The sequence below is a fragment of the Pelophylax lessonae genome (genome assembly GCF_965119305.1).
Source record: "Pelophylax lessonae genome assembly, chromosome: 8".
Lineage (NCBI taxonomy): Eukaryota > Metazoa > Chordata > Amphibia > Anura > Ranidae > Pelophylax > Pelophylax lessonae.
This window is the reverse complement of record NC_138775.1, coordinates 182687790-182960665: the sequence shown is the minus strand read 5'-3', so window position 1 is coordinate 182960665 and position 272876 is coordinate 182687790. Positions and strand designations below refer to the sequence as shown.

General features: G+C 43.3%; 2 protein-coding genes across 3 annotated transcripts; one reads left to right on the top strand and one right to left on the bottom strand.

Moving 5' to 3' along the window:
* Positions 1–41719: 41719 nt before the first annotated feature.
* TLCD4 (TLC domain containing 4) lies at positions 41720–177649 on the bottom strand. Of its 2 annotated transcripts, none has more exons than XM_082265864.1 (7): positions 177448–177649; positions 99825–99985; positions 85795–85884; positions 78507–78565; positions 75281–75375; positions 51324–51397; positions 41720–42263 (listed from the first exon to the last, which is right to left on the bottom strand). In XM_082265864.1, the coding sequence occupies exons 2-7, from the start codon at positions 99977–99979 to the stop codon at positions 41948–41950; spliced, it is 789 nt and encodes a 262-aa protein (XP_082121990.1). In that variant the 5' UTR covers positions 99980–99985; positions 177448–177649; the 3' UTR covers positions 41720–41947. The 2 variants fall into 2 exon arrangements, with proteins under 2 accessions (XP_082121990.1, XP_082121991.1); XM_082265865.1 differs by lacking the exon at positions 177448–177649 and adding an exon at positions 150829–150957.
* Positions 177650–193073: 15424 nt separating this feature from the next.
* ALG14 (ALG14 UDP-N-acetylglucosaminyltransferase subunit) lies at positions 193074–271983 on the top strand. The gene is made up of 4 exons (XM_082266399.1): positions 193074–193285; positions 205891–206042; positions 209319–209441; positions 271662–271983. Exons 1-4 carry the CDS (start codon positions 193141–193143, stop codon positions 271890–271892), a joined length of 651 nt encoding a protein of 216 aa, XP_082122525.1. The 5' UTR covers positions 193074–193140; the 3' UTR covers positions 271893–271983.
* The last annotated feature ends 893 nt before the right edge of the window (positions 271984–272876 follow it).

Sequence of the window (272876 nt, the reverse complement as noted above, 5' to 3'; positions counted from 1 at the left end):
ACTCCATCTTAGTACTTAAACCCTAGACTCAGCTTAATTAAAAAGCCTATCTAAGTAAATGTCCTTGAAAGTTTCCAGGACGTTACGCTTTGTGGTCAAACTGACCCTTAAAGCAAGTCTGTTTGAAGTAACTAATTATACCTTATCTTAACCCTTAGAACAAGTCTGATGTAATGCCAATTATAACTATGCCTTATTTTAATTATCTCATATGTAAGTGACTTGAAGCACATAATGGTAAACTGCTATTCTTGTATCAATTCTATTTATAATCTCCTGGAAAGGGACTTCCCCTTTTACTTTCTCAATAAAATGTTTTTTACTGTCTGAATAAAGCAGGCATTCTGTGACATCGTAACTGCCGTCTCTGTGTGTCATTGAGTGCTCCCAGATATCTGAAGGAACTTTGATGCCTAGGGCCATGCGAGTCTGAATTATTGAAAACAACATGTTTTAAGACATTAACCTCCCTGGCTGTATGATTCTTTTGGATTTTAGGTGCTGAAAGCGGTACCATTATTTTGCATGTAATTCTTGTGAATGAGCAGCCCAAACCAACTGTATACATTTATTATATATATTATATATATATATATATATATATATATGTATGTATACATCCCCAGGAAGACGTGAGGTGTCACGAAACGCGTAGGGAAGGCGTGCTGACGTCACCACGACGCAACCCGGAAGCCGGGCGGCAGCGAGAGATATACAAGCGCTTGTTACTACTACCCATGTAAGTGTTTTTAACCGTTGTAGAAATAAACTGTGTGTACGTACTACACTATTGCTCCCTTCTCTTTATTGGGACGTGGAACGCTGAGGGGCTCTTACATCTGCTCGGGGTCATCTGTTCAGCGATACAGTGGTGGCAGTGCGGTGCAACACCTTGGATATTGGTTGGCCTATAGTGGATAAATGTGTACTATGCTCATTTCCCAGTGAGCTCTGGTAAGCCTAACTTGAGCTCTATGCATGCGGCACCGTATGTGGAATAGGCACGTAGAATTGGTGTGTGATTTCCTCTTTACACTGGACACCCCCTCATTTTCTTTATGGACTTTATTTGATGGACTTTATTTTATGCCTGCAAGAGATACAATCATATGATCACTGCTGGTTTTGATTATTTATGCCTGCAAGATATACAACCATATGTTTATTGCTGGTGTACTATATATATGCTAGTTTGTACTGGTATACTGTTCATTTTGTATGAATGCTGGTTGATCCTAGCTTATTATCAGTTTAGCGCAGCTCTTTTTACATATAACTTATTTAGTGACTCCCACTACAGCTGCTGCTTACATTTTCTTTTGGCTTAGCGCGGTTATTTATTCTTATATATATATAATGTATACAGTTAGTTTGGGCTGCTCATTCACAAGAATTACGTATATATATATATATATATATATATATATACATACACGTGTGTGTGTGTGTGTATATATATATACATATATATATATATATATATATATATATACACGTATATATATGTATATATATACTGTATATATATATGTATATATATATATATATATATATATATACATATATTTACATAAAAAGTACAGTAAAACTGCAGGAAAGGGCACTGGGGGGCAATGTAATGTGATTTTATTCTATTTTGAATGGTATCAGCGTGTTTGGTGTGTTTTACATTTGAATTTGCTGCCGGTTCCACCCCCCGGCAGACGTCACGTCCCCGGAGACGGAAGCCGGGGCTCGCAGACGATCGGGAGAGAGCTCCGCCGCCGCATACCGCCCGCTTTCATCGCTGGATCCTGGAGAAAAGGTAAGTAAAACCTCTTCCAGCATCCAGCGATCTTCCTATCGCTACCCCGAGTGTGGCTCGGGGTTACCGCTTTTGGCTCTAAAATCTAACCCCAAGTCACGCTCGGGAATACCGCTAGGAAGGTTAAATAGAAATATAATTCATCCTACTCTCTCCTCCCATTGAAGATTGTTTCAAATTATCTTCACCTATCAGAGTTTTCATTCTTTTCTAAAGTATCACCTTACAAACATCTTTAGATGGATTGACGGATCTAACCAAGATTCACCACTTGGGAAACAACAAAGAAGGGCTCCAACTAAGCTAGCAAAAAAAACAAACAAAAAGATTATAAAGATTATATTTTGGGGACAATCTCTTCTTATCTTATATATTAGCACTTGTTTCACTATTTATGTTATAAAAGTGAAAGTTCACCCCAACACTAAAATCCCTGCATCTACAGACATCTACGATCTAACACTAACCTATCTAGCCCTGTAAGGAGGAAATCGGTATACATACCTTTTTTGAACCCAATCCGACCCACTGCTGAGCTGTCATCTGTTGCTTCGCTGTGTAAGCGAGTGCAGAGGACACAACCCACAACAGAAGCCCCATAGTAAGTGTATGGGTGACGTCACTTCCCATTCATTTCACAGCCATTATCAGCCGTGTCCTCTGAAGAGCTTCCACCGCTGGAGATCAGATGGGCTTCAAAAAAGGTATGTATACTGATTTCTTCTTTATAGGGCTAGATAGGTTAGTGTTTGATTGTGGATGTCTATAGATGCAGGGATTTTAGTGTTAGGGTGGGCTTACACTTTAAAGATCATTTCAATATTAATATGTCAAAGCCCTGTAGGCAACTTGGATTTAGCAGGTCCATCCCTGAGCCCCCAAGGTAGCTTATGTAACATTGGGCACTGTTACTGAATTGCAGAACTGTATTTGCCCACAGAATGGTACTGACAATTGATCTTGCCTAACTGTGACTGGATTGCAGTTGCCAGGAGCAGTCTAAAGCCTCGTACACACGCAACGATTATCGGCCAACCGATCGTCCGTCTTTTGTCCAGAGTGGTGTTTTGTTGGTTGGAATGTGCCTAAACTGCACACGAATTTTCTCGCCAGACAAAATTCTACTTCAGAAGTGATGTCATGTGTTGGTTTGCTTTCTTTGTGTTCTTTCTTCTCTGAGCATGCCCAGACTTGCTCATTAGATTTTTCCCTGTCGAAATCTGTACTGACTGCATGAAAATCGGCCGTGTTTTGATGGCGGACAAAAATTTTATAGCCTGCAAACCAGATTTTTTTCGGCTGAAAAGTCGGAGTCGGTTGTCAGAAGCATCATACTAACAAGCCGAAAATCGGCAGATTGGTCCTTGGACGAAAATTCCCTGCCGATTTTCGAAACGTGTGTATGAGGCTTAAGAGATGTAGTCTTGAAGAAGAATCCTAACTACTGGTATCCATGGGCAATCGCCGCCTCTCCTCCTCTGACCCGGAGCGGGAGCCGCTGTGCCGCAGTAGCAGCACAGTGAGCGGTCCTAAAGTGGTTAAAAAAAAAAGATTAGTTGAGCCCACAAGTGCCTTTTTTTTACCACTACTGTACCTTTATATTGGCTTTTAAAAGTCACAAATGCTGCAATTTAGAAACTGAATGAAAGGTTTAGCACTGGGAAAGCACTTTCTGAAAGATCAATAGTGCATTTTATATACAACTATACAGATCAGACCAAAATGAGGGACAAATGAGGAGGAAAGAGGGACAGAGGGACTTTGCTCCAATTCAGGGACAGTCCCTTGAAATCAGGGACAGTTGGGAGCAATGAATGCTGCCGTTCAAAGCTGTCTCTGTTGCTCTTTCATCCAGAGTGTAGGCACTCTAATCAGCAGCGTCACGAGCGGGGTGCGGGGGGGGGCGGGCCGCACCAGGGTGTCCGCCGGGTGGAGGGTGACACCGTGACCGCTCTGCCTCTCTTGTCTCTTACTTCCTCATCTAACTGTGCGGGTCGCCGGGCCGGGCTTTGCATCGCCGCTTCGCCGCCGCCACATACTAGTAGACGTACTGTGTCAGACAGTGAGTGAGTGTGTCACTCAGTCTGCTGCCAGCCAGTGCCTAGGCTGGACTTCTTTGCTCCGCCTCTCTCTGGGCCGAGCCGCGCCGCGCGCCCTGAGCCTCCCCTCCCTCACTCCCTGCCCTCACGTTCAGGCAGAGCAGGCGGGGGCGGAGCCAGTCACGGTGACGTCAACGCTAGGGAGAGGAGGTGAGTAGTCATGTGCGGGCGGCCAGGCCGGGTCATGTTGAAAGCCAAGCCAGCACATTCCCCCCTCCACACTCGTTTCTGCAGAGACACGACAGAAGAGGAGAGAGATATTGATTTTCTCCTCCTCCTCGCACCCCTCTTCTCTGTGTCTTCCCCACCCACACTCCAATCTCCGGATAGTGCTGTGCCTGAGAAAGGGGTGTGGGTGGGAAATTTGAAGTACTGCAGGCGGCAGATCCATCTAGCTTTATGATTGCCACTATCTGAGCTTGCAGAGACCAGCCTGGGGTGAGTGAGCTCTGCACTACCATGGACTCTCCCCCATTTCCCTTCTCTCCCCCATCTAGCACATAAGGCAACTGAACTCTGATGTAAGGAGGCACTCCACCGGGCTATGATTTAAGAGCAACATCCACCAGGCTATAATATAAGAGGGCACTCTGCCACGCTCTGATGTAAGGGGGCACTCTGCCAAGTTCTGATGTAAGGGGGCACTCTGCCAGGCTCTGATGTAAGGGACCACTCTCCAGGCTCTGATTTAAGGGCGCACTCCACAATGTTCTGATGTAAGACGGCACTCCACCAAGCTCTGATGTAGGGGGCAACTCTGCCAAGCTCTGATGTAAGGGGGCACGCCAGCCGGATTCTAATGTAGGAGCAACATCCACCAGGCTCTGATATAAGAGGGCATTTTGCCAGGCTCTGATGTAAGGGGGCACTCTGCCAAGCTCTGATGTAAGGGGCATTCTGCCAGGCTCTGATGTAAGGGGGCAGACAACCAGATTCTGTTGTAGGGGTGAACTCTGCCAAGGTCTGATGTAAGGGAGCACTCTGCCAAGTTCTGATGTAAGGGCACACTCACCATGTTCTGATGTAAGAGGGCACTCCACCAAGCTCTGATGTAGGGGGGCAACTCACCCAGGCTCTGATGTAAGGGGGCACACCAGCCGGATTCTGATGTAGGAGCAACATCCACCAGGCTCTGATATAAGAGGGCACTCTGCCAGGCTCTGATGTAAGGGGGCACTCTGCCAAGCTCTGATGTAAGGGTTATTCTGCCAGGCTCTGATGTAAGGGGGCAGGCAACCAGATTCTGATGTAAGGGAGCACTCTGCCAAGTTCTGATGTAAGGGGACACTCACCATGTTCTGATGTAAGAGGGCACTCCACCAAGCTCTGATGTAGGGGGGCAACTCTGTCAGGCTCTGATGTGAGGGGGCACGCCAGCCAGATTCTGATGTAGGAGCAACATCCACCAGGCTTTTATATAAGAGGGCACTTTGCCAGGCTCTGATGTAAGGGGGCACTCTGCCAAGCTCTGATGTAAGAGGCACTCTGCCAGGCTCTGATGTAAGGGGGCAGGCGACCAGATTCTGATGTAGGGGTGTACTCTGCCAGGTTCTGATGTAAGGGGGCACTCGGCTGGGCTCTGAAGTAAGTGGACACTCTGCCAGGCTCTGATGTAAGGGTACACTCCACCAGGTTCTGATGTAAGGGGGGAACTGCCAGGCTCTGATGTAAGGGGACACACCATCCGGATTATGATGTAAAGGGGCACTCTGCTGGATTCTGACATAAGGGGGCACTCTGCTGGATTCTGACATAAGGGGGCACTCTGCTGGATTCTGATATAAGGGGGAACTCTGCCGGATTCTGATATAAGGGGGAACTCTGCCAGGCTCTGATGTAAAGGGACATGCTGCTGTAAGGGGGAACTCAAAGTAAGGAGGGATTGTCCGATCTCTGATGTAAGGGGGGACTCTGCAGACTCTGATGTAAGGTGGTGGCACTCTGGGGACACTGATGTAAGGGGAAACTCTTATGTATGCTGAGGACTTTGGTGTAAGGGAGGACTCTGATGTGAATGTGGCACCCATCCTTACTGCTGCACTGTATATATTGTTTTGTTTGTTACTTGCTGCTGACCCCTGTAATTTATACATTATGTTGCAATGAATAATTGGTAAATATTGGGGGTGACACCATGTTTTACCGCACCAGGTGACACTAACCTTAGTGACGCCACTGACTCTAATACAGGAGGTATGTTACTGGCTGAATCACCAAGTGCAAACAGGGGGGGGAGAAACCCTAAACAAAAAAAACGAATACAGCCACCACATCTAAAGTTTGTAAGCTGCAATATATCACATTTTTATGTAATAAAAAGCAGCAGCTGCAATTTTTTTTAATCACACAATAATTCCACTTCTGTTTATCAAATCTATATTTTTACTTTAAAAAAATGCCATTTTAAAGTAAATTCTAGTGCACACAAACATTTTTTATTTTTTTTTTTTTGCAAAATAAATGAGGTTGTTTCGAGTTGAATAGATACTAAATATGTCAAACCTCAAAAGTGTGCATCCATGTGAAACAGTGTCAAACTGTTTCCCAAAACTGTCCATAGGTGACTCTTTAAAAAAAAAAAAAAATGTTTACACTTTATTAAACTTACATTTTTTAAACATTATTTACTTTATTTCTTTTACAAAGGATCTGATGAGCCCCCTATGTGATAGAGTAGGGCAGATGGCAGGTTCTCTTAACAGCAGTGTTAAAGCAATAATAAACCCAAAGATACACTATATTGCAGCTTATTAATCCTCAGATGTAGTGGCTGCATTTGTTTGCTTTGTTAGGCTTTATTTCCTCTGCCATCTGGCCACACCTCCTGTAGTGCCCACTCTGAATGTACTAGCAGACTTAGATACACTAACAAATTGAAGCAAAACCCCAGCTCACATTTTAAAAGCAGTTACAGCAAACAGGTTTTTTTTCCTTTTTGGATAAAGGTTTTACATAAATTAAAGCTGGCCATTGTAAGCACCCCTGTCAGTGTTAAATGGTTTGTCTCAACACTCTAACTGCTATATTTGCAAGAGAGCTTGTTCTGTTGAAAAACAACAGACTTAGTGGCCAGATCACCAGGTGAAAATAAAGAAAAGAAAGCCTAAAAAAGAAACCCAATGCAGTCATCACATCTAAAGCTGGATACACACTATACAACTTTTGTTGGTAGATTTCCTTTAGATTTACCTTCAACTATGTAGTGCAAGGGTCTGCCTGATTGCATACAAATTGAAAGTGTTTAGGTCTGACCTCATATTATATGGTTTTGGTAAATCTAAAGGAAAAAATCTTAAGAAAATTGTATAGTGTGTATTCAGCTTAAGAATTGGTTACAACCTGTGTTAAAAAAAAGAATTGGTAAGCTGCAATATAATACCACTTTAAACCCAAAAACAAAATGTAATATATTGCACATTACCAATCTTTAAATGTGTTGGCTTCATTAGTTTAGGGTTTTATTCCTTGATTTTCACCTGGTAAAGTAAAGAAAAATTAAAATATTTAGAATGCACTGAAACAGAACATTGCACCACCCCTCAAGGTCTAGCAAAATGGACTCCAGCCCACATGTGACCCACCGGAGAAGTACAGCTAGAAAAGCTTTGGACATACTTCATCTTTAACACACTTGAGGCTGGGTTCACACTGGTGTGAAAACAGACATCGCATGTGATTGGCACCGCATTGCTGTACAGATCACATGCGATGTCTGTGCGATGCGAATTCAGTCATACAGTTTGTTTGGCTGAATTTGCATCACATTCGGACCAAAATGGTACAAGACCCTTTTCTTGGTCCGCACTGGCATCAGATCGCATAGGGGTTTACACCCATGCCATCCAATTCCTTTACCATGTCACAGTTCGCACTGCAATCTGCTAACCGATTTGGGGGTGTTATTAACTTTCTATTGACACCCGCAGTGGTTTGCAGAGTGCAGTGTGAACTGCCTGTGAGTTAGATGTGATGCACAGTAATCGCGTTGGTTCCCGCATCGCATATATGTGAACCCAGCCTAAGTTGCCTTTTTTTTTACATGCATTGAAACTCATTGCACTGTGTTTAAAAGCAACATGTTCCATTTTTGACTGGCACACACAATGCAATAGGTTGTAGGAAAGTTGGAATAAAGGCATTTTATCATGTCCTTCTGTTGGGGCTTTTTTGAGCAATGCAGCCCAATACAAGTATTTCAAGGAGAGGTGAGTATTGGAATGTTTATTTTCCCCTTACTCAGGGGCATAACTACAGGGGTTGCAATTGCAACCAGGCCCCATGCTCCAGGGTGCTTGTGCGGCTCCCCTGTTTACCTGGATAGGATAAGCTGTCACAATAGAGAGCCATGAAGGGGTCGGTAAATATGTAATTTACCAGCTCCTTCCTTTTCTGAATGTACAGAGTCATAGTCAGTGACATTGTCATAATAGAATTAAAATATCAAAAAATAAAAACTACTGACACCAGTGGATGAACTAATAGGATAGCAAAGGTCACACTTGCTACTGGGCCCTGGCATACCACTACCATGGGGAGGCCCCAAGATGGCAGGAAGGGGGCTTACTGCAGAACTTGTGAAAGGGTCCCGCAATGAGAGTAAAGGGCCACGGAATCAGTGGGAAGAGCCCCAAACTTGAAGGGAAGGGCCCGGCCAGGGGTCTGGAGGGCCCTTCATGTATTTTTGCACCGGGGCCCTGAAGGTTCTAGTTACGCCTCTGGCCTTACTAGAAGAACTTTATTAAAATAATTATGTACAACATAACAATCAGTAACTGTTGAGCTAATCTATATTTTGCCCAGAAGTTTTAAAATAGTGTGCAGGAGTTGGGGCTATGTAATATACAGCACAGTGTATAGAGTGCAGGAACCAAATCACATGTATTATATAAAGTACAGGAGTAAGGGCTATAAATCATACAGCGCAATATATAGAGTGCAGGAACCAGATCAGTATACTGAACCAGTATGTAATGTATACAGCACAGGAGCCATGACTATGTAATATACAATAGAACATACAGAGTTTAGGAATCAGGTGTAAGTGATATAATGCCCCTTAACATTGCTGGGAAATAGGCAGGAGAACAATATTCACTGTTAGTGCTGGTTTGAGTATCACTTCCAACGTTGATGTCAGTGGGAATACAATAAACCCCATTGTTGGTCTAAAGGCTAGTACACACATCGGGCGAACATTTTCGTCCAAAGAATTTTCGTACGATTTTCATATAGTGTGCACAACTTTCGACAGCTGTCAGGATTATTGGGGAGATTAAATAAAAGAAAAATGGAATTTTAAAGACCATGTGTATTCAGTCTTATACATAGAAATTTTGAACAGTATGGCATCCATCTTGTATGGGGTCATCAAAAGTTTGTTCTTTTACAAGATGCCTTTACAGAGTCTTAAGTTCTACAGAAAATCTTTGTAAGTCTTTGGTCATATATAATGAGGCCTTTTTACATCTCATCAGATAAGACATAATGGTAGTGCCAGTCTGTCTGTATTTTACAATGAACAATAGTTCAGTATATTCATCAGACTAATTTAAAATATATTTTTAAAGATACATTATAATCATGTGTGAGAAAATATTAGCAATAATTATGTCATTATATTATGTAAAATATAAACATATTTAGAAATGCTCTGTATACCATATTTTGGGTTTATATTCTTGCTAAATAATAATCATACTTAAGTTGAACTAATTACTTCATTTTAAGGTATATAAAGGAGTGTTTATGTAAGGTTGTGTTTAAGTTTTTATGACCGTCATAAATACTATATCCTAGACACAATGTCTGACGTGTTTGACAGAATTCAAATGATTTAATGATTTTCACTAGCCAAAGGAGGTCATAGGTTATCAGTTAATAGTAATGTTATTATTCTATATACTGAATTTAAAGAATAATACAATACTGCCCCCTTTTGGAGATTACTACTAAATGCAGTCTCGGGGTACATCAGTTATTTACAATAAATATATATATTGTATTAAAAATATATTCTTAATAAATGGCTTTACCAGATCCAATCCCTGCCAAGATACATGATGGAGATATTAGATGGACATGTATATTTTATGAGAGTATGGACAGGTTTTTATGTTGTTTTTATGATTATTCTTAAATATAAAGAACTTATTATCATTTAATTCTAATATCCAAAATACTGGGTATGATTAAAGAGGTGTTGCTAATGACATCACCAGTTAATGGATAAATATCCCAACCAATGGGGATAAAGTTTCTCCTACTGGGTTTGGCTTATGGTAATTTTACTAGTCTTTTGTTCAATACAATATAAAAAGGAGAACCCAGATGTGAGAGACACACACATTACTGACAACATTCATTAAACCTACAACACACACGCTACTCACATCCAACTATATACTCATCTATACATACTCCATCTTGCTCCATCATTTATCTGAAACTTTGAAGGAAGCCAAACGAAACTCCTTCCTAATTGGCCACCATTTTGGGAAGGCAGCCATCTGAAGGACTCTGGTAACGACCATTTTAACCACTTTACTACCGCTTACGGGAATACTACTGCGGCAGAGTGGCTCGTTCCCGTCCAGTCACGTAGTATTAACGTGACTGGACTCCTCCCCTTCTGGGCGGCGCTTGCGCGCCGCCGGAGGCTCGCTCCCGCTGTTTTCATTCACAGCGGGAGTCGGGCCAGGGGAGGAGCAGCGGCGATCGCCGCTGCTCTTACCCGATCGTCGGGGATCGAGTCTGGAGATCCGCCCGCTGTGTGTAAACACAGCGGGCGGATCTCCATAGTGACAGGGAGTGACAGATCGGACTGTTCAGCATAGCTGGACATCCGATCTGTCCATGAATCACACAGTCACCTCCCCCCCTACACGTCAGTAAGCACCAGGCATACATTAACCCCTCCCTCTCCAATAAAATTAACCCCTTCCCTGCCAGTGTCATTTTTACAGTAACAGTGCATATATATAGCACTGATTACTGCAGTAATGTCACTGGTACCCCCAAAAGTGTCAAAAATGTCAGTCAGGGGTCCGGTCTGTCCGCCGCAATGTCGCAGTCCCGCAAAAAAAATCGCAGATCGCCGCCATTACGCGTTAAAAAAAAAACACCAAAAATGACAGAAATCTTTCCCTTTGTTAGTAAACGCAATAACTTTTGCGCAAACCAATCAAAATACGCTTATTGCGATTTTTTTTACCAAACATATGTAGCATAAAACAAATTGGCAAAAAACTTTTAAAAAAATTGGTTTTTACATCTTTTTTGGGGGGAATTTCATATAAAAAAATGTGAAAAATATTGTTATTTTTTCAAAATAAACGCTCTTTTTTTGTTTATAGCGCAAAAAGTAAAAATCGCACAGGTGATCAAATACCACCAAAAGAAAGCTCTGTTTGTGGGAGAAAAAGGACGTAAATTTCGTTTGGGTACGGCGTCGCACGACCGCGCAATTGTCAGTTGAAGTCGCACAGCGCCGAATCGCAAAAAGTGGCCTGGACGGAAGACAGCAAAATCCTCCGGTTGTAAAGTGGTTAAGCTAGCAGCCATCTTAAGTGTGGTAAATATACCTTGCTGTTTATTTGATTATTATTTACTATTGTTTATTTCCTTCCTTATATATTTTATATTACATATTTAAGGGTAATGAGATTACAATCCCAGCCATATGACCCATAGTAGATTTTTCTCTAAAAAGCTGATTTTTGTTTTTATACATTTTTATTAATATCAGGTTTAGCGCATTATTGGCGATTAGTCTCCCGTTTTGCATAGCCTGTTCTCACTTCATCTGCAGCGAAGTGACTGTCGGCTGCGCAATTCGCATACAATTGTGGTCTGTTTATATAGAACACTTACCTATGGTTTATGCTATACCTGGGGAAAAGGTAATCTTGCTTTATTTTTACTTTTATTATTGAGCTACATATCATATTGCATTTATTGTTTTAAGTTTGTATTTTATGTAGAGTTATCTTTTTGTGTCACTTCAAGTCTAATCATTTATTGTGAATACATGTCTTGTGAATAAATATTCTTATACATTCCCTACTGTAGACTGTACTCACTGAGATTGGTATATGCTGTTTAAAAGAAATGAATCGATTAAAACAAACTTGTTACATATTGATTTGTGGAAATAAGTTGAGATTCTCCTACCTTACAGATCTTTGCTTATTGACATAAATAGACACTGTTATATTCAGAGCAGTATAAATATTCTGACAGAGCCGATTCTGAATTTTCTTACGAAAATTCAGAAGGGACAAACTACAAAATCTTTCTCGTACATAAAAAAAAGAACGGTTTCCGTTTAATGTGTACCATTTTCATATGATTTTTATACAAGAAAAATCAGAAAAGAAAGACTGCGCATGATCAGAAACAATAAACAACAACAAAATTTTTGTACAAATTTTCGTTCATCGTGTTCCGATTTGCTGTGAAACAACGAGGAAAATCGGACGATTGTTCACCCGATTTTCTTATATTGTGTACCCCACTTAAGTGGAAATACTATAAGCCCCCATGGTTGGAGTCAATATGAGCAAAAATAAGTCTTATTGTTGGTGTCAGTGAGAATAAATTAAGTCCCATCATTATTGTCATTAAAGTTAAAATGAGCCCCTATAATATTCCCACAATTGAATCTGTTTTTTGGATTCCTACGTTGGCCTTTGCAGTTGATCTATATAGTGGAGCACAAAAAGTAGCTTGTTATGGATTTCTGTCATACCGGTGTTTTCAATTTTGTACCTTTCGTACCTTAGAAGCAAAAGTAAAAAAAATATAGAAAAAAAGGTCCCTTATATTTGTGTCAGTAAGCCCCATTGCTTTGCATTGCTGGTGTAACTTGGAGCAAAAAAAATAAAAAATGCACCCCATCGTTGGTGTTAGTGTAAGCAATTATAAGCTTTTCATTATTGTTCCAAAGTCTCATATCCCAGCACATACTCCTATGCTGCAGCTCTGCCTTTCTGGAACCAGATCACTATGTCCAACAATGCTGGCATAATTACAGTGCTGAGTGCTGGAACCCAGAATATTCCAGCACTTGGCACACTCTGCCACTATGCACAATGCCCTGGATGACACTGACACTGCAAGATAGTGTCCAAAATCCCAGGTCTTTCTGTAGGATCCAGCACACTTGGCAACTACGCCCTTAAGAATATCTAATACCTCTGTTGTTCCTTCTGCCAGCCCCTATGTCCCTGCAGGGCACTGTAGTGATATGGGGGCCAGTGGAGTGAAGGAGAGTTCGTAGGTGTTTGATGCAAAAACTTTTTAGGCACCATAGCTCTTGAAGTAAGAGGTAAGTAGTTTTGCAGGAAACAAAAAAAAATGTTTATAGCCTTTGTTATCATAGCAACCTAATTCAACACAATTTACAGTAAAGGAAAAAAGTATTTGATCCCCTGCTGATTTTGTACATTTGCCCACTGACAAAGAAATAATCAGTCTATATTTTTAATGGTAGGTTTATTTTGACAGTGAGAGACAGAATAACAACAAAAATTTCCAGAAAAACGCATTTCAAAAAAGTTATTAATTGATTTGCATTTTAATGAGTGAAATAAGTATTTGATCCCCTATCATTCAGCAAGATTTCTGTCTCCCAGGCGTTTTCTATGCAGGTAACGAGCTGAGATTAGGAGCACTCTCTCAAAGGGAATGCTCTAAGGGCTCTTTCACACACTGTGTCCGTCAAACGGGCTCCGCTTTTCTCAGCGGGCGATCGATCCCCCGATCCCCCGCTGAGCAGAAGGATGACAGCTGTGTCTCCGCGCTGTGTGCTGAGACACAGCTGTCAGTTCCCCACGCATCTCTATGGGGGAAATCGAATGGGAACGGACCGTCGGTAATGACTATGACTAGGACGTCCATAGTCATTATACAAATAAGTGAAATAATCAGTGGCAGCAAAAAAAGTCCAAATATCTTATAAGATAGGAGTAATCTTACTAACCCAGTGACATATTGCAATAGCACATATGAGGTAAGCAGGTCGAAAATATTATTGCCATCATATACAATTAAATGTCTTAATTGTATATGATGCAATTCAATATGCTTACTCAAGGACAAGGATGTTTAAAGAAATAGAAAATATATTATTGACATGATGCCCGCCATACCTGGGGCAGAGGAGGGTAGGGGGAGCATTAGGCTGCAGTGCCACGCTTATTAGCATTGGGGCCGTCGGACCAGTTGTATTAAGTTTGGTTGGCGGCCTGCAGTCTGTCCAAATGTCCTCACCCGCCTGTAATATCATACCGGCAGGTAGCAGTGTGACCGCTTTATGTGGGTGCCAGACTGATTTGCCTCCTGGACCCTGCCCTCTGGCCCAATTCGCCCCATGAGATTGGCACTATACTAAAAGTGTAGCGAAAGCCGAAGGGACCCATTTAGTGCGGGAGCCATGAGGAGACTGTTTTTGTTTCGTGCAGGGCGCAGCTTTTTTGCAGCCCCCCTGCAAGGCCTGGGCCTTGTCGGCCTAGGCCAAGATACAGCACTGCCTAAATCCAATAGAAACTATGTGGAGGGAGCTGAAGGTTCAAGTTATCAAACGTCAGCCTTGAAACCTTAATGACTTGGAGGGGATCTGCAAAGAGGAGTGGGACAAAATACCTTCTGGGATGTGTGCAAACCTGGTGGCCAACTACAAGAAAAGCCAGCCCTCTGTGATTGCCAACAAGGGTTTTGCCACCAAGTACTAAGTCATGTTTTGCGAAGGGGTCAAATACTTATTTCACTCATTAAAATGCAAATCAATTTATAACTTTTTTTGAAATGCGTTTTTATGGATTTTTTTGTTGTTATTCTGTCTCTCAATGTTAAAATAAACCTACCATTACAATTATAGACTGATTTATTTTTTTGTCAGTGGGCAAACGTACAAAATCAGCAGGTTATCAAATACTTTTTTCCCTCACTGTAATAGATTCAGTATTATATGGTCTGCAACATACTAAAATGTCATCAACAATCCTCTCTAATATAATAATCTTATAAACATAATTCCTTAATTTGATAGATTCATTTGATTCCTCGACTATTGCAACTCTCTCGTTGTTGGCCTACACAGACTATCCCCCATCCTTCCATATCCATCATGAATGTTCTGCCAGACTCATCCACTTTACTAAACATTCAGTGTCCACCACCAAACTCTGCCAATCCCCCCATTGGGTTCTGCTCACCCAACCCCAAAAATAAAATTAAAAATACAGAGATTGCAGCATATATTGGGGAAACCCCCTTACTGGCCTTGGACAATGAAACTTGGACTGTGACAGAAGCACCTTTTACAGAGGAAGAGCTTCTTATTTCTATAGGTAGCACCCCACCTAGGAAAATCCCTGGCCCAGATTGCTTTACACCAAAATTTTATAAACAATTTTGCATTGTTCTTGCTTCTTTCCTGCTTAAAGTGTTCAACGTAGTTTCACGAGGGGAGTCGTTTCCCCCGCAGGCTCTTGAAGCCCACAATTCTTTGATAACAAAACCGGACAAGGACCATACTTTCTGTTCAAATTATAAGCCTATCTCTGTATTTGGGACTGATTTGAAAATCTTTCCCGAAATGATTGCCAATAGACTCCAACCTCTGCTTTTGGGCCTTATCAATCTTGACCAGGTGGGTTTTGTCACTGGGTGGGAAGCACAGGAAAATACGATTAAAATGCTTTTTCTAATGCAACATGCTCAGCTATTGTCCGTCCCCGTGTGCCTCCTGTCAGTTGACATGGAGAAGTCCTTTGATAGAGTAATTCGGTTGTTCTTGCTACACACCCTAGCCCAAATAGGATTGGGACCCAGGATGATCTCTAGCATCTTGGCCTTTTTCTCCTGCCCCTCCGCGAGGGTGAGGGTTAAGGGATCCCTTTCTCCACTGTTCCCTATTAACTTATTAATTATGGCACACCCGAGGCCTGTCCCCTATCCCCATGCTCTAGATATTCATGATGGATGGAACATCTGGCGTTTTCCCTCAAGCATAATCCTAACATCCCTCGGCTTTCAGTAGGAGCATCACAGGTCATACTGTCCCTATTCGCAGATGACCTTCTCCTGTACTTGACTCAACCCCATACTGCAATGCCATCTATATTACAGGAATTTAAAAAATTTGGATCTGCGAGCAACTATAGAGTCAACCTGTCAAAATTCCAAAATCCTTAATGTCTCTCACCTTCAGCGACTGCAGTGCAGGCACTGGAGGCAAATTTCCCCTTTAAGGTCTGCTTCACCTCCTTAAAATACTTAGGGATATATATTCCACAAGACCTGTCTAAGCTTTGTTTTCTCAACTATGAACCCCTACTGCCTAAAACCATCTCCGATCTACAAAAAAAAGGCACTTTCATGGTTTGGAAGAATGAATGCGTTGAAAATGGATGTAGTCCCAAGATTTTTATATCCCTTCTAAACTGTCCCAGTGTATGTCCCTGCTTCCTTTTTTCGTAAACTGCAGAGGTCCTTTACGGCCTTCATACAGGAGGTTGAAACACCCTCAGTTGAACTACAGAGTACTCTCCCTGCCCAAGAAAAGAGGGGGCATGAACGCTTCAGATGTGGCTTTGTATTCTCACTAAGGTGTTGGATTGGTTTCACCATCTCAGGGGAAACTATGGGTTCAACTTCTGGGGGACAATCCCTGTCCCTATTAGACTTGCAGGCCCTTCCATAGACTGTACCCCCCAAGAGGAAGGACATCGGAACTCTCCCCGGCTTACCAAACAGACATTATGATTATGAGATACTTTGATTGAGCATTTTCATATTTCTGAGTACATTGGCCCTATGATGCATCTATTCGAGAATCCATCCCTCCCTATAGGGGTTCATTAGCACAAGCTAACTCATCGCTGCCTAGCTTTGATTCTCCCAGCTGGTGATTTCCTTTCCAACTTTACTGCTTCCTTTTCCAATATATATGAAGAGGACTATTGGCTCTTGCAGCAACAATTTAATATTTTCTTTGTTCAGTCACTGACAATCAAAAACTCACATCTTGCCCTACCTCATTCGTAGACCTATTACTCAGTGATTTACCCCCAAGGCATGTGGTCTCTATTCTATTTTATCTTGTCTTCCCTTTCTAATCCAAACACTTCGGTCTAAACTGTTTCACGGGAAAAGGAATTAAAGACTCTAATTGACAAGGAAGACTGGGAAAAAGAATTTATCCTGTCACATAAGCTTGCTGTAGCCAGCACTACACAAGAGAAACGTTACAAATTGAACACGGTGGTACAGGTGCCTAGATACTTTGTATCAACATTATCCTTCTATCCCCATCTATGTTGACGGTGTGGGAGTTAGGAGGGCACCATACTTCATATTCGGGCTGATTTCCTCTGATCAAGAGGTTCTGGGCTTCTGTTCTGCAACTCTATTGTAAAGTCATAGGGACCTTTTTTCCCAATACCCCTCAAATCACTTTATTGTCTGATTCGTTTTAAAGCCGCAAATCGTGGCATTCTTCGCCATTTTCTAACAGCTGCCAAAGCCTCCATTCTTAGATACTGGAGATACCTGAATGTGCCCAGTCCGGCCAAATGGGTACTGGAAATGGATTCTATCATGAATATGGAACATTTACAAGTGGTGGAGCACTATAGCTTGGATAAATCTACCATGATCTGGGCTGCCTGGACTATGTTCCGTAATGCGCAAGAGTTTCAAGCATTTATGTCCTCTTGAAGTGGGCATTCCAGATTTGGTATCTTTGGGGTTGGGTGGAGAGCACCTACCCATATCTATTTTTCCTCATTTTTCCCCCACCCCATTTCCCTATTCCCCATACCCTGCCCTCCCATCCCCTTGCTGCCTTTTTTTCCCTTCCTTTATCATATGATATATGAGACCTTGGGATGGCCCCCCTGCCAGAACATACCAGTCAGCGAGTGCCGATCGGCAGACCTTTTTCCATCATGCCCCTCGGAACAGCTTCTGTACATACGGGCCAAATGACGACCAGTTTCTATTGAACCGGCTGATGTCATCCGATATTCAGCCCTTAAAGTGGCATTCCTTGCATTAAGGTAAAAAACGTTTAGGTGTCAGCATCCCCCCTAACCTCGCCCCCTTTTACTTACCTGAGACCTCATTCGATCCAGTGCCGTGCACATCTGCAGCTTTTTCTCCTCTCCCTTCCGGGTCTTGCTGACTTTTCTAGGGAATCCGGAGCCATTGGCTCCTAGTGCTGTCAATCAAAGCCAGTGATGAGGGAGCGGGGGGGGGGGGGGGGGCAGGGCCGAGTCTCGCTGTCTGTGTCAATGGACGAGTGCCCCATGGGAAGTGGCTTCCTATGGGGGCACTGAACAGAGGGGACCGGCCAGGAGCGCCGGCGGGGGCCCCGAAAAGGGGAGGAATTGCACAGAGCAGGTAAGTATAGACATGCTTGTTGTTTTTTTTGTTTTTTTTTATTTACCTTTTCAATCACTTTAAGTCCTTGATATGTAGTGGTTTTATTTTTCCCACACTGTGATGTTTCTCTTTTGTGTTTTCTGAACTTTATAAAATACCAATAAAATAAGATTGAACTAAAATTCAAAATACTAACAACCTACAAAGCCATCCACAACTCTGCCCCGTGCTACATTACCAGCTCTATCTGAAAATACCAATTTGTTCTCTTCTTTCCTCCTAAAATCTCCTGCTCCCCTGTCACTTCTTCCCATCCTCGCCACAAGGACTTCTCCAGAGCCTCTCCCGTACTCTGGAATTTCGTACCCCAATCCGCCTGAGTTGTACATTCTCCATCAGCACTTCCCTAACAGTTATTACCTTTTGTATGTATCACTTGACCCTCCCTGTTAGAATGTAAACTCTCACAAGAAGGGCCTTATAATCCCTCCTGTACTAAATTGTACTGCAACTGTCTCCCTCCATTATGTTTCTCTGTATAAATACTAACCATGTATATTGAAGTATTGGCAAACTATGTAATTAGGGCTTCAATTGTTTGCCATCAGCTTCATCATAAATGTGGTTATATTATTTTTGGTCTGTATTGGGACTATTTTTGTAATGCGATTAGGACAGTGTTTTTTATACCCGCTGTGCTCACCGATATGGAAAATTGTAGAAATAAAAGACACATATGCTATCAGTTACACTGAGGTTCTATTTGAGGTCCAGATTAATTATTATCTCTTTTTCTTTAGTTGTAGTAATTACTGGAAAGTGAGATTAGACACAGATCAGTTCTCTGCTTTTTAAAGATTTAGGTCAATGAAAGATTCCTTTCAAGGGGGCTGAGTCCTCATTAAATCAACTTTCCCAGACAACTACATTTACTCAACATAAAGCAGACCTTTCAGTAACTTTCCAAGCCCATATTAATACATTCCTGACACATCATAATACACAACAATATATTAATCAACCCTCCCTGACCCCACCCAGCATATATAAAATATAAAAATAAAAGTATATATATATATATATATATATATATATATATACATACAGTATATATATATATATATATATATATATATATATATATAAAAATAGGATACACACATTTGTTTTCAAGTCTTCTAACTTATTATTTGGCATCACAAGCCTTTTCTACATTGAATATTGCTCATGTACTCTATTAATTGCAGTGGCACTGTGATCCTAGGCCAGAATGATGACACATTCCAAGAGATCTGACAGCCTGGAATCACAGAAAGTGGGTTAAATGACACAGGCCGCCATTCAGCCAAGACTGGATTGTAAGTATTAAAGCAAAAGCTGGACCTTTTTTTTTAACTGAAAGTCAGCTTAAAAAATATATTTTTAGACTATGTCTTTTGTGTGCTACAGGCAGGAGGCCTGTTCTCAGTTTTCCTTCCCCAGGGATTACTCATATTAAATTACCATGGGGCTAAATTTTTGGAGACTGTGATGGATCTTCACACTGACAATGTGAGATGCTGGATGAGGTCAGAGTAATGCAAGTGTGATGGATTTTTACATTGGCTGGTCACAGAATGTGTAGCAAGAGGCTAATTTTGTGAGACTGATTGGATTTTACACTGGCAGATCACAGGAGACTGCACTGTAAGAATAATAGATTTTTACACTAGCTGGTTGCAGAGGCACAGGAGCAGAGAGTGCTGAGCTGTGTGCACAGCCAAGAACATACATAATACTGAACAGACATCAGGACTTTCATCATTGTTATCTCCGGCATCTGGAGCCCAAGAAATAGATACTGATTCTAGATAATGACTGAAAAAATACATCACCAGCCTTGTGGGGAAAAAGAAAAATGAAAGCATAGTTAGGGAGAGATGTATGATCTCCCTGAGGAATAATAAATACCCAAAAGTGTTTAAGTATGCAATAAGTATACATAAAAACGTAAAGATTTTATCCCAATGAATTCCACTGTTAAAAATGTTTGTATCTTAAATACGGAATACAAAATGTAATGTTCAGTATACAAAAAGGTTGTCTATCTTTTTAGTTAAAGGTAAGCATATTAACAGAAAATAAGCATACTAACATTTTAACTGTAATAAACTCTATTCTCTTTTTCTTCCACCAGATGGCAGCACGTTTCCAGTTTTGAAGAAATAGATTATGAATAGGAAAATAGAACTACTATATTTTGGTAATTACAGTTTAAAGACAAAGAATATGTATTCTGCCATTGCTAATGTGTTATTCTGAAAATGTTAGTTGCCCAGCTGTCATACTTTAAAGCCCATCTCCAGACAAGTCTTTTTTTTTTTTTATTTGAACTCCCATATTCCTCTTGAGAACTCGTTTTTGTGGTTATTTTTCTTCACTGGCAGTTAGCACTTGGTTTTCAGATCTTCAGTTTCCAGCATCTCAGGGAACAGGAGAGAAGAACTCTTTTAGTAAATCTGGAAATAAAATGTTCCCTACAGCATGCAAAGTTATTTGTTTATCTTTTTGAAGTAGTGTGTAGCTTAATTCTTTTTTCCACTTTCTAATTTTTTTTTTTACATTTAAAAAAATATTTTTTATAATGTATTTTTTACATTTTTTTAATTATTTTTTAAAGTTGCTTCATGTGTCCAATTCAGGAAAGGAAGGGGCCAGTAAATTACATATTCACCGGACCCTTATCCCACTCTCCATCCACCTGTGTACCCGCAGCAGCTGGGTGTGAGAGGGAAGTCCGCAGAGCTGCAGAGGGGCGAGGAGGGGCCCGGGCACACAGGGGGAATTAGATGTGGGCAGCAATAGAGAGAGGATCAGTGTGGCGGGACAGGAGGACAATTACAGAACGATGCACTGTGTCTGTGTGTCTCCCTCCAGCAGCTGAGGGAGAGTGGGAGAAACCGTCTTTCAGCAGCTTGAGGGAGAGACATAGACACAGTTCTACATTCTGTAATTGTCCACCTGTCCTGCCACACCGATCCCCCTGTGAGCCAGGGTCCCCCATAGGAGGCCGGTGGTACCTCCCTATCCATAGCTCCCAACTGTCCTTGATTTAGAGGGACTGTCCCTGATTTGGAACAAAGTCCCTCTGTCCCTCTTTCCTCCTTATTTGTCCCTCATTTTGGTCTGATCTGTATAGTTGTATATAAAATGCACTTTTTATCTTTCAAAAAGTGTTTCCCAGTGCTAAACCATTCTTCCTATTTCGAAATTGCTGCATTTGTAAACTTCAAAAGCCAGTATAAAGGATCAGTAGTGGTAAAATAAAAGAGCTTTGGGTTTAACCTGTGTGTTTTTGGTATAATTCCTCTTTTAACCGCTTGCCGACCGCCGCAAGTAGATCTACTGTGGCGGTCAGCCCCTCACAGGCAAAGTGACGTATATATACTCTGGGGAGCGAGCACGCGCCGGCGGTGGCGCGCTCCCGCGCGGTCACGGACCCCCCCGCGCGTGTGACCGGCGGACCCGATGTCCGCCGCTCACTCTGCGATCGTCGGGGGAGAGGGAGAAAGGCAGGCAGCTTGTGAGTTGCAACCCGAGTTGTTAATGACTGGGTTGTCTGTTTGTATATATTTAAAAAATATGGTGATGTAATTTAATTGTTACCAGTTAATAAAACAAGCCGCGGCCTAATTTTATCCACAAAGTGAGTCAGAGTGCCTTTTATTTCATTTAACTATTTATTGACCTATCTAGTCAAAATTATTGTTTATTATCTATGCTAAGTGATGGGTATTATTTATTTAAGGTATTAATTTTACAAGGTTCACTCCTTCCTACCATCCCATACGGGTTTTGGCATTTTTTCAGCCGCCTAGTGTGCATAGACTCCTATATTTTCAATGCCCACCTACACCTAAATAAAACAGGAGTAAGTAATTTTTCTCTGCTTAGCCCAGTATCAGTGAGGGACAGAAGCAAGGGTCAAGTCCTGGGAAATAAAGATTACCACACCCAACCTCAAAAATAAAAAAACTGTGTGTTTGTGTATACCGTATATACTTCTCTGTCTCTCTCTCTCCTCTCATGTCTCTCCCCTCTCATGTGTCTCTCTCATGTCTCTCTCTCTCATGTCTCTCTCTCTCTCATGTCTCTGTCCTCTCATGTCTCTGTCCTCATGTCTCTCTCTTTCTCATGTCTCTCTCTTTCTTATGTCTCTCTCTCTCTCCTTTCATGTCTCTCTCTCTCATGTCTCTCTCTCTCTCTCTCTCTCGCATGTCTCTGCCTCTCTCATGTCTGTCTCCTCTCATGTCTCTCTCCTCTCATGTCTCTCTCCTTTCATGTCTCTCTCCTCTCATGTCTCTCTCTTTCTCATGTCTCTCTCTCTCCTTTCATGTCTCTCTCTCTCTCATGTCTCTCTCTCTCGCATGTCTCTGCCTCTCTCATGTCTCTCTCCTTTCATGTCTCTCTCTTTCATGTCTCTCTCCTCTCATGTCTCTCCTCTCATGTCTCTCTCCTCTCATGTCTCTCTCTCTCTCATGTCTCTCTCCTCTCATGTCTCTCTCTTTCTCATGTCTCTCTCTCTCCTTTCATGTCTCTCTCTCTCTCATGTCTCTCTCTTTCGCATGTCTCTGCCTCTCTCATGTCTCTCTCTTTCATGTCTCTCTCCTCTCATGTCTCTCTCTCTCATGTCTCTCCTCTCATGTCTCTCTCCTCTCATGTCTCTCTCCTCTCATGTCTCTCTCTCTCTCATGTCTCTCTCCTCTCATGTCTCTCTCCTCTCATGTCTCTCTCTCTCTCATGTCTCTGTCCTCTCATGTCTCTCCTTACCTCCCTCCCATCTGCAGAGTCGATGTTTCCTCTATGGCTCCTATGCCCTGTCACAGGTGGAGGCGAAGTACATTTGATATCACTCCGCCTGCGACAGAAGCAGGCGCTATACAGGAAGCATCGGCTCTGCTTCCTGTAGTGCCTCCAGCTATGTTTACAATGATGCTCGGGGATGGCGGGTCGGGGACCCGCTATCTGGGCTTACCGACCCGCCATCCCAGAGCAGGAGGTGGCGCTGTGATCGTGTCGGGTCTTGGGGGGAACGGCGTTCCTGTTGTAGAATAAGTACAGGAACGCCGTTCCCATGCGTTCCCGCAGGACTCGAGCCCTGGCACAGAAGATATATCATTGCGTTAGAACAATTGTCCTTCATTTTGTCATGCTATAAGGCAGTGATGGCGAACCTTGGCACCCCAGATGTTTTGGAACTATATTACCCATGATGCTCAAGCACTCTGTAGTGTAGTTGAGCCTCATGGGAAACGTAGTTCCAAAACATCTGGAGTGCCAAGGTTCACCATTGCTGCTATAAGGCATAGCCATGTCCTCTTTCTAACTTTTTTTTTTTTGCTGAAGACATAATTGAAGATAGAAGTCTAAATAGTCACTCATGCCAAATCTCTAAGCCAGCATTAGCTCACTGATTAGCTTTTTGAGCACAAACCCTCCATTGAATACAAATTTCATACATTGTTACAATATTAGAACAGCAGTTCTACTAAACTTTCTAAATATGTCATAATCAAAGTATATTTATATTGGAACTCCACATAAAGCAATGAATAAAAGATGAATGCACCTTCGTGACATAAGTAAAAATGAAGTGTTGTTCACATTACCTGGATAATTTTAAATTTAAAGCCGATCTTCACTGCATCTGAGCACCAAAAACCAAAACTATTAAATTAATTTTAATATTCAATGTAACTCCCCCATCCATCCATGTATCCATCACCTCCCCATAGAACCTGTAGCTGGGGCATCTTCTGGAACCTCTGCCAGCCAATTGTGTGCACATTTTTAGAAGTATGCATATCTAAAGGATCCTTATAGGCCTTCTTGATGCACATTCTAGCAAAAAGAAGGTGCCCTGGTTTTGTGCAAAAAAAAAACTTTATTAAAAAAGACATATTCCCAAAAAGGTGCTTAAAAAGAGCATTTTAAACATGGCACCCAACCAAATGAAGGTACTGATATTACACTGCACACAGATAACCAACAGTGGGACCCATTCTGCAACCATGTGTTGCCACCTCAATAGTGCATGATGTTGACATTTTTCTATGGTGAGACCCTCCTACACAAAGATCTGAGGGAGAGCCTCCACTTGGATGGATGCCATTTTTTTAAGCACCTCTACGAGTACAAGTATTAAATACATTTTAAATTGTTTTTTTTTAGTGTTTGAAGATCTCCCAGTCTGGAGAGAGCTACAAGGCTGAAGACCTTACCAGCAAAAAGCTCACTTTAATGTCGGTCCAACAGCTGAATATTTTTATCTTTGCCCACCTCTCTGTTTGGCCATGGGAGCAAGAGGAAAGCCCTTTGAAAGCTTCAAGACACAACTTGGAGCTTACGCTGGTCTGAGGACTCTCTCCTCACCCCATGTGAAGCAGTGTTGATGTCGATGTCAAATTTTGATTTCGCTTTAGTTTTAGCCTTTTGACTAAAATGCCATTTTAGTTTTAGTCGTATTTTAGTCATCTGAATTATTTTAGATTTAGTCGTATTTTAGTCAACGGAAAACTCCAGTACATTTTAGTTGACTAAAATCGAATGGGTTTTCGGTAAATTGTAATGCAATATGTAAGCATTTCTCCAGAATTTCCAAACTCATTATATACTCCTGGAGTAAAAATCTAACATGTTATTATTTATAGTAATAGTGCCGATTCACAGTAGCGCGATGCCAGACATATGATTCACACCGCACTGCTGTGCAGATCACATGCGTTGTCTGTGCGATGCAAATTCAGCCGTACAGATTGGCTAAATTCTCGTCGCATTCGGACCAAAATGGTACAGGACCCTTTTTTGGTCCTCACTGGAATCGGATCACATGGGTGTTTATACCCATGCAATCTGATTCCTGCGCCGTTTGACAGTTCGCACTGCGATAGGCGGACCGATCTGAGGGTGTCATTTTCTTTCTACTGACATCCGCAGCGGTTCGCATAGGGCTGTGTGAACTGCCTGTGAGTCCTATGCGATGCAGGAACCGGCACTGGAATCACGCTGGTTCCCGCATCACGCTAATGTGAACCAGCACTTAAAGCGGAGTTTCCGGCCTCAAATACCTTTTTTAACGGAATATACCCCTATAATACCAATCCATCGCCCTTTACAGAACCGCTATTCTCATACTTACAAGGTGTACAGTATTGAATTTTAGACAAAATCTTACTTTTAAAAAATGCGGCCATCTTGAATGTGGGCATCTGAAGCCGCATTGTATTCTGCTGTGTCCTTCTTCCTGATTCCAGGGAGTGTTCTGGGAGTTCTTCCAGATTCCAGCCTCCTGGGAGTGATGACAAACAGCTCCCAGGATGCAATGCAAAGGCGGAGTGATGTCGGTGGCTGTGGCCACAGGGGGGGGGGGGGGGGGAGGAGGAAGTACAATCAAAAATGCCCTGAAAATAAGGTAAGGGACCCCCGAAAAAAATTGAAAATGCCCAATTGTTATTGTTGATCAGCATAGCGAGCACTCCAGGAATCACTAAAGTTGCAAAATAGGCCGGAAATCCGTTTTAGGGTTTGAACATGCACTACAGACACAGATTTAGCCATTGTGATATACTGTATAACGTCTTTATAAATAAAACCAATTTTCATAAACAAACAAATATTGCTTTTTGACAAACAGAAGTGCAACTTTAAAAATATATTAAAAAAAACAAACAAAAAAAAACCCTGTAATGCCATTGCACATATTACCTGACTATATTACCAACATTAAATATTAATAAAAAGAAATTAAGAAAAACCTTTTTGTTACGTTTCTTTTTCCTTCAGTAGCTTAGTAGACGCCCCCTACTTGTTCTTATGTGGTAGTGCAGTGTTCATTTTGACGTCAAATTTCGAATATTGATTTTACTGTGTGAGGAGCAACAGAATGCTTTACATATTCTTTCATTGCAGATGTTTTGTTTCATTGTTCTGTAAAAACAATGACATTTTTACGTCAATGGTGTGTCTTCGATCTCAAGGCTAATAGCCTCTTGGCAGCCTGTGAACTGCTGATAACAAAAACCACCTTCACCACCACTTACAGTGGAAGAAAAGTCTAACTATATCTATTCTTAAACATGTTCCCCTCACCGTACCTATCCTGTATAAAAACGATCTGCATACTTACCGATTTCGAATAAACTCTAGTCCAGTCACATAATCCCGCAGCTCCTTCTCCCCTGTGTCAGTGAGCGGCTGCTGCAGGGGAGACAACGCTGGGCTATGGGAACTTAAGGGTGATGTCACGACTCCAGGAATTCAGAGCTGCTGTCAAGTGCTCCTTTACACAGAGCTACAGGGTCACATGACTGGACTGGAGCAGATTAAAAATAGGAAAGTATACAGATGTTTTTTTATAAAGGTTAAGTAATAAAGTTATAAAGTGAATTTATATAATTTTGGGGGCTACTGAAAAATATATGTAGCACCCTCCTAGACAGGTGCTAGGTAAAAGCATCTATTTTGCTCCTGCTGCTTATCAGGGGAGCTGATCTGTTACTTTTGCCTGTCACATGTTTCCAGGTGTGATTCACTGGGTCTGAGGGAGTGTCCCCACTGTATCCAATGAGGGAGCTTGTTGGACAGTGGAGGAAACCCAGCCAGTGGCACATCCTGTTTCATGGCAGTCCCATTGGGAGGGCATGTGGCAATGCATCCTGGGATTGGACATAAATAAGGCGGGAGCATGTGACAGGGCGTCTTTTGGCAGGAGCAAAGTCCCAGGAGGAGGTGGACGGCTGTCTCTCCTCCTGCAGAGTGAGGAAGGTGGTCCAGGCGGTCGGCCTAGGGACCAGGAGTGGAGCCGGGCTGCATAGAATCCAGTGTGCTGAATAGTGGAGCTGCTGGGCAGAGGACTTTGGGAAAAACAGTATCGTGAGTACCAAGGGATCTTCCTAGGGGTCTGCCTAAGAGAGGGGACCACTCCAGAGGAGTCAGGGGATCAAGGAGCCAGCTCACTCAGAGTGTTACAATAAAGGGGGTGCCATGTAGTGAACCTTGAAAATTAGAAACAAAGGGGGTGCCAGGAAGGGCCCTGAAGTTGTTCAGCAGTACAGTTCAGTTGCTTCAGAGTGCAGATGACTTCAGAGAATTACTTTAGTTCTGCGTCACAGCTAGTGACAGACTGAAACCAGCTGCCTAGCCATGACTAGCTCAATTTCAGTGTTACCCACCGTTACTCAGCGTTAACCAGCATTTACTCAAGTCGTCCCTGCCTATGGTGCATAGTTTTGTTCAGTTGGAGGATCCCACTCATCCCTTCTCCTATCCAAGTTCCTAATAAAACATAAAAACCAAAGAAACTCGACTGATTCTTGTCTGAAGTAAAACACTTGGAAAATGCCAGATTGTTCTACTGTTGCTAGTGGTAACCCAGGGGGGCCCATAACCAGCAGCTCCCTTGGGAGTAGTGCTACATAAATTTCAATTGTTTTCTGCTTATCAGTTTGGCATTTAGTTGTGCCTATCCCATTAAAATACAAAGACTACCAAAGTAGACCTCCTTCTGAAAATGCTGATTGACTAGCTGTCACACTAGCCTACTGTCTTCAGTACTGTCTGTGTGTCACTGATCTGCAATCAGTCTGTGTGTCACTGATCTGCAATCAGTATGTAACTCTGGAAGGTCAAAAACCCCTCTGGCTATTTGTTTTGAGTCTCAGGGTCAAAGTATGGCATTTACAGAAAAATATGTCAGCAATGACTCCATGTTTGTTCCATGGCAGCTGTGACACAAGCTTTGCGTCAGGCTTAATGAGCAGCCCTTCTCGCAACAGCACCCACTAGTGGTGGGAACAACCACTGTGCATCCAAAACTGCAGGGCACACAGTGCTGAAACACAAATGGACTTACATAAAGATACTTCATACTATTTACTTTTCGTTAGCTGAGGGGACAAGAGCAAACAGAGGACCTGCAATGAAAGAACATTACTTCTTTGAATGGGAGTTTCAGAAATGCCTGCGCTGAAGTTTAACATTAAGTACAAAGGCCCAATTTGTCTTGCTGTTTTTACAATTGGATGTATCCATATCCGTAACAGATAATACAAACTAAAACATATGTTTACAGAAACCACTTCAGGTTATAGCAGAATGAAATTGAGCGATAATTAGCTTTTCTGCCAAACAGCGCATAACAAAACAAAATGTAGACACAGGTAATTAGTCTTCAATACACATGTTTGCCTGTAGCTCTCCTTTAAGTGTCTTTACAAAAGACAATTCTCCCCATAGCAACCAGATTCCAGCTGTCATTTGACCTGTTCAGGATAAAATCTATCCAATGCCATGGGCTCACAGACATTTGTGATAGGTAACCCCACTGCCAGGCAAAAGAAGAACTAAATAGATGATTTTACCTTATGTGAACAGAATAGCTTTAATTGGTAGTAAAAAAAGGGCACCTACCAAGTGTAGTAAACAGCACTGATAGGGCTCTGTTGTTCAATTTGTTACAATTTTTTGGGATTTATGCTTATTACTGTACTTAACATTTGCGGTACTGGATACCTACAAATATAGGCCATAGCCTAGAGCAGGTGTAGGCAAACTTTGAGATGTGGAGATCTACTGTGGTGATCGAAAGTTTGGGCACCCCAGGTAAAAATTTGTATTAATGTGCATAAAGAAGCCAAGGAAAGATGGAAAAACCTCCAAAAGGCATCACATTACAGATTAGACATTCTTATAATATGTCAACAAATGTTAGATTTTATTTCCATCATTTACACTTTCAAAATTACAGAAAACAAAAAAAATGGCATCTGCAAAAGTTTGGGCACCCTGCAGAGTTAATATCTTGTACTGCCCCCTTTGGCAAGTATCACAGCTTTTTGTAGCCAACCAAGAGTCTTTCAATTCTTTTTTGAGGTATCTTTGCCCATTCTTCCTTACAAAAGACTTCCAGTTCTTTGAGATTTCTGGGCTGTCTGTCACGCACTGCTCTTTTAAGGCCTATCCATAGATTTTCAATTATGTTGAGGTCAGGAGATTGTGAAGGCCATGGCAAATCCTTCAGTTTACGCCTCTTGATGTAATCCCCTGTGGATTTCGAGGTGTGTTTAGGATCATTATCCATTTGTAGAAGCCATCCTCTCTTTAACTTCAGCTTTTTCACAGATAGCATCAAGTTACCATCCAAAATTTGCTGAAATTTTATTGAATCCATTTTTCCTTCTACACGTGAGATGTTCCCTGTGCCACTGGCTGCAATACAACCCCAAAGCATGATTGATCCACCCCCATGCTTAACAGTTGGACAGAGGTTCTTTTCATTAAATTCTGTGCCCCTTCTTCTCCAAACGTACCTTTGCTCATTCCGGCCAAAAAGTTCAATTTTAACCTCATCGGTCCACAGAATTTGTTTCCAAAATGCATCAGGCTTGTCTATATGTTCATTTGCAAAGTTCAAACGCTGATTTTTGTGGTGAGGATGTAGAAGAGGTTTTCTTCTGATGACTCTTCCATGAAGACCATATTTGTACAAGTATCTCTTTATAGTGGAATAGTGTACCATAACTCCAGTGTCTGCCAGATCTTTCTGGAGGGATCGTGCAGTCAAACGTGGGTTTTGAATTGTTTTTCTCACAATCCTGCAAGCTGTACTGTCTGATAATTTTCTTGGTCTTCCAGATCTTGCTTTAACTTCCACTGTTCCTGATGACTGCCATTTCTTAATTACATTCTGAACAGAGGATATTGACATCTGAAAACGCTTTGCTATCTTCTTATAGCCTTCTCCAGCTTTGTGAGCGTCAACTATTTTCAGTTTCAGTTTTCTAGACAACTGCTTAGAAGATCCCATGATGCTGATTGTTGGGGCAAGGTCAGGTGAGTCTGGGAATTTAAAACCTTTGAGATTGACATCACCTGGTCTTCCCAGACAATGACTGAGAACAATCCATGACACTGGCAGGTCTCAGCCTTGCAAAGGGGGCAGTGCATGCTATAAATTCTGCAGGGTGCCCAAACTTTTGCAGACGCCATTTTTTTGTTTTCTGTAATTTTGAAAGTGTCAATGATGGAAATAAAATCTAACTTTTGTTGACAGATTATAAGAATGTCTAATCTGTAATTTGATGCCTTTTGGAGATTTTTTCCATCTTTCCTTGGCTTCTTTATGCACAAATTTTTACCTGGGGTGCCCAAACTTTCGATCACCACTGTATATATACCCTGCCTTTCTAGCAGTTTATAGGTGTGCTGACATAGAGTGTGCAGAGTTTCCCTTTCACCTTCTCTGCCCCCAGATTTGAATTGCCGTGTCCTATGATGTATGATACGAAGGTCCTGTGTCAACAAGATTTTGTTTGAATCATATGGGTTTTGACATTCCTATACAAGTCTACATGAATGCAAAACCCGATGAAAACAAGTGAAATGCAGGTCAGAAGGACATAAAATGCACTTGTCAATGAATTCTGAAAGATCTCAAAAGCATCTTGCTGATGTTATCAACACAAACCAAAGTCCATTGGCTCAGGGAAAGGGGTATGCAAAACACATGGTCTAGGGGGGCAAAAAGTATAGATCTGACTCTGCTTAATTGAAATGAATGCACTGCAAGTCAAATAGTCAACAAGTACTGGATTTGCTTGTTAACATGTCTGTAAACCCTTACATATACCTAGTGAAGTGACTGGCCTCAGCTGATAAATAAGGATGAAACTGCTTTAACTGACAAATGTGCGGTCATGTGATGCTGTACCCAAATAAAATTTATTTTCCCCACAAATAGAGCTTTCTTTTGATGGTATTTGATCACCTCTGCGGTTTTTATTTTTTGCGCTATAAACAAAAAAACTTTGAAAAAAAAAAACAATATTTGTCACTTTCTGCTATAATACATACCCAATAAAAAAATCTAATTTCTTTATCAGTTTAGGCCAATTTGTATTCTGCTACATATTTTTGGTAAAAAAAAAATCCCAAAAAGCGTTTGCGCAAACGTTTTCCCGTTTACAATCTATGGGATGGATTTATGGACTTTTAATTTTTTTATTAGGAATGGCAGTGATCAGCGATTTTTATCGGGACATTGCGGCAGACAAATCTGACACTAAGTGACACTTTTTGGGGACCAGTGACACCAATACAGTGATCAGTGCTAAATAATATGCACTGTTACTGTATAAATGACACTGGCAGGGAAGGGGTTAACACTAGGGGTGATCAAGGGGTCAAGTATGTTCCTAAGGAATGCTTTCTAACTGTGTGGGGGATGGATGTGCTCGAGGAAAAGAAAGGTCTGTTTCAGCTTAGCTGAAACACAAGAGCTCTCTCTGACTCTTTGAAAGAACAGCTGCCTGCCTTGTTTACAAAGGCAGACGGCCATTCTGTCAATCTCCAGGACAATTGCGGGAGGCCGGCGGCGATCGCGGCTGCCGGTCCTGCGGACTGGCTCCTGCTGTGTCTAATCACAGCAGGAGCGCAGCTCTCTGGTGCCCCCTGGAGCCTTAAAGCAGAATCACATATATGTACGTGATTTTGCGCTTAAGGGCCGCCGTGCCGCAGTATATGTACGGTGGGCGGTCCTTAAGTGGTTAAAGCAACGCAGTGACGTATATCAAAAAATGGCCTAGTCATTAACGGGGTAAAACCTTCCAGAGCTGAAGTGTTTAAGCTTTGGCAATAAAATCTGGATAGCTAATTCTATGCAGAAGTATGCCTGATTTTGCACTCTCCAGCTATACTAAATAAACCTCTTGGTGCTCTAAATTGAGACAAGTACACACTACAGAGGGATATGCTTTGTTCATATTTTATGTCTGAGTTTTACAACCACTTTAACAAGCAATTAAAATTCCCCATTACAGTCCTAGGTTTATTTACTATGCCAAAAAAAACAAAGCGGTTATCTATAAGACTTCATTTTTCAATAAACTGACTTTAGTAATTTAAAATGGAGTTGTCAACTCAGACTCATTACTTTTTTTTTGCAAACGTTACTGAATAAGCCTCACTAGTTTTCCTACAGCAGAGTTGTCCACATTATTTTGAGTGACGATTGACTTCTGTGGGACAAAAAATAAACCCTATGCATAAATGACAGCATAAAAAAAAAAAAAAACATTACATTCAATCAGGCCATTCTAGTTTAGGAGAAAATTTTATTGCATTCGTTATTCAAAATAGCATCATAAATCTGAGCAGGGCCTACGTGTTTATACAGAAACGCCCTGATGTGGTGCAACCTACCTAGACAAAAATAACATTTAACCTTTCAAAAAATGACAGGATTCATTGCATTCAAGCAACTGTGTTATTGGACGTTAAGAGATTAAGAAAATAAAATCTCTGTTTATTTATTGCCCTCCTAGAATTAGGAAAAATAAATCAGAATTATCATTTTGTGTGCAGACACAAAAAGTATCAAGTCTTCTATTCACGGGCGCAGCGTTTCACTGCCGCGGTAGCACTGTGGAACAAAAACATATCAAATCGTCAGCAAAGGTAAAATCTATTTACAAGTTTCATGAAAACCTCTTATCTAATAAGGCATTGCAAAGAGTAGAAGGCAGTCCATAGCAACTGCAAGTCACCTTTGAGTAGTGAAAAGTGATTTCTAATTGGTTGCTATGGGTTGCAGCACTCTACACAATGGTACTTTGCCTTACTAAATAAATATTTGTAATAATAAAAAAATAAATTAAAAAGAACCAGACATGATTGGGCTTATGCAGGATTCTGAATATTCAATCTTAAATTCCTAGAAACGGAAACGTACAGACTTTAATAAAATATTTTCTTTGTCCCTTTACTTCACTTTATTCATAGGCTAAGTGGGTCCTTGAGGTCTGGTCATTGCTGTCTGACCACACATGCTCATACTGATAACACAGCATGTCTCCCCAAACCAAAACATACAAAACAGTATCACATAGCAGAGCCCCATTTTATAAGATTTCTCTTAAAGTAGAGTTATACATGTGTGTTGCAAAACTTGACTGTAAGTGCATTTGAACTTACAGTTTTCTCCTAGCTCCCTTATGGCACTTTTCCACTGCAAGTACCGGCTCGGCTCTACTCGGCCCGGTTTGGTTTTCCACTGCATGGTACCGCATGGTACGGTGTTTGAACGGTTTGGTATGGTTTGCTTTTCCATTAAAGTAGTACTAAAGTAAATGGGTGGGATAACAACGATTCTCTGACCAATCAGTGGCTAGTAGTGACTGCATGCAAAGGATTGTGGGATATGGTACTGGTATGGTACCTCTTGGAACCACAATCGAGGTGGTACTGTTTTAGAGAGCCGTACCGTTCGGTCCCATGTAGTGGAAAAGCGCTGCCGTACCGTACCGAACCGTTCCAACACCATACCATGCGGTACCAGCAGTGGAAAAGCACAAAAGCGAGCCGAACCGTTCGGTTACATGCAGTGGAAAAGCCCCATAAGTGCTCTTAGCTCCCCTGCGAAGCCAAGTACCTGTTGATCCTTCCAGTGAAATCCACAAAATACAGCTTTCTGTGATGGGGTGACAATGATACTGCACTGCCCCTGAATTCAAAGCAGAGTTGCCACTTCCAGGTAGGCTGTGCCCCATGCACTACTGTGGGATAATATGATGTTGCAGGGGACGTGGTTATTAGTTAGCGCCTGAGCACACCTAATCTTGCCCACTGTATCTAGATTGGCCTTGGTTGTTGAAATTCCCCCACTGTGAGCTGCAGCATCTAGAAGAGGCTCATGTAAGACACAAATGAGTTTGGCTCACCCAGAACAGGTAAAAGAAATATATATATAGTATATATACACAGATCAGCCATAATGTTATGACTATCCACTGAAACCTGTCGCGGCATGGGCACCACTAGACCTCTGAAGGTATGCTGTGGTATCTGGCACCAAGCCATCAGCAGCAGATCCTTTAAGTCCTGTAAGTTGCAAGGTGAGGCCTCCATGGATCGAACTTGTTTTTCCAGCACATCCAACAGATGCTCAATTGAATTAAGATCTGGAGAATTTAGTCAACACATCAAACTTGTTGTTGTGTTCCTCAAATCATTCTTGAATTCATCAGACCAGGCCACCTTCTTCCATTGCTCTGTGGTCTAGTTCTGATGCTCACATGCCCATTGTAGGCGCTTTTGGCTGTGAACATGGGTCAGCAAGGGCACCCTGACCAGTCCCCTACACAACAAACTGCAATGCACTGTGTGTTCTGACACCTTTCTATTGAAACCAGCACTCATTTTTTCAGCAATTTGAGCTACAGTAGCTCTTCTATTGGATAGGACTACACAGGCCAGGCTTTGTTGCATCAATTAGAATTGCCCGCCGATGACCGTGTTGCCGTTTTTTCTTCTTTAGATCACTTTTAGTAGGTCCTGACCACTGCAGACCGAGGACATCCAACAAGAGCTGCAGTTTTGGAGTTGCTTTGACCCAGTTGTCTAGCCATTACAATTTGGCCCTTGTCAAAGTCCCTCAAATCCTTACACCTGCCACTGTTTTTCTGCTTTCAACACATCAACTGCAGGGATAACATGTTCACTTGCTGCCTAATATATCCCACCCACTTTACCTCCTGTCAGTGGTCATAATGTTATAGCTGTTGGTGTATATACAGTATACACACACAGTATATACATACAATATATGATATATATACTGTATATATGCACACACATACTGTATATGCACAGACTATTTACTGTATATATACATACACAATAAATATATATATATATATATATAGATAGGTATTTATATCTCTCTCATATATATTATATATATATATATATATATATCTTAATACACGTAAACACACACACACTATCAGGGCTGCTGTTATGCTGTTAGAAATCATGGGGCCCTGTACAGCCTTCCTGACAAGGCCCCCAAAACTCACCTCCACCCCCCCCCCCCAGGTGCAATAGAACAGCAGCACTGACATCTGCCTATTTCCCAAAACGACAAAAATTTCTCTCCTCTGCTCCCACCCTCTGTTGACATGATGGGGCCCAGGGAAATGCTATTTAAGCCCTGGTAAGCAGGTAGGAAAGGAGGTGTGGTCTAGTAAAATCAATTTATTCATTTAGGTAGAAATGGACAATAAAGCTCCCCCGGGCCCCCCTGTTTAGCTGATGAGGCCTGTGCCCAGTACAACAGGACCAGTTATACTGCCTTATCAGCGGCCCTTCACACTATATGAAGCCTGTTCATCACAAATTTGAAACCTGTGTTGACTGCCACATAGGAGCCTTTAGAAGAATTTTAACTCTAGGGCTCTGTTATTCGCTATGGTTGTACACCTATGTAAACCTTTAATAAATAATAAGGAAGACTGTATTATTATAATTTAAGAATGAATATTGTATTTAGATCCTTGCATAAGACCATCTATGACTGTTCTCTTCAATCCCCAGTGCCCTGTTCAGTTTAGTTTCATGCATAAAGCAATAGAAAAGCTTCAGTAGGTGTGATGGAAATTTCTCTTATGACCCTCCCATGTAAACGACAGTGAAATTCATTAAATATGCAAAGCGATATTAATTATTTAGGGATCACAGGAATTCAATGGTTCTTAGCATGCCAGGATTAGATCTACACTCTACGAAAACAATTTTTATTGGTGAAGCGCATAAAAAATACCACTTTAAAAAAACCTGAGTGGTTATTCAGAATACCTGCTGGAAGTGCCAAAATAAGCAATTTGTTCCTAGGAAGTGTGTTCTGAATCAGTAGGCTCAGGGTATACCTGGGCCAAATAAATAATTCAAATGTGAGAGGTGAGTGGAATATGAGAGACACACCCGACATCTTAACACTCTTGGTGACAAAGACGGAAAGTATAGCCTTAAAGCGACACTGTAAATATATACCACAAGTAGGCATACCTGTAAAAAATGCAATGTATACTACTTACCCACTGACTGCACTGTTAGTAAGCAGCTCCACTCATAGGAAATTTTCTGGCTAGAGTTCGAAGGAAAAGAGACACTTCTGGGATTGTCGATCTCCTGGGACCCCTGCAGTGTTACAGGACTCAGTAGTGACATGGCGGTCAGAGGGAGAAACTGATGAACACTGTGAGGGACATAGAAGACTGACATTTCCCATTTCACTTTAGACTTCGACAGGGGTTTTTCCCATGAACAAAGCAGGGTTCTGGTGGCATAAGCAGCCAGATGGTAGCTACCTATACTGTATGCTTCTTTTACAGGTATGCCAATTTTGAATAATGGGAGGTAATGATAAGATCACTTGAAACCCATATCAGTTGTAGCAAAAGGCTAAACGAAACCTCTTATTTTTTTTAATCAATAATTATCAAATTTAATAAGCATTCACATGGACACTGTTTTGTCTTGCTGTTCATACTTCTTTAAAGTGGTTGTAAAACCCTTTCATATACCCAGTGAAGTGACTGGCCTCAGGTGATACACAGAGATTAAACAAATCCTCCTACATACTGTAAGTTGTGTATGTTTATCTGCCCTCTCTTCTCTACATCAGTTCAAAGTGCTGAATTTTAAAGCTTGTCTCAAAGTTCAGAAAAAAGGGGGTGGAGAGCTGAAGTTACACTCTGCAAAGCTCAGTGAGGAGAGCTCTGAGAGCTAATTGGAAGGAAAAGGGACAACCAGCCTCCACACAGCACACAGGACCAGAGCTGAGGCTGTCAATCAGCAAGAGGTCCTTCCCCTGTCACCTTTTTTTTCTTGGTGTCAGAAGTGACTCATGCTGATTGCAGAGGAACGGGGCAGCAGACAAAAGTAATGCTTAATGCTGTTAATTGAGACAAGTACACACTATAGAGGGATATGCTTTGTTCATATTTCATAAGTTTACAACCACTTTGAGGGCTCGTTCACACCAATTGTACATGAAAACTAATGGGAAAAACACGCAGATTTCACTTGCAGAGACATCAGTTTTTATCCACGTTGACATCGTTTTTCATGCACGTCAGTTATATGCCCTGTTCACACCAATGTTGATGTCATGTCAGTTTTTTCCTGTGCAGAAAACTGCATACACGTTGCAGATTCCTGAGCAGAATAAGGCTCTGTTTCCACTATTGCGACTTGTTGTGCGACTTGACACATGGCAAGTCACACAGCAAGTCAAAAGCCATTAACTTCAATTTGGCCCGTTCTAACTGCTGCGACTTGAAAAATAGTTTTTGCACTACTTTTGGGCCGACTTCAGTGCAACTTGTCCCTCATAGAAGGAAGGTCGCACTGAAGTCCCCAGAAGTAGCCGCAAACAAGTCACACTACAAAGTCGCGCTAGAAGTAGCACGACTTTGTAGCCGCAATAGTGGAAATGTAGCCTAAAGCCGCACGTAGTGGTGTGAACAGGGCACATAGAAAACAATTGCTTTTTTTGCACGCTTGCAGGCCGCATGCAGAAAAACTGAGGTCTCTGCACAATGGTGTGAAGGAGACCTTAAGGATAAGTTCACTTTTAATAAATAAATAAATAAATGCACATTTTTTTTTGGAGCCTGTAAAGCATTGCACCTGCGATCAGCAGATCACTGGTGCCATGTAGGTCTCCTGCAGATCTGTCAGTATATCTGTGTACCCGTACATCCTGTATGGGCAGGCAGATACACTGACCTGAAGAATCAATGTTCTACCAAGGCGCTCCACAGCACCGTAGTAGTTAATTGAGAACTACAAGCTAACAGCTGCAAAGGATGCCGGGGCTTGTAGTTCACTCCCACATAGAGATGTGTGAGTGAATGACGCGGTTGTGTGGGCGGAGTCCCGCACGGACATGCTGATTTAAAAACTGACAGCTAATATGGGGAACTTCTCCCCACACCGCTGTCACAGGGAGGGGGCATCGGGCAGTGGCTACAGCATTGGGAATCTGTTATATGTTCCACCCTAAAAACCGGTGGAACATGTAACTTGTTCCCAAAGGTGAACTTATCCTTTACGTAAAAAAATGAAGATCTTTTTCAATCACAGACGTTGTCTGTGTTTGTATCAATTCTTTCCTTACTGGAAACTGCTTTGTAACCTCAATCTGCATACAGCCAAAGCCTTTGCCTATACAGCAAAAAAATAAAAATCTAATATCTGGCAGTGCGACTTTTCCCAACATTTTAGTATAAAAATAAAAGATTGCCTTGTCTGCTAAGTGAATCATTTAATCAACACAAATTTATATGACAAAGTTGAGAGGCCAAGTCTGCAGCTTTCACTGCTCAAAAAATTCTCAGTAGCTGTCGTGTCACATTTAAACTTCCTTGCATCTTTGGACTTGGCAAATACTTGGACCACTGTAAAAAGGTTACCATGAGAACAAGTTCAGCTACAAGGCCTCCAACATGACGCATTTCAAAATTGAAAATATACTCCAATAAAATTTCCCTTTTGTTATTACAATCAGGCTAAGTCACCTAACCATACATTGGAAGAGAGAGATGGGGAATCTTCTCAAATAACTGACACTACCTTCATGAAGCCAGTAGTCCTAAAATGACAATAACAAAGCCTTCTCCTTAAAAAGAAAAAGAAATTCCGTACTTAAAATCTGGCGGTGCTTGTTATGCAAAAATAAATACAGACCATAAGGTCACTGCAACCGTCTGAATGTCAGATAATGTAAATTGGATGATGATGGCTGTACTTGAACAAAGTATTTATGGAATAAGACAGTTACAACTTGTCGGATTATAATCATAGCCCATAGATACATACTATATGGGCCTCCTTTACTAAAGCAGACCTATCACTTTTTTTAAAGTGGTTAAGCCATCACAGCTCTCTAGTATACCAACTATCACATGACACTGCTATATAACTTACAGTATGTCCTAAGTAAAGCAGCTCCTGCATACCCATATACAAATCCCAATTTGTAGTCCGGTCTCTAGCATACCCCCACCCTACTTCTACATACTAAAATGTAAAACATGTACCTTAGCAGCCTAAAGAGAATGCCATGCCTTGCCCTATGGGACGTGGAGGTGGGTGGACGGTGGCTTGGTCCATTAGAAGAACAAACCTAGGTCTAGGGGTTTCCAGGGAAAGCTGTCACCGCTTATCAAAAAAAAAAGGTATGTAGATCATTTTCAGTGCATTGTTTCAGAAACCGCAAGACAGTCGGGTAAATGGAGTTCCAAAGTAAAGACCGTCACTCAGAGCATAAAACAAATACTGTACAAAAGGAGTAATGCGACATACAGTGTTAAGCTTGCAGAATGGAAATGTTCGATAAATGAAACTGGAGATTTTGGAAATCACAAGGGGAGCTGCAAGATGTATCTTCACTGTTTTCCATGAGAAAGGTGCTGATGCCAACAGTAGACTGAGTTACCTATTCCGGGCATTTTGTCTGCACAGCAGACACTGATTCCCATAGGAGTAAGTGTAGAGTAAGGGTGACTGAGTTGTGCAACTTGGAGCTTACCCCATTGGGCAGATTTAAAAAAAACCTTCTCTTCCAGGTTTTATAGATCAGCCCAAATGTGTTTTACTGTTAGGATAGCTGTCATACATAGGACCAGTGCTGGAGTCAAACTGTTAAACAGTCCTAACAATTCCAACACAATCATGCAGTAATTAAAATGTGTATGTGAGAAGGCGAGCTCTATCCATTAAAACATCTTCTTAACTGGTTAGAAAATCTATGGGGGATTTATGAAGAGACTACACAATATACCCTGTTGGGTTTGCAATGACTTGTTCATGAACAATGACTTGCAGTGATGCGCTGTTACGCATTATGTTGTAAGGCAGCTCATAACCAGCAACCTGTCACCAACTCCATCCCTTTGTGTGGCCTTACCCTAGGCTCCAAACCTAACCTTAAAGTAGAACTATAGGCAAAACTTTTTTTTTTCATTTTAGATAAAGCAAGGGAGGTTTAAAACCCCTGTCCAGATTTTTTTTTTTTTTTTTCGCCATCTGCGTCCTATTTTGAAGATTATCCTTTACTTCCTGTCCCATAGCCAAACAGGAAAGGAGAGGAAATCCCTGCAAATCAAAGCAATCCCTTGGAGACCCCCAGGTCACCAGAACTAGTGTCCCCATGTGAAGATTTAACCTCATTACCGTACTTTTCTGGGGACAACCCAAAATTTGGGATTTTCTTTACTTTCAATGATAATGGTAAACAGGACAAATAGAAAGGGTAAATCTTCTTAATGGGGGCACAAACCTCAATGAAAAATGACAGGAGTTCCAATCCCTCTCCACTCTATCTTAAACTAAAAAAGTTTTGCCTTTAGTTCTACTTTAATTCTAATCCTCACAGTACCAATTACTATTCTTTAACAAATCTCTGTACTGTCAAAGGCATATCGCTGCTAAATAGGCTGAGAAACTTCCAGCAAGAGGAGTGGAGTGATAAAATTGGTCCTATCAACAGATGTAAACACTATATTGCAAAATCATCTTTACTGATGGTACAATGATAAAACCTTACATCTGGTCAGGTTTACTATAATTACATCCCTCTGTATTTTGACCAACTTATTTCAGTTAAAGGGTCAATACATGCAAAAGTGATATTTTTCGTTAGAGGTTAGATGTGGAATCAAACCCTACCTTTTTTATGGCTTAGATACACCAACAAGATTTCCCTGTCATAATTCTTGACTACCTTAATGTCCACCTGGGAGTTCTTGGAGTTCCTTTCCATATTTGTAAGTTCTAGTACCTCCTGTCGCGGTCTCCATCATATACAACTCTGCATGCTGGCCCATAGCAGGTGTGCAGAGCCAGCAACATACATGTCTGGGCAAAATTCAAAATTAAAAAAATTCAATACATCTACACAATACATGTACATTTCGCTTTAGTTCGCCTCTTTAAAAACACTACAAGTAGAGAAAAATTCTGGTGATCCCAACATCGAGAAAGCTCCCAACTTTCTTTTCTAGGCTGACATTGATGCTTTTGCTGCACTGAAATTCCAAGTAATGTTGTGAGACCTTCCTGCGTTCTCCCCTTCTAGACTACCATCCCACCCCCCATATGTAATGGAGAAGTGAGGGAGTTTTTCTGTAGTCAAGCCTAGGAGATCTCAGACAGTGATGATAACAATGCTGGGGATTTTAGTGCAGAAGAAGCAGCATTGTTAGCCCAGAACAGTTAGGTGCTCACAAGACATTTGTCAGGATTAATAACTCCTCTTCTGTGTTTGCAGTGTTCCTAAAGATACAAAATATGGGGAAATGTTCATGCACTAAAGAGATGTACTGCATATGTTTATACACTTTAGGTTTACATAGTACTAACACAGGAATTAATGTTTCCATTTTAAAAAAAAAGACTAACCAGTAGTAACTGCAAAATTAAGAGCATAACTCAAAATTGACATATTCTACCAAATAGAGCATTTTGATATTACTAGTCAGTCTCCTCTCTCTGGGATATCCTACAAAGATATATGGATGTCAGAATGTAGCGCTGCATTACAGAGTACATAAAATTTCTTGTACTAATACGGAAATCTCTATTAAAATATTGGCAGAAATATAGTCTCGCTCTTTGGATTAGTGTGTTGGTAGAACTGCAAGATGTGAACATTAGCGATTAACGTTACAAAGAGGTAATAACAGAAGTTCATTATTTATATGATGGAAAAAAAAAATCACATGCAGGTCCTGACGAGCCCCCAACTGCTGCCGGTTGGAAGACACATGAGACGCTCTTGAATCTAATCAGTCTTCCCATTTTTCTGAGTTTTGGTCAAAAAGCCATCAGTATGATAGAGGACTTTGTAGCATCCCTTAGTGATCTTCATCATCCACATGACGTTCATTATATCCAGAGATACACTGGAGATTATCCAAGCGCATTGTGCCCCCAGACCCAGTCTATGAAATGCCTCTGTGCCAAAAGTAGAAAAGACGCGCCCATAGTAGGTTGGTATGACAGCTATCCTGACAATGAAGAAGACGACTGTCATCAAAACTCCATTCACCATGTTGGGCACGGAATGTTTGTGGTATCCCAGCACTTCGAAGAACCACCTGCGTAACTCAACAAAAGTGACAAATTTAATGCCAGATGAAGCTAGACAATGAAGCAAAAATAAATACATCTAATCAAGCAGTTTTGTTAGCAGCAGAATTAGTATGATAATGTTTCTCTACCAAAATGGTCTTTAACCCTTTTGTACCCAGAAGCCACTGATACCTACATCAGGCAAAATTTGGCAGCGACAGCATGCATGTGTTAACTTTGACAATAATTCTATGAATATTTTGTATACCTTATACTTTCTATGGACATACAAGGCTCTTATTTGTTACACAGTTGCCATTAACTGCCATAACTGAAAAAAATAATACTAGTAGTGCACTGTTACACAAATATATAGGAAAGATGTCAAATGAAAATGCCTGATATATGACAATTCCCTATGATCATTATAGACCCTGGGGGTGATATCATAATGCGCAGTAGAGAGCTAAATAGAAACCAATTTTTCTGTTTAAACAGACAAGGCGAGTTTAGGGTCCGGTACACTATTTTAATAAAAAACCTGTTTTGTTTCTTTTTTAGGCTGAAAAATGCATATACAGTATATGTAAAATACTTATTAATGTTCTTTTTTAATATTGCATTTTAATTACAGTATTTATTTGCATTTGGTCAATATGTCCTAGCTGACATGATGATCACATTACCAGGGACCAAGCGGATTGGTTCCCGATCATCAATGGAAACCAGAGCTGTCAGTGACAGTCATGATTAGGAGCCACCAGCTTTTCCAATGTGTAGGTGGGAAAGTATGTATAACAAAATCATTTTTAAAAGTTATGGATGGAGTAGGGAAGGGTTAAACGCATAAGTTTGATTTTTTATTTCATTTTCCTTCACTTCCAGTCCCAGAGATGCAATAGGATATAAGAGGACGTCTTCTGTTCTGATCTTCATTCACTTCCTGTTCTAGTGACAACTATAAATTTTGGGTCTCCCATCACCTTCTGGCCCAGTGAATATGGTCCCCAAATCAAACAGAGAGTGAATCTCCCTGTTGGCAGGTGCAGTGCCCCTTTATGTTGGATTCCTCCTGTTGCTATGTCATGGAGGAGGTTATTGCCCTTATAAATGCCAGCTGTGGGTAGAATCCAGCCAGTCAGGGTATGGGAGCAAGACACCCAAGAGCTTCCAAGCTATAGACCTACACTGAGCTGATCTAAAGGGCCCTCTGCAGGGCTATATCTCCAGGTACAGATCATGTGAGAACTAGCTGGAGTCTCCCTGTCTACCTCTAACCTTCTTCTGCAGGTCCTGTAGTGACTGCGGATGACCTTGGAGGTTTGGACAGAGTTCTCTTACGAGAGTTGTAGCTAAAACCTGGGAATAGATGTCATCAGGGAGGTTGTCTGGGTGGGCAAAGTTATAGAAGGGACATTTGGAAATGATTAATATGATAATTGAAGGACCTTGTCACCCCCTAATCCTCATCTGTGGGTCCTGTAACTTGTTGATGGATAGCCTAAGGCTGAGGAATTAATATACATGAAGAAGTGGTCCTAAAATTGTGGTACTCCCTAGCAGAGAAGGGAAAGATGGCTTAAATGTGAGTTGTGCTCTGCACTGGATAGACTGCTACAGAATCTATTTATGCTAATAGGGTTCTGCGCCAAAGGTTATGGTAGCAGGTATGTCAAATGTGATGAGTTATGGAAGAATCATGAAGTTGCAGTAAAGTGCTGAAAATGCATATGAGCGTGGACTTTGTTGGAATGTGTAAGCAGGCCTCTGTCTTGAAAACAGTCTGCCCAATCAGAAGCCCTCTATATCCCCAGTGGAGGCTGTGACAGGAGTCACTTTGGGCAGGGGGCTTATAGAACCCAGATTACCTTAGAGAGGTCGGGAAACTCCTTGTCCAGCTCCCCCGACCCCTCCTATGTGTAAGTCATCCTGTGTCTATTAGGGGCATAGGGTGACCGAGAACCCCAGTCGGGTCTGCACTAATCAGACTCACTGTACAACCACACTGGACTCAGCATTTCATGTTACCCCGGTAATCCTGACTACTATATGTGTGGTTTGTGAAGAATGAAGGGGCTTTTTCACTCAGGATAGTAATATTTATGAACAATATCACTCAGGAAATATATGAAGAGAAATTAGTTTGACCTTTTCGGGCTGCTTATAGGAGTTTATCTCATAGACCATTGCTAGATAGTTTGAGGTGGGGTGGGGTTTGTTAATGTTATGTGTCGGTATCCCATTGTTCTATTGTTTCCGTCTGCCTTGGGATAAACCTATTATGGGATGTATATGTGTATGTGGATTAGCTGCTAGATGGGAGGGAGGATTTCTCCAGCAGTCCTTACTAAAGACTGTCTACTGTTGGAAAATTGAAGATACTTGTGTGCCATGTTACTGAATGTAGTTTACCCCACCCTGTGTCATTATGCAAAGAAGGGGAGATTGTCCCCTGAGTGTATATCTATTTGTGTGTGTGAATAAACAGTCTTATGCTTCTTACCACCCAACACTGATGTCTCCATAATTGATTTGGTGGGCTAAGGGATCTTGGATCGTGCTGATATCAGGCAAGGAAAGCTTCTACGGCGGACATACCCTTTTCGAGTAAGGGGGTCCGTCACAGAGGCAAAGTCAGCAATACACATTTGGAAGGGTCCTTATCCTCCTTTACTGTATGCAAAAAACCTAAAGAATATGTATAAAACTCTGCATAACCTTTAAAAGTCTGAGTTGAGAAAAAACGTAGGCTGCAATTGCATACCTCCCCATTTCTTTTATGCACATTTTTTGGCCTTAATAATTTAAGTCATTAAACATCAAAACTTGAGACAGGCTAGAAGCATTTTTATTTTGTGGTAGATTTGTCAGTTTGGAGACAGTAAATTTAAAGATCTTTATGATAAATTACAGCAGAGTGGCTGTGACCTTTGCCAATAAAATGTATTTAGGGAACACTAAAAAAAAGTTCCAAGGTCAATCAATGCCTACGAAGCATTTAATTGATACTGAACAGGCAGGAGGTCAGCATGTACAATCTAAAAATACTTGCTCCAGGCTCTTAAAAGCCACTAGAACAGGCTAGATGCATGATTTGATGTTGGGTCCGTAGACTAAATAGACTATCCACATATAAGGGGCACAGACTGCACAACGAAATAAAGTCTTTAGTAATGTCTGTGGTATTCCCAAATTAACAGCAGCAGCATAAGCAGAACACTCTGCACAGTAAACCTATACAAATTTGCTGATATTTAAAGAGACCTTGTCACCAATTTAAAAATTGCAGGTAAATGCACAGATCAGTACAGCATATAAAATCTGGGGCGTCCCGTCACCTGATGCTCAACCACCACGCCCCTTGAAGCCTGGCTTATACACTACACGTGGGACGGCCCAGATTTTATATGCTGTACTGATGCGATTCTTTTACCTACTGGATGTAAGTGCAACCTTTAATAAATTATACTGCATATCTTTACTGGTTTACACTATGGGTCTCCGTGTCTCTTTCCCCATATATGTGACTCACATGTGCTCGGATCGTGCTTAACCTGACCTGGGAGAGATTTATTGCCCCACTTAGGATCCCACTAAGAGGAGTATACAGATATATATCTCAGCGTATGTGGCCTGACCATTGATTTGGGGGCCGTTTTTTCTGGTAAGCAGCCAATAATGCAGATTTGTCACGGGTGTTTTTCCAGCTATTTTTTCCTTGGGAATTCAACGTCTTCCTCATTTATCATCCACTCTGGGACTTGCATATACACTTTGGACGTTTGGACTTTTTCTACTTTATATGCACATTGATTATTGATCATATTGGCACTTTTTGGTCACTTTATCAGTTTGGAGTTGCGCCAATTATTTTGTGATTTATATATGTGGCAACCACTTTATATCACCTCAATTATTATGTTTCACTTTTTATGTTAGCACTGCACTATTTGTTTTCCCAGAATTTTTGATTTATATAGATCAAGTCTCAGCTTCTTCACATTATCAATTTTTGTTTATATCATTTCACTTAGCGCAGGATCTTCCTGTTTTTCAAATAACCAGTGGCGGCTGGTCAATAAGGGGCGCAAGGGCGCCGCCCCCCCCCCCAAGGCTAGTCACAGTAAAATTAGCATAAAAAAAGTGTACCTTTATTATTGCAGCGGGGCGCCGAACACATTGCTGGCTATGGGAGGGGTGGGGGTTTAGGCATCATGTGCCTCTTTTCTGTTGATGTGATTGGCCGTCCGTTAGAGTGTCCTCGGGGCACAGAACGATGCGCCCCGGACACCCATTCACAATTGCCGTCCTGAGATTGGTCAAGCCTGGACCAATCAGGACGTCCGACGTCATAGGGTCGGTGCTTAGGCCAGGCGTCACAGCCTCTGATCCAGCCTCTCGATGGGTTCAGCGTGAACATGAAGGGGAGAGGAGCTAGAGGAGGCAGTTGCTGCAGACACCACAGATACCACAGATCCTGGATTAGAGAGAACCGTGAGTGTGGCCACCGCCCCCTAGTGAGCCTGGGTAGGAGGAATGACAAGGCGGCTGCATTTAGAAGAATCAAGCCCTACATTTCCTTCTGCATCCTCTGAAAGCCTGTAGGAGGGGGAGGAGGAGAAGCAGGCATTCTGAGGATGTAGAAGGAAAATATAGAGCTTGATTCGTCAAAATGCAGCCGCCTCTACTGCTCCTCTTATCCAGTGTCTTTCTACTGACCCCCCAGTGCTCTCTGACCAGCCCCAGGGCTCTTCAGCTCAACTGCTATCCAACATCCCCCAGTGCTCCCCCCCCCCCAGGGCTCTCCTACACCCCCCAGGGCTCTCCTACACCCCCAGTGCTCTCCTACACCCCCCCAGTGCTCTCCTACACCCCCAGGGCTCTCCTACACCTCCCAGTGCTCCCCTACACCCCCAATGCTCTCCTACACCCCAAGTGCTCTCCTACACCCCCAGGGCTCTGCTACACCCCCCTCAGGGCTCTCCTACATCCCCCAGTGCTCTCCAACACCCCCAGTGCTCTCCAATACCCCCCAGGGCTCTCCTACACCCCCATGGCTCTCCTACACCCACCAGGGCTCTCCTACACCCCCAGTGCTCTCCTACACCCCTCAGGGCTCTCCTACACCCCCAGTGCTCTCCTACATTCCCAGTGCTCTCCTACACCCCCAGTGCTTCCCTACACCCCCAGTGCTTCCCTACACCCCCCAGTGCTTCCCTACACCCCCCAGTGCTCTCCTACACCCCCAGGGCTCTCCTACACCCCCCAGGGCTCTTCTACACCCCTGGGCTCTCCTACACCCCCCATGGCTCTCCAACATCCCACAGGGCTCTCCTACACCCCCCAGTGCTCTCCTACACCCCCAGTGCTCTCCAACATCCCCCAGGGCTCTCCAACACCCCCCAAGTGCTCTCCAACATCCCCCAGGGCTCTCCTACACCCCCAGTGCTCTCCTACACCCCCCAGGGCTCTCCTACAACCCCCAGGGCTCTCCTACACCCCCCAGGGCTCTCCTATACCCCCAGGGCTCTCCTACACCCCCCCAGGGCTCTCCTACACCCCCCAGGGCTTTCCTACACCCTCAGGGCTCTCCTACAACCCCCAGTGCTCTCCAACACCCCCAGTGCTCTCCAATACCCCCCAGGGCTCTCCTACACCCCCATGGCTCTCCTACACCCACCAGGGCTCTCCTACACCCCCAGTGCTCTCCTACACCCCTCAGGGCTCTCCTACACCCCCAGTGCTCTCCTACACTCCCAGTGCTCTCCTACACCCCCAGTGCTTCCCCTACACCCCCAGGGCTCTCCTTCACCCCCCAGGGCTCTCCTACACCCCTGGGCTCTCCTACACCCCCCATGGCTCTCCAACATCCCACAGGGCTCTCCTACACCCCCAGTGCTCTCCAACATCCCCCAGGGCTCTCCTACACCCCAGGGCTCTCCTACACCCCCCAGTGCTCTCCTACACCCCCCCCAGGGCTCTCCTACAACCCCCAGGGCTCTCCTACACCACCCAGTGCTCTCCTATACCCCCAGGGCTCTCCTACACCCCCCAGTGCTCTCCTACACCCCCAGGGCTCTCCTACACCCCCCAGGGCTTTCCTACACCCTCAGGGCTCTCCTACAACCCCCAGTGCTCTCCAACATCCCCCGGTGCTCTTCAACATCCCCCGGTGCTCTTCAATATCCCCCCGGGCTCTCCTACACCCCCCAGGGCTCTCCTACACCCCCCAGGGCTCTCCTACACCCCCCAGTGCTCTCCAACATCCCCCAGTGCTCTCCTACACACCCAGGGCTCTCCTACACACCCAGGGCTCTCCTACACCCCCCAATGCTCTCCTACACCCCCCAATGCTCTCCTACACCCCCCAGTGCTCTCCTACACCCCGCCCAGGGCTCTCCTACAACCCCCAGGGCTCTCCTACACCCCCCAGTGCTCTCCTATACCCCCAGGGCTCTCCTACACCCCCCAGTGCTCTCCTACACCCCCAGGGCTCTCCTACACCCCCCAGGGCTTTCCTACACCCTCAGGGCTCTCCTACAACCCCCAGTGCTCTCCAACATCCCCCGGTGCTCTTCAACATCCCCCGGTGCTCTTCAATATCCCCCAGGGCTCTCCTACACCCCCCAGGGCTCTCCTACACCCCCCAGGGCTCTCCTACACCCCCCAGTGCTCTCCAACATCCCCCGGTGCTCTTCAACATCCCCCGGTGCTCTTCAATATACCCCAGGGCTCTCCTACACCCCCCAGGGCTCTCCTACACCCCCCAGGGCTCTCCTACACCCCCCAGTGCTCTCCAACATCCCCCAGTGCTCTCCTACACACCCAGGGCTCTCCTACACCCCCCATTGCTCTCCTACACCCCCCAGTGCTCTCCTACACCCACAGGGCTCTCCAACATCCCCCAGGGCTCTCCTACACCCCCCAGGGCTCTCTTACACCCCCAGGGCTCTGCTGTAGGGTCTATTGATGCTGGCTACTGGGAGATCTATTATTGTTGTTTGGGTGGTGCTATTGTTGCTGGAGGGGGAGGTATTTTGTGGCAAGTAGTCTATCTTTGCTGTGGGATCTATTGTTGCTTGGGCCTATTGTTCTGGGGGATCTATTGTTGCTTTAGGTGACCTATTGTTGCTTCAAGGCACTGTACCTTGATTACTGAAGGCCCCTTTCACACTTGCGTGACCTTAAAGTCACGCAATTTTTTGCCGTGTTTTTTGCCGCGAAGCAATGCCTATTACATTTTTCTGTTTGCGCCCCCCCCCCCCCCCAAAAAAAAATTTGGAGCACCAGCCGCCACTGTAAATAACATAAATAAAATATGTTAAATGCACATATATTCTTATGGAAAGATTTTTATTGATATGAAGAGGTTAGTGACAGGGTTTATTTTAATACTAAGTCTCTTCTTTTTGAATGTTATACCCAACTCCTTTTTTTTTGCATAAAAATGTCAATTTTTTTTAAAAGCTTAAAGTATAAGGTTATATTTTGGGCAACATTCAGCCAGTCCCCCTTTCTAGGCCTCAACACAACCGGCTGGATGTACCTTCCCCCTTGCAAGTTCATACATACCTTCTCCTGCAACTGTCTGCAACCTGATCAGTAAAAATTTAGAGCTGGGCTGCACAAGACTGCACCCTAATATCCCAGAGAAATGAATGTGATGTACCCATATAGTAGGGGAGAGTCCCATTCAAGTCTATTGGATGTTAATGTGCATGTCAGAAACATGCTGGCCATAGCGCTACTAATGCTACACCACCACGCTCTCACGGCCACTGTTACAACATCGGTGGTCCTTGAGCCAGAGTTGTAGGAGAAGCCTTCCCCCTACACGTCAGTCTCCACCGTCAGGTACGTGACAATGCAGTATTGGAAAAGGAAAGTGCTAGATTTTTAATGGCTGGGCTGCAGACAGCATGGGAGGCCATAGGTGATGGATGATGTAAGTACAGACCTGCGCAAAGGGATGACACCAGTGGATATATTGAGGGGGCAAACCCAACATTTTCCCAAAATATGATCTTGTTCTTTAAGCAATGGTTGGACAAGAAGAAGGGAGGATCTCTTTATAGCTTATTTTATAAAAATAACTTTGTACAGTGCTCAACAGTGCTGTCACATGTGCACTTATACAATCAGCTTACACATTTCTTTTTTTACCTCCTTCTGATGAAGGCCAAACAAGCTCTCTATTCCTATTGAAAAATTGGCAACTGGGGGAAGGATCAAAACAAGACCATCATATTAGACTGCATTGGGACACAAAATAGTTTGTTAGACTTTAGGGATGTTGTCAAAAGATAGCAGGGAGTCTAGGAATAAGTACAGGCCTAGTCAAAGTAAGAAAGCAACATAGATGCTACAACAAAACTGCTGATTTACAATTGAGGCTGTGATTGGCAAACCCCTAACAAATTTGTCTAGGCCAGGTCTAATGTGTATATGAAATCTTATCGAACCTGAAAGCAGTGTTAAATCCAAAACAAAAAAAAATGATTGCAGCTTAACAATAATTCGATGTGGTGACTGCACTAGTTTTCTTTTCTTTTTCCCCTCTGTTTTGGCCTGGTTATCTGGCCAGTAACATGTCTCCTGTATTAGAGTGCCCCCAGTCTGGATGAAAGAGCACAGGGGGCACAGTGGACAGCAGCATTGTCAATCCTGGGGGAAGGGATTGTAAGCTGTATTAGTAGATTTAGATTTACTAACAAATTGAAGCCAAACTCCAGCTAATATTTTACAATCAGTTACAGCAGCATTTTGTTTTCCTTTTGGGATAAAGGTTTTACATGAATAGATAAAATCTGGTCACTGTAAGCACCCCTGTCAGTGTTAAATGGTTTTTCTCAGCCATGTAAAATGCTACATCTGGAGGAGAGCTTGTTCTTTTGAAAAATAACATACTTACCGACCAGATCACCAGATGAAAATAGAAGAAAGAAAGCCTAATAAAGAAAACTAATGCAGTCATCACATCTAAGATTTAGTAAGCTGCATTATAATACATTTTTGCTCTTAGGTTTTAATACTGCTTGAAACAAGAACTATACAGATAACATTATAATTTGAAGTGTTTCACCTACCGTTGATTGACAAAAGGTGTGGAGAATTCAGCTAGGAGTCGGAAATTACCAAAATATGGCAACATTCCTTCACCCTGGAAAGTGAATTGATGGTTGTAAAAAGAATTATTACAAACAAGAAACAGGATAGCACAGAGTTGCTGGACAAATCCCTTTACCTACAAAATAAAATGATCAACATTTTTTCAAGGGGAAAACAACTCAGTAGTTCAGAGTTATCACAATATGAGTATTTCCCTTTTTATTTATTAGGAGTTTTCCACTTTCTGCCAGGAGGTGATACAACCCAGCTTTAAGTTACAGCCAGTGTACAGCACAGACTCAAAAAAGAAAACAATAAGATTGCGTCAGGGTGTATGCAGCTATCCCTTGAACTGTCCAACAAGGGCTTCCAAACAATCTGTATCCAAAACACAAAAGAAAAGGAAGCGCAACCTAGCGCAATAAAACCTTTAATTGAGTAAACATAAGCACACGCAATAGGATCGCACTTACATGGTTGAAAGGTAAAAAATACATCCTGAAAAACTGTCTTCCACAACCACTAGAGAAATGGCAGCCCATCTCTGGTATAGCTTCACCTGAATGTTTAGCAGAAAACACTGATGTGCATTGTAAAATCTTGCCGTCACTGATGGAAAACTGTTACCAATCGATGTCCACGCTTACAGATGATCTAACGAAGGATGGAAACCCAGGGAGGGAGAGACACACGGAGAACACCGGCCCCACTACTACCTGATCCGGCTGCTGTGTCAGAGATGGTGGGCCTTCAGGTTATAGGAAGTCAAAACCAGCGTTATCAGCACTCTAGAGCTCTGATTATAACCACTCCTTCCCACCTTGATCCAAACCTACTCCTCCACAGTAAACAGTGAATGCAATGTTGGACCTCTAGGTTATAAGAGGTCATTATTAGCCTCATCAGCACTCCAGGTCTCTGATTTTATTCATTCCTTTTCACTTGACTTAGGCAGGCTATACAGGGTGCAAATTTCTTTCCTGCAACCACGGGTTGCAGGAAATAAATTTTCACGATTCCTACAAACACAGACAGTGTTGACAGGGGAATCCCTACTGCTAAACCATTGTCTGCTTCTGGCGGGGGCGGGCAGCAGAAGCCGCCCCAGCCAGGAGAAGACAGTGATTATCACTAGCGGCTATAGTGGCCACCTGTGATAATCACAAGAATCTGGCAGGCAAGTTGTACCCAAGTTGATCGAACGACCAACTTGGTACATTCAGCCGGCTATTTAACGGTTTGAATTTCAACCGATTCAGCAGTTCAGCCTAAAACCCACTCCTCCACAGTAAGGGCCCCTTTACAATGGTGTGCTAACATTTTTTCCTTTTGACCATGTGAGTGCATGCCCATTGTGTGTGTTTATGTTTTCTTAATTCAAGGTTTATTGCAATTGGTTGCGCTTTCCTTTCTTTTGTGTAGAGAGATAACATAACTGCATACTTGTTCTGGACCATTATCTGAAAGTTTAGAAAAAATCAGCAATGACAACCAGGCAACTAGCATTTTTAAAAAGGAGAGATCAGAACATAACAGGTTTTATACACACAGGCCTGTACCTAGAGGGCAGCGTTATTCATGAGCAGCATATATTCAAGGGGTTTACAAATTTTGTCCCATTGTCTGGCCACTTATGTGTAAATCCAAAAAGTATGGTAGATGGAGGAGTCAGATGGCCATGTATCTCAGGCAACTTGCCGTTGTTTCTCCTATCTTTTGTTTGATAGTTTCAGCTACTTCGAGTTACTTCCAATACTGTGTTTTTGGTTTTTGGATTTTTGCAGTTACACAACAAAAGAAATGTATTCTACAAATTGGTTCCATTCCTCATACAGTATGTACTAGCATTTGTCAGCATGATGTTTATATATAGCACTGGCAAAGGTAATACCATGTGCATTCCTGTTGTTACAACTGTTTTCTATGTCTTTAGGAGCTCCCAAGTTCCTAGAGGACTAAGAACTGCTAGAAGTTTCTCTGGCACAACATAGATTTAGCTCCAGTAAAGCCAACTTTTTTTTAGCAGATTTTGCTGTAAGCCTCCAAGGTCAAGGCTTATAGAACATTTGGAGGTGCCTATTGGCATACTGCTAGTCACAATCACTCAGCCAAAGGAAGGGTTTTGCACCTCATAAAAGACAATCCCTTTAATAAGTCATTAAACACAATCAGCTTTTAGGCAATGGTAAGCATCTGAAAATATGGAAAAGAATAAGCTAGTTTCATTATTCCAATGCAATTTTTTTATTGCACAAGAAAAATGACAACATTAAAAAATACAAAAATGGTAATAATGTGAACAAAGCCTTACAGGTCCCACTTCTGACTAGATATAAATTTATATAAATAAAACAGAGTAGTGAAATAATCACCTCCATTCTTAAAAAGATATTATCAGACAGTGTAGTGAATTAAAATGACTGCAACCAATGAGTATTACGCATTCTGTTCCTATAGGCTTTTATTTTTGTGCCCAAAAGGAAATTTAATTTGTAATGGTTGCCTGTCTACAATTTCTGTCTGGCACCAAGCAAAATGTAATCATAATTTTATTAGAATTAATAATATTGGCTGACATGATCTGTAAAAATGCCTGTAGCAGTATTAGGGAAGAATTAAAAAAAGAAAATTTCGCTGTTCTGTCTCACAACATCAAATGTTCCAATTAAGTCAAATAGGTGTACATTACTTCCTATTCACTATTGGGTGACACATACTTAATGATGCTGATTAACATAAAAACAAATATTCATTTTAATCATTAAACTACTTAAGTAAATGCTTAAGTAATAATAGGTTGATCAGTGTACTTAAAATTACGTCAGTTTGTCCAGCACACTGTTTTATCCCTTTGTGTACAACAAGTTTATTATACTTCAGATAAAGTTTATTACATTTGAGAAAAAGTTTATTGTCCATTATGGAGATGTCCCATTTACATCCAAAAGTGAACTCCTGCTTTAGATCTACTTGCATAGCTATAAAACTTGGTTTCCCACTTGTTCTTCCTCCCACTTATGTGCTCAGTAAATTGGTAACAGACCAAAGCCCACCATTTGCAGGTGGAGAGTCAAACAATGTTTATTGCTACTGTAAAATAATCCTCCAATTTATGGACTGTGAGCAATAGTTCTTGCTTTAGAAGAACTTTGAAGACCATAAGAAGACCTGGAAAGACCAGCGTCACTAGAGATTTAACATGTTGGAACTGTTGTCCAATAATTTATTTAACTGTGTTATTAAGGCAATCTTAGTTAGGATTTCATAATGAAAGTGCATGCTGGGTGAACGAATGTATTATACCAGCAAGACTTACTTTTCATTGCTGCCTAAGGAAGGAGCCTTGTGCAGGAGTTCACAGGTGGATTAAAGTGAGAAATCACTTATATTATAAGCAGAGAAAAAAGAACACAGCTTGGCCAGTACTATACAAGATATATTTATATATAGGGCTAAAGCTGTACTGGCGCTATGCATGTAAAGCAGTGAACAGAATTCAGTGCAAATGCATGACATGGAAATTGCCCATGCGTATTACCTATTACGAGACTGACCAAATCAGGCCTTCAACAGCCATATACCCAAGTTAAGAATTTTGGAACAAATTTGCATAGTGATCTAAACCTTACTTTAAAAGAACCAGTCTTGAGTAAGAACTTGAATAACCAGACATATTCTAATAAAATTAGCTCCACATAATATCAATTTGATTCTTGAGGTGGGGACAGAGGTCACCTGAAGTGTGACAACTGCTGCCCTGGCAATTCACCTCAGACACCGATTACCAAATTGTGAGCATGCAATTGTCTGGGATTTAAGAGGAATGTTTTCTGATTCATTCTCAGAAGTCTGGAAATTGTACACCAGGGGTGTGCAACCTCTTGAGGAGCGAGGGACACTTAAGTTATTTGGTAACCGGTCACGGGATACAAAGATCTATGGGGTATTACTGCCCTCCAAACCGCAAATGTAAACGAGCCCTTACTGTCCTGAGCCCCCTATAGGGCTGCTTTCACACTGATGCACTGTGGTTTACCAGCACCGTGGGTGCAGGGCAGTGCACCTGAAGATATCCTGCAGGTTAGCTGCATTGAGCCATTACCTTCTATAACATCTTGTGCATTCAGGTATGCATTAAGGTAAAAAAAAGTTTAGAACCACTTTAAATCTCTTTTAATGACTAAAGCTAGACAAATATTGTATTCCATGTTCAGGAAGACATTGGTGGGTTCACATGATCTAGTGACTTTTCTATTTGGAGGACTCATATATCATATCCTTGCTTGGTCTTTTAGCCTTACCTGTGTTTGTAAAAATACAAAGTAAAGTGCCATGCTTCTCTGGAGTTATTTTACATGCTGTAAATAGACTAATAGAAGCATAATCCAGAATAAGGAGTCACAAACAAATAAGTTAGGAGGCTATCCCACTGCCCAAGTCCTCAAGGCAGATAAGAAACTAATGGGTTATTCACTAAAACCAATAGGTTATTCACTTCAGCTGCCCTAAAGGTTACCTTAATTAGATATAACTCAGTGAAAAAAACGTAACCTTTATGGTCATTGCCCTTGAGCAGCAAGTTTGGGAGCATTAGCCTGTAGACTATTACTCATCGCAGTTCCCATGTATCTATACATATCTCTGATCTGGCCAAAAGAGGGCCTATACTATACTAAGTATAACTCAGCAATGTTTTCTGTTCACTGCTGGATGATATAACAAAACAATATTAGATAGATCACACATTACTTTTACTTCTGCTGCTTAATAACCATATACTGTCACATTACTGTAGAGAGCAATATAATAACTTCATTTTTAAAATATCAAAGAAGAAAAAGTAATGATAATATATACTGTATTAAAAAAAAAAAAATTATCTAAATAAGGTTCAATATAAAACATGTTTATCCTGCAAAAGAAGAAATGATCCATTTTGTGTTTTTAATAAAAGTAAACCTTTTGTAAAATAAAAAGGCTGAACTGCACCTCCGGTCAGCTTTTCTATTCAGTGTTCTGGTGTCCTAAATTCCTGTATCTGGTCAGTGGCATGCAAATATGAACCCTGCATTCATGGTCAAGAGCCTGGCCTTACCCCAACTACTAGCCCCCACTACTATAAAACAAAGACAATCAGCGCAATATCCCTCTATATACTCTCCACTTACGAGATTTTTGCTGACACAATAAGTGCCAATTCACACTACCGCGACTTGTCAGGCGACTGGTCAGCCTGACAAGTCGCGGTCCATGCAGTGCTACGGGAACCAACTCAAGTCGCTCCGACTTAGAATATAGTTCCTGTACTACTTCGGGGCGACATCGGAGCGACTTGCATTGACATTCATTATATGAAGTCCGTGCAAGTCGCGCCGAAGTCGCGGTGCATGCGACTTCACAGGTCGCCCTTGAAGTCGTGCCACGGTAGTGTGAACCGGCAGTAAAGTGAATTCACAACACTTCCAAGTATTATATAAAGAAAACTATACAGTGTAGCGCAACCACTAATGAATCTGTGAATCAAATCTCACAGACAATTATAATATAATAAAAATGATATAATTGTGACGTGACAATGCAAATAAAATAAAATAATAATAAAAGTCAGTTTAGAAAATTAAATAATCCACCACCCAATGACAATTCTTGCAATGTTCAGCGTCTGCCATCACTCGTGCTCCACTAGCTGCTCACCTCATTTTCATGACCCCTGCATTACCAGTCAGGTCACAACAAGCAGTGGTTCCCTTCAAGAGACTCAATGCTAGGAATATGGCATTCTAAATCCTCCAAATCTCCTCTAGCTCAGTGTTAACTTCCAAGTAAGCCGATGAACATATAGAGATGGAAAAAAAATAAGCCAAACTAAGGCTCTCTGTATCAAATATTTATTGGACTAAAAATCATAGAAATCTAATCACAGTAAAAACCACTTAAAGAGGAAGTAAACTCAGCTAAAAAAAATGAGAAAAAAAAAATAAAACATGTCTTTGATAACGCTCAAGTGGGAGGGCGAAACGAATCAATGCATTTCCAGCGCGGCAGAGTTATTGACGTCACTTCCTAGTAGCCGTGGAATGCACATGCGAGCGTTCCCAGAACTAACCAGTGTGAGTCAGCGGCAGTATCTTTTCCTATACGATTTACCATCATCTACTTTTGGAAGTACGTTTTTATTTAATAAATCTCTGCATCTTACTGGCTTTACTATGTGGTCCATTCATTCCTTTTTTAGCACAACAGCAATATTGGCTTAAAGGGGCCACAATTATAGAGCTTCAGCCTGGAATTATCAGACTCCCAGCTGAGGAATTGTTGGTTCTATAGCCCAGAATATCAGTATCAAGTGGTTACAGGATCATGGAGCCAGCCTGGAGGTGATCGCTTTATATTCACAACAGTTTCAAGTCCAATTTGACCCTAATTGGAGGGTCCACCATTTCTGGTGAGTGAGGTTCTGGAGGGGGTTCCTGGACACCTTGCACTGGATATTGGAGCACCTTAGCACAGAAGTACATTTTGTTTATAAGCACCACCAGCACTTTCTCTGCACATATATGGAATTGTTTTTTGCACGTTTTATTGGACTTTTATAGTACTAACAATATTTTTGTATTATATCACCATGAGTGCACTTTATTGTTTGGACCAATTAATCATTATTTATATATTTTATTTATATATTATATTTTCTTTATTAACCTATAAGAGAGTTATCACTTCTTTGCAAGCGCTGTTTTTTGTCCACTGATTTATCCAAGGTTTGCACTTGGTGAACAGGAGCTGCAGCACTTTTTTAGGTTTTTCACTTAGCGCGGGTTTAATTATTTTTATCACCATGTATCGCATACTAGCTCATTATGAAGTACTTACCTTAAAATAAAGCCCCCGCAGTGCCGCCCGCTCAGCGACTGGACGGCCGACATGGTTTGCTTCCTGGTTCGCATCCTCCGGCCATCCGATTGGCCGGAGGCGTGATTACATCACTCCCGCACATGCGCGCGGGAACCGCCGTTCACAGCACAGGGCTCTGAAGGAACAGCACGGGTGGCAATGACGTCATCGGCTGCATGCACTGTAAATATCTCCTAAACAGTGCATGTTTCAGAGATATTTATAGCATATATTAAGGCTTACCTACAGTATAGGTAAAAGTCTTTAAAGTGGGTTTACAACTAGCTAGCTGTTTCTCGCACGTATCAAACATCAATCACAGATAGAGATGGCCACGAGATGACTCACGTCCCCTATGTAAGTCATCTTGTGACCATCTTTATCTGTGATTGATGTTTGATACATGCATCAAACAACTAGCGTGGCTTTAAGCGATTGTAAAGTCTAGAATGAAAAAAAAAAAAAACACATTAGACTTACCTGCTCTGTTGCAGTTGGTTTTGCATAGAGCAGCCCAGATTTTCCTCTTCTCAGGTCCCTCTTCTGTGCTCCTGGTCCCTCCCTCCTGTTCAGTGCCCCCATTGCAAGCAGCTTGCTATGGGGGCACACAAGCCGAGTCACAACTCCCTGTGTTTTTTCAGATAGGGAGCCCTCTCTCCCTTGATTGCACTGGTTAGCGCCGCTGCTGTGTCTCAGCCAATCAGGAGAGAGCATCTCGGATGGCTAAGACACTCGTTGATATCGATGGACAAAGAGGGACCTTAGGTAAGTGTTGGGGGGGGGCTGGTGCACACAGAAGGTTTTTAATCTTAATATATAGAATGCATTAAGATAAAAAAAAACTTTTGACTTTACAACTCCTTTAAGTGCTTTTTACTGTGAGTAGATTCCTATGATTTTTAGTCCAATAAAATATTTGATACAGAGAGCCTTAGATTGGCTTATTTTATTCCCATCCCTATATGTTTATTGGCTTACTTGGAAGTTAACACTGAGCTAGAGGGGGTTTGGAAGATTGAGAACACCATATTCCCACCATTGAGTCCCTTAAAGGGAACCACTGCTTGTTGTGACCTGACTGGTAATGCAAGGATCATGACAATGAGGTGAGCAGCTGGTGGAGCACGAGTGATGGCAGACGCTGAACATTGCAAGAATTGTCACTGGGTGGTGGATTATTTATTTTCTAAACTGACTTTTATTATTATTTAATTTCGTTTGCATTGTCACTTCACAATTATATCATCTTTATTAGATTATATTTGTTTATTATATGGAGATTGATGCAATTTTTTTTGCTTACTAGCACACTGTTTATGTTTATTATATTGTGGGATTTGATGAACAGATTCATTAGAGGTTGCGCTACACTGTAAAGTTTTCTTTATATACAGTGCCTTGCGAAAGTATTCGGCCCCCTTGCACTTTTCGACCTTTTGCCACATTTCAGGCTTCAAACATAAAGATATAAAACTGTAATTTTTTGTGAAGAATCAACAAGTGGGACACAATCATGAAGTGGAACGAAATGTATTGATATTTCAAACTTTTTTAACAAATAAAAAAACTGAAAAATTGGGCGTGCAAAATTATTCAGCCCCCTTAAGTTAATACTTTGTAGCGCCAGCTTTTGCTGCGATTACAGCTGTAAGTCGCTTGGGGTATGTCTCTATCAGTTTTGCACATCGAGAGACTGAAATTTTTGCCCATTCCTCCTTGCAAAACAGCTCGAGCTCAGTGAGGTTGGATGGAGAGCATTCTTGAACAGCAGTTTTCAGTTCTTTCCACAGATTCTCGATTGGATTCAGGTCTGGACTTTGACTTGGCCATTCTAACACCTGGATATGTTTATTTTTGAACCATTCCATTGTAGATTTTGCTTTACGTTTTGGATCATTGTCTTGTTGGAAGACAAATCTCCGTACCGGTCTCAGGTCTTTTGCAGACTCCATCAGGTTTTCTTCCAGAATGGTCCTGTATTTGGCTCCATCCATCTTCCCATCAATTTTAACCATATTCCCTGTCCCTGCTGAAGAAAAGCAGGCCCAAACCATGATGCTGCCACCACCATGTTTGACAGTGGGGATGGTGTGTTCAGGGTGATGAGCTGTGTTGCTTTTACGCCAAACATAACGTTTTGCATTGTTGCCAAAAAGTTCAATTTTGGTTTCATCTGACCAGAGCACCTTCTTCCACATATTTGGTGTGTCTCCCAGGTGGCTTGTGGCAAACTTTAAACTACACTTTTTATGGATATCTTTAAGAAATTGATTTTTCCTTGCCACTCTTCCATAAAAGGCCAGATTTGTGCAGTATACGACTGATTGTTGTCCTATGGACAGAGTCTCCCACCTCAGCTGTAGATCTCTGCAGTTCATCCAGAGTGATCATGGGCCTCTTGGCTGCATCTCTGATCAGTCTTCTCCTTGTATGAGCTGAAAGTTTAGAGGGACGGCCAGGTCTTGGTAGATTTGCAGTGGTCTGATACTCCTTCTATTTCAATATTATCGCTTGCACAGTGCTCTTTGGGATGTTTAAAGCTTGGGAAATCTTTTTGTATCCAAATCCGGCTTTAAACTTCTCCACAACAGTATCTCGGACCTGCCTGGTGTGTTCCTTGTTCTTCATGATGCTCTCTGCGCTTTACAGTTTTTTCTGATTGCTTAAGCACATTTTTTGTAACTATTGGCTATTTTTGCAAAACTCTACACACAAATAAGAAAACCTTTCACCCAATTATCAAAACATTGTAGTTCTCTTGCAAAAGCGAACACAGCTAGATTAACTCTTCACACCTTCGTAAAAATTGTGTTTTCGTATCAACTACACACTGATGGTATGAATACAAAACACATCTGGCTTTTGCTTTCTCTGTGTACAGATGTCAATTAGAGGTCATACTTTTGTCATAGTGTCATGTAAACATACAAGGATCCAAACTTCTTTCCCCTCCTCGTCCTCTTCTTGCTCCTCCTTGTCCTCTTCCTCTAACTTCCTCTAACCCTCTTGCTTCTTCAACTCCACGTCCTCTTCCTCCAACTTCTTCACCTCCACAACCTCTCCCTCGGCCTCCTCTTACTGCTCCTTCCATTGTACTCCACACAGACAGCTTACCTGTGGCTTGAAAGTGTGCCAGACAGTTGGCAAAATAGTGTTAATGATAGCCATACATGTGTATAATTTTGCTAGGAGTGTGTTGGAAATTTGGTAATTGAGTGTAAGCAGTGAGTTGTGTTTACAGTTCTGCAAAAAGAGTGTTGTGCAATGAATTGTGCCTACAGTTTTGCAAAGTGTGTGTTACAAAATTGCAAACTGAGTGCAAAGCAGTGTTTGTGCTTTTAGTTTTGCAAACTCAGTGAGTGGTTTTGCTATACGTATTAATAGTTTTAGAAATTGTGCTACAAGAATTACGATTAGCTCTTAAGCATTCAGAAAAAACTGTAAATGGACCTCTGAGACTATCACAGTGCAGGTGCATTTATACGGAGACTTGATTACACACAGGTGGATTCGATTTATCATCATTAGTCATTTAGGTTAACATTGGATCATTCAGAGATCCTCACTGAACTTCTGGAGAGAGTTTGCTGCACTGAAAGTAAAGGGGCTGAATAATTTTGCACACCCAATTTTTCAGTTTTTTATTTGTTAACAATGTTTGAAATATCCAATAAATTTCGTTCCACTTCATGATTGTGTCCCACTTGTTGTTGATTCTTCACAAAAAATTACAGTTTATATCTTTATGTTTGAAGCCTGAAATGTGGCAAAAGGTCAAAAAGTTCAAGGGGGCCGAGTACTTTCGAAAGGCACTGTACTAACCCCAACTACTGCCCAGTAAAGCTGTCCATCACACCAATGGTTTAATAGTAAATAATATTACAATCCTGCGCTACCTATATATTCCCTTCTGACTGATAAATAATATGTGAATAGTAATTATGAGTGCCCTTAGACAATTTGTGTTCCCACAATATATAAGCTCGCACCCCTAAGGAAGTCACGTGACAGTGACGACACGCGTAAGGCGGACCCAGGTGATGTATTTGCTGAAACCAGAAGTAATGTGGGAGCTGCGGCCCCACTATCTTCTGTGTTAGAAGTGCATTGCTTTTTAGTTTAAGTGCAAATTTATATTTTAACCACTTCTGGACCGGAGGGTTTTACCCCTAATGACCAGGCCATTTTTTGCGATACGGCACTGCGTTATTTTAACTGACAATTGCAAAGTCGTGCGATGCTGTACTCAAATAAAATTTGTGTCCTTTTTTCCCACACATAGATCACTTCTGCAGTTTTTATTTTTTGCGCTATAAACAAAAAAGGGCAACAATTTTTGAAAAAAAAAAAAAAAAACAATATTTTTTTCTTTCTGCTATAAAACACAGCAAATTAAAAAATGTAAAAACATCAAATTTTTTCATCAATTTAGGCCAATATGTATTCTGTCACATATTTTTGGTAAAAAAATTTCCAATAAGTGTATATTAATTAGTTTGCGAAAAAGTTACAGCGTCTACAAACAATGTGATATTTTTATGGAATTTTTATTTATTTATTTTTTTACCTGGTAATGGCGGTGATCGGCGATTTTTAGTGGGACTGTGACATTGCGGTGGACAAATCAAACATTTAACTGACACTTTTTGGAGACCAGTGTCACTAATACAGTGCTAAAAAAACTGCACTGTCACTGCACTAATGACACTGGCAGGGAAGGGGTTAACATCAGGGCTGATCAAAGGGTTAAATGTGTCCCTAGGGGGTGCTAACTGTGGGTGGTTTGCACTGATTGGAGAAGACAGAGATCCAGGTTCCTGCTTAGCAGGAATACATGATCTCCATCTTGTCCACTTGCAGAACGGCAATCTGCCTTGTTTACAAAGGCAGACCGCCATTCTGCCTCTTCTGGGGTTGATCGTGGGTGGCTGGTGGACATCGGGTCCACTGGACCCACTGATTGACATCCCCGCTAGTGAATCACCACGCGATGGTGTCATCTATTGGCTATTGAACAAAACATTGTTTCGCGCAGTAGAGCCACAGTGCCGCAGTAAGTACACGGCGGCCAGTCGGCAAGTAGTTAACAAAAAGGCGTTTAACCTCTTAAGCCCCGGAAGATTTTACCCCCTTCCTGACCAGGGGGTATTTTGCGATTCGGCACTGCGTGACTTTAACGGACAATTGCGCGGTCGTGCGACGCTGTACCTAAACGAATTTGACGTCCTTTTTTTCCCACAAACAGAGCTTTCTTTTGGTGGTATTTGATCACCTGTGCGATTTTTTGATCACGCGCTATAAACAAAAAAAGAGCGTCAATTTTGCAAAAATAACAATATTTTTCACATTTTTTTATATGAAATTCCCAAAAAAATAAAGTAAAAATCAAAATTTTTTAACATTTTCGGCCAATTTGTTTTATGCTACATATGTTTGGTAAAAAAAAAATCGCAAAAAGCGTATTTTGATTGGTTTGCGCAAAAGTTATCGCGTTTACTAACAAAGGGAAAGATTTTTGTCATTTTTGTTGTTTTTTTTTTAACGCGTAATGGCGGCGATCTGCGATTTTTTTGCGGTACTGCGACATTGCGGCGGACAGATCGGACCCTTGACTGATATTTTTGACACTTTTGGGGTTACCAGTGACATTTCTACAGTAATCAGTGCTATATATATGCACTGTTACTGTAAAAATACACTGACAGTGAAGGGGTTAACTTTATTTGAGAGGGAGGGGCTGTGTGTGTCCCTAGGGGCGTGATTCTAACTGTGATTGGCTGTGGCTTGAGGTGTAGTTACACTGATCTACGGTTCTACATAGTAGAACCGTATGATCAGTGTCTCTACACAGGGAGAACTGACAGGCAGCTTGTTTACACAAGCTGCCTGCCTTTCTCCCTCTCCCCCGACGATCGCAGAGTGACCGGCGGACATCGGGTCCGCTGGTCACACGCGCGGGGGGGTGCGTGACCATGCGGGAGCGCGCCCCCGGAGGCGCGCGCTCGCTCCCCAGACCCTCCCAGGCTAGTGACGTACCGATACGTCACTCTGCCTGTGAGGGGCTGACCGCCGCAGTATATAGTCGTGCGGCGGTCGGCAAGTGGTTAATATAGTACAATATATGGGACCCCTGTGTTGTGTGAGCTTGGTTGCAGGGGGAAACCACAATCTCTTAAAGGACCATATACCTAATAAAGTGGTAGTAGTCTACACCGTCCTAAGTGTCCATAGGAGGAAAAGTGTGGAGAGACACTTTAGTGGAGGGGAGTACAGTTCCAGAGAGGGGAATAGGTGCTTGACCTAAAATATAGTCAGGTTTAAATCTAGAGGTGAGCATATGAGTGTATTGGTGGTGGGAGTAACTGCACATTATGTCTATTAAATATTAACTGAGAGGTGGATCTATGGAGGACTGGGGGACATGTTTTAAGGGTGAACAATAATAGAGACTGGAATATTCATGTTTATTGATATTGGACATTTTCTATATTAGTCATAGCACTGTTTTGATGGTTATATTTATTTGGTTTTTATCTTTTATTGTATCTCATAACAGACTTTTTTTTATGATGTTGCACATTTATGAAAGTTGTGGGGCAGGCGCAGCAAAACTTAAAGCACTTTTAATGGTTCAAAAGTGAGACTTGGAAGGAAGGGCTGGGTCCAGACTCTGAGCTACTGATGTCGGGTCGATATTTGCATACCAGAAACCACATACTAGAATTTAACCTTCTGTGGTGCTGCCTAGGAAAGATATCTCAACATGAAAGCATGGGAAGAAACATGATGCCAGGTACTTTTTATCGCTTCAGGTTTCCTTTAATATCTGTGAAAAGAGCAATGGTGTGCAGTGACCCAGGACAACCCATCAGAAATTACCTTTCTGCAGCTGTCAGTGTGTGGACTATTGAAGAAGTATTTCTGAGAGGCTGAAAAGGAATATTGCAATCCATTGCTCCCACTGTCCTGTTTGGGAACCTCAATTTGCTCAATGTCAGAGACCACTGGCACAGCCTACCCAATGGTTTTAAAACAGTATGAAAAATGACAAACAAATCACACTCATCTAAGAAATTGTGGAAAACTAAGAAATGTGAACAATAAACACCAGGGAAAAAGGAACAAAGAATGATAAAAAATGAAGACATTGCTGAGAAACAAATGATCTGGCCCAGACAGATTATCAATGAGTTTTGAACGTGAACTATATTACCCACAACAACTAGTCAGAGTCTCCATTTCCCTTCACTATACTGTGAATAAAAGGACAAGTTTAAGTGGTTTCTGTGAGCAATAATTCTTGTTTTAAACCCTTTCATAGAGGGGGGCCTACAATGATTTGTGTGTGAAAAGTAGGGGAAAGCAAAGGTTAATGTGTTCCTACTGTGCCCATGTGCTTGCTTTTATTTTCCAACCTGTACTGTTACCATAAATGCTGATTGGTTGCTGTTGGCCACTTCTTCACTTACCTGTCCATCAGCCCTTTAACATTAACCCCAATGTATTTTAACAATGGGTAAAATGTATGTGATAAACACAAAATGGAGATGAAGATTTTGTCAGCATCCCTTGTTCTGTATGGCTAAAGAGAATGACCCCCAGCTGTATCTAAGTTGAGACCCTAACAATGCTTACCAAGGTGGTTCTGTAATGAGAATGCAGTGTGGCTGATTACCTAACAGGAATCAAGTGGCCTCTTTCTTCTAAGAGGCTACACTAGCAAGACATACTTACAGCTTTAGCAGCGCACATAAACCTACAAGGCAAGAGGTGACTTCAACGCAACATATACCAACATCTTTATACCAGTACCCTTACATACTGGAAAATCCATATTCTCAAGCACTGGGACAGCTTGGCTTATACTATTAGTAGTACACACAGACAAGTCAGTAACTGGCTTAATATATGTTTGTGGAAGCTGAGAACATGAAACAGAATTAATAATACCCATCTGTTATGTTTAGTATTGAGTACAGAGAGTGAGAACATTAGTTGGGTTAACACAATACCATGCTTTCAGATCACCATCTAATGTGATAGATTATGCCCTGGCAATACATGTGATGTGCCTTCAAAAAGCTGCCTTTCCCATATAACGATACAAAGAATATGAGATGTTTCTATGCATATTTGTTTCTTTGCTGTCTGTTCCCATTGGAGAGCTTTTCCATCATTCCCTTTCTGGGAGACACACCAGTAAGTAAGAGAATATCTCCCTTATGTAAAGGAAATCCTTTCTTGGACAGTTGTCATCAGAACAAGCCTTCTTATTGAAAGATTTCCCTTCTTAATCATAAACTGATAGTTATGTTCTAGTGACAACTCAAAGTTTTGGATTTGCCCACACTTTTAGTCCTGTTGACAACGATCATCAGGACAAGTAGAAAGGGTAAATACAGTATACCCAGCGAGGAGGACACAGACAGCAAAAAAAATAAAAAATGTGATTCTATCAAAAATAAGAATAAATTACATTCTGACTTTAGATATACATTGATTGTTATAGTTTCCTCCTACAATCTCAAGTTACTCCTACTGAAGGAAAAATATATTTTATTTTACTTTTCATAGACATCTGCACTCTGTATGTTGCTCATCATTTTATGTTATTTAAGCTCTATTGTCGTTATCTGGTCAATTAAATTTCCAAAAAGAAAATATGAAAACCTATTAGATAATACCTTCCATACCATAATAGCACTTTGGTGAATGGCAGCAGGACCCCCATGCCTTTAATACTTACATTAGTGGTTAGGTGGGACTACAACCAGTGACATCCAGAGGCTTTGCATTTTATTTTCCTCTGCAATACTAAATTTATCCAGCAAGTAAATGTCCACCTTCAGGTCCCTTTTTTTGGAAATCCCAAGAGTTACAAGTAGCCCTGTGCTAACAGGGAATTTCCTAGGCAATAGACATACCCTAAGTAAATGGTCAGATGTGCATGCACAAACCAACTGTCTCACATTGCCTTTCCAAGATCATAGGCTCTATAGAACTATATATTGTAGACTATACCTTCTGGGTATGGTGGAGCATGCCTCACCCCCCTATCTCATATTTGATAAGAATGGATAAGAATTAGGGTGATCCTGTTGCATTGCCCAGTATGGAAAAAAACACAAGTTCAATGTAAATGAGTTATGTTTACTGTAACCTATAGCAGGTATCTACTGCAAGAGATTAAATTGATCTGTTTCTCGAAAGTTTCCTAGCACAACAACAGTGTATGTCTTTACTCCCTCTGAACCCCTGGGCTCTGTGTTTATCAAGATTCCCGTTACCATGTGGGTATCACGCGGATTCTGGAAAGTTCCTCTGTAAAAATGTTGCTTCCACAATTAGCTTTCCAACAGGCTCCTTATCAAAGTTTTTTCTGAGTAACATATTAACATTCCTAGAAAACTCTGACCTACACTTATAAACAGCAATAACTATGTTTAGAAGATAACTTGGTAACTATTCATAACATTTCTGATATTGTCTGCAAGAATCCTTTAACTTAAAGCTGAACTCCAGCCAAAATGCTAAACACAGAGATAAAATATAAGAGCCCTTTTACCTATCAAAGGATTATTATTCTATTTATCCGTTCCAGAGATTTACACAGCTCTGCCAGATAGGAGAGCCAGCCTGGAGACCCACGACTTTCTGCTACTGTAGTTAAAGTGGTAGGAAAGATGAAGTACAAATATTCTTAATAAATGCTGTCTCACCTCTCCCCCATGCTTTCTGCATTGCCTGTATAAAATATCTGTGTAAATACCAGTTTTTAATCTGGTCACATGATCTAGCAGCTCCCCTGTATAAGGTAGCGCTCAAGAATGGCCGTGAATTCCTGGAGCCGTGACATCAGCAGGCGGTTCCAATTGCTCCTCCATTTTCGGTGCTCCCTCTTCCCGGGCTTCTTGATGTGACCAGATCAGACAGAAATAAAGGTATGTACACATAAACATGCTATTCAGCATAGGAGGGGAAAGACAACATTTTGATGAATAATTGTAATTAGCCATGTCTTTCACTTTAAATTGTACGTTAACCCTAACGTCTACTATTTCCTTCCCGTTGGCCTGCTGATTATATAGCTGAGAGTGTTTTGGTCTATCTGTTCAATAAATACAAAAAATACCTATTGATCCTGAGAGAAACCTTGTGAGCTGACAACTCCATGACTGTTATACATTGGCATTGTATCACTGCCACCTCAAGCAGACATTGTAAAATTGACCACCGATCTGCCCCTTTCTGCCTCCTGTGCCTCACAATTGATCTAAAGGCATAAAGGGTATAAGCCAGAGATTCATTGTTGAGATTCACAGAAATAAGCTCCATAGGAAGAAATCTATAGGCATACACAGGTTCCTTAAGCGGGGGTGGTTTCGGAATGCAGTGGGCCTGTGTGCAAGATCATAAGTTGGACCCCATTCCTTAAGAAAAGCTTCATTCATACTAGCTTTTGTGGAGCTGTGTCGAGATCTGTAAATCTCATGGAAAAGGCATAACTCTAGGCCAGTGATGGCGAACCTAGGCATCCCAGATGTTTTGGAACTACATTTCCCATGATGCTCGTGCACTCTGTAGTGTCGTTGAGCATCATGGGAAATGTAGTTCCAAAACATCTGGGATGCCAAGGTTTGCCATCACTGCTCTAGGCTATCAACATAGACAGCAACAGTCTGGAAGGGCTCTCTCCACTAAAAACAATTGGTCCTATATCCCAATAAGCATGGAATGGTACCACATCCCAGTAAACTTCAAGAAGAAAAAGGGGAGCAAAGAAAAGAGGATTTTTGGTTTTTTTCAGTACCAATATATATAGGAATAATACATATCTATATAAAAATTATAAATCATTATTCAATATTAACTATAAAAATTATTATATAATACATATAAAAAGAGTCCTATAAAAACATCTCCATATAATATGTTATGTAAGCGTATGGAAACAATCACTTTTCCTTAAGTCTGTCAGAGAAACAACCCCAATGTTTTTTAACTTGTTAGTCTTCCTCAGGACAACCTGTTTCTGAGAATATATAACCCCCCTGAGGAAGGCTAACAAGTTGAAACTCATTGGAGTGGTTTCTCTGATAGACTTAAGGAATAGTGATCGTTGCCATACACATACATAACATATTATATGGAGATGTTTTTATAGGACTCTTTATCTATGTATTCTATGATCATTTTTATGATTAATACTGAATATAGATTTATAATTTTTATATAGATATTTATTAATTTCTATATTTATTGGTACCGTAAAATCCCACTTTCTGTGCGCCCCCTTTTTCTTCTCTCTTAACTAAACTTGGTCTGTCATCAACTCCTCTCCATGTATGGCCCAGTGACAGAGCACCAGGGCATCTGTCTATCCTAGCACATTCTTTTCTGCCTAGTCATGCTCTCAGGTCGCCCTCTGAGCCACCTGCACCCACAACCCCCATACAATTCAAGCACTTCATCATTTGGCTAGTGATGCTAGCCAAGGCTTTCTTCCCATATCCTCAGATGGCTTAAGGAAATTCAACAGCCAACAGTAATAGCCACACGCAATGTCTGGAGCCAACGTCACTCTACAACAATGTCCGCAACAGAAAAAGGTGGTGTCTCATTTGAGCTTTAGCTGCAAATGACAAGCATTGACTGTGGCTTAAAGGATGGCCTTAGGGTACCTGTATTTCAATTTTATTTTATGTATTTTTTAATTTATTTTACCCTAATTGCACACTTACTTTAACCCCAGAGACATGCTGTGTGTTACATCTTCATAACAGGATGCTTCAGGCAGGGAAAAATTTAGAAAGCACATAAGCCCAGTTGAAATACATCTCTTACACATTAGATGAGGGGAGGGGGAATCATTAATGGGGAATATAAATGTATGCTCTTATTTAATAAGCACACAGCAACAGACAACATATTGAAACACACAGCAGCTAATTTTTTATTGCTCAGACTGATCAAGGTCAAATCTGATTGTTTTCTGTGGGTTACTTTACATCACTCCCACTGCTCTGCCCAAACAAAAAAGTCATCATGCTAAAATGGGTATTGATCGAAATGAATGGCATTTGTTTAATTTTAGTTTAAAATTGTGCAGTTTATTCTGTGCACTCATCTAGATTTGAGGATGCTATGATATTATATTTCATAAAAGCAATGCAAAGATACACAACTTAAAGAAATGTCATGTCAATTTGGCAGCCATTGAACATGTACAAGGGGTTATGTCTGTACATTTCATTAGTCACAAGATTGTACAACTAAAAGTTGGCTCTATGACTTCATTAAAGGTTTCTAAGACTAGGTAAGACTAATTTCTACATCTGACGGTACTTACAAAAAAAAGAAACAACGAGGGAAGTAGGGGTGATTCTCTACCTTACAGAAGGGTAATCAAAGCACTTCCGGAATGCCTACCATTGTAAGGATCCCCTAATAGTACCTGTGGTACATTATTGGTTTAGCGCTCATAAGGCACAATTTTCAACGTGAACACGTGGCAAATAAATTCTGACTGGGCTTCTAAATCTTCCTCAAAAACCTTAGGTTATGACTAAGCAAATCTTTTTGTGAAACGCGTTAACCATCTTGCTGCCTGTATGTCCATGATGTCTGCTATTTTGGATACTTTTGTTCAATAAACATCCTAATTGCCTTTTATTAGGAGGGCTGTCAATCTTCTCTTTTGCTCATGTGCTGATATGCACCAACAGGCAAGGTTGGAAGCAAGGGCATGTGGAGTTTTTTTTAATGGTTCTGAGAAGTCCCTCAACACACAACTGCAGTGAGTGTACTACAACGCATCAAAATTGTTCTTTTTTGTAAAGAAATGCTCTCAATACCAAGGACTTTTAGCTGAACTTCATATGCATTCCATCGCATCTGATGTGAACAAACTATCCAGCCACAAATGTAGCGAGCTCTATGAGAAAAGCTGGTGACATTTTAGAATACTTTGAAGGATCGTTAGCTGATGATCTAATCTTGTCAGGCAAATTAGATCCTCATATTAAATTGTCATTATATATGCTATTTTTAAACACTGTTCTTTAGTTTTTAATCTTTGATTTAAAAGCTTGATGTTATCTAACAGCTGGCCAGCATTGGGACAACCAGGACATAAAATTGCAGGGAAAATTCTATTTTAATTAGCTGGGACACTGGGGTTGATTTACTAAAATTGGAGAGTGCATAATGCAGCTCTGCAAAGAAACCAATCAGCTTCCCGTTTTTTTTTTTTTTTGTCAAGGCTTAAAGAGGTTGTAAACCCATTAACATTTTTTTTTTTCAACTTGAAAGAGAAACACATAATGAGCTAGTATGCATCGCATACTAGCTCATTATGAAGTACTTACCTTAGAACGAGCCCCCGCCGTGCCGCCCGCTTACCTGTATGACGGGCGACATGTTCAGTCGCCCGTCTTCCGGGATCGCGGCATCCGGCCATCTGATTGGCCGGAGCCGCGGTGACGTCACTCCCGCGCACGCGCGCGGGAGCTGACTGTCACGGCATGGGGCTCTGAAGGAACGGCACCAGCGGCCGTTCCTTCAGAGCACATGCGCCAGTGATGTCACTGGCTGCATGTAAGGTAAATATCTCCTAAACGGTACATGTTTAGGAGATATTTACAATACCTATAGGTAAAAGTTGCAGAGGAGGCTTTACTTCCTCTTTAATTAAACAAGCTGAAGTTAGGGTGGCTATACACGGTGCGAATTTCGCATGATTCCCCATCAACACAGACTGTGCTGACAGGGGAATCCCTTCTGCTGAGCAATTGTTTTCTCCCGGGGGGAGTACTTGCTGGGAGAAGACAGCAATTATTGCTAGCGGCTATAGCAGTCATTCGTGATAATTGCAAGAGAACCTGGCAGACCTGTTGTACCCAAGTTGATCGATCGAGCTGCTGAACCAGCCGAGATTCGAACCGTTTATGGCCAGCCTTAGAAGCTTATCGTTTTCCCATGCACAACTGCACCAGATTTTGCACTCTCCAGTTTTAGTAAATCAACCCCAAGGTGTGCTAGGAACAGAAGACGTGCACAGTGAGTATTTCAAGTGGCAGGTGTTTCAGTACTGGGACTGTCAAAGTTTTATTCACTGGAGAACAACTATATATAAAGTTTTGCATGGAGTTCTTAAGCACTCATATATGCTACATGCAGTTTCACTGACGGGACAAAAATGGACATAAAGACTATGCAAATAATTCAAATAAGCAAAACAGAGCACAAAGCATATGCTGAACCATTGCTGAATGTGACGAAGGAGCTGTTATTGCCTACATCAACCAATCCAGTTCTACCTTTTATGTTTCTAAAGCAATATGGGAGAAAGGAAGAGAACATGTCACCGGCTATTACAAGCAACAAGAACAGTATCTTCATTAGACAGTGATTTTTTTTCGCCTTGTGGGGGTTATCCCTGATGGGTAGTGGTCTACTGAAATGGGAATGACCTGGTCCACAATGGATAGTTATGTATGGATTTTGGTTGGGGTGGTGAAACAACAAACAGTATGGTTATGGCATTTTTGTAAGTGCACAGGGAGATGGCTACTGTCAGTGGTGCGTGCTTGAGAAATTCACAAAACTATATTTCTTAGGAAACATCATCATTTTTTACAATTTTTTTTTTCTTTTTACAATTTGTTTTATTTTTTAACAACATAGAACTAAAAAAAAAAAAATATTTAAAGTTTTTCTAACACACAAAATACAAAGCTATACAGTCTAAATGTCTAGGCGCATGCGGGCCCAGCATTGTTCACAACACATTCTACCGCTACTAGTTCATGCATCTATCATCTAACTATGTATATTTTTCGGGCAAATAAGGCATGCGTTTGAAATTCCTCTCTGTTCCCAATACACTATTCTCATGCAGGCAGAGAGGTATTAGTTCATGTCACATAGGACAGAAAGAAAAAAATATCAGCATTCCATGCAAACACTCACAAACGTTTTACTGCTGGAAAGGCCAGTAGGCCTTTTCCAAAGCACGACCTAGCAGTAAAAGACTCAACTCAAGCCATGTTCATTCAAGGTTGGCCATAGATGAATTTGTCAGCATCTTTTGCTTTCTTAATGGCTTGTACACATGACCATTGGCTACACAGTACACCTGACTCTTGTAGTTTCAGATAAGGCTGAATGCCTGTTGATCCCACATCCCAAAGTGCCAATGTCAGGCAGACACTGTTGACAACATTTTTTTGGCGCTCAACACACTTGGAGGGAAATGCTTCACTGCGCAAGCATGGGTTTAAGGTCATGCAGCTCAGCCCCAGTAGCCAAGAAGCATTCAGAAGCATGACGCCTGTCTGTATAGGGCCTTCGTATAATAATTCTGAGGTGTCAATATCTTAGTAAATAGGTAAAGCAGCCCATAGATGTGATACTTTGAATGAAAAACAATAACTAGATTCCCCCATCCACACTTTGGATGTGGATGGAGAAATCCTCCTTTTGAACTATTTTTTTTTTCTGCAGCACGAAAAAAGTACTTAAAACATTCCAATATTTTACATTTCACATTGTGTTTTGAAAGACCACAGTCAGTGGAGTTGAATAGAAATGTGAAAGGTAATGCCCCCCGATGCAGAAAGCAAGGTTTATTTAGGAACTGCAGCATAGTGTGCTGGTGGGAAATAGGAAGGAAGATCTCTTTTTTCTTGTGTATCCGTGCATCTCACAATGGATGTCAGCAAGTCCTTATCTATGTACAGGTGCATCTCATAAAATAAGAATATCATCAAAAAGTTCATTTATTTCAGTAATTCAATTCAAAAAGTGAAAGTCAGATATTTTATCTAGATGTGTTACACACAGAGTGATATGTTTCAAGCATTTCTTTCTTTTGATTTTTATGATTATGGCTTACAGCTAGTGAAAACCCAAAATTCAGTATCTCAGAAAATTAGAATATTACATAAAACCAATTAAAAAAGGATTTTTTATACAGAAATGTTGGCTTGCTGAAAAGTATGTCAATGTACAGTATAGTATGCACTCAGTACTTGGTCGGGGTCCATTTGCATGACTTACTGCATCAATGTGACATGGAAGCGATCAGCCTGTGGCACTGCTGAGGTGTTATGGAAGCCCAGGTTGCTTTGATAGCGGCCTTCAGCTCATCTGCATTCTTGGGTCTGGTGTCTCTCATCTTCCTCGACATTACCCCATAGATTCTCTAGGGGGTTTAGGTCAGGCAAGTTTGCTGGCCAATCAATCACAGTAATACCATGATCTCTAAACCAGGTATTGGTACTTTTGGCAGTGTGGGCAGGTGTCAAGTCCTGCTGGAAAATGTAATCAGCATCTCCATAAAGCTGGTCAGCAGAGGAAAGCATGAAGTGTTCTAGAATTTCCTGGTAGAGGGCTGCGCTGACTTTGGACTTGATAAAGCACCGTGGACCAACACCAGCAGATGACACGGCTCCCCAAATCATCACTGACTATGGAAAATTTTGCATTTCATTTGCAAGGTCCCAGAGTCTGGAGGAAGAGTGGAGAGGCACAGAATCCAAGTTGCATGAGGTCCAGTGTGAAGTTTCCACAGTCAGTGATGATCATCAAAATAATCATCCAAATTAAAAGAAAGAAATGCTTGAAATATATCAGTCTGTGTGTAATTCATCTATATAAACTATATGAGTTTCACTTTTTTATTTGAATTACTGAAATAAATTAAATTTTGATGATATCCTAATTTTTTGAGATGTACCTGTATGTGGACTTTTACGGAACTGCAGCACCAGTTATTGACTTGTCCCCATTTAAGTAACTTCCTGAACACAGGGCCTCCATATTACTGGAGTGCATGTATGAAACAACCAGTATATAAAATCTGGCTTTACTAAGTGTTTTAAGCTCCTGTTAATCTAATTAGGATTTAAGGTATTATAGGGTATTAAGACATGCTGATCTTACATCACATTAGAGCATTGTGCCTGAAAAGTTCATTTATGGCCAACCTTGCCAACTTGTCTGCTTGTGCTACTGCAGTATAAGTACATATGGCACTCACCAGTACATAGTAGTAAGCATACAGTGCTGCCACATGATGCGTCACAAAATATTTATCACCAATCGCCTTCCAGTAGTATAAAATAAGCAACAAGTCTGCAAAAGAAGAAAACACAAAAACGTATCAACAAAGTTTAAAGTGTTAGTAAATCCAGGACCCTGCATTCACTATATCTGGTCTGCACAGAACATGGAAATACAATAGTTTTAGTAAATATAAACTGCCAAATACCTTTTCTCATCAGCAGTATATAGCAGTCTTGTGACTCCTATCAGGGTCTGGGTTAGCACTGGTTAAAGCTTGTAGAAGGAGTTTTCATTCTCCTTTGACTATCCTATGAAGCTGCATGACTCCTGACCCTCTGTCTGGACAGTGCTGATTGGCCCTGTGCCGATCACATGCACCCTCCCAAAAAAAAAAACTCTCTAGCAATACACACCAAACTGAGCATGTGCAGTTTGCCCCCAAGGCTCTGTACTATAAGGAGATGGATTGGGGACAGTGGAAGAAGGGTAGGAACAGAGAAAACGGGATCAAACAGCCTTTTTACACAATGCAAGTATTAACCCCTTAGGTTCCACAGTGAGTATAACAAGCATGCTTTACTCCATATACAGACTTATTTTACTGTTGTGGGTTTAGTAACACTTTAAGGAATAAAGCAATAAGAAATAAACGTGCTGAAGAGCCATCAATTCCTTTGTCCCAGAGAGCCCTCTTGGATCCTGGGCCCAGGCTAAACATTAAAGCCAGCCTGTTGCTAAATTAGGATGTTTTTAAATAAGGCACAGACTGTAAATAAAAGAATACCTATCCGTCCTGGGTGCCTGTTAAGCTATGCAATCAAAAAATTCTTCTTCATTAAACACTTCAGAGAGTATCGGATTGGTGCCCCATGTGTTCTGTAGTTTCTTCCGCCAAATCCTATGTCACTACAGGATGGAACCATAGAGGCAGCTAGCAAACCCAGAAGTGTGTAGAACATGAAAGACATTTCAGTAGGGGTCGACCGATATTGTTTTTTCAGGGCCGATACCGTTTTTCGGCCACCTTTCAGGCTAATAGCCGATAAGAGGTGCCAATATTCTGTACATCACTGTCACCTGACACCAGATGCAGCATGTCACTTGCCACTGTCACCTGCCACCCAGATGCAGCATGTCACTTGCCATTGTCACCTGCCACCCAGATGCAGCATGTCACCTGCCACCCATATGCAGCTTGTCACTAATTACACTACTTTTGGCAGCCACTCCCCATCTGCCTCGGAGCTGGTAAACTTCCACATGCGACTGGGCGGGAGGTAAGAGATGACGTAACCATCTATCTGCTCGCCCGCGGTTGCAGCTCTGTCAAGAGCAGCCTTCGTGGACCTGCTGTAGGGGCGAAGCGGTGATGCCAGGCGGGCAGTGAAAGATTAAGTCATCTCTCTGCTGCCAGCCGCAAAGGGACAGGGGGAGGAGGTCTGACCAACATTGGTAATATCGGTAAGTTTCTGACCAATACCAACTATTTAAAAAATGTGAATATCGGCCCCTGATAATCAGCCGCTCTGAATTGGTCGATCCCTACATTTTAGCCAGCTTAGTTCTACAACAGAGTCAAGTTTGGTATTGAGGGCAGGAGGACATTAGGCATCAATTCCTTCTTAATAAGGCTGGCCTTATTTAAATAAAAATGTATTAGCAACGCAAGATAAGATGAAGCCTCACCCCTCCTTTTGTCAAATACCACACTCTACTGACCATGGTAGTTCTGGCTGATTACAGTAGAATAGCAATAGGTAGGGCAGAGGTGGAGGCGCCACATTTGAAGTTGAGTAGGTGTTAAGATGCCAGTATTAGCCTGGGATTTAAGCAGGGCTCTAAATGGGTGGATTTGAAGACCGAGGGCTTGCTTACACTAGCCTGCATAGAAATGCAAAGACAAAGAGCTCTAGGGGGATGTAAAAATGCAGACACACTATATTTTTCCACTCTGCACTGCTCTGTATCTGAGGGGTCAGTTTTAGTGTCAATAGAGCATTGTTCAAGTACAGAAAAATGCAGGTCTTTACACAAGTGTGAACAAGCCCAAGCACAGGTAGCTGCAGGCAACAAAAGGTGTCTGCACTTTAGCACTGTTGCTACCATAGAAATACTTAATGCCAAGTCAGGCTCATTTTAAACTACATTTATATTCTTGAAGTTTTAAGCATCATATTTCTATTAAGGGTTGCATACGTTACACCTATTATTCAGGCACTGTGGGGTTGATTTACTAAAACTGTAGAGTACAAAATCTGATGCAGCTCTGCATAGAAACCAATCAGCTTCCAGTTTTTTTTTGTCAAAGCCTAATTGAACAAGCTGAACTTAGAAGCTGATTGGCTACCATACAAAGCTGCACCAGATTTTGCACTCTTCAGGTTTAGTAAATCAACCTCTGTGTAACATAGCTCACAAGGGTTGTTCAGACTGAATAAAACCAAATATACAAGAGGATACAAGGGCAGAGTAGAATCCATAACACCTTGTGCGTACAGTTTACTGGATTTCTGTATGAGCTTTATATTTTAAAATATTTCATTTAATAAAGCTGGCCATAGACAGATTCCTACCTACGCACAAATGAGGTGGTTGGAGGAAACAAACATCCCCCCACCTCCCCCTGTCTGGACTTTGTCTTCTGACAATGGGTTCCACCACTGTCAGAATACACTGACTAACATAGGTTTTCCAGCATGTCAAACAAGTTGATCAAACAATCAACTTCTGTTGAGCAGGGAAAGCCACAAGCTGACTGAAATTTGGCGGCTCCCTGCTCTAAAGGCCACATTTTGAACAGCGTGTGGCCAGTTTAAGAGTACTGGGTCATAAAGGTCTTCTATTTCATTTTATTATTTATTTACTATATGTGTTATATGAACAGGGATCCCTTTTTTCTTTACTATAAATGTTGAGTAGCGCTATGGGTATTTGTCCTTTTATTTCCTTACTGTGTTCATTTCTACTCACTATTTAGATTTATACAAGCATGAGGTATTATTTTCTGAAAACTCACTCAAAAATTTACCACCATCCCCTTCCTGGGTGTTTTTCCCCTTTCCCCCTTCATGGGTGTTTTTCCCCTTTCCCACAGAGAATGATCCTTTCGCCAACTGCACAGACAGATTCAATTCACCCAGGCCAGAATGTCTGGAGCCAGCTTGGTGCAAACAAGACCCCATTCTCTAACATACAGTTACCTGAGATGAGGTAGCCTGAGGTTATTGCAACATTCAGCTTGACCAAGTATGGATCCCCCCTGAAAAATATAAAACCACACAGAAATGATTTCTACATGTTCCAAAAAGAATATCTACATGTTGTTAGATGTTTTTGACGTGAATAAAGCAGTTATTACTATATTTACCTTTCTCCTGGCTTCCGTACTGCACTGGGTGGCGTCATCCTCCTCTTAGCGATATCCAGGCAATGCTGAGTAGCCTGAACCTCGCAGGATGATGCTCAAACACAGTGCAGGCATGTGTTTTTGCGAAATTTGGGCATTCCCCAGGATCTTTGCCACAGGGAAGATGATGCCATCCTCTCCTAGGTACCATGGATGGAAGTTGGGGGAAAGGTAAGAATATTTTAAAAAACATTCCCTACAGTTTTTCTTTATAAATAGTTTTTTTTTTTTTTTGCAACATTTGGGTATGAAGGAAAAGAAGCTGTCAATAAGCGGACTTTGATCCATGTTAACAAGTTCTCCTCCTCAACTCATTTTGCCTGCACCACACTTAAATCCCAAACAACCAAGACCTGAGTATCCGCATGACCCCTTTCCCAGTTACAATACCACATATCCACAGTCACTTTCTGTAGACCACCCAACACAAACCTCTGAACTTTCTGAGAAAGAAAAACAAATCTTGCACAGAATGTTTAAAGGAGAAGTATGGCCATACTTCTCCTGTGGGTCCTAGGGGTGCACTTAGTTATGCGCTCCTGTGACCCAGATTGATCTGAGAGATGATATCTTTTGTTGAAAAAATAAGGATCAATCCTCTTTGGGTCACAAGGAAGTATCACTTCTTATCATTTCTTACTTCCTGGGAACAAGGTGGAAAGATCGGCTTGTGGAAGTCAGATGATCAGCTCCAATGTAGCATTAAGGAGAATCCTGCTTAGCCAGGCTATCCCTGGGACTAGAAATGCCAAATCTTTGATCATTTTGTACACAGGGTGCAGAATGCTGCATGGAATTCTTAATTTGGCAGTTTCAGAAAGATTAGTGGCTGCATATTAAAAGGCTTTTTTTTTTTATATTTATTTATTTATTTATTTTTAAATAAAAAGTCGAGTTTTTATTCAAGCGGAGCTCTAGCCTCTTAAAACAATTTAAAAGTCAGCAGCTACAAATAATGTAGCTGCTGACTTTTAATATAAGGGCACTTACCTGTCCAGGATGTCGCGCCCCCCCCCCCCCAGCGCGGTTCGTCCATCGGCCTCAGGTGCAGGAGCCAGCATTGCAACGAAGGGAAACCGTACTGCATGCGTGAGTTGGCTGCGCATACTGAATGGCCCCGTCGTCTTCTGGGACACACACAGGTCCAAGAAGACAGAGGGGGGAAGGAGGAGGGGCCGATGCAAATCCGGAGAGGACGTACCTTGCCGTGGCAATGTAGGATGAAAGTCCTGCCCGGGAAACAAAAAAAGTACAAAACGCCCAGAAAAAAAAGAAAGGTTGCACTCTCTGCCAGCAAATCTGCCTGCTCAGTGGGGGATCTCTTCACTGATCCCTGCTGACCAGGTGGATAACATGTCCATGTCCGCTTTGCTTATGTAGAGTGGACACAAACACAGCCCGCTATCCTGTATGGGTGCTCGGATGTAAACAGACCACCTGTTAGTTTACATCCAACTATCATCTGATCCGCCAGACGGATGAGGAAAACATCCATCTGTTTTCAGCAGGCAGGATTAAATCAGATGTTGGCGGGTATCCTTTGACACCCGCTGCTCCATAGAGGGCAATGGATGGTCCAATTGGGTCCACCTAAAAAAAACGACTTGGTCGATTCATTTGAAAGAGTCCCTAAGGTAAATAGGAACTAGTTATGCACATAAACTTCTCCTTAAGAGAGAAGAGTTCTATCACAAAAGCATAAAACTGAGGTCTCACTGAGTGGGTTAGGATTACAGGAATATACACCCAAGTGGTGCATGTCCAAAAGCCTTGCCTATGTCCAATCACCTGAAGGTAGCAGCCTCTAACCTAGGATCTATGAACATCCGGCCTGTGCCCTGTATTGTATGATTAAGATAGTGGAGTTTTCTGCATTCAGTAAACAAATAGGCTGCAAACAAGCAAACCATGCCTTGGTTAGTGATTAATCATTAGAGTTTTTCTTCACCCAGCTTGCAGTCATTCACATGCACCTTATCAATTAGTCACAGATCTTTTTTCTTTTCTTTCTAGAAGTCTTTAGAAAGTGATAATTTAATAAATATAAAATTGCGACAGTTCATTTTTCGATGGATTATAAACTACCTGCTAAAATTATTCTATGTAAGAGTATGCATATGCAAAATATCAGTCAGAACTGCAAGAAGGGTGATAAAACAAGATCATCTGTCATACAACAGCAGTCATCCAGCAGTTCCTGGAAATAAGTCCCCAAAACATACAATAACTGGTTTGTTTTTTTGGTTCCACTAAAAAATTATAATTGAAAGAAGACTCTGTATGTGGTATTTTAATGCTCAAGTCCCTCTATTATGTTAACTCCATCCAAATCCAAAAAATGATATTCGTTTATTGATGTGTTCTTTATAGAATTAAATAACTAAATAAATAAAAAAGCAATGGAGTTTCAAAAGTATTCTTCCGCCTGAATGAAAAAAATGCATTTATTCATTTATGGAAGAAATGAAGCTTGAAACATTTCTAGAAGCAGCTGTCAATGAAATCAAATGAAGTGAATTTGTTGCAGCTTCATATAACAAATTATAAGTCAGCACATCAAATTCAACATCACTAAAGCAAAAGCAGATCGATAAAAAATAAAAGGAGATAAAGAATTACATGCAAGATCCTGATATGATTATCTCAAGAAAATGACTGATTATTACTGATAATAGCATGATATTTGTTTAGTGCCATTGTTCTCAAAGCCCAACTCCAGGCAAAATAAAAAATCTACCCTTGGAGTGAGCCATGGGGAACTGCAAAGCTTAAAGTATAACTAAGGCAAAAACTTTTTTTTAGTTTTTGGATAGAGTGGAGAGGGATTAGAACCCCTGTCAAATTTTATTGCTGTTTGTGCTCCCATTAAGGAGATTCAACCTCTCTATCTGCCCTGTTTACCCTTATCTTTGAAAGTAAAAGAAAATCCCAAATTTTGGGTTGCCCCCAGAAAAGTATTAAAGGGGAAATCTTCCAATGGGGACGCTAATTCTGGGGACCTGAGGTTTCCCCTAATTTGCAGGGATTTCCTCTCATTTCCTGTTTGGCTATGGGACAGGAAGTGAAGGTAAATCTCCCCAATGAGACAAAGATAGCAACAATAAACCTAACAGGGGTTATAACCCTCCCTTACTCTATCGAAAATAGAAAAAAAAAAAGTTTTGCCAATAGTTCTACTTTAAATGCTTGATAGGTCCAGGGTTGCATGAATGAAGTGTAATATGTTGTTCCAGCAGGTTCCCTCCAGTGGTGCGACCAGTCCCACAAGCCTCTTCTCCCAAGATGCACCTGGCCATGATTGCACTCCTGCCTCCTCTATATACCAGTGTTCATAGTCCTGTATTGTGCATGATGACAAGAGACCACCCACAGACTGGAGCTTCATAAAGAAGGACAGCACTGGAGCCTGCCGTAGTGGTGGGTGGGTAATGCAGGATACACATGAGAAGTTTCTTTTCCATTCAACTCAGCGGGCTGAATGAATATAAAAAAAACTTTGATTGCCATACTAACACAAGCGAAGTTAGTGCGGTGATCTAATATCAAACCCTGGACCTAACAAGCATAACCTTTGCAGTTTCCCATGTCTCACAAAAAAGGTAGAATTTTTGTTTGGCCTGGAGTTGGACTTTGAGAACATGAATATCATGCAGACATCCCAAGTCTCCCACGATTTGCGGGAGTCTCCCGCCTTTGGCCGGCGGCTCACGGACACCTGCAAGTGCCGTGCAATCTCAGGACTGCGGCGGGAGATTTAGGATGTCTGCAGTCAGAGACAGAGCCACTGCTTCCTGTATAGTTCCGGCTCTGTCACAGGCGGAGTGATATGAAATGTACTCCGCCTGTGACAGGAGCCATACAGGAAGCAGCAGCTCTGCTCTCTACTGCAGCCGCTGCTTCCTCCAGCAGTACCTACATGGCCAGCAGTGGCAGCTGTACCCACCAGCATTACCCGCTAACAGTAACCACCAGCATTACCCACCAGCACTACCAGCCAGCAGTAACCGCCAGAAGTACCCGCCAGCAGTAACCGCCAGCATTACCCACCAACACTACCCACCAGCAGTACCCCCCAGCATTACCTGCCAGCAGTAACCACCAGCAGTAAATCGCCAGCAGTAACCGCCAGCATTACCCACCAGCACTAACCACCAGTAGTAACCGCCAGTACTACCTGCCAGCAGTAACCGCCAGCATTACCCACCAGCAGTAACCGCCAGCATTACCCACCAGCAGTAACCGCCAGCATTATCCGCCAGCACTACCCACCAGGAGTACCCACCAGCATTATCCGCCAGCATTACCCACCAGCACTAACCACCAGCAGTAACCGCCAGCACTACCTGCCAGCAGTAACCGCCAGCATTACCCACCAGCAGTAACCACCAGCCTTATATATATATACCCATATGTGTAATAATATGTCCTGATAAAAAATATATATATATTTTTTTTTTACATACTGTCAGAAGCCAGTATCCCTGATTACCGTCATACCATTTATATGATAGCGCTGTGCTGCAATGGTGACAGTATGTAAAAATAAAAGAAATTTGTGAAAAACATTGTTTTTTTCATTTCTTCATTTTCCAAAAAATTGTGAAAAAAAAATGACAACATCAAAAAAACTTGCCAAGCCTCTTACTACATACCTTGGACTGTCCACTTTCTAAAAAGTGAACTGAACTGAACTATGATGTACAGACTGATACACCAGCAGCACATGACAACATGACGTGCAGCAGGACCCGGGGGGGGGGGGGGGGTGAGGAGGATATTTGGAGTAAGTTCACCATTTTGGCAAACTTACCCTTCCAGTAAGTAACAAATGAACACCATTTGTGCAGTTAACTCAGCATAAGAGTAAAAAGTGACTGTTTTATGCACCCCAGACAGTATAATAATTTATCTCAAACCCTCTAAACTGGACAGTTTGGTGTGCATGTAAAAGTGGATACAAATTTTTAAATAAAGCCTGAACAAGAAAACACATGATTCATATGCCGAATGCTATCATAACCAGAATGCATTTTTTTTTTTTCAGCCAAGGAGGCTGCCATCTTGGCCTCTGTTTGATCTGCAATTGCCATGAGGCTGCACATGTGATCAGTTATGACACCAGCCATTTGATGGTTTGAGTTTGGTTAAAAGCACAACCAATGTGACAGCTAGCATTCCTGGCATGCAGGGAATGTAATTGGTTTTTGGAAACTGTTTAATCAATGGATTTGGTTCCACTTTAGGGCTCATTCACACCAAACATGCAAGAAAACTGATGGGAGAACCAACATCAGTTTCACATCATTTTCCATTCGCGTCAGTTATGTGCCCTATTCACACCGATGTCATATCAGCAGAAAAACCCTGCACGTGATACCAGTGTTGTGGTGTGAACAGGGCACATAGAGAACAATTGGTTTTTGTGTGCCCTTGCAGAACGTGTGTAGAAATACTGACGTCTCTGTACCATGGCATGAACGAGGCCTTAATATAAACATCTGGTCTTTGTTACTATATCATATACCGTATTTTCCGGCGTATAAGACGACCCTCCTAATTTTCAAGTTAAAACATAGGTTTTGGGCTATACTCACCGTATAAGACTACCCCTCTTCCGAAGCAAGGCAACACCATTGAAAAACATCAGATTTCTCATAGATCTCCAAGGTACCCCAAGTACTGTAATACATGTAATCTCTCATAATATCTCCAAGGTACGCTAAGTATAAGTATTACCAGTAGATGTAATCTCAAGACGCTGGCTGTGTGGGAATCCTGTACCGGCATACCGTATGTACCGTAGCTTCGGCTACATACAGTATACTGCGCTGAGCCAATCACAGTGAGGGATGTATTTTATTATTGAATGCAAAGCCTGCTCGGATTGGCAAAGTCAGAGAGGCTAGCTGATGTTACTCCGCCAATCTGAGCAGGCTTTGCATTCAATAATAGAATACATCGATTGGCTCAGCGCGGTACATGTATGTAGCCGAGGCTACGGTACATACTGTATTCCGGTACAGGATTCCCACACAGCCAGCGTCTTGAGAGATTACATCTACCAGTAATACTTATACTTAGGTTACCTTGGAGATATTATACTCGGCGTATAAGACGACTCCCCATTTTTGGGGGATTTTTTTGAGGTTCAAAAGTAGTCTTATACGCCAGAAAATACAGTACTTTTTTTTACATAAATACTCATTTCCAACTGCATAACCTTATATCTCCCATCAATACGTTACGGTGTTCAGGTTATAATTTATCACCCATCTCAGTTTGGAATATTGAGCTTTCTCCAGCATGGACTCAGGACTTTCATCAGTACGACACACTGTATTAGGAATTCATGCAACATTCTTTTTGTGTCCCCCTGTTGGGAACCCTTTCTTATACCGTGTTTGATGTACCCATCTCATTGATGAACTAATGTGTCAATTATTTTTGTTTGCAATAAAGTTTGTTTGTAAAAGAAAATGCCAGTTGCCATGTTGTCTCTGGCTTCTGCACTTTCTGATTAACTGACCTTGAATAAGTATGTAGCAAAATCTGATTTGCAGAATATCTGGCTCAGTAATTTGGAAAGTACCAATGAAAGCCAAGGCAACTAGCATTTTGAAAAGCAGAGGTCAGCTATTTCAACTATCATATAACTCTCATGGACATTTTCCATAAGGCCTTTACAGGCTTGTGATTATCCAATTTGCCCAAAGGAAAAGTTCATAGCCTGGGAATAAACAATAAAGTGTAACTCTACTGTTTTATACATATCAGAGCACCCTCGTCTTCCTTCCTCCAGTGATTATACCTGCCTAGATCACCTGGTCGCTTGTCAAAAATCTTTCAGGCTGTACCCATGGAATCCTATGAATTCTCAAGAGATTGTAGAGTGCATCATTGACCCTGGCGCAGAGTGCTGATATTTAACTGATATCTGAAATATATCTGTACCAAAGTTACATTTTGCATAAAAATAAAGAAAGGTTGATCATTTGTAATGATCAGGCTCTTGATCTACAAAACACTTCTCGGTCACCCTCATGTTTTATATATGAAAATGATTAAAAGATAGCACCTCTTACCAAACTGGGTCAGTATTGACAGCATCATCGTATAGTAAAATATACAAGCAGAAACATCCAACTACCAGTGCATGGAACGTCGATACTGTCCTGAGGAAGAAAGAACTCAATGTCAGATAAGATGATTGGAGTTGTATTAGTGCACTTGTAACAAAACAATTGAGTACTAGATGTACTGTAGACTTTTTCATTTGGACTAACAATTATTTTACGGGCAAGCTTTCTAAAACGACCACTCTCCTCTTCAGTTTAAAAGGGTACTGATACATGAACGTTAAAATGTCAGTCCTAAAATTGAACTCCAATTAGATAGAAAAGGTACAAATTTATGTAACTCATTATTCAATAATCCATCCTCAAAGCGATTTTAAAGCGTTTTTTTTTAAATAAAAAACTTGTTATACTTACCTGCTCTGTGCAGTGGTTTTGCACAGAGCAGCCCAGATCCTCTTCTCGGGTCCTATGCTGGCACTCCTAGCCCCTCCCTCCATCTGGGTGTCAAGCAGCTTGCTCTGGGGGCACCCAAACAGGAGCGATTCCAACCCGTGGCTCTGTGTGTCCATTCACACACGGTGCTGTGGCTCGGCTCACTCCTTCCATCTCCTGATTGTCTCACTGGCTTTGAATGACAGCAGCGGGAGCCAATGGCTCCCGCTGCTGCCAAAAGTCAATCAGAAATGCAAGTCCCCAAAGAGCCAAGACTCTCATGGACATCACTGAATGGAGAGGGGGCTCAGTTAAGTATTAGGGGGGCTGAAGGTAAAAAAAAACCTTGTGCTTTTACAACCATTTTTACCTCTTTAGCCCCAGAAGGTTTAACCCCCCCCCCCCCTCCTCCTTCAGGATGTTTTTTGCAAAATGGCATTGCATTATTTACCTGACAACTGCGTGGTCGTGCAACGTGTACCCAAATAAAATGGATATCCTTTTTTTTTTTTACCACATATAGAGCTTTCTTTTGGTGGTATTTGATCCCCTCTGCGGTTTTTCTTTTTTGTGATATAAACAAAAAAAGACTGAAAATTTTTAAGAAAAAAAAAAAAAAAAAATTTTTTTACTTTATGCTATAAAACATACCAATAAAAAAAATGTAAAAAAATCAAATTTCCTCATCAATTTAGGCCAATATGTATTCTGCTACATGTTTTGGTAAAAAAAAAAAAATCCCAATAAGAATATATTGATTGGTTTGCGCAAAAGTTATAGTGTCTACAAACTATGGGATATATTTATGGAACTTTTCATTTTTTAATTGTCTTTACTAGTAATGGCGGCGATCAGTGATTTTTAGTGGCATTGCGGCAGACAAATCTGACACTAAGTGTCACTTTTTGGGGACCAGTGACATCAATACAGTGATCAGTGCTATAAAAAAAATGCACTGTCACTGTACTAATGACACTGGCATGGAAGGGGTTAACATCAGGGACGATTAAAGGGTTAAATGTGCTTCTAGGGAGTGATTACTAACTGTGTGGGAGTTGTTTTCACTGGGGGAAGACAGAGATCCTGCTTGGCAGAAACACAAGATCTCCATCTTCCACCTCTCACAGACAGCTGTTCTGCCTCTCCTAAGAATGATTTTCAGGTGCCAGCGAACATCGGGTCCGCCGGACTCACTGATTGGTTCCTGCTGTATCAAATAACAGCGGGAGCGCGTCGCTGGCAGAGCACGTGCGACCCAGACCCAGGAGGGCTGCCTTGCCGCAGTATACCTGTGTGGAGCGGTCCGGAAGAGGTTAAACATACTTTGTTTTAATGTAAGCAGTGAATCCTAAATTTGACTTGGGAGAGGGAGAAGCAGCACCAGGAGCCAATCGGGTCATGTACAGACAAGGAATATGCTGATAAAGGAGAAAGCGTGTGACAGAGAGATGAGCTCATCCTTCTGCTGCTTCTCCTTTCACTGTCCAGTCACAGGCTGAGGGAGGGACAAGACCTGTAAGTTCTACTGAACTGCAGTAAAGAAAAAAGCAGGTCTACCTCTCTACCATACAAAAGTGTTTGGACAGACATACAAATCCTATAGCAGGTAAAACTGCTCCCTTATATGTATTTGCTCTGTGAATTTAGATGTTTGCCTGAAGTTTAGCTTGAAGTTATTTTAGGGCCCATTCAAACTTGTGCGACTTGTCATGTGACTTTAGACATGACAACGCACTATTCCCGTTCCGTTGGTTGTGGAAGTGACTGGGCAGCTGTGTGCATGTATAAATACCCACACTGCTGCCAACATAAGCATTACGTCAGTGGCCGCAACATGTTTATCTGCCAATGTGCAATGTAATCTTAGTTAGGTATGTACTTTTAAATTGACTTTAAATAAGAGACACACAAATCTTTGGTATAAATGTGACAAACAAAAGCTGACCAATGTAAGATCCCCTGCTAGTGTTACAGTGCCTTAAAAAAAGTATTCATACCTCTTGAAATTTCATATTGTCATGTTACAACCAAAAACGTAAATGTATTTTATTGGGATTTTATGTGATAGACCAACACAAAGTGGCACATAATTGTGAAGTGGAAGGAAAATGATAAATGGTTTTTACAATGCTTTAGAAATCAATATCTGAAAAGTATTGTATTTAGCCCCCTTTACTCTGAGACCCCTAACTAAAATCTAGTGGAACCAAGTGCCTTCAGAAGTCACCTAATTAGCAAATAGAGTCCACTTGTGTGTAATATCATCTCTATATAAATATAGCTGTTCTGTGAAGACCTTAGAGGTTTGTTAGAGAACCTTAGTGAACAAACAGCATCATGAAGGTCAAGGAACACACAAGACAGGTCAGGGATACAGTTGTGGAGAAGTTTAAAGCAGGGTTAGGTTATAAAAAAAATTCCCAAGCTTTGAACATCTCATGGAGCACTGTTCAATCTATCACCTGAAAATGGAAAGAATATGGCACAACTGCAAACCTACCAAGACATGGGTGTCCACTGAAACTGACAGGCTGGGCAAGGAGAGCATTAATCAGAGAAGCAGCTAAGAGGTCCATGGTAACTCTGGAGGAGCTGCAGAGATCCACAGCTCAGGTGGGAGAATCCTTCTGTATGGACCCTCTGCACACTGCTACACCCTTTCCAGCAAACTATGCAATGAAAAACAGGGATATTTAGTTCACATATATATTGCAATACATGTTTAAGCTGACCAACTGCGTCAAAGTAATCCCTCTTCTGGCCAGTCCTACACTGCCTTGCCACTGCAAAACTACAATGGACACCATGCCAACATGGGGCATAAAGGTGGGGGAGAGCGACTAGGTTCAGATCTGGTCACTGACCTGCGTTACAACAGAGAAAAGATATACCTGTGCTCTATCAACGCATCTGCAGTGATCTTTATGCCTCATGTTGGCATGGTGTCCTGTCCACAGTAGCATTTGCAGTGGCAAGGCAGTGTATAACTGGCCAGAAGAGGGATTACTTTGATGCAGTTGGTCAGCTTAAACATGTATTGCAATATATGTGAACTAAATATCCCTGTTTTTCATTGCATAGTTTGCTGGAAAGGGTGTATAGCAGTGTGCAGAGGGTCCATCCAGAATTTGTAGTGTTAATATGTGGTCACACCCCTTTAGCACCTGATGTACAAGCTATTGGGATTTGAGCACAGGAATATCTTTTCTCTGTCCATAGGACAACTTATTCGTGCACTCCACAAATCTGGTCTTTATGGAAGAGTGGCAAGAAGAAAGCCATCATTGAAAGAAAGCCATAAGAAGTCGCATTTGCAGTTTGCCAGAAGCCATGTGGGGGACAACATGTAAAAGAAGGTGCTCTGGTCAGATGAGACCAAAACAGAACTTTTTGGCCTAAAAGCAAAACGCTATGTGTGGCAGAAAACGAACACTGCACATCACCCTGAACACACCATCCCCACTGTGAAACACGGTGGTGGCAGCATAATGTTATGAGGATGCTTTTCTTCAGCAAGTGACAGGGAAGCTGTTAAGAGTTGATGGGAAGATGGATGGAGCCAAATACAGGGCAAATATTAGAAGAAAATCTGTTAGAGTTTGCAAAAGACTTGAGACCAGGTCAAAGTTCACCTTCCAGCAGGACAATGACCCTAAACATACAGCCAGAGCTACAATGGAATGGTTTACATCAAAGCATATTCATGTGTTCGAATGGCCCAGTCAAAGTCCAGACCTAAATCCAATTTAGAATCTGTGACTTAAAAATTGCTGTTCACAGATGCCTTCCATCCAATCTTACAAAGCTTGAGCTATTTTGCAGAGAAGAATGGGCAAAAATTTCACTCTGTAGATGTGCAAAGTTGGTTCTACAAAGTATTGACTCAAGGGGGCTGAAAACAAATGCACGCCACACTTTTTAGATATTTATTTATAAAAAAATTGAAAACCATTTATCACAATTACAGTATCTCACAAAAGTGAGTACACCCCTCACATTTTTGTAAATATTTTATTATACCTTTTCATGGGACGACACTGAAGAAATGACGCTTTGCTACAAAGTAAAGTAGTGAGTGTACAGCTTGTATAACAGTGTAAATGTGCTGTCCCCTCAAAATAACTCAACACATAGCCATTAATGTCTAAACCGCTGGCAACAAAAGTGAGTACACCCCTAAGTGAAAATGCCTAAATTGGGCCCAAAGTGTCAATGTTTTGTGTGGCCACCATTATTTTCCAGCACTGCCTTAACCCTTTTGGGCATGGAGTTCACCAGAGCTTCACAGGTTGCCACTGGAGTCCTCTTCCACTCCTCCATGATGACATCAAGGAGCTGGTGGAAGTTAATGACCTTGCGCTCCTCCGCCTTCTGTTTGAGGATGTCCCACCGATGCATAATAGGATTTAGGTCTTGAGACATTCTTTGCTAGTCCATCATCTTTACCCTCAGCTTCTTTAGCAAGGCAATGGTCATCTTGGAGGTGTGTTTGGGGTCATTATCATTTTGGAATACTGCCCTGTTTCCCAGTCTCTGAAGGGAGGGGATTATGCTCTGCATCAGTATGTCACAGTACAAGTTGGCATTCATGGTTCCCTCAATGAACTGTAGCTCCCCAGTGCCGGCAGCACCCATGCAGCCCCAGATCATGACACTCCCACCACCATGCTTGACTGTAGGCTAGACACACTTGTCTTTGTACTCCTCATCTGGTTGCCGCCACACATGCTTGACACCATCTGAACCAAATAAGTTTATCCTGGTCTCATAAGACCACAGGACATGATTCCAGTAATCCATGTCCTTATGCCCCATACACACGTGCAGATTATCTGCAGACTTTTGTCTGCAGACTTACCAAAACCATATAATATGAGGTCAAACCTAAACACTTTCAATTTGTATGCAATCCGGCAGGCCCTTGCACTACATAGAAAAGGTAAGTCTGCAGACAAAAGTCTGCAGATAATCTGCACGTGTGTATGGGGCATTAGTCTGCTTGTCTTCAGCAAACTGTTTGGGGGCTTTCTTGTGCATCATCTTTAAAGGAGGCTTCCTTCTGGGATGACAGCCATGCAGACCAATTTGATTCAGTGTGCGGCGTATGGTCTGAGCACCGACAGGCTGACCCCCCACACCTTCAACCTCTGCAGCAATGCTGGCAGCACTCATACGTCTATTTCCTAAAGACAACCTCTGGATATGACGCGGAGCACGTGCACTCAACTTCTTTGGTCGACCATGGCGAGGCCTATTCTGAGTGGAATCTGTCCTGTTAAGCGGCTGTATGGTCTTGGCCACCATGCTGCAGCTCAGTTTCAGGGTCTTAGCAATCTTCTTATAGTCTAGGCCATCTTTATGTAGAGCAACAATTCTTTTTTTCAGATCCTTTAGAGAGTTCTTTGCCATGAGGTGTCATGTTGAACTTCCAGTGACCAGTATGAGAGAGTGAGAGTGATAACACATATTTAACACCTGCTCCTCATTCACACCTGAGACCTTTTAACACTAACGAGTCACATGACACGTTAGGGAGAGAAAATGGCTAATTAAGGCAAATTTGGACATTTCCACTTAGGGGTGTGCTCACTTTTGTTGCCAGCGGTTTAGACATTAATGGTTGTGTGTTGAGTTATGTTGAGGGGACAGCAAATTTACACTGTTGCACAAGCTGTACACTCACTACTTTACATTGTAGCAAAGTGTCATTTCTTCAGTGTTGTCACATGAAAAAATGTAATAAAATATTTACAAAAATGTGAGATACTGTAATTGTGAAGTGGAAGGAAAATGATAAATGGTTTTCATTTTTTTTATAAATAAATATCTAAAAATCGAATCTATTTTTTGGATTAACATAATTTACATTTATTCACCTACCAGTCCTAGGCGCGGTCACGTGAGTAACAATAGTTACCCACACCCCCTTTTTTCAATAATAAAATATTTACAAAAATGTGAGGGGTGTACTCACTTTTGTGAGATACTGTATGTGCCACTTTGTGTTGGTCAATCCCATTAAATCCCAATAAAATAAATGTACGTTTTTGGTTGTAACATGACAATATGTGGAAAATATCAAGGGGTGTGAATACTTTTTCAAGGCACTGTATATGGTTTGTTCCAACCCATGTAACTGTCACTTTTGCAGCTCCTGCTCTTATGTCAAACCTTCAGCTGCAGAAAGGGAATAACCTTTATTTTAATAAACAGAAAAGTCATATACAAATATGGAATAACATTATTTTAAGGAAATCCCTTTAGCACTTCAATAGGAATTGTGTGATATTTAGATCCCAGAGATAATTTAAAGAGGAAGTAAACCCTCCTCTGACACTTGTACCTATAGGTAAGCCTATGATAAGGCTTACCTATAGGTACTGTAAATATCTCCTAAACGTGTACCGTTTAGGAGATATTTACCTTACATGCAGCCAGTGACGTCACTGGCGCATGCGCTCTGAAGGAACGGCCGCTAGTGCCGTTTCTTCAGAGACCTGTGCCGTGACTGTCGACTCCCGCGCGCATGTGCGGGAGTAACGTCACTGCGGCTCCGGCCAATCAGATGGCCGGATGCCGTGATCCCGGAAGACGGGCGACTGGACATGTCGCCCGTCATACCAATAAGCGGGTGGCACGGCGGGGGCTCGTTCTAAGGTAAATATTGCATAATGAGCTAGTATGCAATGCATACTAGCTCATTATGTGTTTCTCTTACAGGTTGCCAAAAAAAAAAGTTGTACGGGTTTACAACCTCTTTAAGAAGGAATTTTTACTGAATGAGACATTTCTGTTCCTTCTAGGGAGTACGGTGATAACTATATTAATCTCCTTTAGAAAATCTTGATCCATGAGCTTCTATAAATCAGCTTCTTTTCCCTTGTAACTCTTTAGCACAAAGGGCCACATTAACTGGCCCGGTTGCCAAGAAAGAGGGGAAAGCTATTTTAGATTCTCCCTGCATGCATTAGATTACATCCAGGAACACCAGTCAGTGAAATATAAAGCTGGATAGCATTTGTGCATTGCAGGGAAAGCCTGGCCAAGAAATGCCTTTTTATAAAGCTTCGGAAGTTCCCTGATAATCTGAAACCAAATTACCATCCCATATGGCACAAGAGGACAGTGTGACCAGTCAGTGATAAGAGTACAATTGTCACAAGCAAGCTAATAACACAACTGTGCGACCTTGCATCTGTTTAAAGCTGAACTCCAGAAGTTAAGCAAAATGCACCCTTGAAGTGGGGTCCCTCCGCCCCTCCTAATTAAGTCGTGGGGTGCTTATACTTACTTATACTTATACAGGACTAATACTTACCTTACTCACCGTTCTGGCAGGCCCTGAATTGCCTCATCACCAAAGCTGGGTTCACACAGGTCCGGCTGCGGTTTGCAGTCCGGTGTACTGTACGTTTGTGTTCACCGGTTCAGGTGCACACTTTTCCTTGAATTCACACCTTAACTGGACCAAAAAACGCACAGAACCCTTTTCAAATTCGCACCGCGGACCCCCCCCCCCCGGACATGTGTGAACCGGCACCATTGAAAGCCGGTCACGCTGACATGATATGCGAATTGGATGCAGTGTAAAATGCATCCAAATCGCATATAGGTCAGCCCACCCTAAGGCGTTCTGGGCCTCAGTGGCACTCTTGCTTCCTACACGTACAATACAGGGTTAAAAGCCTCACACTATCTCTGATGACACCAACAACCCAGAACAATAGGGAGGAGGGGGTAACCACTTCTGGACCGGAAGATTTTCCCCCTTAATGACCAGGCCATATTCTGCGATTCGGCACTGTGTTACTTTAACGGACAATTACGTGGTCGTGCGGCGCTGTACCCAAATAAAATGAATGTCCTTTTTTCCCCACAAATAGAGCTTTGTTTTGGTGGTATTTGATCACCTCTGCAATTTTTATTTTTTGCGCTATAAACAAAAAAAATAGAGACAATTATGGAAAAAAAAACAATATTTTTCACATTCTGCTATATAACATTCCCAAAAAGAATTTTTTTTTTTTTACATTTTAGGCCAATTTTTTTTTCTGCTACATATTTTTGGTAAGCGTATTTTTATTGGTTTGCGCAAGAGTTATCACGTCTGCTAACTACAGGAAAGATTTATGTCATTTTTATTGTTTTTTTTTTTTTTACTAGTAATGGCAGCGATCTGCGATTTTTAGCGGGACTGCGACATTGCGGCGGACAGACCGGACCCCTAACTGACATTTTTGACACTTTTGGGGGGACCAGTGACATTACTACAGTAATCAATGCTAAAAATATGCACTGTTGCTGTACTAATGACACTGGCAGGGAAGGGGTTAACACTGTGGGTGATCAAAGGGTTAAATATGAGCCTAGGGGAGTGATTCTAACTGTATGGGGGTGTGGCTTGTGAAATGATCCCAGAGACCTGTGATCCTAAATAGCAGGATCACAGGCGCTCTGTGATCATTCCAGAGAGAAGACAACGGCTGACCGTTCTTTTCTCTCAGCGGGGAGCGATGGTGGGTGTCAGGCGGCAATCGGAGCCGCCAGTGACTTATAACCCGAGAATATTATACATTCTGAAAGCATAGGCCTTGTAAAACAAAGATGGTAGTTGTAATTTATTTAGGTTTCACAAAATGTGCGCAACTACTTATGAAATCTATATTTGCAAGAAAAAAAAATACACTAAAATGAATGTTATTTCACACAAACACAAAATTTAATACCCATTTTTTGTACAAAATAAAAGAGGAGTTAGTGTACTGTATGTAGAAACCGAATGTGTCATGCCTCAAAACGGTGCATGCCCAAAAAATGCCAAAAAATGATGGCACTCAAAATTTTCAATAGGCAACACTTGAAATGTCTTTAAAGCTTGTTTGTTTAGAGAAGGGATCTCCAAACTACGGCCCTCCAGCTGTTGTGGAACTACATGTCCCATGAAGCATTGTAAAACTCTGACATTCACAGACATGACTAGGCATGATGGGAAATGTGGTTCCCAAACTGGAGGACCATAGTTTGGAGACCCCTGGTTTAGAGTAAACCATAAATGAGGGACCTAGAATTATTGCTCTCATTTTTAAAGCTTGTTACAAACTTTGTTCAAAGCGGAACTTTACCCATAAAATTTTGATAAAAAATAATGTTCTTTAGCAAAGAACATACACGTGAATAATTATGCTATCAAAATTAGTGTGTGCTGTAAATTGCCTTCAGCATTGCTCTTGTTTCTTACTGGAGGCTGCCATTTTGCTGAAGCCCACAGCGCCTGAACAGCAGAAAATCATAAAGCAGAACTAAACCCATCGATATAACAGCTTCCAGTTTAAAAAAAAGGTACATTCTTGGCATGCCGTGGATGCGAACTGTCACATTTGCTTGTTTCCTCAACTGTCTTTAAATGGTTGGTGTCATAACTGATCACATGTGCAGAACCATGGCAGTTGCAGATCAAACAGAAGCAGCTTTCATGGTTTTTAAGGATAGAAGGGTTTAATTCCACTTTAAGACTGTCATCAGATTGGCCTCTACGATCTCAGCAGTGCCTAAAAATGCCTAAAATGGGAGAGCAACTGAGCATGTGCAGAGCAGGGTGAGACAGTGGTATACTGGATTTTAAACATTATAGGTGCTTATTCTTAATGTTTTACATATCTATACCTGCAAACGGGGCCTGAAGTGATGTATAAAGAAAAAAGGAACGGCTGCACTCCAGATGAGGTCAAAATCCAGATTTATTGACTGGACATCCCAGTGTGGCAAATAGTGGTAAGGTAGACGCGTTTCACACACTACAATGTGTGCTTAATCATCACAGTAATGATTAAGCACACGTTGTAGTGTGTGAAACGCGTCTACCTTACCACTATTTGCCACACTGGGATGTCCAGTCAATAAATCTGGATTTTGACCTCATCTGGATTCTGGAGTGCAGCCGTTCCTTTTTTCTTTATTGATCATTCACGGAGGCGAGCCGGGGCGTGCACCGGTGTGTGTCATCAAGCTTTCATACCACCTTGAGCAGTGAGTTCCTCTCCTTCGACTGAAGTGATGTAGCAGGACTTAATTTTCTGACTAAAGTTCCACTTTAACTTTTTGTTTCCATTTAAAGTAGTTCTACAGGCAGCACATTTTTTCCCTAAAGTGGTTGTAAACCCATTCTTATAACTTTTACCTATAGGTAAGCCTTTAATAAGGCTCACCTATAGGCACTGTAAATATCTCCTAAACTTGCACCGTTTAGGAGATATTTACATTTCATGCAACCGATGAGGTCATCAGCGCATGCGCTCTGAAGAAACGGCCGCCCCTGCTGTTTCTTCAGAGCCCTGTTCCGTGACCGGCAGCTCCGGCGCGCATGTTCGGGAATGACGTCACGCGATTTCCCGCCAGTAGCAGCAGACCAGGAAGGAAGACAGCTAAAGATGGATGCAGCCTCCAGCGGGGACGACAAGGGCTTTGTTCAAGGTAAGTGTCACATAATGTGCTAGTATGCAATGCATACTAGCAGATAGCCATCATTAGAATCATTGGCTATGGAGCCTGCAAATCTGCCTCAATGCAAGCAGACTCAGAAGAGGAGGAGGAGCACAGAGCGCCGGTGGGGTATCCCAGAAGATGAGGTTTGCGGCCCCCCTGTGCAACACAGCAAGGCAGATGAATGCCACACCGCCAAATAAACTATTTTTGAAAAAAAATGGCATAATCTTTATCAGACTGATTATTGAATAAGGAAGGTTTTTAAAAAAGTCTTTAAAGTGATATAAACTGCTTGCCGACCACCCGCGGCAGTTGAACGGCGGCAGTCTGGCGATCCCAGGGAAAGCGTCGTACATGTACGGCGCTCGCCTGGGAGGAGCTAGGGGGCGATCGCATGCCGCTCATCAGCTGGGGAGCCAGCGCGTGTGACCGGCGGCTCCGATGGCCGTCGGCCACTCGGGATCTCCAGCAGCAGTGAGAGAAGGACAGACGGCTGATATAAACGTAAATAGTAAACGCAATAACTTTTGCGCAAACCAATCAAAATACGCTTAATGAGATTTTTTTTACCAAAAATATGTAGCAGAAAACAAATTGGCCTAAAATGTTAAAAAAATTTTACATTTTTTTTGAGAATTTCATATAAAAAAAAATGTGAAAAATATTGTTATTTTTTCAAAATTGTCGTTATTTTTTTGTTTATAGCGCAAAAAATAAAAATCTCACAGGTGATCAAATACCACCAAAAGAAAGCTCTGTTTATGGGGAAAAAAGGATGTCAATTTCCTTTGGGTACCACATTGCATGACCGCACAATTGTCCATTAAAGTCATGCAGTGCCGAATCGCAAAATAGGGCCTGGTTTTTGAGCAGCCAAATCCTCCGGGGCTAAAGTGGTTAAAGTGATTGTAAAGTCTCAAGGTTTTTTTTTAATGCATTATGTACATCAAGGTGAAAAACCTTCTTTGCTGCAGCTGCCCGTAGCTGAGCCTGATCCAATCCAGTGATGAGCATGAGCCTAGAGGCTCCAGCCGCTGTCTCTCTACTGATTGGACAGATTGATAGCAGCATGAGCCATTGGCTCCCACTGCTGTCAATCAAATCCAGTGATATGAGAGCAGTGGGTGGGGATGAGTGGAAAGCAGCTTTCTATGGGGGCACCTGATGAAGGGGAGAAGTCATGAGCACCGGCGGGGCAACCCAGAAGAGGAGGAACAGGACTGCTCTGTGCAAAACCCTTCCACAAAGCAGGTAAGTATAACATGTTTGGTTTTTTTTATTATTAGAAAAAAAATGAACCTTTACAACCTCTTTAAGGCCCCTTTGACACTTATGCGACCTAAAAGTCGTGCAATTTCACCGCGATTTTGCAGACGTATTTTTGGGCTGCGATTTTGCTGCGATTATGACTAGGCTTGAAGCAATGCCTAAGTCTATGGACCTCAAAATGCATTAAAATCGTCCCAAAGTAGTGCAGGGTCTACTTTGAAGTCGTTGCGACTTAAAGGCATATAGATATGAACGGTACTCATTGGAAATCATGGATAACAACTTGTCATGCGACTTTGCAGTTCCAAGTCGCACAAGTGTGAAAGGGGCCTAAAGGCAGATTTAAAAAAAATAAAATAATAACAACAATATCATACTTACCTGCTCTGTGCAGTGGTTTTGCACAGAGCAGCCCCAAACCTCCTCCTCTTAGGTCCCCCGCCAGCGCTTCTGGCCCCTCCCTCCTGCCGAGTTCACACAGAGCATGGCTCGCCCCTGCCCAAACTCTCTCCTCATTGGCTCACAGGTTGTGATTGACAGTAGCAGGAGCCAAAGGCTCCCTCTGCTGTCTCAGCCAATGAGGAGGAAGAGACCTGGGAGAGCTGCTGCTCTCGTGCACATTGCTGGATCAAGTATTGGGGGGGCTGCTGCACACAGAAGGTTTATTACCCTTAACCACTTGCCGACCGCCGCAAGTAGATTTACTGCGGCGGTCAGCCCCTGCCAGGCAGAGTGACGTTAATTAACGTCACTAGCCTGGGAGGGTCTGGGGAGCGAGCGCGCGCCCGCGGAGGCGCGCTCCCGCTCCCGCGCGGTCACGGACCCCCCCGCGCGTGTGACCAGCGGACCCGATGTCCGCCGGCCACTCGGCGGTCGTCGGGGGAGAGGGAGAATGTCAGGCAGCTTGTGTAAACAAGCTGCCTGTCATTCTCCTCGCTGTAAAGACACTGATCACACGGATCTAGTATGTAGATCCGTTGATCAGTGTCCTTACAGCTAGAGCCACAGCCAATCACAGTAAGAATCACGCCCCTAGGGACACACACAGCCCCTCCCTCCCAAATAAAGTTAACCCCTTCACTGCCAGTGTATTTTTACAGTAACAGTGCATATGTATAGCACTGATTACTGTAGAAATGTCACTGGTAACCCCAAAAGTGTCAAAAATGTCAGTCAAGGGTCCGATCTGTCCGCCGCAATGTCGCAGTACCGCAAAAAAAAAATCGCAGATCGCCGCCATTACGCGTTAAAAAAAAAACAACAAAAATGACAAAAATCTTTCCCTTTGTTAGTAAACGCGATAACTTTTGCGCAAACCAATCAAAATACGCTTTTTGCGATTTTTTTTTACCAAACACAGGTAGGATAAAACAAATTGGCCAAAAATGTTAAAAAATTTTGATTTTTACATTTTTTTGGGGGGGAATTTCATATAAAAAAATGTGAAAAATATTGCTATTTTTACAAAATTGTCGCTCTTTTTTTGTTTATAGCGCATGATCAAAAAATCGCACAGGTGATCAAATACCACCAAAAGAAAGCTCTGTTTGTGGGAAAAAAGGACGTCAAATTCGTTTAGGTACAGCGTCGCACGACCGCGCAATTGTCCGTTAAAGTCACGCAGTGCCGAATCGCAAAATACCCCCTGGTCTTTTAGCAGGAAAATCCTCCGGGGCTTAAGTGGTTAAGCATAGTATGCGTGAAGGTAAAAAAAAAAAACTCGAGCCTTTGCAACCACTTTAAGAATGCAGTGAAAGTAAAATAACTGGACTCAGTTAATATCTAAGCCAAGCACTGTACATTGTGTACACAGTATAGCTAATACCACAAGGACACGTGTTTTTTATTACTACCTGGAATTCCATTCAATCTTCTGCTTTGAACTGAGTTTGCTGAAGCCACAAGTCCGACGTGTTGAAAACCAAGAGCTGCCTACATGAAACAGGAGCTGGGATATGGAAAAGCTGGTTGCAGTGATGCAAAGAGTCAGCGTGCTGAAATTAGGCATGGTAATCTACATGAAGAAAAAAAAAAAAGTAAAGTATTAAAGAAAGTATTAATAAAACCAAACAATAATAAACATATTGCGCAATTTTCACTTAAGTAGTCTATAAAAACGCATTGTTTATGCTTCATGATGAATTAACTTTTTATTTCTTGAACTCCGCCAGCATATTTGAGGAAATAATTGATTGCACATTCTGGTGAATATTCTTAACTGTTATGGCTCATTCACACGGGCAGAAACAATGCTGCATTTAGATGCATATGGCGTTTCGTTTTGTGTGCATCTAAATGCAGCACTAGTAATCAATGACACCATACACACAGCTGTGTCTACATTCAAAAATGCACACTGCATTCAGCCATGTTCCGGAAAGTAGGACACAGCTGCGTCCAGGGCTGCACAGATCTGCAGATTTTACACATGTATGTGCATAAAACGCATAAGCCATTAGACGAAGTGTACACTTCTAAACACTGTACGCATCCAGAAGCGCCTAAACGCCAGTAATTTAGACACATATGTTTTGCAGGATATTCTGCTAGCTCTGTCAGCATTCCATGCAGAACATACCTATATGCCCATGTGAATGAAGCCTTAGGCTCCATTCACTCTTGTGCAACTTGTCATGCAACTCTGGACATCAAAGTTGCATGACAAGTCATTCCCCATGTTTTCCAATGATAACCATTCATATATGTGCGACTTAAAGTTGCAGTAACTTCAAAGTAGTTTAAACCGAAGTTCTGCCTCCCCCTCCACCCCCTTCAAAAATTAAAAGTCAGCAGCTACACATAATGTAGCTGCTGACTTTTAATATTAGGACACTTACCTGTCCTGGAGTCCAGCGATGTTGGCACCGCAGCCGATGTTTCCATCAGCTGACGGTTGCTGCCGCCGCCATTGCCGGTAAGAGAGCCCGGCAGCGAAGCGCGCTGCGCATTCCTACTGGCTCGGCGGCAGGGGAGGGAGGAGGGGGCCGAACTTCCGAGGGACGGCGCCGCGGCACCGTATCCCGGAAGTGGGGAAGGGTATCTGTCAAAAACAGGTACCCGTTCCCCCCTCCCCCTGAAAGGTGCCAAATGTGGCACCGGAGGGGGGGGGGGGGGGAACAAAAGAGCGGAAGTTCCACTTTTGGGTGGAACTCTGCTTTAATACACTACTTCGGTCCGACTTTCCAGCAACTTGAGGGCCATAGACTTCAATGAAGTTGCATGAAAGTTGGACCTGAATGTTATACAATGAAACTTGTGTGCAACGGTTGTCCATTATCACTGGTCAAAGCCAAAGTCGAATCCAAGTTGCACCCATCCAAAGTTGCGTCAAAGTTGTGCCAAAGCTGCACTCCAATCTCGGCACAACTTTGAATTCATACAAGTGTGAAAGGAGCCTAAAGCCTCGTACACACGCAACGAATTTCCGCCGACCGGTCGTTCGTCTTTTGTCCAGAGTGGTGTCTGTTGGTTGGAATGTGCTCTAGACTGCACAAAAATTTTCCCGTACGACAGAATTCTACTTCAGAAGTGATGTCATGTGTTGGATTGCTTTCTTTGTGTTCTTTCATCTCTGAGCATGCCTAGTCTTGCTCATAAAATTTTTCCCCATCGAAATCTGTACTAATGAGACGAAAATCGGACGTGTTTTGACGGTCGACAAAAATTATATAGCCTGCACACCAGGATTTTTTCGGCCGAAAAGTCGGAAGTCGGTTGTCGGAAGCACCATATTAACAAGCCGAAAATCAGCAGATCGGTCGTCGGACGAAATTTCCCGGCCGAATTTCTACTCGTGTGTACGGGACTTTAAAGAGTTAGTTTGCCTTTACCAAATATATTGCAGATAAGCCTCGGTTCACACTAGGGCGACCTGTGAGGCGACCTGGTCGCCTCACAGGTCGCCGCAGGTCGCCTCCCATAGGGAAGCTGCGGACCCGTTCTAATAGGAGTGACACAAGTCGCTCCGACCTAGAAAAAGGGTCCGGAGCTTCTTTGGGGCGACCAGGAGGCGACCGCCATAGACTTCAATGTTATGAAGTCCGTAGCGGCCGCTCCGAGGTCGCGGCGCGCTGCTCGCACCGCGATCTCGGAGGTCGCCCCGGGAAGTAGCGTCGCGGTAGTGTGAACCGGCGCTAAGGGGCAACTGTAGATAAAAACAAACAAAACAAACAAACAAAATGATGCAGCTTTGACCAAAGTTGAAAATGCTCTTGCTATAGGTGTAGACCAATGTTTCTCAACTAGAGTTCCTTCAGCAATGACCAATTTCTGCCTCTCAGATGTATTCCCACTGACATCTTCGATCTTTTTAGCTAGTAAGGAGGTAATGCTTCCCAATGACCACAAGTGTAGGGACCATTCTTCCCACTGACCAACACACTAATGTATTATGAGTTGTAGTTATAGTAATTATAAGAAGGGGTTCCCTAAGATGGGAAAGTTATTTCAAGGGTTCCTCTGTGTTGAAAAGATTGAGAAGGTCTGGTGTAGACCACTGAAGTACCTCCAGAAGTCTGACTGAAAACTCTCACAGATGGCATCATCCCATCCTGCCTTGTTTCTAAGATGTTGCTACAACACGTCCAGCTCTCTCCCTGGCAATAGCTCAATGATGCTGCAACGGTGGAGATAATGGATCGCACGCGTGCAGGAGCTTGATCTAGTGATGATGGGGGTAAATGGCTGGGCGTGTCTTAGCAACGTCCTAGCAACAAGGCAAGACAGGGTAATACCATCTCCGACAGTTTTATGGCCTAGCCTTGAAGGTATGTACAATATAAATGACCTACAATGATAGTAAGGGCATCATCCAAGTTTATCACAGTGGCACAATTACATTTTATCTATAGGTGCCCCTCACCTGCATAGGCTGTTTATTTTGTAAAAGTAAACTAACCCTTTAATGCAGAATGCCAGCCAAGATATATTTTCTAGTTTAGTCAGAGGGTCAGAAATTGTGTTAGACTTTTATTGCTGTCAGTGTCCTCAATCGGGATATATAGAGAGGAGATAAACGCCTATTTGTCATTGTGTCCATTGTTCTAGTAAAACAACTCCTGTGTCACTTTTCTACCCACTACAGAGTCTCACTTTCAAGCCAGAGGTATAAATCTTCCAACTGTATTTACTATAGAATACACGCAACTGGGAAACCCTGGTCCAGAGGTCTCACCGCTTCAGCTCACCATAAAGAAAAGGAATTAACGTGTAACTTAAAGTGGTTCTAAAGGCTCAAGGGTTTTTACCTTAATGCATTCTATGCATTAAGGTAAAAAAATCTTCTGGGTGCAGCTCCCCCCAGTCACCCCTTATACTTACCTGAGCCCAAACTCGATCCAGTGATGTGCATGAGAGCAGCGGCTCTCCCGAGTCTCTCTCTTATTGGCTCACACAGCAGCGGGAGCCATTGGCCAAATGTGGCATGTCAGGGGGTCAGAAGTACAGGAGTCAGGAGTGGAAGATCCAATTTTGGGTGGAACTCTGCTTTAAAATGTATGTTATGTATGTTTCCTAAAATGTACCTGCTGTACCATGTACTGTTCTCTTTGTATTTCTTCCTTCGGTCATCCTGCCAGGGGCATTTGAAGCGCCTCCCTGTTTAAATGGGTAGCGTTCGACAGGCTTGTCAGATGAACTTTGCCACGGGCGCGAAGCATCACTGCCGCGGCATATAAACATCCCTGTCTGCTGCCTATTTCAACTTAATTGGCAGAGAGCAAAAACTGCGCATTTTTGACAACCCCCCCCCCCCCCCCAACCGCAAGTCTAAACAAAGCCTACACATCAACAGCTTTGATAGGGCTAACCTTTTAAAGCAAATCTAAACCAAAATAACTAAAAAATGTAAACTATAGCATGTTATTGTAGTTTTGTAATCAATTTTCAATCTTCGAAAATCTACAACTTGCATTCCCATGCCCCTATCACCACAGGATTACTTATAAAAGAAGGTCAGTCCTGGAAAAGAAACCTATCTATATACTTACCTTTCCAGTGTCTTCAAACACTGCCGCTTTACCGCTACAGGTATTCCACTACCAGCTAGGTCAAATACCTGTTTACCCTGCCATATGCAATGGATCCTCCTGGCAGTTTGTACATCCAGTAGTAACATACGAGTCATCAGGAAGAACCACTGCATGCAGCAGGGGGACCGGGTATTCACACACCTGGAAGCAGAATAGCTGCAGTGGTGGCGTTTCATGACAGAGGTATTTGAAAGCACAGATGGGCTTCACAGAGCTGCCTTTCTTTTATAAGTGACCTTGTGATGACACTGCCATTAGGGCTCTTCCTTAGGCATTTCCTGTTATAGGGTGACAGCCCTGTGTCCCGCATCCTCAATGCACCTCTTTGTTGTCACCCTGACACACGTGTTTTCAGTGGAGACTATCAGACTAGAAGTACTAGTGCTCATTGCACAGGCATTGCTCACTGTTGACATCAGGAAACCCACACTGAACAACGACATGCTGTCACAGCTGAAGGACATTATATTGTCAAAAGTATTGGGACACCTGCCTTTACACGCACATTAAGTTTAATAGCATCCCAGTTTTAGTCCGTAGGGCTCAATATTGAGTTGGCCCACTCTTTGCAGCTTTATGGACCTTGCTTTGTGCACTGGTCCAAATCATTTGATGGAGGGGGGATTATGGTGTGGGGTTGTTTTTCAGGGGTTGGGCTTGGCCCCTTAGTTCTAGTCAAGGGAACTCTTAAGGTGTCCGCATACTAAGACATTTTGGACAATTTCATGCTCCCAACTTTGTGGAAACAGTTTGGGGATGGCCCCTTCTTGTTCCAACATGACTGCACACCAGTGTACAAACTAGGTCCATAAAGACATGGATGAGCGAGTTTGGGGTGGAGGAACTTGACTGGCCTGCACAGAGTCCTGACCCCAACCAGATAGAACACCATTGGAATGAATTAGAGCATATATTAGAGCCAGGCCTTCTCTCCAACATCAGTGCCTGACCTCACAAATGCGCTTCTAGAAGAATGGTCAAACATTCCCATAGACACACTCCTAAACCTTCTGGACAGCCTTTCCAGAAGAGTTGAAGCTGTTATAGTTATAAAGGGTGGGCCAACTCAATATTGAACCATACGGACTAAGACTGGGATTCCATTAAAGTTCATGTGCGTGTAAAGGGAGGTGTCCCAATACTTTTAACAATATAGTGTATATGTAGGCAGGAAGTGGTTGCAGGGCATCAGCAGCACTAAGATGTAAAAGAGAATGAAAAAAGAAGAAAAAACTTAATTATTAAGAGAAAAATATTAGGAACAAGAAAAGAGGCGTGTTTGGATCCTTATCTAAACCCACCTAAGCAATCCCGCTGGGAAGCGGTCACTGTACTGGGCCAATCATATGCGGCTGAGGCACTCCATCCCGCAGCCACACATGCACATGGGGAGTGTATAAGTGCAGCTGTGAGGTTGGAAATGCCTCGGCTGCTTATGATTGGCCCAGTACAGTGACAGCTTACAAATATTTATAGGTAAAAGTTGATCCGGGGCATATCAGATTGCCTCTAGGGGGATCAGGAAGGATTTTTTCCCCCTGCAGGAGCAAATTGGATCATGCTTTATTGGAGTTATTTTGCCTTCCTCTGGATCAACTGTGGGTATAGGATTGTGTGTGTGTGGGTATATTACATATATATATATATATATATATATATATATATATATATATATATATATACACACACACACACAGTATCTCACAAAAGTGAGTACACCCCTCATATTTTTGTAAATATTTTATTATATCCTTTCATGTGACAACACTCATATTTATGCAATATTTTTATTTTATTTTTGGTTAAGATATATGTAAATACAAACCAAAATTAATTTAGAAATTGAAACAACATAAAGATTTTGCTAAAAATGTTAAGCACTAATCAGCCACGCCCAGTTTACACAACCATTTAATTAATAGATTACTTTACTTAACTCAATTAAAGCCCTGCACATTGGGAAAAAATGGCAGAAGGTTTTGGTGACACATTTCAGGTCACACAAGGACATATTTATCTAAAACTTAGCCGCCTGCCAGGTACTCCATTAGGAAATGGCTGAGAGAGGCGATGGGATTCCTATACTAATGATAGCCATACATGCATAACTAAATCAGAGAATTCTAATAGATTCCTCCATCCACGCTACATAGCACAGATGTAGAAATTTCCATTGCCCATGGGTGTCAGAATCCAATTAGATGGAGTCACTGTTCAGCCAACAATTTTCCCAAAGGCCGAAAAGGGCCACCCATGGCTCGAATGTCAGTTGATTCACCAGGCAGGGCTTCTAATGTACACTGTGAGAAGTTCCCAGTGTGCAGTAAAAGCACAGTAGGTCATTTCAGTACAGAGAGCAGCCTGAATAATTGTGCAAGATGTAAAGCAAGGCTGCAAAAAAAGTTTTTGATATGGAGCTATATCAGATTTGACTTGCTTTTAAAAGCTAACCCTCATTTGTGTTTGTTATGTTGCTGTATCATACAGTACCTCAGTACAGTACTGTTGTTTGTGGTTGGATTCACATTTATGCAAATTGGATGCGGTTTTCTCCGCATCCAATTCGCATGACAGGAGAGTGTGACCGGCTTTCAATGGAGCCAGTTCATACATGCCTAGGGGCGGCCATGGAGCACACTTCAGAAAGGTCCTGTGTGTCTTTGGCTCTGTTTCAGGTCCAAATAAATTCAGGCAAAGATTCTGACCTAATTCTGACCTGAAACGCTGAGCAGGGACGCACCAGATCCCCTGATGTGAGCCGATCCGCCTTAGTGTCGGTTCACTTATATGCGATGTCAGACATTGCATGGGATTCACACCGCACTACTGTTCAAATCACATGCGATGTCTGTGCGATGCAAATTCAGCCATGCAGATTGCATCGCATTCAGACCAAAGTCGCACAGGACCCTTTTTTTTGGTCCACACCAGAATCGGATCACATGGGTGTTCACACCCATGCAATCAGATTCCTGTCCGAACTGACAGTTTGTATTGTAATATGCAAACTAATCTGGGGGGTTCGTTAACTTTGTATTGACACCTCCCGCAGCCCAGAGTCGGGTGCGATGCAGGAACCAGCAGTGGATTCACAGGGTTCCAATGTGAACCGGCACTTACTGTGTAGAGGACATCATTCTGGAATGTGTCAAAATTATAAAAAGGTTGGGCTCATTTCCTGTATAACAAGTTATTTGTTAAGACATAATTCTCGTTCTTTTTATTGTACTACACCTAATAAATATATTAGCAACTTGTAGAGAAATGCAGAACAGAAAATAAATGGCCAAGCACCATTCAACAACCTGCAAGCAAAAATATGAAAGAGCCCAAAATGACGCACAAATGTAAGCTGGAGGATGCGAAAAACACATGCAACAAATCCATTACAGCTAGGCATCCGAACAAACCCAGGCACTTCATTTCCTTTTCCTGCGAAAGGAGCGAGACTGACTACAGCATATAAACAGTTCAACAAACTGGTAATCTCCGTCTGCAACAACAAATGCTTCCAATGGCCAGAAAAAGTCAGTTACACATCACTCACTTCAGTGCTAAACCCAATCTTCAATCTCGCTTCCTTTCACAATGCCAATCTAGGGTGCAGCCCTCCACCAACCGGGAAGTTCTCTAAACTAACTGCAAAAAACACACAGGAGGGCGCAACCACCTCGTGCATTACCGTTGATAAGTTTATTAAATCCACAGAAACAAATGGATTCTCACATGCTAATGAGAAACATCAAGCATCAAGATCTGCTCCGGCTTAGATGCAATGTGACTCGTCCAAGAAACAAATGGCTGGATGGCTGACGTGTTTCGGGGGTCATGCCCCTTTACTCCAATCTCCTGAAATGCGTCAGCCATCCAGCCATTTGTTGCTAGAATGAGTCACATTGCAACGGAGCTGGAGCAGATCAGTTTTGCTTGATGTTTCCCATTAGCATGTGAGTATCCATTTGTTTCTGTGGATTTAATAAACTTATCAATGGCAATGCACAAGGTGGTTGCGCCCTCCTGTGTGTTTTTTGCTGTTTTTTTAACACATGACTTTTATCCTTCCTTATATCCCATAAAGGCATGCTGGAATTCGTTGCATAGAAAAAAAAAATCTAACAAGCTTTGCTGAAGTGTGATTCATTGTTTGTACATAGCTAAAATACTTTCGATATTGACAACAGAGATTACTACTATCCAGGAAACATTGTTTGAAAGCAGGCAATACACCTAAATAAAGTCTTCAGAACAGGTTTTGAGTCATAAAAATAAACACACATTTGGCAAGAACACACACCGCTGTTTCACAATCCTATTTCAATAAGGTACATCTGCTAGCACAGGTGAGTACGGAAGCAAAATACTGAAAAAGATGCATAGCTCGGCCTAATTTCAGTCTTCGCTTCTCGAAAATGAACCCTAGTAATGAGAATACATTTCTATATATCTGTGCACACGTAACATACACTTTTGTACAGCTATCAGTAGTTCTACCAATAAAAATGTAAATATACACCAATTAACTAATTATTATTCACTAGACATTAAGCCCGTTAAATTAACGGGCGCTAGAACATATGGCTGACTGAGCGGCTCTCGCTTATCTCTTTTTTTTTCTAACAACGCGAGAGCAGCATGACGTAGCCAGCTCTGCGCATAGCATCCCTGTTGCCCTAGCAACATCGGAGACACGCGCAGAGCTGACCGAGCATCTCTCGCGTGCGAGCGCGTACCCACCGCGTGCCCACGCACACCCGCCGCTTCAAGAGTTTTGGCCGGCCGCCCGAAGTCTCTGTGCTCCAAGTCCCAACGGCTGTCTGTGGGGCACATGCGCAGTAGCGCAATCCCACGGACACAGGGACTGGACGCAGAGACACTTGTACTTTATATAGTAAGATATATACATAATTATTATATTGGGGTGTAAAGTATAGGATGAGGTGATTATATATTATATTGGGGTGTATAGTATATGATGAGGTGATTATATTGGGGTGTATAATATATGATGAGATTATTATATTGGGGTGTATAGTATATGATAAGGTGATAATACTGGGGTGTTTATAGGATATCAGGATATCTGATGAGGTGATGATACTCGGGTGTATAGTATATGATGAGGTGATTATATTGGGGTGTATAGTATACGATGAGGTGATTATATTGGAGTGTATAGTATATGATGAGGTAATAATACTGGGGTGTATGTAGGATATCAGGATATCTGATGAGGTGATGATACTGGGGTGTACAGTATATGATGAGGTGATTATATTGGGGTGTATAGTATATGATGAGGTGATAATACTGGGGTGTATGTAGGATATCACAATATATGATGAGGTGATTTCTGTCCTCAGCCCTGTGAGGTGAATTCCCAGTGGTAATACTCACAGTTGGCCAGTAGATGGCGGTGGTTTCCTCCGGCGGAGATGATTTGTCTCCGGCCGCTCTCCGTAGTTATAGTCTTGCTGCTCTTTGCCCGGAATCGGAGCTGTCAGTGAGTTTGGTCGGTCGGTGTGCGGATTGTGTGTGTGGCCGGTCATGGCCTCTAACAGCTCTATCCAGATCCCCCGGCGCCTGCCTCTTCTCCTGACCCATGACGGGGTGCTCCTGCCCGGCTCCAGCATGCGGGTGAGTGTGGACTCTCCGGGGAATACGGATCCGGTCCGGAGCCGCCTGCTCAGAGGAACTTCCCTGAAGAGCACCATTATCGGGGTGACCCCCAACACCCGGGACCCGGGCCTCCGACACCGAGGAGCTCCCCATCCTACACAGGTCAGTGTGACTTACTTCTGGGGCCCCTGACATGGTGCCCACCCCCAGTCCCAACGGCTGTCCGTGGGGCACATGCGCAGTAGCACAATCCCACGGACACAGGGAAAGTGGATGCAGAGACACTTACATTTTATTAATATAGATTAGAGATACACCATTGCTAATGAGAGTAAAGGGTAACTCCACTATCGTAGGAAAGAAAATAGCACATATATAAAAAAATAATATAGTGTATACAATTGCGACACAAGTCATATTGTGATTGAATGTTATTAAAAATGACCTTTCCTTTTCAATCTGTAGTTCTGTAATTTTCTACTATTTATTGCAAATGCAATATGGAAACTGGGAGGTGTTCTCTACACAGATTGTGCACAGAACTCCCCCCAGAAACACCATTTCCTGCTTCTGTGATTGGCTCACTAATTTTCCCAGAAGTCTAAACTAAGATACAAGTCAGATTTCAGACATCCCCTGCAACAAAAATATCATTTTTGGTGAGATACTCCTAATAGGAAATCAATCTAAAAGGATGCAGACCCTTGTCACTTTTCTCATTAGAGCCCTGCAAGTGCAGCAGCTGACTGAGAATTATGAAACTACTCCCATTAGATTTGCTTATCACATGGACACAAACACAGGGATTTATTTCAGAATAACAAAATGTAGGAATCTGCAACAAAGTTTTTTTTTTTTTTAATCCTTGCATTGTACAAAGATCACCCAGAGGGGAATTTTTTTTTTCTCAACAAAAGTGGAGTTACTTTAAAGCTGAAATTTACGGCTTTGGTTATATTATGTTGCTCAGTGTGCAGGCTGCCGGTGTCCTGTCAGAGTACCACCACCAGTGGTGTATTTAGGTTTTGTGCTGCCCTAGGCCTGACTAAACTTGGGCACCCCCTAATTTAAATATGACCCACCCCTTCCTGTAAAGGCCACACCCCTTCCGGTTTATGACCCGCCTTGTCATCTGTTAACCACAGACCAAAACCACAGTCTATCAGTGCCCATAAGTTCAGCCTCATTAGCGTCCATCAGTGCAGCCTCATTACTGCCCATCAGTGCAGCCTCTATACTGTCCATCAGTGCAGCATATCAGTGCGGCCTCATCAGATGCCATCAGTACAGCCCCATCAGTGGCCACCAGTGCATTATATCAGTGCCCATCAGTGCTGCCTTATCAGTGCCATCTCATCTTAAGCCATCAGCGCAGCCTCATCAGTGTGCCCATCAGTGCAGCTTATTGATGCCACCTCATCAGTTGCCATCAGTGCAGCCTTATCCGTGCCAATTAGAACAGCCTCATGTCACAGGATTAGTAAGATTACTCCTTTCCTATAAGATATTTGGCCTTGTGTTTGCTGCCACTGATTGTAATCATAGGATTATTTCACATATTTGTATAATGACTAGGAAGTCCATTGTCATTATATAAATAAGTGAAATAATCAGTGGCAGCAAACACAAGTCCAAATATCTTATAAGATTGGAGTAATCTTACTAACCCAGTGACATATTGAGATAGCACATATGAGGTAAGCAGGTCCAAAATATTATTGCAATCATATACAACTAAAAGTCCTAATTGTATATGAAGCAATTCAGTATGCTCACTCAAGGACAAGGATGTTTAAACAAATGGAATTATATTATTGACACGATGCCCGCCATACCTGGGGCGGAGGAGGGTAGGCGGAGCATTAGGCTGCAGTGCCACACTTATTAGCATTGGCGGCTGTCGGGCCAGTTGTATTAAATGTGGTCGGCGGCCTGCGGTCTGTCTGAATGTCCTCACTGGCCGGTATTATCAATCTGGCAGGTAGCAGTGTGACTGGTTTATGGGGGGGGCCAAATTTGCCCCATAAAAATCGCACTATACTAAAAGTGTAGCGCAAGCCGGCGGGGACCCTTTTCATGTGGGAGCCAGAAGGAGGCTGTTTATTTTCATGGGGGTTGCAGTTTTTTTGCTGCCCCCTGCAAAGTGCCGCCCTAGGCCTGGACCTTGTTGGCCTAGGCCAAGATACCGCACTGCCATTACAAAATGTAATGGAAGCAACGTTCTGAGCAAAAAATGCATGCATTCTAACATGGCCGCTATGCGTTCCAATAGGTTTCCTAATCTGACAAAACACGAAGGCAGCAGCAGACATCTTCTTACACCCAGGCAACTTTTCAATTTCACACTTGTTTTAGCAGTGAACTCACCTTACATACTGAAATACAATATGATATTTTTATTATTAAAATATTATTAGTATTATAGTAAATACAGCGACAAGCCTGCAGGCAGAAGGTGGCGAAAGCCATCTTGGTACACCCCGCACTGCTCAGTGCCAAACTGTATATACAGTATAGTGAAATAGACTATTTCACTCGGTCGCGGTAAAATAGTAAATTTCAGTATATAAGGTGAGTTAACTGCTAAAATAGGTGTGTAATTGAAGAGTTTCCTGGGTGTAAGAAGATGTCCGCTGCTGCCTTCATGTTCTGTCAGATTAGGAAACCTATTGAAACGCATAGCATCCATGTTGGAATGCATAGCGCATGCACAATAAGCAATTTTGTTTGCAACGTCTCTTCCATTGCATTTTCTGATGGTTAGCGGTATTCTGATAGAACACGGGATTCTGTAGAAATCTTCATTGCAGGGCTGCCCTGTCCTCTTCCTGCTGCTGAACTTCCAATGCTGTGGGGATGAGGAGTTTTCTGTTTCTCCAGTATCAGCTGCACAAAAGCTGATCCAGCAGGGACACACACTCTTTCCTGCTCCTTTATTAACCGCTTGCCGACCGCCCGCCGCATATATACTGCGACAGGCTGGCTCGGCTGCACGAACCTGTATGGTGATCCACGGGAGTAATCCTGGGGGCGCCACAATCGCAAGTGGGGAAACTGATTCACAGGGCCGGCGGCCACAATTGCCGCCAGGCACCCGTGATCGCTCCCCGTAGAGAGAGAGCGGCGGTCTGCTGTTGTAAACACAGCAGCCCGTTGTTCTCTCAGGAATCAATACAGAGCTCCTGTGTTCCTCCTATTTAGGATCACAGGTCTCTGTGTTGATTTCACAAGCCCATCCCCTCACAGTTAGAAAACACCCCCTAGGCATGCATTTAACCCTTTGATCGCCCCTGGGTTAACCCCTTCCCTTATTACAGTAACAGTACATATTTTTAGTACTGATTACTGTAGTAATGTCACTGGTCCCCCCCCACAAAAAAGGCAGTTAGGGGTCCGATCTGTCTGCCGCAATGCCCTGCTAGAAATTGCTGATCGCACCATTACTAGTAAAAAATAAATAAATAAATAAAAATGACATAAATATTTCCCCTAGTTTGTAGACGCGATAACTTTTGCGCAAACCAATCAAAATACACTTATTTGGATTGTTTTTACCAAAAATATGTAGCAGAATACAAATTGGCCTAAAAAGATGAAAATATTCGATTTTTACATTTTTTTTTTTATTAGGAATGTTTTTTAAGTGAAAGTAAAAAATATTGTTTTTTTTTTTTTCCAGAATTGTCGCTTTTTTTGTTTATAGCGCAAAAAAATTAAAAATCGCACAGGTGATCAAATACCACCAAAAGAAAGCTCTGTTTGTGGGGAAAAAAAAGGACATCAACATTTATTTGGGTACAGCGTCGCATGACCGCGCAATTGTCCGTTAAAGTAACGCAGTGTCGAATCGCAAAAAAATGGCCTGGTCATGAAGGGGGAAAATCTTCCGGTCCAGAAGTGGTTAAGAAAAATTAATTTACTTATTACACTGCCTGTAACCACCCTAAATGTTGCATTCTTTCTATTTCTATTGACCACCAATGCCAGGAGCATTTTTTCCACATTTACCCCTCAGGAATTAGTTTTCGTGAGGGTTCCCTGAAAATTATCTAGGTTTTCCTCTGAGGTGAAAAGGTTGTGAAAGGCTGGATTAGACAAATCAAACAGATAGTGGAATGAGACTAGTATTGATGGGTCTTTGACATGCAGGCTGTAATTGACAGCCTTGCTTCTCTTTCTCTATGCTCTGCAATACACAAGATGGTGACACCCGATGGGGACATAATCTTTGGGGACAGACCGGAGCAAAGTTTATATTCACTTAATGTGCACTGACTATAGCAGGGATTCCCAAACTACGGCTTTGCAGCTGTTGCAGAACTACACATCCCATGAGGCATTGCAAAACTCTGACATTCACATACATGACTAGGCATGATGGGAATTGTAGTTCCTGAACAACTGGAGGGCCGTAGTTTGGGAATCCCTGCACTATAGAGTTGTTTATAGGCAAAAGAGTTAATTTTATAGACACCAGAAAAGGAATAGTCCACTTTAAACGCATTAGCCCCCTATAGTTTGATTTTTAGCAAGGGGTAAATCCAGGGCTTTGTTTCAGAAAAAAGGTGAAGGAACCCAACCACAACCCTGTGTTTACAAGTGATAGTGGTGAGCAGGGAGCAGAGGGCCTGACCCAAAGGTGGTGGAACAGAGTTCCACCAAGTTCCAGCTGAAAAAAAGCCCTGGGTAAATCATATCTTTCCTTATATTGGACCGAAAACCCTTGTAAGTTCACCACGGATGTTCATCTAAACACATCTTCATCTACAGTTCACAGAAAGTGCTGACCTTGTCTAACGGTATTTTACGGTTGATTAATGCATCACCAGTGTATTCTACGTTCTCCTACAGGCACACAAGGCAAAATGACAACAGTTCTCTACTGCAGCCATCATAGGCTGCATGGTTATTGCATTTTACATGTGTTTACTTCCCAAGCAGGGTAATGCTGCAAACACATCCATCCAATCATGAAACGGTTGCGCATAGATCGATCGAAGATAGCTTGACACTGCAACTGATCATCTCTCCAGAAAATATAAACTGCATACCTAAGGGAAATGTATTACTGAAAATCCATTGAAAGTATCAAGGGAATACTGCACCCATGTCTTATAAGAACAGGTTGGCTAATTGGAGCTTTTACACTTACCGTATTACTAAGGTAGTAGGAGATTGGGAAAGACCTGACAGATTAGGTGCACACCTTAGGCAAGCAAACCTTACACAAAGTCAGATAATTAATATTATAAGCCCAATGTTTCCAGAAGTGAAAGCTGAACTCCAAATGTATTAAATGAACAAAAGGATTTAAATTCACTTTGTGAGTACCAATTTACTTTACAAAACCAGATACTACCTTGTGAAAGTAGCAATAACATAAAAAAAATGTGCTGTACATAGCCTGTGCAGACAGCAGAGCTGTAGGGGGGACCCAGCAGCCCCACCCACTACAGGCTGCCTGCAGAAAAAGACAGGAGGGGCGGAAACTAGACCGGTCACCATGCACAAGGAGAGAGGGAAGCAATGACTGGTCTTTATTACAGGAAGCTTCTGCACAGTGGCAAAGTTTTACACTGGATAACTGCACAGTTCTGGAAAAAATACACAAAGCACTCAAAGACTCAAAAGATACACATCTTTCTTGTATTTAGACAAAATGTGCTTAACCTGGAGTTCAGCTTTAATGGTAGAAGTTGGATAAGATCAGCTAATTTGTTTTTTATTATCCCCTTTAGTAGGGTTGTCACAATACCACCTGTAATGATATCTGGATATACGAAGCTGTCGCAAGCAACCATTTTGTTTAAAGCAGCCATGACAGGTAGGCCAAAGACCACTCATTCACCCAGCCCCCTCCTTGAGCTAATTAATGTAGGAATGCAGAGGCTTCAAAGGGCTGGCACTTCAAAGACCCTTATCTCAAACACAGACGGGAATCGAGGCAGATGTACAGGCTGGGTCATAAACGAGCAAGCCATTAAGGTTGGCCAGAGCTGTTGTAAATTCTACAGCCCAGCTGTGCATTAGAAATGTAACAAATACACACACCAATTCATAACTTTAAACACAAACAAGATATGTCTCTAGAAAGTATATAGTTAAACGCAAAATAAAATATATCATACAGGACCATGTTAGCTCCTATGTAAGACAAGCGAGCTGTCAGATGCCTTACGGGTCAGAGGTTATTAGGAGATAACCTGTGTTTGGGGTCTATGAATATAAAATTCAATACTGCACAATAATATATCAGTTTCAAGAAGGCAACTGGTAGATATTGGAAGATATGAATTATGTTATAAATCTGTCTATACGGGAGGTTCCTTGATTTTGTCTAAACCTTAGGGCGGCCCATGGCCACTGTGTTTATTGGTCAGAGAACTCTGTTAATACCCCCTGCGGTCTCAGAGAAAAGGAGAGAGACAGATGGGGGTTGTCAGTTCTCATGTAACATCAAAGAAGGAACATCTATCAAGTTGGAGAACCGATCACACATGCTCAGCTTCTGAAACTCTGATACTACTCAGGACATTGAATGCAAGTATTTTCATTTCTCAATTCTATCTTAATTTTCTAATTGCTGAATTGTGTCTCTATTTCTGTGAAACACCTTTTTCTGTAAATATTTTATTTGCACCAATTTTAATCTTTTTATTATTAAACTTTATTTTGAAAAGTGTTATACTTGTCCCTAAGCTCTTAATGCAAACTAACAACGAACCTGTCTCTTGAAGAGTGCTACTGTATAGAATAAATCCTCTGAGCATTCCTGTCTGTGGTGACAGCGCGTGTTACAGACGATTATTCTAAAATCATGATTGGTATTTCTAAAATTACGAGCGTCTGCTGGGCTCATAATAACACAGCGGTGGTGGCAGTGAAAGGGTTAATTGCTTAATTAGCCCAGTGACAATCGCTCTCAGCCTGCTGGCATCTAGATTGTGGTCCCGCAAGCTGGAAAATCTATGTGCCGGGTGCAGCTGAGAGTGGCATTGTTACGCAAGTGACGGCAGGGTGTGAGATTGGCTGGTCCTTGGTCACAAGTTAGTGAGACGGGCAGAGATCTGATACCCGCCACCGTCACACCACCCATCAGTTTTTTGGAATCTAAGTCCAGTTTTCAGAGTCCTGAAGCCCTTGTGTTGTAGAGTTTGTGGCATAGATATACACTATATGGTCAAAAGTATTGGAACGCCTGCCTTTACACGCACATGAACTTTAATGGCATCCCAGTCTTAGTCCGTAGGGTTCAATATTTAGTTGGCCCACCCTTTGTAGCTATAACAGCTTAAACTCTTCTGGGAAGGCTGTCCACAAGGTTTAGGAGTGTGTCTATGGGAATGTTTGACCATTCTTTCAGAAGTGCATTTGTGAGGTCAGGCACTGATGTTGGAGAGAAGGCCTGGCTCGCAGTCTCTGCTCTATTTAATCCCAAAGGTGTTCCATTGGGTTGAGGTCAAAACTCTGTGCAAGTTCCTCCATCCCAAACTCGCTCATCTATGTCCTTATGGACCTTGCTTTGTGCACTGGTGCGCAGTCATATTGGAACAGGAAGGGGCCATCCCCCAAACTGTTCCCTCAAAGTTGGGAGCATGAAATTGTCCAAAATGTCTTGGTATGCTGACGCCTTAAGGGTTCCCTTCACTGCAACTAAGGGGCCAAGCCCAACCACTGAAAAACAACTCCAAACCATAATCCCCCTTCCACCAAATGATTTGGACCAGTGTACAAAGAAAGGCTCATAAAGACATGGATGAGCAAGTCTGGGTCAGAGAAACTTGACTGGCCTGCACAGAGTCCTGACCTCAACCGCATAGGACACCTTTGGGATGAATTAGAGTGGGGACTGCGAGCCGTGCCTTCTCATCCAACATCAATGCCTGACCTCACAAACGCACTTCTCAAAGAATGGTCAAACATTCCCATAGACACACTCCTAAACCTTGGCAGATGTCCCAATACTTTTGACAATATACTGTATATCTATAATAGGAAATTAATACAAAATTATTAAAAGAGGAGTATGGATTTTTTATTTTTTTTTTACACATTATACTTACCTAAGTGGATGCGGTGTTGGTTCAATGCTGCATCTGTCATACGGGGACTCTAACACTGAGAACGGAGCAATCTAACCCTGCCAATCGCTCGGTTCTCACAGCTCCCTGAGCAGAGCTGCTGACTATCAGTCAGCAGCCCTCTGCTCTGCCCCTCTGCGCTCACTGGAGCGCCGGGCTGTGGAGGGGGTGGGAGTGGCCCGCTCAGGCTCTCAGCAGCTCATTGATAGGCTGAGCCAGGTGCCGGTCCAGACATGTCGGCGGATCCCGACTACATTGTGGCAATCTTGCCTGAGCCTGGACAGGCTCTGTGACGTCAGCCTGCTGTTTGCTGAAAATCGGTCACAGGAGTACAGAATGAACTGCACTCCTGTAATGCACAGGAGAAGTACAGCCAAATAAGCTTTGGCTGTACTTCTCCTTTATGGGATGGGGGCATTTTCCTAGAGGTGATCACTCTAAAGCTGGCCATACGGTGTTATTTTATTTTTTTTTTCCTTTACCTAATGAGCTGAAAAAAAAAAAAGAAAACTGACAGATTCCTCCATCCACACAGACACGGCGGATGAACGAACCTTCGCTGCTGGGAAATATACTGGGAAGTATAGTAACAGTGGGACCTGCCATTCTGGATACATACTATACAAATCCTTTAGATTTACCAAAACCATATAATATGAGGTCACACCTAAACACTTTCAATATGTATGTAATCAGCCAGGCCCTTGCACTACATAGTTGAAGGTAAATCTAAGGCCCTGTTCACACCTGAGCGTTTTTCAGCTCGTAAAACGCTCATCTCTGAAGTTCCAAAACGCCCAACAAGCAAAATCCCATTAATTTCAATGGCCCCTGTTCACATATGAGCTTTTCGTTGCCTGAAGCTCAAAATAGTACATGAGCTTCATTTTTGGCAGATTACAGGCGTTTTTGTCAGATGTCAATGCATGCCTCCAAACACCTACAAAAAACGCCCAAAAAGGATGCGCTCAGGTGTGAATGAAGCCATAAGGAAATCAAACAACAAAAAATGTATAGTGTGTATCCAGCTTTAGAGCACACTGACAAGCGCCTGCAGCAGCACACTGACAAGGGGGTGCGTGCCAATTCTGTTGAGCAGGGACAGCCACACATTGATCAAAATTTAGCTGGTTCCTGCTGAAGCAGCCGAATTTCGATAAATGTTTGGTCACTCTAAGATTTTTTTTTTATTATTACAGATCAGCTTCTGGTAAATGGATATTCTAATTTTAGATAGTGGTTAGACATTTGCATGATGAGTGAGTTGGCGGTTGAAGCTGAATGTACAATGTACAGAATATGTGAGTATTAGTAGTGTTTGCTGCAGGCGGAGAGGCAAAGAGTGCTGCAGTGTAGGACCCAGTCTCTGTCTGGCCCCTCGCTTCCCAAGGAGCTTTGGAGCACGGGACCACGGTCTATCAGTCAATGAGATCATAAGAGCGGGTTAATTTCTACTTATAACAAGGTAGCAAGTTTCCCAAAAAATGTTCTCTCTCTAACCCAAGGTTTCTCAACCAGGGTTCCGTGAAACTCTAGGGTTCCTCCTAAGGTTGCTAGGGGTTCCTTGAGCAATGGGCAATTTCTGCCTCTCCGATAAGTTCTCAATGACACCATTGTTCCTTTTAGCTATCTGTAAGGAGGTAATTCTTCCCAATGAAGACAAGAGTAAGGAGCATTCTTCCCACTGACTGTCACACTTAGGCCCTTTTCACACATACGGTCCGTTTGTCCGTTTTTCCTCCATCTGTTGACAGGTGAAAAACGGACATCAATGCATCTCTATGTAAAAACGGATGACAATGGATGACAACGGATGATCATCCGTTAACATCCGTTTTCATCTGCTTTCATCAATGTCAGTTTTTTTTGGAACGGATGAATGCCCTATTTTTCATCCGTCAAAAAAAACGGATTGGACGAAAAACGGATGTAAACGAACAAACGGTCCGTTTTTCATCAGTTTTTGCAGTGGTAGTGGATATAAAAAAATTGGATGAAAAATGGATGAAAAATAGATGAAAAACAGATGAAAAATGGATGGAAAACTGATACATTTTGATGCGACTGAACTGATGAACTGAACGGAACGTATGTGTGAAAGGGGCCTAATGTGTCATGAGTTGTAGATTTTTAATTTTTAGCAGAGGTTCCCGAGACCAGAAATTTATTTCAAGGGTTCCTCTGTGTTGAAAAGGTTGAGAAAGGCTGATGTAACCTGACAATCTATCTGGAACATGTAACCATTCTCTGGGGAAAATGTGACGCTCTTTGATTACACGTGCAATACTTATTTTTGCAGTAATGATTCACATTCCCTAACAGAGGCCTACGCCTCACTAAGAACCCACGCCTTTGGCCACTATCTGGCTTTGGCATTAATAAAGGTGGCAGCTCAATCTTTCAGCTTCAGGGAACAGCCAACTAAAAGCTCCTCTAAACAAGCCAAATCCACTCATAAGTCTCATACAATAAACAAAAACTTCCTTTACCCTTCCCGCCTGAGCAAAATTCCCCTTTATTGTGCTTCACACGCTCCCCCTTCCAGACACTGCAGCTCACAGTCGGAGGTTTCAGTGACAGCGTTATTGCCACTAGGGATCGACCGATTATCAGCAAAGCGGATATATCGAGGTCCGATCTGCACTTTCTTCGATATATCGAAATCGGCCCCGAAGGTTACTGATATTGCCGATATTTTGGGGAAAGTGCTGTACCGGAGTGATGCCTGCAGCTAGAGGCATCACCCCAGTATCGGTGTCCATAGCTGACGGTCGGCTGTCTTATAATGACAACCGATGCGGCTGAGAAGCCGCTCGGCTGTCATTACAAGGAGCGGGAGGGGACATCCCCTCCCTCCCGCCGACTTCCGGGGTTCACCCCGGGTCTCCCATCCCACCGGGAGACCCGGGCATTCTACCTGCACGGCCGCCGAAGAGAAGACCCCATCAAAGCTGCATTCGGCTCTGATCGGGTCTACATGTAAAAACCCGGACGTGATATCATGACATTACTTCTGGGTAATCGGCACCAGATTAAAAAAAATGACAGCATTCAAAACAGCCAAACTTGGCTGTTTTGAATGCTTTTAAGTGCAGAGGAGGGGTTTGTTGTCTTTTAGACCCCCAGATCCCTCCACAACAGTACCTGTCAAGTGTAAAAATAAAAAAAATAAAAAAAAATTTAAATGTACAAAAATATCAGCCAATATCGGCCGATACAGATATTCAATGGCCAAAATATCGGTATCGCTATCGGCAACGAAAATCCAATATCGGTCAATCACTAATTGCCACCCCATCATGGGGAGCTGCATTAGGTGGACTTCACTGGCAGGCTCAACAGGTATTTGTGGGATTTGCAGGGGGAATAAGGGCTCATTCACAGCAAATGTGTTGGGAATATGTGAGCCCAATGCATACTGTATACACAATATTGTCAAAAGTATTGGGACGCCTGTCTTTACATGCACATGAACTTTAATGGCATCCCAGTCTTAGTCCGTAGGGTTCAATATTGAGTTGGCCCAATAAAATCTGCCTTTACAACCACTTTACTGTAAGTCCTGCAGCATATATTTTTTTATAGGAGGCCATAGTTGCACTTTAAGTAATATTTCGAAATTTAAACAGTCCCTCCAAACAGAAAATATAGAACAAGTGGCGGTCAATATAATTAATATAGGGGGGTACAAAGTGTGGCCCTTGACGTAAAAGGGCCACACATAATATACAGTGAATTTATTGCTATAGAAATCTATCAGAGAGTGCAATAGGAGGTGGTTGGAGTTTGCAAGTGAAGAGATGGACAGCACAGAAAAAAGTAAGGTTGTGGGAAAAAAAAAAAAAAAAAACATTTGACCAGTAAATGCAAGTCTAAAGAATATTTTACCTTCATTGGCTTAAAGTGATATTAAACCCACTTTTTTTTAAACTGCTGACAGGCAGGGCTTTTATAAACAAAGATACTCTATCAGTCTCTTCTGTCATAAATGCTTCTCTTGCCTGTCAGCTGTAATGTACACAGAGCCACTCAAGTGCAGCTCAGCGTGCAATAATGGCACCCAATCTGTGCCCCCTGATGATTTGACTCCCGTACACATGCATGGGAGTGACGTCATCGCGTCCTGGCCATTCAAGTAACTGAAGAGACAGAACCCAGAAGGACGACCAGGCAAAGTTGGAAGTGCTCGGGACCCTTAGGATTGGTGAGCACTGGAGGGCACATTATGACAGGTAAGTCTGTCATGATGTGCTGCTACGTGGTGCATACAAGTATATTATAGTATATTATGACTTAAAACTGCAGGGGGGACCATTTTTTTTTTTTTAATTTTCATGAGTTTTTACTACTGCTTTAAGGTAAGGGAAAAACAGACTATTGTCTGCAGGGCCCCAAGGGCTGCACAATGCATGCATAAGGGATGCATGCAACCTCTGGGCTGCAGGTTCAGAACCACGGAACTTCAGACAAAAACAAAACTGGACCTTTTTAGACTTCAGTCCTATGTCTTAAAGTGGTTGTAAAGGCTGAAGGTTTTTTACCTTTATGCATTCTATGCATGAAGGTAAAAACCTTCCGTGTGCTGCTCCCCCCACAGCCCCCCAATACTCACCTGAGCCCCCTCTCCATCCAGCAATGTGCATGGGAGGCTCAGCTGTCTGGGTTTTCCCTCCTCATTGGCTGAGACAGCAGCAGCTCACACTGCTGTCAATCACAGTCAGTGAGCCAATGAGGAGAGAGCGGGGCGGGGCTCTATGAGTCTTATGAATGTATAGAGCAGGGTTCGGGAGTGAGTATGCATCAGTTCTCTTATAGCAAGCAGCTTACTATTGGGGGCACTGGTCAAGGGGGAGGAGCCAGGAGAGCTAGCTGGAGACCAGAGAAGAAGAGGATCTGGGCTGCTCTGTGGAAAACCATTTATATCACTTTACCTGAATGCTCCCCTCACCTGGGGTGCCCTGATAGTCACATTTCCACATTTGTGTCTCCGGGCAGACTCGTGAAGGGTAACCAATTTCTTTTCAACTTTGGATACAGCATAGACCTCTTTCAGGTTTTAATACTTTCTGTGTTTCCGCAAATTCTGAGAAATTCAAAATACCACACCTGGTATTGGAACAATAATAGAAAGTAATGCTTCCAATGGGGAAGCAGTGAGTGAGGTGGGGCCTGCCATTGACTTTTCAGAAGTCAAGATTGGTGCAATAAAACCTTGGACTGAGTGTAATTTGGTTTGAGAGCGTTTTGCAAGACAAGCAAAATTTTTTAATAAATTTTGACTTGATAAACAAGCGATGTCTTAATATACAAGTAGCGTCATATCAAAACTGAGAATAAAAGAGAAGAGAGGCGCCTCTAAGTGTAGCAATATGGTTACATTTAATGAAGGTACAATATTTAGCAACTCGCATGGTTGATGATTAAAACATCTAAGTATGCAGGAATCCGGGGTAAAACTGTCCACATCACCTGTCCTCTGCTACGCCATCGACGCCATCCCTTCCATACTGCGCTCCACGAGCGCTTCAAGCCTGGCCCTACAGATCGCTCTACTGCAGGGCAGTCTTTCCAATCATGACTGGCAGACTGACAGCGGTGGGTGCAGAAGATGGTCTATATGGACAGCTTTACCCCGAATGCCTGCATACTTAGATGTGCCTGTTTAATCATCCACCATGTGAGTTGTTAAATGTTGAACCTTAATTAAATGTAACCACATTGCTACACTTGGAGGCGCCTCTCTTCTCTTTTATACTCTGTAGCACCTGCTGGATTTTGCTTCTAATCCCCTTGTGAAAGCTGCCATTTGTGGATGGACATGTCATGGGTAACACAACCTATCACATTGCTATAATCCTTTTATATGGACTATAAACTGAAAGACTAATGAATAAACTGTTGTGGAACGAACCATCTGAGTTTCCATTATTTCCTATGGGGAAATTCCCTTTGATATAAGCGTGCTTTGGATTACAAGCATGTTTCCGGAACTAATTATCCTCGGAATCCAAGGTTTTACTGTATATTGAAGTGCTCTATGTAGGCACTGAAGAGTCAGTACAGACATACGGGCTAAGTGTGTCTTCAAAAGCAGTTTTCATAACTTTAGCAAAGGAAGGGGTTGCTTTAAATTACCAATATTCTAGCTTTAAACACTTGTATGAATATTTTATATTAAGAAACATATACTGCTCTAATAAATAATTTAAGCTGAATAAAATTGATCGTGAACTTTTGAACTGTACAGATTGAACTGCTCTATTTTTTTTTTTTTTCAGAAAACTTGCTTAGGTCTCATTTATGTAATACAATTCTTCTAATCCTGGCTGGTGAGTTGTATATTCTGCAGTTGCAAGAGACTTTGCAGGACACAAGGGTTGCAGGCCATCGGAAATATCTGGCTGGCAAACAGTTAAAGAGTCATAGGTTTACTGTTCTGTATGTGCTAAATGGAATGTACAAGCCACTCTATACGCAACATGAGTTTCTTCCAACCATAAATCAGACTATATAAGCAGACAACTCGTCTGGATGGTTCTTCAATCTGCTTCAAGGGATCCCAACACACTGGGAAATGTTGCTATGATTTTACAGAAGATGGGAATTTTCTAAATACTGTAAGAGTGAATTTAACCACTTACCGTAAAGTGACGCATATTTACGTCGGCAGACTTTGCGGGGTTATGCCGGGATGATGCCTCTAGCTAGAGGCATCATCCCAGTACCGTGGTTTAGAGCCGACAGTCGGCTTTCCGTCGGTAACGACCGATGCGGCTACCCAGTTCGATCGTTACCCGGGTGAGCGGTAGGGGACGTCCCCCCCCTCCCGCTGCTTTCCGTGACTTTGCCCGGGCCCCCCGTCCCACCAGGAGACCCGAGCACCCAGCCGGCGCGTCTGCCGGCTGGATTGAGTCCCGACCGAAGTCTCCGATGACGTAACCCGGAGGCGGCGTCCATGACGTCACTTCCGGGTTACTCTGCTGCAAAAGGTGGCAGATTTAAAAAACGGCCGTATGTAAAAATGCCGTTTTCGGCGTTTTGAATACATGGAAGTGTAGTGGAGGGGTCTAGAGTCTTTTAGACCCTCGATCCCTCCATAAAGAGTACCTGTCACTGCATATTGGTGTCACAAGGGATGTTTACATTGCTTGTGAAAGCAATAAAAGTGATCAGATTTTATTTTTTTTTAAAAACCTCTAATAAAGTTAAAAAAAAATAAAATAAATAGTAAAAAAAAAATAATTTTAGCCGCCCCGTCACCTTTAGCTCGCGCACAAAAGAAAACGTATACGGAAGTCGAGCCGCGAATTAAATCACTGTTCAAACCACACATGTGAGGTATCGCTGCAATCGCCAGAGTGTGAGCAATAATTAAGAAAAAAGAGCTACACTCTAACTCTAAACTGGTAACCGTTAAAAAATTTTAAAGTGTCGCCTATTGAGATTTCTATTGACCGTAGTTTGTCGCCATTCCACGGGTGTGCGCAATTTTAAACCGTAACATGTTGGGTATCTATTTACTCGGCGTGACATCATCTTTCACAATATACAAAAAAATGGGCTAACTTTACTGTTTAGTATTTTTTAAATGCAGTGAAATGTGATTTTTTGTAATTTTTCCAAAAAAAAATATGGCGTTTTAAAGACCGCCGCGCAAATACTGCGTGACAAAAAATATTGCAACGACCGACATTTTATTCTCCAGAGTCTTTGCTAAAAAAATATATATAATGTTTGGGGGTTCTAAGTAGTTTTCTAGGAAAAAATACTGATTTTAACTTGTAAACAAAAAGTGTCCGAAATAGGGCTGGGGCTTAAGTGGTTAAGTGAACCAATCGGGTACTTTCTATCGTGGAGAGCATTGTTTTTTTTTCTACAAATAAAAGGACTCCTGGATTGCCCAGTATGTGATCCTACCTCCTTCACCAGACTGTCAAAATATCATCATCACCAGTCCTATTAGGTATCAGGATGACCTCAAAAGATATCAATAGCTTGGTTTTACTTTGCCAATTATTATAATGAGTTTATTTAGTCCTAACAGTTTGCACAGCGCTTTACAACATTAGGGCAGACAGTACAGTTACATCACAATTCAATATTGAATTGAGGGATTTTATCGTATTTTTTATATACACAACAAACTACAAATACACAAGCCAACTACAACTAGTGATATATTTGCTGTATTTTTGTAATAAAAACACAGAATCGAGGTACAGTTATTACCCATGCACACTGCTGAATAATTTTACCTAGAATCTTGTGTGCAGTAAGATTCTATGTAAAATTGTGTCCGTAAACTGTACAGCCATGGCCAAAAGTCTTGAGAATGACACAAATATTCATTTTCACAAAGCCTGCTGCTTAACCGCTTGCCAACCGCCGCAAGTACATATACTGCGGCGGTCAGCCCCGGCCAGGCAAAGTGACGTATCGGTACGTCACTAGCCTGGGAGCCAATAGCGGGCGCGCGCGCGCCGCCGGAGGCCAGTGCTGTATCTTGGCCTAGGCCAACAAGGCCCAGGCCTAGGGCGGCACTTTGCAGGGGGCAGCAAAAAAACTGCAACCCCCACGAAAATAAACAGCCTCCTCCTGGCTCCCACATGAAAAGGGTCCCCGCCGGCTTGCGCTACACTTTTAGTATAGTTTGATTCCTATGGGGCGAATTGGGCCAGAGGGCAGGGTCCAGGAGGCAAGTCAGTCTGGCACCCCCTTAAAGCAATCACACTGCTACCTGCTGGATTGATAATACCGGCCGTTGAGGACATTCAGACAGACCGCAGGCCACCGACCGCACTTAATACAACTGGCCCGACGTCCGCCAATGCTAATCAGAGTGGCACTGCAGCCCAATGCTCCGCCTACCCTCCTTCACCCCCAGCTATGGCAGGCATCATGTCAATAATATAATTTAATCACTTTAAACATCCTTGTCCTTGAGTGAGCATACTGAATTGCATCATATACAATTAGGACTTTTAATTGTATATGATTGCAGTAATATTCTGGACCTGCTCACCTCCATATGTGCTATCGCAATATGTCACTGGATTAGTAAGATTACTCCAATCTTATAAGATATTTGGACTTGTGTTTGCTGCCACTGATTATTTCACGTATTTATATAATGACAATGGACTTCCTAGTCATTATACAAATACGTGAAATAATGCTATGATTACAATCAGTGGCAGCAAACACAAGGCCAAATATCTTATAGGAAAGGAGTAATGTTACTAATCCTGTGACATGAGGCTGTTGGCACTGATAAGGCTTGCACTGATGGCGACTGATGAGGTGGCACTAATAAGCTGCACTGATGGGGCTGCACTGATATGCTGCACTGATGGGCACTGATATTCTGCACTGATGGGCACTGATATGCTGCCCAGATGGACACTGATATTCTGCACTGATATGCTGCACAGATGGGCACTAATATGCTGCTCTGATGGCAACTGATGATGTGGCAGTGGTGTGCACTGATAAACTGCACTGATGGGCACTGATGAGGCCGCACTGATTAGCATGAGGCGGCACTGATAAGCTTCACTGATGGGGCTGCATTGATATGCTGCCCTGATGTGCACTGATATGTTTCACTGATGGGCACACTGATGAGGCTGCGATGATGGCTTAAGATGAGATGGCACTGATAAGGCAGCACTGATGGGCACTGATATAATGCACTGGTGGCCACTGATGGGGCTGTACTGATGGCATCTGATGAGGCCGCACTGATATGCTGCACTGATGGGCAGTATAGAGGCTGCACTGATGGGCAGTAATGAGGCTGCACTGATGGACGCTGATGAGGCTGAACTTATGGGCACTGATAGACTGTGGTTGTGGTCAACAGATGACAAGGCGGGTCATAAACAGGAAGGGGTGTGGTCTTTACAGGAAGGGGTGGGTCATATTTAAATTAGGGGGTGCCCAAGTTTAGTCAGGCCTAGGGCAGCACAAAACCTAAATACACCACTGCCGGAGGCGCGCTCCCGCCCCGGCTTGTTCCCTAACAAGTCCGCGCGTGTGACCGGGTGGACCCGATGTCCGCCGGTCACTCGCGATCGTCCGCTGTGAAGGGAGAAAGGCAGGCGGCTAATGAAAACAAAGCCGCCTGTCATTCTTCCCTGTAACAGCACAGATCTAACGGTCCTGCTATGTAGGACTGTAGATCTCTGCTGTTACATGTAAAGCCACATCCCTGCACAGTTAGAAACACGCCCCTAGGGACACACTTAACCCCTCCTTCCCCAATAAAGTTAACCCCTTCCCTGTCAGTGTCATTTTTACAGTAACAGTGCATATGTATAGCACTGATTACTGTAGTAATGTAACTGGTAACCCCAGAAGTGTCAAAAATGTCAGTTAAGGGTCCGATCTGTCCGCCGCAATGTCGCAGTCTCGCAAATAAAAAATCGCATATCACCGCAATTACTTGTTAAAAAAAAAAAAAAGACAAAAATCTTTTGCTTAGTTAGAAAACGCAATAACGTTTGCGCAAACCAATCAAAATACGCTTATTGTGATTTTTTTACCAAACATATGTAGTGGAAAACAAATTGGCCAAAACTGTTAAAAAATTTTGATTTTTACATTTTTTTTTTGGGGAATTTCATATAAAAAAATGTGAAAAATATTATTTTTGCAAAATTGTCGCTATTTTTTTGTTTATAGCGCATGATCAAAAAATCACACAGGTGATCAAATACCACCAAAAGAAAGCTCTCTTTGTGGGAAAAAAAGGATGTCAAATTCGTTGAGGTACAGCGTCGCATGACCGCGCAATTGTCCGTTAAAGTCACGCAGTGCCGAATCACAAAATAGGCCCTGGTCAGGAAGGGGGTAAAATCTTTCGGGGCTTAAGTGGTTAAGTGTCCATTCACACTACCGCAACTTGTCAGCCTGACAAGTCGTGGTCCGTCGCGGTCCATGCAGTGCTACAGGACCCGTTCTAATAGGAGCGACACAAGTTGCTCCGACTTAGAAAAAGGGTCCTGTACTACTTCGGGGCGACCTCGGAGCGACTTGCATAGACATTCATTATATGAAGTCCGTGCAAGTCGCGCCGAAGTCGCGGTGTACGGGACTTCACAGGTCCCCCGAAATCGGAGCGACCTAGTGTGAACCGGCACTCAGTGTTTTTAGAACTTTTTGTCAGATGTTACTATGGTATAGTAAAGCAACCTTTTTCAACCAAGGTGCCCAGGCACCCCGGTGTGCCTTGAGGTTTCTTCAGGGGTGCCTTGGCAAAATGCCTAAAAATTGATCAACAATTTTTTACAAGTCAGCAGGTGGATCAAACCTGCCTTTCAGTTCCCCAAAGCCACAGGTTTTCATTATGCACCAGTATGACTTTCTAGACACTTGGCATTCTAACAACCAATGGCATCATCAGTTGATACGGAGAATGTCTGTTGCCTCCACAGCAATCTTATTTGACCCTCTTGTGCCTCTCTTCCTCAGCACTGGGGTGACATTAGCTGACTGATGGAGAGAAATTGAGGGAGAAGAGAAAAATTGGAATAGTAGGCAGTACCAGTGTGCAAAACTGCAAAAGTGTATTTGCTTTGGAAGAATAAATGACCTCTAAGGTGGGTGTCCTAAGTGAGGATGTTGGTGCATTATGTAAAGCTATTAACCACTTGCCGACCGCCGCACATTGGCAGTCAGCCCCTCGCAGGCAAAGCGACGTAGTACAAAGTGCCGAATCACAAAATAGGCCCTGGTCAGGAAGGGGGTAAAATCTTCCGGGGCTTAAGTGGTTAAATCGTTTTTTTTTTTACATTTTAGAATGGGGAGCCTTGAGACTGTCCATAATTTTAAAGGGTGCCTTGAGAGTGTCTATAATTTTAAAGGGTGCCCCGACTGAAAAAAGGTTGAGAAACGCTGTACTAAAGTATACTTACAAGCATTTCATAAACGTCAAAGGCTTTTATTGACAATTACATGAAGTTTATGTAAAGAGTCAATATTTGCAGTGTTGACCCTTCTTTTTCAAGACCTCTGCAATTCGCCCTGGCATGCCGTCAATCAACTTTTTGGCCACATCCTGACTGATGGGAGCCCATTCTTGCATAATCAATGCTTTGAGTTTGTCAGAATTTGTGGGGGGGTTTTTTTTGTTCACCCAACTCTTGAGGATTCACCATAAGTTTTCAATGTGATTAAGGTCTGGGGAGTTTCCTGGCCATGGACCCAAAATGTTGAAGTTTTGTTCCCCAAGCCACTTAGATATCACTTTTGCCTTATGGCAAGGTGCTCCATCATGCTGGAAAAGTTATTGTTCTTCGTCAAACTGTTGTTGGACAGTTGGAAGAAGTTGCTTTCGGAGGAAGTTTTTGTATCATTCTCTATTCATAGCAGTGTTCTTAGGCAAAATTGTGAGTGAGCCCACTCCCTTGGCTGAAAAGCAACCCCCCACTTGAATGGTCTTAAGATACTTTACTGTTGGCATGACACAGAACTGATGGTAGCGCTCACCTTTTCCTCTCCGGACAAGGTTTTTTCCGGATGCCTCAAACAATCGGAAAGGGGATTCATCAGGGAAAATGACTTTACCCCAGTCCTCAGCAGTCCAATCCCTGTACCCTTTGCAGAATATCAGTCTTTCCCTGAGGTTTTTCCTGATCAGAAGTGGCTTACTTGCTGCACTTCTTGACACTAGGCCATCCTCCAAAAGTCTTCGCCTCACTGTGCGTGCTGATGCACTCAAACCTGTCTGCTGCCATTCCTGAACAAGCTCGGCACTGGTGGTGCCCGATCCCACAGCTGAATAAACTATAGGAGACGGTCCTGTCTCTTGCTGGACTTTCTTGGGTGCCCTGAAGCCTTCTTCACAAATGCAGTGGAAATGTTTGTTTATGGGCCTAGATTAATTTTCATGGCAAAGAGGAACTTTGCAATATACTGCAATTCATCTTCATAACATTCTGGAGTATATGCAAAGTGCCATCATAAAAACTGAGGCAGCAGACTTTGTGAAAATAAATATTTGTGTCATTCTCAAAACATTTGGCCACGGCTGTACACATGTAACATTTATGCTATTGTTTCCGTGCACACAGCACAAATCTACCCTATTAGCTGACAGGATCTAGGCAGCACCTGCTGCCTAGCGTCCCTCGTTGCTAGGATGCAAGCAGCCCTTGCTACCTAGTGTCCTTGGCTGCTAGTATACAGGCGGCTCCTGTCAACTTGTGTCCTTGAGTGCTAGGATGCAGGCAGCCCCCGCCACCCAGTGCACTTGGTTGCTAGGATGCAGTCAGCTTCTGCTGCATATTGTACTTGTTTTCTAGGATACTGGCAGCTCGTGCTGCACAGCATCCTTGGTTGTTAGAATGCAGGCAGCTTCTGCCACCTAGCATCCTTGGTTGCTAGGACGCAGGTGGTCCCTGCTGCCTTGCATTCTAGTTTTCAGGTAGCTCTTGCTGCCTTGGATCCTATGTTGCAAGTAGCTCTGGCTGCTTAGCGAGCATCATTGGTTTCTAGGATGTAGCATCCCCTGCTGGTTAACATCCTTGGTGGCTAGGACACAGGTGGCCCCTGGACACAGGTAGCTGCCTAATGTCCTAGGTTGGTAGGATAAAAGGATGTCCTTGACTGCTAAAACGAAATGGCCATTCAGGGCTAACATGTAAACTCAATGGTGTGTAATCAAGCTGAATAAACAATGTTGATTTTTACATGTCAGCCCTGGACAGGCTGAGTATATTTGCACTGCACCTGTGTTCAGATCTGTAAATAAAAAAATGCTGTACTGATTAAAAAAATTAAAAAATGCAATTTCTTATGGCCATGTACATAAGCCCTTGAGGATCTCATGTCTTCTGATACACTACATTACGAAAAGTATTGGGACGCCCGCCTTCACACGCACAAGAACTTTAATGGCATCCCAGTCTTAGTCTGTAGGGTTCAATATCGAGTCGGCCCACCCTTTGCAGCTATAACAGCTTCAATTCTTCTGGGAAGGCTGTCCACAAGGTTTAGGAGTGTGTCTATGGGAATGTTTGACCATTCTTCCAGAAGCGCATTTGTGAGGTCAGGCACTGATGTGGATGAGAAGGCCTGGCTTGCAGTCTCCGCTTTAATTCATCCCAAAGTTGTTCTATCGGGTTGAGGTCAGGACTCTGTGCAGGCCACTCATGTTCCTCCACCCCAAACCATGTCTTTTTTTACCTTGCTTTGTGCACTGGTGCGCAGTCATGTTGGAACAGGATGGGACCATCCCAAAACTGTTCTCACAAAGTAGGGAGCATGAAATTGTCCAAAATGTCTTGGTATGCTGATGCCTTAAGAGTTCCCTTCACTAGAACTAAGGGGGCAACCCCCACAAAACAACCCCATGCCATAATCTCACCTCCACCAAATGATTTAGACAAGTGCACAAAGCAAGGTCCATAAAGACATGGATGAGTGAGTTTGGGGTGGAAGAAGCGGACTCTCCTGACCTAAACCCTTTGGGATGTATTAGAGCGGTGACTGCGAGCCAGGGTTTCTCGTCCACATCAGTGCCTCACCTCACAAGTGCATTTCTGGAAGAATGGTCAAAATTTCTAATAGACAAACTCCTAAACCTTGTGGACAGCCTTCCCAGAAGAGTTGAAGCTGTTATAGCTGCAAAGGGTTGGCCAACTAAGTATTGATCCCTACGAACTAAGATTGGGATGCCGTTACAGTTCCTGTGTGTGTAAAGGCAGGCGCCACAATACTTTTGGTAATATAGTGGATATAAAACATTCATATGGTTGGAAGTTTATACAGTAGCTCCCTCCACCCATGCAAATCAGGCTTTACAGGACAACAGACTGCACAGCTACATAATATATATATATATATATATATAGGTAATTGAGAAACTTGTGGTTTTGACCCAATTGCTCAGATCGTTGCTGAAGCTCCCTAAAGTTCTTATCCATCTTTCTCAAAGCCAGTATTTGCACAGCCTTTACCACATCCTCACCCTATGTGACAATGCAATAGTTGAGCTATTCCCAGAACCACCTATGTGTCACATAGGTGGTCCATCAAAATGTCTGCAATGGGCAACTCGAGACCTAAGTGCAGATATGTCTGTTATAAGAAAGCAGTACATGATTATTCATACCTGCTAGTTGAAGAACTCAACGAATGCATCATGAAAATACAATCCAGGAGCCATGTACATCAATTCAGAGCACCTCTTATCTACAGCATGTATCCCTGTCCATCACTGTCACAGTGAAGGATGGACATATCACACAATGTACTCTATTCTACCTCGCAATTACAAATCCCCGAAGAAGAATATCTACCTCATTTGGAGGCTCTTTCACACCAGACTGCACATAAAAACTTGTCACAACGCATCAAAAATATATGCACATTGAAGTACATTTACCGTGTGTTTTCATGTGTGTGGCAGTAAGTTGCATTTTTATGAGCACTGGCATTTGTTTTGAGGTCATCCATTGTGAAGTAACAGGTCCCTGGAAGCAACAAAATTACTAATAGCAATTTCATTACTTTCCATTGCATTATATTTCGTTCATGTGTGTTGCAATAAAACTACTACTCTGCCCCTCTGCCCATCAATGTCTCAAAATACCAACCAAATCGTTCTCTACATTCATCCCAAGACCTCCTGTTCTCCAGTTCCCTTGTCACTGCCTCCTATTCTTGCCTCAAAGACTTCTCCCGAGCCTCTCCCATCCTCTGGAACTCTCTACCTCAATCTGTCTGGCTATCTTCTACTCTGTATAGGTTTAGGTGATCTCTGAAACCCCTTCTCTTAAAGAGGTTGTAAACTCGTTAAAATATTTTTTTTTTTTTTTTTTACAACCTGCAAGAGAAACACATAATGAGCTAGTATGCATCGCATACTAGCTCATTATGAAATACTTACCTTAGAACGAGCCCCCGCCATGCCGCTCACTCACCGGTATGACGAGCGACATGTTCAGTCACCCGTCTTCCGGGATCGCGGCATCCGGCCATCTGATTGGCCAGAGCCGCGGCGACGTCACTCCCGCGCACGCGTGCGGGAGCCTGCGGTCACGTATAGGTATAGGTTTAGGTGATCTCTGAAACCCCTTCTCTTAAAGAGGTTGTAAACTCGTTAAAATATTTTTTTTTTTTTTTTTTTACAACCTGCAAGAGAAACACATAATGAGCTAGTATGCATCGCATACTAGCTCATTATGAAATACTTACCTTAGAACGAGCCCCCGCCATGCCGCTCACTCACCGGTATGACGAGCGACATGTTCAGTCACCCGTCTTCCGGGATCGCGGCATCCGGCCATCTGATTGGCCAGAGCCGCGGTGACGTCACTCCCGCGCACGCGCGCGGGAGCCGGCGGTCACGGCACGGGGCTCTGAAGGAACGGCACGATCAGCCGTTCCTTCAGAGCGCATGCGCCAGTAACGTCACTGGCTGCATTAAAGGTAAATATCTCCTAAACGGAGATAAATATCTCCTAAACTTGTGTCGCTCCTATTAGAACGGGTCCTGTGCTAATCTATGGCAGGCGACCCACCGCGACTTGTCAGGCGACCAAGTCGCCTGACAAGTCGCGCTAGTGTGAATGGGGTCTTAGACTGTAAGCTCTAACGAGCAGGGCCCTATTGAAACAATACTGTCTGTCCTCATGTTGTAAAGCACAAAGTGGGAGAACTATGTAAATCCTGTTTAATAATAATAATACAGGGATGAATAAATGGCCCTAAAACACAAACTGTCTGCATCCAGGGACACACATCTGTCATTGTGCGCATTTAAGGGCTCATGTACACTAATGCTGGCCATACATTGCTCATGTACATAAATGCTTTCGTCCAGTTAATAGGCACAAATAGAAAATCGGTTTTAACCTTTCAGAGCCGAAAAATCTAAGGAACAGTTTGGAAAATTCTGCCGAACGAACGATAAATTGAAAGGTTAATGTGTTTCTCGCCCGAACTGTTTGCACTAGGCATATGTGACAAAATGAAAGAAAAACTGATTCATTTATGTCCATTGAACAATTTATCGTTCGAAATTCGGTCATAACATGATGGCACGATAGGCCGCTTTTTTCGAAAATTAGTTTGAACGTTTTTTCGGCTAGTGTATGGCCAGCTTAAAGCTTATAAATGTGAGTTTAGGAGCTTTTGGCATCTTTTTGCCAAAGCTCCTAAACTCAACTCCATAAAAGCCTATGTGTCCTTGCACACGTAGGCTTTTACAAGAGTTTAGAAGCTGCTGTGAAAGAATCGCATTCAGGGTAGTGATGTCGCGAACCTAAATTTCGCCGTTCGCGAACGGCGAACATCGGCAAATGTTCGCGAACCGGGCGAACCGCCATAGACTTCAATAGGCAGGTGAATTTTAAAACACACAGGGACTCTTTCTGGCCACAATAGTGATGGAAAAGTTGTTTCAAGGGGACTAACACCTGGACTGTGGCATGCCGGAGGGGGATCCATGGCAAAACTCCCATGGAAAATTACGTAGTTGACGCAAAGTCGGGTTTTGATCCATAAAGGGCAGAAATCACCTAAAATTCCTAAATTGTTTGGAATAACGTGCTTTAAAACATCCAGTGTGTGAATACGATCAGGTATGATGTTGTATCGGTCAAGTAGTGTAAGGGTTACGCCCCCTTCACAGTGACAGACCAAACTCTGACAGACCAAACTCCCCGTTTAACAGTCAGTCAGTCCATTTGCACAACCGCAAACTCCCCATTTGCACAAGGTTGGATACCAAGCTAGCCATGTCCCGTTCCTTGTCCTCACTGACATCATTGAAGGTCTCTTCCTCCACCCAGCCACGTACAACACCAAGGGTCCCCGAAAGGTGACAACAAGCCCCCTGGGACTCCTGCTGTGGCTGGTATTCCACCTCCTCAAAGCCACCTTCCTCCTCTGACTTTTCTTCAGACTCCTCTCTCTGCGTTGCCACAGGTCCAGCAATTGACAATGACAAGGCTGCTTCTGGTGGTGATGGGGACCACAACTCTTCCTCTTCATGCTCATCTACAGCCTGATCCAGTACTCTTCGCAGGGCACGCTCCAGAAAAAACGCATATGGGATGAGGTCGATGATGTTGCCTTGGGTTCGACTGACCACCAGGTTTGTCACCTCCGCAAAAGGACGCATGAGCCTACAGCCATTGTTCATGAGCATTCAGTAACGTGGCCAAAAAATACCCAGCTCCGCAGAAAGAATGAAAGAAAATGAATGTTTTTTCTATGAAAAATTATCCCGCGGATCGCTTTTGTTCTGTTCACAATGAAGCAACGACCTTATCATTTGGGGTGTGCCAACACACTCCTAGAGGTGATCTCTTCATTGTGATACGCAAGCCCCTTCACCACGACAAGGTAACGATCACAAAGGGGAATTGACACATGTATGTGCCTTTTTTTTTGTTTTTTGTTTTTTTGCAGCCACAGTGTAGCACCAGAGGCCAGAAAAATTAGGCATGTACACATGCATGAAAAAGCAGGTATTGTTGCAGCCGCTGCTTTAGCAGCGGCCTGAAAAATTGAGGTTTTCAAGGCAGAAAGTGCACTAAAACATTGCGGCTTGAACCGTAGTTGGTGGCGGAGACGTCACGTAAGTCATCCGGCATGCAGAGAATGATTAAATACAGCAGCGTGTGGACCATTTTTAGCCCAAGGCATCTCAGTCATCACCAGGCCTTTTTTAGTCAAATGCATCCCCCACTGTCAGTCCCTTCGGGATCCATGCCTCATTCATCTTAATAAACGTGAGGTAATCAAGACTTTTTTGACCTAGGCGACTTCTCTTCTCAGTGACAATACCTCCTGCTACGCTGAAGGTCCTTTCTGACAGCACACTTGAAGCGGGGCAGGCCAGAAGTTCAATGGCAAATTGGGATAGCTCAGGCCACAGGTCAAGCCTGCACACCCAGTAGTCAAGGGGTTCATCGCTCCTCAGAGTGTCGATATCTGCAGTTAAGGCAAGGTAGTCTGCTACCTGTCGGTCGAGTCGTTCTCTGAGGGTGGACCCCGAAGGGCTGTGGCGATGCGTAGGACTAAAAAAGCTCCGCATGTCCTCCATCAACAAGACGTCTGTAAAGCGTCCTGTCCTTGCCGGCGTGGTTGTGGTGGTAGGAGGAGGATTACTTTCACCTCTTCCCCTGTTGGATTCCCGTTGTGCTGTGACATCACCCTTATATGCTGTGTAAAGCATACTTTTCAACTTATTTTGTAGCTGCTGCATCCTTTGCGCCTGCCGGTAATTAGGTAACATATCAGAGACTTTCTGCTTATACCGGGGGTCTAGTAGCGTGGCCACCCAGTACAGGTCGTTCTCCTTCAGCCTTTTTATACGAGGGTCCCTCAACAGGCATGACAGCATGTAAGACCCCATTTGCACAAGGTTGGATTCCGAGCTACTCATGTCCAATTCCTCGTCCTCACTGATGTCATTGAAGGTGTGTTCTTCCCCCCAGCCACGTACAACACAACGGGTACCAGATAGGTGACAACGAGCACCCTGGGATGCCTGCTGTGGTTGGTGTTCCTCCTCCTCAAAGCCACATTCCTCCTCTGACTCCTCTTCCTCAGACTCCTCTTCCAGTGTTGCCGCAGGTCCAGCAAGCGATGGTAAGGCTGTTTCTGGTGGTGATGGTGACCACAACTCTTCCTCTTCACGCTCATCTACGGCCTGATCCAGCACTCTTCGCAGGGCACGCTCCAGGAAGAAAACATATGGGATGAGGTCGCTGATGGTGCCTTCGGTGCGACTGACTAGGTTTGTCACCTCCTCAAAAGGACGCATGAGCCTACAGGCATTGCGCATGAGCGTCCAGTAACGTGGCAAAAAAAATACCCAGCTCCGCAGAGGCTGTCCTAGCACCCCGGTCATACAAATACTCGTTGACCGCTTTTTCTTGTTGGAGCAGGCGGTCGAACATTAGCAGTGTTGAATTCCAACGTGTTGGGCTGTCGCAAATCAAGCGCCTCACTGGCATGTTGTTTCGCCGCTGAATATCTGCAAAGTGCGCCATGGCCGTGTAGGAACGCCTGAAATGGCCACACACCTTCCTGGCCTGCTTGAGGACGTCCTGTAAGCCTGCGTACTTCTGCACAAAGCATTGTACAATCAGATTCAACACATGTGCCATGCACGGCACATGTGTCAACTTGCCCAAATTCAATGCCGCCAACAAATTGCTTCCGTTGTCACACACCACTTTGCCGATCTCCAGTTGGTGCGGGGTCAGCCACTGATCCACCTGTGCGTTCAGGGCGGACAGTAGTGCTGGTCCGGTGTGACTCTCTGCTTTCAGGCAAGTCAACCCCAAGACAGCGTGACACTGTCGTATCCGGCATGTGGAATAGCCCCTGGGGAGCTGGGGGGGTGCAGTTGGTGTGGAGCAAGACGCAACAGCAGAAGAGGACTCAGCCGAGGAGGTTAGCAAAGAGGATGGAGTAGGAGGAGTAGAGGAGGTGGCAGCAGGCCTGCCTGCAAGTCGTGGCGGTGTCACCAACTCCTCTGCAGCAGAGCCACGCATTCCATGCTTGGCAGCCACCAGCAGGTTTACCCAATGCGCAGTGTAAGTGATATACCTGCCCTGCAGACCAGCTATCAGTGGTCAGATGGACCCTTGCCCCAACACTGTGTGCCAGACGTGACATGATTTAATTTTCCACAATAGAGTACAGGTTGGGGATTGCCTTTTGTGAAAAATAATTTCGGCCGGGTACCTTCCACTGCGGTGTCCCAATAGCGACAAATTTTTTGAAGGCCTCAGACTCCACCAGCTTGTATGGTAAAAGCTGGCGGGCTAAGAGTTCCGACAAGCCAGCTGTCAGACGCCGGGCAAGGGGGTGACTCTGTGAGATTGGCTTCTTATGCTCAAACATTTCCTTGACAGACACCTGACTGTGGGCAGATGAGCAGAAACTGCTGAAGGTGAGAGGCGGAGGGGCGGGTTGTTGATAGGGGGCATGGAGGACAGCAGTGGTTGACGTGGCTGAAGATGCTGGACCAGGAGGAGGATGGTGGCTTTCAGTTTGTATGCTGCTTTTACTCATGTGTTGATCCCATAAGCGTTTGTGATGTGAGATCATGTGCCTTCGCAAAGCAGTTGTACCTAGGTGGGTGTTGGACTTCCCACGACTCCGTTTCTTTTGCCACAGGTTACAAATGGCATCGCTGATATCAGAGGCAGACACACAAAAAAAATGCCACACTGCTGAGCTTTGCAAGGACGGCATTCTGGTGGTGGCAACAGCTTGCGTTGATTGGCGTGCTGTCTGGCTGACCCCGGGTGCCGAATCTACATGCTGTCTGACTGCGCCACTAGCTCCTTGCGATGACCTCCTCCCCCTGCTTCCAACTCGTCTCCTCCTCCTCCTCTCTGTCTCCCCATCTGAACTTTCCCCCTCTTCTTCTGCTCTTCGAGCAGGCACCCAGGTGACATCCACAGACACATCGTCATCATCAGCCGCTTCACTTGACAACTCAGCAAAGGCAGCAGCAGCAGGTACAACATCATCATCATCATCACAATGTACGTCCATGTGTATAATGCTGCCTGACTGAGACATATCCCCGTTATCTACATCCTCTGGCACTAATAGTTGCGCATCACTTATTTCTTCCAACTGATGTGAAAATAACTCCTCTGACGGATCAAGTGAAGCGGCTGTGGTGCTAGTGTTGGTGGTGGTGCCGGCGGGCTGGCGAGTGGTAAATTGAGAGGTGCCCGAAGCTAAGCTGGAGGAGGATGGTGCATTAAGTTTCCGAGCGGAAGCTGTAGACGATTGGGTGTCCTGTGTAAGCCAGTCAACTATGTCCTCAGAATTTTTTGAGTTCAGGGTCTGTGGTGGCCTCTGAACACTGGGCATTATTCTATGGCCTAAGGAAATCACAGCACCACGACCACGGGGTGCGGGGTGGCCTGCCTCTGCCTGTCATTTTTTTTTTTAATGTGTTGGACTATGAGTGCAAGGTGCTGTGCCACCCTATAGGAGTGTTGGGCAGTGGGTACAGTACACTCTGTGGACCTGACAGTCACTGGCAGCCCAGGCAACTGCAATTATATAAAAATATTATTATTAAAAGGGCTTTTGGGGACACTAGATAGATTATATATATATATATATATATATATATATATATATATATATAAAAAAAATTACACAAATACCAGCCCTTAGAAGGGCTTTTTGGGGTGCTGTCAGGAATAGGATGCTGTCCTTACAGCAGTAGTGGACCAAGAACACTGACTAGCAAGACCAGGAACACTGACAACTGTCCCTAGCTATTAACAGCAGCAGCAGCAGCAGCTCTCCCTGCTCTCACTAACACACACTGCTTCAGAATGATCTAAGATGGATGCTGCCCTTGCTTATTTATAGGAGGTGGGAGGGAGGTATGCTGATTGGCTGGAAATGTGCCTGCTGACTGTGAAGTTCAGGGTCAAAGTTTGCCTCAATGATGTATTATAGGGGGCGGACCGAACATCGCATATGTTCGCCCGCAGCGGCGAACGCGAACATGCTAAGTTCGCCGGGAACTGTCCGCCGGCGAACAGTTCGGTACACCTCTAATTCAGGGTAGAAACGTTTTGACCGTCGGCCACAAAATCGCAGTGCAATTTTGCTGCATTTTGCGTTTTCCCACAGCCGGTGGTCAACCCAGTCTGTATGTACATGAAGCCTAACTGTGTGGTTACCAGTGAACAATTGCAACCTATTATTGATTTGTACAATCCGCTGCCCATGGAAGTACGCAAAGCAATGTGACTCCCAGGTGCAGAAAAATGCTTGTTTTGTACAAGAGTGCCAAAAATGCCACATGTTCTGGCATTCAGGCATTTTTTAAATGCTCTATATCACATGTGTCAAACACAAGGCCCACGGGTCGAAACAGGCCCTCTAGGCAATCAAATGTGGCTCTAGCGCCTCTCCTGCAGCTGCAGGAGAGCTCCAGCCTTTCTTTGGTCCTCCTCCAGACCCTGCACTTTCTGCATCTCAGTAATGCCCCCAGCTTCTTCTCAGCAGTAGCACAAGGTAAAGGGGAAGCACTGTGATATATGGGAAGTAAAGCTGCACGATTCTGGATAAAATGAGAATCACGTTTTTTTTTGCTTAGAATTAAGATCACGATTCTCTCACGATTCTCGGCGTAACATCATCTTTAACATTATACAAAAAAAGAATTGGGCTGACTTAACTGTTTAGTTTTTTTTAAAATTCAATAAAGTGTATTTTTTCCCAAAAAACCTGCGTTTGAAAGACTTCTGCGCAAATACAGTGTGACAAAAAAAAGATTGCAACGATCGCCATTTTATTCTCTAGAGTCTCTGCTAAAAATATAATGTTTGGGGGTTCTAAGTAATTTTCTAGCAAAAAATACTGATTTTAACTTGTAAGCAACAAATGTCAGAAAAAGGCTAAGTCTCGGTTCACATTGGTGCGATGACAGACATCACATGTGATTCACACCGCACTGCTCTGAAAATCACACGCGATGCCTGTGCGATGCAAATTCAGCCATACAGATTGTATGGCTGAATTCACATCGCATTCGGACACAACACGAACAAGACCCTTTTTTTGGGTCCGCAGCAGAATTGGATCGCATGGTTATTCACACGTATGCGATCCGATTCATGTCCGAACTGACACTTTGTACTGCGATATGCGAACTGATCTGGGGGTGTCATTAACTTTGTATTGACACCCCCATGCAAGTCGCTCCAAGTCGTGGTGCATGGGAATGCACAAGTCGCCCCTGAAGTAGTAAGGAGTCGTGCTGCCCCAGTGTGAACCGAGCCTCAGCCCCCGTTCACATAGGGGCGACGCTACTTCGCACTGCGACCTCGGTGGTCGCGGTGCGAGCAGCGCGCCGCGACCTCGGAGCGGCCGCCACGGACTTCATAACATTGAAGTCTATGGCGGTCGCCTCCTGGTTGCCCCAAAGAAGCTCCGGACCCTTTTTCTAAGTCGGAGCGACTTGTGTCGCTCCTATTAGAACGGGTCCGCAGCTTCCCTATGGGAGGCGACCTACGGTGACCTGTGAGGCGACCAGGTCGCCTCACAGGTCGCCTTAGTGTGAACGGGGGCTTAGGCTCCGTTCACATCTAGGCGTTTTGGGGCGTTTTTGGGGCGTTTTTCTGCTCTAGGATCAGCTCTCAAAACGCCCAACAAGACAAATCCTATTCATTTCAATGGCCCCTGTTCACATCTGAGCGTTTTGACGCTGTATACAAAACGCCCAACGCTCAAAAAAGTACATGAGCTTCTTTTTGGGCAGATTACAGGCGTTTTCCATTGATCTCTATTCAATCTAAAAACGCCTGCACAAAAATCGCGGTAAAAATCGCGGTAAAAAACGCCGCAAAAATCGCGGTAAAATCGCGGTAAAAAACGCGCGAAAAACGCTAGGCTCAGGTGTGAATGTAGCCTTACAGACAGAAGTTCCTTCCTTTGATATAAAAGAAGAAAATTTTACATTGTAAAACATTGTGTTTATAGTTATCTAGCAGCCTTAACAATGTTGATAAACACTTGCCAGAAGCTATTTTTTTTTTTTTTTGACAGCTGTGAGTGAGCAGAGAATAGCTCTGCACTTTTCCACTGCAAGTACCGGCTCGTACCGGCTCGGCTCTACTCGGCCCTGCTTGGCCCGGTTTGCTTTTCCACTGCTGGTACCACATGGTATAGTGTCGGAACTGTTCGGTACGGTACGGTATAGGTTTGCTTTTCCACTAAAGTAGTACTAAAGTTAAGTGGGTGGGATAACAACGGGGTGGGTGGGATTCTCTGACCAATCAGTGGCTAGTAGTGACTGCATGCAAAGGATTGTGGGATATGGTACCAGTTTGGTACCTGTTGGAACCACAATCGAGTAGGTACTGTTTTTTCAGAGCCGTACCGTACCGTACTGTTCGGTTCCATGCAGTGGAAAAGTAAACCTATACCGTACCGTACCGAACCGTTCCGACCCTATACCATGCGGTACCAGCAGTGGAAAAGCACAAAAGCGTGCCGAACCGTTACGGTTCCATGCAGTGGAAAAGCGCCATTAGAATCGAGGATATGTCGTTTTAAAGCGGAGTTCCATTCAAAAGTGGAACTTCCGCTTATCTTTCTCCTCCCCCCCTCCGATGCCACATTTGGCACCTTTCGGGATGGAGGGGGGATCGGGTACCTTTTTTTTTACAGGTACCCTATCCCCACTTCCGTCGGACCTCACCACGGCGAGGTACGTTAGAAGTTCAGCCCCCTCCTCCTTCCTCCTCTAGAGAGTGCAGGGCGCTTTGTGCATGCGCAGTAGTGAACCCGGACGTAAAGCCGCAAGGCTTCACGGCCGGGTTCCCTTACCAGCAATGGCATAGGCAGCATCCAACAGCCGATGGAAACATCGGCTGCAGTGCCAACATCGCTGGACTCCAGGGCAGGTAAGTGTCCTAATATTAAAAGTCAGCAGCTACAGTAAGTGTAGCTGCTGACTTTTAATTTTTGGAAGGGGGGGGCGGAACACTGCTTTAAGATCGTGAGGGGGGTGAATCAAGATTGTGATTTTATAACGATTAATCATGCAGCTCTAATGGGGGGGGGGTGGAGGACCCTTGACTGCTGATGGAGGGGGTGTTCTTGACATTTGGTGTAAGGAGGGGAGGGGTACTATGGACATCTAGTCTAAGGCCCCTTTCACACGGGCGATCCGATCCGCCTGTCAGTTTTTCAAGTGGACCTGATCGGATGCTCCATGCATCCCTATGGGGCAGCGGGTGAAAATCCGGACGGGTGGAAACCCTATTTCCATCTGTCTGGAGGATCGGATTGGATGGGATCGGATGAAAACGTACAGAGTGGAGACGGAGCTGTCATCCGCCTACTCAGCGGGGATCGGCGGTTCCATCCCCCGCTGAGCAGAACGGAGTCCGTCGGGCGCACCGCTCATGTGAAAGAGGCCTTTCAGATACAACCGGCCCTTTGAGGACAATCATAATGCTGATGCGGTGATGAAATTGGTTTTGGCACCCCGGCTCTTAATGGAGCTCACTGCTTTTAGATCAATGGGGGAAAAAAAATGACAAAACTCTGCATTACTGGTTATTATTTTACACTCAACCTCCTTCAATAGTAGATTATGTTATAGCTATAATGTGTATAAACACATGTATTATATGGAATAAAATTTGTTTTTTTTGCTCAGGAAGGTTTAGTGTTCACACATCAGTACTGTGTGTGCAAGGACTCCTAAAGCCCCGTACACACGCATCGATAATTGGCCGTGAATTTTCGGCCAACGTCCAATCGGCCGATTTTCGGCTTGTTAGTATGATGCTTCCGACAACCGACTCCGTTTTTTCGGCCGAAAAAAATCTGGCGTGCAGACTATAAAATTTTTGTTGGCCGTCACCACAACGGCCGATTTTCCGTCAGTCAGTACAGATTTCGGCAGACAAAAATCTGATGAGCAAGACTGGGCATGCTCAGAGAAAAAAAAAACACGGGGAAAGTAAACCAGCACATGACATCACTTCTGAAGTAGATTTTTGTTGGCCGAGAAAATTCATGTGCAGTCTAGGCACATTCCAACCAACAAAACACAACTTGGACAAAAGTCGGACGATCGGTTGGCCGATAATCATTGTGTGTGTACGAGGCATTAGATGTATGACCCTGGGCGCCCATGTGAATGACCCCTAAGAGACATACTAATAACATAGGTGTAAATCCTTAATGAATAATCTTTCATTTGCTAAAGTACTGTGTATAAACAGTACAACAATCAACATTTTCTCATCAAATATTGTTTTCACCTTTTTTATTCTTTGCAGCATCTCAATGCTGCTGATATCCTGCAACAACTTCCGGTTTCCAATTACTACAGCAGCTGTCGCACATCATTTCTGGGGGGGGGGAGGGGGGGGTGATGGTGACAATGGCTGTGACAGTAGAAAATGGCTGTCCGGTGTGATTCAGCACGAGGTGCTTGTAGTCTCGTGTGACAGGGTGACAGTGCAGATCAATGCACATCATCGCCAGCACACCACGGATCTTCAATCGCACATCTTCGACAGCACACCATGGATTTTCAATCGTAGTCCATCGCAATGCACATCCTGGCCAACACACCACGGATCTTCAATCGCAGTCCATCGCAATGCACATCCTGGCCAGCACACCGCGGATCTTCAATCACAGTCCATCGCAATGCACATCCTGGCCAGCACACCACAGATCTTCAATCGCAGTCCATCGCAATGCACATCCTGGCCAGCACACCGCGGATCTTCAATCGCAGTCCATCGCATTGCACATCCTGGCCAGCACACCACGGATCTTCAATCGCAGTCCATCGCATTGCACATCCTGGCCAGCACACCACGAATCTTCAATCCCAGTCCATCGCATTGCACATCCTGGCCAGCACACCACGAATCTTCAATCGCAGTCCATCGCATTGCACATCCTGGCCAGCACACCACGGATCTTCAATCCCAGTCCATCGCAATGCACATCATGGCCAGCACACCACGGATCTTCAATCGCAGTCCATCGCAATGCACATCATGGCCAGCACACCACGGATCTTCAATCGCAATCCATCGCAATGCACATCCTGGCCAGCACACCACGGATCTTCAATCGCAATCCATCGCAATGCACATCCTGGCCAGCACACCACGAATCTTCAATCCCAGTCCATCGCATTGCACATCCTGGCCAGCACACCACGAATCTTCAATCGCAGTCCATCGCATTGCACATCCTGGCCAGCACACCACGGATCTTCAATCCCAGTCCATCGCAATGCACATCATGGCCAGCACACCACGGATCTTCAATCGCAGTCCATCGCAATGCACATCATGGCCAGCACACCACGGATCTTCAATCGCAATCCATCGCAATGCACATCCTGGCCAGCACACCACGGATCTTCAATCGCAATCCATCGCAATGCACATCCTGGCCAGCACACCACGGATCTTCAATCGCAGTCCATCGCAATGCACATCCTGGCCAGCACACCACGGATCTTCAATCACAATCCATCGCAATGCACATCCTGGCCAGCACACCACAGATCTTCAATTGCAGTCCATCGCAATGCACATCCTGGCCAGCACACCGCGGATCTTCAATCGCAGTCCATCGCAATGCACATCATGGCCAGCACACCACGGATCTTCAATCGCAGTCCATCGCAATGCACATCATGGCCAGCACACCACGGATCTTCAATCGCAATCCATCGCAATGCACATCATGGCCAGCACACCACGGATCTTCAATCGCAATCCATCGCAATGCACATCCTGGCCAGCACACCACGAATCTTCAATCGCAGTCCATCGCATTGCACATCCTGGCCAGCACACCACGGATCTTCAATCCCAGTCCATCGCAATGCACATCCTGGCCAGCACACCACGGATCTTCAATCGCAGTCCATCGCAATGCACATCATGGCCAGCACACCACGGATCTTCAATCGCAATCCATCGCAATGCACATCCTGGCCAGCACACCACGGATCTTCAATCGCAATCCATCGCAATGCACATCCTGGCCAGCACACCACGAATCTTCAATCCCAGTCCATCGCATTGCACATCCTGGCCAGCACACCACGAATCTTCAATCGCAGTCCATCGCATTGCACATCCTGGCCAGCACACCACGGATCTTCAATCCCAGTCCATCGCAATGCACATCATGGCCAGCACACCACGGATCTTCAATCGCAGTCCATCGCAATGCACATCATGGCCAGCACACCACGGATCTTCAATCGCAATCCATCGCAATGCACATCCTGGCCAGCACACCACGGATCTTCAATCGCAATCCATCGCAATGCACATCCTGGCCAGCACACCACGGATCTTCAATCGCAGTCCATCGCAATGCACATCCTGGCCAGCACACCACGGATCTTCAATCACAATCCATCGCAATGCACATCCTGGCCAGCACACCACAGATCTTCAATTGCAGTCCATCGCAATGCACATCCTGGCCAGCACACCGCGGATCTTCAATCGCAGTCCATCGCAATGCACATCATGGCCAGCACACCACGGATCTTCAATCGCAGTCCATCGCAATGCACATCATGGCCAGCACACCACGGATCTTCAATCGCAATCCATCGCAATGCACATCATGGCCAGCACACCACGGATCTTCAATCGCAATCCATCGCAATGCACATCCTGGCCAGCACACCACGGATCTTCAATCGCAGTCCATCGCAATGCACATCCTGGCCAGCACACCACGGATCTTCAATCGCAGTCCATCGCAATGCACATCCTGGCCAGCACACCACGGATCTTCAATCGCAGTCCATCGCAATGCACATCCTGGCCAGCACACCACAGATCTTCAATTGCAGTCCATCGCAATGCACATCCTGGCCAGCACACCGCGGATCTTCAATCGCAGTCCATCGCAATGCACATCATGGCCAGCACACCACGGATCTTCAATCGCAATCCATCGCATTGCACATCCTGGCCAGCACACCACGGATCTTCAATCGCAGTCCATCGCAATGCACATCCTGGCCAGCACACCACGGATCTTCAATCGCAGTCCATCGCAATGCACATCCTGGCCAGCACACCACGGATCTTCAATCGCAGTCCATCGCAATGCACATCCTGGCCAGCACACCGCGGATCTTCAATCGCAGTCCATCGCAATGCACATCCTGGCCAGCACACCGCGGATCTTCAATCGCAGTCCATCACAATGCACATCCTCGCCAGCACACCACGGATCTTCAATTGCAGTCCATCGCAATGCACATCATGGCCAGCACACCACGGATCTTCAATCGCAATCCATCGCAACGCACATCCTCGCCAGCACACCACGGATCTTCAATCGCAGTCCATCGCAATGCACATCCTGGCCAGCACACCACGGATCTTCAATCGAAATCCAAAGCTTTTATTGCAGAGAGATCACATCACAAAAGTGCAGCGTTTCGGAGCCCGCAGGACTCCTTCATCAGATGCCTGACGAAGGGGTTCTGTGTGGTTCTGAATAGTTGCACTTGTTCTTTTGTGATGTGATCTCTCTGCAACAGTGGCACAGTGGTGTAGTGGTTAGCACTTTCACCTAGCAGGACTGCATAATACACAGAGCGCTGGGCACAGGACTACATAATACACAGAGCGCTGGGCACAAGACTGCATAATACACAGAGCGCTGGGCACAGGACTGCATAATACACAGAGCGCTGGGCACAGGACTACATAATACACAGAGCGCTGGGCACAGGACTGCATAATACACAGAGCGCTGGGCACAGGACTGCATAATACACAGAGCACTGGGTACAGGACTGCATAATACACAGAGCACTGGGCACAATACTACATAATACACAGGTTGCTGGGCACAGGACTGCATAATACACAGAGTGCTGGGCAGAGGACTGCATAATACACAGAGCACTAGGCACAGGACTGCATAATACACAGAGCGCTGGGCACAGGACTGCATAATATACAGAGCGCTGGTCACAGGACTGCATAATACACAGAGCGCTGGGTACAGGACTGCATAATACACAGAGTGCTGGGCACAATAGTACATAATACACAGAGTGTTGGGCACAGGACTGCATAATATACAGAGCGCTAGGACTGCACAATACACAGAGTGCTGGGCACAGGACTGCATAATACACAGAGTGCTGGGCACAGGACTGCATAATACACAGAGCGCTGGGCACAGGACTGCATAATACACAGAGCGCTGGGCACAGGACTGCATAATACACAGAGTGCTGGACACAAGACTGCATAAAAACACAGAGCGCTGGGCACAGGACTACATAAAAAACAGAGCGCTGGGCACAAGACTGCATAATACACAGAGCAATGGGCACAGGACTGCATAATACACATAGTGCTGGGCATAGGACTACATAATACATAGAGCTCTGGGCATAGGACTACATAATACACAGAGTGCTGGGCACAGGACTACATAATACACAGAGTGCTGGGCACAGGACTACATAATACACAGAGCGCTGGGCACAGGACTACATAATATACAGGAAGGTGGTAGGCATAAAGTACAGGGTTCAGAGGTTTGCTATGCACAGAGGACACTTCTGCCCCCACATCCATAGCTCACCTCTGCACCCACGTCTTAGCCCTTCCCCCACAACAGCTAAACTCTCCATCTCTCCATGCAACCTCATCAGCTCTGACCCCTACTCCCCCACTGCCCTCACCTGTGTACAAACAGACCCCCCTCCCTCCCCCCATCTGCTCACCTCCAGGTCTCAGCCCTCAACACAGTCAATTTTTGGCTCTGCCTCTCCTCCACTGAACAGCAGCAGGAGTAGCAGTAAGATCATGCAGCAGGGGGCGTTGGCATCCGTGTCACCAGGCTGTTTCTCAGCCAGCAGGGGATGTCTTGTCTATGTTATTCCGGCCCTGAATCTGGGGACCAAACCGGGGACAGACTTGGTCCGGGGACAGTGTCTTCAGTCTGGGGACTGTCCCTGGAAACTCGGGACGTCTGGTCACCCTATTCTAAATGCTTCTAAAAGCTACTAAAATGCTACCAGAAGCTGGCGCAAAAATGCTATTATCAGCATTTTTCACCCAGTGTTTTTTTCTAGCTTTTCTTGAGCTTATGAAAAATGCTAGTGTGCATGGAGCCAGAGGCTGAAGCTCAAAAAATGCTAACAGCATAAAGTAGTGTGAATGGACATATAGGATAACACTATTTAGTTTCTAGGAGCTTCTAGGAGCATAAAAAAATGCTAATAGGCACCCACTCACATATCTGGTGAAAGTGCCCTGTGGTTCAAGCCTTCTGGTCCAAAGTGCACGAAATTCTGTCTACCATGTTTGGCATCCCTCTTGTCCCTGACCCGACATCTGCCCTCCTGAATCGCAAGCCACCTAACCTTACACACCGTCAATTCAAACTTTACCTTTATGTCACGACGGCTGCAAAGCAAACCATCGCGAAAGCGTGGAAAACCCCCACGCTCTGTCATCTGGCTATGCTACACAGGGTTACCCAAGCCATGCTCCATGCTAAAACGGAAGCAATTTTGTTTGACAAACTGACCCCCTATGAACGGCTATGGCGACCCTGGATTGACCATTGCCTCCCACCAGGCCTTGACGACAGCCTTGTACTCACCTGATTGGTCGCCCTCATTACCGGCTCTCTTTTCCCACCTGGGCCCCTAAGGGGGTTCGAGGCTCCCTCCGGGCACCTGCTTATACCCCCCCCCCATGACCCTCCCCTACTTACCTCACTTTCATTCCAACCCTGCCAACCCAGCCCCCCCCCCTACTCGGCCCCTGGTGTACCCACTTAAGAGCTATACCTTGGTTTTGGTTGAGACCCCTTCTGTGTGGGGGTCCATCCACGCAGCGTGGCCTCGGCCACACCTATAGCTTGAGCCCACCCTCATTGCATTCCAGACGGGAGGCCGGGTCGATCCCATATACGTATTGCATTTGCTACATGTTGTTTATGTGTTATATACAGCAGTTTTGTATCTCAATGCGCCTTTCTTTATCTAGGCATATACCTACTGTTTCCACTGCATATTGCTGTACCATGTTTCTTTTGCCTTTAATAAAAACCATTTAAAAGAAAAGAAAAAAATGCTAATAGCGTCTAGGAGCTTAAAAAAACGCTAGTGTGCATGGAGCCTAAATGCTCCTAACTGCTCCTAGCTGCTTCTATATGCTACTAAAATGCTCCTAACAGCTTTTTTTTTTTTTTTTTTTATGCACCACAAAAACGCTAATAAAATGCTAATGCTCCTAAATGCTTCTAAAAGCATGGCGCAAAAATAATATTAGCAGCATTTTTCATCCAGCGTTTTTTTCAATTTTTTTTTTTTTTGAGCTTATGAAAATGCTAGTGTGCATGGAGCCTAAGAAATTATAAAAAACAATGATGCGGGTAAAGGGAGCCGAGAAGACCCCCTCCGCGATGCAATGTATATAAAATGTTTCAAACACCTTCTTAATAAAGGGATTGAATCCTTACTGTGCTAATGAATTTAGCTCCAATGTTTGATGTGGACAATCTTCTAGAGATATCATTTCTACAATCAAAGGTTTATTCCAATGCCTCCAGATAAATAAGGAGATATTTACCTGCTGGCGTCGGTCTGTGGGGACGCTCCTGTGACTTGGACGGTGTAGTTACATTCATGAGCTTAGCAGCGCTGACTTTTATCAGGCACACTGGTAAGTTATCCAGTTAGTCAGCAGTCTGCTCAAATGTCACCGCACTGTCACCGTGCCTGCCACTCCTGTGACCACACAACATCTGCAAGGCCAGCTCGGGCCCATTTCCTAAATGTACAATAAACCCACCAATCAGCCCCTGGGAGCCGTATCTCAAATATAGATAAGGGTACAGTGACAAATATGTGGCTCATTAACCGGTTTTGCAAGTTTTTCCCTCACCTGCCGGATATGCTACTAAGAGGGTAAAAATGACAAAAGAGGTCATGTGACCACCTTCTCCCTCTAGATTGTAAGCTCCCTTCCCTATACTCCTCATCTAAAGTGTTCCTAAATGTGTGTATTTTGTATTAGGCCTCATGCACACTGGGGTTATTATAATTGCTTTTCTGAGGTGTAAAATTGCAAAATTAAAAAATCGCCCTTTCCTTTTAGCTGCTCTAGCTTCCCCTCTCCTCCCCAACCTTGCTTTTTTTTTCCTTCACTTAACCACTTTTGGACCAGAAGGTTTTACCCCCTTAATGACCAGGCCATTTTTTGCAATTCAGCACTACATGACTTTAACTGACAATTTTGCGGTCGTGCGACGCTGTACCCAAAGAAGAATCAATGTCCTTTTTTTCCCTCACAAATAGAGCTTTCTTTTGGTGGTATATGATCACCTGTGAAATTTTTTTTTTTTTGCACTAAAAACAAAACAAAGTGACGATTCTAAAAAAAAAAAAAAAAACAATATTTTTCACATTCTGCTATATAACATTTCCAATAAAAAAAATGGAAAAATCGAATTTTTTAATAATTTAAGGCTAATTTGTTTTCTGCTACATATTTTTGCTAAATAAAAAATCCCAATAAGCATATATTGATTGGTTTGCGCGAAAGTTATCGCGTCTACAAACTAGGGGAAAGATTTATGTCATTTTTATTTATTTATTTTTTACTAGTAATGGCAGCGATTAGCGATTTTTAGTGAGACTGAGACATTGCAGTGGACAGATCGGACCCCTAACTGACATTTTTGACATTTTAGGGGGGACCAGTGACATTACTACAGTAATATGCACTGTTACTGTAATAATGACACTGGCAGGGAAAGGGTTAACTCAGGGGCGATCAAAGGGTTAAGTGTGAGCCTAGGGGAGTGTTTTCTAACTGTATGGTGGAGGGACTTGTGAAATGAACACAGAGACCTGTGATTCTAAATAGGAGGATCACAGGAGCTCTGTGTTCATTCCAGAGAGAACAACGGTCTGCTATGTTTTCAACAGCAGACCTTCGTTCTCTCTCCACGGCGAGTGATCATGGGTGCCCAGGGGCAATAGTGGCCGCCGGCCCTGTGAATCGGCTTCCCCGCTACTTAATGGGGGCGCACACACCCCCTGGAGTGATCCTGCGAACCTTTGTACCTATTCGTCAGTTCGCGCAGCCGAGCCAATCTGCCACAGTATATCTGCGAGGGACGGTCGGCAAGTGGTTAATTAGGATGGAATTGAGTAGATGACTATTGTTATTATTTGGTATATATATATATATACACAACCCGTAAATAATTAAGTATATACTGTATATATAATGCACAATTTTGAGGTTTTTGATCACTGTTCAACAGGGTGAAATTAGGCAGATAACCTGGGTAGCTATCTTGAGATACACCCCTTAATTTATTATCATTATTATTATAATTAAAATAATACAGGATTTATATAGCGTAAACAGTTGAGGATGAGGATACAATATGAGGGAAGACAATATAGTCTCAATACAATTCAATACAGGAGGAATTAGAGGGCCCTGCCCGTTGGAGCTTACAATCTAGAAGGGAGGGTCAAGTGAAACAAAAAAAAAATATTTTATCACCACTGCTTGTCCATTTCCATCCGATGCCAACTGATTTGATCCACCGGATGGATGGAAAATAGGACCACCATCCGTCTGTTTTTGACGGACAGGATCGCATGGCGGCGGTTGTCAGCAGACATCCGCCGCTCCATAGAGGAGAATGAAGGGTCTGATCAGGTCTGCCTGAAAAAATGACAGGCGGATCTGATTCGACAGCCTGTGTGAAAGGGGCCTTCGGCTGTATGGCATGACAGGGAGAGAATGAAAAATACCAAAAAATTTATTTTCATGAAAAAAAAAAATAATAATAATAATAATAATAATAATAAAAAAACTTTCCATCTTTGTGAGGTTGTAAATGGAACTGAGGCCATTCCAACCAGCTGCCCCGCACTCCCTGTTCACTCACCGATAAGGACAGGGTGCCAGATCTAGCCTCCAACACCTTCAACCTCTTCTCTTTGGAAAGAGATGGGTGGGCAGTGACAGCAGGCAGGGCAAACCCTCAGAGCTGCCAGTGACTACTTGTTGCAGCCCCGGCCACCACAAGAGATCGCCAGTTCCCCAATGTATGCGTCTCGCTCCAGCAGGCCGCAAAGCCGCGGCCTCAATTACCAGCTGGCGCAGCATCTTAGTCCGCACAACTGCGGCGGGGGGCTGCCTGGGGAGAGGACACCTGCCGCAGTGTAGCCCAGGCGCCAGGCCGCTAATTCTAGTCGCCAATGCGACCTGGCACCTGGGGTTTGTCGAGGTCTGAATTTCTGGGTAAAGCACACAAGACAATGTTGCTATATAAGGCTCCATTCACACTATGAGGCGTGATATGCAGGATTTTGCGTATGATTTCACTGCGCACATTGAGCAGCCCTTTCATTTTAATAGCCAGACCTACATGCGGCAAAGCAGCTCATGCACCTTTTTGAGCTTTGCACCTTTTGCACAAAAAAGTGTGCTTGGGGAGCCTTTACCCAGGAATGGTACTTGAAGCATGACATGCTGTTTTCGCTCATTTTGTAAATGTGCAGAATTGCACAATTTTGCACACATTTACAGATCACAATAATGTGAATGCAGCATCAATAAAAAAATAAAACTAAGTAATAGAAAATGAAAGAAGCAAAAGTACTAGCTGCTTTTAAACTTTTCTTTTGTCACCTGGTACTGACACAGTAAGTCTTCTGAAGAGCCTGATAGGAGGGGCGAAACGCGTAAAGCGGCGAACCTCATCAGCCCATATACTTGTTTTTATGCATACATTGTAAGTGCATCTGATTTTAAACTCTCAATAAACTTTAAAACCATTTTACACTATGGATACCTTTCTTTCATCTTAAAAATATATCGGATAAGAGCCATATGATTGAAGGAACCACATAGGAATATTCTAAGACCCAGGATGTACCTTATGTGTTTGGAGGAGAAGGAGTGGAACCATTATTACTTACATCTGTGCCTGGGGGCACTACATGTTTATTTGACTCCCATTTCTGGTGAGTAGGGATCACAAGAGGGGGAGCACGAAGAAGCACTGTGATAGCAGCACCAGCAGAAGATATCTATCAGCACAGACACTTTATTGCACTATATTTAGTATTATGGACTTTATGTATTTTATTTTGCACTAGCACTTTATTACTGTTTATTTGCACTTGAATGTTCATATTGCACATTATATAATTTTTTTAAAGCAGCACTTTATCCACATGACTTCAGCAAGGGTTCGTTAACAGTAAAAATGGGAGGTTGAACTGCGTTTTCACTGACGTTGTTGTACACACGCCACGGCTGTGTTGCTTTGCAATACCGCCATCGAACGTGACTTATTGAAGTAAATGGGGCTGTGCCACAATCATCCTGCAGCGCATTGGTGCCGCATTTGCACGGTTAAAACAGGTGGTGAGGAGGTGACATATCATCTTGTCACTGCCTGTCAACACCTCTGAAATGTGATCGACCTTGGATTGCAGCAGTGATGTCCGCTAGTGTAAACATACCCTAAAGCCTCGTACACACAAGTCGAAATTCGGCCAGGAATTTTCGTCCGACGACCAATCTGCCGATTTTTGGCTTGTTAGTATGATGCTTCCGACAACCGACTCCGACTTTTTGGCCGAAAAAAATCTGGTGTGCAGGCTATAAAATTTTTGTCCTCCGTCAAAACACGTCTGATTTTCGTGCAGTCAGTACAGATTTCGACAGGGAAAAATCTTATGAGCAAGACTGGGCATGCTCAGAGATGAAAGAACACAAAGAAAGCAAACCAACACATGACATCACTTCTGAAGTAGAATTTTGTCGTGCGGGAAAATTCGTGGGCAGTCTAGGCACATTCCAACCAACAAAACACATCTCTGGACAAAAGATTGACGACCGGTCGGCGGAAATTCGTTGCGTGTGTACTAGGCTTTAGGGCTCATTTAGGCCTCATACACACTGGACGTTTTTACAGCTGCTGTTTTTGGCTTCAGGCATTTTTTTCTGCAGCCAGTGAACTTCCCAGTGTCCATGCAGGCTTTTGTCAGCATTTTTTGGCAGTGGTGTTTTTTGGCAGGGGCGCTATCTGGCTGGAAAAAGCCCAGAACTAGTGGGTTTGAAGTGGAGTTTTTTTCAGCTGTAAAAAAATGCTGCAACTCTAAAAAAAAAAAAAAAAAAAAAACGCTGAAAAAACGTGGCTATTCTGCGTTTTTGAGCCATAAGCTTTTGTGGGAGCAAAGTTTTGCTAAAAACTGCTAAAAAACGCAAACGCTAAAAAAAAACAATGCAAAATGCAGGAAAACTTGCATTTTTAAAGCTGCATTCTACAGCTAAAGTTACTGCCATTTTTACCGTCCAGTGTGCATGAGGCCTTACACTTGCAGTCTGGGGGGGCAATAAACACAGACTATTTAGCCTAAAGAGAAGCTTCACGCCGTAAACAAAATTTTAAAAGTCAGCAGCTACAAATACTGTAGCTGCTGACTTTTAAAAAACACCAACTTACCTGTCCCAGGATCCAGCTATGTCCTCACCCGACCCTGCTCTTTGCCCTTCTTCAGGTCCAGGCACTGGCATCTTAACTGTGGGCAGCTGACTGTGGCTCCTTGCGGCTTTACAGCTAGCTGCCCACTGCGCATGCTCCGGTTGTGTTGCGCCTCTTTAGGCCCCTTTCACACAGCGACGGAGTCCGTTCTGCTCAGCGGGGGATCGATCCACCGATCCCCACTGAGCAGGCGGATGACAGCTCCGTCTCCGCTCTGTGTGCAGAGACAGAGCTGTCAGATCCCCGCTCTCCTCTATGGGGAGATTGGATGAGAACAGGCCGCCTGTCCATTCTCATCCGATCCTCCAGATGGATGGAAAATAGGGTTTCATCCGTCCGGATTTCACGGACAGGATCAGATCGGAACGCAGTGGGTGTCAGCGGACATGTCTCCGCTGACATCCGCTGCCCCATAGGGATGCATGGAGCATCTGATCCGGTCCGCCTGAAAAACTGACAGGCAGATCGGATTGGACGCCTGTGTGAAAGGGGCCTTAATGGTCCCGCAATCTTTTGGGACACGTCGCAAGTCCCAGCAAACGATCTGAGCAGAAGTGAGAGCGGGCACCTGTCACCCCCCCCCCCCCCCCAAAAAAAATACATTCCAATTATAAGGAGGGGGGGGGGAGTGAAACTTCTCCTTTTGGGTGAAGTTTGGCTTTCAGCTGCAAAGGCACCTGGGCAGGGTTGTATAACTGCAAGGGAAAAATGATCCCCCTGTTGTGTTCAGTGGCCAGTACCACCACCGAATCAAATGAATGGGGCCACACATTCAACCACCTTATAACTCAGTGCAATGGATGTGGTGTAACAGCATTTACAGGGTTAAAACAGGCATTGAGGAAGTGAAATATTGCTTGCTCACCGCCTGTTAAATACTGCGGATCCCTTTTCAGAGGGGCGGCAACGTCTGCCACAAGTATAAATTTAGCCTTAGGCCTCCTGCACAGGGAGAAAAGAAAGGCCGCATTTGTAAGCACATAGAGTAACTTTTTTTTGAACACAGATGAATAGTTGTCTATGGGGCAATGCACACAGCTGTGTACAGATCTGTGATGTAGCCATGCATTCAGAGCCATTAACCACTTGAAGACCAGGCTTTTGCTGGCACTTTTTGTTTACAAGCTTAAATCTATATTTTTTGCTAGAAAATTACTTATATTCCCCAAGCATTATACATTTTCTTTTTTAGCAGAGACACTAGGGAATAAAATGGCAATTGCTGCAATTTTTTATGTCACACGGTATTTACGCAGTGGTTTTTCAAACACAATTTTTTGAGGAAAAATACATTTAAAGTGAATAAAAAACAAACGCAATATATACCCCAATTTTTTTATATAATATGAAGGATGTCATTATGCCGTGCAAATAGATACCTAACATGCCACACTTTATAATTGCGCACGCTGTGGAATGGCGCCAAACTATGGTACTTAAAAATCTCCATAGGCCGCTTTCTAAGCACCTTAAGAGCCCATTCACACTGCCGCGACTTGTCAGGCGACTTATCAGCCTGACAAGTTGAGGTCGGTCGCGGTCCATTGAGTAGTACAGGACCCGTTCTAATAGGAGCGACACAAGTTGCTCCGACTTAGAAAAAGGGTCCTGTACTACTTTGGGGCGACCTCGGAGCGACTTGCATAGACTTCCATTATGTGAAGTCCCTGCAAGTCGCGCCGAAGTCACGGTGCACAGCGGTGCACGCGACTTCACAGGTCGCCCCCCAAAGTCGTGTCGCCTCAGTGTGAACCAGCTCTTACAGGTTACCTGTTTAGAGTTACAGAGGAGGTCCAGTGCTAGAATTATTGTTCTCACTCTAATATTCACCAATTACATATGCGTGCATGACTTATGTATGCATTTGCTTCTGTAAACATCCCTTGTAATAGAAATAAGGATGACAGGTCCTCTTTATAAGGAGATCTGGTGTCAAAAAGACCCCAAATCTCTTCTTTACCTTTAAAAGGATTAGATAAAAAAAAAAAAAAAAAATCTTTTGCTTAAAAAAAACAAACAAACTGGTTTACTTCCACCCTGAACCAGAAGTGAAATCATGATGTCGCTCTGGTCCTCCAAGGCCATAGAGGCGATCAAAGGGGATCTACTCTTTGATCACCTGTGTGACCAGCCAGCGGCATTGTTGGATCATTTCTCGAGGGGGCAGGTGACACCGGTAAGCCCGAGAAACACCAGGGAGCGGCCATTCAGAGCGCTTTCAAGAGAAAGCCAGCAGGCTGAAAGAGACAATACTGGGGTTATGGCTGATACCTTCAGCCATAATCCTGGTAAACCACTTGCAAAGTGCAACATATATATACATATTATAATATATAAAAAAAATGCAATAATTTAAGTGTATATATGTAAATTTTTGCATTCAAATGTTAAATTTTCTACATACAAGAAGAGGATGAAGAGGAATTGTACACGTGCTTATATACCTAAAGTCTTTGCAGAACACCAGATCTTCCTGGTAGAAAATTCCTGCACAAAAAAGCGAGTATGGTCCATAAATAGTGCACGTGTTTAATTGCGTATATGCACATAAAAATTCTTCTAGCTATAATATAATCTACTAATCAGTATGTGGGTAAAATACTGAGCAGTAATGACAATTTTTTTTTTTTTTTAATGATATTTACTCGCCAGTGTGTACAGACCTATCAAAAGAAATGTCTGCATTCAGATCAATAATAAATAAAACAGCTGAACACCTAAAAACATCGTGTTTTTGGTACCTGTAAATAATGGCCGGAATACACGATTAGAATATCGCCCGATCATTCGACCACCGAACATCGAAACAGTTTTCGTCGGTCGAAAACGTTGCCAACATTAACGATCAAAAAAAAAAAAGTTACAGACCAATCGATTACATACTTGCCTATTTGAATTAAAAAAATAAATATATAAATAGTGGCAGACCTACCATTTATTTAGTACTTAATTTTTTATTTAATAATTAATTAATATATAATATGTATATGTTACATCGATAAATAATTAATAATGGATTTCTTTGGTAATTTATCTTGCATTTAATATATATCAGACAGTGTTGAATACTGCTTTATTTAGAAAAGGTATTTTACTATTTAAATAGGGAATACATTAACAATTCATAGACTTTTTAAAACATACATAGAAAATGTCTATTTGACATTCCATTATATATTTTTGCTGAGAGGCCTTGTTTAGCTTTTTTCATTCGTGTGTACGAAACTTCTTGAACTTGTACAATGCTTCCGGGTCGAAACGAACATTTCCGGTAAACTATTTCCGGTCATGCGTGATGATGTTCTACAGATTTCAAATGAATGACCTTAACACCAACGTATAGAATATTGCTCATTGGCAAACGAGACGACAGAATTTTTCGTTTTTTTTCAAACGGTATTTTTTGTTCACAATATCGATATCGGTCATTGATGGCTGGGCATTAACGAGCAGAATATCGACCGATCGTTCGCTGAACGAAAATTTTCAGTCGATTTTCTCATCGTGTATTCCGGCCATAAGAGCCCCTAGAGCCCTGCTGTCCAACCTGTGGCCTGAGGGCCACATTCAGCTCTTTGGCAATTTTTAAGCATTTCTCGGGCCCCCTGAAGACTTTTTTGTTCAAAGTCTCATCCATTTCTTGTATCATGTCTGCAGTCTCAGACCAGCTCTTGTATCAGGTCCGCAGTCTCTAATAATATCTCGTTTGTGTCTGAATATTATGTGTGGCCCTTTGGTGAGGTCGAGAATAGCACTTGAGGCCCCTCATATCAAAAAAGTTGACCATCGCAGCCATATATACTGTATATGATAAATATTGTCTAACCAGAGGATAAAATGAGAGGCTGAAGACATTTCTGTTTATAATATGTCCAGAGTAGGATAGGTCATTGACTGGGGAGACAGAAAAAGACCTCTACTCAAAACATAGACCTTAACCCATAACGGTTTGATAACAATTATTGTTCATTCAATCCACATTAATAATTATGCTACCAAAATCGGTGTGTGCTGTAAATTATCTCCAGGATTACTCCTGTTTCTTCTTGCTGGAGGTCGCCATTTTGTTGAAGCCCAGAGAAGTCACTTCCTTATTGGAAACTCTCCCCCTCTCTTCAGAAATATAGGTCACTTTCTGTAATTAAAATATGTACATTTCCAGTCTTGAGTGTATGTTTTGGCTAAGACAGAGAGAAAGGCTGACAAAAAATTTATAGTGAAGTTCACAGGCTGCCAATGAGGGAGAGAGGAGAGAGAATCAGGGAGATAAGACACTATTCTTGTACGTTTAACGCTTTTGTCTCTGCCGGCAGCAGAGTTTGTCCTATCACCTCTCCTGCTTTTCTTTTCTCTATCCCTAAGCTGTGTTCCCTCGGCACAATCTGTGTCATACCTGTTGTTTCATCCCCCCTACAGCAGCAGTAAATCTTAAAAGCTGTCAGCTGATCGGCCTCTATTGGCTCTGATTTTAGGCACAGTGTCAAGAATAGAAAATAACTGAGCATGTGCACAACAGGGTGAGACAGTGTATTACTGGATTTTAAACAGTATAGGCACCATTTTTAATGTTTTACATAGCTATACCCGCAAAAGGGCCAGCCTGAAGTGATCTAGAAGCCCTAATGTGGTTGTCAAGGCAGAAGGTTTTTTTTTTATCTTAATGCATTCTATGCATTAAGGTAAAAAAACTTTTGGGTGCAGCAGCCCCCCTAATACTTACCTGAGCCTCATCTGGGTCCAGCGATGTTGCAAAAGAGGCTGTCCTGCTGCTGTCAATTAAAGTTAATGAGCCAATGAGGAGAGGGAGGGGGTGGGGCCAAGCCACAGCTACATGTCTGAATGAACACACAGAGCAGCATCTTGGCTCGGGTGCCCCCAAAGCAAGCTGGGAGAGAGGGGGCCAGGAGCACCGGCGGGGGACCCAGAGCACCGGCGGGGGACCTGAGAAGAAGAGGATCTGGGCTGCTCTGTGTACACAGCAGGTAGGTATACCATGTTTGTTATTTTTAAACAAATAAAAAGCAAGACTTTAATATCACTTTAACTTTCTTACTAAGGTTCCACTTTAAAGTATTTTTCTATCACTCCCCCCCCCCCCCCCCACCATAAAAACAAATCTATTACAGCTCAGTCCTGGAAGTCCCAGAAACTAGAAGAAGGTGTAATATATAAAAGTAAAAAAAATACCAGGGAGAAGCTTCAGGGGGCAGTGGAAGGTGGGTGGCAGGTATTCCTGGCGTTCCCCTTTTATCATATATGGTAATGGTAAAGTGGTTGTAAACCTCAGATATGAAATATAAATAAAGCATATCCCCTCTATAGTTTGTACTTGTCTCAATTTAAGAGCACGAAGTGTAATTTGTGTCTGCTGCTTTGGTCACTTCTGAGTTTTCCTGACACCAAAAAGAAAAAAGGTGACAGGGGAGGGAGCTCCAGCTGATTAACAGCCTCAGTTCTGTTCCCGTGTGCTGTGTGAAACGGGGAGGTCCCTTCTCTCCAATCAGCTCTCAGAGCTCTCTTCACTGAGCTCTGCAGATTGTAACTTCAGCTCTCCGCACCTTTTTTTTTTTTTTTTTTATGACAGCTCAGACAAGCTTTATAAATTCTGAATTTTAAATAAATGTAGAGAAGAAAGAAATGCAGATAAACAGATATAACGTATGTATGAGGATTTGTTTCATCTTTGTGTATCAGCTGAGGTCAGTCCCTTCACTGGTAAGGGTTTACAACCACTTTAATACTATAGGAATAAGTGAATTCAGAGCAAAATCTGAACTCTTTATAAGTATGCTTTTTCTGATTCACTGAAAGTACTAAAATCAGATCAGCATGATAGCCAAGCAGCTAGCATTTTCAAGAGTGGTCAGCAATGGCAACCACTATGTTTATCTAAGAACAAGTTCATTTTAAAATGGAATACCCAAAAACTATGTAAAGCCGAAAACTTTTTTTTCTATTTTAGATAAGGAGAAAGAATTTGAATCCGTGTCTGGTTTTTACTGTTATCTGGGGTCCCATTAGAGACATTTTCCTCTCACTTCCTGTCCTGCTAACAATGGTTTAACCAGACAGGAAGTGAGGCAATTCTCCTGCAGCAACACAGGCAGCAATAAACATCTGACAGGAGATCCAGCATCCGGCTACTCTACTAAATAAAACAGTTTTTTTTTTTTCTACCTGTGTTGCTGCTGGAAAGTTTTCCTCATTTCCTGTCTGGTAAAACGCTGTCAGGACAAGAAGAGAGGGTCGATCTATCTTGGATAGCAGTGAAACTTACAGGAGTTCTAACCCTCCCCCACTGGGAATACTAACTTTGACTGTCTCGTCTGAGGTGTATTCTCCATACAACCCTTCATTTTCTGAGGTTTTGTTGAATTCTGATGTTTATGACGCCACAAATATTCATGGAACAGATACACCAGAACACAGCGTTACAGCCGCTCATCCAATTTGAAAGGCATGCAAGTGAATGACCTCGAATGTACACCGTCTGCGTTTGGGGTCACTTACCCGCACGCCTGTCAAATTAAGACCAGCCTTCGTTCTGCCGCTGTGTCCCCATACACTTCAATGGGCTGTCTGCACCAGCACCTGGCAGCTCGTCACATAAACAAACAGCCCATTCACAGCCTACAGGCCTCAGTGCCCATGTGAATGAGGCCTTATTGTTTAAAAGTTAAAAGGATTACATCAGAACAGGAGAATATGGGACCTAGCCTCCGATAATTTACCTCAACGATTTTACCTCCCATTTGGCACCATACAACCCTTCCTGAGCTCCTCCTGATTCCTGACTCAGACATTTTGGGTACAAGGGGAATGCTCTACCTGTCTCACCTTCCTATGTCTGGAAAAATAAAAACATTTGACAACCTGAAAGCTGAAATTATGCTTCCTAACCATATGTTCTTTAGGTTCATACAAGTAAGTCATGCCATGTAGTCCCAATACACCTCTGCCCTGGCACCACCAACCCCTAACGCTATAATGGAGGTGGTTAGATGTACAGAATCCCAAAAACGAATCTCGACCTTTTACAATATGTTACTCCTCCCTTCCTCTTCTAAATTGGCGTATGGGATCAAACCCCAGTGGGAATCTGATATAGGGGCAATAGATGAAGATTGGAGCAAAGCCCTAGATACCTGTAAGGCTGTATCACCTAAACTCTCAGATAGGTTGTCTAAAGCCTCGTACACACCCAACGATTCTCGGCCGACCGATCGTCCAACTTATGTCCAAGTTGTGTTTTGTTGGTTGGAATGTGCCTAGACTGCACACAAATTTTCTCGGCCAACAAAATTCTACTTCAGAAGTGATGTCATGTGTTGGTTTGCTTTCTTTGTGTTCTTTCTTCTCTGAGCATGCCCAGACTTGCTCATCAGATTTTTCCCTATCGAAATCTGTACTGACTGCATGAAAATCGGCCGTTGTGTTGACGGCCAACAAAAATTTTATAGCCTGCACACCAGATTTTTTTCAGCCGAAAAGTCGTAGTTGGTTGTCGGAAGCATCATACTAACAAGCCGAAAATCGGCAGATTGGACGTTGGCCGAAAATTCCCTGCCAATTTTCGACGAGGGTGTACGGGGCATAAGACCTACATAGTACACCTAGAATACTCTACCACCCTACGTTTGGCTAGATTTCAAAGGGGACAGTCTACCACCTATCTCATGTGTTCTAAAGATGTGGGTATGTTTTTCTATTAAATATGGCCCTGTCCGAGGATACAAGGTTATTGGACTTAAATCATGACTTTCCTTCATGATACAATGGGCTCTCTACTAACCATATACCCGATACAGTCTCTGTTACGAAAGAATTCCTGACTCAGACCTCGATAAATTTACTAAGATCTTCTTGCACAAAACCCTATTTGCTGACAGACTCCATGGCAGCATATGTACGGGTTAGCCCCGCCTCCTCTCCTGTCCTATAGGACCCCACTCCTATAACTTTTTGCTCCGTGTTAAGAGCTGCATTCCTTTTTCGTCTTCCTCCTACCTTTTTTTGACCAGCAGTTGTCCACCCAGGTGTGTATGGCTAGTTATTTCCCGTACATATGCTGCCATTAGGCCTGTCAGGAAAATGGAAAATTTCCTATGAAATACTTACCGTAATTTTCCTTTCCTGATGGAGTCCATGGCAGCAGAAGTTTCCTCACGTCTGCTTGAGTAGGCTAGTCATGGAACGCAGCACCTAACACGGAGCAAAAATTAATGGGAGTGGGGTCCTATAGGGTAGGAGAGGAGGCGGGGCTAACCTGTATGCATGCTGCCATGGAGTTCATCAGGAAAGGAAAATTTCGGTTAAGTATTTGATAGGAAATTTTCAATTTTTCTGCTAGGAATATAATTGCTAGGCAATGGATGAGACCCACACCTCCCAGACTTATTGACTGGATTACTGAAATAAATAACACTCTCACCTTATAAAAAATGTCTATATATCAACAGAGGCTGTCCAACCACATACAATACAATTGGAGATTGCTGGCTATAAGCTGCCAAAATGTGTGCCTAGCAATAAAAGAGGATTATTAATAGGGATGCACCGAAATGAAATTCTTGGCCGAGGCCGAAGCCGAATAATAATAAAATGCTTGGCCGAAGGCCGAAGGCCGAATACCGAACGCGGTGTTTCGCATTTTTTAACATAAAATATGCCCATTAGCGTGCCCCCTTAACATAAAATATGCCCATCAGAGTGCCCCTTAACATAAAATATGCTCATCAGAGTGCCCCTTAACATAAAATATGCTCATCAGAGTGCCCCTTAACATAAAATATGCTCATCAGCATGTCCCTTAGCATAAAATAAGGGGCACGCTGATGGGCTCATTTTATGTTAGGGGGCACTCTGATGGGCACATTTTATGTCAGGGGGCACGCTGATGGGCACATTTTATGTCAGGGGGCACGCTGATGGGCACATTTTATGTCAGGGGGCACGCTGATGGGCACATTTTATGTCAGGGGGGACGCTGATGGGCAAAACAAAACATTTAAATCAGCATTGCTCTTAACATAAAATATGCCCATTAGCGTGCCCCTTAAAATGAAATATGCCCATCAGAGTGCCCCTTAACATAAAATATGCTCATCAGCATGTCCCTTAGCATAAAATAAGGGGCACGCTGATGGCCACATTTTATGTCAAGGGGCACTTTATAGGGCACTGTGGCAACAACATATGGCAGTCTGCACACTAATGCTTGTGCAGCTGCCAGCAACTGTATTCTTCTCTCCCAAATGTGCTCAGCTGCACATCACATACCTCTATAACTGCAGCCAGAGCCAAATGCCGCGAACAGGGGGGCGGGGCGTGGACCAAGTGTGAAGGAGCCGCCAGTCAGGAGCAGGGGGCGGGACGCGCGCGTGACGTCACACCCCCCTACGCGGCCGGACAGGACACCAGCGGGAAGGGAGCCGCGAGCCGCGGTCAGGGCGGAAGCTACAGAGAATGCATACATATCAGAGGGTTACTGCAGAGGACATAATAGAGGACCGCGAGCCGCAATGAGGTGAGAGACATTGTTCGGCTTAAATTATTCGGCCTTTTGATTTATTCGGCCGAACACCGAAAGTGCCATTTTCCCTATTTTCGGCCGAATAATGTTCGGCCGCCGATTATTCGGTGCATCCCTAATTATTAACTACGTAGTTCCCGACCGCCCGCTGCAGTTTTACTGAGGCAGGCTGGCTCTCCTGCACAAAGTGATGTAGCTCTATGTTGGTCAAGTGCAGGGTGCTGGGAGGAGATTCACCCTCTTTATTTGTAATGTTTACCATTATCACTGAAAGTGAAAGTAAAAGAAAATCCCCAAATTTGGGTTGTCTCCAGTAAAGTAATATGAGGGGAAATCTTCCAATGGGTATACCAGTTCTGATGACCTGGGGGTCCCCAAGGAATTCCTTTAATTTACAAGAATTTTCTCTCACTTCCTGTTTGGCTAGGAGACAAGAGGTGAAGGGAAATCTCCGCAATCTGACACAAAAAAAAAATCTGACAGGGTATATTACCCTCCCTTACTCTATCCAAAACGAAAAAAATGTTTCCCTATAGTTCTACTTTAGAATTCTGGTTGCTTGTATGCTGCCTGAGAATGGAGAACAACAAGGAGAAGTTGTTCTTTTCTGAGGTTAATAATGATCCTTTGTACTGCGGTTTATGTGTGTCTGTGAGATGATGACATATAGCAGAGTAATTAGGAGTATAAGGACTGTGGTATACAGTATGTGTGCATTATTAGGCTGTATTACTTAGACCTGACACCTGCGCTTTGTGCATTTCTAAGTGCCGGTTCACACTGGTGTGATACAGGAACTCTGCGAATCCACTGCGGATTCCTGCATCACAACCGACTCGCAGGCAGTTAACACTACTGGGAGTGTCAATACAAAGCTAACGACACCCCCAGATTAGAACTGTCAGTTCGGACAGGAACCGGATAGCATAGGTGTGAACACCCATGCGATCCGATTCTGGTGCGGACCAAAAAAAGGGTCCTGCGTGACTGTGGTACGAATGCGAGGCCACTTCAGCCATGCAATCTGGCTGAATTCGCATCGCACAGATATTGCATGTGATTTGCATATGAATCACATGCGATGTCTCACATCGCATATGTGTGAACCGGCACTTACTCATGACCCCTGCACTCTCTGCATTACCTTCTCTTGATCCCTGCACTCTGCAAATGATTTACTCCTGAGTTCAGCAAAATGTGTGTGTTGCATTTATATGCTCTTTAAACCAGAGGCAGCCAGAGAACTAAAATTTTAGTAAGAAGGTTAGCAATGTGGCCTCTATATCCTTTAATAAGACTACAGAAGAAATTACCACCCCCTACAAACATTAAACAGTGGCCTGTAAGGCATTTACAACATATACACCAAATGATCCTTGTAGAAATAGTGTAACGCTCTGGGTTCTTAGTTCAATGGGGCTGGATCTACAGCTGCAGAATTCCACTCAGTAGTCTTGTAGAGATATGTTAAATCACCTGATCCAACACTCTTGACTCATCACAGTGGTTCAGCCTGATTCAGTATGCACATACACAAACACTCAGTTAATGATGTTGCAGGAGTGATAGGTAATTATGCAAGTAGCAGTGAAATGATACACTGAAGGTATAGGCTTTGAAGAGTGACAGTAGATGATGATAAGCACTCAGATAGTGATGTTGCAGGAGTGATAGTAGATGATGATAGGTAGAAGTAATAGTTACTATGGATAACACAGGTATGTTAGTCTCTTTGTAGGTGTGTGGAGGTAGGTTGGTAACTGATGCGAGAATCGGATATAGCTGGTAACCGATGTGAGAATCGGATAGGGCTGGTAACTGATGTGAGAATCAGCTAGGCTGGTAACCGATGTGAGAATCAGCTAGGCTGGTAACCGATGTGAGAATCGGATAGGGCTGGTAACCAATGTGAGAATCGGATAGGGCTGGTAACCAATGTGAGAATCGGATAGGCTGGTAACCGATGTGAGAATCGGATAGGCTGGTAACCGATGTGGGAATCGGATAGGCTGGTAACCGATGTGGGAATCGGATAGGCTGGTAACCGATGTGGGAATCGGATAGGCTGGTAACCGATGTGAGAATCGGATAGGCTGGTAACCGATGTGAGAATCGGATAGGCTGGTAACCGATGTGAGAATCGGATAGGCTGGTAACCGATGTGGTGTTCAGAGGTATGCACAAACAGAGTTGCAGGGTAACAGATAGCAGTAGACACAAGAGCTAGCAATCTAGTTCAGGAATGCAGGGTTTAGTAAGCAGTAGGCACAAGAGCTAGCAATCTAGTTTAGTAATGCAGGTGATAGATACTAGAGAGCATGTATCCTAGAGCTAGCAACAGTTCTGTAATGCAGGTATTAGTTAGCAAGTGTTGTTGATAAGAGGGGGTCCCCTGTGGGGTACTTATCAATAGCCAGTAGTGAGGTAACAGATAGCAGTAGACACAAGAGCTAGCAATCTAGTTCAGGAATGCAGGGTTTAGTAAGCAGTAGGCACAAGAGCTAGCAATCTAGTTTAGTAATGCAGGTGATAGATACTAGAGAGCATGTATCCTAGAGCTAGCAACAGTTCTGTAATGCAGGTATTAGTTAGCAAGTGTTGTTGATAAGAGGGGGTCCCCTGTGGGGTACTTATCAATAGCCAGTAGTGAGGGAGTGCAGGACAAGGTAGCGAGGCTCCGGTCAATCCAGGTATAGGGTATGTAGCTGGAAGATTCGGCAGCGTCAGGTTAGGCAGGTATCAGGAGCGGTTGCACGAACAATGTGTGAGTGCAGACCGTCAGTTGAAATAGCCACTCAGTGCGGCGCGTGATGATGATGTCAGCCCTGTTAAAGGAATACACACCTATATGCGTTCCACCTACCTGAGTGGTGGAACGCAACCCGGAAGTGAGGTGATAGAAAGGCACTGAGAGTACCAGGATCTTACAAATAGCATCTATTGAAATTGTGCTGCCACACCAAAATAGCAAGATGAGATAGAAACTCGTGCTCTGATGGCCCCAGTACCCAGCCATATTTTCTCTTTGTAGAAAAAGATCCCATCAGGTGAACTTGGATGTTTCGACCTATGGAGGACGGAGTGCTGAGGGTTTCTGCCTGCCACATTCATATCGGCCAAAAATCTTTTCCTTTCCTCAGGCCATCAGGCTTTGATCAGGATTGTGGAGAGGCCTACAAACATATCAATGTTCTAGAATCTTAATATAAAGGGCCAGACTGGGTGAGAGTATTAGAATGCCTGAACACCCCTATACTCTTAATTTGAACACTTGATTTTATTTGTAAAAAAATAAAAGTGTTTAAGATATTTTAGGAATAGTGTTTAACCAGTTGCCGACTGCGCACAGTATATTTACTGCGGCAGTCAGCCCCGGCCAGGCAGAGTGACGTAGATCTACGTCGCTAGCCTGTCACCGGGTTTTGAGCCAATAGTCGGCTCGTTCACAGAGAAGTCCGGGCGTGTGACCGGCGGACCCGATGTTCGCCGGTCACTCGCCGATCGTCGGTAGAGCGGGAGAAAGGCGGGCGGCTTATGTAAACAAGCCACCAGTCATTCTCCCCTGTGTAAAAATGGAGATCAGACGGTTCTACTATTTAGAACCGTTGATCTCTGTTTTTACAATAGGAGACCTGTCCCATCACAGTTAGAAACACGCCCCTAGGACACACTTAACCCCTCCCTGTCCAATACAGTTAACCCCTTCCCTGCCAGTGTCATTTTTACAGTAACAGTGCATATGTATAGCACTGATTACTGCAGTAATGTCACTGGGACCCCCAAAAGTGTCAAAAATGTCAGTCAAGGGTCCGATATGTCCGCCGCAATGTCGCAGTACCGCAAAAAAAATAAAAAAAAATCGCAGATCGCCGCCATTACTCGTTAAAAAAAAAACACCAAAAATGACAAAAATCTTTCCCTTGGTTAGTAAACGCGATAACTTTTGCGCAAACCAATCAAAATACGCTTTTTGCGATTTTTTTTTACCAAACATATGTAGCATGAAACAAATTGGCCGAAAATGTTAAAAAATTTAGATTTTTACATTTTTTTGGGGGGAATTTCATATAAAAAAAAGTGAAAAATATTGTTATTTTTGCAAAATTTACCCTCTTTTTTTGTTTATAGCGCATGATCAAAAAATCGCACAGGTGATCAAATACCACCAAAAGAAAGCTCTGTTTATGGGGAAAAAAGGACGTGAAAATCGTTTAGGTACAGTGTCGCACGACCGCGCAATTGTCCGTTAAAGTCATGCAGTAAAAAAATCACAAAAAACCCCCGGGTCAGGAAGGGGGTAAAATCTTCCGGGGCTTAAGTGGTTAAAGTGATTGTAAAGTCTCATTTTTTTAAATAAAATTAAAAAACATGCTATACTTACCTGCCCTGTGCAGTTGGTTTTGCGCAGAGTAGCCCTGACCCTTTCATTTCTTGGGCCCCTCTTCTGCTCTCCTGGCCCCTCTCTCCTGGTGAGTGCCCTTGCTATGGGGGCACCCAAGCCAAGTCAATGCTCCCTGTGTCCATTCAGACACGGAGCTGCAGCCCGGCCCCATCCCCTTTATCTCCTCATTGGCTGACTGACTTTGATTGACAGCAGCAGGAGCCGATGGAGCAGTGTCTCAGCCAATAAGGAGGGATAGTCCCAGGACGGACGAGGCATTCGTGGACATCGCTGGATAGACAAGGGCTCAGGTAAGTATGAGGGGGCTGCTGCCCACAGAAGACTTTTTATCTTAATGCATAGAATCCATTAAGTTAAAAAACCTGCCTTTACAACCACTTTAACTTTCCCTTATGGAATTTCCTGGCTTTGAAAATACTGTACTTTTATAGTTTTTATCTCCCTTCCTCTACTGAAAGGCCTAGAGTGTGCTTTTCATCTGTGAATTGTTAGTAGATAAGACACCCTTCACATAGGATAAGGCTCCTTTTACACCTTGGCCTTTGAGATTGTGGGCAGAATTGCCACGATTCTGCCTGCGATCACAAACGCCTAGGTGTAAACAGGGCCTTATCCAAAAACACTCTGAAAAATTGATGTTCAAGTGCCTTTCTTTTTCAAAGGCTCCAAAATGCGGGTACTATTCTGCCATGTTTGTTGTGTGATAAACCGTGCTGCAATCGCGGAAAACCACATTGCACAAAGCCTGTCACCCAAACAAACCACCTGCTCTTTTTTGCAGGCAGAATCGCACCCACATTTAGATGCCATTGAAAATGAATGCCACCTGAACAAGCGTGGTGCAATTTGTCAGTTTTGCAGGGCGTTTTGGGATCGCAAACGCCTAGGTGTGAGCAGGGCCTAACAGTAACCCCTACAATCCTGAATAAATCAGACCAAGAGGGGAATTTAATACCAACACCGTTACGCACTTATGAGGATCTCACACCGATCGAACACATTTTGGCCCATTCCCCTCCACCAGCTAAGTCGCTGTCGTCTTTTTACAAGGCACTGTTGGATCTGCATACCTCTTCGGACCTACGCTTTTTTGCTGCCTGGGAAAGTGAATTGGGGGGGCTCGCTGTCAGATGAACAAAAGACGACTATTATGACCATGTCCCACAAGACCACGGTTTCGGCCCGTACAGCAGAGATGAACTTTAAATTGCTCACTCGCTGGCATCTCACTCCCTCCAGACTGAAAAGTATCTTTCCTGACTCCTCTGACCGCTGTTGGAGGGGCTGCAGGTGTCGGGGAACGCATGCTCATATTTGGTGGTCTTGTCCAGTCATTAGGTGATATTGGGAAGCAATACTCCCACTGATACACAAAATTCAGGGTTCCCCAGTCCTAGATGACCCATGGACGGTTTTGTTCCACTCCACCAAGGAACCTCTCTACAGCTACAAGAATTCAATAACCCCTCACCTCCTGAATGCCGCTAAGTCCCTTATCCCGAAACTGTGGGCTCAACCCTCAGCTCCGACGGTTCGTCAGTGGCTGCTGGCGGTCAACTATACCTACCGCATGGAGGATATGTCATATTCATTACGCAATCTCTCTGCTAAGGCCAATTCTATCTGGGCCCGTTGGCTAACGTTCACACATTCGGCTGACTACGCTACTCTGATAAATAATTCTCCTGATATTGTATCCAACCCCTAGGGAGAGTTTGGACTCTCACATGATATTGATAGTGATATTGATGTTATTTGTCACGTTTTGGATTATAGAATGAGGTAATAGAATGCTCATCATCTCGGAGACTGATCAGCCGCCCCCCCCTTTTCCCCCTCCTCTCCGACCCCCCCCCCCCAACCTCCCCCTTCATGTCCACCCCCCCCCCTCACCACCCTCCTCTCTGAATCTCTCCCCCCTCCCTCAACACTCTTCGTCTTTCCCCCTTTTCATTCCCCCCCCCTTTCTTTTTCTCTTTTCTAACATTCTCTCTCTCTTCTCTACCCCTACTTCTATGGGGTTTCAGTATTTGCCAGAATAACTGTTTCACTCTTGAACATGTGTTTACTCTGCTGTATAATGTTGTCATTATCTTGACTGGTTGATTCGATGTGTATTTCTGTATTTGCACTTGTTCTGGTTAAAAATTTCTTAATAAAAATTTATTAAACAAAAAAAGAGGGGAATTTAAAGTGGATTTTAGGGAACTTTACCCATAACAACTTGCTTCCTGCTGGAGGCTGCCATTCGAAGCCCAGAGCCCCCAAACAGCAGTAAATCATAAAGTGGAACTAAACCCTCCTATCGATTTCAGTCAGGGAAGCTACCATCTTGACCTTTGTTTGATCTTTAAAGCGGAGTTCCAGCCATTTACTCACCTGTCCAACGGTCCAGCAATGCGGCCGCCCGAAGCCTCGATCCTCTCCCTCGGCGCCGGCATCACTGCTGTGGGCACCCGGCTGTTACAGTTTGCGGCTTCACAGCCGGGTACACACTGCGCATGCGCGAGTCGCGCTGCGCGCCGTGATTGGCCGGCAATCTTCTGGGACCTCTGACGTGTCCCAGAAGATTGCAGGGAGGGAGGGGGAGAGGAGAACTTCCGCTCAGGGCGCCGTGGCGCTCCGAGCGGAAGTGGGAGCGGGTACCTATCAAAACTAGGTACCCGCTCCCCCCCCCCAAAAAAAAATGACATGCCAAATGTGGCATGTCGGGGGGTCAGGACTCCCTAAAGCGGAAGTTCCACTTTTGGGTGGAACTCCGCTTTAACTACCATGATGCTGCACATGTAATCAGTTATGACACCATCCATTTGATGACAGTTTGGTTGAGAGTAAAACAACCAATGTGGCAGTTACATTCTAGTCACATGTCGAGAATGCAACTGATTTTTGAAACAGTTAAATTGATGAGTTTACTTCCCCTTTAATAAGGCTGGAACAGCCAGAAATGTGAGAAGCTGTGCATGGCAACCACTCTAGCTTTCTTTTTCAAAGCTTAAGGGTCCTTTCACAGGGGATTTCCGACCGGCAGACTCCATTTTGCAGGCGGATGACAGGTCAGTCTCCGCTTACTTTGCAGAGACAGACCTGTCAGATCCCCGCTTTCCTCTATGGGAGATCAGATGAAAATAGACCGACTATACTTTTTCATCCGATCCACCAGATGGAAAATAGGGTTTCCATCTGCCTGGATTTCACAAACAGGATCAGATCGGATAGCAGCGGGTGTCAGCGGACATGTCACCACTGACATCCCCTGCTCCATAGGGGTGCATAGAGCATCCGATCAGGTCCACCTAAAAACTGACAGGTGGACCTGATCGGATATATTAGCCTGAAAAAGAAGACTAATTCAACCGCCAAGCACTGGAACACTGCAATATACTTTAAGTTTAGTTTAGACATGCTTAGAGGTCCTGTTCATATCAGCCTACATTTTAAAAAAAAGACTGTTTTAGGCCCAATTTATATGGGCGTATCTGTGTACACTGGACCCATGTGAAGGGCCCTCTTTGCCCACACAGGATGCACAGGTGTTCTGTGCATCCGCATGTAGGCAGTCCTATTCATTTCTTGCTGGTCATGCTGGTTCCAATTCAACAGCTGTGTGGGTGCGTGTCCCTAAATGTAGACAATGAGGGGGGATTTACTAAGGGCTCTTCCACAAGGGTTATCAGATCAGGTCTGCCTGTCAGTTTTTCAGGAGGACCTGATCGGAAGATTCCTACGGACCTGTGGGTGTAAACAGACTTGTGCCTCTTTTCAAACACCTACCTCCAGGTTCGATCAGGCCTGCTAACAAAAAAAAAAAAAAAAATGGAGGACTGCTTCCTCTACCTTTTGGGGGGACTGGATCAAAGACAGCTGTCTGTTTACACCCTGCCACCTACAGATGTTTACAGCCTGCCGCTCATATATGTTTACACCCTGCCGTCCCTAAATGTTTACACTCTGCCGCCAATAGTTGTTTACACCCTGCCGCCCCTAAATGTTTACACTCTGCTGCCCATAGATGTTTACACCCTGCCGCCCCTAAATGTTTACACTCTGTCGCCCATAGATGTTTACACCCTGCCGCCCCTAAATGTTTACACTCTGCCGCCCATAGATGTTTACACCCTGCCGTCCTTAAATGTTTACACTCTGCTGCCCATAGATGTTTACACCCTGCCGTCCCTAAATGTTTACACTCTGCCACCCATAGATGTTTACACCCTGCCGCCCCTAAATGTTTACACTCTGCCGCCCATAGATGTTTACACCCTGCCGCCCCTAAATGTTTACACTCTGCCACCCATAGATGTTTACACCCTGCCGCCCCTAAATGTTTACACTCTGCCGCCCATAGATGTTTACACCCTGCCGCCCCTAAATGTTTACACTCTGCCGCCCATAGAGCAGAGCGGGTCTGTCCAGGTCCTCTCTGCATAAACTGAGTGGTTAAGGACCTATCATCCGCCCTGCTCCCATCATCAGGAGATTAACCCACAGATGCCCTGCTGATCGGAACTGGAGGCACCCGTGTAAAAGTCCCTAAAATTGGAGCGCACAGAATCTGGTGCAGCTGTATGTAGTAACCAATCAGCTTCTAACTTCAGCTTGTTCAATTAAAGTATAACTTAGGCCCCTTTCACACACTGAGTCCGTCGGACGGAGTCCGTTTTTCTCAGCGGGGGATCGATCCGCCGATCCCCCGCTAAGCAGGAGGATCACAGCTGTGTCTCCGTGCTGTGTGCGGAGACACAGCTGTCAGTTCCCCATGCATCTCTATGGGGGAAATCGGATGGGAACGGCCCGTCGGTCCATTCTCATCCGATCTGATCCACTGGACGGATAGAAAATAGGGTTTCCATCCGTCCAGATTTGACTGATCGGATCGGATGTCAGCGGACATGTCTCCACTGACATCCGATGCCCCATAGAGATGCATGGGGGGACCGTTCAGATCCGCCAAAAAAACAGACAGGCGGATCTGAACGGTCCGCCTGTGTGAAAGAGCCCTAAAGGCAATTTTTTTTTTTTTTAGTTTTGGATAGAGCGCAGAAGGATTAGAACCCTTGTCAATTTTTTTAATGATGTCTGTGCACCTGTTACGAAGATTCACCCTCTCTATTTGTCCTGTTATCATTGAAAGTAAAAGAAAATCACAAATTGGGTTGTCCCCAGAAAAGTAATAAGAGGGAAAATCTTCCAATAGGGACACTAGTTCTGGTGACCCGGGGGTCACCAAGGAATTCCCTCAATTTGCAGGGATTCTCTCTCACTTCCTGTTTTGGCTGTGGAACAGGAAGTGAAGGGAAATCTCCCCAATGGGACACAGATGGCAAAACAAAAAATCTGACAGGGGTTATATCCCTCACTTACTCTATCCAAAATAAAAATGTGCCTATAGATCTATTTTAAAGCTGAACTCCAGCTTTTGATACACTATACAGCTGGCCCAAATGAACTATGTCTCTCACTAACATGTAAGGCCGTTGGATGTGTGGCATAAACTGTATGTAGCTGTGGATACCACACTGCGTTCTGGGTTCAAGTTGAAACTTCCCGTCTCATACCTGGAACACAGTAGAGTCAATCTGATCGGTGTTCAGCCAGTCAAAGAAAGTAATGTATTCTAGCAATGAATACAAACATTCGTCAGAGGTTGTGACCTCATCAACCTCTCTGACTCAGCCAATCAGAGGAAGCTTTGTATTCATTGCTAGAATACATTGCTCTCTCCGAATGGCTGAGCGCCAAGCAGATAGACTCTACTGTGTCCCAGGTATGAGACAGGAAATCTTGGTATGAACCCAGAACACAGAGCGGTAAGCAGTATGGAGCCTCAGCTACATACAGGTTTATACCACAAATCCAGCGGCCTCACATGTTAGTGAGATACATAGTTTGTTTGGGCCAGCAAAGTGCATGAAAAGCTGGACTTCAGCTTTAAGCTTTGACAATAAGGCCCCTTTCACAAGGACAGAGCAATCAGGTCTGCCTGTCAGTTTTTTTAAGGAGGACCCGATCGGACCATCCATTGTTCTTTATGGAGCGGCGGATGTCAACAGACATGTGTCTGACACCTGCCAATATCTGATCAGATCCTGTCTGCTAAAAACAGACGGATGAGGATCCGTTCCCCATCTGTCTGGTGGATGAGATCGGATGACAGTTGGATGAAAACTGCGGTCTGTTTCCATCTGACAGTAAATAGAGGACAGTGGGCTGTAGGGCAGACACAAAACTGTCATCCGCCTGCTCAGTGAAGAAAGGGGCCTAAAACCTAGAAGCTGATAGGATCTGGTGCCGCTATGGATGGTAACCAAAGTGCACCGATTTTAGTAAATCCCCCCTAATGTGTGTTTGGGGACCCACATCTGCACGGCAGACAGATTGGGAGCAGAGGCTGTCCATGCAGCCGCTGCATCCCAATAGACATGACACAGACTGCCTGCATGCAAATGCCTATGCATCAGTGGAGAAAGGGGCCTAAAACCTAGAAGCTGATTGGTTATCATGCACAGCTGAACCAGATCCTATGTGCACCAATTTAAGTAAATCTCCCCCAATGTGTGTTTGGGGATCCACACCTGCACGGCTGAAAAACTGGGAACAGAGGCTGTGTCCATGCAGCCGCTGCATCCCAATAGACATGACGCGGACTGCCTGCATGCAGATGCCTGTGCAAGCAAGGATGGCCATCTTTGCAATGGTTTACGCATAGGTATGCCCATGTGAATGGGGCTTACTATGCGGGTTTGTGCCTGTTTGGTAGTGGCAGTGAGGAGTGGTGCCTTGGTACAATGCAAGTCCCGCCTTACCTTTTTATTTTCTCTTATAAAATCAAATTTCATTCATCTCTGTCACTGCAGTATGTTAAGTTTCTCTAATGTGGTTAAAAAAAAAAAAAGCGGCATGTCTGCATTTTTATGCAATGCGCCGCAACCCACCTTAACGCAGCATTATGGTCAGTGATGAGGTTGAACATAGAAACATAGAATGTGTCGGCAGATAAGAACCATTTGGCCCATCTAGTCTGCCCAATATATCTGAATCCTATGAATAGTCCCTGACTAGGATCCAAACCCACATGTGTAAGCCCACCAGGAAGCTGTCATCTGCACGGGCCAATCATCTGCAGCTGGGGCATGCCACACATCTACATGCCCCTTGTATAGGTGCCCATGGCCACAGACCATTGGGCCCATACCTGGGTTCACCTGCCCCAGTGCATCCCTAGTTACAGTGTGAACAGGGCACATAGAGAACTATTTATTTTACGTTCCCTTGCATCAAGCCTGCGTTGATCTATGCAGTCCAATGCAGCTCAGCGGCCATGGTGTGAACGAACCCTAAACAGGATAGCCAGGAGTTTATGGTGACCGTGATATGAAAGTTCTGTTCACTGCTTTACATAGAGAACATCCAGACTGCAATCCCTACTGCAAAATGTGTGAATCATACAAACGCCAAGAGCATCTATAATAAAGCCTGATTAAAGCGATCAGAGAATCCTGTGCAGCTGGTTATACCCTAATTTAAAGAAATCTGACAGCATAGCAAGGAATCAACACAGTGTCCAATGACCAACAGCCCTTCATTGTACAAAGTGTGCCAAGTGCTGGCTACAAAGAAATGCAATGTGATGGAAAGACAGAGAAATATTAGATAAGCATAAGAAGACATGACTGACAGCATGGAGGGGGCAGAGAGCACAAAGGGGGCCTGTGATCATCAGAGCTGCTTTACCTGCTGGAGGGGGTCCTACATGTAGCCCAGGATGACAGCTCATAGCTGTCCTAGCTGCAGGGGACCATGATGTCTGGTGCGGTCAGTGCAGATCCAGGTAGGAGGAGGATGATGATGAGGAAGGCTCCACATTCAAGCAGGAATAGAGCAAGGATTGCGGCCAGTGTGTGTGTGTGTGAATGTATGGGAGTGTGGTGTCCCCCCTCCCTGAGGAAAGGAGGCGGTGATCAGAGCTCAGGAGGGGATGGATGGGGCTGGTGATGTGTACAGGACTGGATGCCATTCTACAGGCTGGATTAGGTTACATCTGCTGGGCTAGTAACCCCTCTGATGCCAGCAGATCTGCACTGCATTAATGGGACTGGCATCATCCACTGCCAGGGAGGGCCAGACTAAGATGCGTCAGTGCTTGGCATCCCCCACTACAGCTAATGCCAGCCTGGCTTTGATGCAGAATACAGCTGCTGCTGCTGCTGCTAAGAATCCACAAAAGGCATGGTTGCTTTAAAAAAAATAGAATCTCATGTTTACAACCTGAGATTCTTTTAAAGCAACCTACTATCTATGTAATAAAATATATATATATTTATATATATATATATATATATATATATATATATATATATATATATATATAATATATAGAGAGAGCAGAAGGTGCCTTTAAAAAATTGCGTGGGAATAGAAAATATTTTTATTAGAAGGGAAATGACATCTATAAATAAATACATCTGTTTTAACTAACTGAAGACCCATAGCCATTATAAGGAGTGCAAAGAGAAATGGAAGCCTGGCTAGTGGACAGCAGTAAGCCATCTAGTGGCCATAAGTGAGTATTGCTGCCACACTTTCACTGCTCGTTTCAGATCAAGCTTTCCTAAATGCTAAGTTCACCTTTAGCCCCGGTTCACAGGGCCTTCTTACCGAATGGGCACGCTGGGCAGTTGCCCGGGGGCCCCACTTGCCTGGGGGGGCCCCTTTAGCCCCGGTTCACAGGGCCATCTTACTGAATGGGCAAGCTGGGCAGTTGCCTGGGGGCCCCACCTGCCTAGCAACCCAGCCCCAGCCAAGCATTAGTCCCGATTCCCATGTGCATCCCACTGCCGAACTTAGCAGGTGGCAAGCGCCTGTTGGCCATGCGCTGCTGTCAGGCCACTTGGGCCATGGAGGGGGAGCCCACAACTGCAGGAATGCCTATCCACCTCCATGGGAACAGGCACACACAGGACAGTTGAGTCTGACTCGTGTCCGTGTGTTCACCGGACCCAGTCGCCAAACTTGGAAGCTGTCATTAGCCTGGCACTGCTGTACCAACAAATATCGCCAAATCGATAATTTGCATTTTTATTCTCGTGGGTGATTGTGTAGGCAGGGCCCCAGCGCACTGCATTGCCCGGGGGCCCTTTAATGCTCTTAAGATGGCACTGCAGGTTCACATTTATGCTATGACAGACATTGCATGTGATTCAGAGCGCACTGCTCTGCAAATCACATGCGATGTCTGTGTGATGCGAATTCAGCCATACAGATTGTATTACTGAATTTGCATCGAATTCAGAAACAACACGCACGGGACCCTTTTTTGGGTCTGCAGCAGAATCGGATTGCATGGTGGTTCACACCTATACAATCTGATTCAGGCCCGAACTGACAGTTTGCACTGCGATATGCAAACTGATCTGGGGGTGTCGTTAACTTTGTATTGACACCCCCAGAGATTTGCATATGGCAGTGTGACCTGCCTGCGATTTGAATGCGATGCGGGAACCCGCAGTGGATTCTCAGGGTTCCCGCATTGCATATATGTGCACCGGGAATGCGGACTGTTCGTTTCATCAGTTCAGTCATGTCAAAATGGATGAAGTATTCATCAGTTTTTCATCTGTTCTTCAACTGTTCTTAATCAGTGCTCATCAGTTTTTCATCTGTTCTTTAACTGTTCTTCATCAGTGCTCATCAGTTTTTTTTACATCCGCTACCAATGCAAAAACGGATGAAAATTTGACCATTTGTCAGTTTACATCTGTTTTTCGTCCGATACGTTTTTTTAACAGAAGGAAAATAGGGCTTTGATCAGTTTAAAAAATGGATGATGACGGATGCGGATGTAAACTGATGTAAATGGATGATCATCCATTTACATCTATTTTTCCCATAGAGATGCATTGATGTCCGTTTTCCATCTGTCAATGGATGGAGGAAAAATGGACAAACAAACATCATGTGTGAAAGGGGCCTTAGGCTCGGTTCACACTGGTGCGATGCCAGACATTGCATGTTATTCGCACCACATTGCTGTACAGATCACATGCGATGTCTGTGCGATGCAAATTCTGCCATACAAACTGTATGGCTGAGATCACATTGCATTCGGACCAAACTAGTGCAGGACAATTTTTTTTTTTTGTCCGCACCAGAATCTGATCACATGGGTGTTCACACCCATGCAATCTGATTCCTGTCTGAATTCACAGTTCGCACTCCGTTTTGTGGACCGATCTGTGGGTGTCATTAACTTTGTATTGACACCCGCAGCGATTCGCAGAGGGCAGTGTGACCTGCTGGTGATTCGGGTGCGCTGCGGGAACCCGCACTGGATTCGCAGGGTTTCCCGCATCACACCAGTGTGAACCAAGCCTTAAGCTGGATACACACTATAGAATTTTTTTTGTTTTATTTTCTTTAGATTCGCCTTCAACTATGTAGTTCAAGGGCCTGCCCGACTGCATACAATTTTAAAGTGTTAGGGTTTGACCTCATATTATATGGTTTTGGCAAATCTGAAGGAAAGTTGTACAAAAAATTGTATAAAAATAGTGTGTATGCCCCTTTCACACGGGGTCGTCCTGATCGGGTCCACCCTTCCGTTTTTCAGGCGGACGCGATCAGAACCTCCATCCTTTTCTATGGATCAGCAGACACATGTCTGTTTACACCTGCCTACATCCAATCTGATCCGCCAAAAAGAGATGAACGAGGATCTGTTCCCTTTCCATCTGGCAGATGGGATCAGATGGCAGTCGGTCCGTTTATATCTGACTGCCCATAGAGTTGAGCGGTCTGTTTCTGTGTCCACTCTGCATAAGCGGAGCAGACACAGACCTGTCATCCGTCTGCTCAGTGGGGATCAGCAAATGGATCCCTTGCTCAGCAAGCAGATCGCAGCTGCATTCTGCCCTGTGTGAAAGGTGCCTATAAAATTGAATAATAAATGCACATTTTCTGGCAAGTAAAAAAAAAAAAATGTGCATTGTTTTTTTTTCTTGACATCCTGTAAAGAACTACACTCACAATCAGCAGATTGTGGGTACGATGTCAGGCTCTTGCAGACTAGGGATGATCAAACTTTTCAAAAGTTCGGTTCGGCCAGAACATCCGAACTTCCCGAAAGTTCGGCCCGGATTTCAGAACCCCATTGAAATCAATGGGACCCGAACTTCGGTAATCAAAAAACACCATTTTGAAGCCCTAAAACCCAATAAATGCCCCTAAAAAGTGCCTAGGGTTCTGGGTCATACCCCAGGGACTATTAATCACACAAAAAGTTCTTAAAAATTGTCATTTTTGATAGAGAGCCAATTATTGAAAAAATAAAAAAAAATAAAAAATATATTTGAATTTAGTATCTGGGGGGTCTAAAAAGTGTACATGCGAAGTTTCAGCTCTGTAGCATGTCCAGAACCATAAAAAAAAAAGATTGTTTGTATTAGGTCACTTATAGAACAGGATAGTGGCTTCTCGCTTTTCACACCTTGCCGGTTTAGTAGCAAGCGTTTTTTTGGGCATTTTTTGGGGTCTTTTGAGGACCCAAGTAGCAGAAATATATGCTTGCGCTAATGAAATCATTTACACTAATATGGCTCTGCTCCTATAACACCTATATATGTCTAAGTGTAAAATACATATAAGTATGTGTGTATATATACCACTATACACAAGTTCAGATGTTTTGCCTGCCTCCAAAAACCCCAAAAAAATGCCTGCAACAACACACCTGGGCGTTTTTTTTTGACGCTAGCGTTTTTTTTGGGCATTTTCTTGGGTTCTTTGGAGGCAGGCAAAACATCTGAACTTGTGTATAGTGGTATATATACAAACATACTTATATGTATTTTACACTTAGACATATATAGGTGTGATAGGAGCGTAACTATATTGGTGTTATTTCATTAGCGCAAGTAGTGTTTTCTGCTCCTTTCACACCTATATATGTGCAGGTGTATATATACATACATGGGTGTGTATATATACCCCCTATACACATGTTCAGATGTCATGCCTGACTCCAAACATGTGCTCAAAAAATCCCTATAGACGCCTGCAGCCAAAAAGCAAGCTGACAGGGGCGAAGCCATATTACTGCAGCGAAAGTGACTTCAGAGAAACTATCTTTTCTCTATAGCGGTCACCCTGATATGGAAGGGTTTGGTCACCCTGCCATAGCAGTCAGTGTCAGTTCACCCTACACTACACTACGGTCACCCTGAAATAGAAGGGTTTGGTCACCCTGCCATAGCAGTCAGTTCACCCTACACTACATTACGGTCACCCTGGCACTTAACACTTTCCCTACAGAAACTAAATTTTTGCATCTAACTAAAGTGTAAAAGAGCACCCTAACTACACTAGATATCCCTTTCCTCACACTAATACATGCTAAATTACACTTTTAAAGTAAAATTAACAGAACTGCTTCCACTCTCTTCCATGTCCCTGTATAACAATGCTGGGAATTTGGCGGGGGCTATCTTATATACTGGGGGGCGTATTCACTAATGATTGGCCTAGGGACCCCCTAGTCACTCCAATCACATTCCTAGCATTCTCCTGCCCCCTCAATTGGCTTTTGCTAATGGTTCTGGTCCAATCATGGGCTTTTAAAGCCCATTTCCTGTCCCGTTGCATTTTGTCCGGTTCTGGTTGCCGAATTCCGAACTTTTTCAGCAAAAAGTTCTAAATTCGGCCGAACCTCGAACAGTCAATGTTCGGGTCGAACCGATGGTCGACCCGAACCCTTCGATCATCCCTATTGCAGACTACCAGTACATTGTCTGCCCATGCATCCGATACAGAGGGCAGTTACTGGCAGTTAATGGATTCTATCCTGTGCATGTATGCTGGGGCAGCCACAAGCCTGAGTTAGGGATTTGTTTAGGGAAAGACTGCTGCCTTTGTTTGACTGTCATGCCAAGTTATTTAAGTAAAGCTTTTGAAACTTTGCCTTTCCCTGGTCTGAAGTTAACCAGGGGTTGTAATGCAAGTAACCAGAACACATAGTCTATAGCTCAATTAAACATTAGGGTATGAAGGCAGCAGTGTAAAGCCTCGTACACACGATCAGATTATCGGACAAATTTTTCATGTTTTTTGTTGCATGCTAGTCTCATATGGAAAGTGAAGAGGTTACTTTTATACGAAAATTCTTGTATGACAGAATTCAAATTCAGAAGTGATGTAATCTGTTGAATTGTTTTGTATGTATACTTTTGTTTCTGCAGTGTGAAGGCACAAGTGGTTACCAAGGATAGTGAAGTTTTTTCTAGCAGCCTGTCATAAGAGTGTACATGTGACAGGTGGAATAGCCTCTTGTAGGAGGAGTTGTTGGTGGCACTCTATGTGAGCAGGTCCATTTCCCGCAGTAGTGGGAGCAGATCAGCACCACAGAGGTCCCTAGCCTGTGCACATGTAAAGAAGAAGAGTTAAAGAGGAGTTCTGTCCCCCAGGAAAAAAAAATTAAGTCATCAGCTACAAATACTGTAGCTGCTGACTTTTAAATTTTAGAACTTACCTGTCCAGGGTTCCCCGCGATGTCGGCACCCAAAGCCGATTTTCGTATCGGCTCTTGGGTGCTGCCGCGGCCATTCAGGGTAAGGGAACCCAGCAGTGAAGCCTTTCAGCTTCACAGCTGGTCCCCTACTATGCATGCGTGAAGCACGCTGCGCTTTGTAATTGGCCCGACGGTGGAGGAAGAAGGAGGGGGGCCAAACTTCCGAGGGACAGCTTCACAGTGCTGACTCCCGGAAGTGGGGTAGGGTACCTGTCAAAAACAGGTACTGGTTCCCCACTCCCCCCTGAAAGGTGCCAAATGTGGCACCAGAGGGGGGGGGAGGAAGCATATAAGTGAAAGTTCAATTTTTGGGTGGAACTCCGCTTTAAGTGAGTGCAAGCATGGCATCTGCAGTAGGTGCACAGCAAAATCCTATTCCATTACTGGGAGTGAGGTAGTGGAGATATGCTGGACAGGTGCAGAGGGCATAGGCTCAGTGTGTCTCTCCAAAATATTTCAGTGACCGTGGTGGCGTATATTAACACCAAGAGCGTTTATTAGGGTTCAAGTCGTCTGTGCAAGTAAAGGTACCCCATGTGTAAGGCAGTGGCCCTAACCAAAATACCTAGAATAGCTCAGAATTACCCACCCTGGGGTAGGCCTCTTATGCGACCCTTACTTGGCGCCCAATGAGGAGGGAATCATGGAGGACGTGGTGACCACCCTATCTCCTTACTTGTAATGGGCTTGGGATCCCACCTACTTAAACCCGCCAGGAAGCCTACAGTGCACACGGCTAATCACAGACAGTAAGACATTTCCCGGTCCACAATTGCACAGATCAGGAAATGTCTCACTGCCTGTAATTGGCCGTGTGCAGTGTCGGCTTCCAGGCGGGATCGGGCAGGTGGGATCCCCAACACGCCCGAGCCCATCTCTACCTCTTACAGATAAGTCTGCTATAATGATGTAAAAATAAATGTGCTATGCTATTTAACTGCAGACTTTCAGCTTTAATTTGAGGGTATTTACATCCAAATCAGGTGTAGGAATTACAACAGTTTGTATATGTGCCTCCCACTTTTTAAGGGACAAAAAGTAATGGGACAGATTAACAGTCATAAATCAAACTTTCACTTTTTAATACTTGGTTGCAAATCCTTTGCAGTGAATTACAGCCTGAAGTCTGGAACGCATAGACATCCCCAGACGCTGGGTTTCATCCCTGGTGATGCTCTGCCAGGCTTCTACTGCAACTGTCTTCAGTTCCTGCTTGTTCTTGGGGCATTTTCCCTTCAGTTTTGTCTTCAGCAAGTGAAATGCATGCTCAATCGGATTCAGGTCAGGTGATTGACTTGGCCATTGCATAACATTCCACTTCTTTCCCTTAACCACTTAAGCCCCGGAAGATTTTACCCCCATTCCGACCAGGGGGTATTTTGCGATTCGGCACTGCGTGAATTTAACGCACAATTGCGCGGTCGTGCGACGCTGTACCTAAACGAATTTGACGTCCTTTTTTTCCCACAAACAGAGCTTTCTTTTGGTGGTATTTGATCACCTGTGCGATTTTTTGATCACGCGCTATAAACAAAAAAAGAGCGTCAATTTTGCAAAAATAGCAATATTTTTCACATTTTTTTATATGAAATTCCCCCAAAAAAAAATGTAAAAATCAAAATTTTTAAAAATTTTCGGCCAATTTATTTTATGCTACCTATGTTTGGTAAAAAAAATCGCAAAAAGCGTATTTTGATTGGTTTGCGCAAAAGTTATCGCGTTTACTAACAAAGGGAAAGATTTTTGTCATTTTTGTTGTTTTTTTTTTTAACGCGTAATGGCGGCGATCTGCGATTTTTTTTGCGGTACTGCGACATTGCGGCGGACAGATCGGACCCTTGACTGACATTTTTGACACTTTTGGGGTTACCAGTGACATTTCTACAGTAATCAGTGCTATATATATGCACTGTTACTGTAAAAATACACTGGTAGTGAAGGGGTTAACTTTATTTGGAAGGGAGGGGCTGTGTGTGTCCCTAGGGGCGTGGTTTCTACTGTGATTGGCTGTGGCTCTAGCTGTAAAGACACTGATCAACGGATCTACATACCAGATCCGTTTTATCAGTGTCTTTGCAGCGAAGAGAATGGCAGGCAGTTTGTTTACACAAGCTGCCTGACATTCTCCCTCTCCCCCGCCGATCGCCGAGTGACCGGCGGACATCGGGTCCGCTGGTCACACGCGCGGGGGGGTCCGTGACCACGCGGGAGCGGGAGCGCGCCCCGGGGGGCGCGCGCTCGCTCCCTAGACCCTCACAAGCAAGCAACGTAGCCCTACGTTAGTTTGCCTGTGAGGGGCTGACCGCCGACGTAGATAGTCGTGCGGCGGTCGGCAAGTGGTTAAAAACTCTTTGGTTGCTTTTGCAGTATGCTTCGGGTCATTGTCCATCTGCACTGTGAAGCGCCATCCAATGAGTTCTGAAGCATTTGGCTGAATATGAGCAGATAATATTGCCCGAAACACTTCAGAATTCATCCTGCTGCTTTTGTCAGCGGTCACATCATTAATAAATACAAGAGAACCAGTTCCATTGGCAGCCATACATGCCCATGCCATGACACTACCACCACCATGCTTCACTGATGAGGTGGTATGCTTTGGATCATGAGCAGTTCCTTTCCTTCTCCATACTCTTCTCTTCCCATCACTCTGGTACAAGTTGATCTTGGTCTCATCTGTCCATAGGATGTTGTTCCTTCACGGCTTTTTTAGATGTTGTTTGGCAAAGTATAATCTGGCCTTCCTGTTTTTGAGCCTCACCAATGGTTACATCTTGTGGTGAACCCTCTGTATTCACTCTGGTGAAGTCTTCTCTTGATTGTTGACTTTGACACACATACACCTACCTCCTGGAGAGGGTTCTCTCCTATTTTATTTTTTTACATTTATTTTTTTTATTTTTTATTTTTTTTTTACAACTGTATTTTTTACAATTTTTTAGGAGACCATTGGGGGCTTTGGTGAAATATTGGGGGTCTAAACAGACTTTTGATGTTTCACCTTTGGGACAAAGAGAGAAGATTGAGAACAAAGCCCTTACTCTCCATCTCTACAGCATCAGCTGCACAGAATGAATAGACAGGAATAGCTCTGAAGCATAGTAAACACTGTGGTAGCAATCAGTGACACTGTCAGTTCAGAAAAGCAAGAGGTTCCCTGCTCTCTATCCTGACACACCCCCCACAGCAGCCGACAGGAGGCTCGGGGGGCAGCAGGACCTGGATAGAAGGGGCGGCATATAGAAGAAGCTGAATGCCTGTGGGAGGAAGAGGAGGAGAAGCAGGCATTCAGCAGCTGCAGGAGGAAAATAAAGAGCACAGGTTCCTCTATTTGCCTCTGCCCCCCGCTGCCCCCTCCTATCCAGGTGTACAGGGGGGCTGCACGGGCCCCCTGGAGCATGGGGCCAGAGTCTCAATTGCAACCGCTGTAGGTATGCCTGGAGGCATCTGCAGTTTACTTTCTCCACTGCAGGTGCCACCCAGCCACAGTGGCTCTGCAGCTGGAGAGGAAATCAGGAAAACCCAGTTCAGCTTTGGTTTCCTGGGTCACTTGGGAAGCGATCCAGATAAATGCTGTTGCCTCATGTAACTCTGGCAGCCATCTTGGGTCAGACAGAGCCTATTGATGCCCATGTCTCCTGGGTTTTTGGCACGCTTTATACGAGTGGGTAGCGCAGGGAAATGAACGGCGTCTGTTAGGGACAGTACTAATGGTAGGGAAACTTTCCTGCTGAGGAAGGAAAGCGTAGAGTTGCATCTCTTCTGGACATCTTCCCGATTGGGCACGAAATGGCCAGGTCACATTCTGCCTCTCTACAGACGCTGTCACTCTGGCTGGAACCCGCTTTGTTCACATTTCTGTAAGTGCGATTGAACCAAGTTGGGCAGCCTTCCCACGGGATTGTTGTGAACTGTTGCTGCGGTGTTTCAATACAAGTTTTTGCACTTGACTCTGTGAATTATTGTCGCTTCACCTCTAAAGAAAATATGTATTTCAACTTTTATAATATATTAGAGATTGCAGTTGTTAAAATGCATTGTAAAAATCAACTTTATCTTCAGAAGTCAGATCTATAATGTAGTCTTCCATTATACAATTTTGTTATACAATTTTGGATTGTCAGGGTTTGAATTTAAAGTGGCCACTAACCCCTCATTTACACAAGCGTAAAGAACAGGCATTTGCTTTGTGTTATCAAAGCTGTCCAGATGCTTTAGGAAACCAATGTCTGTTCTGTAAAATGAAGAAGAAAATGGCTTAGTACACACATAAAAATTAAATTGCATTTGCAATGCTTGGCTTTGCGTTGTTTTTGATCTCACCAGCAATGTTTGGAAGACGTTGCCAACTTGCAAAGCTTACCAAATGCCTCAAATCAAGTCAATAAAAGTGTTTCCCAAACGCACGGGAAACACAGCTTAGATGCTTGTAAGGCAAAGCAGCCCGACTGCAGTCCTTTACATGTACTGTGCAGCCCCCAGGGCCCCTGCAGAACATAGTCTGTGTTTTCCTTGCCTAGGTGCGTACTCAAGCCAGTGAATAAAAAAATACTATTGAGACTAGAGTCCAGTAAACTAGAATTCTGAGATTAATCTAACTAATCCTAAAACTGCTCCTACCCCCTTCTAATATATACAGTATATACACTGCTTGAAAATATTAAAGCGGAGTTCCGGGCAGAGAAACGATTTCTTTCTGAACATACCCCCGGGACAGTCAGGGCTAGCACATTCCACAATGGCTAGCCTCTGATCTGTCCCGGTTCGCTCTTACCTGTAAGAAGAAATACTTACTTAGAAATTTTCTTCCACAGCGTTTCCATCTCGGTTGTGGGCAGCTGAAGCCGGCGCGGTCCTCTTCTCTGTCTTCTTCCGCGTCTTCGTGTCCCAGAATGCACTGCACCGGCCCCTCTCGTCACTTCCGGTGCGGCGCCGCATTCCTAAACAGCTTCTGGGCATGCCCAGAAGCTGTTTAGCAGGGGAATGCGGCGTCGCCCGGAAATGACGAGCGGGGCCGGTGCGGCAGGAAGTGACGGGGTGAGCCTCGGCGCTGGAGGAGGAAGCTGTCATAGGTGAGTATTTACGATCTTCAATAAAAAGGTGAGTAAACAAAAAAAAAAAAAAAATAACTATCCAATTCCTTTTCAGGTGAGGCATACCTAGCGGAGGGGCACAAAAAAAAAATCTTTTTTGTGCCCGGAACTCCGCTTTAAAGGAACATTTTGAAAAAACATAAGATCTTAATGGGGAAAAATATCATGCTGGATATCTATACTGATATGGTATTTTGTCAGAAATGAAAGGAACCCACATTGTTTGATGGGAATGAAAATTATCAACCTAGAGAGGGCTGAATTCAAAGACACCCTGAAAATCAAAGTGAAAAAATTATGCAGCAGGCTAGTCCATTTTGCTAAAATTTTGTTGCAGCAACTCAAAATGGCATTCAGTAGTTTATATGGCCCCACATGCTTGTATGCATGCCTGACAACGTTGGAGCATGCTCCTAATAAGACAATGAATGGTGACCTGGGGTATTTCCTCCCAGATCCAAACAAGGGCATCACTGAGCTCCTGAACAGACTGAGGTGCAACCTGGTCGGATGGACCGAAACATAATGTTCCAGAGGTCTTCTATTGGATTTAGGTCAGGCAAGCGTGGGGGCCATTCAATGGTATCAATTCCTTCATCCTCCAGGAACTGGCTGCATGCTCTCGCCACATGGGGCTGGGCATCGTGGTGCACCAGGAGGCAGGGGCTGACTGGCATTTTTCGGCCCAAAAGGCAGGTACAAACCAGAGGCCCATGATGCAGGAACTCAGCCCTCCCCCATTCCAGGCTGAAGCTCCACTACAGGCACTATCTTCTCTCTGGCCAAACTCGGGGCTGGCCGAAGGAGGAGAGACTCCATTGGGCTATGGAACGGCCTCTGCTCAGACACAGTTTGCACCAGCCATGCTGTGGGGAGGCCTGCGCTCTGTCCTTGTCTTCATCCCTCACTCATTAGGTTACTTCTCTTCACCAGGACACCTTTAGGCATGTCTGTGGCAGAAGCCGTGCAGCCTTTTTATGGGGCATCAGAGCGCCCCGGCCCCTGGCCCAGTCCTCCCCTGCCAGGAGGAACCCAGGACCCACTGCACCAGTGTATGGTCTGACAATGGGTCCAAGGATTTTATCCAGATACCTAATGGCAGCCAGGGTGCCATTGAATAGCCTGTAGAGGTCTGTGCGTCCCTCCATGGATATGCCTCCCCAGACCATCACTGACCCACCACCAAACTGGTCATGCTGAATGGTGTTGCAGGCTGCATAATGTTCTCCAGTGCTTCTCCAGACTCGTTCACGTCTGTCACATGTGCCCAGGGTGAACCCGCTCTCATCTGTGATGGTCTACCTATTACGGTAGCCAGAGTGATTCATACAGATCCATGGATATTAGTCTATGTTTTGTTGGAGCTTTTTGAAACTTTATATATTAGCCACAGTTGCTGTATTTTCTTTTTTAACTCATTGTGAATAAAAAGTGTATGATTTTATATAATCGGTTTACATTATATTTCTTCATTGGAGGTCACAATATAGCTAGGCCAGTAAAGTCCCATTTAGGTTGTCGTTCTCCAGTTTTCTAGTACACTGGGATGTAGGCCTTACCTTTTGATTCAAGTCCCCCTCAATTCTTTAACCCTGAGCAATTGTGACAGATGTGAAAGGGCCTGGAGAAGCCGTGGAGAATGTTCTGCTGCCTGTAACATTGTTCAGTATGACCAGTTTGGTGGTGGGTCAGTGATGGCCTGGGGAAGCATATCCATGGAGGGACGCACAGACCTCTACAGGCTAGACAATGGCAACTGCCGTTAGGTATTGGGATGAAATTTTTGGACCCATTGTCAGACCCTACGCTGGTGCAGTGGGTCCTGGGTTCCTCCTGGTGCATGACAATGCCCGGCCTCATGTGGCGAGAGTGTGCAACCAGTTCCTGGAGGATGAAGGAATTGATACCATTGAATGGCCTCCACGCTCACCTGACCTTAAATCCAATAGAACACCACTGGGACTTTAGTTTTTGGTCCATCTAACGCCCCCAGGTTGCACCTCAGTCTGTTTAGGAGCTCTGTGATACCCTTGTCCAGATTTGGGAGGAAATACCCCAGGACACTATCATCATCTCAAAAGGAGCATGCCCAGATTTTGTCAGGCATGCATACAAGCACGTAGGGGCCACACAAACTACCAAGTACCATTTTGAGTTGCTGCAATGAAATTTCAGCAAAATGGACAAGCCTGCTGCATCATGTTTTCACTTTGATTTTGGGGGTGTCTTTGAATTCAGCCCTCTGTCGGTTGATCATTTTTATTTCCATAAACGATGTGGCATCCTTTCCTTCCTAACACATTACCCAGCCCATATCAGTATAGATATCCAGCATGATATTTTTCCCCATTGAGATCTAAGGTGTATTCAAAGTGTTCCTTTAATTTTTTTGAGCAGTGTATATATAAACTACCCAGTGGAAGAAAGATGCATATACTTACCTATTCTCAGGCCACTCCAGTTTGGTCACATAATCTCCCCTGTGTCAGCCAGCACCGGCTACAGGGGAGAAGAGAGCGCATCATGATCAGTGATGTCAGCCATAGGCTTACTATGGGCCAACTATTTTCGGTGGTTCCTCCTTTCTCCTGAAGCCATTGCTAGCTGAAGAGAGGAGCTGATCAAAAACAGGTAAATACTATATATGCATCTTTCTTCCACATAGTACTTGGCATAGGTGTTAGAAGAGGGGTAGAATTAGTTAAATTGATCACAGAATCCCATTTAAATCAGACCTTCACATTGAATGATAACTTTGCTCTCTTTAAATCTTCCCCCTCCTTCCTGTTCTACATAAACGGGGGGGATGGGCCAGGGGACAGGGAGGCAATTTTCCCCCGGGCTGCTCTGATGTCCCATAAGAAGTGGCTCCACCACTTCTGCCACAGACATGCCTAAAGGCTTCCTGGTGAAGAGGAGTAAAAAGTCTGCACCAGTGTCCTACAAAGTGCGGGATGAGGAGGAGGACGAGGACAGAGCGCAACCCCCCCAGCATGGATGGTGTTGGCCATGTCCGAATAGAGGCCGGCTCCCTGCCCCACCAGATGCTCTCCTCCCCCAGCCAGCTCCAATCAAGCCCCCTGTTGGCCATTTTGGGAACCTGAAGTCAGTGCCCAGTTTTGCCCAGCCTGACCTTCCCGGTGAGCAGCGAGTACCTGGAGCAGAGCTTCAGCCTGATATAGGGGTCAGGAGGAGGCAGGGAAGAGGGAGGAGGGCCATGTCACTGCATCCTGAGTCTCTGGGTTGTACTTGCTCCCTGGGCCAAAAGCCTCTGCCCCCAACCCATTTTTTTGTTTTTCTTGTTTTTAAATTGAATTCATGTTCCAGCCCAGCCTCTGTCCTCCATTCTTACCTAGGCGACAAGTGTGTGCTCTGCTCCTAGAACCTCCTGTGATATGTGCATAACGGAGGATGCATCAGCTTCCATACAGCAAAGGACTGGCCTGGTGTCAAGTCACCATGGGCCGGCTGCCTGAACCCTGAAGACACAGCTGCTCCTGATGACATCAAGGTAAAAAGGTGGTGACAAGGGATCCAGCAGAATGTGGACTACATCAGGACCATATAAACTGTGAACAGCCCTGCATTAGCTAAGTGGGAATTGAAAAAAAAAAATGGGGATGGGGAACGAAACATTGTTCTGGCTGTCCTGAAGAGTTCGGTCTATTTTGTTTTTAGTAAACGGTCTTTATTCTGTCCAAAGAGGAAGATTTGTCTCATGTTGCTACTACAAAGCTTAGTCCATCATTTACTTGTGCAAGAACCTGGCTCAAATTCTACAAGAGAAGGTTCCGTGTCCTCAGATTAATCCCCGTACACACGTACTGATCGCCGGCCGAACGATCGGCCGTCTTTTGTCCAGGGCTGTCGTGTCTGTTGAAAACTGCAAAAGACTGCACATGAATTTTGTCGGCCAACAACAGCCGACTGCAGAAGTGATGTCATGTGATGGTTAACTTTCCTGTCTGTCGGCCGAAATCTGTACTGACTGGCGAACAATCGGCCGTTCTGGTGTTGGCCAACAAAAATTTTAATGCATGCACACCCGATTCTGTTCGGCCGAAAATGCGCTGTCGATTGTCGGAAGCATCATACTAACAAGCCGACAATCGGCCGATCGTTCGGCGGCCGAATATTTACGGCCGACAATCGGTACGTGTGTACGGGGCTTAGGAGTTACTGGAGTATCTAACCATTACCCACTACCTATCCAAGTTCTTATTAAAGCATCACCCCTAGACTGGTTAATCAGCCTGAAGAGTGACTGGAACTACGTGTTTGCTGCAAGGAAACGACATTTCTTTGCTTTTTTATTTTTTTACTTTTATTTCTTTGCATTTTGCAAGTGGGGGTTGGGGCTAGAAAGAAAGAGTAACTCCAATTTGTATTTAAGGTCTGCAGAAAATAAAAGTGGAAGTGTTGCCATTAGCAGTCAATAGCAAACTTTCTCCCTCATGTTATTTTTATTATTACCAATGTTTTCATTATGTTATAGATATCTTTATTTTGGTCAGTGATACTGTGCTGAGGAAAAAAGCAATTCTTAAAAGAGCCAGAAGGGGTCACCATTACACATGGCGAGACAACAAGAGTGATGAATGAAATGCACTATAGAGGGTGAGAGGAACACTTCCGGAATACATAAGGAGGCGTGGTTCATATGTGTGTCACAAAGAAGGCTACCAATGAGAGCTGTTATTGTCCCTATGGTAACATGCGTCTATGAAACGTCACTAATGCGGAAGTGTTCCGATGTAAGGAGCCCGGAAGGTGATGGGTTTGCTCCTGCAGCTCATTGCGGGCTTAGTGCTCCTCTTGCTGGTATTTGTAGTCAGGATATGGCTGGTTCTGAGGAGCCCGGACAGACACCGAGCTGCCCGCAAAGGCCATGTAAGCCTGCTGGTGGTGGCGGGTTCTGGTGAGTTGTGTGGAGATGGGCACTCTCTATTCATCCAGCTACTCAGGGACACTGGAGGCTGTCTGAGTATATAGGGTGGGAATGGCGGGGGAGCTAAGAGCTTTAAAAAAAAAATACCTTTATATTAACCACTTTAGGGCCGGAAGATTTTCCCCTTAATGACCAGGTCCTATTTCGCGATTTGGCACTGCGTTACTTTAACAGACAATTGCGCAGTCGTGCGATGCCGTACCCAAATAAAATTGATGTCCTTTTTTCCCACAAATAGAGCTTTCTTTTGGTGGTATTTGATCACCTGTGCAATTTTTTTATTTTTTTTTTTATTTTTTGCGCTACAAACAAAAAAACATTTTAGGCCAATTTGTTTTCTACTACATATTTTTGGTAAAAAAAAAAAAAATCGCAGTAAGTGTATTTTGATTGGTTTGCGCAAAAGTTATTGCATCTACTAACCACGGGAAAGATTTGTCATTTTTATTGTTTTTTTTTTTTTTTTTTACTAGTAATGGCGGCGATCTGCGATTTTTAGCGGAACTTCGACATTGCGGCAGACAGATCAGACCCCTAACTGACATTTTATACACTTTTGGGGGGACTAGTGACATTACTACAGTAATCAGTGCTATAAATATGCACTGTTACTGTAATAATGCCATTGGCAGGGAAGGGGTTAACAGAATTGGTGATCAAGGGGTTAAATGTGACCCTAGGGGAGTGATTCTAACTGTATGGGGGTTGGGCTTCTGAGATGACCATAGAGACCTGTGATCCTATATGATCATTCCAGGGAGAAGGATGGTCGGCTGTGTTTACAACAGCTGACGGTTCTTCTCTCTCAGCGGGGAGCGCTCGAGAGTGTCAGGCAGCATTGGGAGCCGCCTAACACACACATCGGCTTCCCTGCTGACGAGCGGGGACAGTAGCGTGCCGCCGGCGGCGTGCACTCTCTCCCTAGCTCCTCCCTGGCAAATCACGTATGCATACGTGGTTTTGCCTGGGAGAGCCACTTTGCCGCTATATATATATATATATATATATATATACAGTATGCAGTATGCAGTCGGCAAGTGGTTAAAAAAACGTTTTATTTCATTTTGTATAGAGTAATGGAGGGTTATAACCCTAGTTAGTTTTTTGCCATCTGTGTCCCATTGCGGAAATGCCCCTTTACTTCCTGTCCCATAGCCAAAACAGGAAGTGAGAGGAAATCCCTTAAAAGTGAGGGAATCCTGTGGTGTCCCCATTGGAAGATTTCCCCTCTATTACTGTTCTGGTGAAAACCCAGATTTTGGCATTTTCTTTCAGTTTTACTGTCAGTGATGATGATAAGCGTGACAAATCAGGTGATTCTCCCAAAGGGCTCTTTTACATGGGGTGGTAAAAACCACCTGCCGACCGCCCCATGCAGGTTTACTGCGGCTCGGCTCCGCATAATCACGTACATGTACGTGATTATTATTTTTATACAGGATTTATATAACGCCAACAGTTTGCGCAGCGCTTTACAGTGTGGGGGAAGACTACAGTTACGGTACAATTCAATACAGGAGGAATCAGAGGGTCCTGCTCATTAGAGCTTACAATCTAGAAGGGAGGGTCAAGTGAAACAAAGGCAATAACCGTGGGGGATGGGCAGATAGATAAAATGGAAGTATAGTTGTTAGGTGTGGGTAGGATAGGCTTCTCTGAAGAGGAGGGTTTTCAGAGATCACCTAAAAGCTAATAGAGTAGGAGATAATCGGACAGATAAGGGTAAGGAGTTCCACAGGATTGGAGAGGCTCTGGTAAAGTCCTGGAGGCGAGCATGGGAGGAGGAGACAGGTGATTATGTGCACGCGGTCTCGCGACGCCGGAGCCGCGCCCACCCCCCTGGTAATTAGACACAGCGGGAGCCAGACCGCGGGAGGAGCGGGCTCGATCGGCGCCGGCTTCCTGCGATGTTTGGGGAAACTGACAGGAGAGCCGCCTGCCTATGTAAACAAAGCATGCGGCTCTCCTATCAGACAGGCGCATTGAGATAGTGTGTCTCAGCTAAGCTAAAACCCCGATATCTGTGTGCCTTTTACAGAGCCCTTCCCCCCACAGCTAGCAAGCAGAATTAGGCTCACACTTAACCCCTTGATCACCCCCAGTATTAACCCCTTCCCCGCTAGTGTCATTTGTACAGTAACAGTGCATATTATTTAGCACTGATCACTCTATTAATGTCACTGGTCCCCAAAAAGTGTCACTTAGTGTCGGATTTGTCCACCGCAATGTCGCAGTCCCGCTAAAAATTGCTAATTGCTGCCATTATTAATAAAAATTATAATAACATAAAAAAAAGTCCAAAAATCTATCCCGTAGTTTGTAAATGCTATCACTTTTGCGCAAACCAATTATAATACGCTTTTTTGGGTTTTATTTTTTTTCTACCAAAAATATGTAGCAGAATACAAATTGGCCTAAACTGATAAAGAAAAATAGATTTTTTTTTTTTTTTAAAAAAATGTATTGGGAATGTTTTATAGCAGAAAGTAAAAAAATATTGTGTTTCTTTCAAAATTGTCGCTCTTTTTTGTTTATAGCACAAAATCTAAAAACCGCAGAGGTGACCAAATACCACCAAAAGAAAGCTCTACTTGTGGGAAAAAAGGACATCAATTGTATTTGGGTACAGCGTCGCACAACCACGCAATTGTTAAAGTAACGCAGTCCGGAATCGCAAAAAATGGCCTGGTCAATTAGGGGGTAAAACTTTCTGGAGCTGAAGTGGGTAATTGCCCCCGCCACCCATCCAAATCCTAACAATACCTACCAGGCTATTGTTTTGCGATACGGCACTGTGTTAACTGACAATTGCGCAGGCGTGCGACACTGTACCCAAATAAAATTGATGTCCTTTTTTCTACAAATAGAGTTTTCTTTTTGTGTTCTTTGATCACCTGCGATTTTTATTATTTACGCTGTAAAGCAGGAACACAGATCTCTGTCTTCCCACAGTACAAGCACCCTCCACACAGTTAGTAAGCACTCCCTAGGAACACATTTAACCCTTTGATTTCCCCTGATATTAACCCCTTCAATGTCAGTGCGTTAGTACAGCGACAGTGCGTATTTTTTAGCACTTATCACTGTATTGGTGTCACTGGTCCCCAAAAAGTGTCAGGAGTCCGATTTGTCCGCCACAATGTCGCAGTTCTGCTATAAGTCGCTGATCGCTTTTTTGCGCAAACCATTTTTGTTGCCCACCTCCGTACTTGTTGTATCGCAGCTAAAAGTCAGACAACAAAAATGGTGAAAGGTCTTCCACTGCAGGGAGACTCACGGGAAGGGATGTGCTGTTTTCATGGCATGCAGGTCCTCTTTGTCAGTGCAGTAAAAGAGCCGTATCTCACATGGAGTACTGGCCGGCCTTCAGGCTGCGATACATTTTACATTTCCATTTACCTCTACAGGACTTACCAGCAGATTTGTCTTGCATTTATCCATTTAATTTATGGGGAGCCATGTGGATGAAGCAAAATTCTGACCGCCTTAAAAAAAAATAATGGGGTGCCTTAAAGCAACACTCCTCAACTCAGAAAATGTGCAATATTGATCATGCATGTGATAATGTCAATGGGCTCTTAAGGCCAAATAGTGTAGGTCAGGGGTAATGAATTAAAATTTACAAAGGTCCAGTCAGTAAAATATTCTTCCAGAAGAGGTCCGAATCGCATGTTTGTGCAATGACCGCCCTGTATCCTCGCAACCAATCACCTGCTTGTTAACTTGGATAGCCCCTGCCCTCTATCTATAGCTGTCCTGTCTCCAGCTGTTGGCTCTGTGAGACTGGCAGTGGTGATGGCTGTGGGCAGAATGACTCTAAAGGGTGGGACCGCAGGGGTCCGGATGAGACATTAACTGGATCCGGACCGCGGTCCGCCATTTAGTGATGCCTGATGTAGGTTTTATGCACATCAGTTGGTTACATGTCTGAAAATATCTGTGACCTGTTGATGCTTTGAAAAGAAAAAGCGCAACTGATGTGATGAAATGTGTTTGCAGTATGCTATAGTTCTTGAGGCAAGGTTCAGTTGTACCAAAAGAAATCCTAAAAACCATAAAAGGAATGTGTGATGTATTATGTAAACATGAGCCATATAATCCCACTCTTCTAACTTTTACAGATAGGTAAGCCTTTAATAAGACTTACCTATAGGTACTGTAAATATCTCCTAAACTTGCACCGTTTAGGAGATATTTACATTTCATACAGCTGATGACATCACCTCCGCATGCGCTCTGAAGAAACGCGTGCCCATGCCATTTTTTCAGAGCCCTGTGCTATGATTGGCGGCTCCGGCACGCATCGTGGGAGTGACTTCACGCGTCTCCCGGCCAGTAGCATAGCCGGAGTCCGCGGACCAGGCAGGAAGACGGCTAAAGATGGATGCAGCCTCCAGCAGGGACGACAAAGGCTTTGTTTGGAGGGAAGTGTCACATAATTTGCTAGTTTGTGATTCATACTAGCACATTATGCATTTACTTTGCAGGGAAGAAAAAAAGGAAGCGTTTACTTCCTCTTTAACCACTTGCCGACCGCCGCCCGACTATATACGGCGGTCAGCCCCTCCCAGGCAAAGTGACGTACCAGTACGTCACTAGCCTGGGAGCCAATAGGGGGGCACGCCCCCGCTCGTTCAAGAAGAAGCTTGCGCGTGTGACCGGCGGACCCGATGTCCGCCGGTCACTCTCGATCGTCGGATACAGCGGGAGAAAGGCAGGCGGCTAATGTAAACAAAGCCGCCTGTCATTCTTCCCTGTGTAAAAGCACAGATCATACGGTCCTGCTATGTAGGACCTTTGATCTGTGCTGTTACACACACAGCCACATCCAATCACAGTTAGAAGCACGCCCCTAGGGACACACTTAACCCCTCCCTCTCCAATAAAGTTAACCCCTTCCCTCCCAGTGTCATTTTTACAATAAAAGTGCATATGTATAGCACTGATTACTGTAGTAATGTCACTGGTACTCCCAAAAGTGTCAAAAATGTCAGTCAAGGGTCTGATCTGTCCGCCGCAATGTCGCAGTCCCGCAAAAAAAAAAATGGCAGATCGCCGCCATTACTTGTTAAAAAAAAAAAAAAACAATAAAAATGACAAAAATCTTTCCCTTAGTAAACGCAATAAGTTTTGCGCAAACCAATCAAAATACGCTTTTTGCGATTTTTTTTTTTTTTTTTACCAAACATATGTAGCACAAAACAAAAAAAAATTTTGATTTTTACATTTTTTTGGGGGGAATTTCATATAAATAAATTTGTGAAATATATTGTTATTTTTGCAAAATTGTTGCTCTTTTTTTGTTTATAGCGCATGATCAAAAAATCGCACAGGTGATCAAATACCACCAAAAGAAAGCTCTGTTTGTGGCAAAAAAGGACGTCAATTTCATTTGGGTACAGTGTCGCACGACCACGCAATTGTCCGTTAAAGTCACGCAGTGCTGAATCGCAAAATACCCCCTGGCCAGGAAGGGGGTAAAATCTTCTGGGGCTTAAGTGGTTAATCACATATAATTTAGACAAGACACATGTGCTTGCATGGAGAGCCATTGATCTTGTGCTGATAACATCATTTAAAACGTGTCTTTCCCATATCTCCCAGTTATTTTTGAAATACTTGGCATGGACATTGAACATAAAGTACTGAAACAGACAAGCTGTCCTGGTCAGGCCACGGAGGGGAGATCTTAAAACACAACCTGTGCATACATGTGCAGCTTAGAGTGGAACCCAGCTATTTGTTTCCTTTAGAATAAGTGTCTGTGTCTCTATTGGGGAGGTTTGCCATCACTACCTGTGTCTCTGTCCACTGTTGGGGACAGGACAGAAAGTGGGGGATCACTCTATCGGGGATATGATTGCCAGTAATACCCAGAGAGGAATACTAACCTCTGTCTTTGGGTAATTATAACATTTGTGATTTATTTTATTTTTACATTTTTTTTTTTCTGTCATACATTGTGCCAAGAGTGCCGCTACACGGCTATTGCTGGACTCTATGGAGGAGTAGCTGAAATAATTAGCGGGTGGTTCTGACAGTTTTTGCTTCACAAAAAGCAGATTAGTTTTGGTGCAGAGAAACATAATGGGAATCTTGGCAAGAAGATCGCACGGTCTGGAGTCTTTGTTAGAAGCCGCTGTCAGGGGTACTAAGAGAAGTGGTCCGCCATTGCCAACTACCTCCAGGAAATGGTAGATTTTTGTATTCTGAATCAATAACCAGAACAAATATGCAGACAGTTTATGAATCCTGATTTGTTCTGGGTGGGTCAGTGCCCAGAAGCCGTTGGATTGGCTTGACAGCCAGGTGTCTAGATTTGGCAAATGAGAATTCAGTAGTCACAACTAGTGTTGAGCGAACACGGACTGTATTATTCGTGTTCGTACCGAATAATTGGATTTTTTTTACCCGAACACGGACACTTTACTGTATGTTCGGGTAAAAATCCGTGTTCGGTCGTTTTATTTCCGGGTTTTGCATGCTTTGGCGCTCTTTTCATGGCGGGCTTTCAACAGCCAATCAACAATCGTTTAACTGGTGTGCCTTAAGCCATCCCAGCCATGCCTGCAAATGTCTTAGTAGCTGTGATTGGCCGTCTGAAGCATGTGACCAAGTCTTTATAAGTTCGAGGCAGCCGCCGCAGCAGCGTCATTCTGCTGCTTAGCTAAGGGACAGAGCACACATCAATGTGCTGGCTGCTGATTAGGGAAAGATAGGCAGGAAAAAACCATTTGTGTCCGGATAGAATTGAGGGACAGGTCGGAGTGTTTAGGCAGGGCGAGTTGTAGGCATTTTAGGGATAGAGTCTGCTGAATTATAGGGTCAGTGTCTTCTACAAACTACAATCGATATTGCTGTGTGGGGGGTGGGGTGAATCTGCACTCAATCCTGATCTACGATCTCTTCTCAATCCTGTTAGGGACAGAGTCTGCTGAATTTTAGGGAAACTGTGTTCTACAAACTACAATCGATATTGCTGTGTGGTGTGGGATTGGAGATAGGCAGGTGTCAGTGATCCACATCCATTTTTCTGTGTGTGAGCTGCAGTGAACACAATCTTTTTGGGCTGCAGTGAACACAATCTTTTTGGGCTGCAGTGAACACAATCTTTTTGGGCTGCAGTGAACACAATCTTTTTGGGCTGCAGTGAACACAATCTTTTTGGGGTGCAGTGAACAAAATCTTTTTGGGGTGCAGTGAACACAATCCTTTTTGGTGTGCAGTGAACACAATCTTTGTGGGGTGCAGTGAACAAAATCCTTTGTGGGGTGCAGTGAACACAATCTTTTTGGGGTGCAGTGAACAAAATCCTTTTTGGGGTGCAGTGAACAACATCCTTTTTGGGGTGCAGTGAACACAATCTTTTTGGGGTGCAGTGAACAAAATCCTTTGTGGGGTGCAGTGAACACAATCTTTTTGGGGTGCAGTGAACACAATATTTTTGGGGTGGAGTGAACAACATCCTTTTTGGGGTGCAGTGAACAAAATCCTTTTTGGGGTGCAGTGAACAAAATCATTTTTGGGGTGCAGTGAACACAATCTTTTTGGGGTGCAGTGAACACAATCTTTGTGGGGTGCAGTGAACACAATCTTTTTGGGGTGGAGTGAACAACATCCTTTTTGGGGTGGAGTGAACAACATCCTTTTTGGGGTGCAGTGAACACAATCTTTTTGGGGTGCAGTGAACACAATCTTTTTGGGGTGCAGTGAACACAATCTTTGTGGGGTACAGTGAACAGAATCTTTGTGGGGTGCAGTGAACAACATCCTTTTTGGGGTGCAGTGATCAAAATCCTTTTTGGGGTGCAGTGAACACAATCTTTTTGGGGTGCAGTGAACAAAATCCTTTGTGGGGTGCAGTGAACAGAATCTTTGTGGGGTGCAGTGAACACAATCTTTGGGGGGGTACAGTGAACACAATCTTTTTGGGGTGCAGTGAACACAATCTTTGTGGGGTACAGTGAACAGAATCTTTGTGGGGTGCAGTGAACACAATCTTTGGGGGGTACAGTGAACACAATCTTTTTGGGGTGCAGTGAACACAATCTTTGGGGGGTACAGTGAACACAATCTTTTTGGGGTGCAGTGAACACAATCTTTGTGGGGTGCAGTGAACACAATCTTTGGGGGGGTACAGTGAACACAATCTTTTTGGGGTGCAGTGAACAACATCCTTTTAGGGTGCAGTGAACACAATCTTTGTGGGGTGCAGTGAACAACATCCTTTTAGGGTGCAGTGAACACAATCTTTGTGGGGTACAGTGAACAGAATCTTTGTGGGGTGCAGTGAACACAATCTTTGGGGGGTACAGTGAACACAATCTTTGGGGGGTACAGTGAACACAATCTTTGTGAGGTGCAGTGAACACAATCTTTGTGGGGTGCAGTGAACACAATCATTGTGGGGTGCAGTGAACTCAATCTTTGTGGGGTACAGTGAACACAATCTCATACTTCTGAAGGTTTGAGGGTGCTGCCTGTTCCATACTCCCCCTACTCCTCATCTAGCCTTTTAGGGGTACAAACAATAGTAATTGGGGCCTAGTGTGGTTGTGTACGTGTGATATACATACACTTTTTTTGGATCATATTTTCTATTCCGCTATTTAATCAAAAACCTTTGGGGATCAGTTAAATTGGGGGATAGTCTGTGTTGGTACGTGTGAGAGAGATCCACCTTTCCAAGTTGTTGGGGTTCATCTCATACTTCTGAAGGTTTGAGGGTGCTGCCTGTTCCATACTCCCCCTACTCCTAGCCTTTTAGGGGTACAAACAATAGTAATTGGGGCCTAGTGTGGTTGTGTACGTGTGATATACATACACTTTTTTTGGATCATATTTTCTATTCCGCTATTTAATCAAAAACCTTTGGGGATCAGTTAAATTGGGGGATAGTCTGTGTTGGTACGTGTGAGAGAGATCCACCTTTCCAAGTTGTTGGGGTTCATCTCATACTTCTGAAGGTTTGAGGGTGCTGCCTGTTCCATACCCCCCCTACTCCTCATCTAGCCTTTTAGGGGTACAAACAATAGTAATTGGGGCCTAGTGTGGTTGTGTACGTGTGATATACATACACTTTTTTTGGATCATATTTTCTATTCCGCTATTTAATCAAAAACCTTTGGGGATCAGTTAAATTGGGGGATAGTCTGTGTTGGTACGTGTGAGAGAGATCCACCTTTCCAAGTTGTTGGGGTTCATCTCATACTTCTGAAGGTTTGAGGGTGCTGCCTGTTCCATACTCCCCCTACTCCTCATCTAGCCTTTTAGGGGTACAAACAATAGTAATTGGGGCCCAGTGTGGTTGTGTACGTGTGATATACATACACTTTTTTTGGATCATATTTTCTATTCCGCTATTTAATCAAAAACCTTTGGAGATCAGTTAAATTGGGGGATAGTCTGTGTTGGTACGTGTGAGAGAGATCCACCTTTCCAAGTTGTTGGGGTTCATCTCATACTTCTGAAGGTTTGAGGGTGCTGCCTGTTCCATACTCCCCCTACTCCTCATCTAGCCTTTTAGGGGTACAAACAATAGTAATTGGGGCCCAGTGTGGTTGTGTACGTGTGATATACATACACTTTTTTTGGATCATATTTTCTATTCCGCTATTTAATCAAAAACCTTTGGGGATCAGTTAAATTGGGGGATAGTCTGTGTTGGTACGTGTGAGAGAGATCCACCTTTCCAAGTTGTTGGGGTTCATCTCATACTTCTGAAGGTTTGAGGGTGCTGCCTGTTCCATACCCCCCCTACTCCTCATCTAGCCTTTTAGGGGTACAAACAATAGTAATTGGGGCCTAGTGTGGTTGTGTACGTGTGATATACATACACTTTTTTTGGATCATATTTTCTATTCCGCTATTTAATCAAAAACCTTTGGGGATCAGTTAAATTGGGGGATAGTCTGTGTTGGTACGTGTGAGAGAGATCCACCTTTCCAAGTTTTTGGGGTTCATCTCATACTTCTGAAGATTTGAGGGTGCTGCATGTTCCATACTCCTCTTCCTCATCCTCCCTTTAGGGTAGGAAAAAATTTAATCGGGCCTAGTCTGTGTTTGTACGTGTGAGATACACAGTTTTTTATCCTATTCCGCTATTCAATACACACCCTTTTGGTGTAAAAAACATTAAATTGCGGCATAGTTTGCATATTTGACATTTGCATATATTGTGCCTTGTTGCGCTGTTTTGGGTACTCCACCAACATGGCCAGTGGCAATGACGCCATTCTCAGCTTAACTATCCCACTTCTATGCCTCCTTGAAAAAACAATTTGGGCGATGATGGAAGAGGATGTGGCACAGGATGAGGAGGAGGAGGAGGAGGATGAAGAGGTAACATTTCAAAGGCTTTCAGGGCAGTCATTCGCAAGGGGCTCCGAGGGTGGGTTCCTGCACACACAAACGCCAGGGACACAATTGTCCAGCAGGGGCACAGTTCTGGAGGATGAGGAGGATGAGGAGGAGGAGGAGCTGGAGGAGGAGATGGAACCATGTTCACAGCAGGGTGGCACCCAGGCCAGCTCATGGCCATCACTGGTGCGTGGCTGGGGGGATACAGAGGACACGGACGATACACCTCCCACAGAGGACAGCCTTTCGTCGCCTCTGGGCAGCCTGGCACACATGAGCGATTACATGCTGCAGTGTCTCCACAACGACCGCCGAGTTGCCCACATTCTAACTTGTGCTGATTACTGGGTGGCCACGCTGCTGGATCCCCGTTACAAGGACAACGTACCGTCCTTAATTCACTCACTGGAGCGCGATCGCAAGATGCGCGAGTACAAGCGCACGCTGGTAGACGCCATGCTGCTGGCATTCCCATCTGACAGCGGGGCCACAGTGGAAGCACAAGGCAGAGGAGGAGGAGGAGGAGGTCGCCAACGCAACCAGGGCACCGCCAGCACCTCAGAAGGCAGGGTTAGCATGGCCGAAATGTGGAAAAGCTTTGTCAGCACGCCACAACAAACAGCAGCACCAGCAGCTCAGATGGAACGTCTTAGCAGGAGGCAGCATTTTACCAACATGGTGGAGCAGTATGTGTGCACACGCCTACATGTAGTGAATGACGGGTCTGCCCCCTTCAACTTCTGGGTCTCCAAATTGGGCACATGGCCTGAGCTTGCCCTTTACGCCTTGGAGGTGCTGGCGTGCCCTGCAGCCAGTGTATTATCTGAACGGGTATTTAGCACGGCTGGGGGCGTTATAACAGACAAGCGCAGCCGCCTGTCCAGAGACAATGTGGACAAGCTCACGTTCATTAAAATGAACCAGGCATGGATCCCACGGGACTTTTCCGTACCTTATGCAGAATAGCAATGGATACCGACCTTACCCACCCATTGTTCCATTTTTGCTCTTTCTCACTCTTTTGGGGTGTACCCTCATTTAAAATTTTTGAAAAGAAGCAGTGTTGGCTACCTCGTCCTCCTCCTCAGGGCCAGATTAATGTAGGGGCTATTGGAGCTGCAGCTCCAGGCCCCTACCTTTTATATAGGCCCCGGGTTGGCCATATTCACTGTTACCGCTCTTCTGTCACTTGTAAACACAGAAGTCTGGCTTCTATGCTCGCTTCCCCAGGCAGCACCCTCAGAACCTCCCCACACAGCGTGAAGGCCGGACAAGGAGGGACAGTTGGCGATGCATGGATGTGTTTATGGGCTTCAGAGACAGCATCCCATGTTGAATTAGGCATGCATGGCTGCACCCTTCCTCCTCTGGGTGCATGGCAAGGCACGGCCCTTAAGGCCCTTCAAAATCCTCAGCACCAAGCCCATGATGCTGTTAATCCGGCCCTGGTCCTCCTCCACCGCCGCTTCCACCTACACCGCCCATAGGTGTGCGCAGCCTATTGCATTAAGGTGTGCACCCCAAAGTTGAAATACACATGCATGTGTTTGCCAGCAGGGAGAGTAATGTATCGGGGCCATGTACCTGTAGGCAAGGAGAAATAGAGCAGAGCAGGTCCCAGGGAGATCTTTCCCATCTCCTCACTGGCAATGCTATGTGCCCTAGGTGATTAGGGTGTGCCCAGGCACACCCAGCACACCCTGTGCGCACGCCTATGTCACCGCCACATCCACCACCACCTCAACCTCCCTCCTACTCCATATGGGCCTCGTCCTTCAGAGATGAAGAAGAACATTGTTTTATTTTTCTGTTTTTTTTTGTTGTTTTAAGTTATTTCCCTATCCACATTTGTTTGCAGAGCACTTGCCATGCTCTTAATTACGTTTTGCTGCCATTTGCAGCACTCTAGCCCTTTCCTTTGGTGTTTTAGAGCCATTTTAGTGCCTTAAAGTTCGGGTCCCCATTGACTTCAATGGGGTTCGGTGTCCGGGAAAAGTTCGGTAAAAGTCCGGGACACGGACCCGGACTTTTTTTTAAAGTTCGGCCAAACCCGTCGAACACGGACATCTAGGTGTCCGCTCAACCCTAGTCACAACACATACACACACACGCTTTACTTTTTTTTTTTTTTTTTTTTTTAGAGGCACGTTCTAATAATATATTGTAGAATGCCTGTATGCAATTTTCTGCATTTACTATTTTTGTCTACTCTTCAGGTGGTCACACTACTGAAATCCTGAGGTTACTAAGCAGTTTGTCCACATCATATTCACCAATTCACTATGTACTTGCTGATACGGATAAGATGAGTGAAGACAAAATTCGCTCTTTTGAAACTACCAAAGTCAATGGGACCCCCAAACCACTGGTGAGTGTGCTGTTTTTTTTTTTTTTTTTGGTTTTTTTTTCGCTGCATGATTCTTGAAGCTTAAAGCAGTATTCAACCCAAAAACAAAAGTTTATTGAATTGCAGCACACCAATACTTAGATGTGGTGGTTGCATTTGTTTTCTTTTTTTTTTTTTTTTTTTACTTTTCTCCTTCATTTTCCTCTGATGATCCTGCCAGTAAGTCTGTTATTCATCAACTTACTTTAACCACTTCCATACAGGTCACTTTCACCTCCTTCCTGGCCAGACCAAATTTCAGCTATTAACGCTCTTACAGTTTGATAATTACTCAGTCATGCAACACTAGACCCAATCAAATTTTTTATCATTTTTTTTCACACAAATAGAGATTTCTTTTGGTAGTATTTAATCAAATCTGTTTTATTTTTTTGCTATAGAAGTGAAAAAAGAGCGAAATTTAAAAAAAAAAAAACACATTTTGTTTTAGTTTCTGTTATAAAATGTTGCAAGTAAGTCATTTTTTTTTCATAAATTTGGGCCAAAATGTATACTACTACATATCTTTGGTAAAAAATAACTCAAATTAGTGGATATTATTTAATCTGTGTGAAAGTTATAGAGTCTACAAGCTATGGTGCCAATCATTGAAAATTGATCACACCTGATGTACCCATGGCCTATCTCATTTCTTGAGACCCTGAAATGTAAGGTCAGTGCAAATATCCCCCAACTTACTCCTCTTTGGAAAGTAGACATTCCAGGGTATTTAGTAAGAGGCATGGTGAGTTTTTTTTATGTAATTTTTTTCCCACAATTCTTGGGAAAATGAAGAAATATATATTTTTTTTTTTTACACAAAATTGTCATAACAAGTTATTTCTTACCCACAGCATATGCATACTTGCAATTACACCCCAAAATGTTACTCCTCCTTAGTATGGCAATACCACATGTGTAACATATGTAACACTTTTACACAGCCTGGCCACATACAGAGGCCCAACATTCAAGGAGCACCGTCAGGTGTTCTAGGAGCATAAATTACACATATAATTTCCTAACGACCTATCACACTTGTGAAGGCTCTGGAGCACCAGGACAAGGGAATTACCCACAAAATGACCCCATTTTGGAAAGCAAATACCCCAACGTATATTCTATGAGGCATAATGAGTCTTTTGAACATGTAATTTTTTGGGGGGAAAATGTGGAAAGAAAATGAAAACCTATTTTTTTTTTTTTTTTACACACAGTTGTCAATTTATAAGATATTTCTAACACATAGCATGCACATAGCAAAAATTAAACCCCTATATACATTCTGCTACTCATCCTGAGTATGGCGATACCACATGTGTAAGACTTTTACACAGCCTGGCCACATACAGAGGTCCAACATCCAAGTAGCACCTTCAGGCGTTCTAGGAGCATAATATACACCTGTGAATTTGTTCACTATAGCGCTGGGGGGGGGCCTTCCAATCTTTTGGGGACCCGTGCACAATGGATCCGCTCAAACATGAGCCGATCGATCAGGATAGCGGGGATCAGCTCCTGGAACAGGGTGGTTATGGTGGAGGTGAAGTCCTCAATGGATTCTGGGAGGTGAAGGTTACCCCTCCTGGTCCTGTTCTCAAGATCTTCCATACGCAAAAGAGCTTCCTGCAGTTCCTTCCACAGAGTTCCTTCCACAGATCAGATAGGTCCTGTTCATGGTTTTCCGTTGTGTCAGCATCCATCTTCTCCTCCAGCTCGTTCATTCGGGTGTCCAGCTCTCTAATTTCTCTGCTAAGGTTAGTAGCCAGTTTAGGGGTGGCTGCAGAGAGCTCTGTCTGGAACATTGTCTTGAAACAGACAACCAGATCAGCGTCTCGCAGGGTAGGCAGTTGCTGAGCTGGGGGATCCTCCAGACTGTCCCCGATGTCAGATGGCAGATCCGAGTCCCCTGAGAGCAGCATCAGCAAAGGATCCAGACTCATGGTTGGGGCCTTAAAGATGGCGTCCGGCTGCGAGGACTCATTCTGAGACTGCCCCGCTGCCTTGGCACTGAACGCGTGGGTGGTCAGGGTTTTTCTCACCATCGGAGGCTCCGATTAGGCGGGGTGTCGGGGCAAAAAAAAAGATTAAATATGCCCTCTGGAAAGCAGAAATATTGGTTGATGTGTCCAGGCGGTGAGGAGTGGGATTAGCACACGACCATATTTGTTCGCTGCTCACGAGTGCCCCCTCAATGAAATACTTTTTAATCAGAGTTTAGTGCTACTTTAAACTCTTTACAAGGAAAGGTGCAATCTTGTTAGTTTTACCACGCCTTTTGCATCTCTTTTAGATTATGAAAACAATGTCTCACTTCAATTCAAAGGCATTTAGTTGGGGGCTGTGAAATTCCCCCGCATGTAGGGGGCTGTAAAATTCTGCATGCTGTATATTTTTGGCACTCTTACCACTCATTACAGTCTGTGATGACTTCATTTTTTTAAGCCCAAGTTCCAGAAAAAAGTGCAATACTAGGATCTCGTGACTTGCCATTTTTGTACTAAATGCCTGAAAATACATGTTTTTAAAAAAAAAAAAAAATGAAAAACTCCTTGCAAAATGCAATGATTAAAACAAAACCTGTTCTGTAAAATGATATTTTCACTATGTGCCACTAGGTGGAGCACCTCTGTAACAAATAAAATACATACTACGTGCAAAAGCTGTCCAGTTTTTATTTTTGCAAGCTGGTAATATTTAGAAAGCATTAACAATAACACAGTGTACCTAAATAATATAATATAAATAAATATTAATTTATATAAATAAACTCTCAAAAACAAATATTTCAACAAAGACCAAAATAGTAGATGTTTATCCTGCACTGTTCCTATTTAACTAGTTTATCTTCTGAATAATCTTGGATACAGAAGACTGTTCAGAGCTCGTTTTGTCATGTGGAAAGGAGAAACAGTCTTGCTTACCTGATCCTCCGCTCCGCCATCAAGCGTCACATACCTTTTTTAGTCATATCTACTTACTGACCTCACATAATCAGTTCCAAAAAGAGAAAAATTGCTGAGAAATGCAGTGAGCCAACCATGTAAACAAGTAATGGTATTTCAGTACAGTGATCACCCCGTTATAGTTATAATCAATATTTATTATACTTTGGAATGAAATGGGTCATTGTACTAACAATATTTCACAAAATGACACTGTAGCTATGCATGTTTTATGTTATTTGATATGAAAGTGGATTTTTCATTAAAAGAAAAGTGTCATTACTTACCTGGTGTGCATTTTGTTTTTGTTCAGTACACTATCCACCGCATTCCTAGGAGCCGAGAAGTCAGACAGTCCTGGAGTTCCTCTGTCTTAACCACCATACAGTCCTTCCTATACTCATTTCCATTAACTGTGCATCTGAAGCCAGACTTGGTAGGTCATTTTATATTTCTCTCTGCTGTGTTGTGATGTAACTACAACTCTGAAGATGGCTTAGCTTTATTTCTGGTTCTTACTAAATAATTCTGAAATGCGCACATGTGCCTATATGACAGCTCCATGTTTTTTTTTTTTTTGTTTTTTTTTTTTTTAAATTAGCCCTTATGTACATTAGTGCCTTACCACTTATCTATGAAACTAAAAAATCCTTCAAGTGATTTGTAAACAACCTTCTTGTAAAACAACCCATTCTGTTTAAAATTGAAATGAAAGGCAAAACATTTGTGTACATCATAAACACTTTTTTCCCCATTTTTAGAAATGATTACTGGGAAGCTTAGTGTGCTACTGCTCCTCTCCTCCCCTAGCTCTTATTCAGGGGGTACTCTGTTCTCAGCTACATAAGAGCTGGGGGAGGAGAAGCAGCAGTACACTGAGCTTCCCAGGGAAAAGCTTTGCAGCAGGGGCGTGTCAGGACAAGTTTGATCATTGGAGGAGAGCAGCTTGAGTTCCCAGAATACCTAGAGAACTGAACAGGATGTGTTCTCCTGCTAAGTGTGGTCAGTTTTTAATAGGAAAGCAGAGGGAGTGTCAGGAACATCAGGGATTTCACTCAAAGGAAGCAATACAAAGAGATCCGGATTCTTTTTCATACAAGTACATGGTACAACAGACACATATCAGGAATGTGAAATGCTGGGGTAACACACTATTACCAAAATAAATTCAGGTATTTTGGGACTTTAAATATACCTCCTATGGTAAAACAAATACTGTACAAATGAGTAAAAAATATCTAGCTTTATTGTAACACATTTATTTTTGTACTCATTTGTATTGTGTTTTACCGTTGCAGGTATATTTCAGGTCCCAATATACTGTATGTATTTTGGTTCCTATGAAACTACACCTGTTAAAAAAAAAAAAATTTAAAGGAACACTTTTTATTCAGAGTATAGCATCAAGTCATATTGATATTGATCTGATCAGTTAAGTCGCAGAGGGGTTTGGTAATCAGTTTCAGCTGCTTTGGTGTTAATTAAGTTAACAGGTGCACTGGATGGGCAACAATGAGACGACATACAAAACAGGAATGGTTTTACAGGTGGAGGCCACTGACATTTTTCTTTCCATACTCAGCTTTTCTGACTTTTTTTCACTAGTTTTGCATTTGGCTAAGGTCAGTGTCACTACTGGTAGCATGTAGCAATACATGAACCCTTTAGAGGTTTCACAGGCAGTCCAACTCCTCCTCCAGGATGGCACATCAATATCTTTTTTTTTTTGCAGAAGGTTTAAAATGTCTCCCAGCACAGTTTCAAGAGCATGTATGAGATTCCAGCAGACAGGGAGCTACTCTGGGAGAGCTGGACAGGGCTGTAGAATGTCCTTAACCCATCAGCAGGACTGGTATCTGCTCCTTTGTGCAAGGATGAACAGGATGAGCACAACCAGAGATCTACAAAATGACCTCCAGCAGGCCAGTGGTGTGAATGTTTCTGACCAAACAATCACAAACAAACTTCATGAGGGTGGCCTGAGAGCCTGACGTCCTTTAGTGGGCCTTGTGCTCATGTGCTCACTCGATTGGCATTTGCCATTGAACACCAGAATTGGCAGGTCCCCCACTGGCACCCTGTGTTTTTCACAGATGAGAGCAGGTTCACCTTGATCACATGTGACAGACTTATAAGGGTCTGGAGAAGCAGTGGAGAATGTTATGCTGCCTGTAACATTGTTCAGCATGACCAGTTTGGTGGTGGGTCAGTGATGGTCTGGGGAGGGATATCCATGGAGGGACGCACACACCTCTACAGGCTAGACAATGGCATCCTGACTGCCATTAGGTATCTGAATAAAATCCTTGGACCCATTTTAAACCCTATGCTGGTGTAGTGGGTCCTGGGTTCCTCCTGGTGCACAACAATGCCGGGCCTCATGTGGCGAGAGTATGCAGCCAGTTCCTGGAGGATGAAGGAATTGATACCACTGAATGGCCCCCACCCTCGTCTGACCTAAATCCAATAGAACACCCCTGGCACATTATCTTTTGGTCCATCCAACGCCAACAGGTTGCACCTCCAGTCTTTTCAGGAGCTCAGTGATGCCCAGGTCCAGATCTGGGAGGAAATACCCAGGACACCATGCATTGTCTCATTAGAAGCATGCCCCGACGTTCCCGGCATGCATACAAGCACACGGGGGGCCTTACAAACTACTGAGTACCATTTTTGAGTTGCTGTAATGATATTTTAGCAAAATGGACTAGCTGCTCTCCCCCCTCATGTAGTTTACACTTTGCACATTATTAATGTGCTACACATGAGCGCGTATTGCACTCACAGGTGGATATATGGTGGAGGTGTTCTTTTTTAGCATGCTACAGCACAGAAGAACCCTTAATAGAATCACTATATGTCACAAGCTATTGACGGACTGTTTTTTTTCCTCAAACTATATTTTGATTTATACGGAATACTTGTATCACAGCCCATTTATGGAGAGTGTATATGTTGTATTTATGATGTTTATGCTTTTATCACTTTAATCACACTGTTTTTTTTAATTTGTATTACTTTCTAGAAGGTTTGTCTTTTGATCACTTACCCCTCCCACCCTCCTATTTATCCTCCACTAGATTTAGAATAGCGCATCACCTTCATCACATTTATTTACCTATTCATTCAGGTTTGAGGTTTAGCCTAGTGGTGGTAGCAGCAATTCTAGCCATCTGAATTATTTACCTTTTCATCACTTATTTTTGGCTCCTTTACCATCAGCCAACCATAGCAGTGCACCAATTTTTACATATTATTTTAACTTTTTTTTCTCCTTTTAATTTTTTACTGGCCATAGTGGGGATCCTTCTCAAGTTCTCCATAGCATTTTATTATAATGATGACTGAACAATGACAAAAGATCTAAATCAACGAATGAACATATCAAATGTTAATTTCGCAGCCATGACTGCTAATTGATTTTTATACCCCCTCCTTGGTTAAAGCAAAAGTAAATTTAAGAGCTATGCATTAATTATATGCATGGCTTACTTAAAGTAACACCAGGGCGTGTTATGGATCTTTCATTTTATACATAACTGGATCCTTGCTGGAAACCTGTGTGTGTTCATACAATACTAGATTTCATTCGAGAACATATTCTAGGGAAAGCAGTATTATGGCTTATCTTTTCAAATCTATTGGCTGAGTGCTATAATATCTGCAGATTTAGGCTTACTGAAAATAAACAGCCTAATTCTGCCACTTAGTTTGACAGTCTAGTGTGGTGCATAGGCAAGGACAGTTTAAGACCACACTAGGAGATGTTAGGGAGTACTTCTGACATTGGAAACCTCATTATAACCATTTACCAACGTGATGATTGAGAAGAAAGTGTTTATTGCATGTGTATCATTGCTGTCTTAAATATTAGTGGGTCTCCAACCTGCAGGACATGCAGATGCCTTCTTAAGAGTACCTTCTTATGTTTCTCAGCATAAATTCATCAGTATTTCAGCTTCAGTTTTTATTTCCACTTTTGCAGTGAAATTTGGGAACCTCCCCTCTATGTTTGTGTTCCAATTCAGACAGCATACCCAATCACAGTGGTTTAGTGGTGCCTTGCACTACTATGGTCATTGTTTGGAATCACCACCACGACACTGCCTGCATAAAGTTTGTATATTATTCTGTGCTTGCGTGGATTTCCTCCAGGTACCTCTGGTAGGTTAAAATTGAATGGCCATAAAATCTTTGGCCATATTTCTTCTGGGTCACAGGAGTGCATTTACTTTCCAGCTGATGTCAGAGTCGCTCCAGACTCAGAAAGGATCCCCTGACCTTATTGCTGGGATCTGCCCTACAGATTGACAGCTCTCTGTGCACGACTGTGCATGCCTCCTCTCCAGCCTTGTGATCCAGTGAGCGCTGGAGGGGCAGAGCGCTGACTCAGTCACTGCTCTCTGCTCCAAGCAGGCTAAAGCCTCGTACACACGCAACGATTATTGGCCGACCGATCGTCCGACTTCTGTCCAGAGTGGTGTTTTGTTGGTTGGAATGTGCCTAGACTGCACACGATTTTTCTCGGCCAACAAAAATCTACTTCAGAAGTGATGTCATGTGTTGGTTTACTTTCTTTGTGTTTTCTTTCTTCTCTGAGCATGCCCAGACTTGCCCATCAGATTTTTGACTGCCGAAATCTGTACTGACTCACGGAAAATCGGCCGTTGTGTTGTTGGCCAACAAAAATTTTATAGCCTGCACACCAGATTTTTTTCGGCAGAAAAGTCGGAGTCGGTTGTCGTAAGCATCATCCTAACAAGTCGAAAAACGGCCGATCGGACGTTGGCCGAAAATTCCTGGCCAATAATCGATCCGTGTGTACGAGACATTAGAACTGATCATCAGCAGTCAACTGATTTGCTCAGTTCTCAGTCTTAGAGCCGACGTGGGGCAGCTACAGCATCACACCAATGCTGTTGTCTAAATTGGCCTTGGTATGTCTGATTGCATGTGAGGTAGGAATTGTAAGCTACTTGAGGGCAGAGACTGATGGGATGTGAACAATATATATAAGCGCAATGTAAATATTTGGTGCTATATAAATACGTGTAATAAATACATGTTTTAAAATATATTTCTTGCCCTTCTAATGTTTCTTTGGAACTGATTTATACCTAGGTCTCTAGGTAGTTTACAGGCTACTCTGAACAATTTGAAAGAGGACAGACTTAGGCTTTGTACACCACTATTTTTTTTTTTTTTTTTATAACTTGTGTTCTGCTCCTGCACACAGGGATGCCACTAATGGCCTCAAATGTGTTGGCAGTTGCCTAGTGATTGCAAGCAAATATAGAAAGGCAGATTTGACTAGGTTAACCTGCTTCACTTGCTAGAATTTGCCTCCAATATGCTTCCCTCATTTTCTAGTTGTGGAATAAATAATCACAAATTTTGCGCTTTCCTCTATCCATAACTTGCCACCGCACCTCTCAAGGTTTCAAAGAAGACTAATGCTGGCAATACACTAGCTGAAAAATCGTTCAAAAATCTGTCATTTGGTTCGTTTTTCGTCCAGTTAATGGGCACAAATAGAAAATCAGTTTTAACTTTTCAGAGCTGAAAAATCGAAGGAACAGTTTTGGAAAATTCTACCGAAGGAACGATAAATTGAAAGGTTAATGTATTTCTCGCCAGAACTGTTTGCACTAGGCATATGTGACAAAATAAATGAAAAACTGACTCCTTTATGTCCATTGAATAATTTATCGATCAAGATTCAGTCATTAAATGATGCCACGATCGTCTGCTCTCACGGCCGAGTGTTCGTTTTTCTGAAATTAGTTTGAACGATTTTTGTATAGTATATGGCCAGCATTAGGTTTGTGGTCCAATCACTGACCTGACTTTTAACACCCCTTAACCGCTTGCCGACCACCGCACGACGATTTACGTCAGCAGTCAGCCCCTCACAGGCAAAGCGATGTAGGGCTACGTCACTAGCCTGTGAGGCTCTAGGGAGCGAGTGCGCGCTGCCGGAACCCCCCCCCCCCCCCCCGCGCGTGTGTCCGGAGGACCCGATGTCCGCCGGCTACTCGCGATCTTCCGTTACACCGGAAGAAAGGCAGGTGGCTAATGTAAACAAAGCCGCCTGTCATTCTTCCCTGTGTAAGAATGGAGATCAAATGGTTCTGCTATGTAGGACCGTTGATCTCTGTTCTTACACTAGTAGCCACAGCCAATCACAGTTAGAAACACGCCCCTAGGGACACACTTAACCCCTCCCTCTCCAATACAGTTAACTCCTTCACTGCCAGTGTCATTTTTACAGTAACAGTGCATATGTATAGCACTGATTACTGCAGTAATGTCACTGGTACCCCCAAAAGTGTCAAAAATGTCAGTCAAGGGTCCGATCTGTCCGCCGCAATGTCGCAGTACTGCAAAAAAAATCGCAGATTGCCGCCATTACTCCTTAAAAAAAAAAAACAACAAAAATGACAAAAATCTTTCCCTTAGTTAGTAAACGCAATAACTTTTGCGCAAACCAATCAAAATACGCTTTTTGCAATTTTTTTACCAAACATTGGTAGCATAAAACAAATTGGCCTAAAATGTTAAATTTTGATTTTTACATTTTTTGGGGGGGAATTTCATACAAAAAAATGTGAAAAATATTGTTATTTTTGCAAAATTGATGCTCTTTTTTTTGTTTATAGCGCATGATCAAAAAATCGCACAGGTGATCAAATACCACCAAAAGAAAGCTCTGTTTGTGGGAAAAAAAGGACGTCAAATTCGTTTAGGTACAGCGTCGCACGACCGCGCAATTGTCCGTTAAAATCACGCAGTGCCGAATCGCAAAATAGGCCCTGGGCAGGAAGGGGGTAAAATCTTCCGGGGCTTAAATGGTTAAGAGAACACGGACATGTTCTATAAGCCTCATCCTGGCAAACCCAGAACTAGGGACATTTCAGAAGTGTTCTCATTTGTGCTCAAATGTTGCACTCATTGAAACTCAGATTTGTGAAGCGTATTAATAATGAATGCTTAGTAATGAGCATTTTAAAGAGATTAAAGCAGTATTAAACCAAAAACCACAAATCTAATACATTGCAGCATACCAATCATTAGATGTGGTAGATGAATTAATTTTCTCTATTTTTTTTTCAGGTTTTTTTTTTCCCCCCTCTGTTTTCACTTTATGATATGGCCAATAGCACAGCTAATTTATTAGGGTGCCTAAAGAAAGAAAGAGCCTAAAAAATAGCATAATACTAATGTGTAGCTGGATGCACAAAACTTCTACATACCATGAAATCAGTGTTACCTGCCTGTATTTTCAGTATTCATAGGTTTCTAAGAAAAGGAAACAGTTCTTACTACTTTTCACCACTCTTTTGTTTATGCATTGTTCTATAAAAATGCAGAAATAGCCCAAAGGTTGCATGCATTTCATGTCATTCTTCTGTATGGTGGTGCTTTAGTGATGTTTAGTCTCAAAGTCTCTAGATTTCCTTATTTATTTTGCACTTTCTACAAAATTGTCTGGTAATCGGTGAACTGTACACCAGGTTAAGTCCCCAACAATGCTATTTCTAGCAAGTTGTTTTTAAATCTTCTCTTTAAATTTACAAAAGTATGATGCTATTTGGGGATCTGAAATGTGGAAATTCCTGTTCTCTTGCACTTTTTAAAGTAATCCAAATGAAGTTAACTTCTGGACAATGACACTTTGAAAAGAAAATGTACATTACCCTTTGTAGTCATGGGAATGCGGCGTGACCCTTTATTAAAGAATATGTTACTCCATCATTCCATATTCCTGTCCTGATATGTGCCTGTTGTACCACATACTTGAATAAAAAAAAAAAAATTATATATATATATATATATATATCCTGTTCTCTTTGTATTGCTTTCTTTGTGTTAAATTTTTGATTCTGCCAGTCCCCCCTGCTTTCCTTTTTCAAACTGACCACGCTAAGCATCAGAGCTCTTCTCTTACATCTCAGAGTGGTCTAATTTCTGGCTATGCTAAGAGAACAGCCTGCCTGTTCTCCAATGATCAGACTTGTGCTGACATGCCCCCATGCACAGCCATTCACTGGGAAGATCGGTGTACTGCTGCTTCTTATGCACCCCTGGCTCTGAGGTTATCCGATCACTAACTAAAAAAAAAAATATATATATATATATACATATATATATATATATATATATATATATATATATATACTAAGGATCGACTGATTATCAGCAAAGCCGATATATCGGGGGCCGATATGCACTTTCTCTGATATATCGGAATCGGCCCCGGAGGTTACCGATATTGCCGATATTTCGGGAAAGTGCTTGTACCTGAGTGATGCCTGCAGCTAGAGGCATCACCCCGGTACCAGCGTCCATAGCCAACGGTCGGCTGTCTTGTAATGACAACCAATACGGCTCAGAAGCCGCTCTGCTATCATTACAAGGAGCGGGAGGGGACGTCCCCCCCCCTCCCTCCCGCCGCCTTCGGCAGCTCGCCCGGGTCTCCCTTCCTACCTGGAGACCCGGGCAACCAGCCTGCATGGCCACCGAAGAGAAGACCTGATCAAAGCCGCATTCAGCTCTGATCGGGTCTCCATGTAAAAACCCGAAAGTGATGTCATGACATCACTTCCTGGTACTTGGCGCCAAATTAAAAAAAATGACAGCATTCAAAACAGCCAAACTTGGCTTTTTTGAATGCTTTTAAGTGCAGAGGAGGGGTTTGGGGGTCTTTTACCTGTCAAAAAAAAAAAAAATTTAGATGTACGAAAATATCGGCCGATACCGATATGCGATGACCAAAATATCGATATCAGAAATAAAACAATATTGGTTGATGACTAATATATATATATATAATATGCACACACACACACACACACACACACACAAATGTTTGGCCATTTATATTTTAAAATGAACAGGCTGTCTTACAAGGTAAGGGTTCACATATATTTTAATATCAAAACACTTATCAGTCTGTGTGCTCTGACCGATACATTCTACTGGGTAACCTAGAGTGGGCCTTCCTCTCCAAAAACGAAAAATCCATGGTGCATGCAGTTTTGCATTCTGATCTCTAAGCCCCGGTTCACACTAGGGCGACCTGTGAGGCGACCTGGTCGCCTCACAGGTCGCCGCAGGTCGCCTCCCATAGGAAAGCTGCGGACCCGTTCTAATAGGAGCGACACAAGTCGCTCCGACCTAGAAAAAGGGTCCGGAGCTTCTTTGGGGCGACCAGGAGGCGACGGCCATAGACTTCAATGTTATGAAGTCCGTGGCGGCCGCTCCGAGGTCGCGGCGCGCTGCTCACACCGCGATCTCGGAGGTCGCCCCTGCAAGTAGCGTCGCTCATATGTGAACCGGCGCTAAACGTCCTCAATTCCTATGTAAAATCAATGATTTATTTGTTTACTTACACTTTTCTTAATGTCATTTCCTGGTATTTCCAGACACTGGGGATGTAGCCAGTGTCTCAGTTTCCCTGGGTAGGGCTATGTCACCAGTGTTTTCCCAGGAGATTTCATTTCAAGGGATAAGTGCAATGTCGTATGGCACATGCACAAGATCAGGCACAGATGTCATTAGTGGGCCGGCAGAGAACAAAGAAGAGGCCGCCACCAGTGGCTTTTATTTATTTGTTTTTTGCTGCATGGGATTTTGACTTGCCAGAACTGGAGAAACCGTACAAAGATCAGAAAAGTAACTACTCCTAACCCTATTAATTGTACTAAGGGGATTGTTTTAGTGTAATCAGATTAATTAAGCATTGTACGGGGAGGGCCATTTTAAATTAGAATTAGGCAATGCCAGGTGCCAGCCATGGCCTATTCCAGTTTTGGGGACTGGTTTGGCGTAGAATGGAAGTGTGGATGGAGTTGGAGTGGTTGTTATTGGAAATGTCTTTACTGTACTATCTTTTGTATAACAGACTAAATGAAGACAGAATGGTTGATCTACTAAGTGATTAGAGCACTTAATAGCTGGAGTGGCTGGATTGCCTCTGTTTATAGTTTCTGTAATTAATCCTCCCTCTATATGTCCATGATATCAACAGGCTAGCCAGAGTTCAGATCTGCTTTTTCCTGCTAATCTCAATTTGTAAATTTCCATCTAATCACCCAGGATGCATGTAACGTTGATTCAGAATACAGCCCTGAAAAAGCCTTTAGCTGCCTTTTTAAAGTGGAACTTTATTCAGAAAATGAGGTCGTCCTAGATCACTTCAGGCTGGCCTATTTTGCAGGTATAGCTTTAAAAAACATTAAAAATAAGTGACTATATTGTTTACAATCCAGTAATACAATGTCTCACCCTGCTCTGCACATGCTCAGTTGCTCTCTATTTTTGGCATTGTGCTGAAAATCAGAGCCACTAGAGGCCTATCTGCTTACAGCCTAAAATTTACTGCTCCTCAGGGGCTCTGAGCTTCAGTAAATTAAAAGCCTCCAGCAAGAAGAAACTGGAGCTATGCTGGAGGCAATTTACAGCAAACACTAATTTTGGTAGCATAATTATTTAATGTTGGATGTTCTTTGCTAAAGAACATTATTTTTTATTAAGTTATTATGGATAAAATTTTGCTTTAATGAACAGTGGGACTACAACAGTTACCCAACCTTTTTCATGTGGAAGACCCCTAAATTAACTTTCGGTACCTAGGGAATCCCTGCATATACTTACTATAGCTGTACCTTGCAGATACAGTTTGTCTCAAACACAGAGCATGGAGAGAAATGGGAACAGTGCAGCTTTATACTCTGGACAGTCCCAGCACTGGCTTATCTAGAGGCAGACTATAAAAACTGGTTACAATTTTTTAAAGGTGCCTATAAAGCCAGATTTGATTATCATCTAATCATCCTCACTGTACCTAATAAGCTTCCCTAGATTACAAAGCCAGTAAGTAGATTTACTACACATACATACACACACCTAGGTAAATCAGTGCCCTAATTCCTATTTCCCTTTATTCATAGCCCCACATAGGAGTGGTCAAAGTAACTGGTTTAGGGGAGAAATCGACCCAAAAGACAACACGAGACCTTCCACATGTGTATGTACATCCAGTTGCTCATTACTATCTATAGCCAGCAAAACCCATTGATTTAAGGGTTTCAAAAAAACAGTTAGGCAGCCCATACATTAGTAATTATTTTTTTTTTCTGTTCAGCCAGTAGGTTGAACAAAAAAAATGACCCAATTCCCCCATCCACACACTCAATGTGCATGGGGGAATCCTTCCCGCTGTGCTAGTCCGGCGGCACTGATCAATCAGAATATAAATACAAAAAGTTTAAGTACAACCAGCGAGCCCACACATGGATCAAAATTCAGCTGGTCCCTGCTGAACGACCACATTTCAATCCATGTATGACCAGCTTTATGCCATGAATGATAATTGACACATTTGCTTGTGCTCTGAACCAAACTGTCAAGCCGTCAAATGGCAGATATTATAAATGATCTCATGTGCAGCACCTTAGTAAATACAGATAAAGCAGAGGCTAAGATGGCAGCTTTAAGCCACTGTCACTTCGTTCAATCAGGTAGATAGCACCTCCCTCCCAAGGATTTTATGAATACTTAGCCATGCTCCCCCCTGTAGCATCCCAGTCTGACTAAGCTACTGTTTAGGCCTGGTAATTGTTTTGCTCAAGCTCTAGCTCGGTCACATGGTAAAGGTCATGTGCTCCCTAGTTTCTGGAAGCTCTGCATCATAAGCATTGACTCTGGCATTATGGAGAGGCAGCATGGGTAAGACTGGGAGTGGGCTAACTTCAAACACTGTCATTTCACCCTGGATAGCAAGTGAGTTCAATAGTGTCCCTTTAACTTGTGGAGTTCTTTTATCCTCCAAGAATTGGTTGTACAGGACAGTCTGAGAGTGCATGATGGATGTTACTCTATCTGATCAGCGGGTTCAGGAGCCTGTCATTAATGGGCATTTTTGCACCTCTGTTTTGTACAGATGAAGCTCTTTGGGTTACAGATACAAAATGGTTTCTGTTAAAAACAGCCACACCCTAGTAAACAAGCTGAGAGGGGTTGAAGTTTTCGGAGTCTCGGGAACTCTTTCTTTGGCTTTTGTTTTCTGGCTTTAGAATTCTTGCTTAGGCTGGCATCTTGAAAGGTCATCAAGAACAAGCTGTTATTGAACAGAGCCTAGTACTGTATTTCAATACTGAATGGGTTTAACTGGCTAAGAAAAAATTGGAAAGTGACAATTGTTACAGTTCTTATTACCAGTTAAAGGGAAGAGGCAATACTGTCACACATATACAGTACTGTGCAAAAGTTTTAGGCAGGTGTAAAAAAATGCTGTTAATTAAAGAATGTTTTCAGAATTAGATGTGTTTAATTGATCAACTAACAAAATGGAAAGTTAAATGAACAGAAAATAAATCCAAATCAATATTTAGTGTGACCACCCTTTGTCTTCAAAACAGCATCATTTTTTCTAGGTACACTTGCACACAGTTTTTAAAGGAACTTGGCAGGTAGGTTGTTCAGAACATCTTGGAGAACTAACCACACATCTTCTGTGGATGTAGACTGCCTCAAATCCTTCTGTCACTTCATGTAATCCCAGACAGACACCATGATGTTGAGATCAGGGCTCTGTGGGGGCCAAACCACCACTTCCAGGACTCCTTTTTCTTAATGGCATTGGCTGTATATTTGGGGTTGTTGTCCTGCTGCAGAATACATTTGGGGCCACTCACATGCCTCCGTGATGGTATGACATGATCAATAAGTATCTACCTGTATTTCTCAGCATAGAGGACACTATTGACCCTGACTAAATCTCCAACTCCATTTGCAGAAATGTAGCCCCAAATTTATAATGAACCTTTACCAAGCTTCACTGTTGCCTGCAGACACTCATTGTTGTACCGCTCTCCAGCCCTTACAAACAAACTGCCTTCTGTTACAGCCAAATATTTCAAATTTTGACTTACCAGTTCAGAGGACTTAAAGTAGTAGTAAAGGCAGTGTATGTATTTTTACCTGCAGGGTAAGCTTATAATGCTTACCTGTAGTTTAAATGAAAATCTCCTAAAACGTGTACTGTTGAGGAGATATTCTGGGTAGCAGCAGCCCCTGACTTTGCCGGCACATGCGCTCTGAAGAAACCGTGCCGTGACTCCCACGCCCATGCACAGTAGTGACATCATTGTGGCTCGGCCAATCAAGCAGCCACAGCCCGCAGAACTGGAAGGAGGACCGAGTGAAGATGGAAGCCTCTGCAGCGGTGACAGCGTGCCGCTGGAGGGCTTTCTTTCATGGTATATCTTTCATGTTCTAGTATGCAACACATACTAGCACATTATGCCTTCACCTTGCAGGGTTGTGTTTTTTTTTTTTTGTTTTGTTTTTGTTTTTCTAAGAGCTTTTACTCCCGCTTGAATTATCAGACCATGGATTAAATGCCGCTACCTTTAGGTGAATGGACACTGGCAAAGGCTCTGCTTGGACTGCCCCCCTGATGTATGTAACCTTTACTGCTCCATGAGGCTCCAGTTTTTTGATAATTTCCTTAGGTGATGTACCCCTTCTGTTGGAGAAGAGTGAAATAAACCTTAATTGGTGCAACGCTGCTTATCCTCAGAATACTCCTTAGGCCTGGTTCACACCTATGCATTTTTTTTAGTGCATTTTGCATTTTGCAGAAACTTACTACAGTCCATTTAACATGGTTTCCTAGGGGACACGTTCACATGTATTTTTCAGCCGCTGCATTTTTGGAAAGGGTCAGGGACTTTTTTCCCCACAGCCGCTTGTGTTTTGTGTGTAGGGAGAGAACATGGGAGTGGCGCATAGAAGGGACTTTCTAATAGGGTGCCGTCATTAGACAAATATAAAGAAATATTGTATAAAAGGTGTGAATAATTTTATTGGAACTAAAAACATAAAATGTATACTGTATTCAACAAGACAAAACAGTATTACAGCATAGATTTAAAAACAAAGAAATGCAAGCCATATTGTAATAAACTGAATATAGATGGTAATGTCGTATCTTACACAGGGGCTAATAGAGACAACTATAGACCCTTAACCAGCCAGAAGTGGAATCCCCTGGTTGGTATCTGTGTGAAGACCGATGATGCCCAAAACTTTAGCCCGACATGTTTCACGGCAACCGCCGCTTCCTCAGGGGCAGTTGAGCGTCTTTACAAGCATCAGTTATGATTACTAGAAGAAAAATGTGTTTTGTGTGTACTAGAGTTCAATGGACCGGCACCAAAAACGCAGCTGTTGCGTTTTTGATGCATTTTGCTTTATTTATTTATTTTTTTCTTTTTTGCTAATATGAAAGAAAGTATGACAATTCTGTTCATATAGTGCGCCTTCATTAAAAAAAAAAAAATGAAATGCCGAATGGTTGCATGGGGGGGGGGGTTGCTTAAAGTGGAACTTCCTCTTTTGGGTAGAGCTCCACTTTAAACCGACACCACTCTGTTCTCCTGAGCTGAGCTTCATCACAGACATGCAACAGGCAACCTGTCTAACTAAAGCAGAATTATTTGCCACTGTTTGATCAATTCCAAAGGCTATCTCCACTTTTAAAAGTGGCATGTGCCAACAGCTGTAAACGCTCTTCTGCCTCTCTTCCACCTGATAATATTTATGCGTTAGAACCTGAATTGCCTTGCTCACTTACATTTTAGCAGAGACTGCTGAAGAGTTTTCAGCACTGAAATTTTGTTAGGTAATTTTTGAGCTTCTTGTCATATGCAGGTTACCATGCACTTATTGATTTATTCAGTGTGTACTAGTCTCAGGCTGCTAGATGCACCTTGTTCTGTGCAGCCTCTGCATATTTCATTAGGAACAAGAAAGAAGGTAGTACCTAGAAAGCCTTTCTCTATTCTTTATCAAGCTAACGGGGCTTTATTTGACAATTGGTTTAACTCTGAAAGTTTATTGACTCATCATGACGTGTGCTGCTTTTTACCCTGTTCTCACTGTTAACCTGGCCATTCTTGAACTAAATAATGAATCTACTGTTCCTGTTGCGGACATTACCTCCTTTGAGGATCTAGTTGATCGGTGTTTATAAACTATTTTGAAGTCCATGGTGCTCTGGCAGGTCCAGCCCTGCAGCCTGCCATTGCCAATCTGTTAGTTGCTCTGACTATGGTGAACTGGACTAGAAAACTAACAGTGAACTTTCCACTGGCATAAATAATCCTGTTATTTCTGAAAGATTACAGCTCTTGCCCTTAGTACAGTTACTCTTCTGCGTAGACATCATGGGGAATATGGTTACTCACACCTCCAGAATGTCCTTACTTTTGATGCATGTGTGCAGAATTTTATGGCTTAGAGTTTGGCTGGCTGACCCTGCCCAGAAAAAGTGCACATTCCCTTTTGAAGACGAGCTCCTCTTTTCAAAATGACTTAATATAATGAAGAGGCTCCTCCCCCACTTTCCACAACTACCCCCCTCTACCTAACATGGACAATAAGTTTGCCCCCTCCAGCCGTCATGTACTGTAGATCCATTCATTCATGGCAGACTTCACTTCTAAGCCTTGCTCCCACCTCTGGTGGTGAGGGGACATCTGCTGACATCTGCTGAAGTTTAGGTCAGAAACATTCCCACCCTTTATTTCACTCTGTCTTTCAGAAAGGTTTCACAGAGTCTCTATTGCTGCCCTCTGTTTTTTTACTTCCCATTGCTACTTGCTGCTTCACAAAAAGCAAACCGTTTCTCTACACTACCTTACAGCTTTTACAGTCTCAAAGGGTGGTCATCTTCTTTCCTTTTAGGACTAATTGCAAGGACATTCCAAATCCTGCACAAGGCCCCTTGTCTGTTTAGGGACACAGGTCCCATCATGGCCTTAAAACATCTGTCATAATTGCTCCAGTACATAAGCTTCTACCTGTCTCTCCTGTAGACCTGACACTGTCATTTGAAAGTGTTTTTCTAGCATTTATAGCCAATGCAACGTGAAGGACTTTACTCTATATTCACACAGCAAGTAGTCCTTGCATTTCTGACAAAATTGCCACCTTTTACTAGGCCCTTATATACACTTTGAACATCCAGAGAACTCTACCGCAAGGCTCCTGAGCCTAGTTCTGTAAACCATTTACCCAATGCTGATGCTCACCCATTTCCCTTTAGTTAATACTACATGCTTCTCAGGCTCTTCCTCCGACCTTATTCCTGTCTGAGATACCTGGGTCTAATCCTGACATCAGTTGCCAAACCAATATGTTACTCCTCATACCTCCTTTTTATTTTTATCTGTGACCTGGAACAAGTTTGCAGATGAGAAGACTGGGTCTTTAATTCAAAGCATTGGAGCATAAGGGCCAGCATGATAGCCAGGCAGCTGGCATTTTTTGGGAGGGGTCAGTATTTTCTAGCCTCAATGTTTCTCTCATTACAGGTTTCTTTTAATTTGACATAACTGGCATCAAACAGAAGCTACACATTCTCTAATTCCCTGAGAACTCATTACTTGTATGCCCTAAGAGCCCACAGACTTGAAAGTTAAGGTGGGCCTCTGGCACTCCCCCTTCCCTATTTCCCTCATTGTAAGGAACTTGTGATAATGGCCCATTAAAAGGTGTACAAATTGCTTTGTAGGAGTACAATTTGTTCCTGGCTGACACCCACATTTGTCCAGTATTTTCTCCTATTATCTGCAGCATTCAAGCCCCGATGAAGCGAGAATTGTGAGCACCTGAAATGCGTTGGTTATACAGTACTAACTGATCTTTTATTAGAAATAATAAATCTATAATGATATCCATATCTGACTATACTTACCGTTGGGTTCAGTGTTCCTCCATCGCTCATTTTGCTCATTATCTGGTGAAAACCATTACATTTTGGATTACCCATCAATGTCGACCTCAGTGGGGACACAGACCAACCCCAACTCTATCAAGAACTTTTGGGGTTGTATTTTAATTTTATATTTAAAATTTTTCTTACCTTCAGCCTTTTGGCCTTTTTATCAGTTTACTTCAGAATTGTGTAGTAGATTGTTTACTAATTCAATGTAGAAAATAAAGTACAGTAAATCCCGCTCCATCGCGGTTCAGTTTTTGCGGTCCCAGTATATTGCGTTTTTTTTCTGTAATGTTATTTTACTATATGTATCATTGAAAATTTAAATTTTTGTGTGTTTTCCATAGCTCTTGCTCTGTCTCTCAGTATCTTTTATGTGTTTAAATGAGTCTCTATTGTTTTAAAAGTGTGGTTAATGACCTTAAAATGCTTTTTAAAAGTACAGTGACAGTAAAAAAAAACATGCCTTCAGTGTATTTTAATAGGATTTTTCTATTTCCCGGATTTTCACTTTTCGGGGGTGGGTCCGGAACATAACCCCCGCAATGGAGGGGGGTTTACTGTAAGTGGATTTCTTTTTTTGTGGTGCGTGCTACACAGAACATATCGTAGTTGTCTATAAATTATGAAAATGTTTGTTGTGGTTTAGGTATTGATGAGATTGATTGATTGATTGACAGTGATATTACAAAATGTAGTACCCCATAAAAATCTAATATCAGTTTACTGTAGGAAGTCAATTCTATTACTGCATTTTGCCAGTTGCTTTTGCCTTTTTTTTGTCATCTGCCGTGAGAAATTCATTCTATACATACAGAATAGTTGGATTTCACCTACAAGCTTTGTTGGCTCAAATTCCTGGCCACCCACCAGGCTGATCTCTTGCAAATGAACTGATTTAAAATCCAGAGGACCCAATTAATTTGCTTCTGCATAGACAGTAGTGACATAGAGGGGCAAAGTAAAGGAAAACATTGGGCCAACAGCCAGTGTAATCATTTCTTTTACAATTAGGCTGGGAGACATTGATAGGATGATTATTTGCATTCAGACCACAGTCTCCAGTATAGACTACTGCATGTCTATGGCTTTTGACATTGAGATGTAATTTCTAGGCTACTGTGAAAGTGACCCCCCTACACCTGAATCCGCAAATAAATATCCACACAGGGCTATAATATTTAAATACCTTTTTGTAAAATGGTGAGTGGTGCACCAGGAACATTCTTCAGAGATTGGAGTTTAAGTTCGGTCAGATGTTCAAGACACAAATTAATACAGCTTTGTGTTAATTATCACAGCATTACCTGTGTTTTTTTTTTTTTTTCTTTATATCAAAATGTAATACAGTAGGTATAGAAAACAACCCAAGTACAGGAGAGTATTGTATGGTTGACACACATTTTGATTACAGCTAGCGCCTAAATGTATAGTTCCACAAATGTAAAGAGAGGGGTAGAGAGGGTGACAAATAACAGGACTGGATGAGGAACGTTGGGCATAAGGTGGAGAAGGGGAAAAAACGTGTACTATGGGTTTACCAATCAACCATTCAGAGAAACTTGTTAATGAAGTCCATGTTTAAGTAAATGAGGTAGTGCAAATTGTGGCAGTGTGACCTAGAGCATTGTTTCTCAACTCCGGTCCTCAGGGCACACTAACAGGCCAGATTTTAAGTATTACCTTGGGGAGATGCAGACGAGAATGCTGCAAGCACTGAGCAGCAAATTATATCACCTGTGATTTATTTCAGTTTTCTTGCAAACCTGGCCTGTTAGTGTGCCATGAGGACCGGAGTTGAGAAACACTGACCTAGAGAACAAGAAACCATTACTCCATGGAGGAAAGACAATATTGGGCCAAACCCTCTGGAAATACATATTTATTTTTCGTAATCAAGTTTTTAATCGAGATTTTACAAAACAGAAAAATATAAGTATTGCAGACTAGGAAATTAAAAAAGTGCAAAAATATACAACAATGGATAATCAACTTCTGGATAGGAGTCACACAAGTCATTTATGGCATATAATGAATAGGGAATCGGCATGACCATATACAGGCCTCCTTGTGAGGTTATACATTTAGTAGTTGGTGCACGGTGGCTTATGCAATAGACTCAAAGGAAATCACAAAACTGTATACACAAAAATATAAAGGGAATTTGTAAGAATAGAAGTTATAAAAAAAAAACTCAGAATCTAGGAAGTTCAGCCTTATGTATCCACAATCAAGTACAAGATGATGGGTTCCTTAATAACAAGACCTACTTTTAAGAGTATTACTGTACACACAAGTGTATTGGGGGTTAGTAGATAGGCGGACCCTCAAGTGTCCAGTATCTAGTACAATCATCCCAACCATATATTCCTAAATTTATCACATTTATTCTCAACATCATGAATCCATGGTTCTGCCTCCATAACATTATTCGCCTCCTTTTTCCAGTTCGATACAATAGGGCAAACTGCTTGTTTCCAATATCTGGGGATCAAGCTTTTCGCTGCAATTAGCAGATGCGAAGATATACTGCTGTTATGTGATTAAAAGGAGGAAGGTATATCATGGAACAAATACTGTAATGGTGTACACTTCACTGGTTTAAGGGTTGTTTTTTGTATCCAGGGCGTGAGAGCTTCTCAGAAGACTTTAATTTTGGGGCAGGACCACCATAGATGAGGAAAGGAGCCCTTCTGGTTGTGCCCCTCCCCAGCACCTGGAATCAGAGCCTGGAAACATCTGAGCCAGGCGAGAGGTAGTCCTATACCATCTAGGTAAAAATTTGTAAGAAGAGTCTTCAATTTGGGTGCTGATGGAGGACACATGGGATATACTTGTTTTCAAAGCCTGGGGGGTGGATGGGGATACATCCTGCGCCAAATTCGCCAGTGGTGGACAACGTTTACCTTTTTAGATGCCTTACAAAATGCATATAGGAATTTCCCAATGGATAATTGGAGGTATTGCCAATTGCTTGACTGAAGTACAAACTCCCTATGGGGACCCAATTGGTAACGACTCCGTACTACATTACCTGCTTGTCAACCGCACTATAGAAGATTTACTGCTACAGGGCGGCCGCGCTGTGCTGAATCACGTTTATATACGCGATTCTGCACTTTCTGGTTTTTGGCGCGAGTGCGCACCACCACTGGCTTGCTCCCGCTGTGATTTTACACAGCAGGAGCTGATCAGTTGGTCCCGCAAACCCGATGACCACAGGCACCCGCTGATTGTTTGGTACACTGACAGAATGCCAGTCTGCCTATGTAAACAAGGCAGACTGTCATTCTGTCAGTAGAAAAGACATGAATCCTGTGTTTTTGTAAAGCAGAAACATCGATCCTTCACTAGTAAAAGCACCTCCCCCACTACACTAAAACATTAGCTAGACACACAGTTAACCCTTTAATTGCCCCTGATGTTAACCCCTTCCCTGCCAGTGTCATTAGTACAGTGCTAGTGCATATTTATATTTATATTTTTGCACTGATCACTGTAATAAAGTCACTGGTTCCCAAAAAAAGTGTCGTTAGGTGTCTGATTTGTCCGCCGCAATATTGCAGCCCAGTTATAAGTCGCTGATCGCTGCTGTTACTAGCAAAAATAAATAAATACAAATATCCCATGGTTTGTAGATGCTATAACTTTTGTGCAAACCAATCAATATACACTGATTGGGATTTTTTTTACCAAAAATATGAAGCAGAATACATATTGGCCTAAACTGATAAAGAATTTTTTTTTTTAATTTTTTATCGGATGCGTTTTAGAACAGAAAGTAAAAAAATGTTTTTGTCAGTCGTTCTTTTTCTTTGTTTACTTTGTTTCTAGTGCAAACAAAAAAAAAAAAAAAAAACCCACAGAAGTGATCAAATATCACCAAAAGAAAGCATTATTTGTTGTGACAAAAAGGACATAAACATTATTTTGGTGCAGTATTGTACGACGCGCAATTGTCAGTTAAAGTAAAGCAGTACCGTATCACAAAAAATGGCCTGGAGGGGGGGGGGGTAAACCTTCCTGAGGTGAAGTGGTTAAAGAATGGGAGAAAGAACTTAAGAGTGGAATTTTCCTTCCCCAATCTGGGAAAAAAATCCAATTATCTGCCCCCGACAAAAACCTCCTAGAAGCGCTGAGGGGGGTGTTAGTTGCAAATAGTCCATTTGTTAGAAATCGGCAGCTGGGAGTCCAGATATATGTAGCTACACCAAGAAACTGGGACCAGACCACGTATATATATCTTTAAAGGGATGTTTATTTACAGTGAACGATAACCACACACCAACAGCAATAAACATGAGAATGCATGAAACTGAAAACCAAATGACAAAATGCCTAACCAGCAACCTAACAAACTAACAATATACTTACAACCCCCTTGTGTGTATATAGTTAGTGCCACGTGGCCAACTTCTTTGGATGTAAGCAGTGGCACCTCGGAGCTCTGTCCAGACTGCACACATCCTCCCAACCCTGCCAATCTCTCTGCCCCTGCATGGCCAATAGTGATCTCCATAGCCTTCTGCTTCCTCAGAGACCTCCGGGGAATGGTGAAGATCGGGAACACCAGTGCTGGGCTTAAGGCCTCCTCTCTGTGCATTGTGTTGTACACAGCATACTTTATAGTTCCCCTATTCTGCAGATAGTACATTACACACTCCAAAACCATCCTGGTTTGAATAATACACATGAAGGTTCTATTCACACCAGATGCGTTGGGACTGTGCTGGGTGGTTATTCTAGTGCAGAGCCACCGCATGACAAAGCAAAATGCTGGTCTCCTCACACAACTGCTTGGCGGTGGGGTGTGGGCATGATGCACAAAATAAGTTTTCAGCACAGCGCGAGGCACTGTGCGGCAGCCATTTGAACTTCATGAAATGTCTGTGTGATATTTCAGTAAAGTTCATTAAAAAAAAGGGAAACCGTGCGTTAATAGGTGGTGATCCTGCTGGACTGTATAACACACCAGCTGCTGTGATATAAAATTGCAGCTGCTGTGAATAGACCCTTATTTGTAACACTGGGACATTTTATTTCCACCCTGTTCAACTAATAGGGACACTTGACAAAAATGCAGGCTGTAATGTATTCCTTAACTTTGTGTTTACAAGATGTATCAAGATGTATCCCATGCCCAGTGGCTTCAAAACATGAGTGCGTCACACATTGGGAATGTCAAACCCTCTGTAGAGGTCCTTTCTTCTATAGCCCTCTGTGCTATAGCTATTTTCCTAGTAATTTTGATCTAGTTGTGAGACCGCATTGCACAGTGATTTGATCTTTCTACGGTAATGCCAAGCAGATTGTAGACAATGCAGCTTATTTACAGTAGTACAGAGAAGATAGCAGAAATGGCCATGACAACAAATTAGAATCTGTGTCCCCCTTTGGTACATCCACCTACAAATGCATATTTTGAGAACCTACCTTTTCCCAGCAAAACGAAAAAAAAAAACAAATGTCTCTTTAATCTTGACTGGGCCTTGGACACTTGACTCAAGGACAGCAAGATTTCCACCAACTTATTAGTTAGCCTCCTTTAGAGAAGTTATCACAGATGGAATACACACTGTGCTTCAATATTCAGTGGCCCAGCTAGCTTGATGTGAGCTTATTCTGCACTGTATGAAACCTTTGTCCTAAACGGCACACTGGAAAAATCTTGCTATTTCTGCAGCTGAATTGATAAAGGCAGCTTGTTCTGTGTGCTGACATTTGGAAAATCTTGGTCCTCCGGTGTTGTGGATAATAATTATGTACTGTGTCATTCCCTGAATAGTACTTTTCTGGAGGAGACAATTGTTATGTGGAAAATTGCAAGTGTATGCACGGTCTACAAACTCTTAAAAACCCAGTTTTTTAATGTGGCTTTGAAAACAAACCGGGTTCGCCAGACTTGCACTTAACAGGAATTTAAAGAGAGAATTTGGTTAAAAGTTAATATTTAAAGGGTAACTCTACTTTCATGGGGAAATAAAAATAATGAAAGTAATCTAGTGTATACAATTGCGACACAAACCATATTGTGATTGAATGCTATTAAAAACTACTTTTCCTATTTCTTAATACTCAATAAAAACCATTGAACATAAAAAACAACTTTTCCTATTTCTTAATACTCAATAAAAACCATTGAACATAAAAAAAAAAAAACGACTTTTCCTTTTCAATCTGCAGCCGGTGTAATTTTCTGCAAAATGTAATGCAATATGGCTACCTGGAGGTGTTCTGTACATTGAATGTGTACTGACCACACCCCAGAAACATAATTTCCTGCTTGTGTGTTTGACTCACTGATTTTCCCAGGAGTCTACGCTAAGATTCAGGCTACATTCACACCTGAGCGTAGCGTTTTTCGCGCGTTTTTTACCGCGATTTTACCGCGATTTTTGCGGCGTTTTTTACCGCGTTTTTACCGCGATTTTTGTGCAGGCGTTTTTAGATTGAATAGAGATCAATGGAAAACGCCTGTAATCTGCCCAAAAAGAAGCTCATGTACTTTTTTGAGCGTTGGGCGTTTTGTATACAGCGTCAAAACGCTCAGATGTGAACAGGGGCCATTGAAATTAATAGGATTTGTCTTGTTAGGCGTTTTGAGAGCTGATCCTAGAGCAGAAAAACGCCCCAAAAACGCCCCAAAACGCCTAGATGTGAACGGAGCCTCAAGTCAGAAAAGTCAAGGCATTCAAGTCGCAAAGAGGAAAAAACCAAAACAAAAATATAAACATAAAAATAATGCAACTAAACACTAAAACTTTAATCACAAAACCCAAAACTAAAAAGAGAACATGAATAAGTGCAGCACAGTAGACATGAACACATCAATTGAAACAATATGGATAAATAAGAGAGAACAGATGAGCCCAAAGGTCCCTTTTAAATTAAAAGAGGAAGATCTTCTACCAAGTGAGGTAATGAATCCAGAGTCCAGTTCATGTGATACGCCTTCACCTCCTATCAAGCTACTGCGCTCACCTCAAAATTAGACCTCTATTACCAGCAGGTCTAATGCACTTGTCTTTGTATTCACTCAATGAATATGGTGCCGCAACTTCCCAGCCACCACTTTTTGGATTTCCTCAGATACGTCCTGGCAGAGTCCTTTAAAAGCTTCCTCCTCTTCAGGCTCCTTGGATTGCAGGGGCACCTTGTGACTCGGGACTCCCTCTCCGCAGTCCTTACCCTGGAACACTGTTCCATCTCCACAGCCAGGATCATAGTGAGGCCATCTACACCGCTGCACTGACCTGGTTGCTGACATGCTCCCCCCAGCAAGCCAACTCTTGCTGCTGAGATGACATAATACAGGTTTGGTATCTGCTGGGATGGGTCTGTTATCTGCAGACAGAGGTCTAATTTTGAGGTGAGTGCAGTAACTTGATAGGCGGTGAAGGCGTATCACCTGAAGTCGACTCTGAATTCATTACCTCACTTGTTATGTGATCTTCCTCTTTTAAAAGGGACTTTTGGGCTCATCTGCTATTTATCCATATTGTTTCAATTGATGTGTTTGTTGCGCTACACATATTCATGTTGTCTTTTTAGAAATCGGGCATCCCCTGCAACAAAAATTGTAATTTTTGGTAAGATACTCCCAATAGGAAATCACGTTTAAAGGGTGCAGCCCCAGCAGTTTTCCTTATTAGATCCCTACAGCTGCAGCAGCTGGTTGCAAGAGGAATAGACAGCACTAGATGACAGTCATAATTTGTTGCATGTCTAAATGCTGGCAGGAGGGCAGAGGGATGATGTTACATGTGATCCTTAAAGTAAAACCCTCCTATTGCTTTCAGCCAAGGAAGCTGCCATCTTGGCCTCTGTTTTATTTTTAACTGCAAGAAAGCTGCGCATGTCATCAGTTATGACACCAGCCATTGGATGGTTTGACAGTTTGGTTGAGAGCACAACCAATGTGACAGTTCTATTCCAGGCATGTGCTGGGAATCTAACTTTTTTTTTTTAAACTGTTAAATTGAAGGGTTTACTTAACCACTTCTGGACCGGAAAGATTTGCCCCCCTAATGACCAGGCCATTTTTTGCAATTCGGCACTGCGTTACTTTAACAAACAATTGCGCGGTCATACGATGCTGTACCTAAATAAAATTGATGTCCTTTTTTCCCACAAATAGAGCTTTCTTTTGGTGGTATTTGATCCTCTGCGATTTTTTTATTTTTTGCACTATAAACAAAAAAAAAAGTAATCGGTGCTCAAAATATGTACTGTTGCTGTAGACTGGCAGGGAAGGGGTTAACCTAGTGGGTGATCAAGGGGTTCAATGTAAGCCCAGGGGAGTGTTTCGAACTGTATGGGGGCATGGCTTGTGAAATGATCACAGAGACCTGTGATCCTATATAGCAGGATCACAGGAGCTCTGTGCTCATTCCAAAGTGAACAACGGTCAGCTGTGTTTACAACAGCTGCCCATCCTTCTTTTCCAGCGGGGAACGATCGCAGGTGTCAGATGACAATCGGAGCCGCCTGCCCCGTGCATCGGAGTCCCCACTGCCGAGTGGGGGTGGGAGCACGCCGCAGGTGGCGTGTGCTCGCCCCCTAGCTGCAGGCGCACGACTAAGGTATACCTACGTCTGTTTGCGCAGTATAACTGCGGCGGGCGGTCTTTAAGTGGTTAAACTTTAACTGTTCAGCCAGCAGGCTAGGATTGTGTTCTGACAAAGCTGCACAACTTCTACAGTAGAGGTCATGGATTTGCCTATTATGTCTGTCATGGTTGTCTGGCTCACATATCTGACTGCAGACAATACAGGGTAGGAGTTGAAACATACATGTATTTCAGCTTTAGGTGGTTGCTGGGAATAGGCTTTAGCCACTTGCAAACTGGCCACTATACGTATGCGTCAAGTTTGCTCCCCTATTTGTATGGGAGGACATACTGGTATGTCCTCCGGGAACTGCGCTGTGATTGGACACAGCAGTCACACACAAAAGGTAGAGGCGGTGAGTAGCTCTGTACCATGTGATCACTGCAACCAGTCACAGCATCACAAAATCGTTTTGTGGGAGGCAAGAAATCCTCCTGACCACCAGTCAGCACCAATGCAATGTAGTACAGCGCCAACAATATTAAAATCCACCCCTCTACTGTCATTCACCCCCTCTTGAGTTTCTCTGCCCTTTTCGGTCTCTGATCTGACCTGTAAACCTGATGGGAGATGCCTGGGAGACCTGTTTGTTCCATTTTGGTTGTTGGTGCGACTTCTATGTATAAATAGATTGTCTGTCTTTTATCTGTGGCATCTTGTATTGTTGGCGAGAAATTTCGTAGGATTATTTTTGGTAGACTATCTGGACCTTACATTATGCCCTGTTGAAACATTTAAGATTGCTAAAGGGCCTTGTTTTGGGGTAATTGGATCTACTTTGAAACCACAGAGAGTAATAGTTTTTGAGATTAGATCTATCCGACTTTCATCTTTCTATCTCTCGGGTGCCGGCTTCCAACAAACCGTTAAAAATTCTGTTGATTTTATCATATTCGGTTCTTTTAAACTGATATTATTCACATGTTCCTGATGAAGACATTAAATATTTGAAATACGTTAAGCTGTTGTGTATTTGGAAATCAGATCTCCTGTATTAAATTCTATTGTAACTATACTGTCTGCTCTCATGTTTTAAAGCGCTGTGCAAACTGTTGGCACTATATAAATCCTGTATAATAATAATCTGCAAGTCCCACTTTAGAACATTGGATGCTATGCTATATACATTTTTTAACAATATGTATAATATACTTTGTTTTTCTGGAGTAATAATGTTGTGGTATCATCAAAAATGGCAGATTTTGAGGAAAATACCATACTCACCTTGTAATCCTTGCTAGGTTTGCTTAAATTTACCATACTGAGAAATGCATGTTCTGAGGCCCCTGAGATATGCTGAACATTTATTATCCACATCCAAAGTCACATGGCTACAAAAACACATGGTTATCACAAGACCTGTTAGGAATATGCTATATAAGGCCTCATATTCACATACATATCATAACTCCGACTAAAAGAACTATATTATCACTACTTTATGATCTGCCCAAGATAAAACTCCATTCTTGTAGACAGTTTTCAACTCTCCACATGTTGTGCTCTATCAGAAAACCTGAAAGTGTAAATTCCTTCAAATAACACTGCTGTTCTGCTGTATAATTGCACCTTTTGAATATTGCTTGCTTTACATATAAGGAAAAATCAATCTGTCAATTGCTTCAATGATCTTTGAAAAAAAATGTTTAAAGAGGTTATAAACCCACTCTGTTAACTTGTACCTATAGGCAGGGCTGCTGTTAGGAATGATGGGGCCCCGTACAGCCTACCTGATGGGGCCCCCTTCAACCCCATCCCTGGCCCCGCCTCAAAACAAAATGCAGGTTTGTCACCGTTTACGTATATATGTGCGGGACCAACATGCATGTTTGCAATTACTCATGAACAAGGGGGAATGGGGGCTTTAAAAAGGTTTTACATTTTATTTTATTTATGTTACTTTGTGCAAAGTTGCTGGGGCTATTATGATGCAGGGATGACCAAGATATCACCCTTCCAATGCAGGGACGTGCCAGTGTTCTGTCAGAATAGCGCTACCTATCAGATTCTGCTACCGGAAGTAATATACAGACTAGAACAACTTACTGCGCATGTGGCATGCATTCCAACATGGCCGCTATGCATACCAATAGCTTTCCTAATGACACGAAGCAGCGGCGGACATCTTCTTACACCCACGCAAGTCTTCAATTTTACATTTATTTTATCAGTAAACTGACCTTATAGAATAAATCACAGTATTACATTTGTATTATTATTGTATTCTAGTAAATATAGCGAGAAACCTGCGGCCAATGTGGTGACGGCCACCTTGGTACACCCCGCACTGCTCAGCGACAAACTGATTCTATAGTGTAATAGACTGTTCCACTCGGCTGCGGTGAAATAGTCTATTTCAGTATATAAGGTGAGTTTACTGCTAAAATAAATGTAAAACTCCAGACTTGCGTGGGTGTAAGAAGATGTCCGCTGCTGCTTGGTGTTCTGTCACATTAGGAAACCTATTGGAACGCATAGTCGCCATGTTGGAACACATGGTGCATGCGCAGTAAGTTGTTCTTTCCGAATGCCACTTCTGCTAGCAGAATCTGATAGGTAGCGCTATTCTGACAGAACACTGATACATCAATGGGCGGGAAGAGGTTAAAGGGGAGTGGTTTGACTGTGCATGTTTACTGTCCCCCAAACACAAGTTTAAAGTACCATCTCACTGTGTCCTATAATCAGCAGCATGAAAATCACACAGGCTGCAGGTGCCCTGTCACAGTGTCATATGGATGCTGGGGATGCTGACTTTGTTATGCAGTAACACTCACTACAGCCATAGCTTAAAGTCAGCATCCCCAGCATTCATGTGACACTGTGACAGGGCACCTGTAGCCTGTGTGATTTTCATGCTGAGATCATAGGACACAGTGAGGTCTCTGTCCTCTGTTCTTCACTCACTGTGTCCAATCCAGCCACGCTGTCCTCCTGCTGTTCCCTGTCAGCTGCTGAGCAATCTGCCTCCGTACATGATCACACTCTGCACTTGAGTAAGGGGAGGCGGGGCTGAGCAGAGAATTATTGTATCCCTCCGCCAGGCAAGGCAGTGGACAGCAGCAGCCAGGACTATATTGCAGCAAATCACCATGGAACTAAATCCTATGTATACATGCGACCCGAAAATGGAAAAAAAGTCCCGCCACTGCACTCACTTCCTGGGCCCTTCTGCTGTCATTATAGGGCCCAAGAAAATGTAATTACACCCCCAAGAAATTACAAATTAGGAAAAGGTTTAGAAAAAACTATTTTTTTTGAACATGCAGAAATTTACTGTGATGCTGCCCGGGCCCCTTGTAGAGCTGATGGAGCCCGGGCCCGGTACAACAGGGCTGGTTGTACTGCCCTATCAGCGGCCCTGCCTATAGGTACTGTAAATATCTCCTAAACTTCAAGCAGCCGATGACGTCGTCGGCGCATGCGCTGTGAAGGAACAGTCACCCGTGCCGTTCCTTCAGAGCCCTGTGCCGTGCGCGGGAGTGATGTCATCGTGCCTCCTGCTAATCAGATGGTTGAAGGACGCGAACCAGGAAGCATAACGGCCGAACATGTCAGCCGTGTCACCGGTGAGTGGGCGGCACTGCGGGGGTTTCATTCTAAGGTAAGTACTTCATAATAAGCTAGTATGCGATGCATACTAGCTCAGTGTGCCTTTTGTCTTTCCGTTTTTTTTTTTTTCTGAGGTTTACAACCTCTTTAACACCGCAAAGCAAATTAAAAATATATTTGATTTTCATTTATTTTCCTCTATGGCTGATTATCGTATAAGGTAAAGGGATAATGCACCGTATAAGTGTTTTTTTTTTTTTTTTTTTTTATATAGAAACGATGCCTCTAAATACTTTTTTGCAGCTACATTCAGGCCAGTCATGTGACAGCCAGCCACTTTGCTACTCCGATCCAGGGCTACAGCGGGAGGAGACGAGCGGCCACGTAACCTCTCTGGCTGACGTCAGAGGGAGATTTCGGCCCCTCCCACTGTAGCCCTGAATTAGAGTAGCAGAGCGGCCAGATGTCGTGACTGTCTGGAATGTAGCTGCAAAAAACGTACTTGGAGGCATCGTTTATAAAAAAAAACAACACACTTATACAGTGCATTATCCCTGGAGCTGCCAGTGAAAGCGGTTTGAAAGGTAACAACCACTTTAATGCATTCTATGCATTAAGATAAAAAGCCTTCTGTGTGCAGCAGCCTACTTAATGCTTACCTGAGTTCCATCTCGCACCAGCGATGTTGCACGAGTGTTCTGGCTGCCCGGGATTCCCCTCCCTTTTTGCTGAGACAGCAGCACGGTGCTATTGGCTCCCACCGCTGTCAATCAAAGTCAGTCGGCCAATGAGGAGAGAAAGGGGACTGGCCAGGCCGTGGCTCCGTGTCTAAATGGACACAAGGAGCTGTGGCTCGGCACGGGTGCCCCCATAGCAGGCAGCAGATTTGCGTGGATAAACGTGGAAATGTTTTATCAGCTGTCTAGCAGCAGATTTCAGAATACTGAAGCAGGGGGATAATCTCTCAATGAGGGGAACCAGCTGGTGCGGGCACAGACTGCAGAGCTTGATCACGGTTCTGCACTCCTGATAAAGTTGTCAACAAGGGACAAATGATGGTGGACTCGGGTAAATATTTGAGGGGGATTTTGTTAAACAAAATGTGGGAGGAAAAGGGAAAGCCCAGGAAGGCCTTTAATGTGTCTCTTTTACAACACAAAATATTGCAGTATATGACTATGCAAAAATAAAATATAATCTCAAGTTTAAGGGCAAATTTTTATTTTTAGGTTTTGGACAGAGTAGCGAGGGATCAGAACCCCTGTCAGGTTTTCATCACTGTCTGTGCCACCATTCATCCGCTCTCTGTCCTGTTTATCATTATCATTGAAAGTGAAAGTAAAAGAAAATTCAGAATTTTGTGTTTTCCGGAGAAAAGTAATAGAGGGTAATTTTTCAGTGGAAATATATATTAATTTTGGTTACCTGGCGGGCCCCAAGGGATTCCCTTAAATTACAGGGATTTCCTCTCACTTCCTAATATGGCTATAGGCAAAGGCCAAATTATAGGATTGCTAGAAATCGATTATGTACTCAGTACAATGTCTAAGATCTTGTTGTGGCAAAAGAAACAATGAAAAAAAAAAATAAAAAACCACATAGTAACATCAATTTCTCCTATTTTACCATTTGTTTTTTCTAAGAGTGGACTCGCTTCTGGTAATTCTCTTACCCATTAATCATCATTCTGTCAGGTGCTGAAATAACTTCCTATATGACTGGACAAACCTAATGTCCGTACTCTTAACTGCTGACATTCTAAAACAAAACCAATGAATAAAATATGTCCATTAGGTTGAATCCAATGCTAAAGTTTTCAACCCTCTATTATTCAATACATGACCATCTAAAGCTTTGTTCCTTTGCATCAGATAAAATAAATCCTATATATAACCTAATAGGAAATTAACTGATTTTTACATATTGCTATAAAGAATATTATAGAAAATAATTTCTCTCACTCTAAAGCATTTTGAGGGTGGGAACTACAAAAATGTGTTCTAGCGTGCAAGAAAAATTCACTAGATCAATTGTCTTCATTTCTTCTTGCACAGCAGAAATAGAATACCTTTCCCCCGTGTAAAACACAGATTTAGAAAAAAATTGCCACAGTGGCATTTAGTTTCAGGAATACCCAGTACCTTCGACTGCCAGTGAGCGGAGCTGTAACAAATATTTTTTATCATACATTAACTAGTATAGAAAGTGTCCGTATTATTCCTTATATAGAAAGCAGAGCTTCTATTGGCCATGCAGACACTGAAACTTTTTTTTCTGTGAGTTGGCCGACTGTATATAGAACAGACATATGGTTTTCATTAGTGAGATATTCTAAAAATGTATCAAAGCTTACTTTCTATTTCACAATTTCAACTTTAAAAATGCATGAAATGGGTATAGATCCACAGTATGTGTATGGTATTTGTGCGTGCCTATATATGAAGGTGTGTGTGTGTGTGTATATATACACAGTGCATCCGGAAAGTATTCAGAGCGCTTCACTTTTTCCACATTTTGTTATGGTACAGGCTTATTCCAAAATGGATTAAATTCATTATTTTCCTCAAAATTCTACAAACAATACCCCATAATGACAACGTGAAAAAAGTTTGTTTGAAATGTATTAAAAAATTTTAAAAATCACATGTAAATAAGTATTCACAGACTGTGCCATGACACTTAAAATTGAGCTCGGGTGCACCCTGTTTCCACTGGTCATCCTTGAGATGTTTCTAAAATTTGATTGGAGTCTCAGTTGATAGGACATGATTTGGAAATGGACACACCTGGCTATATAAGGTCCCACTGTTAGCAGTGCATGTCAGAGCACAAGCCAAGCCATAAAGTCCAAGGAATTGTCTGTAGACCTCTGAGACAGGATTCTATCGAGGCACAGATCTGGGGAAGGGTACAGAAAAATTTCTGCAGCATTGAAGGTCCCAATGAGCACAGTGGCCTCCATCATCCGTAAATGGAAGAAGTTTGGAACCAACAGGATTCTTCCTAGAGCAGGCCGCCTGGCCAAACTGAGCGATCGGGGAGAAGGGCTTTAATCAGGGAGGTGACCAAGAACCCTATGGTCACTCTGACAGAGCTCCAGTGTTTTTGTGGAGAGAGGATAACCTTCCAGAAGAACAACCATCTCTGCAGCACTCTACCATTTAGGCCTGAATGGTAGAGTGGCCAGATGGAAGACACTCCTCAGTAAAAGGCACATGACGGCCCACCTGGAGTTTGACAAAAGACACCTGAAGGACTCTCTGATCATGAGAATCAAATTTCTCTGGTCTGATGAAACAAAGATTGAACTCATTGGCCTGAATGGCAAGCATTATGTCTGGAGGAAACCAGGCACCGCTCCTCACCTGGCCAATACCATCCCTACAGTGAAGCATGGTGGTGGCAGCATTATGCTGTGGGGATGTTTTTCAGCGGCAGGAACTGGGAGACTAGTCAGGATTGAGGAAAAATGAATGCAGCAATGTACAGGGACATGCTTGATGGAAACCTGCTCCAAAGCGCTGTGGACCTCAGATTGGGGCAAAGGTTCATCCTCCAACAGGACAACAACCCTAAGCACACAGCCAATATAACAAAACAGTAGCTATGGGATAACTCAGTAAATGTCCTTGAGTGGCCCAGTCAGAGCCCAGACTTGAACCCAATTGAACATCTTTGGAGAGATCTGAAAATGGCTGTGCACAGACACTCCCCATCCAACCTGATGGAGCTTGAGAGGTCCTGCAAAGAAGAATGGGAGAAACTGCCCAAAAATAGATGTGCCAAGAGTGTAGCATCATACTCAAAAAGACTTGAGGCTGTAATTGGTGCCAAAGGTTTGTCAGGGACACAGCCGTACTGGCATTTCTGTCAGTACTAGTCATGGACGCTCCTGGCTCAATCGACACAGCCCTCTGCTGGCCCGTCAGGGAAATGGCCATAGGAGAACTGGCAACATTGCCAGTAATAGCAATGGTCGTTCCAGCTTCAATTGACACTGCCCACTGCTGGCCTATAAAAGGTGGCCATAGGAGCAGATGCATTGCTGGATTATCTCTCAGCTTCCTGTGCTTACTGTTTCCTGTTTGGACTTCCTGTTGTGACCTGGCTTGTTTCTAAACCATCTGATCTCCTCCTGGTGTTTGACCCTCGGCTTGCCTCTCTGACTTTGCTCTTGCTACTACCTGCCTGTTTTCCCAGTGTATGACCCCGGCTTGCCTAAGGACTCTGTTTCTGCCTGCTCACCTGTGTATGACCCCGGCTCGTCCCTGTTCTGCTACTTACCTTGCTCTTGGACTAATCACCGTTGTTTGACCCTCGGCCTGGCTTTTACTACTCCTCTAGTTGCCTGCCTTACCCAGAGTTCCTGAAATCATCTGGTGCTCACCACAGACGACCTGTGCTACTTGGGACGTTTCACCTCCTGTACCACTTCCAAGGGTGACTCGCACTGAGCTGCAAGGGAAGCCCTCTCTGCACTTCGGCCTCCATCCAGATTGTGACAGGGTTCTTCAACTAAGTATTGAGCAAAGACTGTGAATACTTCTGTAATGTGATTTTTGTAGTTTTTTATTTTTAATAAATTTGCCAAGATTTCAAACTTCTTTCACATTGTCATTTATGGGGTATTGTTTGTAGCATTTCGAGGAAAATAATAAATTTAATCCATATAGTAATAAGCCTGTAAGTAACATAATAAAATGTGGAAAAAGTGAAGCGCTGTGAATACTGTAGTAATTCAATTCAAAAAGTGAAACTCCTATGCTTTATATAGATGCGTTACACACAGAGTGATATATTTCAAGCATTTATGTCTTTTTTTTCATTTTGATGATTATGGCTTGCAGCCAGTGAAAACCCAAAATTTAGTATCTCAGAAAATTTAAAATATTACATAAGACCTATTAAAAAAAAAAAAACGACTTTTGATACAGAAATGTTGGCTTACTGAAAAATATGTCCATGTGCAGTATAGCAGTGGTCCTCAACTCCGGTCCTCAGGACCCACTAACAGGCCAGATTTCAAGTATTACCTTGGGGAGATGCAGACTAGAGTACTGCAATCACTGAGCAGCAAATTATATCACCTGTGATGTATTTCAGTTATCTTGCAAATCTGGCCTGTTAGTGGGCCCTGTAGGCCAGGGTTGAGGACCACTGCAGTATAGTATGCACACAATACTTGATCAGGGTTCCTTTTACATGAATTAAATATATAGATGTTTGTGACCTGGGGACCGCCTGTACACCATACAGCAAGATTTAAGAAAAATACAAGAAACGTGTGTTCTAGGCAATATGTTCTTATTCCGGAGTTGAGCTTCAGGGTTTGCTATACTTCCTGTTACCCATATAAAGAACTATGCAATGCTTTGACTACTCTGACATTGAGGGCATTGCCTCAACTGGCTAGTTTCTTTTTTTGCAAATTAAAAGCCCACAAACAAAAGTCCTCAAGCTTTTTTTCACCAGATGTCTTCCATTAGGGGCAGTCCTGTATTATTTTTGATTCTAAAAATAACATCATGGGTCTTAGTGAACATTGACTTTCATCAGCACAGTGAAATATTACCAACTCTCCCATGCTTTCCACATTCCTGAGAACTTTGGATGTAATAACTCATTCCGTGTGACCTGACGTCACTCCACAACTCCAGTACAAGCTGCTTTCTTTGTTTGGAGATTGTGAAGTACTTGTGAACACCTTCGTCTGTGTGCTGCCTGTCCCTCCTACCTTATATGGAAATGTGGAGTCTGTTGTCATTCACACACCACTCACTGTACTAAATCAATCAAGGTGATCCTGAGACTCATGTTCACGGACATTCACTTTTTTTTATTTTACCAGGTGTTTTTCATCTCTAGGGAATCTTAGATGTTCACCAATTTGTTTCTGCGCTGCTGATATCTAAGTACATTGTGTTTGTTGTTGATAACAGAGCCTAGCTGAGGTTATGCTGAATTGTTAAATAAATGTTTTGTTAAACTCCTTAAAGCAGTATTCGTGCCGGTTCACATAGGAGCGACCCGACTTGCCGGGGCGACCTGTGAAGTCGCGGTGCACAGCGCGCACCGCGACCTCGGAGCGGCATGCACAGACTTCATATCATTGAAGTCAATGCAGGTCGCTCCAGGTCGCCCCAAAGTAGTACAGGACCCTTTTTCTAAGTCGGAGCGACTTGTGTCGCTCCTATTAGAACGGGTCCTGTGCTAATCTATGGCAGGCGACTTGTCAGGCGACCAGGTCGCCTGACAAGTCGCCCCAGTGTGAACCGGCTCTTAAACCCAAAAGCAAACATTTATTATATTGCAGCTCACCAATTCTTAGATGTGATAGCTGCATTAGTTTGCTTTTTTTGGTCTTTCTTCTATTTTAATCATGTGATCCAGCCTGTACATCTGTTGTATTTCAACAGAAAATTTACAGGGACGAGACAAACAATTTAACACTTACCAGGGTGCTGAAAATGATCAGCTTTAACGACTTAAGGTCTGCCCTGTAGCAGTTTTACTGCTACAGGGTGGCACCTCTGTGCCAGATCACTTGTATATATACGTGATCCGGCTCTAACAAGGCAGATGGCCGTTCTGTCAGTAGGGAAGGCATGGATTCTGTGTTCCTGCAAATCAGGGACAAGGATCCATGTCTTCCCCTAGTGAAAGCACCTCCCATACTACACAAATACACTACATGTCATACATACCTGCTCTGTGCAGTTGATTTTTCACAGAGTGGCCCGGATCCTCTTTTCTCGCCCCCTCTTCGATGCTCCTGGTCTCTCCCTCCTGTTGTGTGCCTCTACAGTAAGCAGCTTGCTGTGGGGGCACCCAGGCCAAGTCACTGCTCCCTGTGTCTATTCCAACACAGAGCTTTGACCCTGCCCCGCCCTCTCTCTCTCTCTTCTGATTGGCTAGCTGACTTTGATTGACAGCAGTGGGAGTCAGTGGCGCCGTGATGGTGTCTCAGCCAATAAGGAGGGGAGTTTCGGGCAGCTGAGAAACTCCTGCAACATCGCTGGATAGAGATGGGGCTGAGTGGAGCTGCTGCACACAGAAGGTTTTTTTACACCTGCCTGTACAATCACTTTGACCCTTTGATCGACCCTGATGTTAACCCCTTTCCAGCCAGTGTCATTATTACAGTGACTGATTGTTACATAGTCGCTGATCGCCACCATTACTAGTGAAAAGAAAAAATAATATCCCATAGTTTGTAGACGCAATAACCTTTGCGCAAACCAATCAATATACGCTTATTGGGATTTTTTTAACAAACATATGTAGCAGAGTACATATTGAGCTAAATTGATGAAGAAATTACATTTTTTTTTCAAAATTTTTTTATTGAATATGTTTTATAGCAGAAAGTAAAAAACGTTGTTTTTTTCTAATTTGTCAGTCTTTTTTTGTTTTGTTTATAGCACAGAAAATGGAATATGAGAACATAAGTTTGGGTACAGCGTAGCATGACCATGCAATTATCAGCTAAAGTATCGCAATGCCGTATCGCAAAAAGCGGCCTAGTCATGAAGGGGGTAAATCTTCAGGAGGTCAAGTGGTTAATTTATTTATGTAAAACGTTCATCACAAAAGGAAGAAATGTTGCCCCGTTCACAAAGGGCAGACTATGATTAGATCAGCATGGGATCTGTCCGCTGATCAGAGCAGAGTGGGTGAATGCCAGGTCCATGTCTCCTCAGTTTATGCAGAACAGACACGGACCAAGCCCTCCAATCTGGTCCACCTAGGGGGAGGAGGCAGATCCCCTTTATTTTGTTTTTTTAATGGGCTAGATCGGATTGGAGTTAGGCTGATGTAAACGCATACATGTTCATGGGGTGAATAGAGGCCTGAAAAACTGACAGGGGGACCTGATTGGACCCTTCATGTGAAAGGGACCTAACTGCTTATAAAGTTTTAGCTGGAGTTTTTCTTCAATTTGTTAGTGTCAATTTGTTAGTGTATTTAACCGCTTGCCGCCCGCCCGCCGTCATATGACGGCGGAGCGGAGCGACCATTATCCTGGGCCGCCGTCATATGACGGCGGCACTTTAAGCAGGGCAGGCGCACGATCGCGTGCGCGCCGCCCTGCACTGCCGGTGTCGGGGTGTCCCCGGGACACCCCCCGTCACCGGCAGGGGGGAAACAGCCAATGGGCGTGGCTGTTTCCCACGTGATCGGCTGTGTTCCAATGACACAGCCGATCACAATGAAGGCGCCCACTAGATGACCGCGCATGCGCGATCGGGAGCGCGCAGCGCGGTCATGTCGGTGGCACTGTGTTCCGTAGGAACACAGCTGTCACCGGCGGTAGTAAACAGTCACTGACAGTGACTGTTTACTATGTGATCGGCTGTGAATCCATTCACAGCCGATCAGAAAATGTAAACAAAGAGCAGTAACTCACTGTTACTAGCTCTTCTCTCCTCATACAGTTTCCAGTATGAGGAAAGCAGAGCTAGAAATAGTGAGTTACTGCTCTGTACACATGTCACAAAGTAAAAATCACACTAATAAAGGTCCCCACACAGTCCTCAGCCCCCCCCAATGTCACCTGTCACCCAACAGTCACCTCATCAGTGCCCAGAAATTGACACCCATAACGTTCACATGTGAGCGCAGCGATCGCAGGCAGAATCACTGCAATTCTGCCCGCGATCCGGAAATCATTGCAAATCGCGGGACGCCTGTGCGTTGCCCCTGATTTGCAATAGCACCCCAAACGCTGTGCGATGTTGCCGCCATTTCCGCCTGCCGAATCGCGGTAACATCGCGCAAACATCGCATGACGCCCAAAAAAGGTACAAGAGTTTCTTTGGAGCGTCATGCGTTGTTTGCGCGATGTTACCGCGATTCGGCAGGCGGAAATCGCAGCAACATCGCACAGCATTTGGGGTGCTATTGCAAATCACGGGCAACGCACAGGCGCCCCGCGATTTGCAATGATTTCTGGATCACGGGCAGAATCGCAGTGATTCTGACCGTGATCGCTACGCTCACATGTGAACATAGCCTAAAGTTCACCGGTCACCAGAGACTGCCATCAGTACCGCCGTGCACCATCGCCCGTCACCTGTCACCCATCAGTGACCATCGCCCGTCACCTGTCACCCCATCAATCACCGTCACCTGTCACCCCATCAGTCATCGTCACCTGTCACCCCATAAGTGATCGTCACTTGTCACCCCATCAATCATCGTCACATGTCACCCCATCAGTGACTGTCATCTGTCACCCCATCAATCATCGTCACCTGTCACCTCATCAATCATCGTCACCTGTCACCTCATCAATCATCGTCACCTGTCACCCCATCAATCATCGTCACCTGTCACCTCATCAATCATCATCACCTGTCACCCCATCAATCATCGTCACCTGTCACCCCATCAGTCATTGTCACCTGTCACCCCATCAGTCATTGTCACCTGTCACCCCATCAGTCATCGTCACCTGTCACCCCGTCAGTCATCGTCACCTGTTTGCCATATACATGCAATCACTTACTGACCGCCTAACGACTATATGCGTCGGCCATTAAAAGCTAAATACTGGGGTTATGGCAGCAGATAGCCCCCATAACCCCGGTATTTTTTGAAACGGCGGGCGGTCGGCTTTCAGATAAGGGTGGTCCCAGTGGCGGATTCGCCGCGGAATTACCCTTACGGTGCAGGGAAAGAGGTGCCCCCCCCCCCTCCTGCCGCGTCCCAGACGTTTTCCCAGCTTACCGGACCCGCCGGCAGCGGGGAAAACTATCCGGTCCCGGATCCTCAGAGACAGGAAGTCGAGTGAGGGCAAGATGGCCCTCACTCAACTCTATGGTCTTGGAGGACCGGAGCTACGTCAAAAGACGTTGCCTAGCAACCGGTTTAAAGGGCCGCTTTTTTTTTTTTGCTTTTTTTTTTTCCCTCTTTTAACAATTTTTTTTTTTTTTTTTCTTTTTTAGTGTAGTTGTGAGGTGTGAGGTCTTTTTGACCCCAGATCTCACAATAAAGAGGACCTGTCATGCCTATTTCTATTACAAGGGATGTTTACATTCCTTGTAATAGGAATAAAAATGATCAAAACATTTTTTTTTTTAAACTGTGTAAAAATAAAAAAATAATAAATAAAATAGGAAAAAAAAAAAAAAAAAAAATTAAAGCGCCCTGTCCCCGTTAGCTCGCGCGCAGAAGCAAACGCATACGCAAGTCCCGCCCACATATGTAAACGGTGTTCAAACCATACATGTGAGGTATCGCCGCGATCGTTAGAGCGAGTGCAATAATTTGAGCCCTAGACCTCCTCTGTAACTCTAAGCTAGTAACCTGCAGAAATTTTTAAAATGTTGCCTATGGGGATTTTTAAGTACCAATGTTTGGCGCCATTCTGTGAGCATGCGCAATTTTGAAGCATGACATGTTGGGTATCTAATTACTCGGCGTAACATTATCTTTCATATTATGGAAAAAAATTGGGCTAAATTTACTGTTTTCTTATTTTTTAGTTCAAAAAAGTGAATTTTTTTCAAAAAAAATCGCATTTGGAAGACTGCTGCGCAAATATGGTGTGATAAAAAATATTGCAACGATCTCCATTTTATTCTCTAGGGTCTCTGCTAAAAAAAAATATATAATGTTTGGGGGTTCAAAGTAGTTTTCTAGCAAAAAAAAATATTTTAGCTTGTGTCAAAAGTGTCCAAGTGTCAAAAATAGGCCCAGTCTTAAAGTGGATAAATGGACAACTTTGTGTAAAGCGCTACTTGGATGTGAGGCCTATGTATGTGGCCAGGCTGTGAAAAAGTGTTACACATGTGGTATCACCATACTCAGGAGGAATAGCAGAATGTATTTTGGGGTGCAAGTTTTGCTATGTACATGCGATGTGTTAGAAATATTGCATAAATGGGCAGCTTTGTGTAAAAAAAATGTGTTTTCATTTTCTTTCCACATTTTCCAAAAACTTGTGGAAAAAAATGACATATTCAAAAGACTCATTATGCCTCAAAAATTATACGTTGGGCTGTTTGCTTTCCAAAATGGGGTCATTTTATGGGGGTTTCCATTGTCCTGGTGCTCCAGGGCCTTCAAAAGTGCGATAGGTTGTCAGGAAATGATATGTGTAATTTGTGCTCCTAGAATGCCGGACGCTGCTACTCGGATGTTAGGCCTCTGTATGTGGCCAGGCTGTGAAAAAGTCTCACACATGTGGTATCGCCATACTCAGGCGGAGTAGTAGAATGTGTTTTGGGGTGTAGTTGCAAGTATACATGTGCTGTGTGAGAGAAATAACCTGTTAATACGGCAATTTGTAAAAAAATAAAAAATAAAAAAAAAAAAATCTTCATTTTGCAAAGCATTGTGGGAAAAAATTACAACTTCAAAAAACTCATCATGCCCCTTATTAAATACCTTGGAATGTCTACTTTCCAAAAAGGGGTCATTTGGGGGGGGTATTTGTACTTTCCTGACCTTTTAGTGTCTCAAGAAATGAGATAGGCCTTCAGTACATCAGGTGTGATCAAGTGTGATCAATTTTCAATGAATAGCACCATAACTTGTGGACTCTATAACTTTCACAAAGACCAAATAATATACACTTACTTGGGTTATTTTTACCAAAGATAAGTAGCAGTATAAATTTTGGCCAAAATTTGTGAAGAAAAATGACTAATTTGCAAAATTTTATGACAGAAACAAAGAAAAATGCGTTTTTTCCACGATATTTTCAGTCTTTTTTTTATTTATAGCACAAAAAATAAAAAACCCAGTATTGATCAAATACCATCAAAAGAAAGCTCTATTTGTGTGAAAAAAAGGACACAATTTTTGTATGGGTACAGTGTTGCATGACTGAGTAATTCTCAGTCAAAGTGTGAGAGCGCTGAAAGCTGAAAATCGGTCTGGGCAGGAAGGGCGTGAAAGTGCACTGTAGGCAAGTGGTTAAATCTACTAGTACGAACACTCCCCTCCCCCCCCCCCCCCCAGACTGACAATGCTGCTGTCCAAATCTGCCCCCTATGCTCATTCATCTAGAGCGGGGACGCTAATACAGGAGATGTGTTACTGGCCAGATCACCAGGGGAAACAGGGAAAATAAGTCTACGACAAGAAAATGAATATAGCCACCACATCGAATGATTGGTAAGCTGAAATATATTACATTTTTGGTTTATGGTTTAATACCACTTCAAATATGTCCAGTAGGGGATTTGTTGCTAAGCTACCACCCAATATGCTATCCATTACTGTGCCTGGATCTTTGCCTTTGCATTATTTTATGCTAACAAATTTCAGAAGATTCACCATAGCAAATCTGTCATGTCAGTGAAAATCAAGGTGTCGTAAAGCAGTCTAAAATTATAAAAAGAGTGTCTTGATAACTACACTTTACTTTCCCTGTAGAATGACACCATTCTATAAGCCAAATGGGAAATGCTAATCAGCTAAATATTGAATTTATACAGTCACAGGCTATTCTTAATGTGTTTTACTCACCATGTGCACCCCATACTTGTGCTGTCAGAAAATCGGCAGTGCTCTGATTATCGCCTGCTGGTCTGTTATCCACAGGTCTAAACCCTGAGTATTTATTTCAGGTACTTGTATAGCGCTGTCAATTTATGCAGTGCTTTACATATACGGTATATTGTACATTCACGTCAGTCCCTGTCCTCAAGTGTTTAGACTTGATATGTTTTCAGGCAAATATCACTTTTTCCTTTGAGTTATGTACCTGCTGCTATCACTCATACCTGTAATCTGCAAAATCAAGTCAGTTAATGCAGAATTTCTTCAGAATTTAGAGATTTCAACGGAAGGGGAGACAATTGCTTTTCAAAAGAAACAGATTATTGGAGAGGGAAAGTCTGAAGGGTTGGTTTGCGCTGCATTACCGAGGAGAAATTTTATATTTTTACCATAAAATAATTTTTCTGACACATGTTCATTCACTGATACAAACAGACATGGTTAATAATAGTGTGCTGATGTACCGTATTTATCGGCGTATAACACGCACCTCAATTTTAAGAGGAAACTTTTAGGAAAAAATCTTAAATTTTAAAGAATTTTGAAGCAAAATAAGGGTAGCTCAGAACTTTTTTTTTTTAATTAAATGCAGCCTTACCAGTGCCCATGAATGCAGCATTACCAGTGCAGTGCCCATGAATGCAGCCTTTCCAGTGCAGTGCCCATGAATGCGGCCTTTCCAGTGCAGTGCCTGTGAATGCAGCCTCGACCAGTGCAGTGCCTGTGAATGCAGCCTCGACTAGTGCAGTGCCCGTGAATGCAGCCTCGACCAGTGCAGTGCCTGTGAATGCAGCCTCGACCAGTGCAGTGCCTGTGAATGCAGCCTCGACCAGTGCAGTGCCTGTGAATGTAGCCTCGACCAGTGCAGTGCCTGTGAATGCAGCCTCTACCAGTGCAGTGCCTGTGAATGCAGCCTCTACCAGTGCAGTGCCTGTGAATGCAGCCTCGGCCAGTGCAGTGCCCGTGAATGCAGCCTCGCCAGTGCAATGCCCGTGAATGCAGCCTCGCCAGTGCAGTGCACGTGAATGCAGCCTCGCCAGTGCAGTGTCTATGAATGCAGCCTCGCCTGTGCCCATCAGCACGGGGAGATTAGAAAGAGCTGGGATCTCCTACTTATTGAATATATAAATAATATATACCGTATTTATCAGCGTATAACACACACTTTTTCCTCCTGAAAATGGAGTGCAAAACATGCGTGAGTGTTCTACGCCGATATTAATAAAAAAAAATTTAAAAAATGGCAATTGGGGCAGGACCGAATTTTTGGGCTCGTACACAGGGTGCGCCATCCCCAGAGGGGGGGGGGGGGCGGGCGCCCAGCGCTTGGCCAAGGGAAAGTGAGGGCGAGCACCACCGGATTACTCCTGCTTACCGGGCGGTCTCTGTTATCTGAAGTTCGTCCTCCTGGACCAACTCCTATGATATACATCACACATCCTGGCATTGGACCAGTGTGCTGTCTATCATAGGAGGCAGGACCGGGAGCGGGAGTAATTCGGCGACGCTCGCCCTTCTCCTCCCCTCGGCCTGGCCCTGGGCCCCCCCACCGCCTTTGGGCATGGCGCACCCTGTGCACCCTCCCAAGATCGGCCCTGCCTGGCGCCCTCCCCCAACTGGCTTTCTTTTTTTCTTTTATATATATATATATATATATATATATATATGTATATAACACGCAAGCATGTTTTGCACTCCATTTTCAGGAGGAAAAAGTGCCTGTTATACGCCAATAAATATGGTATATATCATTTATATATTCAATAATTAGGCTTACTGCATGGAGTCAGTAGCTCTGAGCGCTTGGGATAATTTATAAAGGAAGGAAAAAAACTGTTTCTTTTTCCGAATTTCAAGGGCATAAAAAAAAGCCAGAAAAACTTCTCTTATAGAACAGGCGTTTAGGAGTGTTTAGTGTTTTTTTTTTTCTGCGACAAAACTCCTCTCAAAAACGCTCTCTCAAGTTCCTGGAGAACTGGGCCGACTTCTCAGTCGGCCACCGGCTCTTTGGTAGGGACGGATTGCACCTAAATGGGGAGGGTGCAGCCGTACTGGGTGAGAGGATGGCCAAAAAGTTAGAGGGGCTTTTAAACTAGGGAATGGGGGGAGAGGGTACAGATGTAGAATTAGCCAGTGGAAAGCAAGTTTCAGAGGGCAGAAATGGGGGCATTAGCGGTTGGGTGATCGGAGTTCCTATACCCAGGGTGGGTATGGGGAAAAATCAAGTGAGCAGTCTAAAAACATCAAATGAGGATAAATGTAACCGGTCAAAATTAAGAGGTTTGTATACCAATGCCAGAAGCCTGGCCAACAAGATGGGAGAGCTGGAGCTGCTGATGTTTGAGGAGGACTTAGATTTTGTGGGGATAATTGAGACTTGGTTTGACAGCTCTCATGATTGAATGGCGACTATTCAGGGGTATTCCCTTTATCGCAGAGATAGAGAGGGTAAAAAAGGGGGAGGGGTATATCTGTATATTAAGAACAGTGTACAGGTAAATATGAGGGATGATATTAATAATGGAGCTAAGGACGAGGCAGAATCCCTATGGGTAGAGCTTCAAAGGGAAGGAACGGTGGTGAAGGTAATATTGGGCGTATGCTATAGGCCCACCAACCAGAGGGAGGAGGGGGAGGCAGACCTCATTTTACAGATAGGATTGGCAGCAAGGATGGCAAACGTCATTATAATGGGGGACTTTAATTATCCAGATATAGACTGGGCAGAAGGAACCGCACACTCGCTCGGCAGTTCCTAAATGTTTTGCAGGACAATTTCATGGGTCAGATGGTGAATGCACCGACGAAAAAAATGCGGTACTTGACCTACTGATTACCAACAATACAGACCTGCTCACGGATATAGAAATACGGGAGAACTTAGGAAACAGTGACCATAGGTCAATAAGTTTCAGTATTAATTACAGTTATAGGAAGCAGAGGGGTAATAGAAGGACGCTGAATTTCAAAAGAGCCAATTTCCCAAAACTGCGCTCGCTGCTAGGAAAATATCAATTGGGATGGAACCCTGGGAACAAAGAACACGGAGGAAAAATGGGAGTGCTTCAAGAGCATACTTAACAAGGGGATTGACCAGTGCATTCCAAAGGGAAATACATTTAAAAGAGCAAAATTAAACCCTGGGTGGCTAAACTCCAACATAAAAATGCATATTAGTGCTAAAGAAAAGGCCTTCAAAAAATACAAGACTGAGGGGTCATTGGCAGCATTTAAGCATTACAAAGAGTGTAATAAGAAATGTAAAGACGAAATCAGGGCGGCTAAAATAGAACACGAGAGACATATAGCGGAGGAGAGTAAAAAGAACCCCAAGAAGTTCTTTAAGTATATAAACAGTAAGAAAGCGAGGCCAGAACACATTGGCCCCATAAAAGATGATAAGGGAAATATGGCCACTGAGGACAGAGAAAAGGCGGAAGTGTTAAATCATTTCTTCTCTTCAGTCTTCACAAAAGAATCGGGGGGCTACACGAACCTATCTTGTAAGGCCAAACTAAACAACACACCTCAGGAAGTGCCGCCATGGCTAACAGAAGATAGACTTAGAACTAAACTAGAGAAACTTTAACATAAATAAATCACCGGGACCGGATGGCTTGCACCCGAGGGTTCTTAAAGAGCTCAGCCAGGTGATTGCCAGACCATTATTCTTGATCTTTAAGGATAGTTTACAGACGGGTATGGTGCCAGCTGATTGGAAAAAAGCCAACGTGGTACCAATATTTAAAAAGGGGCCAAGGTATATCCCGGGGAACTATAGGCCGGTCAGCCTAACATCTGTAGTCTGCAAGATGTTGGAGGGGATGTTAAGGGACCACATACAAGACTTTAGTAATGAAAACGGTATTATTAGTAGTAATCAGCATGGATTCATGAAAAATCGTTCTTGCCAAACCAATCTATTAACCTTCTACGACGAAGTGAGCTGCCACCTAGATAAAGGTAAGCCTGTGGATGTGGTGTATCTGGACTTTGCAAAGGCCTTTGACACCGTTCCCCACAAACGCTTACTGTACAAACTAAGGAAGGCAGGTATGGACCATAAGGTGAGTACCTGGATAGAGAACTGGCTCCAGGGGAGAGTCCAGAGGGTGATGATTAATGGGGAGTATTCGGATTGGGCGGGTGTGGAAAGTGGGGTCCCCCAGGGTTCGGTCCTGGGACCAATCCTGTTTAATTTATTCATAAATGATCTAGAGGAGGGGATATCTAGTACAATCTCAGTATTTGCAGATGACACTAAACTAGGCATGCCATTATCTTCTATGCAGGATGTAGAAACCTTACAAACGGACCTGAACAAAATAACGGGGTGGGCAACTACATGGCAGATGAGGTTTAATGTTGAAAAATGTAAAGTAATGCACTTGGGGGCCAAAAACCAGAAAGCAAGCTACTCACTAGGGGGGGAACCTCTGGGTGAGTCTAGGATGGAAAAGGACTTGGGGGTACTGGTAGACAACAGGCTTGGCAGGGGCATGCAATGCCAAGCCGCTGCAAGTAAAGCCAACAGAATACTGGGATGTATAAAAAAGGGGATTCACTCCAGAAATGAAGAGATTATTCTTCCACTCTACAAGACCCTGGTTCGGCCACATCTGGAGTATGCTGTCCAGTTCTGGGCACCGGTCCTCAGGAAGGATGTGCTGGAACTGGAAAGAGTCCAGAGAAGGGCAACAAAAATAATTAGGGGAATGGAGGACATCAGCTATGAGGAGAGGCTACAGGCACTGAACCTGTTCTCTCTGGAGAAGAGAAGATTGAGGGGGGATATGATATCAATATACAAATACTGTACTGGTGACCCTAGCGTAAGGAACAAACTATTCAGAGTAAGGGAATACAATAAGACACGTGGCCACTCAATAAAACTAGAGGAAAGGCGGTTTAACCTTAAAATGCGTAAGGGGTTCTTCACTGTGAGAGCAGTAAAGATGTGGAATTCTCTTCCACAAGCAGTCGTATCAGCAGGGAGCATTGATAGTTTCAAAAAACTATTAGATGGGCACCTAATGGCACTTTTCCACTGCAAGTACCGGCTAGTACCGGCTCGGCTCTACTCGGCCCTGCTTGGCCTGGTTTGCTTTTCCACTGCTGGTACCGCATGGTATAGGGTCGGAACGGTTCGGTACGGTACGGTATAGGTTTGCTTTTCCACTAAAGCAGTACTAAAGTTAAGTGGGTGGGATAACAACGGGGTGGGTGGGATTCTCTGACCAATCAGTGGCTAGTAGTGACTGCATGCAAAGGATTGTGGGATATGGTACCAGTTTGGTACCTGTTGGAACCACAATCGAGTAGGTACTGTTTTTTCAGAGCCGTACCGTACCGTTCGGTTCCATGCAGTGGAAAAGCAAACCTATACCGTACCGTATCGAACCGTTCCGACCCTATACCATGCGGTACCAGCAGTGGAAAAGCACAAAAGGGTGCCGAACCGGTACGGTTCCATGCAGTGGAAAAGCGCCATTAGAGACCACAACATACAGGGGTATACAATGTACGGTTAAAAGCAAACCCACACACACACATCATAGGTTGAACTGGATGGACTGTTGTCTTTTTTCAACCTCTCTAACTATGTAACTATGTAACGCAAACCAGAAGGGGTCTTCTTTTCTGCTTCTACAGGCAAAATGAAAACCTCCTGTAGAAGCAGCTATTAAAGCCCAGTGTGCATGAACCCTAAGTGTTTAAGCGGAAACTACAGTTCTTGAACTGTCTGTGACACTGACATACAAGGCCACATTGGCGATCATATGGTTGCTGGGCGCTTTTCTTCTTCATCAGCCTAATTTCCCCTAGTAATGCTGTTCATGAATTGCATAGCTAGCTGGGTTTAACTAGTAATTTCCATAAATAGAGGTCAGCTTATACAGAACATCATATCTACCTCCTCACCAAACCATAGTCTGCTCAAAGAGGATATGCAAAGGAGGACAGGTAGCTGTTTGAAGGTCCTCGTTTTTTTTTTTTTTTTTTTTTTTTTTGCTTACAGAAATATTTTTAATGTTTCTGTGATTTTATTTTGATAAAGTAGCCATTTTTGGAAGTAAATGCATTTTTTGGAAGTAATTGTGTTCTATGATAGCATTTACAAGGACAGGCTCTGAACTCTTGATCTCGATGCAGCTTGTCTGAGTTTAGTCTCTAATAAATTAGATTTTCATCTCAGCAAAACTGGTCAGCCTTCCATTTAAATGGTCTAAGAGAATGTTGCTTGGTAAATCTTTTAAGCCGTTTAATCTCTCTTGAGCTATTTCTGTAGTTGGTGTAATTGCAACTGTTATTACAGCAGATAAAGGTAACAATACAGCTGCATCTTCCTGGGTCAGCTCAGTGTTGCTCACCTTTTAGACATTAAAAAACTTCTAAAGGCCAGGGTTTTTTTTATCTTAAAGCGGTTCTTCACCCTGTTTAAAAAAATAACAAATACTGTAGCTGCTGATTTTTAATAAAAGGACACTCTTCCGTCCAGGGGTCTAGCGCCGTACTGACCCAAACCTCTTCTTTGCCAGTCTTTGTGTCCATGGACTGGGCATGTCTACTATGGGCAACCAGCTGTTATTCCTTGCAGGTTCACAGCTGGCTGCCTACTACACTTGTGGAAGCTGTGGTGCACTTTTTGAATGGCCCCGTAACCTCCTGTGACATGTCCCAAAGGGTTACAGGAGGGGGGAGGAGAACTTCCAGTTAATTGCCACAGCGATCCAACTGGAAGTGGGAGCGGGTACCTGTCGAAACCAGGTACCTGCCCCCCCCACCCTTCTACTTTAATGCATACTCTGCATTGAGCTAAAAACCTTTCTGTGTGCAGCTTATACTTGAGCCTAATCTTGATCCAGCACTGTGCACAAGAGCAGTGGCTCTCTGCCCTGTCCATTGGTCCCTGGTGCTGTCAATCTCAGCCAGTGAGCAGAGAATGGGGGCCAGGGACAGAATCTGTGCGTCAATGGGAGCGCGGCACAGAATCGAGCCTGCACAAGTGTGCAAATTGCAAACGTATTGCTAAGGGGGCACTTGGCTGGGGAGCCCAGAAGAGGAGAAGTGGGGCTTTTCTTTGCAAAGCTATTGCACAGAGCAGGTAAGTATGACTTGTTTGTTATTTAAAAAAATAAAATTTAAACCAATCACTTTAACACACTTGTATTGCAGCTGTAAGTGACTCAAAGAAATTGTTCATAGTTAAAATTAGAATATTGTTTTTTTTTTCCCTCATTGCAGCACCTTTATTATCTGTATAACATCTTAACATCTATGATCATTTTCAGAAGTATTTGTGATCTTGAAAAATGTACTGAAAAAAAAAATTGTAACAAAAAAAAAACGGAACACAATCTGTTAAAGCTTAACCCAAAGTAGATAGGGACCTTAGATTGTACGCTCCTTGAGGGTAGGGACTGATGTGAATGTGTAATGTATGTATGTAAAGCGCTGCGTAAATTGACAGCGCTATATAAGTACCTGAAATAAAATAAAAAGAAAATCTTTGTGTAGTTATCAAAACAACTATACCTGAATTTGACTTGATAGCCTTTTGCTATCGTACAGCAGAGTTCAGACTGAAAGACGAAGAGGTAGCACCCAATCAAGTGTATAGTGCTTATGATGAGAGTAGAGGGCAGAATAACCCTTGTTGTTCATTGTTCCTTCTCCTTCACTGTCAAATCACAATCTGAGGAAGAGCTTTGGTCTAGAATTAGAGAATCTAGTTGAAGTCCAATGCTGGGCAAAACAATAACCCCCTCTGATTGCTGTAGAAAAAAAAAATAATCTTTTGACTTGCTGTCACATGACATTCAAGTCCCTGGGCTTTCTCCGGCAGGGTCCTTCAGGTGTCCATGTCACTGTAGTTGGGAAGGTTGTTGGGAAGTAGGTTGAAGTGGCCACTCCCCTGAGCAGGAAATCAGCATTCCTTATACAGAAAACTGCAACTTAGAGAGAGTGGTGGGTTATAAAGAGGCAGGGCTATAGCTATATGATGGGCTATAAAGAGGTAAGTGAAAGGAGCATTTTTTAACCAGAGTTGGGTTTTAGCTGCAGTAGAGAATAGTCAGGACTTCAGGCTGCCTCTTTGTGGCAATGTTGTGTAAATGTTAACCACTTAAGCCCCGGAAGATTTTACCCCCTTCCTGACCAGGGCCTATTTTGCGATTCGGCACTGCATGACTTTAACGGACAATTGCGCGGTCGTGCGACGCTGTACCTAAACTAATTTGGCGTCCTTTTTTTCCCACAAACAGAGCTTTCTTTTGGTGGTATTTGATCACCTGTGTGATTTTTTGATCATGCGCTATAAACAAAAAAAGAGCGTCAATTTTGCAAAAATAACAATATTTTTCACATTTTTTTATATGAAATTCCCCCCAAAAAATGTAAAAATCAAAATTTAACATTTTAGGCCAATTTGTTTTATGCTACCAATGTTTGGTAAAAAAAAAATTGCAAAAAGCGTATTTTGATTGGTTTGCGCAAAAGTTACTGCGTTTACTAACTAAGGGAAATTCCCCAAAAAAATGTAAAAATCTAAATTTTTTAACATATTAGGCCAATTTTTTTTTGCCTTATGTTTGGTAAAAAAAATCGCAAAAAGCGTATTTTGATTTGTTTGCGCAAAAGTTATTGCGTTTACTAACAAAGGGAAAGATTTTTGTCATTTTTGTTGTTTTTTTTTTAACGCGTAATGGAGGCGATCTGCGATTTTTTTTTTTTTTTTTTTTTGTGGGACTGCGACATTGGGGCGGACAGATCGGACCCTTGACTGACATTTTTGACACTTTTGGGGCTACCAGTGACATTACTACAGTAATCAGTGCTATACAAATGCACTGTTACTGTAAAAATGACACTGGCAGTGAAGGGGTTAACTTTTTTTGAGAGAGAGAGAGAGAGGGGTTAAGTGTGTCCCTAGGGGCGTGTTTCTAACTGTGATTGGCTGTGGCTTGATGTGTAAGAACAGTGATCAACGGTTAGATAGTAGAACTGTTTGATCACCATTCTTACACAGGGGAGACTGACAGGCGGCTTTGTTTACACTAGCCGCCTGCCTTTCTCCCGCTGTCACAGACAATCGCGAGTGCCCGGCGGACATCTGGTCCGTGACCGAGCGGGAGTGCGCATCCTGCGGCACGCGCTCGCTCCCAAAACCCTTACAGGCTAGCGACGTAGCCCTACGTCGCTTTGCCTGTGTGGGGCTGACTGCCTACTTAAATAGTCGTGCGGCAGTCGGCAAGTGGTTAAACATGAATAGACAGAAGTACAAATGCTTGGTCAGGTAAAACAGCTCATGTGTGTGTATTTCAAAAGTGTATTTAGCTGTTTTGCTTGAAATTCCACTTTTAAGCTTGTATGTCCTGTTATTTTATAGTTTTTGTTTTTACTAACATCAACCTACTACCAATTATTTGCATAAATTAGTCAGAACTCAACTTGTGTTTGCTGCAGCTGCCTGCCTGTGTTTACTTCACGCTTGTAAAATCTGGCATCTCTTTCGATGTAATATATTTTATAGAGTAATTAAAGTACAGTGGAGCTTTAGTCAGAAAATGGAAGTCTTGCTAGATCCCTTCAGGCTAGCCCCTTTAGCAGGTATAGTTGCTAATGTAAAACATCAAAAATAAGGGTCTATATTGTTAAAATCCAGTAATACACTGTCTCACCCTGCTCTACACATGCTCAATTGCTCTCTATTTTTCTAGGAACTGCCAAATTTGTAGAGACCAATCTGCTGACAGCCTTAAAGCAGAATTAAACCCTCCTATCCTTTGCAGCAAAGGAAGCTGCTTCTGTTTGATCTGCAACTGCCATGGTGCTGCACATGTGATCCGTTATGACACAAACCATTTGTGGTTTGACAGTTTGGTTGAGGATACAAGCAAATGTGACAGTTGGCGCTCCCGGCATTCCAGGAATGTAACTGTTTTTTGAAACCGTTAAATCGATGGGTTAAGTTCCGCTTTATGATTTACCGCTGGGGCTCTGGGCTTCAGCAAAATGGCAGACTCCAGCAAGAAGAAACCACAGCAATGCTGGAGACAATTTACAGCGCACACTAATTTTGGTAGCAAAATTATTAATGTGAAATATACAGTGTCTCAGAAAAGTGAGTACACCCCTCACATTTTTGTGAATATTTTATTATATCTCTTCATGTGACAACACTGAAGAAATGAGTCTTTGCTACAATGTAAAGTAGTGAGTGTACAGCTTGTAAAACAGTGTAAATTTGCTGTCCCCTCAAAATAACTCAACACACGGCAATTAATGTCTAAATCGCTGGCAACAAAAGTGAGTACACCCTTAAGTGAAAATGTCCAAATTGGGCTCGAAGTGTCAATATTTTGTATGGCCACCATTATTTCCAGCACTGCCTTAACCTTCTTGGGCATGGAGTTCACCACTGGAGTCCTCTTCCACTCTTTCATGATGACCTCACAGAGCTGGTGGATGTTAGAGACCTTGCGCTCCTCCACCTTCCATTTGAGGATGTTCTACTGATGCTTAATAGGGATTAGGTCTGGAGACATGCTTGGCCAGTCCATCACCTTTACCCTCAGCTTCTTTAGCAAGGCAATGGTCATCTTGAAGGTGTGTTTGGGGTCGTTATATTGGAATGCTGCCCAGTCACTGAAGGGAGAGGATCATGCTCTGCCTCGGTATGTCACAGTACATGTTGGTATTCATGGTTCCCTCAATGAACTGTAGCTCCCCAGCAATTTACACTGTTACGCAAGCTGTACACTCACTACTTTACATTATAGCAAAGTGTCATTTCTTCAGTGTTGTCACTGAAAAGATATAATAAAATATTTACAAAAATGTGAGGGGTGTACTCACTTTTGTGAGATACTGTATGTATGTCTCTAGATCTATACCTGTATGTATGTATGTATATCTCTCCAGATATGCATAGATGTCTAGATAAATGCTGTACATACATAGAGGTATAGATATATATGTATGTATATCTCTATACCTCTATATGTATGTATGTATGTATGTCTATCTATACGTGTGTGTGTGTGTGTGTGTGTGTGTGTGTGTATGTGTATGACACACAGTATTTACTCAATGGTTGTGCCTTACTGCAGCTTCTCTTGATGCAAGTCTATAAGCTTCTGAGGTTGCCTCAATAAAGAAAAAAGCGGTGTTTAAGCAGGAATTCAGGTGATGCCACTGAAAGCACCATTTAGTGGTTACTCTACAAATCTAAAATATGAAAGACCACACATCAACTTAAGAATGCAAATATATGGTCTCGAACGATACCAATACTTTATATAACTCTTAAATGCTGTTAATAGCCAGGCATGTGACCATTCCCTATGCCATCCAAAATGGCTTCAGTTAAACCTTAACTGTGCTAAAAAAACACTTCATGGTGAGGACACAAGTGCTGTGCAGATAGTCATCCTGTGTGCAAGCAGAACTTTTATTTTAGTTTTGGATAGAGTGGAGAGGGATGAGAACACCTGTCAGTTTGTATTGCGGTCTGTGTCTCTTTTGGAGAGATTTACCCTCTCCATTTGTTCTGCTTACCATTATCAATGAAAGTGAAAGTAACCAAAAGTGAGTATACCCCTAAGTTAAAATGTCCAAATTGGGCCCAAAGTATCAATATTTTGTGTGGCCACCATTTTTTTCAAGCACTGCCTTAACCCTCTTGGGCATGGAGTTCACCGGGGTTTACAGGTTGCCACTGGAGTCCTCTTCCACTCCACCATGACGACATCGCAGAGCTGGAGGATGTTAGAGACCTTGCGCTCCTCCACCTTCTGTTTGAGGATGCCCCACAGATGCTCAGTAGGTTTTAGGTCTGGAGACATGCTTGGCCAGTCCATCACCTTTACCATCAACTTCTTTAACAAGGCAGTGGTCATCTTGGAGGTGTGTTTGGGGTCGTTGTCATGTTGGAATACTGCCCTGTGGCCCAGTCTCCAACGGGAGGGGATCATGCTCTGCTTCAGTATGTCACAGTACATGTTGGCATTCATGGTTCCCTCAATGAACTGTAGCTCCCCAGTGCCGGCAGCACTCATGCAGCCCCAGACCATGACACTCCCACCACCATGCTTGACTGTAGGCAAGACACACTTGTCTTTGCACTCCTCACCTGGTTGCCGCCACACACGCTTGACACCATCTGAACCAAATGCATTTATCTTGGTCTCATCAGACTACAGGAAATGGTTCCAGTAATCCATTTCCTTAGTCTGCTTGTCTTCAGGTTTGCAGGCTTTCTTGTGCATCATCTTTAGAAGAGGCTTCCTTCTGGGACAACAGCCATGCAGACCAATTTGATGCAGTGTGCGGCATATGGTCTAAGCACAGACAGGCTGACCCCCCACCCCTTCAACCTCTGCATCAATACTGACAGCACTCATGCGTCTATTTCCCAAAGACAGCCTTTGGATATGACGCTGAGCATGTGCACTCAACCTCTTTGGTCGACCATGGCGAGGCCTGTTCTGAGTGGAACCTGTCCTGTTAAACCGCTGTATGGTCTTGGCCACCGTGCTGCAGCTCCGTTTCTGGGTCTTAGCAATCTTCTTATAGCCTAGGCCATCTTTATGTAGAGCAGCAATTCTTTTTTTCAGATCCTCGGAGAGTACTTTGCCATGAGGTGCCATGTTGAACTTCCAGTGACCAGTATGAGAGAGTGAGAGCGATAACACCAAATTTAACACACCTGCTCCCCATTCACACCTGAGACCTTGTAACACTAACAAATCACATGACACCGGGGAGGGAAAATGGCTAATTGTGTCCAATTTGGACATTTTCACTTAGGAGTGTACTCACTTTTGTTGCCAGCGGTTTAGACATGAATGGCTGTGTGTTGAGTTATTTTGAGGGGACAGCAAATTTACACTGTTATACAAGCTGTACACTCACTACTTTACATTGTAGCAAAGTATCATTTCTTCAGTGTTGTCACATGAAAAGATATAATAAATATTTACAAAAATGTGAGGGGTGTACTCACTTTTGTGAGATACTGTATGTTCCTTGCTAAAGAACATTATTTTTATTAAGTTGTTATGGGTAAAGTTCCACTTTAAAGTTCTAAAATAGGCAATTATTGCCAAAGATTTAATTGAGGAGAATAGGTTCCTTGCTTGATTTATGGGTGTTGTACCTCCTAACTGTCAAATATGTATATTTAAATGGATGTCATTGTGTTTCAAAACTTCTTTTATCGGAAAGCCAGCCACCTGCTGTAGATAAAGATACCGGGTTTATGACAGCTATCTGCTGCCATAATCCCGGAATTTAACTTAAAGCGGAGTTCCAGCCTCACACACTCACCTGTCCAACGGTCCAGCGATGCGGCCGCCCGAAGCCTCGCTCTTCTCCGCGGCGCCGGCATCACTGGTGTGGGCACCCGGCTGTGACAGTTGTCGGCTTCACAGCCGGGTACGCACTGCGCATGCGCGAGTTGCACGTCGTGATTGGCCGGCAATCTTCTGGGACCTCTGACATGTCCCAGAAGATTGCAGGGAGGGAGGGGGAGAGGAGAACTTCCGCTCAGGGCGCCGCGCCGCTCCGAGCGGAAGTGGGAGCAGGTGCCTGTCAAAACTAGGTACCCGCTCCCCCCCCCCCCCCCCAAAAAAAATGACATGCCAAATCTGGCATGTCAGGGGGCTAGAACTGCCTATAGCGGAAGTTCCACTTTTGGGTGGAACTCCACTTTAAAAACAAGATGTATTTTTACAGTTAGGCGGTCTGTAACACTTATGCATGCTTCCTTATTAGCTCACTGGCAAACCTTGACAGTGGCTGTAGCAATGCTTCTAAGTGGTCTGTCCTGTGGAAAATGTACATGCAAACATATATATATTTTACATGTTTATTACATGTTTTGCAAGGCAGAATTTTTTATTTTTTTTTTTGCTTTTGTTGTTTTTTTAGTTGCACTGGACCTTCTGTTTCCAAGGTTTTACTGTGCAGTGCGCTGATTAGAGTGGGGGTTTTTAATTCCTTTCTCACTATAACCTGTACCTGCATTGGACCCTGCATTGAAGATGGCCAGAAAGCCTGAAACAGCAGCTTTAAATAAATGACTCCACAATATTAGATTATATTTGCACTATACACCAGCAGTTCTTTATGTGCATCTGGCTTTTTTCGTGACATCAAAGGCTAAGTTCACATATTGGAACATTTTACATGTCACACCCATATTTAATGTGTAAAGTGTAATATGTTCATGCACGTGTTCCCTCAGCTCTTGATTGACCCAAACTCCCCCAATTTCCTATAAAAATAATAAACAGGTTATACTTACCTGCTCTGTTTCAGTGGATTTGCACAGAGCAGCCCAGATCCTCCTCTTTTTGGGTCCCTCTTCTGGGATCCTGGCCCCTCCCTCCTGTTCAGTGCCCCCACAGCAAGCAGCTTGCTATGGGGGCACCCGCGCCAAGTGACAGCTCTCTGTGTCCATTCAGATACAGAGCCCAGCCCTTCTCTCCCCAGATTGGCTAGCTGGGTTTGATTGACAGTAGTGGGAGCCAATGGCCCTCTGCTGTCTCAGCCAATAAGGAAGCAGAATCTCAGACAGCTGAGACAGTCATGGACATTGCTGGACAGAGAGGGACCTTAGGGAAGTGTAGGGGGGCTGAATATAGAATGCATAAAGATAAAAAAAAAAATTGCCTTTTCAACTCTTTTATTTGAACAAGCTGAACCAGATTGAGCAAGTTCCAGTTTTAGTAAATCAACCCCACAGTTCCATGCCCTAGTTGACTCCCTTTTGCAACACACTCATCCATGCCGATTAGCTCGCCAATCTTTTCGGATTTTCTGTTTAAACAGAATTAATTTATAATCAAAAGCTTGTGCTCCTCCTAATATTTAAGGAAAAGTGATTGGAGTGGAATGCACATCTCTATCGAGAAGCTGTTCTTTCCTTTATTGCATCAACATCCCTCCAAAACCTGGAATTTCAGATTTACATGTTGATATGTCATTGTGAATAAATTCCTATATGTCTGCCTACATAAAGTACTGGCACACCATTCATGTCAGCATGTAGGAAATTAATGAGTGAAATGGAGCAAAAATAACCTCATTTTACAAGATAATACTAATGCAAATAACTTCTGGGAAGCTGGTAACATGTAATTTTCCTGTCATGAGACATATGATCACAAGTCAATCAAACAGAGGGAAAATATGCTCAGTCATTCTGATCTTAATTAGAGATATCACAGAGGATTTGCATGCAGATTTCATTGCTAGTAGGGTTTACAGCTAGTAATATAGAGGATTTAGAGTAATTGACAATGATCAACACCGTTGTCACTTTGATTCTGTGTACATATAGGTCACATGATGACCTTGTTTTATGTAAATAATCTCGGAGAATTAGTTGAAGCATGAACTAAAATCAGCATTGCAGAGCTGGGATGATTATGTAAACTAACCCCTCATGTCACTGTAGTACCCTACCGGGATGTATTTCTATGAAGAGTAATCTGTGGTAAGTAAGGTAAAAACAATAACATTGAGTGGTTTCTATTGTGTATTTATAGTGTTTTTCCAGAGCCTGCAGATCTCTTTGTGAACAGGTAAACTGTTAAGCTGGCCATACATGGATCAAGATTTAGCCGGTTCGGCAGGGACCAGCCAAATTTTGAACCATGTATAGGCAGGCTTATTGTACCTAAGTCAATCCATCGTTCAGCTTGGGTAAAACTAGTTTGTCAGATTTTTTACATGTGATTACTGCCGGTGGCTATAAAGACTAGCAGAAATTGTGTTCTGCTTGTCGGGAAGGATCCCCCATGAGTTTAATATGTTGGGGGGGTCTCTGCTTTCTTACCAGTGTTAATTTCGTCGACTAAAACCGACTAAAACGTTTTCGTCGACTAAATTAACACAATTTTAGTCAACTAAAATACGACTAAAATTAAAACAATTCAGATGACTAAAATACGACTAAAACTAAAATGGCATTTTAGTCAAAAGACTATAACTAAATCGAAATTTGCCGCCAAAATTAACACTGGTGCATGCTCAAAGCTTAATACCATAAATAATAACATATTACGGTAGATTTTTCACTCCTGGACCAGCAGTAGTATATAATGAGTTTGGAAATTGTAGAGAAATGCTTAAATAATGTATTACAAATTACAATTGAACTACACCCATTCGATTATAGATGACTAAAATGAGTTATAGTCGACTAAAATGTAGGATGTTTTAGTTGACTAAAATGTACTGGAGTTTTAGTCGACTAAATACGACTAAAACACTTGCAGAAGACTAAAATGGGACTAAAACTAAAATGTCATTTTAGTCCTAAGACTAAAACTAGATTGAAATTTGCTGCCAAAATTAACACTGTTTCTTACAGCATCTAACGTCAGTCCTTCTCAAAAGACAACCACCTGTTTTCCTGTTCACGGTTTCAGTTTTATTAATTATTTTTTTTTGGAGGGGTGGGCAGGGTTTTTTTTTTTTTTTTAGGAGGTTGTTCAAGCCCCTTCTGATCTTTGCTTTGGTTACTGGATGCTTCTGCTCTCAACTGTCTGTTTGGGTCTCTTGACCTTAATGTTTTTGCCAGTGTGCTTGTTGCCACTGTTTTGGCTGTTTTCTTGCCTGTCTCTTTTATTCCTTGAGGACATCCCATGATCTAAGAATCAATGCTTGCGATCTGCACTGTCTGGTTAAGATAAAAGGAATTTTGATGTACCTGTAAATCTCATATCTTTGAGTACAGTATCGGACACAGGTCCCTACACTCTTTCCTTTGCTGTCGCCATACTGCTTGCCAAAAAATCTACAGCCTCAGGGTGGGAAGGGATATATGGATACACTGGGGAAAGTGGCAGTTCCCAGAAAAGCTTTTGCTAATGTCCAGTCACCTGAAGGTAGCAGCATATAACCCATGGCCTAGAATTAAGTGTCCTATACTGTACTCAAAATATGGAATTTACAGGTACGTCAAAATTCCTATTTCTCTTTCATTCATTGACAGACACAGCTCCTTATCTTCATAACCATTGGGTTATACTGCCCCCTACAAGAGTAAGACACTAGGCAGAAAAATCTGGCTATGCCTATGAGCAGTCCCAGGGGGTATACTCCCTCCCCCCTGCTATAGGTACTTTTTTTATGCCTAGTCAGGATTATAGACCTAGTTCCTTGTTGGGATATCTGGTCCTGGCAAATTTTTTTAGATAAAATTTTTTTCTCCTGTTTTTTTTTTTTTTTTTCTGTGAGATCTACAGTCAGCTGTCGGACTGGGCGACGGGCTGGATAATCTAGATCCAGTGGTCACCCCAGTCTGGCCTGCGAGCGCATGCAGATCTCAGCCTCAGCTCCGCACTAGGTTGGCCGCGACATAGCCCCACTGGACAGGGGCTGGCCTGCAAGTTAAACACCTCGCGAGGTCACATACGACCGGATCTTGGCCTGAGGCGCAGCATTCCTCCTGGTCGACAGCACCCCCATTTCGATGGCAAGGGGTTCTGTCGTAAGCAGTGCCCGCCAGGTTCCTGGTATGGTTCCTGGTATGGTGAGTAGCTTTCCCCCCTCTCCCCCTGGAGGGTTTTGGGGTGGAGGTGGACCCCTCCTATGGATGGTCTGACCCCCGGGTTCCTCTCCTTCCCATCAGTCACCCCCCCTTTCATCTGTCCCCCATCCTACCCCTCCTCCACTTATGCTGGGGCTGTGTGGGTGGACTGGCCCACCTCCTGGAGTGGGGGCAGGGCGCTGTGCTGGCGATGGGGGCCTGGGGGTGCGCTGCCAGCAACCGGACGGCGATCGGCTGTGCGGGGGGGTTGTACCTAGTGGGGGCTCCTGCCAGGCCGCCCATCCTGCCTGGGTCTATCCTTGAGGCCTAGGGATCCCTCCTGGGTCCCTGGGAGCCTCATAGTGCCATGTGGGGCCGCCATTATGCTACAGCCTGTGTTTCCATGCACAGCAGCCATGTTTGTGTAGTCCGGTGGCCATTTTGCGGTGGTTTGCCATAAATAATAGCGGCGGCCATGAATGTGAAGCCCTATGGGCAGCAATTTCTGCGATGGGAGCCCCTCCTCATCCTCTCGTGCTGACTCCTAGATCTTTTCACTTCCTGATCGCCGCCCGTGGAGTGCAGACTATTCTGGTGGCTGCAGGTGCCTATTTCTGCTGGGTGTTGAGTCTGGGGTTCTCTCCCTTTCTGCTAAGGATCGCTTAGTGCTTGTGCCAGGCAACCAGGCAGTGCTGCCACGCAGTGGGAGTTGTCCCTTTGCAGTGTTTTACACTTTTTGTTGGGTCCCCCTGGTGACTCATGGAGTCTTTGAAGCACATCTCCCCACCTGACCCCCTCTCTGAGGCTGTGGGGCCCTTTGGGTCCCAACCATCCATCGATTCACTGACGGCGGTCCTGGAGTCCTTTGTGTCCCCAGTGGAGGTGGTTTTTGGGCGATGGGCTAGCTAAAAATGCCCCCCCCCCCCCGCCTTCCCCTGCCTTATCTGTCTTCTCAGATCCTGAATCTGATTTGGCCGCATCTGCACATCTGCAACCATGCACGAAAGGCGCTGGTGGGTGCACTGATTGTATCTGTGCGTGAGACCTTAAAGATGGAGGCTGCAGCTGCGACAAAGGCGTAGGTTCCTTTTGGCACTCACAAGCCATTCAGAGCAGCAAAGGTTTTCCCTCTCCCCACCTATTTTGACTAAAGCGTCCCCTTGGGGTTGCTAAACGATTTACTAGGCATTACCCCTATGAGGAGTCCCTTATTAGGAAGTGGACTGTTCAACTGGTGGTGGAACCTCCGGTTTCCAGATTGAACAAGGCAACCATGATTCTGGTTGAAGAGTCCCCGGCCTTTAAGGATCAGGCGGACAGGAAGGCGGAGGCTGTGGCCCGCAATATGTACACTCTGGCTGGTTTGCCACTGAGGCTGGTATTCACCATTGCTCTGGTGTCGCAAACTCTGACCGAGTGGGCTAAGCTTGTACGCCATGACCTAGGAGAACAGATCCCCCCCACCTTTGCTGAGCTGGCAGACGAGCTGGTACAGGGGTTTCAGCGTATCTGTGATGCCTCTTTGTATGCGGCTCCCTTAGTGGCTCGGCTTTCTCTTTCCTCAGTGGTCCTTCAGCATGTCTTTTGGCTTAAATGCTTGCCTTTCGGATCAGATTTCTGAAAAGGCCTGGACTGATTAAACCCCCCCCCCCTTAGTGGATCGCCTGTTTGGGGCTACCCTGGATGACATCATTAAAGGTCTCACAGGGGGTAGTACTTTTCTTCTGCACGCTACTAAGGGCAAAGAACCTTGTCGTAGACGTGGGCCCTCCTTCTCAGCTCATAAGAAGTTTTTTTTTTTATCCCTTAGGGTCGACTGACAAGGGCTCGAAGCCTTTCAGGGCCTCTTCTGGAGGATCCAAACAAACCTGGTCAGGCAAGCCGAGAGCGGCTTCTCCAGACCCGCAAAAAGGGCTGTATAACCCAATGGTTATGAAGATCAGGAACTGTGTCCGTCAATGAACATCAGAGAAATGGATTTTACAGTAAGTCAAAAATCCAATTTTTTTGTCACAAAAATCTGCCTTTGACTGCTTCTTTATTTAAAGGGCAGTGAGAGAGAGGCTGCTACACTGTACCCATGGACTTTTTTGAAAAAAAAAAAAAAAAAAGCTATCTACAATGTATTTTGAAATCTGCAGTGTGAAGTATCTTTTCCAAGCCAGTAACTAGTCAGTGTACCTTCAAAATGTACAAATGCCTCCCTAGGCAGTAAGTCTGTTCCTTAGTCAACACACACTCTGTGAATTATTTACTATAGGCTTTCCATTGGATTTTCTTTGTGTTGGGAAGCAAAGGGGTAAATATGGCCATATCTGCTGACAAGTATTTTGAGCGATTGGTCAAAAAAATGCCTCCTGCGCATAAATGTGGTAGCCTGGTACAAGTACTGGAGATGAATTCACATCACGGGGATACACTTCAAGCTTTTCTGCCCTTTAGGATTAGGGGTGTCCTGAAGTCACTACAAAAGTTAAACAAAGTGCTTTATTAAGGAATAGTCCTAAAATGTACTCACAGACTTATGAATAAAAACACGCTCATTAAGCTGCTCCTCTGTAGCTTGACAGTCATGGACTGAGTACAGGGGGACCCTACCAGGGTCCAATCTGGCTGACACTTTTCGAAGGTTGCACTTTCATTAGAGCCAAATGAAACCCGTCAGAAAGATTGGACCCCAGTACGGTCCTCCTGTACTCTGGAGTACACTGTGTCTGTAACTGTCAAGCTACGGGAAGAGTTGCTTGATAAGGGAGTTTTTAATAATACGTTTGTGAGTACATTTTATCACTATTCCTTATTAAAGCACTTTTTTGGGATAATGCACTAGGCTGGTGCGCCGTTCTGTGTTTATCTTTTGTTATGTTGAGCGATTGATCTGATGTTAAGTCCTGTTTATGCAGCTAAAAGATGTCCACGATCACACAGACCTTAATTGCCGGCTTTAATCTCCAGGACATTTTTCAGTACGGCCAGAGTGCTCCAAACTACCAGTCATTTAGTTTTGGGTGAGGACAGAAATTAGCTCTGGGTATGAGAATTACTTTTGTCCTGCCTTATATTCTTATAAGGTTTGCCTGCAAATCTCATTTTGTTGCTGCTAGATCACTGCAGCCCGCAAGGACCTCCTTTGGTGGTCTGCCACAGGTAGGTGTAGTGGGCGGAGGAGATTGCTGGAGGAACACTGTACTGTTGGCTCTTCATATTCGCGTTGAAAAGGTTTTATGCTTTGCCTTTCTCCATTATTCTCTGCCTTAGAAAGTTTTGGGTGGGGATCTTCATCACAAAATGAATTGTCAAAATAAATGCATGCTTGTTAACTCAGTAATAGGATGTTTGCTATTTATGTTGTTTGTATTACATACATCTTTTGCTGAAAACACCCAAATTATATTAGTACTATCTGAACTCATAAGTGCCACTTAGCTATTGCACATTAATACATGGCTTCTCTTCACTCCTGAGTGGTGTGTGTGCCGGGGTGTTACATGATTAATGGCATCAGAAGTGTTGTGCCACTTGTATAGAAATGCATTTTAAATAATGTAAAGCACCACAAATTTAATTTAATGGCTGGTGTGACTGATGGATTAATTACTTGTCATCCTCAATGATTATTACACATTTGTGACTATGTACCTTTCATCTTTCTAGATCTTATGCAATGGTCCAGGCACATGCATTCCTGTGTGTGTCTCTGCTTTTCTGCTGGGGATCTTGGGAATAAAGAAGGTCACCATTGTCTATGTGGAAAGTCTCTGTCGAGTGGAATCCCTCTCCTTATCTGGGAAACTTTTATATTACATTGCAGACTATTTTATTGTCCAGTGGCCTCTTCTAAAGGACAAGTTCCCAAAATCCATGTATCTGGGAAGAATAGTTTAATACAAAATATAAATGTGCTGTGCACATGACACCACTGTATATTCATTTAAAATATGTTCTGGATTAAAGGTTTGTGTTGTGCAGTATTGTCTGACATTGTTTCTCTCTGCCTGGTTGTTGGAGATTTCCTAAAGACATCTATAATTACATGGTGGACATAGGTCAGAGGAATAGGCTATCCAGTCCCCAGTGTGAGCCATGCAAGAACACCTGCGAAAAAACAGCATGGAAAGTCTACCGCTTTTTATTGGGCTTCAAACGTGGACCTGCCCTTTATTAAGCAAAAAAAAAAACGATGTGTGAAATACACTAACCTGTCACAGCCAATTACAGTTTATATTTCAATTTTCTGGCTACTGTAAAGTGTGGAACTCTGGTTGCTATGACACTACTGTATTATTCACATCAATCAATATTGTCTGCATTGTGATTAAAATTATTAGAAGTCTTTATTTTTTTTAATTTAGGAATTAATTACTGTATTCTCTATTGTAAACTTTCACATGGCCTGTAAAATTGTTTAATCAATGCAAGGCCTTCCAAAACAAAGTGTTTCTTTAGGATGGTGATCCTTACTTCTGAAAAGATGCAGGAAAATCTTTGTTTTCACCCAACAGCAATGTTGGTCATGCATATCCATCATTTTTAGTGTCACAATGCTGTAAAACATGCCACCTGTCTCCATAAAGGACAACAAGCAGTCAGCTAAAAATGATAAATTGTGACTACTTACATTTCTTTCAGCGTCTATGTACCAATGGTATCCAAGTCGGTTTTTATCCCACCTACTATGATTTTAATTTCTTGGAAATATACAGTAAATATGAGTCAGAGGAAGCAAATATCTGCTTTTCTTTAGTGGAGTTGCCTTAGTTAGGTTAATAATTAGATCAGTCATTCTCAACCAGGGCTCCTCTAGAGCACCGGTGTCAAACACAAGGCCGCACCCCCCTTGTCTCTGCCCCTACCTTGTCTCAGTAGTGG

Excerpts from the sequence above, each read along its gene's own strand:
- TLCD4 (XM_082265864.1), bottom strand. The coding sequence starts at position 99,979 with ATGCCTAATTTCAGCACGCTGACTCTTTGCATCACTGCAACCAGCTTT. Across the intron at positions 78,566-85,794 it reads GTCAATACTGACCCAGTTTG|GGGGGATCCATACTTGGTCA; the intron begins GTAAGAGGTGCT and ends TATATTTTTCAG. Across the intron at positions 75,376-78,506 it reads CTCAGGCTACCTCATCTCAG|ACTTGTTGCTTATTTTATAC; the intron begins GTAACTGTATGT and ends CTTCTTTTGCAG.
- ALG14 (XM_082266399.1), top strand. The coding sequence starts at position 193,141 with ATGGGTTTGCTCCTGCAGCTCATTGCGGGCTTAGTGCTCCTCTTGCTG. Across the intron at positions 193,286-205,890 it reads GCTGGTGGTGGCGGGTTCTG|GTGGTCACACTACTGAAATC; the intron begins GTGAGTTGTGTG and ends TCTACTCTTCAG. Across the intron at positions 209,442-271,661 it reads TGCATCTGAAGCCAGACTTG|ATCTTATGCAATGGTCCAGG; the intron begins GTAGGTCATTTT and ends TCATCTTTCTAG.